Source organism: Bubalus kerabau, chromosome X, assembly GCF_029407905.1.
Source record: "Bubalus kerabau isolate K-KA32 ecotype Philippines breed swamp buffalo chromosome X, PCC_UOA_SB_1v2, whole genome shotgun sequence".
In the NCBI taxonomy this organism is placed as follows: domain Eukaryota; kingdom Metazoa; phylum Chordata; class Mammalia; order Artiodactyla; family Bovidae; genus Bubalus; species Bubalus kerabau.
The window spans coordinates 131,843,663-132,132,020 of record NC_073647.1 but is presented as its reverse complement, the minus strand read 5'-3'; the positions used below and the strand labels follow the sequence as shown (position 1 = coordinate 132,132,020).

The 288,358-nt window shown below is 41.4% G+C and overlaps 3 protein-coding genes, 2 long non-coding RNA genes, 1 other non-coding gene and 4 pseudogenes across 16 annotated transcripts; 8 read left to right on the top strand and 2 right to left on the bottom strand.

Moving 5' to 3' along the window:
• The first annotated feature begins 6,494 nt into the window (after positions 1–6,494).
• On the top strand, positions 6,495–8,397 carry LOC129639095 (melanoma-associated antigen B2-like). Its single transcript, XM_055563982.1, has one exon. It carries the CDS (start codon positions 6,533–6,535, stop codon positions 7,910–7,912), a length of 1,380 nt encoding a protein of 459 aa, XP_055419957.1. The 5' UTR covers positions 6,495–6,532; the 3' UTR covers positions 7,913–8,397.
• A 22,668-nt stretch (positions 8,398–31,065) lies between these two features.
• On the top strand, positions 31,066–32,985 carry LOC129639169 (melanoma-associated antigen B2-like). Its single transcript, XM_055564118.1, has 2 exons — positions 31,066–32,114; positions 32,403–32,985. The coding sequence occupies exons 1-2, from the start codon at positions 31,066–31,068 to the stop codon at positions 32,491–32,493; spliced, it is 1,140 nt and encodes a 379-aa protein (XP_055420093.1). The 3' UTR covers positions 32,494–32,985.
• Positions 32,986–69,174: 36,189 nt separating this feature from the next.
• On the top strand, positions 69,175–70,868 carry LOC129639929 (melanoma-associated antigen B2-like; annotated as a pseudogene).
• A 4,602-nt stretch (positions 70,869–75,470) lies between these two features.
• On the top strand, positions 75,471–152,388 carry LOC129639931 (uncharacterized). Of its 10 annotated transcripts, none has more exons than XR_008708679.1 (11): positions 75,471–76,170; positions 134,483–136,043; positions 136,946–137,270; positions 137,591–139,153; positions 140,086–140,166; positions 140,799–141,443; positions 143,562–143,741; positions 146,444–146,601; positions 149,635–149,843; positions 150,571–150,837; positions 151,686–152,388. It is a non-coding gene; the product is annotated as an uncharacterized LOC129639931 (long non-coding RNA). The 10 variants fall into 10 exon arrangements; XR_008708682.1 differs by lacking the exon at positions 151,686–152,388 and having other exon boundaries at positions 75,473–76,170; positions 137,591–138,025; positions 138,883–139,153; positions 150,571–151,186; XR_008708683.1 differs by lacking the exon at positions 150,571–150,837.
• A 1,803-nt stretch (positions 152,389–154,191) lies between these two features.
• On the top strand, positions 154,192–246,192 carry LOC129639930 (melanoma-associated antigen B3-like; annotated as a pseudogene).
• On the bottom strand, positions 205,356–205,462 carry LOC129640518 (uncharacterized; annotated as a pseudogene).
• Positions 236,885–236,957, bottom strand: TRNAC-GCA (transfer RNA cysteine (anticodon GCA)). The gene has a single exon. It is a non-coding gene; the product is annotated as a tRNA-Cys (tRNA).
• An 893-nt stretch (positions 246,193–247,085) lies between the features above and the next one.
• LOC129640189 (polyhomeotic-like protein 2) lies at positions 247,086–257,448 on the top strand. Its single transcript, XM_055565412.1, is given in 10 exon segments — positions 247,086–247,103; positions 247,231–247,393; positions 247,396–247,588; positions 247,590–248,429; positions 248,763–248,824; positions 249,163–249,360; positions 249,789–249,917; positions 253,629–253,705; positions 253,993–254,112; positions 257,347–257,448. Coding segments are annotated over 10 exon segments (1,902 nt in total).
• Positions 257,449–257,910: 462 nt separating this feature from the next.
• On the top strand, positions 257,911–258,922 carry LOC129639292 (melanoma-associated antigen B1-like; annotated as a pseudogene).
• Positions 258,923–273,596: 14,674 nt separating this feature from the next.
• Positions 273,597–277,425, top strand: LOC129639233 (uncharacterized). 2 transcript variants are annotated; one of them, XR_008708284.1, is made up of 3 exons: positions 273,597–274,220; positions 277,079–277,166; positions 277,288–277,425. It is a non-coding gene; the product is annotated as an uncharacterized LOC129639233 (long non-coding RNA). The 2 variants fall into 2 exon arrangements; XR_008708285.1 differs by lacking the exon at positions 273,597–274,220 and adding an exon at positions 275,367–275,464.
• The last annotated feature ends 10,933 nt before the right edge of the window (positions 277,426–288,358 follow it).

The following is a 288,358-nucleotide window of genomic DNA, read 5'->3' as shown; positions in this document are numbered from 1 at the left end:
TTTTGGGCTCCAAAATCACTGCAGATGGTGACTGCAGCCATGAAATTAAAAGACGCTTACTCCTTGGAAGGAAAGTTATGACCAACTTAGATAGCATATTCAAAAGCAGAGACATTACTTTGTCAACAAAGGTCCATCTAGTCAACGCTATAGTTTTTCCTGTGGTCATGTATGGATGTGAGAGTTGGACTGTGAAGAAGGCTGAGCGCCGAAGAATTGATGCTTTTGAACTGTGGTGTTGGAGAAGACTCTTAGAGTCCCTTGGACTGCAAGGAGATCCAACCAGTCCATTCTGAAGGAGATCAGCCCTGGGATTTCTTTGGAAGGAATGATGCTGAAGCTGAAACTCTAGTACTTTGGCCACCTCATGCAAAGAGTTGACTCATTGGAAAAGACTCTGATGCTGGGAGGGATTGGGGGCAGGAGGAGAAGCGGAGGACAGAGGATGAGATGGCTGGAATGGCATCACTGACTCGATGGACATGAGTCTGAGTGAACTCTGGGAGTTCTGTGATGGACAGGGAGGCCTGGTGTGCTGCGATTCATGGGGTCGCAAACGTCAGACACGACTGAGTGACTGAACTGAACTGAACCATAAAATATACACAAATATGAAAAGATGAAATTTATCAAAAGTTATGTGCACACACAGACACACACACACACTTATGGACCATGAATAGCACTATTCGTCCCTGATGAGCAGTTTCAGTAGTAAATTGTGATCTCAAAAAACTGATCACCAATGGTTTTCAGGTAGTTCTCATTCTGTTTACTATGATACATTGTAAACCTTGAATAAAATGATAGGACTCATATGAAGTGCCCCTAGTGGTGCTGGAAGTGCTTTAAAGAAGCAGAGAGAAGTCACGATATTATGCAAAAAAGTTGAATTGCTTGTTGTGTACCACAGTTTGGGTCTGCAGTCGTGGTTGCCACCATTTCAAGATGAATGAATCCAGCATAAGGACCACTGTAAGAAAAAGAACAGGAAATTTAAGAAGCCAACACTGCAGCTACACCAGCAGGTGTGAAAATCTTGTGCTTTTTGTGAACTACATTTTTATCTTGTGTTCAAAATATAGCTTGTATGTGGGTGCAGGATTGCTACAAGCAAGGCGTACCTATAGACTCTAATATGATTGAAGAAAAATCAAAGTCATTATGACAACCTAAAGCAAAAGGTGGGGGTGAAGGATCTAAAGCTGGAGAATTTAATGGCAGCAAAGGATGGCCTGACAAATTTAGAAAGAGGTTTGACTTAAAATATCAAAATAATAGGAGAAGCAGCTTTTGCGAAATCAACAGGCAACAGATGTGTTCCCAGATGCCATTAAGAAAATCACCAGGTATTAGCTCTTCACAGGATAGCTATCGCAGAGTCTGGGTTGCTATCTCAATTTAGTTCCCTCAGATTGCCCTCGGGGCATTCAGACACGGGGTCCTTACCCTAAGCAATGCAGCCTGCGCCTCCCTGTCAAGCCCACCCCCCGCCCTCCCCCGCCTTGCCGGTGGCAGACGTGAGTGTCTAGGCTGCTGCTCCACTGGGAGTTGCCGTTAGGCATGTAATCTGTGGGTTTTAATTATTTATGTATGTATTTATTTTTCTTCCTCCCAATTATATTGCCCTCTAAGATTCCTAGGCTCACCACAGACCCGCCAGTGAGAGTCTTTCCTGGTGTTCGGAAACTACTCTCTTTTTTTAAGACTCCCTTCCTGGGATGGATTTCCATCCCTACCTCTTTTATTTCTATGTTTATCTTTTATATTTTGTCCTACCTCCTTTTGAAGACAATAAACTGCCTTTGTAGGTTCCTGATGTCCTCTGCCCGCGTTGAGAAGTTGTTTTGTGGAATTTTCTCAGCATTCAAATGTTCTTTCAATGAATTTGTGGGGGAGAAAGTGGTCTCCCCATCCTATTCCTCTGCCATCTTAGGACTGCCCCTTGAAACATGGGATCCTAATTCCACAACCAGGGTTTGAACTCATACCCCTTACACTGGAAGCACAGTTTTGTTTTTTGTAATTTGAACGTTTATTTTTTGCTTGGGGACAGCCGGTTAACAATATTGTGACAGTTTCAGATGAACAGTGAAGGGACTCACCCATACATAGACATGTATCCACTCTGCCCCAAACTCTCCTACCATCAATATTGCCACATAGCACATAACCAAAATAATTAAGAGAGATAAAGGAGAGAAAGAGATAATGCTCACTAGCCCTATGATTATCTGCATGTGCAAATTCAGACACCCTCAAGTTATCAAGGGCTTACAAGATTATCAGGTGCCATGCTTCTATGTAGAAAGTAAATACTTAATTTTTTTAATTAAAAATATTTATTTTTATTTATTTTTGGCTGCTCTGAGTCTTAGCTGTGACACTCGGGATCTTTGTTGCCACATGCAGGCTCTTTAGTTGTGGCATGTGAAAGTTTTAGTTGTGGCACATGAACTCTTCGTTCTGGTATGTGGGATCCAATTACCTGACCAGGGATCGAACCTGGGCCCCCTTCACTGGGAGTACAGAGTCATAACCACTGGACCAACAGGAGGGTCCTGAAAGTAAAGACTTTAGAACCACCCTAAATCTGGTGGCTCAGAAAGTAAAGAATCCACCTGCAATGTGGGAGTCCTGGGTTTGATTCCTGGGTTTGGTACATCCGCTGGAGGAGAGCAACTCACTCCAGGATTCTTGCCTGGAGAATCCCCATGGACAGAGGAGCCTGGCAGGCTACAGTCCATGGGGTTGCAAAGAGTAGGACATGACTGAGCAACTAAGCACACAACCAAAATCTGGCTGAAGAGAAGGAATATATCAGCTCTTTTTCTCTGACAGCATAACATCTGTCCTGACTTCCTTGATTTCTGCTGCATTTTCCTAATCTTACATCACTTTTGGAACTTAGACCCGTTTTCTCCAAGATTTGCTAGAGGGTAACTGCTCAAGTGTTTGTAGGAATATGCATTTCCAGGAAGCCTTTAATCAAGCAACAGAAGCTGATATCAGAACTCCATGAAAGAGGACTGTGGAGACAGTGACTCCTGATTATAGTGGTCACCCAAACAGCCATCTTAAAGCAGTAGAAGGAGCAGTCTCAGGCTCTGGTCGATGTAGTGAGGATGCTGAGCAAGAGGAATCAGAAGGACTCGAGTTGCATCCCTGCTGCCTGTTTTCAGAGGCCCTTATGGACTACGATCACATGAGGGTCACCCTGACTTCCAACTTGGAATTCTCAAGGAGACTAGGACCTTGATTAAGACAAGTAGCTTCACAAAGCAGAGAGTGGAGTTACAGGGTTCGTCCCGTGTCAATGTGAGGACGTGAAAGTGCACTCACAGTAGCACACACTGCATCGAAGGAGGCCCTGGAAAATCTCTGTCGCTGTGCTCCCCAGGAAGCTCAGGGCACAGATGTCAGGTTGATTTCAGTCTGGAAATTCTCAGTGAGGTGAGGCCTCTGTCTAATAGGATCAGCCTAGTTTCGTGGGTGGACGAACCTGAGCCCAAGCAGGACCTCAGATGACAATGCTGAGTGTTAGCGGGGACCCCTGGAGAGGGAGCCAAACAGCATTCTGTAAATTCTTAGCTCTGAGAGACCCAGAACAGCTACTTCTAAGTGGTCCCCACATTCCACCTGTGTGAACTCAGGGAGGGCAAGGCCTTCTCTCGCAGGATAGGGCCCCAGATCTGCAGAGGGGTGTCATCTTGACCATAACTGGACTTAAGGTGAGGACGATCAGTGCTAATGAGAGGATCTCCCCAGAGCAGTGCTCCAATTCCTTCCACTAGGGACTTGGGTTGGAGAAGGAAATGGCAACCCACTCCAGTGTTCTTGCCTGGAGAATCCCAGGGACAGGGGAGCCTGGAGGGCTGCCATCTATGGGGTCGCACAGAGTCGGACATGACTGAAGCGACTTAGCAGCAGCAGTAGCAGGGACTTCGGAAGGCAAGGGCTTTGTTTGGGGGCTGTAGGACTTGGGTTCATAGATGGAGGCGTTCGGGGCTCTGATAAACCACACACGGAGGACGCTGAGAGAGAATCCAGGGACGGATGAATATTGAGCTACTGGGGCTCCCGTAGCACGCCACCCTTGCCGTCGACCCCGGAAGACGTCACGCAGGACCCTGTGCAGATCCCCTCCATTTCCGCTTCGAAGGCGAGGAGCTCGAGCGGTAGCTGCAGCAACCGTTTGGCGGAGACTTAGTGTCCAGAACTTGTCCGGAACCAAGGTGAGGACCTGAATGTAGCTGAAGGGACTTTCCCAACCCTCCCAGTAATAAAAGTGACCCATCCACATCCCACCCCTGTGATATGGCTCTTGTGGGCCCCTCAGAGCTATCGGCCGAATGTGGTCTAGAGTGTCTCAGGCTAAGGCGTTGGTTTGTGGGGGTAGGCCCAGATTCTACCCCCGGAGGTGGTCTAGGACCTAGATAACGGCCCTGAGGACTGAGGAGCAGAGTTCGACACTGCAAGGGGGCCACACTGAGCGACTCCCCTATACTGGGCTCTAGGAGGCCTCGGGTAAGTTGGCCAACTGTGGTGCCCCCTGGTGTCCACTGGAGGTGGTTTTGGTGAAGTGAGAACCTTGCTCTAACAGAATAAAACCAGTTCAACAAAGGGAGCTAGTCTGCAACATGATTCATGGTTGTGACGCTGAGTAAGTATGGCGGCCACTTCCTTAAGAAACGGGGCCACGTAAAGTGCCAGCCCTGTTTTCAGGCCTGGGAGAATAGGGCGTTTTGACATGACACTTCCCGGGACATCTCAGGGAAATGAGCAACCAGGTCAAAGTGGTAGCCTTAGGTTATTAAGGGAGGGTTTCAGATTTGCCAGGGGTCATGGTGAGAACCTCGGGGGCTGTGGATATGTTCCACACCACATCATTCGGACCAAATCCTCCCTGTCGTCATCCCTGGCAGACCTCAAGAATACATGTCAGTCCCCACTGTGGGCTAAGGAGTGGTCAGCTAAGGCAGTGGTGAACAGAGGGAGAGCTCTTAGACCCTGTCATGTGTCAAATGTAGACCTTGGATACTTCTATGTCCTGGCTATTGTAAATAGTGCTGCAGTGAACATTTGAGTACAAGTGTCTTTTTCAGTTAGTTTCCTCAGGATATAGCCTCCGTAATGATACTGTTGGCTCATGTGGTAGTTTTATTTCTAGTTTTTTATGCAGAGTGAATTAAGTCAGAAAGAGGAAAGCCAATATCATATATTAATGCATATATTTGGAATCCAGAAAGATGGCACTGATGAACCTCTTTGCAGGACAGCCTGGGTATGCAGGCATAGAGAACACACTGGTGTAAACAGTGGGGGAAGTAGAGGGAGGGACAGATTGAGAGAGTTACATTGGAAATGTACAAATTACCATATGTAAAATAAATAACCACTGGGAATTAGTTTTATGACTCAGGGAGCTCAAAGCCAGTGCCCTAACAGCTTAAGAGGGGTGGGATGGGGTGGAGGGGGGAGAGAGTTTGGAGAGGGAGGAGACATACAGTATACCTATGGCTGATTCATGTTGATGTCGGGCAGAAAATAACACAGTATTGTAAAGATATTATCCTTCCATTAAAAATAAATAAATTTGTTTTAAAAAAGACATATAGAAGAAAAGAGAAGCAAAAAAAAAAAATTAACTTTGAATTGGGATCTTGGATGGGACCACAGGGAGGTCAACCTGCCTGCAACAGCTTCCATTCTTAGGAGACCGTGTTTGGGAAGATGAGGTCATCCTCACTTCCTCCTGTGGGGACACAGGGTGATTGGCTTTTACTATCAGACAGGTATCAGTTCAGGAGAAAGGGGAGGTTCTCTGCCAGGCGCCCAGTTAAGGAACCTGAGTGAGGACTTAGAGCATGCGTCCCAACCCTTGGATTTCAGCCCAGGAAATCTCAGAGATGGGCTGTGAGGTTGAACATCTGCTTTACTGTTTTATACTAAGTCTAAGGGAGGGGAAATGTCTTGTCTGAAGGTGCAGCCACCAGTTAGCAAATGGAGAATAGTGCCCAACGTTTTAAGGAGCCAAGGTAAGGACCCTTGGACCCAAGGAATGATGATCCCAGTGAACTCAGGGTAGAAGAGACCCTACTGAGCTCTCAGAACTGGGTATCCCCTGGGAGGGAGGTGCACTGAGGCATCCCTTCACGTGGAGGTCTGAAGTGTCTGCATCAGAGCCAGGACTTGATGTGATAATACTGAAGATGAGCTGAGAAGACCCCACTGTCAGCACATGGTGTCACCTCAGTAAATCCAAAGCAGGGCTGAGGGGACGCAGAAGAATAGTAAAGCCTCTGTTCTTCCTCTGGGATTCTCAGGGGACAGGCTGAGCAGGAAAACAGGAGCCTTGTGGGTTCCTAGGGCAGTGTCCTCAAGGACACCTGCAGAGGCGGCCTTTGATTAAGCCAAGGTAGAATCTCCCAGTTTTAAGGTGCTCATGTCACCTCATTTTCCATCCTCCAGGTGCCCCAATCTCCTGTCTCTTGGCCCAGACCCCTGCCTGCGGTCCCTGACCACAGCTGTCATGCCTCGTGGGCAGAAGAGTAAGCGCCGTGCTCGTGATAAACGTCGCCAGGCCCAGGCTGAGACCCACGGTCTTCATGATCAGGCTTCCACATCTAGGGGAGAAGAGACCACCTCCTCCTCCCCTCCTGATTCAGAGAGTGCGCCCTCAAGCTCGTCTGCTGCTGGCACCTCCAAGGGGCCTCCGGGAGCCCAAGGCAGCACCAGTGCTGCTGCAGGTGCTATACGCAAAAGATCTGGTGCCGGTGGCGCAGCACGCTCGAGATCTGGAGTAGGTGGCACAGCACGCTCGAGATCTGGTGCAGGTGCCGAGGGCCAAGTTCAGGGAGGTGAAAATTCCTCCCAGGCCTCAGCTGCTGCTGAGAGCTCTCACACAGATCTTCTGACCATGGAGTCAGAGAATTTGGTGCAGTACATGCTGTTTAAGTATAAGATGAGGGAGCTAATTAAGAGGTCAGAAATGGTGAAGGTTATCCACAGAAGGTACAAGGCGCAATACCCTGAGATCCTCAGCAGGGCCTCTGAGCAGATGGAGATGGTGTTTGGCATGGTGCTGAAGGAAGTCAGGCCCAACAGTCACTGCTATACCCTGGTGAGCAACCTAGATCTCAGCGACAGTGAGTCTATGAGAGGTGACTGGGGGCTGCCGAAGAATGGTCTTCTGATGCCTCTGCTGGGTGTCATCTACCTGAATGGCCATCGCACCTCTGAGGAGGAGGTCTGGAAGTTCCTGAATATTCTGGGCATCTATGATGGAAGAATGCACTTCATCTTTGGAGACACCAGGAAGCTCATCACAGAAGATCTGGTAAAGGAAGAGTACCTGGAATACAACCAGGTGCCTGGCAGCAATCCCCCTCGCTATGAGTTCCTGTGGGGTCCTAAAGCGCTCACAGAAAACAGCAAGACGAAAGTCCTGCAATTTTTGACCAAGGTCAACAATTTGGTCCCTGACGCCTTACTGCCGCATTATGAGGAGGCTTTGAGAGAGGAGGCAGAGAGCTCCGGAGCCAGAGCTGCAACCGGGACCGGCCCTTCTGCCTCAGCCAGCGCTGGCCCTTCTGCCTCGGCCAGACCTGGCACTTCTGCTGCAGCCAGGGCTGGCACTTCAGCCTCAGCCAGGGCTGACATGTCTGCCTTGACCAGTGCTGGCCCTTCAGCCTTGGCCAGGGCTGGCCCTTCGGCCTCGGCCAGGGCTGGCCCTTCTGCCTTGGCCAGACCCATCGCTTCTGCTGCAGCCAGGGCTGTCATGTCTGCCTTGGCCAGTGCTGGCCCTTCTGCCTCGGCCAGGGATGGCACTTCTGCTGCAGCCAGGGCTGGCACTTCTGCCTCAACCAGTGCCCACTCCAGGGCCACATCCAGCCGCTCATCTGGCCCCTAGTGTGGTCTGAAGCCCATTCTTCGCTTTGTGGTTGGAAAAGCCTGTCAACCTGTGTTCCTAATATACATCAATAACTTGTTGACTTTTTATTCCTCAATTTTCAATTGTTACTTTTTACAACAAAGTTTATTTTAGGTTAATGATAGAAGTATTTGAATTACATGGGTCTCATGCTGTTTGCTGTTTGTCAGATTTAGGATTAAGAGTTTTGTTCTTTGAAATACATATTGGAAATCCTCAAATCACTTTTGTGATCCAAGCTGAGAATAACTACACTTTAGGATAAGAATATCCATAGAAATGTGCAAGACACCACACTAAGGCTCAGAACATAGATGCATAGAAAAACAGCTGAAAGTTTGTCAATTTTTGGTTTGCTTTACTTACTCTCTGTTTAGTTTCCCTTTATATAAATGTAAAAGATATATACTTTGATCGGATTATATTTTTCAAGAATGTTTGAGAATATAAATTATAGCAAATGATTTATATGTGGTTCTTTTACACAAACATTAATTGAGCATCTGCTCCTAAGAAAACTTCATGCTTGTACTGGCAATGTTTAGTCAAAAAAAAAAAAAAAAAAGCAGTGCATGCCTCTGCCCATGCAGTTATAGTTACTCAGAGAAGCTGTCATTTTTTGGAAGAGGCTGAGTTACTCTCTAAATCAGAAAGAACAAGAGAGAAGCAAGGTAAAGAGGGGGTGGCGAGAACATATTACTTTGGTTTCATTGCTAAGCAGAAGTTTGGCTGATTGGGGAGGTTGGATCTTTTTTTATTTTTTATCAGTTAGAACACTGCATAGTCCCTGACATCTCTTAGATGCCAAAAGAAAAAAAAAAACACAACCCAGCTGATGTAACATCTGAGGTCAAGATAATCATAGTAATAACTACTATTGCCCCTAATGTCTCAATAGATACAGGCGTCGTGCCCAATGCTTTCCATAAATACATATATTCCACCAATCCTACCAGACAGAGCTTATCAAACTCACTTCACAGTGGAGAGCCTGAGGCTTATAGAGTTAGAGTTTGGTTTTGTGCCGAAATACTTAAGGCTGGTAATTGACAGAGCTGGGACTAGACTCCTGCCCTAAACTAACTTGAGCACTCATACTATTCTTCTCTCCCCACCCTGAGACACACCCTTGTCTTTTTTTTTAAACAAGTACTTTTGACATTTCATTTCCTTTTCCTTATTTATTTACTATTTGTTTATTTATTTATTTGGCTGTGCTGAATCTTATTTGCGGCACATGGGATTTACTTCCCTGACGGGATCGAACCTGGGCCCCCTGCATCGGGCGCCTGGGGTGCTAGCCACTGGACCACCAGGAAAGTCCCCACCCTGTATCTTTTATTTCAGTGTTTTTCTCAGCACTTCAAAATTTGTCCTAGGTGATAAAAAAAGAATGCCCTTGTGCTCAAGCTACTGGATTGGAATGTGTAGCCAGAGCAGTAAGAATACCAAATATATTTAACAAAAAATACATATACCTTATTCATTACTCACAGATGAATGAAAGAGACAATATTCTGTGCCAGTATAAGCATGTACATTGGCCGTGTTAGATAACCTCTGAAGACCAAGGGCTCTCCATATCTTGCTTACAGTCTCTTGCCTATAGAAAGTAAATCTTTCAGAACAGAAATGCCATGAAAACCTTCACCTGGCTGATGAGATAGATTGTTGTACTTTTTTTTTTTTCCCCCTGACGGGCTACCACCTCTCCTGGGACTCCTTGGGCTATAGCTTGTCCATCTCCCATCACTCGTGGGACAGGGACCCATTCATTCTCTGTAGCACTGCAGAGCAAACACAGCTCAAGAGTTTGCAGAGATGTGGAATTTCCCCAGAAGCCTTTAATCCAAGACACAGCAAGACGAGGACCCCATGTAGGAGGACTGAGGAGAGCAACACCCAGAATATGGGGTGGGGGTCACTGGGACAGCACTCCCGTCTGCTCTCAGACACAGGATCTCAGAACTGTTAGGCTAAGCATGCCTCGCTTATTTTTCAGGCTTCTCAGAAACTTGGTCTTGGCACCAAGTTCTGAGGTTAGATAGGAGAGAGGGTCAGTCTCTCAGAAATGATGGTGATAAACCTGAATGAGGGTGATAGAAAGACCCAGCCGCAACTTGTAAAGACCCGTCCTCATTGGCAATCCCATGAAGTCCAGAACAATCCAGGCTGCTGTGGTTAACATTTTCAACTCAGGTCCTGGGAAGGTGGGGACATTGGGAATCAGCAGAGTCCTCAGCCTCAGATCAGCAGAGAATAGAGCCCCAGGAAGGGTGCAGAGTCAAATTGAAGACCCAGGGTGTGGATATGGAAGCCCCTCAACCCCAGCCGACAGGGCTACACTAAGTCCCTCCTCTCTAGTTAGCCCTGGGAAGCATAGGTAAATGCTAGCCAGCTCAAGGGCCCCCTGACTTCTGACTGGAGGGTGTCAAGGAGATGTGGACCTTGGTTTATAGGCTGGCTCTTCATCAGAGAATGGAAATCCCAGGCATGACATTTGCACAGTCCTGTATGAGGAGTGTGGCAGCCATCTACCCCATTACAGATAAATTCTTAGAAAGTCCTGCAAATGTAATGGGCCCTGGGAGGGAAGAGGCAGGGCTTTCAGAGTAAGTGTATCCCTTATTTCCTGAAGGAGAATGGCTTCAGGGCATTAAAGTCCTTGGACTAATGGAGGAAGCCTCTATCAGCTGAAGAAGGGTACCCAGTTCCTAACAGGAATCAACTGATCGCACTGACCGTCAGCGAAGGATCCCTCCCAGAAAGAAGGGGGCTACAGAGGGCACTGTTCCTGTTAGGCCTTAGACTGTGCCACTTAGGCCTGGTGACATGGTGAGTCCTACTCACTTCCTTCCAGAACATCTCATGGAGGTAAGGCACCTCATCCTGATCAAAGGGAGCAGCCACAGCTCATAGAAGTATGATTTCCTGATTGTGCCAGAAGTCAAGGTAAGGACCCTGATGACTGAAAAGACCACCCATCTCAAAACAATGGGGCAGAACTTATTCCTTCCACTACTGTTAGCCTCAGAAGACCACAGGCTGTGGTGGCCCAATGAGGCAAATTCCACCTCTTCCTCGCGGGTCTCAGGGAATTGGGGGCTTGAGGGGAGAAGCCTTAAGGTAAGTCAGTGAATATTTCCAGGTTGTAAATATTTCAAGGTTATTTCTAAGTCAGGGTGAGGATGGTAAAGAATGTGGGGACCCACATACCAGGATGACCAGATAGAATCCTCCCTAGTATCAGGCTAGGAGGCCCCAGAGTGAGTTGTCAGCCCAAGGGACCCTTCAGTTCTGACCGAGGAGTAGCAGGAAAGTTAGGGTTTTGTTCTGATGGTGGTGGTCCCATGTCAACAGAGGGGGAGGATCTTGGGCTTGGCTGAGAGTCAAATTTGGGACCCTGATTTGGAACCCTGAGAGAAACTGTCTTTTATCCTCAACCAGCCTCTAGAGCTTTCATCCTTGTGAAACTGTGGGCAGGGGTAGCTAGATAAGGCCGCCCTTATTTCTTCCTCCAGGCTCACAGGGAGGTATGGGTCTTACTATGAGGAGATAAGCCTCAGGTCCAGAAGGAGGGGATTCCCCAGGCCCCACCAGAAGTCAAATTTTGGAGCCTGAGTGCAAACTGAGGGGTGTACCCATCCTTGAATAGAGACAAAGAGTGTCATGCCATACTCTTTGATATCAGTTCTAGAAAGCTCCAGGGAGGGCTGTCAGGCAAGGCTTTCCCTTATTTCTTTATATCAGGCCTTCTTTTTGTCATTGTTGAATCCCTAAGTTGTGCCTGACTCTTTTTTGATTCATGGACTGTGGCCCCCCAGCCTCCTCTGTCCATGGGATTCTTCAGGGAAAAACTGGAGTGGGTTGCCATTTCCTCCTCCAGGGAATCTTCCCAACCCAGGGACTGAGTTAGGTCTCCTGAAGCTCCTGTATGTACCACAGGCAGATACTTTACTGCTGAGCCACTAGAGTGGCCCTATTTCAGGCCTAAGGGAGGTCAGATCTTTGCTGGAAAGTGCAGCCACCAGTCATGAGAAAGGAGGCATATGGTGCCTTCCAGGCACTGTGGTAGATGCTTTACAATTACCACCACATGCCACCAGTGCTTCCAGACAGGGCTTCTCAAACTCACTTCACAGATAAAGAGCCCGAGGCGCTCTCAGAGAGTTTAATGACCTGACAAACTTCCCATGGCTGGTAAGTGGCAAGGATGGTCGTAGGCCCTTGAGTTGAGTTAGTCTAAAGCTCACCCTCTCACTCCTGCAAGCCTGAGCTGACCTTGTGCCCTTAATTCCCCTTTTATTTTCATTACTGTGAAATGTATCAGAAGCAATAAGAAGAAGGACTCTCAGGTCAAACTATTGTATTGTAATACATAGCTAGAGCAATAATAATAATAATTAAAATAAATGTGACATATGAAGAGAAAAAACAAAGCAATGATGTTTGCTGACAATAGGATCATCTGTCCATATATATGAAGTCTCGGATAAGCTTCAAAATCTGAAAGCTTTAGAGTTACACATAAGCTCCAAAGATCAGGATTCAAAAACAAGTCATCTCAGAGCCATTTCTTTGTATAAAGAAATATCTATTAGACATAAGATATAAAGTTTATGTATTCGAACATAAGTTCCCTGTGAAGTCTGGCTGAAGGAGAGAAGGGACAGGTTTGCTGGAGTCCAGCTCCAGCAGCCAGGGAATCAGCCTGAAGGGATGAGCGGTGCCGGCCAAGAATGATGTAGCCTCTGACTCGAGGTACGGGACTACATGTTTATTTCAAGCATCAGGTCTTCTTTTATACTTTGACAAAAGCATTAGGTCAGAGGTTTGACATTTTTCAGTTCCAGCTCACCCAGATTTATTGTCTCATTGTTGCCCTTTAAGCAGAGTTCCTGTTTCAGCGATTCTCTCAGAATGGTGTTTACTTGTGATTACATTGTAACTCATGCTTATGTCTGGGCTGCATACCACATCCCTCAGTTTATTTCTTACGTTTCGAAATCCTGCTTGCCCCTAGTATCCTAAGCTCACTGTCTCCTAAAAAGGCTTCTAGCTATTCTTAATTATTCCTAAACCCTAAACTCAGCAAACTTCCTTTGCCATCAACATTTCCCTCACAAACAGGTCTCAGATAACAATCCTTCCCATGGCCTCAAGCTGTGGCCTATGTGCTCACCCTGGGACATTCTTTGTAAAAATCCTTGAACAAATGCCAGTGGTTACTTTATAGATTATTTTCTGGGCACAACTGCAGAAGGCTTTGTGCTTTCTCATAGTTCTCTGAAGAACAATAAGCACCTTAACGTTCTTTCCAGCCAACTCAACCGAAGAAAGAACAAGTCAGAATCACAAAACCTAACCCTTTCATCCCGGGACCGTGCCTGCGGGATGAGGAGAGGGGGTTGGGGCCATGCCTCCATTTTGTCAGTAATGCCTAATGCGGCTCCCAACACAGGTTACCATGTTTGTTTCTCTCACGGGTCTCTACCTGGGCCCGCTTACTTATGCCATGGATTTCCCATCTCTCCTCACTCCTAGGACAGGGTCTCCTTCTCTGCAACACTTGCAGTAGGGAAACTGCTTGGGGCTTTTCAGGGATGTGACATTTCCCAAGAAGCCATTTATCAAAGGAGCAAGGGCCTATAGGAAGATAGCCATGCATCTGGACTGAGGAAAGCAACACCCCCAGAATATTAGGTATAAGAAGGCTCCAGGCAGAGCTCTCAAGCTGAACATCTCACTCACAGTACAATTGTCAGGGGCTTGAGACCTTTGGTCTAAGGAAGGCGATCTCAGGTCAGAGAAGGAATTGTCAGATATATGTGTAAAGCCCCTTCAAAAGAAGTGAAAGAAATAGCCACCCAGAACCACGGGGGTTCTGTAGAGTCCATTTATGATATCAGCCCTGGGAGGTCCTGAATTCCATCATAGGATGAGGAAGAGAGAGGCCTTGAGAGCTGAGAAAGACAGAGCACTACTGCCACGGGCAGGGCACGTTCCAGAACCAAGTCCTCCAGCTCCTCCCACATAGTGACATCCAGGGCAGATCCTTCATCTTGTGATTGAAAACAGGAGTAAGTATTCCAAGTAACTGAGTGCCAAGATGAGCTGAAAGGAACATATTTCATGTCTTCTTTTGTTCTTACTTGACCTCAGTAACTGGGAGATGTATCTTTTTCTGTTTAGGGCTTTCTTTTTCTTTTTTCGTACTCTTAAAATACTTTTCCTTGTAATTGAAAGTTTATTTGACTTCCATATCTGTGTTTATGAACAAAGTATATCCCACTTATTGCTGTATTTCAGTGTAAGTATAAAGGTTTTGGTATTTTGTATAATGAATCAAGTCCTTGAATCTCCCTTTGTGGTTCAGAACAAGATAACATGCCAAGAGAACTGGCATTTGCTTGCCAATGTGAATGAACACAGAAAAATTGTTGGTATCAGGAAATAAAGAAAACGGTCCTGACTGAGTGGCATCTGTAATACAGAGGAATGGGAATTCCCAGCCCCTGTATCCCCTCAGGAGCCCAGATTTTAACATTGTATAAGTAACAAAATACCTTTATAGAAGGTCCAGAATGCAATTAAGAAATTGCATTACCACAGGTAAGAATATAGCTTAGATCAGCTGTACTTGAAATGGGTAAGAACAGCAATTTGACTTTATTGGCATTAGCCCTTGTCTCAGGCTGGCACAGTTCAGTACCAAGAGAGATTGTGACCTTTCTTGGTGGGGGAAAGTGAGAGTGGGGTGAATGTTCCGAGTGTCCAGGAAAATGTTAGAACTAAGAAATGAATTCAACGAAGCTGCAGGACACAAAATAACACGCAAAAATCAGTTGTGTTTGTAAACATTTACAACAAACTATCTGGAAAAAAAACCAAGAAAACAGTTCTATTTCAAAAACGTCAAAAAGAATAAAATACTTAGAAATAAATTTAACCAAGGAAGTAAAAGATCTATACACTGAAAACAAGGAGACATTGATTGAAGAAAGTGGAAAAGACACAAATAAAATGATGTCCCAAGTATACGGATTGGAACAATTCACATTGTTAAAATAGTCATACTGTCCAAAGTGATTTACAGATTTAATATAATGTGTGTCATAATTCCAGTGTAATTTTCCAGAGTAATAGGCTAAAATTCATATGACACCTCAAAAGACCTTGAATAGATAAAGTAATCTTGACAAAGAGGAGCAAAGGTGTAAGTACGGTGCTTCTTGATTTTGAACTATAGTACAAGAAGACAGTGTGATACCAGGATAAACATAGACACACAGATCAACGGAACAGAATACAGCCATGTATAAACCCATGCATATATAGGCAAGTAATCCTTAACAACGGCACTAAGAATACAAAAGGAAAAAAAAATGTATCCTCAATCAACAAATAGTGTTGAAAAAACGGAAAATCTGCCTGCAAAGAGTAAAACTAGAGTCTTATCTTACATCATACTCAAAAAAATGGATTCAAGACTTTAAAATGAGGCCAGAAATCATAAAATTCTTAGAAGAAAACATAGGGGAAAGCTCCTTGTCATTGGTCATGGCAGTGTTTTGTGTTTTTTTGTTTTTAATTTGACAACAGAAACACAGACAAGAAAAAGAAAAATCAGTGGGGCCACATCAAATTAAAAAGATTCTGTAGAGCAATGGAAACAATCAACAAAATGAAAAGGTGAAATAGAAAAACTTTGCAAGCCATATATCTGATAAGTTAATATCTAAATTATAAAAGGAACTCATACAACTCAATTACAGACTAATTAATTAAAAATAACTAAAAAACGGGCAAAGAACCTAAATATTTTCTAAGGAAGACATAGAAATGGCCAACAGCTATGTGAACAGGGGCTCAGCATCACTAATCATCAGTGAGATGGTAATCCAGACCACAATAACATGTCACCTCATACCTGTTGGGAGAGCTATTATCAAAAAGCCAAGTGATAAGAAGTGTTGGCAAGGGTGTTGAGAAAAGGGAATCTTTGCACACAGTTGCTGGGAATATAAATTGGCACAGCCACTATGGAAAACAGTGTGGAGGTTCCTCAGAAAATCACAACTGTAACTATTGTATGACTCAGCATTTCTACTTCTGAGTATGCAGTTGACCCTTGAACAACACAAGATTGAACTGTGCAGGTCCACTTATAGATGAATTTTTTTTCAATAAATACATTGGAAAACTATTCCGAGATTTGAGATAACCTGAAAAAACTCACAGGTGGCACGCATAGCCTAGAAATATAAAAAATTAAGGGAAAAGTGTCATGAATGCATAAAATTTATATAGATACTAGTCTATTTTATCACTTACTGCCATAAAATATGCACAAATATGAAAAGGTTAAATTTATCAAAAGTTGTGCACACACAGACACACACACACACTTATGGACCATGAATAGCACTATTCATCTCTGATGAGCAGTTTCTGTAGTAAACTGTGATCTCAAAAAAAGGGATCACCAGTGGTTCTCAGGTATTTCCCATTGTGTTTAGTACCAGACCGTAACCCTGAATAACACCGTTGAACTCATATGAAGTGCTGCTAGTGGTGCTGGAAGTGCTCTCAAGAAACAGAAGTCATGACATTGTATGAAAAAGTTGAATTACTTGTTGTGTACCACACTTTGGGTCTGCAGTCATAGTTACCACCATTCCAAGATGACATATTTCTTTCCCTATTTGGAACCAGTCTGTTGTTCCATGTCCAGTTCTAACTGTTGCTTCCTGAGCTGCATACAGATTTCTCAAGAGGCAGGTCAGGTGGTCTGGTATTCTCATCTCTTTAAGAATTTTCCACAGTTTGTGGTGATTCACACAGTCAAAGGCTTTGGCATAGTCAATAAAGCAGAAATAGATGTTTTCCTGGAACTCTCTTGCTTTTTTGATAATCCAATGGATGTTGGCAATTTGATCTCTGCTTCCTCTGCCTTTTCTAAAACCAGCTTGAACATCTGGAAGTTCATGGTTCCCGTATTGTTGAAGCCTGGCTTGGAGAATTTTGAGCATTACTTTACTAGCGTGTGAGATGAGTGCAATTGTGCGGTCGTTTGAGCATTCTTTGGCATTGCCTTTCTTTGGGATTTGGAATGAAAACTGACCTCTTCAGTCCTGTGGCTGTCTAGGTTGATCAAAGCTTTTCTTCCAAGGAGCAAGCATCTTTTAATTTCATGGCTGCAGTCACCATCTGCAGTGATTTTGGAGGCCAAAACAAATAAAGTCTCTCACTGTTTCCATCGCTTCCCCATCTATTTGTCATGATGTGATAGTATCATGTCATCTGCAAACAGTGCATTTTATTTCTTTTTCAACTTGGATTCCTTTTATATCTTCTCTACTCTGATTGCCACAGCTAGGGCTTCTAAAATCATGTTGAGTAAAAGTGGAGACAATGGACATCCTTGAGATTTTCATATTAAGTGAAGTCAGACAAAGACAGATATCACTCATATGTGGAATATAATTTTTAAAAATGATACAAAGGAACTTATTTAAAAAGTAGAAACAGACTGAACAGGTATACAAAATGAACTTATGGTTACCAAAGAGCAAATGGGGCAGGGAGCAATAAATCAGAAGCTTGAGATGAACATATATGGGTATATACACATACTGTATATAAGGTAGATGGCCAACAAGTATCTACTCTATAGAGCAGGAAACTCAATATTCTGTGATAACTTATATGACAAAATATTCTTTAAAAGAATGGATATATGTATAGGTATAACTGAATCACTTTGTAGTACACCTGAAACTTATACAACATTGTAAATCAACTGTACTCCAAGAAATTAAAAAAAAAATCACTGAGGAGAAAACAGATCTGTCCGGACAGGTTTTAATGCAGATGAAAGTGCCCAATTCTGGGGGATTTGCCACAAAGTACATACATTGGTAAAGAAGGGAAGTGAACTCCAGGATTTGTGACAGAAAGAGGCTACTTCTGTGATTTTGTGCAAATGCTGTCAGGTTTTTGTGCAAATGATCAGGACTCCCCTAACCTATAGGGCTGCTAACCCTGAGCCTTCAAGGGAAATGATAAACACCATCTGTCAGTCTTTTGATTGTACAACGAGAAGGCCGGAAAACAGGAACCTTTGTGGGGATTGGTGTCATCAGTGCTTCATCCCTGAATTCAGGAAGTACCTTGGGGGTTATTGACTGCCTTTTAAAATTCTTTTGATATTGGACAATGCCCTTGGCCACCCAGAACCCCATGAGTTCAACACTGAAGGCGTCAAAGTGTCTCCTTTCCCCTAAACACAACATCTCTAAGTCAGCCTATAGATCAGAGGGTCAAAGGGACCTTTAAGGGTCATTACACACGGTACTGTATGAAAATGATTGTCAATACTATGGAAGAGAACCCTGATAGAATATCATGAAGTCTGGAAGGATTACACAACTGAAGATGCAACTGTTGTCAGACACACACACACACACATACACACACACAAAGACCATGAAAGCCCAAACAATAAATTCTTGCTAAAGAAAACTCTCCAGGTGTTTAGCATGCCTTCATAGGATTTGTGACAGATTCAGTCAAGGAAATCAAGAAAGAGACTCTGGATAAGACAAGAAAGGGTGGGAGGGGGTGCAGAGTCCCAAAATACAGATCTTGGAAAAACCCAAGAGCTAACAGACCCTACAGCAGAGGAATTAACAAAATACAACTGGATGGAGATGAATGGTTCCGAACCAGAGCTGGATGATGAGGAACAAGATGTAGAAGAAGCAGTGCCAAAAACAAATTGACATTAGACAATCTGGCAGAAGCGTTCTGAGGACTCAAGACTGCTTTTGACTCTTGTATGGCATGGACCCTTCTATGATAAAGGCACTGAAAAGAAAGCAAATGGTGGAAGGAGGACTGATAACACACAGAAACGTTTTTAGAGAAATGAAAAAGCAAAATCTTCAGACAGAAATTACAATGTATTTCCATAAAGATACACTGAGTGTGCCTGCTTCCCCTGCCTCCCCTTCCACATCCTCCGCTCTTCCATCTCTGCCACTCATCAAGGTCAACCCTCCTCTTCCTCCTGCTCTTCAGCCTACTACTCAGCAAGAAGGTGTCAGGAATGAAGACCTTCATGATGAGCCACTTCCAGTCAATGAGTAGTAAATAATCATTGTGCCGTATGGGTAATCAACTTATCTGTTGAGTATGTGTGTGAGTGTCTTTGTTCTAAGAGCTAATAACTGTAGGCAAGGATTGTATGAGATGTTTCTGTGTCATCATCTTCATCATCATCACCAGCTAAGTATTCATCATGAAGAATTTGCATGCAAGACTTGTACTGAAATGGATAGCCTACCATTGCATAGGCAGAAGTTGAGTGATATTTAATATAAAATTAATGTTTCATTTTATTATTGTTTTATAACTTTAGTTTCAAAGATTTGTATTATTGCACACTGTCCCAGCTCTCTCTTGTCAATGGATAAACTGCCTATCAGCCTGTCATCACAGGTAAGTGTTTTCTCTTAAAGTAACAATGTTTTCAGTACTGTATTTTAAGTATTGCCAAAATAGTGTATGCTATAAAAAGTTTTAGCTATTCATTCATTACTGTATATGCTCCGCTACCATGAAGCAATCCTATCGATTACACTAGGCTACTATAAAGCAGTCATATTGCTGCTTCATTATCAAAGCTTGAGTCATTATACCTGTAAATAAATATGAATTTCTTTTCATATTATTTTTTCATGTTTGATACGTAGTGTCTCATATGTATAGTCTTTTGTGTCATATAAGACAATATAGATGACTTGGAGCCAATTTTTCTTATAAATGGATGCTGTAAACTTACAATGTTGATAAATACAGTCCTGTGAATATATTTTCTCTTATAATTTTCTTAATAACACTTTTTCTCTAGCTTACTTTATCGTAAGAATACAGTAGAAAATACTTATAGCATACAAAATATGCATTGACTGTTTATCAGTAAGGCTTCCAGTCAACAGTAGGTTATTATTAGTTATGTTTGGGCAGAGTCAAAATTATACAGGGATTTTGACTGCATGGGAGTTGGTACTTCTAAACTCCACATGGTTCAAGGGTCAATTGTACATCCAAAGGAAGTGAAGTCAGTATCTCAAAGAGACATCTTTACTCCTGTGTTCATTGCACCATTATTTACAATAGCCAAGATTTGGTAACACCCCAACATCTACCAACAGATAAATGGATAAAGAACATGTGGTAGATGCAGACGATGGGATATAATTTCACCTTAAAAAGGAAAGAAATGTTGTTATATGGGACAACATGGAGAAACCCACAGGGACATTATTCTAAATGAAATAAGCCAGTCTCAGAAGGACAAATGCTGCATGGTTTCACTTATATGAGGTATCTAAAGTTTTTAAACACATTGAAACACAGAGGGGCCACGGGAGGGAGAAATGGGCAGTTGCTTTTCACTTGATATAATGTTTCAGTTATTCACTGAATAAATTCCAGAAATCTGCTGTGCACCATTGTGCCTGTATTTAACAGTACTGTATTGTGTGCCTAAAATTTTGAGAGTAGATTTGATGTTAAATGTTTTTGCAACAACAATAATTTGACAAGTTGATTGTTTTGCTCTCTCTCTAGTAGAGAGTAAGCTGAGTAAGTGCAAGCATTTAGAAAACAGAACCCTGTTTTCTAAATAATGCTGTTAATGAGAATATAATGGGTGAAACCACTGTGGAAAACAGTATTGAGGTTTCTCAAAAAATTAAAAATCGAATTATGATATGATTCAGCAAATCCACTTCTGGGTATCTATCCAAAGGAGTTAAAATTAGACTCTCCAAGAGATATCAGCATTCCCATATTTGTTGCAACATTATTCACAATAATCAATACAGGGAAACAGCCTAAATGTCCTTTGATGAATGAATGGATAAATATATGCTATATATATATATGTAAAATGGAGTGTTGTGTGTGTGTGTCCTCAGTCACTCAGTTGTGTCTGACTCTTTTTCGACCCCATGGAAGGTAGCCTGCCAAGTTCCTCTGACCATGGGGTTTTCCAGGCAAGAATACTAGAGCGGGTTGCTATTTCCTCCTCCAGGGGATCATCCCAATCCAGGGATCGAACCTGAGTCTCCTGTGTGTCCTGCAATGGCAGGTGGATTATTTACCACTGACCTAACTGGGAAGCCCATAATGGAGTATTATTCAACCTTAAAAAGAAGGAAACTTTTTCATTTGCAATAAAAGAGATGACCTAGAAGACATTGTGCTAAGTGAAATAAGCCAGACACAGAATGACAAATACATGATACCACTTAAATGAGGAATCTAAAACAGGCAAACTGATAGAAGCAGAGTAGGATGGTGATTGCCAGGGCCTGGGAGGAGGCGTAATGTGGAAGTGATTGTCAAAGGACACAGATTTTCAGTTATACACGATGAATAATTTCTAGAAATGTAATGTGTAGCATAGAGCCTATACTTAACAATTCCATATTGGATACTTAAAGTTTTGCTAAAAGGATTGTTAATTGTCCTTGCTCCTCCTCACCTCCACAAAAATAAATGAGTAAATCAATAAAGAGCATAGGAGGAAACTTTTGGAGGTAATGGACATGTTTATGGCATAGATTGTAGCGGTGGTTTGGAAGTGTATCAGATCAGATCAGATCAGATCAGATCAGTCGCTCAGTCCTGTCTGACTCTTTGCAACCCCATGAATTGCAGCACGCCAGGCCTCCCTGTCTATCACCAACTCCCGGAGTTCACTAAGACTCACGTCCATCGAGTCAGTGATGCCATCCAGCCATTTCATCCTCAGAAGTGTATATTTATTTCCAAACATCGAGTTGTATACATTAAATGAGTGCAGTTTTTTTTATTTGATAATCATATCTCAATAAAGTGTTTTTTTTAAAAAAACAGCAGATATTTGGTCTTATTTGGGGTTGTAGTCTGAGCATAATGCAAAGTGTGCTGCTGCTGCTGCTAAGTCGCTTCAGTCGTGTCCGACTCTGTGCCACCCCATGGACGGCGGCCCAGCAGGCTCCCCGTCCCTGGGATTCTCCAGGCAAGAACACTGGAGTGGGTTGCCATTTCCTTCTCCAGTGCATGAAGGTGAAAAGTGAAAGTTAATTTGCTCAGTCCTGTCTGACTCTGTGCGACCCCATGGACTGTAGCCCACTAGGCTCCTCCATCCATGGGATTTTCCAGGCAAGAGTACTGGAGTGGGGTGCCATCTGTAAAGTGTACAGTAGGCACTTTATATTTAATCAATAAAAGCAGAAAGAAAGAGTATAAATAAGGAAAAGACTGTTAATTTTTGGTTTACCTAAATCCTTCTTGTGCTTTTTCTTCTAAAAATTAAAGTTACATGCTTGTATTTGCTTATACTATTTAGGAATATAAGATAAATTCTAATGGATTAGGCTGCATGCTTATTTTCTTGTTTATTTCCCAATTATTATTTGAGAAGGATCTCTTTATTTTTTCTGTTGGCTGTGAAGCATGCTGGACCATCCCCAACCAGGGATCAAACCCACCCATGCCCCCTGCATTGGGAGCAGGGAGTTGTAAACAGTGGACCAACAGAGAAGTTCTGAGAATGAACTTTTTGGTAGGCTTACTAGTACTGTGGATGCTTTTTAAAAAACTGGAACAACAGCAACCTCCAAAACAAGATCCTGTCCATTGAATTTTAGAGTCTAGGAGGTACTATTATATGAAAAGATGGTGAGATGCTCTCTATGACCAAAAGCAGGGTTCTCCAAACTTCAGGCCTCCAACCAGCACCTCCTGTGAGATCAGCAGCAGCATTTAGATTAGAAATAAAATTCACAATAAATGTAATGTGCTTGAATTATCCCAAAACCATGCCCCATTCCCAGTCTGTGGAAAAACTGTCTTCTACAAAACCAGTCCCTGGTGCCAAAAAGGTGGGGAATGCTGAAAGACCAAGTCAAAAGCAGGGGTAAGGAGGGCAGGCAGTTGGAGTTGAAAGCAAGTGTAAATGGCCTGCGGTGAGGCAGTTTGGAGCCTTGTTGTTGTTCAGTCATTAAGTCATGTCCCACTCTTTGTGACCCCATGGACTGCAGCTCACCAGGCCTCCCTGCCCTTCACTATCTCCCAGAGTTTTCTGAAACTCAAGTGCATTGTCAGTGATGCCATTGAACCATCTTGTCCTCTGCTGCCCCCTTCTCCTCCTACCCCAAATCTTTCTTTCCTAGCATCAGGGTCTTTTCCAATGAGTTGGCTCTTTGCATCAGGTGGCCAAAGTATTGGAGCTTCGACTTCAGCATCAGTCCTTCCAATGAATATTCAGGGTTGATTCCTTGAGGATGGACTGGCTTGATCTCCTTGCTGTCCAAGGGACTCTCAAGAGTCTTCTCCAAGACCACAGTCAGAAAGCATCAATTCTTCGATGCAGCTTTCTTTATAGGCCAACTCTCACATTTGTACATGACTACTGGAAAAACCATAGATATAGGTACCTTTGTCGGCAAAATGATGTCTCTATTAATTCAATGTCTAGGTTTGGAGCCTTAGGAAAATGCAGAGCCTTCAGTGAGAAGTCATATTAAGTGAAGTTGTCTCGTGGGCTAGAGAGACAGTGGGAGTGGTGGGCATAGCCAGATTCTCAGATGGAGGGCCTCAGAGAGTCCAGAGACTCCTGCACTGGTGACATTCACCCTGGGTTGAGGGAGCCAGAGACGTTTCCATTAAGAAGGTACTCGATTATTTTTATCTTGTGTGTAATTGGGCAAATTCTAGGCAAGTTCTAGATTTTTTGTTGGTACTTAGATACATGGAAATATTGGTAATTTAGATGAAAGGGGAGCTAGGAGGGAAGATACTGGTCAATGACAAAAATTCTAAGAACTTTGAGTTGTTTGCAACTGGGAAAGATTCGACCTCAAGCACATTCTATGTTAGATCCTCTGCTGTGATTATTACATGATTGTCCTTGCTAGGCAACATTTTAATTCACTGTGATGTTCTTTGTCTTGGAGTTTGGTTAATGTGCTGGAGTTCAGAAGGCTAGTGAATCAGCATGTGAAACAATTGACCAGCTTAAACTGCTTTTGCCTCCTCAAAGAGATGGTTGATTAATCACACCTTGAGTCATTTTACAAAGAAAGAACTGCATGTGTCCAAGAAGGAACCCATGACCTCAGGATGACCCTGGAGCCAAGATCCTCAATTTGGGGGAACTCAGAGAATACAAATGTTGCCCCAAGGGCCATTGCAAAATGAGAAGTCCTTCAATAAGGAAAGCCTGGCTTCCTGTATCCTGAGTAGCTGATGGACTAATTTAAAACTAGCCAATTAGCTTCCAAGTTAGAAATTCCCATGACCCCTTAGATTTCACCCAGGCTGCTGGATTGAAGAGAGATTTGATTCCTGCTTTGGTCGGCCTTGCAGTAAAGCTCTTTTCTCAAGAGCTCTTGCCATATGTATTGGCTTCTGTGCACATCTGTCAGTGAGCCCATGTTCAGTGAGTTTGGGCAGCCTAGTTGAAATTTAGGACTTGTGACCATCTGCTTGATGCACTTAGCCCCTGGTGGTTCTCAGCACCAACCCTGAGTGGCCACCTCGACTGAGTTTGTCTAGAAAGTCAGCTCTCAGGTTCCTGTTTCCTAGCCATGGCACTCTAGGCTCCTTGGGCTTCTTTGGCTCCTTTCCTTTTAAGAAAAGGAATAGCTCCTGGATCATATATCTTTGGGGTGAGTAACCTCATTACAATGATCCCATAGCTAAATGTGCTATATGTAGTTAGAATGTGCCTGTAGTCTAATAACAGAGAAGGCAATGGCATCCCACTCCAGTACTCTTGCCTGGAAAACCCCATGGATGGAGGAACCTGATGGGCTACAGTCCATGGGGTCACTAAGAGTCAGACACGACTGAGCAACTTCACTTTCACTTTTCACTTTCATGCACTGGAGAAGGAAATGGCAACCCACTCCAGTGTTCTTGCCTGGAGAATCTCAGGGATGCCAGAGCCTGGTGGGCTGCCATCTATGGGGTCGCACAGAGTCGGACACGACTGAATCGACTTAGCAGCAGCATCAGTAGTCTAATAATCTCATCAGGACTGTGGGTTAGAGAGGACTGGACTGCTGGATGGCATCACCGACTCAATGGAAACGAGTTTGAGCAAACCCCAGGAGATAGTGAAGGACAGGGAAGCCTGGCATGTTATAGTCCATGGGGTGGCAAAGAGTCAGACACACCTGAGCAACTGAACAATGACAACAACACTGTGGGTTAGGGTCCCGCCTAGTGGAGTTTCTTCCATCTGGATAAAATCCAGAGGCTAGGATGAGGGGTTGGTTAGGGACCCTCCTGAGGGGACAGTGCAAGAAGTTAGAGCTGCTGAGGTATTCAAGGATTGGGTTAGAGCCCCGAACACTACGTTAAGGTCCCAGGTCTTTGGATTTATTTGCCTATGTTTAACTATGTCTGACTGTTATATGTGTTGCGATTGGCTAATAGGAATTTGGCTATTGGATGACTGTGACAAAATTTTATTAAACCTGTTATTAATGAGGGTCCTCTGAATCGGGAGATAAATGCCTTGCTCCTGGACTGGAAACCTTGCTTTATGGAGGTGATGGAGTTTTTTTACTCATGCTTTTGGCCACCTGATGCAAAGAGCTGACTCATTTGAAAAGACCCTGATGCTGGGAAAGATTGAGGGCAAGAGGAGAGGGGACGACAGAGGATGAGATGGTTGGATGGCATCATCGACTCAACGGACATGGGTTTGGGTGGACTCTGGCAGTTGGTGATGGACAGGGAGGCCTGGCGTGCTGTGGTTGATGGGGTCACAAAGAGTCGGACACGACTGAGTGACTGAACTGAACTGAAGGTGATTGCCTGTAGATATTGTTACAGATGGATATCCTTTTTCAAAAAAAAAATACATTTACTGGAGAATTATTGATTTACAATCTTGTGTTTCAGGTGCACAGCAAAGTGATTCAGTTACATATATATTCAATCTTTTCCAGATTCTTTCCCTACAGGTTATTATAGAATATTGAGTAGAGTTGCCTATGCTATGTTGGAGGTCCTTTTCGACTATCTATTTTATATATTGCTGGTTTGTGTATGTTCATCCCAATTTCTAATGTATCCATCCCCCCCATGTTTCCCCTTTAGTAATCATAAGTCTGTTTTCAGAATGTGAGAGTCTGTTTCTGTATTTTAAATAAGTACATTTGTGTCATTTTTTAAAATTAGGTAGTACCTTTGAGTGATATAATATGGTATTTGTCTTTGTCTGACTTACTTCATTCATTATGAAAATCTCTTAAGTCCATCCGGTGCTGCAAATGACATTATTTCATTCTTTTTTATGGCTGAGTATGATTCCATTGTATTTACGTATCACATTTTTATTCATGGACCTGTAGGTAGTTTCCATGTCTTGGCTATTGTAAACAGTGCTGCAGTGACCATGGGTATGCTTGTACCTACTCGAATTATGGTTTTCTTCAGATATATGCCCAGGTAGTCTATTTTTTTAAATGTTATTGGAGTACAGTTGATTTACAATATTGTGTTAATTTCAGGTATATGGCAACGTGATTCAGTTATACATATATGTACATTCATTAATTTTCAGTTTCTTTTTTCATATAGGTTATCACAGAATATTGATTAGAGTTTCCTGTGCTACGTAGGAGGTCCTTGTTGGTTATCTATTTCATATATAATGGTGTGTGTATGTTCATCCCAAGCTGCTGATTTCTCCCTCCCTCACTACATTTCCCCTTTAGTAACCATAAGTTTGTTTTCATCATCTGTCTTTCTGTTTTGTAAAAAAGTTCATTTTATCATTTTCTAAAATTAGATTGCACATATGAGGGATATATTTGTCTTTGTCTGACTGATTCGCTTAGTGTTACAATCCCTAGGGACACCCATGTTGCTGCAGATGGCATTCTTTCATTCTTTGTTATGGCTGAGTAATACTCCTTTGTATTTACAGACCACGTCTTTATCTACTCCTCTGTTGATGGACATTTAGGTTGCTTCCATGTCATAGGTATTGTAAATAATGCTGCAATGAACATTGGGTGCTGTACCTGTTTCGAATTATGATTTTCTCTGGATATATTCCCGGGAGTGGGATTGCTGAATATTATGGTGGTATTATTTTTTTGTCTTATTTTCCTGGAGTATAAGTGATTTACAGTGTTGTGTTAGTTTCAGGTGTATAACAAAGTGACTCAGTTATACATACACATGTATTCCTTCATTTTCAGATTCTTTTCTCATACAGTTTATTACAGAATATTGAGTAGAGCTCTCTCTGCTATACAGTAGGTCCTTTTTGGATATCTCTAGTATATATAGTTGTGTATGTGGACTTCCCGGGTGGTGCAATGGTAAAGAATCCACCTGCCAATGGAGGAGACACAAGAGAAGCATGTTCCCTGATCGGGAAGATCCCCTAGAGTAGGAAATGGAAACTCACTCCAGTATTCTGGCCTGGAAATTCCATGGACAGAGGAGCCTGTTGGACTACAGTCCATGGAATCACAAAGAGTCCAACACGACAGTTGTATATGTTTATCTCAAGCTCCTAATGTATCCCTCCCTCAACATTTCTCCAATGGTAACCATAAGCTTGTTTTAGGTATCCAAAAGTCTTTTTCTATGTTGTAAATAAGTTCATTTGTGTCATTTTTAAAAATTGGATTCTACATATGAGTGTTGTCATATGATATTTTTGTTTCTGTGTCTTACTTAGTATGACATTCCCTAGGTCCATCCATGTTGCTGCACATGGAATTATTTCTTTTTTTATGGCTGAGTAATGTTTCATTGTACCACATCTGCATTATTCATTTCTCTGTAGATGGACATTTAAGTTACTTCCATGTCTTGGCTAATGTAAATAGTGTTATAATGAAGATTGGGTACATGTGTATTTATGAATCATAGGTTTCTCTGGATATGTGCCAGGAGTGGGATTGCTGGATCATATGGTAACTCTATTTTTAGTTTTTCATGGAACTTTCATAATGTTCTCCATAGTGACTGTTCTCTACACTCCATCATTTATTGTTTTCAGATTTGGGGATGATGACCATCCTGGCTGGTGTACTTATCATTTGCATTTCTCTGATAATTAGTGATGTTGAGCATCTTTTCATATGCTTTTTGGTCATCTGTATGTCTTCTTTGAAGGAATGTTTGTTTATACACTCTGCCTACTTTTTTATGGGATTGTTTATTTGACACAGAGGTGCATGAGCTATTGGGAAGGCGAGGGCTCTGTTTGGGAGCTGGAAGACTCGGGTTCATAGGAGGGGGCATCCTGGGCTCTGATACCAGACAAGGAGGACCCAAGGAGGAATGAATATTGAGCTACCGGGGTTCCCATGGCACACTGCCCCTGCCGTCATCCCTGGGAAACCCCACGTTAGACGTTACGCAGCTCCCCTCCACTTCCACTTTGAGAACCAGCGGATCCACCGGTAGCTGCGGCGACCATATGGCAGACACTTAGTGTTCAGGACTCGTCCGGAACCAAGGTGAGGCCGTAAATGTAGCTCATGGGTCTTTCCCAACCCTCCCAGTAATAAAAGTGACCCATCCACATCCCACCCCTGTGATATGGCTCTTATGAGTCCCTCAGAGCTATCAGCTGAAGGTGGTCTAGAGTGTCTCAGGCTAAGGCGTTGGTCTGTGGGGGTAGGCCTGGATTCTACCCCCGGAGGAGGTCTAGGTCCTAGATGAGGGACCTGAGGGCTGATGAGCAGACTTCGACACCGCCCAGGGGACAACACTGAGCGGCCCCCCTGTACTGGGCTGTAGGAGGCCCCGGGTAGAGCTGGCCAACTGTGGTGCCCACTGGTGTCCACTGGAGGTGGTTTGGGGGACGTGAGAGCCTTGCTGTAATGGAATAAACTCAGCTCCACAAAGGGACCTAGTCCGCAACAATATTAATGGCTCTGACGCTGAGTGAGGATGGGGCTCCTCCCATAAGAAATGGAGTCACATAAGGCGCCAGTCCTATTTTGAGGACTGGGAAAATCGGGCGTTTTGACATGACACTTCCTGGGACATCTCAGGGAAGTGAGAGACCAGGTCAGTGGGGGCAGCCTCAGGTTGACAAGGGAAGGTTTCAGGTGTCCTGGTGGATGGTGAGAACCTTGGGGGCTGTGGATGTTCGACACCACGTCATTCAGACTACATCTCCCTGTCGTCATCCCTGGGAGACCTCAAGGATACATGTCGGTCCCCACTGTGGGCTAATGGGGACATAAGGGTCTTGGTCTGAATGGAGTGGTCAGCAGAGGAAGAAACCTTAGACCCTGTCATGAGTCAAATGTAGAGCTTGGTTGCTTCTGTGTCATGGCTATTGTAAATAGTGCTGCAGTGAAGACGAGTACAAGTGTCTTTTTCCGTTACCATTTCCTCAGGATATATGACCACTAGTGGGATTGTTGGCTCATGTGGTAGTTTTATTCCTAGTTTTTGTAAGCAGAGTGTATTAAGTCAGAAAGAGGAAAGCCAATATCATATATTAATGCATATATATGGAATCCAGAAAGATGGTACTGATGAACCTATTTGCAGGGCAGCCGGGAGATGCTGACATAGAGAAGACACTCGTGGACCCAGTGGGGGAAGGAGAGGGAGGGGCAGATTGAGAGAGTAACATTGAAAACGTACACAATATCATATGAAAAATAGATAACCAGTAGGAAGTAGTTTTATGACCAGGGAGTTCAAAGCCAGTGCTTTGTGATAACTTACAAGGGGTGTGACGTGGGAGGGAGTTTCAAGATGGAGGAGACCTAAGATATACCTATGGCCGATTCATATTGATGTGTGGCAGAAACTGGTACACTATTATAAATTAATATTGTAAAAAAAATAATTTTATTTTCAAAAAGACATATAGGAGAAACCAGAAGCAAAAAAATATTTTAGACCTTGAATTGGGATCTTGTGTGGGTCCACAGGGACATCAACCTGCCTGCACCAGATTTTGTTCTCAGGAGACCGTGTTTGGTAAAATAAGGTCATCTTCACTTCCTGCTTTTGGGACACGGAGTGATTGGCTTTTACTATCAAGCAGCCATCACTTCAGGAGAAAGTTGAGCTTCTCTACCGGGAGCCCAATTGAGGAACCTGAGTGAGGACTCATTGCATCCATCCCAACCCTCAGATTTCAGCCCAGGAAATCTCAGGGAAGGGCTGTGAGGCTGAGCACCTTCTTTTCTGTTTTATACAAAGTCTACGGGAGGGGAAATGTCTTGTCTGAAGGTGAAGACACCAGTCCGCAAATGGATGATGGTGCCCAACGTTTTAAGGAGCCAAGGTAAGGACCTTGAATGATGATCCCAGTGAACTCAGGATAGAAAAGACCCTAATGAGCTCTCAGAACTGGTTATCTATCTCCTGGCAGGGAGGTGGACTGAGGCATCCCTTCACTTGCTTCTGGATCATGGGGAGGTCTAAAGTGTCTACATCAGAGTAGCAGAGGGAAGGGTGCCAAGGCTCCACCAGGACTTGACATGATAATACTGAAGTAGAACTTAGAAAACCCCACTGCTGGCACCTGCTGGCACCTGAGTAGATCCAAAGCAGGGCTGAGAGGACGCAGAGGAAAAGTAAGGCCTCTGTTCTTCCTCTGTGGGATTCTGTGGGAACATGGGAGGGAGTTTAAAGATGGAGGAGACATAAGATATACCTATGGCTGATTCATATTGATGTGTGGCAGAAACTGGTACACTATTATAAATTAATATTGTAATATTGCAAAAAATAATTTTATTTTCAAAAAGACATATAGGAGAAACCAGAAGAAAAAAAATATTTTAGACCTTGAATTGGGATCTTGTGAGGGTCCACAGGGACATCAACCTGCCTGCACCAGATTTTGTTCTGAGGAGACCATGTTTGGTCTGAGCAGGAAAACAGGAGCCTTATGGGTTCCTAGAGCAGTGTCCTCAAGGACACCTGCAGAGGCAGCCTTTGATTAAGCCAAGGTGGAGTGTCCCTGTTTTAAGGTGCTCATGTCATCTCATTCTCCATCCTCTAGGTGCCCCAATCTCCTGTGTATTGGCCCAGACTCCTGCCTGCGGTCTCAGACCACAGCCATCATGCCTCGTGGGCAGAAGAGTAAGCACCGTGCTTGTGAGAAACGTCGCCAGGCCCAAACTGAGATCCAGGGTCTTCATGATCAGGCTACCACATCTGGGGGAGAAGAGACCACCTCCTCCTCCCCTCATGATTCAGAGAGCGCTCCCTCAAGCTCGTCTGCTGCTGGCACCTCCAAGGGGCCTCAGGGAGCCCAAGGCACCACCAGTGCTGCTGCAGGTGCTATACGCAAAAGATCTGGTGTCGGTGGCGCAGCACGCTCAAGATATGGTATAGGTAGCGCAGCACGCTCAAGATCTGGTGTAGGTGCTGAGGGCCAAGTTCAGGAAGGTGAAAATTCCTCCCAGGCTTCAGCTGCTGCTGCGAGCTCTCACACAGATCTTCTGACCTGGAAGGCAGAGCTATTGGTGCAGTACATGCTGTATAAGTATAAGATGAGGGAGCTCATTAAGAGGTCCGAAATGCTGCAGGAAATCAAGAGAAGGTACAAGGAACAATTCCCTGAGATCCTTAGCAGGGCTTCCGAGTGCATAGAAATGTTGTTTGGCCTGGTGCTGAAGGAAGTCAGGCCCAACAGTCATTGCTATACCCTGGTGAGCAACCTAGATCTCAGCGACAGTGAGTCTATGAGAGGTGATTTGGGGCTGCCGAAGAATGGTCTTCTGATGCCTCTGCTGGGTGTCATCTACCTGAATGGCAACCACGCCCCTGAGGAGAAGATCTGGAAGTTCCTGAATATGCTGGGCATCTATGATGGAAGAAGTCACTTCATCTTTGGAGAGCCCAGGAAGCTCATCACAGAAGATCTGGTGCGGGAAGGGTACCTGGAGTACCGGCAGGTGCCCGGCAGCAATCCCCCTCGCTATGAGTTCCTGTGCGGTCCTAAAGCGCTCACAGAAACCAGCAAGACGAAAGTCCTTCAGTTTTTGGCCAAGGTCAAGGATTCGGTCCATCCTGCCTTGCAGCCGCTATATGAAGAGGCTTGGAGAGAGGAAGTAGAGAGCACCGGAGCCAGAGGTGCAGCCAGGGCTGGCACTTCTGCCTCAACCAGGCCTGGCACTGCTGCCTCAGCCGCTGCTGGCCGTTCTGCTTCGGCCAGGCCTGGCACTGCTGCCTCAGCCAGCTCTGGCCTTTCTTCTTCGTCCAGGCCTGGCACTTCTGCCTCAGCCGCTGCTGGCAGTTCTGCCTCAACCAGGCCTGGCATTGCTGCCTCAGCCGCTGCTGGCACTTCTGCCTCAACCAGCCCTGGCACTGCTGCCTCAGCCAGCCCTGGCCCTTCTGCTTCAGCCAGGCCTGGCACTACTGCCTCAGCCAGCGCTGGCACTTCTGCCTCAACCAGGCCTGGCACTGCTGCCTCAGCCAGCGCTGGCCCTTCTGCTTCAGCCACTGCACACCCCAGGGCCGAGTCCAGCCGCTCATCTCGCCCCTAGTGTGATCTGAAGCCCGTTGTTCACTTTGTGGCTAGAGAAGCCGGTCAACCTGTGTTCCTGATATGCATCAATAACTTGTTGACTTTATTTCCCCCAATTTTCAATTGTTAAAATTTTTCAACAGAAAGGTCATTTAGAGTCATGATATAAGTATATGAATAACATGGGTCACATACACTTTGCTGTTTGTGAAATTTAGGAGTAAGAATTTTGTTTTCTCTAATAAATATTGGAAATCCTCACATCACTTTTGTGATCCAGGATGAGAATAACATCACTTTAGGATGAGAGTGTCCTTAGAAATGTGAAAGACACCACACTAATAGAGGCTCAGAACATTGATACATTGTTAGGGAGAGAGCTGAAATTTCTTCAGATTTTGGCTGGCTTTACTCTCTGCTTAGTCTCCTTTTTTGTAAATGTAAAAGACACATACTTGCCTCTGCTTATGGTTTATGGTTTTCAAGAATGTTTGAGTTGAACTTAAATAATAAAAATTAAAATAAATAAAAAATAAAAAAAAGAATGAGAATATAAATTATAGCAAATGATTTATTCATGGCTCTTCTTTTACACAAACATTGAGAATCTGCTCTTAAGAAGTCTTCATGCTTGTACTGGTGATGTTTAGTCAGAAAAAGTTTAGCTCCTGTCCACTCATTACAGTTTCTCAGAGATGATGTCATTCTATGGAAGAGGCTGAGATACTCTGTACTTCAGGAAGAACAAGAAAGAAGCAGGGTAAAGAGGGGTTGGAGAGAACCTATTACTTTGGTTTCATTCCTAAGCGGAATTTTGGCTGATTTGGGAGGTTGGGTCTTTTTTTTCCCCACTTGGAACACTGCATAGTTTCTGACATCTGATAGATTGAAAAAAAAATCCAGCTGATGTAACATCTGAGGTCAAGATAATCATAGTAATAACTGCCGTTGCTCCTAATGTCTCAGTAGAGACAGGCGCCGTGACAGAAGCTTTCCATAAATACTTACATTCCACCAATCTGCCAAGAAAGGGCTTATCAAACTTACTTCACAGGGGAGAGCCCAAGGCTCATAGAGTTAGGGTTTGGTTTTGTGCTGAAATACATGAGGCTGGTAAATGACAGCTGGCAATAGACTCCTGCTCTACACTACTTATCACTCATACTGTTGTTCTCCCCCCAACCTGAGACATACTCTTGTCTTTGTTCTTTAACAAGTCCTTTTAACATTTGGCAATTCCTTGTTTATTTATTATTTATTTTTTTATTTGGCTGTGCTGGATCTTAGTTGCTGCACGTGTGGTCTAGTTCCCTGACCAGGGATCGAACCTGGGCCCCCTGCACCGGGAGCCTGGAGTCCTAGCAATTGGACCACCAGGAAAGTCCCCACCCTGTATCTTTTATTTCAGTGTTTTTCTCAGCACTTCAAAATTTGTCCTAGGTGATAGGGAAAAATGCCCTCATGCTCAAGCTACTGGATTGAAATGTGTAGCCAGAGCAGTAAGAATACCAGATGTACTTAACCAACGATATGTATCCCTTATTCATTACTCATAGATAAGTGAAAGAAACAATATTCAGGGACAGTACAAGCATGTACATTGGCCATGTTAGATAACCTCTGAAGACCAAGGAGTCTCCATATCATCCTTACAGTCTCTTCCCTGTGGAGAGTAAACCTATCAGAACAGAAATGACATGAGAATCTTCACCTGGCTGATGAGATAGATTGATCTACTTTTTTCTCCCTAAAGGACTGCCACCTGTCCTGGGACTCCCGCCTTGGACTATAGCTTCTCCACCTCCGGTCACTCCTGGGACAGGGACCCATTCTCTGTAGCACTGCAGAGCAAACATAGCTCAGGAGTTTGTAGAGACGTGGAATTTCCCCAAAGGCCTTTAATCCAGGACACAGAAAGCAAGATGAGGGCCCCAGGTAGGAGGATTGAGGAGAACAAGACCCAAGAATATGGCGGATGGTGGTCACTAGGACAGCACTCCCTTCTGATCTCAGACGCAGAGAAATTCAGAACGGGTGGGCTTAGCCTATTAGCCTTAGCATAGCCTCACTTATTCTTCAGGCTTCTCAGAGACCTAAGAAACTTGGTCTTGGCGCAGAGTTCTGACGTTGGTAGAGAGAATCAGTCTCGCAGAAGTGATGGTGATTAACCTGAGTGAGGGTGATGGAAAGACCCATCCAGAACAGAAGGCTCCTGTAAAGACCCGTCCTCATTGGCAAGCCCATGAAGTCCAGAACTCTCTGGGCTGCTGTGGTTAACACTTTGAACTCAGGTCCGTGGGAGGTGGGGACATTGGGAATCTGCAGAGAATAGAGCCCCAGGAAGGGTGCAGAGTCAAAGTGAGGACCCAGAGTGTGGACATGAAGCCCCTCAATCCACAGCCGACAGGGCTACACTAAATGTAGCCTCTCCACTAAGACACTAAGTCCCTCCTCTCCAGTTAGCCCTGGGAGGCATAGGTAAGTGCTGGCAAGCTCAAGAGCCCCGTGACTTCTGCCTGGAGGGTTTCAAGGAGATGACCTTGGTTTATAGGCTGGCTTTTCATCAGAGAGTGGAAATCCCAGGCATGACATGTGTACAGTCCTGTATGAGGAGTGTGTCAGCCAACTACCCCATTACAGATAAATTCTTAGAAAGTCCTGCAACTGTAATGGGCCCTGGGAGGGAACAAGCAGGGCTTTCAGACTAGGTTTATCCCTTATTTTCTGAAGGCGAATGGCTTCAGGACCTTAAAGTCCTTGGGCTAATGGAGGGAGCCTCTATCAGCTGAGGAAGGGTACGCCGTTCCTATCAGGAATCAACTGATGATACTGACCGACAGCGAAGGATCCCTCCCAGAAAGAAGGCGGCTATACAGAAGGCACTGTCCCTGTTGTCAGGCCTGAAAGTGTGCCACTTAGGCCTGGTGACATGGTGAGTCCTACTCACTTCCTCCCAGAGGATCACATGGAGGTAAGGAACCTCATCCTGATCAAAGGGAGCAGCTGAAGCTCAGCAGAAGGATGATTTCCACGTTGTGCCAGAAGTCAAGGTAAGAACCCTGAATTCTTGAAAAGACCACTCACCTCAAAACAGTGGGGGCAGAACATATTCCTTCCACTCCTGTTAGCCTCAGAAGACCATGGCCTGTGGTGGCCCTATGAGGCAAACTCCTCTTCTTCCTCAGGGATCAGGGAACTATTGGCCTGGGTGGAGAAGCTTTAAGGCAAGTCAGGGAATGTTTCCAGTTGGGGAATATTTCCAGGTTCTTTCCAAGACGGTGAGGACAGCAAAGAACGTGGGAACACAAATACCAGGATGGCCACACAGTATGTTCCCTACTCTCAGCCTAGAAGGCCTCAGGCAGATTTACCAGGCCAAGGGGCCCTTCAGCTCTGACCGAGGAGTATCAGGAAAGTTAGGGTTTGATCTGATGGTGGTGTCAACAGAAGGGGGACTCTTGGGCTTGGATGAGAGTCACATTTGGGACCCTGATTTGAGCCCCTGAGAGGAACCATCTGTCATTCCCAAGGAGCTTGCCACAGCTTTCATTCTTGTGAGACTATGGGTAGGCTTGGCTAGATAAGGCCACCCTTATTTCCTCCTGTAGGCTCACAGTGAGGTATCGGTCTTATTATGAGGAGATAGGCCTCAGGTCAAGAAGGAGGGGATTCCCCAGGCTCCAAAAGAAGTCAAATTGTGAAGCCCGAGTGGAGACTGAGGGGTATACTCATCCCTGAATAGAGGGAGCAAAGGAGAGTCATGCCCTCCCCTTTGATGTCAATTCTAGAAAGCTCAGGGGAAGACTGTCAGGCTAGGCTCTCCCTCACTTCTTTATACCAGGCCTTCTTCTTCATCATCTTCTTCTTCTTCTTCTTGAATTGCTAAGTCATGTCTGACTCTTTTGTGACTCCATGGACTGCAGCCCACCAGGCTCCTTTGTCCATGGGATATTCCAAGGAAGAATTCTAGGCTGGGTTGCCATTTCCTCATCCAGGGGATCTTCCTACGCAGGGACTGAGTCTGCGTCTCCTGCAGCTCCTGTATCACAGGCAGATCCTTTCCTGCTGAGCCATCAGGGAAGCCCTATATCAGGCCTAAGGGAGGTGAGATCTTCGTTGGAAAGTATAGCCACCAGTCCTGAGAAGGGAGGGATATGGTAGGTGCCTGCCAGGCACTGTGGCAGATGCTTTACAGTTACCACCACATGCCAGCAGTCCTTCCAGACAGGGCTTGTCAAACTCCCTTCACGGTTAAAGAGCCCGAGGCGCTTTCAGAGAGTTGAATGATGTGACAAACTTCTCCATGGCTGTTTAAGTGACAGGGATGGCCATAGGCCCTTGATCTGAGTTAGTCTAAAGCTCACCCTCTCACTCCTGCAAGCCTGGTCTGACCTTGTGCCCTTAATTCCCTTTTTATTCTCATTACTGTGAAATGTATGAGGCATTAAGAAGAGGGACTCTCGGGTCCAACTATTAGATTGTAATACATAGCCAGAGCAATAATAATAATAATTATGCCAAAAGAAATGTGACATATGAAGAGAGGAAAAATAGATAGTATTTGCTGACAATAGGGTCATCTGTCCATACATATGAGGATTCAGACATCTTAAAAGATCTGAACGTTTTAACTTGCAGATAAGCTTATAAGATCAGTAAGGGACTCAAAAACATCATCTCACAGCCATTCCTTTGTATAAAAAATATCTATTAGATCTAAAATATAAAGTTTATTTATTAGAACAGAGGTTGCCTGAGAAGTCTGGCTGAAGGAGAGAAGGGACAGGTTACCACGTTTTGTTTCCCTCACAGGTCTCTGCCTGGGCCCCCTTACTTATGCCATGGATTTCCTATCTCTTATCACTCCTAGGACAGGGATTCCTTCTCTGCAAGGTCCGCAGTAGAGAAAGTACTCAGGGCCTTTCAGGAATGTGGCATTTCCCAAGAAGTCTTTAATCAGAGGGGCAAGGGCCTTTAGGAAGACACCCATGCAACTGGACTGAGGAATGCAACGCCCCAGAATATTAGGTGTAAGAAGGCTTCAGGCAGAGCTCTCAAGCCGAACATCTCTTTTCTCTGTTGTCTCAGTACAGTTGTCAGGGACGTGAGACCTTTGGTCTAAGGAGGGCAATCTCAGGTCAGAGTAGGAATTGTCAAATATATATGTGAAGCCCCTTAAAAAGAAGGGAAAGAAATAGCCACCCAGAACCACTGGGGTTCTGTAGTGTCCACTTGCTGCTGTCAGCCCTCGGAGGTCCTGAATTCCATCATGGGATGAGGTAGAGAGAGGCGTTGAGAGCTGAGAAAGACAGAGCACTGCTGCCATGGGCAGGGCACGTTCCAGAACCAAGTCTGCCAGCTCCTCCCACATAGTGACATCCAGGGAAGATCCTTCATCTTGTGGTTGAAAAGAGAAGTAAGTATTCCAAGTAATTGAGTGCCAAGGTGGATCTGAAGGGAACACATTTTATGTCTTGTTTTGTTCTTGCTTGACCTCAGTAACTGGACGATGTAACTTTTTCTATTTAGGACTTTCTTTGTGGCACTATTGAAATACCCTTCTTGTAATTGAAAGTTAATTTGACTTCCGTATTTGTGTTTATGAACAAAGTATATCCCATTTATTGCTGTATTTCAGTATTAGTTCAAAGGTTTTTATATTTTGTATAATGAGTCAGAAATCCTTGAATCTCCTTTTGTGGTTCAGAACAAGATGACAGGACAAGAGAATTGGGAATTTCTTGCCAATGATAATGGACAGTGAGTGAAATTGTTCATATCAGGAAATAAAAAAAATGGTCTTGTCCGTGTGGCATCTGCAATACAGTGGAACAGGAATTCCCAGCCCCTGTTTCCCCTCAGCAACCCAGATCTTAAAAGTATATAAGTAGCAAAATAACCTTTCTAGAAGGTCCAGAGTCCAATTCAGAAATTGCAGTACCACAGGTAAGCATACAACTTAGATCAGCTGCACTTGAAATGGGTAAGAACAACACACACACACACACACACACACACACACACTCTTATGGATCATGAATAGCACTATTCATCTATGATGAACAGTTTGTGGACTAAACTGTTATCTCCAAAAATGTGATCACCGATGGTTCACAGCTATTTCTTACTCGGTTTACTACGATACTCTCAACTTGGAGAAACACAATAGGACTCATGTTAAGTGCCCCTAATGATGCTGGAAGTGCTCTCATGAAGGAGAGAGAAGTCATGACATTATACAAAAAAGTTGAGTTGCTCCTTGTATACTGGTTTGATTCTACAGTCATGGTTGCCAACATTTCAAGATGAATGAATCCAGCATAAGAACTACTGTAAGAAAAAGAAAAGGGACTTTATGAAGCCATCACTGCAGCTACACCATCAGGTGTGAAAAACTTGTGCTTTTTGTGAAGTATGTTTTTATCTTTTTTTTTCGAGCTTATTTAAATATTCTTTTTGTTTGTTTTTGTTTTTTAACTTTATTTTTTATTTTTTAACTTTACAATATTCTATTGGTTTTGCCATATATCAACATGAATCCACCACAGGTATTCACGTGTTCCCCATCCTGAACCTTCCTCCCTCCTCCCTCCCCGTACCATAGCTTGTATGTGGGTGCAGGATTGCTATAAGCAAGGCATATCTATAGACTCAAACATGACTGAAGAAAAAGCAAAGTCGTTATGACATCCTAAAGCAAAAGTGGGTGAAGGATCTAAAGCTGGAAAATTTAATGCCAGCAAAGGATGATCTGATAATTTCAGAAAGAGGTTTGACTTCAAAATATCTAAATAATAGGGGAAGCAGCTTTTGCAAACAAGAGGCAACAGGTGGTTTCCCATATGTCATCAAGAAACTCACTGGGTATTAATTTTGTATCCTGCAACTTGACCAATTCATTGATGGGCTCTAGTAGTTTTCTCACAGCAACTTGAGGCTTTTCTATGTCTAGTATCATGTCATCTGCAAACAGTGCCAGTTTCACTTCTTTTCCAACTTGGATTCCTTTTATTTCTTCTGTTCTCTGATTGCCACGGCTAGGACTCTGAAATCATGTTGAGTAAAAGTGGAGAAACTGGACATCTTTGAAATTTTCATATTAAGTGAAGTCTGCTGCTGCTGCTAAGTCGCTTCAGTCATGTCCGACTCTCTGTGACCCCATAGACGGCAGCCCACCAGGCTCCCCCGTCCCTGGGATTCTCCAGGCAAGAACCCTGGAGTGGGTTGCCATTTCCTTCTCCAATGCATGAAAGTGAAAACTGAAAGGGAAGTCGCTTAGTCCTGTCTGACTCTTCCCGACCCCATTGACTGCAGCGTACCAGGCTCCTCCATCCATGGGATTTTCCAGGCAAGAGTACTGGAGTGGGGTGCCATCGCCTTCTCCTTAAGTGAAGTCACACAAAGACAAATATCACATCAGTCAAATGTGGAAATATAATTTGAAAAAATGATAGAAATAAACTTATTTACAAAATAGAAAAAGAGTGAACAGATGTCAAAAATGAACCTATGGTTACCAAGGAGGAAACGTGGCAGGGAGGGTTAAATCAGAAGCTTGGGATGAACATATAAACAGTACTGTATTTAAGATAGACAGCCAACAAGGATCTATTGTATAGAACAGGAAAGTCAATGGTCTGTGATAACTTATATGAGGGAAGATTCTCTAAAAGGATGCATATATATATATATGAATAACTGAATCACTTTGCAGTACACCTGAAACTAACACAACATTGTAAATCAAATATACTCCAATAAAATTTAAAAAAGAAAATCCCTGAGGAGAAAGGAGATCTGTCTGGACAGGTTTTAAGGTAAACGAAAGTGCCCTATTCTGGACGAAATACCACAAAGTACATTCATTGGTAAGGAAGGGAAATGAGCTCCAGGATTTGAGACCGAATGAGATAGGCTAATTCTATGATTTTGTGTAAATGCCGTCAGGTTTTTGTGCAAATGATCAGGACTCCCCTAACCTATAGAGCTGCTCTGCCAGTGTTTCAGTTGTACAGCAAGAAGGCTGGACAGCAGGAACCCTTTGGGGGATTGGTTTCATCAGTGCTTCGTCCCTGGATGCAGAAAGTACCTTGCCAGTAAGGGACTGCCTTTTAAAATTCTTTTGATACTGGACAATGCTTTGGCCACCCAGAACCCTATGAGTTCAACACTGAAGGCGTCAAAGTGTCTCCTTTCCCCTGAACACAGCATCTTTAAGTCAGCCTATAGATCAGAGGGTCAAAGGGACCTTTAAAACTCATTACACAGTGTACTCTATGGAAATGATTGCCAATGCTATGGAAGAGAACTCTGATAGAACATCATGAAGTTTGGAAGGATTACACGACTGAAGATCCGATTCTTGTTACAAAAAAAAAAAAAAAAAAAACCATGGAAGTCCCAAACAATAAATTCCTGCTAAAAAAAACCCAAATAACAAAAAAACAAAAAACAACTGTTCAGGTGTTGTGCATGCCTTCACAGGATTTGTGACAGTGTCAGTTAAGAAAATCATGACAGAAACTGTGGATATAGCATGAAAAGGTGGGAGGGGGTGAAGAGTCCCAAAATATGGATCTTGGAAATATCCAAGAACTAGCATACCCTACAGCAGAGGAATTAACAGAATATGACTTGATGGAGATGAGTGGTGCTGAACCAGAGCTGGATGATGAGGAAGAAGACATAGAAGAAGCAGTGCCAGAAAACAAATTGAGATTAGACAATCTGGCAGAAGCGTTCTGAGGACTCAAGACTGCTTTTGACTCTTGTATGGCATTGATCCTTCTATGATATGGGCACTGAAAAGAAAGCAAATGGTGGAAGGAGGACTGATAACACACAGAAACACTTTTAGAGAAATGAAAAAGCAAAATCTTCAGACAGAAATTACAATGCATTTCCATACACTGAGTGTGCCTGCTTCCCCCTGCGTCCCCTTCCACCTCCTCTGCTCTTCCACCTCTGCCACTCATCAAGGTCAACCCCTCCTCTTCCTCCTCCTCTTCAGCCTACTCAGCAAGAAGGTGTCGGGAAGAAGACCTACATGATGATCCACTTCCCCTCAATGAGCATTAAATAATCTTTGTGCCATGCCGGTAATAATCTTATCTGTTGAGTATGTATGTGAGTGTCTTTGTGCTAAGAGCTCATAACTGTAGGCAAGGACTGTATGAGATGTTTCTGTGTCATCATCTTCATCATCACCACCAGCTAAGTAAGTATACATCATGTAGAACATAGCGTGCAAGACGTGTATTGAAGTGGATAGCCTACCATTGCATAGGCAGAAGGTGAGTTACATTTAATATAAAATTAATAATGTTTATATTCTCTGTTTTATAATTTTGCTTTCAAAGAATTCTATTACTATACACTGTCCCATCTCTCTCTTGTGAATGGATAAATGGCACATCAGCCTGTCTTCACAGGTAAGTCTTTTCTCTTAAAGTAACAATGTTTTCAGTACTTTATTATAAATATGACTGAAATAGCATAGGATATAAAAATTTTAGTGATCCATTCATTACTATAGATGCTTGGCTACCATGAAGCAATCCTATCAGCTACACTAGTCTACTATAAAGCAATCATATTGCTGCTTCTTCATTATCGATGCTTGAATCATTATACCTGTAACTAACTACGAATTGCTTTTCACATTATTTTTTCATTGTTGATATTTAGTGTTTTGCATCTATAGTCTTTTTGTCATATAAGGCAATATAGATGTATGTACTGACAGACAATTCTTGCAAATGCATGCTGTAAAATTACAATATTGATAAATACAGTCCTGTGAATATATTTTCTCTTAAGATTTTCTTAATAACATTTTGTTTTCTCTAGCTTACATTATTGTAAGAATACAATAGCTAATACTTATAGCTACGTCAACTAGAAAGAAAGGAATACATTAAGGTTGTATATTGTCACCCTGCTGATTTAACTTATATGCAGAGTACATCTTGCAAAATGCTTGGCTGGATGAAGCACAAGCTGGAATCAAGATTGCAGGGAGAAATATCAATAACCTCGGATTCGCAGATGATACCATCCTTATGGCAGAAAGCAAAGAAGAACTAAAGAGCCTCGATGAAAGTGAAAGAGAAGAGAAAAAGCTGGCTTAAAACTCAACATTCAAAAACCAAAGATCATGGCATCCGGTCCCATCACTTCATGGCGAATAGATGGAAAAACAATGGAAACGGTGAGAGACTTCATTTTGGGGGGCTCCAAGATCACTGCACAAGGTGACTGCATGTGCATGTGGATGTGCAGTTGCTTTTCACTTGGTATAACGTTTCAGTTATGCAAGATGAAGCAATTCCAGAGATCTGCTGGGTAACATTGTGCCTATATTTAACATTACTGTATTGTGTGCCTAAATATTTAAGTGAGTAGATCTGATGTTAAGTGGTTTTACCACAACAATCATTTGAAAAGTTGATTGTCTTGCTCCCTCTCCAGGACAGAGTAAGATGATTAAGTGCAAGCATTTAGAGAACTCTTTTATAATGTTAATGAGAATGTCAATGGGTGCAACCATTGTGGAAAACAGTATTGAGGTTCCTCAAAAAATTAAAAATTAAATTACCATATGATTCAGCAAGCCCACTTCTGGGTTTTAATCCAAAAAAATTAAAATTAGACTCTCCAAGAGATATTTTCATTCCTGTATTTGTTGTAGCATTATTCGCAATAACCTATACAGGGAAGCAGCCTAAATGTCCGTTGATGTATCAATGGATAGATATATGCTATATACGTATCATGGAGTGTTGTGTGTGTGTGTGTGTGTGTGCATCCTCAGTCACTCAGTTGTGTCTGATGCTTTGAGACCCCATGGACTGCAGCTCACCAGGCCTCCCTGCCCTTCACTCTCTCCAAGAGTTTTCTCAAACTCATGTCCATTGAATCAGTGATTCCATCCTACCATCTCGCCCTCTGTTGCCCCCTTCTCCTCCTGCCCTCAATCTTTCATTCCTAGTGTTAGGGTCTTTTCCAATGAGCCAGCTCCTCGCATCAGGTGGCCAGGGCATTGGACTCAGATTCAGCATCAGTCCTTCCAATAAATATTCAGGGTTGATTTCCTTTAGGATGGACTGGCTTGATCTCCTTGCTCTCCAAGAGACTCTCACGAGTCTTCTCCAAGACCACAGTTTGAAAGCATCAGTTCTTCAGCACTCAGTCTTCTTTATGGTCCAACTCTCACATCCATACATGACTACTGGGAAAACCATAGCTTTGACTACAGGGACCTTTGTCGGCAAACTGATGTCCCCGTTTTTAATACACTGTCTCGCTTTGGAGCCTTAGGAAAATGCAGAGCCTTCAGCAAGAGGACATTTCAAGGGACGTTGCATGGTGGGCTACTCCTAGACAGTGGGAGCGGTGAGCACGGCCAGATCCTCAGATGGAGGGCCTGAGAGAATCCACAGTCTCCTGGACTGGTGACCTTTATTTACCCTGGGTTGAGGGAGCCAGAGACCTCTCCTTAAGGACCTACTCGATTATTTTATCTTGTGTGTAATTGGGCAAATTCTAGGCAACTTCTAGATTTTTTGTTGGTACTTAAATGCGTGGAAATATTTGTTAATTAGAAGAAAGGATATCTGAGAGGGAAGATACTGGTCAATGACAAAAATTCTAAGAACTCTGAGTTGTTTCCAACTGGGAAAGATTCTACCTCAAGCACATTCTATGTTACATCCTGTGGTGGGAATGTTACATGATTGTCCTTGCTAGGCAACATTTAGTTCACTGTGATTTTCTTTGTCTTGGAGTTTGGGTAATGTGCTAGAGTTCAGGGGACTCTTGAACAGCATGTGAAACAATTGACCAGCTTAAACTGGTTCGACCTTTTCAAATAGATTGTTGATTAATCACACCTTGAGTCATTTTACAGAGAAAGAACTGCATGTGTCCAAGAAGGAACACATGACCTCAGGATGACCCCGGAGCCAAGCTCTTCAGTCTGCAAAACTCAGAGAAGAGAAATATTGCCCTGGGCCATTTACAAAGTGAGACCTCCTTCAGTGAGGAAAACCTGGCTTCCTGTAACCTGAGTAGCTGAAATGGAGTAATTGAAGACTAGCCAATTAGCTTCCAAGTTAGAAATTCCCCTGATCCCTTAGATTGCACCCAGGCTCCTGGATTGAAGAGAGATTTGATACCTTGCCCCCTTCATTGGTTGGCCTTGCAGTGAAGCTCTTTTCTCTAAAGCTCTTGCCATAAGCGTTGACTTCTCTGAGCATCGGGCAGTGAGCCCATGTTCCTTGAGTTTGGGCAGCCTTGTTGAGATTTAGGACTTGTGACCATCTGCTTGATGCACTGTAGCCCCTGGTGGGCCCTCAACACCAACCCTGAGTGGCCACCTATACTGAGTTTGTCTAGAGAGTTGGCTCTTGGGTTCCTGTTTCCTAGCCATGGCACTCTGGGCTCCTCTGGCTTCTGGGGCTCCTTTCACTTTTAAGGAAGGAAACAGCTCCTGGATCAGACATCTTTGGGGTGAGTAAACTCCTTAATATATGCCTGTAACTAAATGTGCTATATGAAGTTAGAATGTGCCTGTAGTCTAATAATCTCATCAGGACTGCTTGTTAGAGAGGATGAGACGGTTGGGATGGCATCACTGACTCAATGGGCATGAGTTTGAGCAAACCCGAGGAGAAAGTGAAGGACAGGAAAGCCTGGTATGCTGCAGTGCATTGGGTTGCACAGAGTCAGAGGTGACGAATTGATTGAAGAACGACAACACCACCCTGGGTTCGAGTCCCACCTAGGAGAGTTTCTTCTGTCTGATTAGAATCCTAAGGCTACAGTCTTGGGTTAAAGACCCACCCTAAGAGGACAATGTCAGAGGTTAGAGCTACTGAGGTGCTCAAATGATTGGGTTAGAGCTCTGAACACTGGCTTAAGGTTCCAGGCCTTTGGATTTAATTGCCTATGTTTGTCTGTGTCTGACTGTTTTATGTGTTGGGATTGGCTAGTAGGAGTTGGCTATGGGATGAATGTGGTGAGACTTTATTCAACCTGTAATTAATGAGGGTCCTCTGAATCGGGAGATAAAGCACCTTGCTCCTGGACTGGAAACCTTGCTGTATGGAGGTGATGGGGGTTTTCCCCTTTGCCTAAGGTGACAGCACAGAGGTATTGTTACAGATGAATATTCTTTTAAAAAAATTTTATTGGAGGTTTCTTGATTTACAATCTTGTGTTATTTTCAGGTGTACAGCAAAGTGATTCAGTTACACATATATTCAATCTTTTCCAGATTCTTTTCCCATATAGGCTATTACAGAATATTGAGTATAGGAGGTCCTATTCAGTTATCTATTTTCTATATTGGTTGTATGGGTATGTTCATCTCAAGCTTCTAATGTATCCCTGCCCACAAAGTTCTCCTTTGGTAACCATAAATCTGTTTCAAATTGTGCGAGTCTTTTTCTATTTTGTAAATAAGTCCATTTGTGTCATTTTAAAAAATTAGATTGTACCCATGAGCAACACACTATGGTATTTGTCTTTGACTTACTCAATCTCTACGTCCATCCATGTTGCTGAAAATAGCATTCTTTCATTCTTTTTTATGGCTGAGTATTCTTCCATTGTATTTATGTATCACATCTTTTTCATCTGTTGATGGACCTGTAGGTTGTTTCCATGTCTTGGCTCTTGTAAACAGTGCTGCAAGGAACATGGGGGTGCTTGTTCCTATTCAAATTATGGTTTTCTTCAGATATATTCTCAGGAAGTCTATTTTTAAAAATTTATTGGAGTATAGTTGTTTTACAATGTTGTGTTAGTTTTAGACATATAGCAAAGTAATGCTGTTACACACACACACACACACACGTATAAATTCATTTTCAGTTTCTATTCTCATATAGGTTATCTCAGAATATTGATTAGAGTTCCCTGTGCTATGCAGGAGGTCCTTATTGGTTATATATTTTATATATAGGGGTGTGTGTACATTGATCCCAAGCTCCTGATTTTTCCCTCCCTCACTACATTTCCCCTTTAGTACCCATAAGTTCGTTTTCAGGATCAGTAAGTTTTCTGTTTTGTATTAAGTTCATTTTATCAGTTTTTAAAATTAGATTCCACATATGAAGGATATATTTGTCTTTGACTTACTTCACTTAGTATGACAATCCCTAGGTCCGTCCATGTTGCTGCAAATGGCATTCTTTCCTATGGCTGAGTAATATTCCTTTGTATTTCTGGAACACATGTTTATCTACTCCTCTGTTGATGGACATTTATGTTGCTCCCATGTCTTGGTTATTGTAAATATTGCTGCAATTTACATTGGGGTGATTGTTCCATTTTCGAATTATGATTTTCTCAGGATATATGCTCAGGAGTCAGATTGCTGGATATTATGGTAGTATGATTTTTCTATTGCGTTTTACTGAGTATAATTAATTTAAAATGTTGTGTTAGTTTCAGGTGATTCAGTTATACATTCACATATTCACTCATTTTCAGATTCTTTTGTCATACAGATTACTACAGATTATTGAGTAGAGTTCCCTGTGTTATACAGTAGGTGCTTTGGGGTTATTGCTATTATATATATTAGTTGTAGATGTGGGATTTCCAAGTGGCACAGTGGTAAAGAATCACCTGCCAATGCAGGAGACACAAGAGAAGTGGGTTCAGTCCCTGGGTCAGGAAGATCCCCTAGAGCAGGAAATCGAAACTCACTGCAGTATTCTGACCTGGAAAATTCCATGGATGGAGGGTCCTGGTGGACTACAGTCCATGGAGTCATGAAGAGTCAGACACAACAGTCATGTATGTTTATCTCAGGCTCCTAAAGTATCCCTCCCCTAGCATGTCTCCAGTGGGAATCATAAGCTTGTTTTTGATATCCATAAGTTGGTTTCTATTTTGTAAATGAGTTTATTTGTGAAGTGAAATGAAAGTCGCTGTCTTATCTGACTCTTTGCGACCCCATGGCCTATATAGAATTCTCCAGGCCAGGATACTGGAGTGGGTGGCCATTCCCTTCTCCAGGGGGTCTTCTCAACCCCGGGATCAAAGCCAGGTCTCCCACATTGCAGGTAGATTCTTTACTAGCTGAGCCACCAGGGAAGCCAGTTCATTTGTGTCATTTTTTAAAAATTAGATTCCACTTACGAGTGATAACATATGATATTTGTCTTTCTCTGTCTTACTTTACTTAGTATGACATTCCCTATGTCCATCCATGTTGCTGCACATGTCATTAATTAATTCTTTTTATGGCTGAATAATATTCCATTGTATATATTTACGACATTTGCTTTATTCATTCCTCTGTTGATAGACATTTAGGTTACTTCCATATCTTCGCTGATATATATAGCTCTGCAATGAAGATTGGAGTGCATGTATATTTATGAATCATGGTTTTCTCTGGATATGTACCAGGAGTGGGATTGGTAAATCATATGGTAACTCTATTTTTCATTTTTCAAGGAACTTCCATAATATTCCCCATAGTGACTGTGTCAATTTGCATTCCCAATGAGAGTGCAAGAATGTTCCCTTTTTTCCACACTCCATCATTTGTTGTTTGCAGATCTGGGGATGATGACCATTCTGGCTGGTGTGAGGTGATACCTCATTGTACTTTTCATTTTCATGTTTCTGATAATTAGTGATGTTGAGCATCTTTGCATATGCTTTTTGGTCATCTGCATGTCTTCTTTGAAGGAATGTTTGTTTATACACTCTGCCTACTTTTTATGGGATTGTTTATTTGACACAGAGGTGCATGAGCTATTTATATATTTTGGAGATTATTGCGCTGTTGTTTGCTTTGTTTGCAAATATTTCCTCTCATTCTGTGAGTTGTCTTTTTGTTTTTGGTTTCTTTTGCTGTGTGGAAGCTTTTGACTTTCATTAAGGGTCACCTGTTTGTTTTTGTTTTTATTTTCATTACTCCAGGAGGTGGTTCAAAAACCATTTTATTAAAACAAAAAAATACTGCTGCAACTTATGTCAAACAGTGTTCTGCCTAGGTTTTCCTCTGAGGGTTTTATAAAATCTGGGTTTACATTTCGGTCTTTGATCCATTTTGAGTTTATTTTTTGTATGGTGTTAGAGAATGTTCTACATTCATTATTTTACATGTAACTGTCCAGTTTTTAAGGCACCACTTATTGAAGAGACTGTCTTTTTTGGTTCGCTAGTATTTTGTTCAGGATTTTTCCATCTGTGTTCTTCAGTGACATTGGCCTGTCATTTTCTTTTTTTTGTTTTCGTGTGTGTGCTTCTGTGTCTGGTTTTGCTCTCAGGGTGATGGTGGCCTCATAGAATGAGCTTGGGAGTGTTCCTCCCTCTGTAATTCTTTGTGGAAGAGGTTGATAGAATCTCTAAGTTTTGGATAGAATTATCCGAGAAGCTACCTGGTCCTGGACATTTTATTGGAAAATTTTAAATCACTGTTTCAGTACTTGTGATCTGTCTACTCACGTTCTCTATTTCTTTCTTGTTTAGTCTTGAAAGGCTGTACCTCTCTAAGAATCTGTGCATTTCTTCTAGATTGTCCATTTTATTTGCATATAGTTGTTTGTAGTAGTCTCTTATGATACTTGGAGTTCGACACGAGTGTATTCTTAATGAAACCAGCCCTGATTACCTTCTTGTGGTGTGAGCATAAATGTAAGATGAGGGAATATAAAGCAGGAAAAGTCTCCCTTCCACACACAGAAGAATGCACCCTAATCCAGCTAAGGAATTTTTTTTTTTTTTCTCCTTCCATTTTTATTGCAATATAATGGACTTAGAGCACTGGGTAAGTTTAAGGTGTACAGCACAATGATTTGACTTACACACACAATGAAATGATTGCCACAGTAAGTTTAGGGAACATCCGTCATCTCATATAGATATAAAAGAAAAGAAAAAAAATTTTCCTTGTTTCGATGCACGATATAGGATGCTTGGGGCTGGTGCACTGGGATGACCCAGAGGGATGGTACGGGGAGGAAGGAGGGAGGAGGGTTCAGGAAGGGAAACACGTGTATACCTGTGGCAGATTCATGTTGATATATGGCAAAACCAATACAATATTGTAAAGTTAAAAAATAAAATAAAATAAAAATAAAGAGAAAAAATCAGATGAAGGAAGTAAAAACGTCACACTTCCAGTTATAAGATAAATCAGTACTAGGGATGCAATGTCTTTGGGCTTCCCCCATTGGTTCAGATGGTAAAGAACCTGCCGGCTAAGGAATTTCATACAATAGGGCACATTCTGGTGTTTCCTCACTAAAAAGTCCAGTCCTATTGTATATCAGCCAGAATAGCAGGGAGGTAGTACTGAACTACTTTTATATATTTGTGCATGTGTGATGTTAAAAATGAAATTTTACCAGGAAAAATAGCCATTGGTTATGGTCTTAAAGGCCATGGGCTACGTAGAGGCCTTGGAGTGAATGTATTTCCCCTGGAAATTGCCCAGACATCTAGATTTGCTTGTCGGTGATCTCTGCTGGAGGGGTAAAGTATTTTGGTCATCTACCAGACAGATTAAACCCCAGCATGCTCAGAAAGGAAGTGAGGAAATCGGTGTTTGAATGTGTGCGCTCCTGAATTGCTCTCTGAATTGCTGCCTGAATCTAAGACAGCTTCCTCTTTCACTTTCTTCAATGTGATGCAATCACTCTCTCAGCCTCCTACTCACTAGGTAACTTTTTCTACGTGGAGACTGAGACAGAGCCTGAACTTCTATAGGACCCTCCTCAGTAGACAAGCATGCCCTCAGCACATGGCAGGGCAGAAATATTAGGAGCCTGTGACCAAATGGGCTGCGGTCTTGGAACTGGTGGGACAGATTCCTTGGAAGCTGGGTAGCACGTGTGCCTTTCAAGCTACAGTTTGACAACCACATATAATAATGGAAAACTTTTCAGGGTTCTTTAAGTGAACCCTCAGATCCAAGCTGGTCACCTTGAGACTGTCCATTCTTCTCAGTGGTCTCTCCAGGGAACTCATACAGCCAACACTTTCCAGAAACCAAACTAGGAGATGGAATTAGGTCCTAAATTAAGGGGCGGTGCCTCAATTTTGCCAATTTTCTTCCTAGAGAGGAACAAAGTGCTCTGAGCCACAGATAGAGAAGCCCTGAAGGCTTTCCTACAGCTCCCACGAATGCAAGGGCTTTCCAGGGAGACAGCAAGTTCCTGATAAGAGTGCTGGTTGACATCAACTTCTATCCATGAAGGCTGGGAAGAGGCAGCAAGCATTGGTTAAAGACAGTTGGTCCAGGCTCTGTTTGCTGGGCAAAAGGTAAACTATTTTCAGCACTACAGTGGGAGAAATTGGTCAGTCAACTGCAGAGCTCAGTTTGGGCTGAGGAGTGGCCAGGAAGAGCCAAGACAGATGACCGAATAGTAATAAATTCCATCCAGGCACCAAAACACCAAACTTCAAGCAGTAGCCTGAAAAGAGACATGTGAAGGAAACAAAGCCTCTGATAATCACCTTTCTTAAATACCAATTAATCCAATCTTGTCAGTGCTTATGTAACACTCCAGTCCTGGTGGTAGAAAACTCTGGGACCTGGGATTATCATTTTCTACAGAATTTGAGACTCATTAACCAAATCGAGGATGATTTCCCACAAGCTTGAAGAATGTACAGAGAGAAATGGTGGGATTGACGCATAAAGCATTGACCAGTTTAAAGTGGTTTTGCCTTCTTAAAACAGGTTGTTGATTAATCAAACCTTGAGTTATTTTTAGAGGCAGCACTATGCATGTGGCAAGAAGGAGCCTATGTTTCCAGGATGACTGCAGAACCAAGAGGGTTCAGTCTGTGGAACTCTCAGAGTGGGAATGTTGCCAGGGGAGAACTGTATGAAGTCCTTCAATATGGAAAATCAGGCTTCTAGCAGCATAAATAGCTTACATGAACTAATTCAAGACTAGCCAATTAGCTTCTAAGTTTGCAGTTCCCCTAAACCCTTTCATTTTACCTCAAACTCTGGATTGAGGAGACAGATATGAGAGCCCCACTTCCTGTCTTCTTGCTAGTCCACCTTGGATTAAAGTTTGTCTCTCAAAAGCCCGTTCCATAGTATTGGCTTCTAGGTGCATCAGGCAGTAAGCCCTTGCTGGGGAACACTAGTGACTGATAGGCCTGGAATTAGATTCCTCTCTGAATTCCTCTAGATCTGACGCTGTTATACTCCTCTTGCCCTAAAGCAGAACTTGTGTTCCTTAACACTCAAATGTATCTTGGGATAAAAGCAAGGACTGTGGATATATTCCAATACACTTCTTCAGGCACAAAGCCTTGAAGGCTACATCAATAAATGACAGGAATAAAGAAGAGAAACAGATGATAGGGACAGTAAGTTCGTCTCTCTGTGCAGTGTCCAATAACCTCAATCAGAATAGCACAAAACCATCTTGGATCGCTTTTTTCCTTTAGAATTATACTCATGTCTCAGATATGGTGACTTGGGTTCTAGATCACTGCAGTAAAGTGAACATGGAAATAGAGTAAATCATTAGGAATTTGGTGGATTCCCAGTGCTTATAAAAGTTGTTAATCCTATTGTACACTTACTAGAAGATGTCTAAAAAATGCACATAGCTTAATTTACAAATGTAAGACAGTTACAATAGTAACAAAGACCACTGATCAGAGCACCATAAGAAATAAAATAAGGAAAGAGTTTAAAATATTTAAAGAATTAACACTATGTGGAACAGGGACCCCAAGTGAATACATGATGTTGGGAAATGATGCCATAGACATGTTCAATGCATGGTTACCATAAACTTTCAGTTTGCAATGAAACACAGTATTTGTGACGCATGATTACATGCAGTAGAATGTTTGAAAAGTATGCCTGTCAATCAATTAAAACCAGTCATGAAAAGAGACTGACTCTGGCTTTTGAAAAGGATGGAAGCAGCATTTTTCTCTGGGAGCACAGCCCATTCTACCCCGTGCCTTCTGTGTTATTTTCTCCATCTCAGGTCCAGTCTGGGACATGAAACTGTAAGGTTTGCATTAGGGACACTGCTCAAGAGTTTACTGGGATGTGGTGTTCCCCAGGAATCCTTTAATCCAAGAGATAGAGAAAATTTGGGCCCCCGTAAGTGGGGACTGGAGAGCAACCACCATAAAATACAGGTCATTGAGAGACCTGCCCAAACTTGCTCTCAGGCTTAGAATGCCCAGACAGGACATGCCCTCTTATAAGCCTTGTAGTTCTCTGTGAGGTCAAAGTCTCAGTCTAAGAAGAATGGCCTCAGTTCAGTAGAGGGAGAATCTCAGGTTGGAGGGTCAGGTCCCAGGACTGGCCAGGACCATGGTGAGGTCCCTGAGTGAAGAAAGAAGTATCACTAGACCCACAAATGAGGAGGCTTTACAGACCCCTGCCCCTATTCCTAACCCCAGAGGCTCCAGGCAGAGCTATAGGGATGAGAAGCATCTTCATTTCTGTCTGATCTCAGCGAGGAATGGATGGAAGGAACCCCAGTTCTGAGGAGGGTGGCATCTTGACCCTCACCACTGGGAAGATGAGGACCATCAGTGCTTATGAGAGGGTCTCTCCCACCATGGAGGAAGGCTAATGGAGTGGCACTGCTCCTGTCAAGGAGATGCACAGAGAAGTGCCCTGATTCCCCACTAGGGACTCGGAGAGGTGAGGGCTTCGTTTGGGGGCAGGACTCAAGTTTGTAGTGCAAATGGTTCCGGGCTCTGACAGACGGCATGGTGAGGACCCTAAGGGATGACCCAGGGACCGCTGAACACTGAACGACGGGGTCCCCACACAGCCCCGCCCCTTCCATCATCCCTCAGAGATCGTGCACAGGGCAGCCATAGCCAAAAGTGTCTCTGCAAAACTTCCGTGCTATTGGCGAAGAGCTTGGACTGATGTTCAGCGCGTTCGTGTGGCTAAGAGTGGATTCCCAGGACTGATCTGAAAGCAAGGTGAGGACCTGAATGTGGACTCAAGGGACCATTCCCCCGTCCTGTAAGAAAGATAACTCCCAAAGTCTCATCTCTGTGATCAGCAGGGGACGGTTCCTACAACTCTCTTAGGCCGATTTCTTCGGTATATCTTGATCTAAGACATTCTGCAAGATAAGCGATTACTTGATTCTGTAAATGAAGGAAACCTAGGCCCTAACTCCAGTCACCGGGAGAGCGCCGAGTGCGAACGAGGCATGGGGCAGTAAAGATGGCGACACAAAGCGGCACCCATGCGCTCAATTCCCGGACTTCTCCCCTGCTGAACTCTATGAGGTGAAACTTTGGAGGCTTGTGGACATAGTTCGGGAAAGGGAGGAGTGTCAGACTCTGAGAGATATGAAGATGGGGACTCTGAATGAGGACTGTAGAGAACCCCGCCAGGGTTCTTCCCCCTCCCCCAACCCCACCCCTTCTGTTAGCTATCAGAGAACTTGGGTATCACAGCTTTGAGAGGTGAGGAAGAGAGGGTCCAAGCCAGCAGCTATCCCAGTGTTCCTCCAGCAGTTCATCCCACACCTAATGAAGCTGAGCCAAATTCTGCACTTTGTGGCTGAAGATAGCATTCAGTGTTCTATATGTAGTGTAGAACTGGGCATCCCAGAGGGTGCACAGTGTATGATTCCTTGGGGTTTGTGTTCTGTATGAGGAATTTAGAGATAAATCTGTGTTTTTATGTTCTTGCTACTTTTCAAAGGTTGCTCCTCAATGAAAGCTTATATTCTAAGTGTACGAATGACATCAGTCAGACTTATTGTTGTTTATCGGTCTTAAGGATAAGAGTTTTTCTGTTGTGTAAAACAAATGGGAAAGCTTCCATCTTATTTAGTCAGCTGGTGCAAGGTAACAAGGCATTAAAATATGTTATTTCCTTGACAATATGAAAAAACTAAGCAGTGCAATACATGGGGTTCAGAAATAGAGGGAAAGTAAGATGGATGGTATTTTGTTTCCTCATCTTTTGTAGTCTGTGTTTTACAAAATTATAAGTGACCATGTATGCTTCGTTAATTCAAAAATGTAAAATTAAATTCTAAGAAATTCATCCTCATGCTCACAGGCTCATTTATTCCCTAAACAGTAATTGAGCCTCTGCTCGTAGAAGACTCCATGCTAGTACTTGGAGAGCTGAGAAAAACATCTAGGCACTGACCATAAAATTATAGAGTCGAGAAGCAGCTGTCATGTAAAGGAAATGGTGACATGACAGCAGTCAAATGTGAATTCCCTGATGCAAGGTAGTGGTGGGCCTTGGGAAAGTGTAAGTCTTTCGGTGGGAAGTAATTATAACTTGTGTGCATGGTGGGCTGGATGAGGCTGTGGCAATCGTGACCAGGGACCAGGTTCTCCATGGTGGGCCGCATAGTTTAAAGACAAAGCCTGGGATGGGAAACTGCCTTTAACAGTTACAGGCACACTTCACTCTGTTGCACGTTGCTTTATTGTATTTCACAGGTACTACTTTTCTTTTCTTTGTTCTTTTTCTTTACCAAATTAAAAGTGTGTTAGTCAACCTTGCTTCCAGCAAGTCTTTCGGCTCCATGTTTCCATCACCGTTTGCTCACTTCATGTCTGTGTGTCATGTTTTGATACCTCTTGCAATGTTCACACCCTCAGCAGCAAAAATGATGGACTCAGTGAGGCTCACATAATGGTTGGCATCTTTTTTCTTTTAGCAAAGAGGTATTTCTATTTAAGATATCTATATTGTTCTGAGGCATAATGCTATTGCCCACTTAATAACCTGTAGTACTGTATAAACATAAATTTTATGAAAGCACTGGGAAACCAAAAAATTTGTATGACTCAATTGTGATATGGAATTTCCTTTGGGGGTTGAGACCCAAACCTGCAATATTTTCTGAATCTCCCTGTGCTTTGGGATTGTGAGTAAATCAGAGAGACATCATGTGAAGCTGGCATGGAATGTGTCCTGTGCTCCTATTCCAGTACAGGGAAACCCTGTGCAGATTAGATAGTTTATTCATGTTGTCTTCTGTCTGTGGAGTTTCCCAGAAATCTGGGTGACACTCCCCTGAGGTGAGATGATGCCTTGAAGCCGCTGGACTGGCGCACTCTGCCCTCTGGGTGGGGGTGCCAGAGCCCACGCCACTAAAAATATAAGAATAATTGAAATCAAGTTATCTTGAGTGTAATTTGGCAAACAATAAGGAAGGAATAGATACTTGTGGGTGGTTAAATAAATGAAAGTAAGAGTGGTTTATGAAAAAGGACAAGTTAGAGATAGGTAAGTTTGGGGCCCTTGAAACATTTTGGAGCTTTCTGTTACATTCACTGAGGATGTCTACCTCATGGTGACCTTCAGTGGCATACTCTTAACTGGGATATGCTAGGTTTCCTTGCTAACCAGTATTTTTCTGATTTATTTATTGATGAGTTTGGAGAAAAGTCTACTCCTGTGAAATGACCACCACAGTTTATGCCATAAACATATCCATTACCTCCAAAATTTCCCTCTCATCCTTTTTTAAGTTGATTTTTAATTGGAGTTTAGTTGCTTTACAGTATTGTGTTGGTTTCTGCCATACATGAACATGACTCGGCCATAGGTATACATATGTCCCCTCCCCCTTGAACATCCCCCCACCTCCCACTCCTCCCCACCCATCTAGGTTATCACAGAGCACCATTTTGAGCTCCCTGCATCACACAGCAAATCCCCATTTGCTGTCGATGTTCCATATGGTAATGTGTATGTTTCAGTATTACTCTCGGTTTGTCCCTCCCTCTCGTCCACCCCTGTGTCACCAAGTCTGTTCTCTACGTCTGCATCTCCATCCTGCCCTGCAAATACATTCATCAATGCTGTCTCCTAGATTCCATGTATATGTGTCAGGATACGATGTTTATATTTCTCTTTCTGACTTTCTTCACCCTAGGTTCACCCACTACATTGGAACTCACTCAAATATGGTCTTTTTTATGGCTGAGTAGTATTTCATTGTATACTTGAACCAGAGCTGCTTTATCCATTCGGCGATGGACATCTAGGTTGCTTCTCTGTCCTATCTGTTGTAAATAGTGCTGCATTGAACACTGGAGTACATGTGTCTTATTCAGTTATGGTTTCCTAAGGTTTTATGCCCAGTAGTGGGATGGTTGGGTCACGTGGTAGTTTTAGTCCTAATTTTTAGGTAAACTTCATACTCTTCTCCATAGAGGCTATATCAATTTACATTCCCACCAACAATGCAAGAGAGTTCCCTTTTCTCCACACCCTCTCCATAATTTATTGTTTATAGACTTTTTGATGATGGCCATTTTGACAGATGCCTTCTCACCCTTTATGTTTTATGTCTGGGATAAGAACACTTACCATAAGATTTGACCTCTTAGAGAGTATACAATATAGTATTTTTAGCTATAAGCTCTATATTATGTAGTAGATCCCTAGAACTTATCCATTTTGTATAATTAAACTTTGTAACTTTTGATTAATACTGAAAATTGGAATACTGCCTGCTTTATCAGTGAATAAACACTGTCAGTTATCGACAGTTGCAGCCACCACGGATGGTGAACCCTGAGGGAACACAGGATGTAAAAATACAGGATACGGGCCCCAGATATGTGAAGTTCATATCAAAGGAATGATTTCAGTGAGCCCCGATTCTTGCATCTTTCCATATATGGAAAAGGGCTAAATTCCTTAACCAGGGTTATCTGGTTTTCCTTCATTTATCATAATCTTTTGATATTCAAACTACCTGCCCTTTGTTGCAAAAATTGTATGTAACCTGGCTCCTCCCCTCCCTTCTTTGGAGCAGTTCTCTCAGGGTTACTCGAACGCTGCCTCCTGGGTTGAAGTCCTAAACGTTTGTACCAAAGAGAACATACCTGTCAGCTTTTAGGCCGTGAATGTTTTTTTTTTTTTTAATTTATTTAATTGGAGGCTAATTACTTTACAGTATTATAGTGGCTTTTGCCATACATTGACATGAATCAGCCATGGGTGTACATTGTTCCCTTTCCTGACCCCCCCTCCCGCCTCCCTCCCCATCCCATCTCTCAGGGTCATCCCAGTGCACCAGCCATGAGCACCCTGTTTCATGCATAGACTGTGAATGTTTTTTAAGTCTACAATTCCTTCTCATTCACCCTCCCATAGACCATGGCTACCACCACTCTACTCTGTTTTTGTGACTGACCATTTTAGATTCCTCATATAAATGACATGCAGTATTTGTCCTTCTGTGTCTGGCTTATTTCACTGTAGCAGAAGGTCCTCTAGGTTTATGCACACTGTCATAACTGGAGAGGTTAGCTTCTTTTTAAGGGTGAATGGTGTTCCATTATATGTATATTTTGCATCTTCTTTATCCATTCATCTGTCACTGGACACCTAGGCTGCTTCCCTTTCTTGGCCATTGTGAGTAGTGCTGCAATGAACATGGGAGTGCAGAGCTCTCTTCGAGGTCCTGATTTCATTTCCTTTGGATAGTAGTGGCATGTGGAAAGTATTATGAGTTATTTTTGATTTTTTGAGGAACTGCTATACTGTTTTCCCTGCAAATTGGCTGTACCAATTTATATTCCTACCAGCAGTGTTGAATATGTATAGTTTACTAAGAAACTTGCAAACTGTCTTCCAAAGTCGCTCTACCATTTTGCGTCACCACCACCACCGAGGAATGAGAGTTCTTGTCAATTCACATCCTTACCAGCATTTGGTGTTGTCAGTCCTTTGAATGCTGGCCATTCTGAAAGGGATGTCATGGTATCTGCTTGTTTTTTTTTAATTTGCAGTTCCCTAATGGTATATGATGTGGAGCATCTTTCCATATGCTTGTTTGCCATCTCTGTATCTTCCTGGGCGAGGTATCTATTCCTATCTTTTGTCCATTTTTTTATTACATGTTTTCTTCTTATTAATATTAAGAGTTCTTTGTATATTTTAGATTAGAGCCTTCATCAGATATGTCTTTTGCAAATATTTTCTCCCATACTATGGCTCATCTTCTTGTTCTCTTGGTGTATTTTTATAGAGCAGAAGTTTAAGGGAATGAAATCTAGCTTATCAATTATTTCTTTCATGGATCCCCATCACTTTTTTCTGTGATGATATTTTGTTGATTGGTTTGCTATGTGGCACATGGGATCTTAATTCCCCAACCAGGGTTTGAACTCACAGCCTTTGCACTGGAGGCACAGTGTTTGTAAACTTTTAGCTTTTTTATTTTGTGTTGGGGTATAGCAAATTAACAATATTGTGACAGTTTTCAGGTGAACAGTGAAGGGACTCAGCCATACATATACACGTATCCACTCTCCCCCAAACCTCCATCAATACTGCCACATAATACTAAGCAGAGTTCCCTGTGTTACACGGTACATCCCTGTTGCTTATCCATTTTAAATATGGCAGTGTGTACCTGTCCATTGGAAATCCCCTATCTCTGTCCCACATCCTTCCCCAGCGGCAACCATAGATATGTTCTCTGAAACTGTAAGTCTTTCTATTTTGTAGTTCAATTCATTTGTATCATCTCTTCTTAAATTATACATCTAAGATACGTCATATAATATTTCTCCTTCTCTGTCTGAGTCACTTCAGTCAGTATGATGATCTCTAGGTCCATCATGTTGCAGATTGGCGGTTGCCACAAGAAGGGGTTGGAGGATGGATGAAATGGGTGTAAATGACCAAATGGCATAAACATTCACAACTTTCACTTACAAAATAATAAGCCCTAGTGTTCTTTCCTGGAGAATCCCAGGGACGGGGGAGCCTGGTGGGCTGCCGTCTATGGGGTTGCACAGAGTCGGACACGACTGAAGCGACGTAGCAGCAGCAACAGCAGCAGGGATATAATGTATAGCATCGTGACTGTAGTTAATCATTGCTGTTTTTAAGTCGCCAGGTGGTTTCCTACTCTCTGCAACCCCATGGATTGTAGCTTGTCAGCCTCCTCTGTCTTTGGAATTTTCCATGCAAGAATACTGGATTGGGTTGCCGTGTCCTCCTCCAAGGCATCTTCCCGACTCAGGAATTGAACCCGCATCTCCTGCATCAACAGGCAGATTCTTTACCACTGAGCCACCAGGGAAGCACATAGTTAATAATATTGTATTGTATATGTGAAAGTTCCTGAGAGAATATATATGTTTTTAAAGCGAGCTATAGTTGTTGTGGGCTTCCCTGGTGGCTCAGATGGCAAAGAATCTGCCTGCAATGTAGGAGACCTGGGTTTGATCACTTAGGCAGGAAGATCCCCTGTCGAAGGGAATGGTTACCCACTCCAGTGGGTAATTCTCACTTGGAGAACTCCATCGATAGAGGAGCCTGGCGGGCTACCCTCTTAGGGTCAAAAAGAGTTGAACAAGACTGAGCAACTAACACTTTCACTTCATTTTCATAGTTGATGTATAATATTTTATGTTTCAGGGACACAACAAAGTGATTCGTAATTTGTAAATGTTATGTTCCATTTATAGTTGTTATACAATATTGGCTATATCCCCTTTGTTTTGCAATATATCCTTATAGATTATCTATTTTATACATATGAGTTTGCACCTCTTAATCTTCTATCCGTGCCCTTACCCTCCCCCTTGCTGCTTTCCCTTGTAACCACAACTAGCTTGTTCTCTGTATCTGTCAGTCTGCTTCATCTCCCTAGTCTGTTTTATTTTTTAATTCTTCATATAAATGGTATTATACAGCATTTGTCTTCCTCTCTCTCACATATTTCAGTTAACGCCTTCCAATCAATCCATGTTCTTGAAAATGGCAAAAGTTCATTCTTTTTTATGACTGAGTAATATTCCATTGTGTTTGTGTGGATCTTTTCAAATTAATGGATTACTTTTTTCATTTTTAGCAGTAATTTAAAGTAAGTTGAGCGCTGAAGAATTGATGCTTTTGAACTGTGGTGTTGGAGAAGACTCTTGAGAGTCCCTTGGACTGCAAGGAGATCCAACCAGTCCATTCTAAAGGAGATCAGCCCTGGGATTTCTTTGGAAGGAGTGATGCTAAAGCTGAAACTCCAATACTTTGGCCACCTCATGCGAAGAGTTGACTCATTCGAAAAAACTCTGATGTTGGGAGGGATTGGGGGCAGGAGGAGAAGCGGAGGACAGAGGATGAGATGGCTGGATGGCATCACCAACTCGATGGATGTGAGTTTGAGTGAACTGCAGGAGTTGGTGATGGACAGGGAGGCCTGGCGTGCTACAATTCATGGGGTCGCAAAGAGTTGGACATAACTTAGCAGCTGAACTGAACTGAAAGTTTATTCAAGCTTTAATGCAGGTTATTCTGACTTTAAGGTAACATCACATGGCATACTTCTGAGTACATTTCTGAAAAATTCTTTTGTACGTATTTCTGTTTTATAGATCTATGCAACCTCTGGCACTGGGGAGGCTATCATCTGGGTTCTGATCACATAGCAGTGAATAAATGGATACGGAAATTTAGAAATCATGAAAGCAAGAGACCACAGTGATCTTAGAGTAGTGAACTGAGTGTTGCCATTAGTGTTCATGTCAGGATGATAAATTCTGTTGCAAAAGCACCCTTAGGTAGCGTGAACTGGTAGTTTTTAGGGAAATGAATTGTAAGAGAGAATACACTGCCTCAGTATGGTTTGCCACTCTTTTTCATACTTGTGGTTTGCCAATGAAATGTATCATCCCCAACTGGACCTGTAGAATATTGTGCTGGAGGGTCCCTGGCCACCTCACTAAGTTCCTTATTAATCCATTTCAGGGCCACAGTCTGTGCATTTTGTCTGACTCCTCACTGTCTCAGTGTGTGCTCAAAGGTCCAGCCAAAACTCCTGATTATCTGGTGGCTGGGAAATACTATCTCTTCATCTCACACTGGCTCTGCCAGTCACAGGTGCCTTCTTAATAAACAGGAAGGTTGGACTGGGGTGGGGTCACTGGCAGAGAGTAGATGAGGCTGGAAGCGAAGGGGAGATGAGTAATGGAAACCCTTAGACTCAGAAAAGCATCAGGTACCTTACGGAGACCATCCAAATTAGTGGGTTATTATTTTTTTTTTTTTCAGATATACACCCGGGAGTGCGAATGCTGGGTCATGTGTTAGTTCTGGTTTTAGATTTTGAGGACCCTCCTTACTGTTATCCATGGTGGCTGCACCAATTGACATTCCCAACAACAGTGTACAAATCATGTCCACATGCTCACCAACATTTGTTACTTCTGTTCCTTTTGGCTTATAGCCCTTCTGATAGGCATAAGATAATACCTCATTGTGGTTTCAATTTGCATTCATTTGACGATTAACGATGTTGAACATCTTTTCATGTGCCTCTTACCAGCTGTTTGTCTTCTTTAGAAAAATGTGTATTTAAGTCTTCTGCCCATCTTTTTCTTGATTTTTTTTAACCTGTTATATCAACTGTTTATATATTTTGGATATTAACCCCTTATTGGTTATATCTTTGGCAAATATTTTCTCCCATATAGTAGGTTGACTTTTCATATTGTTGATGGTTTTCTTTGCTGTGCAAAAGCTTTTAACTTTAATTTGCTTTTATTTTCCTAGCTTTAGGAGACAGATCCAAAAAACTATTGCTATGATTTATATCAAAGGGTGTTCTGCTCATATTATCTTCAAAAGTTTTATGGTTTCCACTCTTAAAGCTAGGTCTTTAATTCCTTTTCAGTTTACTTTTGTATATAGTGTTAGAGAATATACTGATCTCATTCTTTGAGAGCTACATGTCAAAGAATGAGATTAGAGCATAAATACAGTTTGGTAATGTCAGAAAATTAAATGTGCTTTTACATTTGAGCCAGTAATTCAGTGTTTTCAGAAATTAACTCTGAAGAGACATCTGCAAACACATGAAAATATGTAAATGCCTATGTCCATGTTAATTGAGGGAACATGATATATCCACAGAGTGGAGGACTACGAAGCTATAAAAAGGAATGAGTACAATTTTGTAAAGTAATATGAAGTGCTTCCATGATAGATATAGATATATAAAAGAATGTGGGAGTTTGGGGCTAATGTCGATGATACCAAGTCCAGTGCCTTCCCATTCTGGTATGAGGAGGCTTTGAGAGCTGAAGAAGAGAGAGCCAGAGCCAGAGCTGCAGCCAGGGCTCCTATGGTGCCAGGGCCAGTGCACTTTCTGGAGCATGTCCAAATTTCCTCCTACTCCTAGTGAAGTCTGAGCAGATACTTCACATTGCATTTCAAGAAAGCAGGCAGTCTTCCCACTAGCGGAGGGCCATGGTGGGGCTCATGGAAATTCAGCATATAAGGTATCTGTGTTCCTATACAATATGCACAAATTGGAGGTTTTTCTTTTCTCTGTTTTTAAATGTTGTTCCCTTTAATTAAAGTTGTGTTTAGCTTCAGAGTCCAAGCGTACTAATGGCACCGCTCCCACATGTACTACAGATTATCAAGTTGAAAAATAAGAAATTTCGTATTACATAGCACAGACTGAAATCCTTGAATCATTTCTTGTCATTTGGAACAAGATAACATGATATTGCAATATGGAATTTTTGGGAAAATGGAAATTTTTCCACAGTGAAGTCTGTGTGATTATCAGATACAGAAAATTTTTAAGAAGTATTCACTTCTTCATTTGTTTTAGTCTTTCTTTGTACTATTGAAGTTTATTTACCTGGATTGGCTTCAGTTATTTCAGAATGTGGGAGAAGTGAAATCCCAGTAAATTGCTTTCTTGCACACTTGCACTGTAATTGTTCAGATATCAATTTAGCATCTGCTCTTTGGAAGGCTTCTGGGTGGTTTGGGGGATGCTAAGAAATATAAACTCAACCCCTTCTTATAGAATTCTAGAGTCTAAGAGCAACATTCATATAAAGTAGCTGGTGAACTGAGATCTAGGGGCCCAATAAAAATGAGGTATAAGGAGGTGAGGGGATTGAGGGCTTCCTCATGAGGAGTCTAGTGTAAATACACTGAGGCAAGGCACTTGGAGACTTTAGGACAATAAAAGTCTGGCAGCGGAAGGTAGTTTTAAGTTAGGCTACAGGGCGAGCCCACCAGGGAGGCTGTGGAAACACTGAATAGGGGTCAGACCCTCAGATGGCGGGTCTCAAAGTTGAGAGGCTTAAGCCTGGAATGGAAAACTACCCTGAACAATTGCTTTGGAATTATGGGGCTTCCCAGGTGGCTCAGTGGTAAAGAACCCGCCCACCAATGCAGGAGACATGGGTTCAATCCCTGGGTCAGGAAGCTGCCCCTGGAGGAGGAAATGGCTACCCAATGCAGTATTTTTGCCTGGAGAATCCCATGGACAGAGCAATCTGTCCAGTCCATGGGGTAGAAAAGGGTCAGACACGACCGAGTGACTAACCAGGAACAGGAGTAGACCAGAGAGAAATCCCCCCTGGGGTGGGGATGGAATGTGCCCTGTGCTCCTGCCCCAGTGCCTGTGAACACAGTGCACAACCTAGATGTTTCATGCACATGATCTCCAAGGAGGTTCTGTGAAATAAAAGTAGTAGTAGAATGAAACCGAAAACTCAGAAGCTAGTGGGCTGACACTGTTTGCTGTGAGTCGTGGAAACAGAGCTCATTTTATTGAAAGGGCATTCCATTCAGCGTTTTTGGCTATGTTGATAATTCCACCAAAGTCTGTGAGGTGAGTCTATTTTAGGTGATGGTGAAATTGATGAAGGTAGGGGTTTATTTTATTTGGTTACTTATTTATTTGGCTATGCTTGGTCTTATCTTTGGCACACAGGATCCTTGATCTTCCTTGCAGCCTGAGAGTTCTTTAGTTGCAGCATGAGGAACCTTTCAGTTGTGGCATATAGGATGTTTAGTTGTGGCATGTGAACTGTTAGTTGTGGCGAAGCTGTGGCATGTGGGACGTAGTTCCCTGATCAGCAGTGGAACCCAGGCCTCCTGCATTGGGAGTGCAGAGTTCTAACCCCTGGACCACTAAGGAAGTCTCTAGGAGTCATTCAGATGAAAGAGCAGACAGGAAGGAAGACAGAATTAGTCTCGGAATCAAATTTAGATTCTTTGAATTTCATTCAGTTAAAAATAGTACCCCCACACTCAAAATACGACCTAGTAGTGGAAATGAAAGTTTCTTTCTAAACAGCATTTTGGACTGATTTGGTGTTCCATGTGCTAGAATGCCACAGATTCTCTGACATCTCCTAGATTTAAAAGATTCCTCACGGTCGGTGGTATCCTCCAGGATGAAACTAATCATACTCATAGTAAAAACAGATATTGTGTAAAGTCTCAGTGTGGTCCAGGCACTGTGCCAGGTGCTTTAGCTACATGCCACTAGCCCTACAACAGCCACTTCACCTGAGGCTCCCCGAGTTTGGGATGGACCCGTCAACACAACTGAGAAGAGACAGAGCTGGGACTAGAGCGCTGGTCTGAATTTGTCCACAGCATGTACCCTTCCACTTGTCCCGGCCTGAGGTGCTCATTAGTCAGTTAATTCACTGTCTTCTAGCACTCCAACATGTATCTTGAGTGACAGAAAGAAGGACTCTGTGACCAAAACACTGGAATGGAATACATAGCCAATGCAATACAAACACCAAAATAATTAAGAGGTGTGAATAAAGGAGAGAAGGAGATAATGCTCAGTAAGCATATTAACACCTGCATGTGCAAATTCAGACACCCTCAAGTGATAGAGGGCTTACAAGATTATCTGGCACTATCCTTCTATGTAGAAAGTAATTTTATTTGTTTTAATTAAAAATATTTATTTCTATTTATTTTTTGACTGCTCTGAGTCTTAGTTGTGACACTTGGAATCTTTGTTGCCACATGCAGGGTCTTTAGTTGTGGAATGTGAGATTTAATTGTGGCACAAGAACTCTTAGTTGTTGGATGTGAGATTTTTAGTTGTGGCATGTGGAATCAAGTTACCTGACTAGGGATCAAACCGAGGACCCCTGCATTGGGAGCGCAAAACCACTGGACCAACAGGGAGGTGCCAAGAGTAAATATTTTAGAACTACCCTAAATCTGGTGACTCAGATGGTACAGAATGCGCCTACAATGCGGGAGACCTAGGTTCGATCTCTGGATTGGGCACAATCCTTGGTGGAGGGCACGTAACACACTTCAGTATTCTTGCCTGGAGAATCTGCATGGACAGAGGAGCCTGGCAGGCTATAGTACATGGGGTCACAAAGAGTGGGACATGACTGAGCGATTAAGCACACACCCTAAATCTGGCTGAAGAGCAGGAATATATCACCTCTATCTCTTTGACATCATAACATCTGTCCTGAGTTCCTTAATTTCTGCTGCATTTTCCTAATCTTACATCACCTTTGGGACTGAGACCCATTTTCGCCAAGATTTGCTAGAGGGTAACTGCTCAATGTTTGTAGGAATATGCATTCCCCAAGAAGCCTTTAATCGAGGGACAGAAGCTGATATGGGAACCTCCATGAAGGAGGACTGAGGAGACAATCACCCCTGAAAATAGTGGTCACCCAAAGACTAAGAAGAGGAATCTTAGCTCAGTAGAAGGAGTAGTCCCAGGCTGTGGTAGATGTAGTGAAGATGCAAGAGGAATTGGAAGGACTCAAGTTGCATCCCCACTGTCTATTCTCAGAGGCCCTGATGGACTAGGTTCACATGAAGATCATCCTGACTTCCAACTTGGAATTCTCAGGAGACTAGGACCTTGCTGTAAGACAAGAAGCTTCATAAAACAGAGAGTGGAGTTACAGGATTCGTCATGTGTCAATGTGAGGACCTGAAAGTGGACTCACAGTAGCATACCCTATAAAAGGGGGCCCTGGAAAATAACTGATGCTGTGGTCCCCAGGAAGCTCTGGGCACAGATGTCAGGTTGATTTCTCTCTAGAAAGTCTTAGCGAGGTGAGACCTCTGTCTAATATAATCAGCTGCATTTTCACAGAGGGAGGGACCTGAATCCAAGGAGGACCTCACATGCGATGCTGAGTGTTACTGAGGACCACTACAGAGGGAGCCACTCATTCAACCTGTGTGATCTTAGGGAGGGCTGAGTCTCCTCTAGCCAGATCAGAACCCAGATCTGCAGATGGGGGTGTTTTGACTATAACCAGCCTTAAGCTTAGGATCATCAGTGCTAGTGAGAGGATCTCTTCCCCAGCGAAGGAGGCTCACAGAGTGGCAACTCACCTGACAAGCAGAGATACTCAGGGCAGAGCTGGCCTCCCACCAGAAGGGACTTGGGAAGGCGAGGGCTCTGTTTGGGAGCTGGAAGACTCGGGTTCATAGGAGGGGGCATCCTGGGCTCCGATACACTGCACAAGGAGGACCCAAGGACGGATGAATATTGAGCTACCTGGGTTCCCGTAGCATGCTGCCCCTGCCGTCATCCTTGGAGGACCCCAAGTAGGACCTTACCCAGCTCCCTCCACTTCCGCTTTGAAAGCCAGCAGAACAACCGGTAGCCGCGGGGACTGTATGGCAGAGACTTAGTGTTCAGGACTTGTCTGGAACCAAGGTGAGGACCTGAATGTAGCTCATGGGACTTTTCCAACCCTCCCAGTAATAAAAGTGACCCATCCACATTCCAGCCCTCTGATATGGCTCTTATGAGTCCCTCAGAGCTATCGGCTGAATGTGTCTAGAGTGTCGCAGGCTATGGCATTGGTCTGTGGGGGTAGGCCTGGATTCTACCCCCGGAGGAGGTCTAGAACCTAGATGAGGGCCCTGAGGGCTGATGTGCAGACTTCGACACCGCAAGGGGGCCACACTCAGGGGCTCCCCTATACTGGACTGTAGGAGGCCCTGGGTAGAGCTGGCCAACTGTGGTGCTCCCTGGTGTCCACTGGAGGTGGTTTTGGGAAAGTGAGAGCCTTGCTGTAATGGAATAAACCCAGTTCAACAAAGGCACCTAGTCTGCAACAATATTAATGGCTGTGACGCTGAGTGAGGATGGGGTTCTTCCCATAAGAAATGGAGTCACAGAAAGCGCCAGTCCTATTTTGAGGACTGGGAGAATCGGGCGTTTTGACATGACACTTCCTGGGACATCTCAGGGAAGTAAGAGACCAGGTCAGTGGGGGCAGCCTCAGGTTGGAAAGGGAGGGTTTCAGGTGTCCTGGTGGATGGTGAGAACCTTGGGGGCTGTGGATGTTCCACACCACATTATTCGGACCACATCTCCCTGTCGTCATCCCTGGGAGACCTCAAGGTTACATGTCGGTCCCCACTGTGGGCTAATGGGGACATAAGGGTCTTGGTCTGAATGGAGTGGTCAGCAGAGAGAGAAACCTTAGACCTTATCATGAGTCAAATGTAGAGCTTGGTTGCTTCTGTGTCCTGGATATTGAAAATAGTGCTGCAGTGAAGACGAGTACAAGTGTCTTTTTCCATTACCGTTTCCTTAAGGTATATGCCTAAGTGGGATTGTTGGCTCATGTGGTAGTTTTATTCCTAGTTTTTGTAAGCAGAGTGAATTAAGTCAGAAAGAGGAAAGCCAATATCATATATTAATGCATATATATGGAATCCAGAAAGATGGTACTGATGAACCTATTTGCAGGGTAGCCTGGAGATGCCGGCATAGAGAACAGACTCGTGGACACAGTGGGGGGAGAGGGAGGGGCAGACTGAGAGAGTAACTTTGAAAATGTACACATTATCATATGGAAAATAGATAACTAGTGGGAATTAGTTTTATGACCAGGGAGCTCAAAGCCAGTGCTCTGACAGCTTAAGAGGGGTGTGACGTGGGAGGGAGTTTCAAGATGGAGGAGACATAAGATATACCTATGGCTGATTCATATTGATTTGTGGCAGAAACTGGTATACTATTATAAATTGTAAAAAATAAATTTATTTTCAAAAAGACATATAGGAGAAAACAGAATAAAAAAATATTTTAGACCTTGGGATCTTGTAAGGGTCCACAGGGACATCAACCTGCCTGCACCAGATGTTGTTCTCAGGATACCATGTTTGGCAAGATAAGGTCATCTTCACTTCCTGATTTTGGGACACAGAGTGATTGGCTTTTACTATCAAGCAGTCATTACTTCAGGAGAAAGTTGAGCTTCTCTTCTGGGAGCCCAGTTGATGAACCTGAGTGAGGACTCAGTGCATCCATCCCAACCCCCAGATTTCAGCCCAGGAAATCTCAGGGAAGGGCTGTGAGGCTGAGCACCTTCTTTACTGTTTTATACGAAGTCTACGGGAGGGGAAATGTCTAATCTGAAAGTGCAGACAGCAGTCCGCAAATGGATAATGGTGCCCAACATTTTAAGGAGCCAATGTAAGGACCCTGAATGATGATCCCAGTGCACTCAGGATAGAAAAGACCTAATTAGCTCTCAGCACTGGTTATCTATCTCTTGGCAGGGAGGTGGACTGAGGCATCCCTTCACTTATCTCTGGATCATGGGGTGGTCTAAAGTGTCTACATCAGAGTAGCAGAGGGAAAGGTGTCAAGGCTCCGTCAGAACTTGACATGAGAATATTGAAGTAGAACTTAGAAAACCCCACTGCTGGCACCTGCTGTCATCTGAGTAAATCCAAAGCAGGGCTGAGAGGACTCAGAGGAAAAGTAAGGCCTCTGTTCTTCCTCTGTGGGATTCTGTGGGAACAGGCTGAGCAGGAAAACAGGAGGCTTGTGGGTTCCTAGGGCAGTGTCCTCAAGGACACCTGCAGAGGCGGCCTTTGATTAAGCCAAGGTAGAGTCTCCCTGTTTTAAGGTGCTCATGTCACCTCATTCTCCATCCTCCAGGTGCCCCAATCTCCTGTCTGTTGGCCCAGACTCCCGCCTGCGGTCCCTGTCACTGCCATCATGCCCCGTGGGCAGAAGAGTAAGCACCGTGCTCGTGAGAAACGTCGCCAGGCCCAAACTGAGATCCAGGGTCTTCACGATCAGGCTACCACATCTTGGGGAGAAGAGACCACCTCCTCCTCCCCTCCTGATTCAGAGAGCGCTCCCTCAAGCTCGTCTGCTGCTGGCACCTCCAAGGGGCCTCAGGGAGCCCAAGGCACCACCAGTGCTGCTGCAGGTGTATACGCAAAAGATCTGGTGGTGGTGGCGCAGCACGCTCGAGATCTGGTGTAGGTGGCACAGCATGCTCAATATCTGGTGTAGGTGCCAAGGGCCAAGTTCAGGAAGGTGAAAATTCCTCCCAGGCTTCAGCTGCTGCTGCGAGCTCTCACACAGATCTTCTGACCTGGAAGGCAGAGCTATTGGTGCAGTACATGCTGTTTAAGTATAAGATGAGGGAGCTCATTAAGAGGTCCGAAATGCTGCAGGAAATCAAGAGAAGGTACAAGGAACAATTCCCTGAGATCCTTAGCAGGGCCTCCGAGCGCATGGAGCTGGTGTTTGGCCTGGTGCTGAAGGAAGTCAGGCCCAACAGTCACTGCTATACCCTGGTGAGCAACCTAGATCTCAGCGACAGTGAGTCTATGAGAGGTGGCTGGGGGCTGCCGAAGAATGGTCTTCTGATGCCTCTGCTGGGTGTCATCTACCTGAATGGCAACCACGCCCCTGAGGAGAAGATCTAGAAGTTCCTGAATACGCTGTGCATCTATGATGGAAAAAGTCACTTCATCTTTGGAGAGCCCAGGAAGCTCATCACAGAAGATCTGGTGCAGGAAGAGTACCTGGAGTACCGGCAGGTGCCCGGCAGCGATCCCCCTCACTATGAGTTCCTGTGCGGTCCTAAAGCGCTGACAGAAACCAGCAAGACGAAAGTCCTGCAGTTTTTGGCCAAGGTCAAGGATTCGGTCAATCCTGCCTTACTGCCGCAATATGAGGAGGCTTGGAGAGAGGAAGTAGAGAGCACCGGAGCCAGAGATGCAGCCAGGGCTGGCACTTCTGCCTCAACCAGGCCTGGCACTGCTGCCTCAGCCTCTCTGGCCCTTCTGCTTCAGCCGCTGTGCACCCCAGGGCCGCATCCAACAGCTCATCTCGCCCCTAGTGTGGTCTGAAGCCTGTTGTTCACTTTGTGGCTAGAGAAGCCGGTCAACCTTTGTTCCTGATATGCATCAATAACTTTTGATTTTATTTCCCCCAATTTTCAGTTATTAAAACTTTTCAACAGAAAGGTCATTTAGAGTCATGATATAAGTATATGAATAACATGAATCACACATACTTTGCTGTTTGTCAAATTTAGGAGTCAGAATTTTGTTTTCTCAAATAAATATTGGAAATCCTTACATCACTTTTGTGATCGAAGATGAGAATAACATCACTTTAGGATGAGAGTGTCCTTAGAAATGTGAAAGAAACCACACTAATAGACGCTCAGAACATTGATACATTGTTAGGGAGATAGCGGAAATGTCTTCAGATTTTGGCTGGCTTTACTGTCTGCTTAGTTTCTCTTTTTGTAAATGTAAAAGACACATACTTGCCTCTGCTTATGGTTTATGGTTTTCAAGAATGTTTGAGAATATAAATTATAGCAAATGATTTATTCGTGGCTCTTCTTTTACACAGTCATTGAGAATCTGCTCTTAAGAAGTCTTCATGCTTGTACTGGTGATGTTTAGTCAAAAAAAGTCCTAGCCTCTGTCCACTCATTATAGTTTCTCAGAGATGCTGTCATTCTACGGAAGAGGCTGAGATACTCTCTACTTTAGGAAGAACAAGAAAGAAGCAGGTAAAGAGGGGTTGGAGAGAACATATTACTTTGGTTTCATTCCTAAGCGGAATTTTGGCTGATTTGGGAGGTTGGGTCTCTTTTTTCCCGACTTGGAACACTGCATAGTTGCTGACATCTGATAGATTGAAAAAAAATCCAGCTGATGTAACATCTGAGGTCAAGATAATCATAGTAATAACTGCCGTTGCTCCTAATGTCTCAATAGAGGCAGGCGCCAAGACATAAGCTTTCCATAAATACTTATATACCACCAAACTGACAAGAAAGGGCTTATAACTTACTTCACAGGGGAGAGCCCAAGACTCATAGAGTTTGGTTTTGTGCTGAAATACATAAGGCTGGTAAATGACAGCTGGCAATAGACTCCTGCTCTACACTACTTTACCCACTCCAGTGTTCTTGGCTGGAGAATCCTAGGCGCAGGGGAGCCTGGTGGGCTGCCATCTATGGGATCGCACAGAGTCGGAAACGCCTCAAGGGACTTAGCAGCAGCAGCAGGCTTACCCTATTAGCTTTTTCTTAAGGCTTATTCTTCAGGCTTCTCAGAGACCTAAGAAACTTGGTCTCAGCGCAGAGTTCTGAGGTTGATAGAGCGAATCAATCTCGCAGAAATGATGGTGATTTCCCTGAATGAGGGTGATGGAAAGACCCATCCAGAACAGAAGGATCCTGTAAAGACCCGTCCTCATTGGCAAGCCCATGAAGTCCTGAACTATCTGGGCTGCTGTGGTTAACACTTTCAACTCAGGTCCTGGGGAGGTGGGGACATTGGGAATCTGCAGAGAATAGAGCCCCAGGAAGGGTGCAGAGTCAAAGTGAGGACCCAGAGTGTGGACATGAAGCCCCTCAATCCACAGCCGACAGGGCTACACTAAATGTAGCCTCTCCACTAAGACACTAAGTCCCTCCTCTCCAGTTAGCCCTGGGAGGCATAGGTAAGTGCTGGCCAGCTCAAGGGCCCTGTGACTTCTGCCTGGAGGGTTTCAAGGAGATGACCTTGGTTTATAGGCTGGCTGTTCATCAGAGAGTGGAAATCCCAGGCATGACATTTGTACAGTCCTGTATGAAGAGTGTGTCAGCCATCTACCCCATTACAGATAAATTCTTAGAAAGTCCTGCAAATGTAATGGGCCCTGGGAGGGAACAAGCAGGGCTTTCAGACTAGGTTTATCCCTTATTTTCTGAAGGCGAATGGCTTCAGGACCTTAAAGTCCTTGGGCTAATGGAGGGAGCCTCTATCAGCTGAGGAAGGGTACCCCGTTCCTAACAGGAGTCAACTGATGATACTGACGGACAGTGAAGGATCCCTCCCAGAAGGAAGGGGGCTACAGAGGGCACTGTCCCTGTTGTCAGGCCTGAGACTGTGCCACTTATGCCTGGTGACATGGTGAGTCCTACTCACTTCCTCCCAGAGGATCACATGGAGGTAAGGAACCTCATCCTGATCAAAGGGAGCAGCCGAAGCTCAGCAGAAGGATGATTTCCACGTTGTGCCAGAAGTCAAGGTAAGAACCCTGAATTCTTGAAAAGACCACTCGCCTCAAAACAGTGGGGGCAGAACATATTCCTTCCACTCCTGTTAACCTCAGAAGACCATGGCCTGTGGTGGGCCTATGAGGCAAACTCCTCTTCTTCCTCAGGGATCAGGGAACTATTGGCCTGGGTGGAGAAGCTTTAAGGCAAGTCAGGGAATGTTTCCAGTTGGGGAATATTTCCAGGTTCTTTCCAAGACAGTGAGGACAGCAAAGAACATGGGAACACAAATGCCAGGATGGCCACACAGTATGTTCCCTACTCTCAGCCTAGAAGGCCTCAGGCAGATTTACCAGGCCGAGGGGCCCTTCAGCTCTGACCGAGGAGTAGCAGGAAAGTTAGGGTTTGGTCTGATGGTGGTGTTCCCATGTCAACAGAAGGGGGAGTCTTGGGCTTGGCTGAGAGTAAAATTTGGTACCCTGATTTGGGACCCTGAGAGGAACCATCTGTCATTCTCAAGGAGCTTGCCACAGCTATTATTCTTGTGAGACTATGGGAAGGGGTGGCTAGATAAGCCACCCTTACTTCCTCCTCTAGGCTCACAGGGAGGTATCGGTCTTATTATGAGGAGATAGGCCTCAGGTCAAGAAGGAGGGGATTCCCCAGGCTCCACCAGACGTCAAATTGTGACACCTGAGTGGAGACTGAGGGGTCTACTCATCCCTGAATAGAGGGGACAAAGGAGAGTCATGCCCTCCCCTTTGATGTCAGTTCTAGAAAGCTCAGGGGAAGACTGTCAGGCAAAGCTCTCCCTCACTTCTTTATACCAGGCCTTCTTCTTCTTCTTCTTGAATTGGTAAGTCATATCTGACTCTTTTGTGACTCCATGGACTGTAGCCCGCCAGGCTCCTTTGTCCATGGGATATTCCAAGGAAGAATTCTAGGCTGGGTTGCCATTTCCTCCTCCAGGGGATCTTCCTGACCCAGAAACTGGGTCTGCGTCTCCTGCAGCTCCTGTATCACAGGCGGATCCTTTCCTGCTGAGCCATCAGGGAAGCCCTATATCAGGCCTAAGGGAGGTGAGATCTTCGTTGCAAAGTATAGCCACCAGTCCTGAGAAGGGAGGGGTATGGTGCCTGCCAGGCACTGTGGCAGATGGTTTACAGTTACCACCACATGCCAGCAGTCCTTCCAGACAGGGCGTGTCAAACTCCCTTCAAAGTTAACGAGCGCGAGGCACTCTCAGGGAGTTTAATGATGTGACAAACTTTTCCATGGCTGTTTAAGTGACAGGGATGGCCATAGGCCCTTGATTTGAGTTAGTCTAAAGCTGACCGTCTCACTCCTGGAAGCCTCATCTGACCTTGTGCCCTTAATTCTCTTTTTATTCTCATTACTGTGAAATGTATGAAGCATTAAGAGGGACTCTCAGGTCCAAATATTATATTGTAATACATAGCCAGAGCAATAATAATAATGCCAAAATAAGTGTGACATATGAAGAGAGGAAAAAAGAGATATTTAAGTGAGTAGATCTGATGTTAAGTGGTTTTACCACATCATTTGAAAAGTTGATTGTCTTGCTCCCTCTCCAGGACAGAGTAAGATGATTAAGTGCAAGCATTTAGAGTACTCTTTTATAATGTTAGTGAGAATGTCAATGTGTGCAACCATCGTGGAAAACAGTATTGAGGTTCCTCAAAAAATTAAAAATTGAATTACCATATGATTCAGCAAGCCCACTTCTGGGTTTTAATCCAAAGGAATTAAAATTAGACTCTCCAAGAGGTATTTTCATTCCCATATTTGTTGCAGTATTATTCACAATAACTGATACAGGGAAGCAGCCCAAATGTCTGTTGATGTATCAATGGATAGATATATGATATACACATATCATGGAGTGTTTTGTGTGTGTGTGTGTGTGTGTGTGTGTGTGTGTGTGTGCGTCCTCAGTCACTCAGTTGTGTCTGATTCTTTGCGACCCCATGGACTGCAGCTCACCAGGCCTCCCTGCCCTTCACTGTCTCCAAGAGTTTTCTCAAACTCATGTCCATTGAGTCAGTGATGCCATCCAACCATCTCACCCTCTGCTGCCCCCTTCTACTCCTGCCCTCAATCTTTCATTCCTAGTGTCAGGGTCTTTTCCAACGAGCCAGCTCTTTGCATCAGGTGGCCAGGGTATTGGAGTCAGATTGAGCATCAGTCCTTCCAATAAATATTCAGGGTTGATTTCCTTTAGGATGGACTGGCTTGATCTCCTTGCTGTCCAAGAGTCTCTCAAGAGTCTTCTCCAAGACCACAGTTTGAAAGCATCAGTTCTTCAGCACTCAGTCTTCTTTATGGTCCAACTCTCACATCCATACATGACTACTGGGAAAACCATAGCTTTGACTACAGGGACCTTTGTTGGCAAACAGATGTCTCCGTTTTTTAATACACTGTCTCGCTTTGGAGCCTTAGGAAAATGCAGAGCCTTCAGTGAGAGGTCATTTCAAGGAAAGTTGCCTGGTGGTTAGAGAGACAGTGGGAGTGGTGAGCACAGCCAGATCCTTAGATGGAGGACCTCAGAGAATCCACAGTCTCCTGGACTTGTGATCTTTACCCTGGGTTGAGGGAGCCAGAGACCTCTCCATAAGGACCTACTTGATTATTTTATCTTGTGTGTAATTGGGCAAATTCTAGGCAAGTTCTAGATTTCTTGTTGGTACTTTAACACGTGGAAATATTCGTTATTTAGATGAACGGGTATCTGGGAGGGAAGATACTGGTCAATGACAAAAATTCTAAGAACTCTGAGTTGTTTCCAACTGGGAAAGAATCTACCTCAAGCACATTCTATGTCACATCCTCTGGTGTGAATGTTACATGATTGTCCTTGCTAGGCAACATTTAGTTCACTGTGATTTTCTTTGTCTTGGAGTTTGGGTAATGTGCTGGAGTTCGGGGGGCCTAGTGAAACAGCATGTGAAACAATTGACCAGCTTAAACTGGTTTGACGTCAAATAGATTGTTGATTAATCACACCTTGAGTCATTTTACAAAGAAGGAACTGCATGTATCCAAGAAGGAACACATGAACTCAGGATGACCCTGGAGCCAAGATCTTCAGTTTGCAAAACTGAGAAGAGAAATGATGCCCCGAGGGCCATTTACAAAGTGAGAAATCCTTCAATAAGGAAAACCTGGCTTCCTGTAACCTGAGTAGCTGAAAGGGACTAATTGAAGACTAGCCAATTAGCTTCCAAGTTAGAAATTCCCGTGACCCCTTAAATTGCACCCAGGCTCCTGGATTGAAGAGAGATTTGATACCTTGCCTCCTTCATTGGTTGGCCTTGCAGTAAAGCTCTTTTCTCTAAGGCTCTTGCCATAAGTATTGGCTTCTGTGCGCATCTGTCAGTGAGCCCATGTTCAGTGAGTTACAACAGCCCAGTTGAGATTTAGGACTTGTGACCATCTTTCTGAGGCACTGTAGCCCCTGGCAGAGTGTGGGTTCTCAGCACCCATCCTGAATGGCCACCTCGATTGAGTTTTGTCTAGAGAGTCACCTTCCGGGTTCCTGCTTCCTCACCATGGCACACCAGGATCCTCAGGATACTTTTACTTTTAAGAAACAGCTCCTAGAGCAGACATTGTTGGGGTGAGTAAACTCATTATAATGTCCCGGTAGCTAAATGTAGTTAAAATGTGTCTGTGGTCTAATAATCTCATCAGGACTGTGGGTTAGACAGGATGAGATGGTTGGATCGCATCACCGACTCAGTGGACATGAATTTGAGCAAACCCCAGAAGATAGTGAAGGACAGGGAAGCCTGGCACGCTGCAGTCCATGGGGTGGCACAGAGTCAGACATGAGAGAGCGACTGAGGAACGACAACAACACTGTGGGTTAAAGCCCCACCTAGGGGATTGTCTTCTGTATGGTTAGAATCCAAGGCTACAACTGTGGGTTAGAGACCCACCCCAAGAGGACAATGCAAAAGGTTAAATCTGCTGAGGTACTCAAAGGATTGGTTTAGAGTTCTGAACGCTGGGTTAAGGTCTCAGGCCTTTTGATTTGCTTGCCTATGTTGTCTATGTCTGACTGTTATGTGTTGGGATTGCCTAATAGGCTGTGGCTATTGGATCACTGTGGCAAAACTTTATGAAACCTTGTATTAGTGGGATTTTGATTGTGTCCAGATGATAGGATAATCTTTACTACCAGAACTATACCCCACGAGTATCTCTACCTTGTTGTTGTTGTTGAGTCACTCAGTCATGTCTAACTCTTTGCATCCCCATGGACTGCAACATGCCAGGCTTTCCTGTCCTTCACTGTCTCCCAGAGTTTACTCAGACTCACGTCCATTGAGTTGATAATGCCATCCAACCAACTCATCCTCTGTCACCCCCTTCTTATTTCTGTCTTGCTGAATAATAAATTCAGTCATGCTAATAATAAAATTATGCACTTTTCTTAACTATTTTCTCTACCTTATGTCCAATTTCCAATGAATCACCTAGTCTGTTGACTATACATTGTAAATGTCTTTTTAAATCTTTCTTTTCTCAATATTTACTACCCAGAAGAAACCAACCACTTCTCATGAGTTGACTACTCTTGACCAGATTCAAACTGAGATTAAAATCTCTTCTTGAAAATTTTCTTCGTGTTTGCCTTAGATTGCTCTCCTCTTTTCTTAAGCACCACAGACATTTGTATATAGTTATAATGTATTGCACTGAATGGCAAATATTTACTTATTCATATTCCCCAGTAGATTATAAACTTTGTGAATGACTGAATCTTTCTTGCTAATCATTGAAAAGCTAGCAACTAGCAAAAAAGGCAATATAGTGCACTCAATATAATAGCTCAAGTTAATTAAAGAAAACATCATAGGTGATTTATTAGGTGTTGTCATTTCCAGTGATTATCATAGTCCAAAAGAGACAGAACATATTAGACTTCCTTAAAAATATTCTCCTGGGGAGAAAAACACAAAAGATGATTAGCAGAAATTTTTAATATTATTGGGAAGTCTATTGGCCAATATATCTTTAAATATTATTTCATTATGTGTTTTTTAGTTAAGGAAAATGTAATATCAATGTGATCTTTTTTACCAACTTATTGCTGGGAGTTAAAAGGAGAGCGTACTCACCTTCAGTTTTGACAAACTGAGATACTGAGTTTCCTTATATCTACAATTGGATGGGAAGAAATCCAGATTATTCCACAAGTGCCATCTTTAGGAATAGACAAGTACTGATTGCCTTTACTGAAGATTAAGTGTACCACTTATGTTTATTTTTTATTCATATTTCAGACTATGCATAATGTGATTGATTACATTGATGTCCTGATCCCTCTCATCTGCCTATATCCATGCATTTTGCAGTGTTATTTGTAGCCTCACCTGCTCGTCGCTTGTATTGTCCTAAATGATGTTAGCATACGTGATGTAAGTAGAGATTTGACATGAGCTTGCACATCAGATGATGCATTCTCTTGTGCCTCTGTTATTACCATGAAAACATTCCTGACCTAGTCTGCTGGAGGATGAGAGACATTTGGGTACAGCCAGGTTACCCAGTTCACCCCAGCCAAAGTGAGCCTAGATCAGGTGACCACCAGATCACCTCAAAACATGTAAGAGAGGCCAGTCAAGATAGGCAGAACTGTGTAGCTGACTTCTAGCAGAGTGTGTGTGCATTGAGTGTTTACTGCTGCATGCCACTAAGGTTTTGTAGTTGTTTGCTATGCAGAGAAAGATAACTGGTACATTACAATCCTTTCTGTATTCAAAGTCCATTCAAAGTAGTTTCTGAAGAAGCATTAAAAAGTACTCTCATGTAAGTGGTAAACTTGAAATGAATTTTTTAAAATAATTGAGCAAAGTGATAAAAAATATTCTATCAATAAACCATAAAAAATAGAAATTCAAGGAGTATTTAATAGTGTAGAATCTCTCTTTGAACATACTGAACATCCCTCTTTCACTACTTTGGCTCTAAAAGCAGGAGCCAGGTGGCACAGACAATGTTACCTGTAAAATATTTCTTCTTCCAGATCCAGGTGACTTCATACCTACCTCCTTTGCATTTTGACTAGAGTTGTGTACTTGAGTTTTTACCTATTAGAATATGAGAGAAGTGATGTGTTTTTTATGGTTCAAGGCCGTTAAAGGATGGGCTTCCCTGGTGGCTCAAATGGTAATCCCTGGGTAGGGAAGATCCCCTGGAGAAGGAAATGACAACCCACGCCAGTGTTCCTGCCTGGAGAATTCCATGGGTAGAAGAGCCTGGTGGGCTACAGTCCATCTGGTCACAGTCGGACACAACTGAATGACTAACACATGGATTCTCCATGTTCATTCTTTCCTTCATGTATAGCTGAAAGTGAATTAATTGTAGTAGCTGTTTTGTTTTGTTTTGTTTTTAAAGAAATCCAGATCCACAGTGCACTTTTGAAGGAAAATCACCAGGTAGAATCTATAGGTTTGAATTAGAATGTGACATGAGCCAGGAAATAGACTTTGGTCTATTTGTACGGTGTTCTATTTGGCCACTAACTTTAGTTAGCCTAAATAATACAAAGTTAAATTCTCAGAATCCTTTAAATACTATGCAAGTGAATAATCTAGGTGTAACATTGTACTCATTATCTACTGCTGCTTAACATATTCACCCCAAAACATAGTAACTTGAAGCAGCTGTATGAATCATTTCATAGTTTCTGTGGGTCAGGAATTCAGAAGTGGCCTCAGTAGGTGGTTTTGTCTTAGGCTCTGTCATGAGGTTGCATTCATGAGGTTGTTTGGGGCTACAGTCATTTGAAGCTGAAATATCTGCATCCAGACTCACTCATGTGGTTATTGGCAGACTCCACTTCCTTGCTGTGTGTGTTATTCCATAGGCTTCTATAAGAGTATTCATGACAAAGCAGCTAGATTCTTCCATAGCAAATGATTCAAGAGATAAAATGCCACTGTCCTTTGTAGTCAAATCTCAGAAATGATGTACCATTACTTCTGCTGTATTCTGTTTGTCACACAAAGCAACTCAGATACAGTGTGGGCATGAATACAGAGGGAAGGGGATCCTTGGAGAATATCTGAGCATCCCTCTAGCTACTACAAACACAGTAGAGAATGGGGAGGCCTGAGATGAACTGGTGAGTGCATGCCCTACTCGAGTAATTCTGTTTATCTTTTTAGAACACTGTGTGGGTCAAAAAACCAAGTCTCATTACAACTGGAAGGAAACACTCTTTTAAAAACACTGTATATATCAGTGGAAAAGGTGGGTAGCAGGATGTTTCAGTGAAAGAGAAAATGATATACTATAGGAATATGTGTCATTTTCAAGTTATGTCAAAAGAGAAAATGTCCTTTCTGTATATCTTTGATTTGAAATGGTAAGATCTTCTTTTATTTCAGTCAGTGTTGAGGGGCAGGTGGTATAATTGTCTGATTCAAGCTGGAATAATTAGTAGCTATCATTATATGTACATTAAGGTAATGTAAAAATGTAATTTGCATAAAATGTCATCATAATAATCTTTAAGTCATTTTGCCCACTATAAAGAGGACCCAAAAGAAAGCCATATGGCTAAAATTTTAATTCTTACTACTTGTTAAAAAAACATAAAAATTGTGGTCATACCTTGATTCTCATAAATGTAGGTCTCCCAATTTTAGCTGTCTATTCAATATTTGCCAAAAAAAATGTGTTAGAGGATCATAACTATAAAAATAATTCCCATGTAGGTGGCTCCTCAATTGAGAAAAGAAGAGGTGGGTTGAATACTAGGAATATAAAAGGAAAACTGTATATATCATAATTTCTGGAACTTGGATAAAATAGAGGTACATTTCTAACAGATTAAGTTAATGGTATCAGGTAGTGGCATCTGTAATTGATAGAAGCAGAAAGAAGAATTCAGAATCTGAGGAGAGAAAGGCAAGAAAATTGGATAATAGATTTTGTTCTGTTTTAAATGTCATAATTTTTTCTCATCTTACATACAGGTCTCATATCCTTGTTATTATGGATGTATGGTGTTTGTGTGTATGATTTTTAAACCACACAGTTTAACAGTAAAACATATATATATATGTATATATATGCTTATCTTTGTGTTGTGATAGAGTTCATTTTCATGTTATCTAGAGTAGTTACCAAACCTCTGTATTAGGAAAATTCACATGGCAGATGAAGAAAATGAATTATAGTTCATGATTATATTCCCTCAAAGGGAGTTCTCTTAAAATGAAAATGACTGTTGAAGACGTCCAGATTAGGTAAAAATACTGGATGATAAAAAGGGCAGCATCATTTTTTTTTAAATTTGGTATGATGAATAACCGCTTCAAATTTCTGTAATGATATCTTGGCTGTCGATAATGGCAGAAGAGCTATTCAATAAAACAAATTTTAAGATACAGTTTTAAGATACATACCCATTTAGGTGGAAATCAGCACAGATCATTTTAGAAATCAGTATATAGTGTTGATTTTATGCTCTATAAGCATATAACATTGACTCTACTTTTAGTTTTCCATAACAACTTTTGAGTCATCGTTAGGGTATGAGGGGCAGAATACTGGGCTTGGACTTGACCTAGACCTGGAACTCCTATTTTCGATTGTGCGATATCTGGTGATTTGAGGCTCAAATCAACAGTAATGAAATGAAGGTAATGACACTTACCTCAAAGGACACTTGGGATATTATTTGTTTATCTTGGGCTTTGTTTTGTTTTAGATATTTTGTTTATTTATTTGGTTGTGCCCCCAGGTCTTAGTTGTGGCATGCAGGATTTTTTAGTTTCAGCATGAGAACTCTTGCTGTGGCGTGTGGGATCCAGTTCCCTGACCAGGGATCGAACCCGGGCCCCTTGTATTGGGAGTGCAGAGTCTAAGCTACTGGAACACCAGGGGAAGTCCCTCAGTGGGCATTTGTGAGAAGTTAATGAGCAGCACATTTGCAAATAATTTGGAACTTGAAAAGTGCTATGCAAATGTAGATTATGAATAGTTACCTCCAATTTATGCTGGAAAACAGGTGTTTTCTTTTCCTTTTCTCGTTTATTTTCCTTCCTTTCTAACCATTTTATACCTCTGTCACTGCTCCTGCTGTCACAGAACTCGTCTCTAAACAGTTCCTGTCTTATAGCCTCCTTACAGACTGCTGTTTCTGATACGCTGGGCACTAAAAATCAAAATGGAACAAAAAACAAGCTATTTGGATAGCTTATTTGAAGTTTTGCATTAAATAAATATGACTGTAATTTAAAGGCTCTGGTTTAAAACAGGAGGCAATAATTGTTCAGTAAACTGGTAGCCTTGTTTGGAATGATCAGGATCATCTACTATTTATTTACTTCCTGGTTCCTGTTGAGTTCCAGAAAGATGAAATCTGAGAAGTGTGAAACAAAAATAAATGAAATGTTATAGATTGTGGATATGTGGATAGAATATATGAACATATAAATATATTTGGGATATATAAAAGGGCACAGCTCTTCGCTAGATAATAATATGTCCACATGGAGATTACTTCAGTTCAGTTCAGTTCAGTCCCTCAGTCATATCCAACTCTGTGACCCCGTGGACTGCAGCATGCCAGGCTTCCCTGTCCATCGCCAACTCCCGGAGCTTACTCAAACTCATGTCCATTGAGTTGGTGATATCATCCAACCATCTCATCCTCTGTTGTCCCCTTCTCCTCCCACCTTCAATCTTTCCCAGCATCAGGGTCTTTTCCAGTAAGTCAGTTCTTCGTATCAGGTGGCCAAAGTATTGGCACTTCAGCTTCAACATCAGTCCTTCCATTGAATATTCAGGACTGATTTCCTTGAGGATGGACTGGTTGGATCTCCTTGCTGTCCAAGAGACTCTCAAGAGTCTTCTCCAACACCATAGTTCAAAAGCATCAATTATTCGGCACTCAGCTTTCTTTATAGTCCAACTCTCATATCCTTACATGACTACTGGAAAAATCATAGCTTTGACTAGGTGGACATTTGTTGGCAAAGTAATGTCTCTGCTTTTTAATATGCTGTCTAGGTTGGTCATAGCTTTTCTTCCAAGGAGCTGGTGTTTTTTAATTTCATGTCTGCAGTCACCGTGATCTGCAGTGATTTTGGAGACCCAAAAAATAAAGTCTCTTACTGTTTCCATTATTTCCCCATGTATTTGCCATGAAGTGATAGGACTGGATGCCATGATCTTAGTTTTCTGAATGTTGAGTTTTAAGCCAACATTTACACTCCCCTCTTTGAGTTTTATCAAGAGGCTCTTTAGTTCTTCTTCACTTTCTGCTATAAGGGTGGTGTCATCTGTATATCTGAGGTTATTGGTATTTCTCCTGGGAATCTTGATTCTAGCTTGTGCTTCATCCAGCCTGGCCTTTCTCATGATGTACTCTACATATAAGTTAAATAAACAGGGTGACAATATACGGCCTTGACGTACTTCTTTCCCTATTTGGAACCAATTTGTTGTTCCATGTCCAGTTCTAACTGTTGCTTCTTGACCTGCATACAGATTTCTCAAGAGGCAGGTCAGGTGGTCTGGTATTCCCATCTCTTTCAGAATTTTCCACAGTTTGTTTTGATCTACACAGTCAAAGGCTTTGGCATAGTCAATAAAACATAAGTAGATGTTTTTCTGGAATTCTCATGCTTTTTCCATGTTTACTTACTATTTCTCAAATCTAATGCCTTATCTCATGTCATTCTCATATCTGACTGATCTCAAAAAAAATAAAGCAATTTTATCTCTAAAATAATTCCCATGCACTGCCACACTAAAGTTCCAGTAATATTAGTGTTATCAGTAATAGCCTGTATAAGGTATTAAATAAATAGAAATGTACAAAATTTTTAAGAAATATACAACCAGGTAAATATCATAATAAAGATATTTCTGAAAACCCCTTCACTTGTCTTCCTTAGCTCCTGTGCATAGCAGCGTCAGAGAATTTAACACAGTGCTCTGTACAGGCTGATTTTCTTGAGTGTCTCCCAGACTCGTCTGTAAACGCTGTTAGAGAGCAAATCACATCTTACTCTCCTTGCATTAAAACTACTAAGACTTGGTAAGACTGATATTTAGTAGTTCTCAATAAGTGTTTTTGAATGGATGAGTAAAAGATGAGAGCAAAGAGGAGAGATGACTGATACAAGCAAAGATAGAGAAAAATTCACACATAGTATTAGCATTTTAAAAATTATATATTTATTTATTTTTGGCTGTGCTGGGTCTTTGTTGCTGTGTGGGCTTTTCTCTAGTTGCTGGGAGTGGGGGCTACTCTCTAGTTATGGTGCGGTGGCTTCTCTTATTGTGGAGCACAGGCTCTAGGGCATGCGCAGGCTTCAGTAGTTGTGGCTCCCGGGCTCTAGAGCACAGACTCAGTAGTTGTGGCACATGGCCTTAGTTGCCACATGCTCCATGGCGTGTGGGATCTTCCCAGATCAGGAATCAAACCCATGTCTCCTGCACTAACAGGTGGATTCTTTACCACTGAGCCACCAGGGCAACCCTAGTATTAACATGTAATCTGTCTTTCTGTCTCTCATTTTGATTTTTTGTTTTTTGAGTTTTATTTTCTATTTTTTTAAGTTCATTTATGAGTAATTGCCATATCATTGTCATTTTTGGTAAATCTGTGCAGTTGTGAATCTGTCACTACAATCCACTTTCAAATGTATTCCATTGTATGGATATATCTCGTTTTGTTCATCCATTCATCTTTGTTTTACAGACCTACCCTTTTTTCAGTTTAATCTTTCTTTGGGCTCTGCTAGTTTTATGGGGTAATTTCTGAGCCTGGCTTCCCCCCAGTGGCTGGAAGAAGCCTTTTTAGTTTTCCCAGAGTCTTTCTGGTTTTCACTCTCAACTTTTGTCAGTTAATCACTATATGCCTCTTTTAAAAGCTTTTCCCCAATGTCAATTATTATATTTAACATTATCTGTTTCCACTGTCATTTTTAAAAATTATTTACTTGGCTGTCCCAGGTCTTAGTTGTGACATGCAGGATCTTTTTAGTTGTAGCATGCAAAATCTTTAGGAATGGCATGTGGGATTTAGGTCCCCAACCAGGGATTGAACCTAGGCCCCCTTCCTTGGGAGCTCAGAGTCTTAACTACTGGACGACCAAGGAAGTCCCTGCACTGTCTCTATAGAAACTATTCCCTTCATTTTTCTCAAATGCCTGATTCTCATTCATTTTCTTTCACTAGAATACTATCCCAGTTAACCACAGTAAACAATTATTTTTTTTAATTTTACCGTTGCCTGTTTCAGGGAATACGGGGAATATGTGTGTTCTACCTATGATTAGTGATGGAGTTCTCATTGCCAGCTGAACTTTTGAAGATCCTATTTTAGTGTTTGCTCTTTGACCACTCCTGGCCCAACTATCAGTGGTGGAGTTCTCCAAGAAGCAGACTCTAAGATGAAGATTAGCATGCAAAAATTGTATTATGGAGTGCTCTTGGCATCAGCATCTGTTGGAAAGAAAGAAGGAAGCAGGATTTGTAAAGAGGGAAGGTTGGGCTGTGAGTGCAGCGTCCGTGAAAGCTTCATACAACTGAATGAAGCTCTGAAGCTGGGAAGGATGGCCCTGCAAAGTAGTCCAGAGTTGAGGCAAGGGAAGCATACCTTTGTATTGGTTAGTAAAAGTGACTTTGAGCAAGACAACTCCATCAGTGGAGACAATTCTTAAGGAGGGCTTCTCTTTAAGAGATTAGGGCTGTCTGTCAACACTTCTCATTACAGCTGAGAAAATAAATCCTTCTGTCTTTAAGGGGAATCCAGATTGTATATCTAGCATCATGGAATCAGAAGGATTTTTCTCACTGATGACATGAAAGGCAAAGGGTTAGTCGAGGCATAAAGGATGGATCCAAGGTTTTTAGCCTGTGCAACTAGAAGGATGGGAGTCGCTATTAACTGAGATGGCACAGGCAATAAATGAAGTTCTTTGAGAGGGATTTCAGAAATTATATTTGGGCCATATTGTGTGTGAGATATCGATTAAACATCCAAAAAGGTATGTCAAGTTGACAGTTGAATATATGTCTAAGACCCAAGATGATTTTATTAATAACTGCCAGTATTTTTGCGTTGTTATTTTCTTTTTGTTTTCTGGTAACTTTTAAATATATTTTCAGTCAACTTCCTTAGTACAAATCCCTGGTTGTTCCATTTACTGAAATCTTGGAAGTCTAATAATAATTTTTTAATATATTTCCACACTTGAATGGCAACTTGAGTACATATCTATTCCTGTGGAATTGTCCTTATTACTTTTTTCAAGCATTTCAGGTATTTATGAGTATTTCTAGACTGTTTCTCTTCATCTAGTCTGTAGTGGTAGGCTCAGTGGTAAAGAATCCACCTGCAAGGCAGGAAATACAGGTTCGATCCCTAGGTTGGGAAAATCCCCTGGAGAAGAAAATGGCAGCCCACTCCAGTATTCTTGTGTGAGAAATCCCATGGACAGAGGAGCCTGGCGAGCTATGGTCTATGGGGTTGCAAAAAGAGTTGTGCATGACTTGGTGACTAAAAAGCAACAATATTGTCATAGAACCCATGCTTAAGTTATTGTTTGTAGATATATCCTTGAACATAATCAACAGCAAAAATCTACCTACATCCAGTGTTTTAAGACACTCAAATTTGTTGATTGATTTTGGCTTTTTCTCAATCACTGAGGCCAATGAAGACTTATTATTCATAAGATGGGGCATCTGCTGATATTTAAAAAGCTCAGTATTATTTTTGATTAATATTTTGTCCCAATTATGCAGATTTATTTTGGATGGTTAATATCAAATCATCTGTTAATATTTTTGTCTTATCTCTGTTGTTATAGAAGTCATATAAAATACTTCTGGTCTTAGAATATGTTCATTTCTTATTTTTTGGTTTCAAACCCTCCTCTGGTTGAGCAGTTAGAAATGAGTAATAAATCTTTTAGTCACTCAGATATCTTAATATCAATTTAGAATTTTTGATTTATATATTAAAGATGAATAGAGGTTTATCTCATAGGTAGTGGTATGGAGTACAAGTAACAAAGAAGAGTAAGTCCTAAATAATAATGTCACAGGTTATATACAAGGAAATGTGTAGTCAGAGTGAGTATATGGGCAGAAATAGTGGCCTATTTTTATATTGAATTCCATATATCTGTGTGTGTGTGTGTATGTATATCAGATCAGTCGCTCAGTCGTGTCTGACTCTTTGCGACCCCATGAAATCACAGCATGCCAGGCCTCCCTGTCCATCACTAACTCCCGGAGTTCACACAGACTCATGTCCATCGAGTCAGTGATGCCATCCAGCCATCTCATCCTCTGTCGTCCCCTTCTCCTTCTGCCCCCAATCCCTCCCAGCATCAGAGTCTTTTCCAATGAGTCAACTCTTCGCATGAGGTGGCCAAAGTATTAGAGTTTCAGCTTTAGCATCATTCCTTCCAAAGAAATCCCAGGGCTGATCTCCTTCAGAATGGACTGGTTGGATCTCCTTGCAGTCCAAGGGACTCTCAAGAGTCTTCTCCAACACCACAGTTCAAAAGCATCAATTCTTCGGCGCTCAGCCTTCTTCACAGTCCAACTCTCACATCCAGGCATGACCACAGGAAAAACCATAGCCTTGACTAGACGAACCTTTGTTGGCAAAGTAATGTCTCTGCTTTTGAATATGCTATCTAGGTTGGTCATAACTTTCCTTCCAAGGAGTAAGTGTCTTTTAATTTCATGGCTGCAGTCACCATCTGTAGTGATTTTGGAGCCCAGAAAAATAAAGTCTGACACTGTTTCCACTGTTTCCCCATCTATTTCCCATGAAGTGATGGGGCCAGATGCCATGATCTTAGTTTTCTGAATGTTGAGCTTTAAGCCAACTTTTTCACTCTCCACTTTCACTTTCATCAAGAGGCTTTTTAGTTCCTCTTTACTTTCTGCCATAAGAGTGGTGTCATCTGCATATCTGAGGTTATTGATATTTCTCCTGGCAATCTTGATTCCAGCTTGTGCTTCTTCCAGTCCAGTGTTTCTCATGATGTACTGTGCATATAAGTTAAATAAGCAGGGTGACAATATACAGCCTTGACGAACTCCTTTTCCTATTTGGAACCAGTCTGTTGTTCCATGTCCAGTTCTAACTGTTGCTTCCTGACCTGCATACAGATTTCTCAAGAGGCAGATCAGGTGGTCTGGTATTCCCATCTCTATGTATGTATGTATATACATATTTCATATGTATGTATGTATATACATACATATGAAATATATTATTGAAATATATAGCTGGCTTCAGGTTCACAGAAATTCTTTACTCTTAAACTAGCCAGGTAATAAGGAGTTTTATATGCTGCCTGTGTTTTCATGAATATTTCTATTGTTGAGTTTAGCATCAATAACAAAATCCCACAGCCTAGTAGACAGATCTAGGACTTTGAAAGATTACAGACAATAATTATGGTGAATCTGTTCCTACAGGTTAAATCCTGTGGTCCTCTATTAAAAACATGCTCATTTAGTGACACTTTAGTAAAAATACCATGAATTAAATTAGGAAGAGAAACCAAATCTTTTAAAAAGATGGTACTTTTTCAAAGTCAGTGATAGTGACTCTTTGGAATAGAACCCTAGCATCATTTCCAGTATTCCTCATGACCACAAAATCCAAGGCTTCAATTTGACATTTAGTTTGTATTGTGGATATTGATTTCCTAGGGAAAAACAAAATGTGCTACTGTGGTCCTGTGTGCTTTATTGACCAAATAAATGCTGATTAAGAAGGCTTATGTACTATCCTTTAGTTTGTGTATTACTGCAAATTTATTTCAACGAAGCTTCTTTAATGATGGCTGATTGCAACTACATATATTAATAAACAGTACTACTAATTTACAAACTGATTATAGATTTATTTGTTTTGTAGGCCTGCCTTAGCCCAGATAAAACCTTCAGTGTATTTTACAGTATTTTGTGAGGAGCTTTATAATTAAGTTTATGTTTAAGTGGGAAGAGGCATGACAATACAATGCAGTTCCTCAAATCCTTTGATTTTTGCTGACTGCACTGAAAAGTACAAAAGCCAAAGAAGGCTACCAGATATTTTTATGACTAAGTTATAAATGATGTCTTTTGTTAAATATTTTTTCTAAAAATATAGTATCTTGGTTAAGTTAAAAGTGTTTTGCATCCCACCCAAGATACTGAAGACTCAAAAGCTATGACATTTCTCGTCAATATTTCCTACCCCCACATTCATTTAATATTACCTTAGTTAATTTTTCCTATATATTGATTATTATGAGAAATCTGGGTATAATTCAGCTTTATTAGATATACTAAATTAACCATTCTTCAGTTAAGTCGCTCAGTCATGTCTGATTCTTTGCGACCCCATGGACTGCAGCATGCCAGGCTTCCCTGTCCATCGCCAACTCCTGGAGCTTGCTCAAACTCATGTCCATTGAGTCAGTGATGCCATCCATCCATCTCATCCTCTGTCATCCCCTTATCCTCCTGCCTTCAGTCTTTCCCAGAATCAGGGTCTTTTCCAATGAGTTAGTTCTTCACATCGGGTGCCCACAGTATTGGAGCTTCAGCTTCAGCATCAGTCTTTCCAGTGAATATTTAGAACTGATTTCCTTTGGGATTGACTGGTTCGATCTCCTTGCAGTCCGAGGGACTCTCAAGAGTCTTCTCCAACACCACAGTTCAAAAGCATCACACTAGGGCTCGAACCTGCAACTGATGCAGTGGAGGCACAGTGTCTTAACCACTAGACCACCAGGGAAATCCCCAAATAAACCTTCTTAATGCAGTCATTCTGCATTGCTAGCACTCTTACTGAATGGCATGGTTCAGGTCTATTTCATTGAACACTACCACTAAACAAGAGAATATAATCAATGTTTTTAGAACACCTTCACACACAACAGAATACACATTTTTTCCCCAAGTCCACAGGAACACACTCCAAGACAGGCCATGTGCTAAGCCTCAGTACTAACCTCAAAAAATGTACAGGAATTGAAATATAATGTATACTTTTTGACCATAATGGAATCAAACTAGGAATCAGTAATGGAAAAAAATAGAAGAATCTTCAAACACTTACAAATTAAATAACACATTTCTAAGTGTTTTGTGGGTCAAAGAGGAAAGCTCAAGAGAAGTAAAAAATACATCAAACTGAATCAAAATGAAAATACAAGATATCAAAATTTGTGGGACACAGCTAAAGTAGTTCTGAGAGTGAAGTTTATAACACTATGTGTTTTCATTACAAAAGAGGAAAAGTCTTAAATTGATAATCCATGCACCCATTTCAGCAATTAAAAATAACAAAATATATCCAAAGCAAGCAGAAAGTGATAATAAAGATAAGACCAGAAATCAGTTAAATTGAAAACATAAAACAGTAGAGGAAAATAGCAAAATCAATTGCTGGTTCTTTGGAAAGATCCATAAAATTGATAACAACTGTAAAATAGAAAGGAAAAAACTTCACTAATATCAGCAATCAAACAGTAGCTGTCATTACGTATGCATAAGGGGGTGTTATATACAACTAACAAAATCTTGCAGAATCTGTATGTAGGAAACTACAAAATCCTAATGATATAAATCAAAGAGAATCTGAGTAAATGGAGAAATATCCATGTTTATGAATTGGAAGACTGACCATAGTAAAGATGTCAGTTCTCCTCAGATGGATCTATAGACTGAACACAAATGAGTCTGTTGTTACTGAAAAACAAACTCACAGAAATTGTTTATCATTGCTCTCCATATTGCCAGTTGGTTCCCTGGTGCCTGGTGTCTCAGGCAGTAAAGAATCTCCCTGCAATGCAAAAGACTTGAGTTTAATCCCTGGGTGGGGAAGATCCCCTGGAAAAGGACATGGCAACCCACTCCAGTATTGTTACCTGTAGGATCCCATGGACAGAGAAGCCTGGCAGACTACAGTCATGTCCGACTCTTTGCAACCTCATGGACTGCAGCATGTCAGGCCTCTCTGGCCCTCACCATCTCCTAAAGTTTGCCCAAGTTCATGTCCATTACATTGGTGTTGCCATCCTCTGATGCCCTCTTCTTCTGCCCTCAATCTTTCCCAGCATCAGGGACTTTTCCAATGAGTCAGCTGTTCACATCACATAACCAAAATACTGGAATTTCAGCTTCAGCAACAGTCCTTCCAATGAGTATTCAGGGTTGATTTCCCTTAAGATTGATTGATTTAATCTCCTTGCAGTCCAAAGGACTCGAAGGAGTCTTCTCCAGCACCATAATTCGAAGGCATCAATTCTTTGGTGCTCTGCATTCTTTACGGTTTAGCTCTCACAACTGTACGCAACCATTGGTAAGCCCATAGCCTTCATTATACAGGCCTTTGTTGGCAGAGTAGTGTCTCTGCTTTTCAACATACTCTCTAGGTTTGTCATAGCTTTCCTGCCAAGAAGCAAACGCCTTCTGATTTCATGGCTGCAGTCACCATCCACAGTGATTTTAGAGCCCAAGAAAAGGAAATCTGACACGACTTCCACCTTTCCCCCCCTCTATTTGCTATGAAGTAATGAGACCAGATTGGCTAGTTGTCTGTGAACTTCCAAATTTTCAAGCTGGTTTTATTTTTTTTATTTTTTTTTCTTTCTTTTTTTTTTGGTCTTTTTTATTATTTATTTTAATTGGAGGTTAATTACTTTACAATATTGTATTGGTTTTGCCATATATCAACTTGAATCCTCCACGGGTGTACACGTGTTCCCCATCCTGAACCCCCCTCGCATCACCCTCCCCATACCATCCCTCTGGGTCATAGAAAAGGCAGAGGAACCTGAGTTCAAATTGCCAACATTCGCTGGATCATTGAAAAAGTAAGAGAGTTCCAGAAAAGCATCTACTTCTGCTTTATTGACTATGCCAAAGCCTTTGACTGTGTGGATCACAATAAACTGTGGAAAATTCTGAAAGAGAAGGGAATACCAGACCACCTGACCTGCCTCTTAAGAAACCTGTATGCAGGTCAGGAAGCAACAGTTAGAACTGGACATGGAACAACAGACTGGTTCCAAATAGGAAAAGGAGTACATCAAGGCTGTATATTGTCACCCTGCTTATTTAACTTATATGCAGAGCACATCATGAGAAACACTGGGCTGGATGAAGCACAAGCTGGAATCTAGATTGCCAGGAGAGGTATCAATAACCTCAGATATGCAGATGACACCACCCTTATGGCAGAAAATGAAGAAGAACTAAAGAGCCTCTTGATGAAAGTGAAAGAGGAGACTGAAAAAGTTGGCTTAAAGCTCAACATTCAGAAAACGAAGATCATGGCATCTGGCCCCATCACTTCATGGCAAATAGATGGGGAAACTGTGGAGACAGTGGCTGACTTTATTGTTTTAGGCTCCAAAATCACTGCAGATGGCAACTGCAGTCATGAGATTAAAAGACACTTACTCCTTGGAAGGAAAGTTATGACCAACTTAGACAGCATATTAAAAAGCAGAGACATTACTTTGTCAACCAAGGTCCGTCTAGTCAAAGCTATGGTTTTTCCAGTGGTCATGTATGGATGTGAGAGTTGGACTATAAAGAACACTGAGTGCCGAAGAATTGATGCTTTTCAACTTTGATGTTGGAGAAGATTCTTGGGAGTCCCTTGGACCGCAAGGAAATCCAACCAGTCCATCTTAAAGGAGATCAGTCCTGAATGTTCAATGGAAAGACTGATGTTGAAGCTGAAACTCCAATATTTTGGCCACCTGATGCAAAGAGCTGACTCATTTGAAAAGACCCTAATGTTGGGAAAGACTGAAGGCAGAAGGAGGAGGGGATGACAGAGGGTAAGATGGTTAGATGGCATCACCGACTCAATGGACATGAGTTTGGGTAAACTCTGGGAGTTGGTGATGGACAGGAAGGCCTCACATGCTGTGGTTCATGGGGTCGCAAAGAGTTGGACACGACTCAGCAACTGAACTGAACTGAACTGAATGAAGCCAGATGCCATGATCTTAGTTTTTTTTAATATTTAGTCTTAAGCCTTAACCTTAAGTCTTAAGCTTTCATTCTCCTCCTTCACTCTCATCAAGAGGCTGTTTAGTTCATCTTCATTTTGTGCCATTAGAGTGGTATCATATGCATATGTGAGGCTGTTGTTTCTCCTGCTTGTCTTGCTTCCAGCTTGTAACTCATCCAGCCCAGCATTTCTCATGATGTGCTCAGTGTATAGATTAAACAAACATGGTGACAGTATGACACCCTGTCATATTCCTTTCTCAGTCTTGAGCCAATCACTTGTTCCATACAGGGTCCTAGCTGTTGCTTCCTGACCTGCATGCAGGTTTCTCAGGAGACAGGTAAGATGGTCTGGTATTCCCATCTCTTTATGAGCTTTCCACAGTTTATTATGGTCCACACAGTCAAAGGCTTTGGCGTAGCTGTTGAAACCCAGATAGATGTTTTTCTGGAATTCCCTAGTTTTCACATAATCAAGGCCAGTATGATATGAAAGTAATTGACAAATATATGTAACTCAATCCAATGTTCAACAAATATGCATTGAAAAAACACTTATCCATTTTGTGTTCTCATGGAGGTTAAGATATGATACTGACCAGCTTTTCAGGACATTTTTTTTGTCTTTGGTGGGCACAAAAATATTATATGAAGAATTCTTTAAACATTTTTATATCTGGACAAAAATAGTTTTAATAATACAGCTATCTCCCAAGGTCATGTTGTGCCTCAAATGACTTCATTTGTGTAAAGATTTGAATGAAAAGTATGCTTACATTATTTTATATTATTTTTCATCATCAGTTCAGTTCAGTTCAGTTGCTCAATTGTGTCCAAATCTTTGCAACCCCATGGACTGCAGCACGCCAGGCTTCCCTGTCCATCACCAACTCCCAGAGCTTGCTCAGACTTACGTCCATCTAGTCAGTGATGCCATCCAACCATCTCATCCTCTGTTGTCCCCTTCTCCTGCCTTCAATCTTTCCCAGCATCAAGGTCTTTTCTAATGAGTCAGCTCTTTGTATCAGGTGACCAAAGTATTAGAGCTTCAGCTTCAGCATCAGTCCTTCCAATGAATATTCAGACTGATTTCCTTTAGTGAGAATTGACTGGTTTGATCTCCTTGCAGTCCAAGGGACTCTCAAGTCTTCTCCAACACCACAGTTCAAAAGCATCAATTCTTCAGAGCTCAGCTTTCTTTATGGTCCAACTCACATCCATATATGACTACTGGACAAACCATAGCTTTGACTAGATGGATCTGTGTTGGCAAAGTAATGCATGGTGAATATTTTAAAAATGTGGACTTATGTTTATTATAGAAAATAATTTTGAACCTTATATATTTTGCAGTTCTTTAATGTGATTTCTAAACTTTTGAATTTTAAGATTCTTGAGAATATTTTAATCAATCATAGCAGAGAAGATTGACAAAACCATAAAATGGTTTTATCTATAGCTAGAATTATTCTCTAAAGTGGAAGACTCATCAAAAATATGCTGATGTCTTAGTATTACTTATCATTTTTACTACACAGGGCTATTTGCATTGAGCAGAGAGCAGAATCCTTTTCAAATCAACCTCTTAAATTTACTGCATAGAAATACTTACAGGAGACAAAATACCATAATACTGTCCAACTAGTTCTTTGTATTATTAGATATTAGAAATACATTCCTTTTTTTCCCTTCTGGCCTAGTATCCAAGTTTTGCTGTAATTATATTAGTTTTGTTTTGCATTTTGCCTATCTGCAGTTTACTTAGAACTATATGTTTTAAGGTATAGAGCCAAAATTCATATTTCGTACTTTCTTGGATGTATCGTTTAATTCTTCTTTAAGGTCTCACTCAGTTCTACATCTCACTGGTTTTGTTCATAAGTGGCAAATGCTTACTTTGAACATTTTGTCTGAGGGCACAGATTCCAGTTATTGTTTTTAGCTATAGTTAGATGAAGCTACTTAGCAATATTTTAAGGGCAGATAAGGAGGCACTAGTGGTAAAGAACACTTATATACATTATACTTAGACAATGTTACATGTCAATTATATTTCAGTCAGAAAACCAAGCCTGAATATTATTTATGTGTGATTTTTAATACCACATGGTAATCATACACATAAATTTTTCCTCTGATTTATTTAAAATATATATACACATACATAAATGGCTATTTTGAACCACCTTTGTATTCTTATCCTAATCATTATTCATTCATACTGTCTGTATTTAGTGTGTGCCTAAAATGTGGCAGGCATTTTCCAAGAAGGTGGAGATTCAGAACTAAACAAAACATGTCAGATCCTTGCCCTAAAGGTATATAGTTATTTTGTCCGTGTCTTCTCTTTTCTAATACTTTATTTCTTACCTGGGTATTGATATTAATAAATTATATACTGATTTGAATTTTATTGTCAATGTTATCCTGACATGGGCTTCCCTGATGTCAAAACAATATTTTTAAGCATTACCTTAATTACTTCCCTGGTAGCTCAGTTGGTAAAGAATCCGCCTGCAGTGCAGGAGACCCCTGTTCAATCCCTGAGTCGGGAAGATCCCCTGGAGAAGGGAACGGCTACCCACTCCAATATTCTGGCCTGGAGAATTCCATGGACTATACAGTCCATGGAGTTGAAGAGTCAGACATGACTGAGCAACTTTCACTTTCGCCTTAATTACTGCCCTGGAAATTTTTAAATAGCATTGGGACTAACTTCTTGATTTGAAATCATTACAAAACCATCTGTGCCTCTTAATTTTTAGTGAGATATGTTAGCAATATTTTAAAATTAATTTTCATTCAATAATTGCCTGGTTTAGATTTTCCATCTCTTCTGGAGTTAATTTTGATAATCAATGTTACTTATTTAATTAGATTTTTTAAAAAACTATACAAATGATTCTATGATTTTGATGTATATATGTTTTATTTTCTATCTTTTTTCCTTTCCTCATTTCTCATTTTGCTATCATAGCATTTTATCCTTTTTCATATATTAATCTAGTGTCATTATAGTATTATTAAAATGTATATAACTAGTTTAGGATTTTGAATAATATTATTGATTAATCCTTTAAAATTTTTCTTTTTCAATGGATTATTTTTTAAAGCATAACATGGAAAAATGTAACAACTTAAAAAATATTCATTCTTATTTAGGGATATATGAGTCAAAGAGCATAAATTGTTTCTCAGTTAAAATAGCTTTATAATATCATTATCTATTTTTTATACTTTAATTTTTTTAATTAGAGGATAATACATTACAATATTGTTACGATTTTTGCCATACATCAACATGAATCTGCATTAGGTGTACATATATCCCCTCCCTGTTGAACTCCTTTGCACCTCTCTCCCCATCCCACCCCTCTAGCTTGTCACAGAGCACCGGCTTTGAGTTCCCTGCATCATACATCAAACTCCCACTGGCTGTCTGTTTTATATATGGTGATGTATATGTTTCAGTGCTATTCTCTCATATCTTTTTTTAAAACATGTGTATCCTTACTCATGATTGGTTTAGTCTTTAAGAGCTTTATAGCAGTGCTTTCTTTGTAATTTAAAAATATTTTGAGACTTCAGATTTTCTTTCCTCTTTAATTTTAAATATTAACACCATGGTGGCCAGAAAAATATGGCTCTTTCTTTTTTTACTTTCTTAAATGTATTGTGACTTTCCTTGTGGTCTAATATATGCTCAATTTTAGTAGTTGCCTCATCTTTACATAAAGTTTTGTGTTATCAGGTTATAGAGAATACTATATGGCCATAGCAGATAGTAGTAGTTCCCTGCCCATATCTCTCAGGCTCTATCATTTTCAGGGTGTGCCTTTGAACTTCCAGCTGCCATTTTCTGTATCCCTCTGCCACAAGGCTGTTTTTGAACTCTTGGTAAGCAATTCTGTTCCCATGTAGCAGGTCAGAAGTTCTGGTGAGTTAATACATGCCCTGCAATTCCCAATCCATGATTGCTGTGATATGTTATATAAATAGCCTACTTGCCTCCCCAATTGGGTGTGAAAATGTGGTCATATTTTATGCTGTTTCTCAGAGTTTTCCCCTATGATTATCTGTGGTAGGTAGTTTAATTATGCACCTCTGCTGGCCACTTTTCCTCACCTAAATAGTTTCTCTCTTCCTTACTTGTGTAGGTCTTCCCTAATAAACATATTTCATTGGTATTCTTATCTTACGATCTGCTTCTGGAGGAATTCAAAATAAGGAAATACCAATGCTAATGTTATTGTCCCTGATAGATTACATGGTTAACTGTTCAAAAAGATTATGTGACTTATCCGTTAAGTATTCGTGGTGGTTTAAAGTCAGTTTATCATTCATTGTTTCCCTTAATTTTGTTCTTGCAGTCTGTGTTTTATATTTTTGAACATTTTGTTTTTCAGTATCTAAATATTAATCACAAAGTTTTATTATTGATATGGACCATATTCTTTATTATTGTAACATGCCTTTTTCTTCTTTAATAAGTCTCCCCCATTGTCTATAATTAATATCATGACACAAATTGTTTCATACTTTCACTTTTAAATCATTTTAGATACATCTATTAGACACAGTATATATTTGTTACTGTTATTTTATCTGCTTAGTCTTTTACTTCTAGTGTGTAAACTGATCTTGTTTATAATTATTGATATACAAATATTTGATCTGAGATATTTTATGTTATTTTATATTCAGTGCTTCCTTTGTTTTCTCTCATCTGCTGTGGGAATTGTATGAGTGGGTTTCTTTGTTCTAGTGTTTAGCTTTATAACCTTAGATGACATGATGAATTCTGAAGGATGGAAAGAACCTCTCCTCTTTAGGCTGACAAGGGGTGAAAGACCTTCCGTGAAGAGAGATTAATATGTGCCCTTGCACAGGAGGCGAATGTTGTTCTAGAGAGAATGAGAGTAGGTATAGCCTTAATGAAACACTAATGCTTTCTCTTCTATCATCTCTAAGTGGGGAAAAGAATTACTTAAAAGAAAAACACTGTAATGCGGTCCTTATAGTTCAGGCATTTAAAGTCTTCATGATTTGAAGTACCTTAAGATATCAGATTTCCCAGTTTTCCAACCCTTTAAAACAGCACATTAAATTAGTTCAAATTCAAGTGACTGTCGTCCAGTTTTAATACATCTGTTAAAGCTTTCCTTTTTCATGATTCTTGCTTTCACTTTGGGATAGGGGTGTGGGTGTGGAGCATTAATAATCATTGACATGGTAGTTGTAAAGTTACTTGTCAGCAGTTTTCAAAAAAATTATAATAAAAATTATATAATTATATCTAATGCATAGTATTTGTGTGTGCTTGCATGCTAAGTCGCTTTAGTTGTGTTCGACTCTTTGGGACCCAGTGGACATAGTATTTACTGTGTGACAAACATTGGTCCATATTTTTTATGTAGTAATCATTGATTTCCTCATGAGTTAAATGTGGATTATACTGCATGCAACTATGAGTTGTATATTAATACTACTATAAATGTACATCTGAAAAAATTGGCTAGTAGGAGTTTATATATCCTGTCCAGGGCTTCACATGCTTTGAGTAGTATAGCCATCAGTCGAATTCATAATTCATGATAGTTGGCTTCTGAACTCTTAACCACTCTTAACCATGTTACTACACATTCTCAGATAGGAGTCATCCTTTAAGAATGTATACCTGGAAAGATAAGAAATTTCACTCGTCTTCCCATTTGTTATACCTAAAACCTGGATAAGACAAATGAAAACAAAGAGCAGAAGTTTATGAAAGGTAGCGAAAAGAAGGCAGATCCAGCTAGGAACACTGGGATTCAAGAAAAGACTCAAGAGTTGAGTCTTCTACTGTTATTTTTTTCACCTCTTCATTCATGTCTCGAACTTGAGTACGGGAGAAGTTCTCAACCCTGAAAAGCAAACGTGTGTTGAAAAAGACCTAAAGAACAAGGAAAAGAATCAGATTAAGTCTGCTGTCTTTGACCAGGAGACTGCAAGGGCAATGTTTGTCAACCAGGAATAATATTGTTCCTCAGGGGATGTTTGGGAGTCTGAAGACATTTGTGGTGGTCACTTTCAGAGTGGGAGAGTTCTGGGTCAATGGAAAGAATCATTAAGCAGTCTATAATAGAAATAGAAAAGGGTTTTATTCAAGCCAAACTGAGGACCATAGCCCCAGTAGAGCCTCTCAGATAGCTCTGAGTATTCCAGAGAAGCATGATTTTCAGCACAGTTTTATATCTTGTCAGAACAAAGAACATCAAACACGACAGGGGTACATTCTTTCAAGGTTTCAAAAAGACAGATCAACACATACACAGCAAGTCAGTATGGCCTTGGTGCTTGGGAATGAAGCCTTTCTCATTGAAAGAGTACTAACACTGACATCTCAGGAAGGGAGGCATTTAATCTTTATCTTTGAAACTGACGTGTTTTTTCTAAACTTCTGATCAGTGTACCCTTTTCTTTAATGGTTAAAGCAGATAGGCAAAATATGCTTAATAGACCACAAAGCAGGGTGCATAACATTTTAAGTTAAATCATGTATAAGCCACAATGACCTGCCCATACCTCAGTATGTGACTTTTCTCCCATCAACTGGCATCTAGTGTATGGAGGCAGGAATTTTGCTCAGCATTCTACAGTGCACAGAGTAGCTTCCATGACAGTTGTCTGGCCTCAAAAGTGCCAGGGTTGAGAAATCTTGCTAAGCTGTCCAGTCAGTAAACTATGGCCCCTCCCTTGCCAAATGCAGCCCACTCTGTCTTTGTTGATAACACTTCACTGGAACTTTGCTTATGTGTAGTATATATGACCTGCCTCTTGAGAAACCTGTAAGCAGGTCAGGAAGCAACAGTTAGAACTGGACATGGAACAACAGACTGGTTCCAAATAGGAAAAGGAGTACGTCAAGGCTGTATACTGTCACCCTGCTTATTTAACTTATATGCAGAGTACATCATGAGAAATGCTGGGCTGGAAGAAGCACAAGCTGGAATCAAGATAGCCAGGAGAAATATCAATAACCTCAGACATGCAGATGATACCACCCTTATGGCAGAAAGTGAAGAGGAACTAAAAAGCCTCTTGATGAAAGTGAAAGTGGAGAGTGAAAACATTGGCTTAAAGCTCAACATTCAGAAAACGAAGATCATGGCATCTGGTCCCATCACTTCATGGGAAATAGATGGGGAAACAGTGGAAACAATGTCAGACTTTCATTTTTTGGGCTCCAAAATCACTGCAGATAGTGACTGTAGCAATGAAATTAAAAGACGCTTACTCCTTGGAAGAAAATTTATGACCAACCTAGATAGCATATTCAAAAGCATAGACATTACTTTGCCAACAAAGGTCCGTCTAGTCAAGGCTATGGTTTTTCCAGTGGTCATGTATGGATGTGAGAGTTGGACTGTGAAGAAAGCTGAACGCAGAAGAATTGATGCTTTTGAACTGCGGTATTGGAGAAGACTCTTGAGAGTCCCTTGGCCTGCAAGGAGATCCAACAAGTCCATTCTAAAGGAGATCAGTTCTGGGATTTCTTTGGAAGGACTGATGCTAAAGCTGAAACTCCAATACTTTGGCCACCTCATGCAAAGAGTTGACTCACTGGAAAAGACTCTGATGCTGGGAGGGATTGGAGGCAGGAGGAGAAGGGGATGACAGAGAATGAGATGGCTGGATGGCATCACTGTCTCGATGGACGTGAGTTTGAGTGAACTTCGGGAGTTGGTGATGGACAGGGAGGCCTGGCGTGCTGTGATTCATGGGGTCGCAAAGCGTCGGACATGACTGAGTGACTGAACTGAATATATAGCATGTGGGAATGGATAGGAGAGGCACATGTTATGGACACTTTTAATAGGGATTGTTTTTGTTCAAAGTAACAAGGAAAAGGATAGCTTTAAAGCAGAATCTTCTTAAAATATACAGAAGTCTGAAAAGAGGGCTATGCCTATACTTTGTTTTTTTGCTGCACTGTTTCCCTGGGATCTGGTGGTGGTGTTTCCCTGAGCAGCATACTCGGGGGGAAAGATATTTTGCTATAGGCCATGTGAGTTCTGTTATACTTCTCTTCTCAGCTTGAATTCTCTTTGAATTTGCAGATGTACTAATAAAGTATGCAAGAAATAGCAACAGACTAAAAGTGAATATTACCAAGGATAATATTCTGTTGGCAGGAAAATGAAATTGTATTTTAAAGTTATTATTTGCAATCGAATTTATTACTTCCTCATCATGCTTTTACTGTAATTTCTACATAAAATAATAATTTCATAATACTTAACATATATATGAACTGGGTAACACACTGTAAAGTAAAAGACATTTGTACAGTTTTATAGCTATTCTCTCTTCAAGATACATATTGATTACCAAGGAGAAAATAGGAAAATAGTAACTCTACAGCAGAGAAACCTGACAGACACCACCTTAACCAAGTGATAAAGGCCAATATCATCAGTAATAAGAAATGTTGACATTATGAATCCCTTCATATGATGCACTGAGAACTCACTGTCACTTCCTTGGTATTCTTGTCAAAAAATGTATAACTGAAATTAATTATGAGGAAACATCACAAAAACCCAAATTGAGGACCATTCAGCAAAATAACTGGCTAGTTCTCTTAAAAAGTGTCAAGGTCATGACACTTCCTCAGGTTGGAAGACATGACAACTAATTGCAGTATGCCATTCTGGATACAAATAGCTGAGACAAGAAGAGAAGCTATAGGCAAAGGAGAAAAGGAGATATATCTATTTGAATGCAATATTCCAAAGAATAGGAAGGAGCGATAAGAAAGACTTCCTCAGTGATCAATGCAAAGAAATAGAGGAAAACAACAGAATGGGAAAGACTAGAGATCTCTTCAAGAAAATTAGAGATACCAAGGGAACATTTCATGCAAAGATGGGCACAATAAGGGGCAGAAATGGTATGGACCTAACAGAAGCAGAAGATATTAAGAGGTGGCAAGAATACACAGAAGAACTATACGAAAAAGATCTTCATGACTCAGATAACCATGATGGTGTGATCACTCACCTAGAGCCAGACATCCTGGAACGTGAAGTCAAGTGGGCCTTAGGAAGCCTCAATACAAAAAGCTAGTGGAGGCAATGGAATGCCAGTTGAGCTATTTCAAATCCTAAAAGATGATGCTGTGAAAGTGCTGCACTCGATATGCCAGCAAATTTGGAAAACTCAAGAGGTGGCCACAGGCCTGAAAAATGTCCATTTTCATTCCAATCCTAAAGAAAGGAAGTGCCAAAGAATGGTCAAAGTATCGCACAGTTGTACTTATGACACACGCTAGCAAAGTAATGGTCAAAATTCTCCAAGGCAGGCTTCAACAGTATTTGAACTATGAACTTCCAGATGTTCGTTCAAGCTGGATTTAGAAAAGGCAGAGGAACCAGAGATCAAATTGCCAGCATCAGTTGGATCATCAAAAAAGCAAGAGAGTTCCAGAAAAACATCTACTTCTGCTTTATTGACTATGACAAAGCCTTTGACTGTGTGGATCACAATAAACTGTGGAAAATTCTTCAAGAGATGGGAATACCAGACTACCTCACCTGCTTCCTGAGAAATCTGTATGCAGGTCAAGTAGTAACAGTTAGAATTGGACATGGAACAGACTGGTTCCAAATCAAGAAAGGAATACATCAAGGCTGTATATCGTCACCCTGCTTATTTAACTTATATGCAGAGTACATCATGCGAAATGCCAGGCTGGATGAAGCACAAGCTGGAATCAAAATTGACGGGAAATATCAATAACCTTAGATATGCAGATGACACCACCCTCATGGCAGAAAGTGAAGAAGAACTAAAGAGCCTCTTAATGAAAGTGAAAGAAGAGAGTGAAAAAGTTGGGTTAAAACTCAACATTCAGAAAACTAAGATCATGGCATCTGGTCCCATCACTTCATGGCAAATAGATGGGGAAACAATGGAAACAGTGAGAGACTATTTTTTGAGGGGAGGGGGGCTCCAAAATCACTGCAGATGGTGACTGCAGCCATGAAATTAAAAGATGCTTGCTCCTTGGAAGAAAAGCTATGGCCAACCTAGATGACGTATTAAAAAGTAGAGACATTAATTGCTGACAAAGGTTCATCTAGTCAAATCTTTGGTTTTTCCAGTAGTCATGTATGGATGTGAGTTGGACTATAAAGAAAGCTGAGTGCCGAAGATTTGATGCTTTTGAACGGTGGTGTTGGAGAAGACTTTTGAGAGTCTTTTGGACTGCAAGGATCTCCAACCAGTCCATTCTAAAGCAAATCAGTCCTGAATATTCATTGGAAGGACTGATGCTGAAGCTGAAACTCCAATGTTTTGGCCACCTAATGCGAAGAACTGACTCATTGGAAAAGACCCTTCTGCTGGGAAAGAGTGAAGGTTGGAGGAGAAGGGGATGACAGAGGATGAGATGGTTGGATGGCATCACCGACTCGATAGACATGAGTTTGAGTAAGCTCCGGGAGTTGGTGATGGACAGGGATGCCTGGTGTGCTGCAGGCCATGGGGTTGCAAAGAGTTGGACACGACTGAGCGACTGAACTGAACTTCTGCATTCAGTTTTGGAACAGTAAAAGGACATTATTGTGATAATTCGTAATATTTGATTAAGTATTAGTATAAGTATTTTGTAGATTAGCTAGTAGTGTTCTATCAGTGATAATTTCCTGGTTCTTATGTACTATGATTTTATAGGGTGATAATTGGGGTGAGGAGTTGTATGAAGGTAAAGGAACTGGATACTATTTTTGCAGTGTCTTTTGGTTATATATATGGATTTTTGCTCCACCAGGCCTAGCACAAATTAGCAGCTCCAGAAAAGCTCAAATTTATAAATATTCATCCATTAGTTTAATATTAAATTTTATTTGTCTATACTTTCTTTTAACTGTTTGTTTCCTGAAACTAGATCTTATGTTCATCTCCAGAGAAGCCAATTATTTTCTCTTTTTATGTAGAAGCCTGCAAAATTCCAGTGCTCAAATGTGTCCACATTTATTTTCAAAGACTAATGAAACCTTACATCTTCTACTGGAAGACATTGCATTAGTAGCCTCTCTAGAACAGTAAGAAAATCACTATTGGTACAGATAACACGAGCAGAATCCTAAGGGCCTGATTTGAAATGTTAGCATATAATTTATATTTAGCATTAAATTTGTGAACCTGTGTTAATAACTTAAATATACATTTATATGTGGTTGGATGGCATCATCAACTCAATGGACATGAATTTGAGCAAACTCCAAGAGATAGTGAAGGACAGGGAAGCCTGGTATACTGCAGTTCATGGGGTCTAAAAGAGTAGGACATGACTCAGCAACTGAACAACAACAATTTTTTTGAAATCTTTTAATTAAAAAATATTGTTGTTGTAATTCATTTGTATTGAAATCTTTTGAATTTAGCACTCAGACAAGCCATTATGAATTCTTTATAGCTGTCAGTGTCTTATCTTTACACATTTCCTCTCACTTAAAAGTTACTTATAGCAGGTGTATAAGATAAAAGTAATTCCACAAGCCTCACATGAAAATCTCTGCTTGTATGCATTCATATGTTTAACAGTTAGAAAGAATAAAATTTATTTTGTTTTTATGATCTTGATAAGTATCATGACTATTCTAAAAATATTTGGTGGCATCATTGTTTGAAGCTTCTGGTTGAAACTAATTGTAACTTGGTCATCCTTTGCATTAAAACAAAATATAAATCTGAAAATCTTGTTCCTTGGAAGCAGCTAAACCTGTTAATATATGAGTATTGATATCTGTGACTCCACATTTACAGAAAAGTTAACTTAAAATTGAAATCTAGTATTTTATTGTCAAGATAAGAACAAAACTTGGCATCAGCTTCCTGGAATCAATAACTCTTATATAGCTAGATTTATTATACAAAAAAGAGGTTAATAAAGCTAAAATATTATAAGTGAATGGGCTTCCACTCCGGAATTGCTTTGAAATGAAAGGAAGCTGCAAAAGTTAATTATATTAGAGTTATAATGAAGAGTGCGCTTGACTATCTCATTGTGGTTATAATAATGGATTTGGTCTGCTGACATATAAAAATTCTTAAGTGAAATAAGTTTACTTGCATCAAGATAAATGGCCTCATAGTCCAGTATTTGCAATATGGTGCATATACAAGAAGTAGGAAACCCACTTTAAAGATTGTCATCCTGTAAATGGTCCTGTAGTGAAAACTGATTTCAGTATTACAGTCTTGGGAGCCATCTGTACGGAGAAGGCAATGACAACCCACTCCAGTACTCTTGCCTGGAAAATCCCATGGACGGAGGAGCCTGGTAGGCTGCAGTCCATGGGGTCACTAAGAGTCGGGCACGACTGAGCAACTTCACTTTCACTTTTCACTTTCATGCACTGGAGAAGGAAATGGCAACCCACTCCAGTGTTCTTGCCTGGAGAATCCCAGGGACTGGGGAGCCTGGTGGGCTGCCTTCTATGGGGTTGCACAGAGTCGGACACGACCGAAGCGACTTAGCTGCAGCAGCAGCAGCAGCAGCAGCCATCTGTAATTAATCTGCAAGGAGAATTTTAAATATTTATTTTACTAATTAAAGTAACTTGTGACATAAAATTGAAAAGAAATATTTTTTTAATTTAAGTATAATTGACTTACAATATTATATTAGCTTCAGGATATTTTTGTAGATAATATGCCATATAGTAAGTATAAAATATTGACTATATTACTTGGGTACATTATACTCTGTATATCACACCCTGTGACTTATTTATTTTATAACTGGTAGATTATAGCCTTTATTCCTCTTCACCTATTTTGCCCCTCTCTTTCCGTCCCTTCTCCCTTTTTCTCTGTGTCTGTGAGTTTGTTTCCATTTTGTTACACTTATTTGTTTTGTTTTTAAAATTTCATGTATAAGTGAAAACATACAGTCTTTGTCTTTATCTGTCAGACTTATTTCACTAAGCATAATACTCTCCAGGGACATCCATGCTGTGGCAAATGGCAAGATTTCATTTTTTTATGGCTGAGTAATGTTCCATTGTGTAAGTATGCACACACATAGATACATATCATATCTTCTTCATCCATTCATCTCTTGATAGTAATTTAGGTTGCTGTCATATCTTTGCTATTATATTAACAGACAATGCTGCTGTGAACACTGGGATGCATATGTCTTTTCAAATTAGTGTTATTGTTTTCTTCAGATAAATATCTAAGAATAGGAGTGTTGGATCATATGGTAGTTGTATTTTTAAATTTTTTGAGGAACTTACATACAGCTTTTCATAGTGGCTGTACCAGTTTATATTCCCACCACACAGTGTATTAGGGGGTCCCTTTTTTCACATCCTTGCTAAAACTTGTTATTTTTTGTCTTTTTGATCATAGCCATTCTGACAGGTGTGAAGTGATACCTCATTATGATTTTGATTTGTATTTCCCTAGTAATGATGTTGAGCACCTTTTCATATGACTGTTAGCAGTCTGTCTGTATGTGTTCTTTGGAAAAATGCCTATTCTGGTCCCCTGCCCGTATCTTAATTGGATTATTTGGAGGTTTTGGTGTTGAGTTGTATGAGGTTTTTTAAAATATATTTTGGAAATGAACCCCTTATCTGACATATGATTTGCATATATCTTCTCTCATTCAGTAGGTTGCTTTTCATTTGTTGATGGTTTCCATCCCTGTGCAAAAACTTTTTAGGTGGATTCATTCGTTTACTTTTTGGCTTCTGTTTTCATTGCTTGAAGAGACATATCCAAAAAAATATCACTAAGACCCATGTCAAAGAGTACTACTTATATTTTCTTCTTGAAGTTTTATGGTTTCAGTCTTGCATTTAGGTCTTGAATCCATTTTGAATTTATTTTTTTATATGGTGTGAGAATATGTTCTAATCTCATGGTTTTACATATAGCTGTCTACTTTTCCCAACACCACTTATTAAGGAGACCATCTTTTCTCTATTGTATATTCTTGCCTGTTACATTTGTCTAATGATTCTTCAGATGATTTCTCAAATTCAAGGATTTTTTCTTACACTTTATGATAGTATGCCAAAGTTTTAAGTTTAATATTAAATTCTGTAAATGTTCCCCCCTACAGTAATGTGGTACACAGTTTTATTGTTGTTGTTCTTGTTTCTGTTGTTTTCTACTAAGCATATCTTATATTATTATGCTAAAGAACAAACAGAAGGAATGATAGTATGGAAGATTCAAATCTACACATATCAGATATTAAGTTATATATCAATAGACAAAATACCCCATTTTGCAAGTTAGGAAATGTCAGAAAGCATATATATATATCTATATCTATCTATATATATATATATAATCTTAATGAATTCTGTGTCCTGAAAAAAAGAACGAGAATAATATATAATGTGACAGTTAACCAAAGAAAGTTGGTGGTTTTACTCTTATATCAGACAAATCAGATTGAAGGATGGAAATTATTACTAAGAAAAAAATAAGCTTATTTTAATATAATAAGAGCCTGAATCCAAGAAGAGGATAGAAACATCCTAACCTTCTATTTAGATAATAATATAGCCAAATTGTACAAAACAAGAGAAGTCCAATTTACAAAAGGAGATACAAGTAATCACGGTCTAAGAGTTTAACTCACCTATCTCTGAAACTAAAAGAAAAACAAGGGGAAAAAAATCACAAGAAAGAATAACATTTAGACAATATTTTCCTAATTGACACACAGAATAGACTCAACAATTGCAGAATACATATTCTCTTCAAGTACACATGAAATTATCTACACAATTTGATCAGATACTGAGTCTGATTATGCAAAATGTGACAAAAGCCATGTATATACTAACACACAGTATATTCCATATCCAGAGTGGATTTAAGCTACAAATTAGTTAGAAATTTAGTTACTCTCAAAATGTTTTCAAATCAGTTTTTCATATTTTGTGTATATGATGTTTTGGTTTTGATTTCCTGTATACATACATGTATATAGCTGTTCAGTCACTAAGTCATATCCGAGTCTTTGAGACCCCATGGACTGCAGCACACCAGGCTTCCATGTCCTTCACCATCTCCTGGAGTTTGCTCACACTCATGTCCATTGAGGCAGTGATGCCATCCAACCACCTCATCCTTGGTCACCCTCTTCTTCTCCTGCCTTCAATCAGGGTCTTTTCTAATGAGTCAACTCTTTCCGTCAGGTGGCCAAAGTATTGGAGCTATATATATATATATATATATATATATATATATATATATACATATACATATATACATATATATATTTATTTATTTATATATGTAAACTGAATCATTTTGCTATACACCTGAAACTAACACAACTTCATGAGTCAGCTATACTTCAAAAGAAAAAAAAAAAGAAAACTGAACTAACCAAGGTAAAAGAAGTAATTAGAGAGATTCTGGGTGATTTTGTCTTCTTCCAGGGAATACTTGCTTTTACTTCAAGAGGTGGGGGCAATTCATGTAATAGCTATCAGATATATGCAGTTTAAAATGCCTAATATATACAAAGAATAAAATTCAAAATTAACAATTTAGCAGAGAACTATAAATTTACACAAACAAAACAAGTTTTGTGTATTTGAAGTTCTAGTTTTAGGTATCTAAATATTTAAGTTTAGTATATGCCTACTAAGTGAAAGTGAAGTCGCTCAGTCATGTCCGACTCTTTGTGACCCCATGGACTGTAGCTACCACGCTCCTCTGTCCATGTACTGGAGTGGGCTGCCATTTCCTTCTCCAGAGAATCTTCCCGACCCAGGGATTGAACCTGGGTCTCCCGCATTGTAGGCAGACGCTTTGCTGTCTGAGCTACCAGGGAAGTCCTTTAATTATAATGACACATCCCTTTTTATCTTAATACTCATTTTCTTAAATTTTGTTTTGTCTAATATTAATATACCCATTCCAGTTTTCTTATGTTTACTTTTTTTGGTATTTTTTTCACACTGTTATTTTATACCTTACTGTATCTTTATATGTTGTGTCATATAACTGGGATTTAGTTGTTGTTGTTTTTATCTCATCTGATAGTCTCTACTTTTAATTGGAATGTTTAGGCCTTTTGAAGTTTAGTTGTTATAAATATAGTTTGTTTTAAAGTTGACCATCTTGCCTTTCATTTTCTGTTTTCCAATCTCTTTATTTCTCTGTTCCTGCTCTTGTGCCTACTTTTGTGTTTATTAAACATTTTATTATGAAAATTAAGTTTTTTATTGCATTTTTATCGGAGGCATTTTAAACACACTTCCATACATTCTAAAAGTAACTAATTCCACACAAAAGTACCAGGAGCAAAGTATAGTAGCACAACTGAACACAGCAAGCTGAGGTTCTGTGATTCTTTATAGGATGATACTTTACCTAGTGTTGTTTTTCCTGGCTTGATGTGGATATGCCCTTTGGTCTTCTTGCTGTGGTACTCCCAGACTGTGTCTTTTGCTCCTTATAGCTTAGTAGGCTCAATAGGTCCTTACCTCTGTTTGCATCAAGTGGGCTTCAGTTTTCTTGAAAGTTAAAACCCTGTATTTATTGAAGTATTTGCTTACTTATTAGAAACTGATACATTTTTAACTGTTAGTATGCTATCACAGTTATTGCTTTGTTCTCTAATCAAATTATATAGGTTTGAGTGGTGTGATATAACCCATTATCCTATAACCCTTCTTGTTTTTAATGCATGCTTTTGGAAACAAGATATTTTCTTCAGGAATGCATATTTTGCATTTTATTTGCAGAGTGTCAGGCTTGCAATGTCTATTCAGCTGTTAGATGTTCACATTTAATGAGGCATATTGGCACTGATGGTGGAGGTGACCCCAAATGTTATGGTTTAGAGGAGGCATTGGAATTGAGTTAGGTGAGGTTAGAGGACCCCAGCCCCACAAAACCCCTCAAACCACACTGTCCCTCAGCTAGTTCTGGTTGGGAAAGCCCTGAGCTTTGGGGAAAGCTCTCATGACTTTTTAATTGACAGATGTCAGCACTTGTGATGCTGCATAAATTCCTAGGCTGATGTTACAGTCAACTGCCACCACCAACTGTCATCAATAGGGGAGGTCATCTTGACCCACCTCCCAATATTCTTTCCTCGTATTTGAGTGGTTCTCAGTTCTCATTACCTGTCACTTCCCTTCCCCTAGTAGAACTTCCCGGTAGCTTGGTGAATTACGAACCATTAAGATAAATTATCTCAGATTCGTTTATGTGGATTATTTTGGTCGCAGTTCGGAAGGATTATCTTGCTGAGTGTAGAATTCCACCTCGAGGGTTTTATATCTTCTTTCACCCTGGCGATAGTTCTCCGTGAATGCTATTGAGAAGACAGCCATCTTTTAAAAGCCCGTGACATCACCCCCACTGAAAGCGGCTTTAGTTTTTAACTGGAGGTTAGTCATTTATATTATTGCTCATTTCGTGGTACTGTGTCCTTATTTCTCTGGCAATTGGTGGAAATACATTTGATCACTTCATATTTCATGTATATGATGAATATAAAATATGGTAAAACATTTGACAAATTTTTAGTTGTTTTTAATCAAAATAATTTCTATTAATTTATATAATTTATAATTTCTATTAATTTATATAAATTAACTAATTTGACTGGTAGTAACAATAAACTAAAGCAAAAAAGAAAAAAGTTAGCATAAAAATAACAAAAGCCATAAAATTTAAATTTGCTTTTTTTTCTTGATAAAATATTTGTTTCAATAATTCATAGACAAAGTAATTTAGGCATATTTCTAAGCAAAGTTGCCAAAAATTAAAGCTCTTTCCATTATAATTGGTGATCTGATGCTAATGTTGACCTGGAAAAACTATGTAAGAACAGCTAAAGCTCTTAATAAAGAAAGTGAAGTGACACTTGTATTACCTATGGCAAAACGTTTTATATGTACAGTAATTAAATAACATTCAGTTTTCACAGAACACCTTATATGCATTCATTTATATACAAGTGTTCAAGTCAGAATCAATGCAGTAACAAATGGAACATAAATGAAAGTAAAACAAAAATATGCATTATATGTATGCTTAATAGGTAATAATTTTGGTATTTCAGATAATAATGAAATGATAGCCTATTTAAACAAAGTTTTAAACAAATAGTAATTGTTAAAAAAAAGAAAAAATATGAAAAAATATAGAAGACCAGTAAGTGTACTAAGGGATTTGATTTAGGTCATACCTGAATGGTCTAGTGGTTTTCCCTACTTTCTTCAATTTAAGTCTCAATTTGGCAATAAGGAATTCATGGTCTGAGCCACAGTCAGCCCTTGGTCTTGTTTTTGCTGACTGTATAGAGCTTCTCCATCTTTGGCTGCAAAGAATATAATCAATCTGATTTCGGTGTTGACCATCTGGTGAGGTCCATGTATAGAGTCTTCTCCTGTGTTGTTGGAAGAGGGTGTTTGTTATGACCAGTGCATTTTCTTGGCAAAACTCTATTAGTCTTTGCCCTGCTTCATTCCATATTCCAAGGCCAAATTTGCCTGTTACTCCAGGTGTTTCTTGACTTCCTACTTTTGCATTCCAGTCCCCTATAATGAAAAGGACATCTTTTTTGGGTGTTAGTTCTAAAAGGTCTTGTAGGTCTTCATAGAACTGTTCAACTTCAGCTTCTTCAGCATTACTTTGACTATGTGGATCACAATAAACTGTGGAAAATTCTGAAAGAGATGGGAATACCAGACCACCTGATCTGCCTCTTGAGAAATTTGTATGCAGGTCAGGAAGCAACAGTTAGAACTGGACATGGAACAACAGACTGGTTCCAAATAGGAAACGGTGTACGTCAGGGCTGTATATTGTCCCCCTGTTTATTTAACCTATATGCAGAGTACATCATGAGAAACGCTGGACTGGAAGAAACACAAGCTGGAATCAAGATTGCCGGGAGAAATATCAATAACCTGAGATATGCAGATGACACCACCCTTATGGCAGAAAGTGAAGAGGAACTAAAAAGCCTCTTGATGAAAGTGAAAGTGGAGAGTGAAAAAGTTGGCTTAAAGCTCAACATTCAGAAAACGAAGATCATGGCATCTGGTCCCATCACTTCATGGGAAATAGATGGGGAAACAGTGGAAACAGTGTCAGACTTTATTGTTTTGGGCTCCAAAATCACTGCAGATGGTGACTGCAGCCATGAAATTAAAAGACGCTTACTCCTTGGAAGGAAAGTTATGACCAACCTAGATAGCATATTGAAAAGCAGAGACATTACTTTGCCAACAAAGGTCCGTCTAGTCAAGGCTATGGTTTTTCCAGTGGTCATGTATGGATGTGCGAGTTGGACTGTGAAGAAGGCTGAGCGCCGAAGAATTGATGCTTTTGAACTGTGGTGTTGTAGAAGACTCTTGAGAGTCCCTTGGACTGCAAGGAGATCCAACCAGTCTATTCTGAAGGAGATCAGCCCTGGGATTTCTTTGGAAGGAATGATGCTAAAGCTGAAACTCCAGTACTTTGGCTACCTCATGCGAAGAGTTGACTCACTGGAAAAGACTCTGATGCTGGGAGGGATTGGGGGCAAGAGGAGAAGGGGACGACAGAGGATGAGATGGCTGGATGGCATCACTGACCCGATGGACGTGAGTCTGTGTGAACTCCGGGAGTTGGTGATGGACAGGGAGGCCTGGCGTGCTGCAATTCATGGGGTTGCAAAGAGTCGGACACGACTGAGCGACTGATCTGATCTGAAGTGTACTAAATATACTTAGTATTTAATATAAATTAAATGATAAGATAACTTTTATATTTCTACCCTAATATTAGATTATGAAGGAGTTTAAAATGTTGCACTTCTTTTGGAAATAAATTTGACGCTGTTCTGCAAAATTTTTTTTGCGTTACCTTGCACAGTAATTCCATTTCTAGAACTGTATCGGGTACAGCTACTTAAACTTGCATATGAGTGTCTGGGTGCAGGGTTCTGGGGTTGCTGCTCCCTGTCTCCGCCAGTTGGGGCTGCCCTTGCTAGATTCCCCTTCTGCTTTAAGAATTTACCTCAGTTGGGCAGCCTGGGTGAGGGGAATGGGGATGTTGCCAGTGCAGGGAGGGCAGGGGGATGGTTTCCCAGACCCAGGGAGCGGAGGTGACCTGTCCAAGAGAAGGCCTACTAAGCTGGGACCTCTGAGTTTCCCTCCAGGTTCAGGATGGGGCCAGGAGGGCCTTAATTTGTTTCTGTGTATGCCAGGCTCCTCTATTCATTTGCAAAAGCAAATGCTCCATGTGGGACCCAGGCTGCCTGCTGTGAGGCCATACAGCTGTCATAATCAATCTGGTAAATCTATATACACTTACAGAAAACATCTCCAATACACACTGCCAATAAAAAAGTTAAATTGTGGATTTTCAGAGAAGTTTACAAATATATAAATGTATTATTTATGTAGATGTGTATGTGTGTTTGCATTTGCTAATATACAAGTTTGATGGATAGTCATGATTTCTTTCTACAAATGGGTATGCATTTGTATTGTTTTGGAAGTTCTACATTGAATGCATGCTATATTTATAATTAATAGTATGAAAGTTAAAGAAATAGTTATATGATGGCATATTACTAAAAGTTACTTTAAAATGTCCGTGATCCTGCTTTTTGGTCTCTATAAAATTGCCTTTTTGGGTAATTTCACATTGATGTGGTTTGATTTATCTCGGTTTCTTCACTTGGCATAATGTTTTTGAGGTTCATCCATGTGCTAACACGCATCAGAAAGCAGGTTCTTTTCATTACTGAATCAGAATTCCTTTATCTGGTTATACCACTTATTGTTTACCTGTTTATGAGTTGATGGAGATTGCAGTTCTTTTCATATTTTAGCTATTATGAATAAAGTGGCTATGAGCATTTTTTGTGGAAGTTTTTGGACAGAAGGTTCCAGTTCTCCTGGGCAGATACCTAAGAGTAGCAAGGTTGGATCATATGGTGTTGTATTGTTAAGTCTTAAAGAAACTGCCTACATGGTTTTCAAAGTTGCTGTAGCTTTTTGAGTCCCACTGTCAGTGTAAGAAGTTCCAGTTTTTCCACATCCACATCAACTTTCGGTTTTGTGACACTTTTAAAATTTAGCCATTATAGAAGGTAGGAATTGGTATCTGATTGTGGATTTTATTTTTATTTCCCTGAGGACCAAGGATGTTGCAAATTTATTCATGTGCTTGTTGGATATTCATTTCATTCACATTTAATATTCATTCATTCATGAAGTATTTACTAAAGACAATTGTGCATATATTTAAAGTTGTATACTTAAATTTTATATATTTAATGAAATTGTACATATATTTAAAGTTGAGTTTATATTTTTTATTTATTTTTTTAAATTGGAGTATAATTGCTTTGCAATGTTGTGTTAGTTTCTGCTGTACAACAGCATGAACCAGCTATATGTATACATATATCCTCTCCCTTTTGAGCCTCTCCCCCACCCCCTGTGTATATATTTAAAGTTTATATATTTGATGCATTCGTTTATTTTTGGTGTAGTGTCTAAGAAATTTTTTTCTGTGGCAAGCAAAGATTGAAAGACTTTTTTTTTCTGTATGTTTTACAGTTTGTACTTTTATATTAAGTTCTAAGATCTATTTTAGGTTCATTTGCGTAGTAGTGTGAAATTCACATCCAAATATATTTTCCATGTGATTATTCAGTTGTTACAGTATTTATTGAAACAACTCTTCTTTATTCCATTAGATTAGCTTGGCACCCTTGTCAAAAATTGACTGTTTCTAGACTCTCTAGTTGGTTCCATTTGCTCCTTATACCAATACTATACTTACTCTCTTAAATACTGGAGGTTTGTAGGAAGTCCTGAAATCAGGTATTAAAGATCCTTTAACTCATTGTTGTTGTTTTAAATAGATTCCTCATATTTACATATTAATCTTAAAATAGTTCTGTAAATTTTTACACGAAAAACCTGCTGACATTTTTATTGAGGGTGAATCTGTAGATCAATTTGGAAAGAACTGATAATTTAACACTTGGAGTTTTCCAATCCAAGAAAATTAGGGTATCAGAGTTCTTTATTTCTTTTGTTTTTCTCAGCAGTATGTAATTTTCACTTACAGGTTTTGCATATATTTTGCTAATGTATCTCTAGGTATTTCATGTTTCTTGATGCTACTGTACATGGTAATATTTGAATTTGGTTTTAGATGTTTATTTGCCAATAGATAAGCAATTGATTTTTTCATGTACTGATCTTGTATCCCACAAACTTGATAAATTCACTTACTCATTCTGTTTACTTTTTTGTATATTCTTTAATGTTTTATATATATATATATATATATATATATATATATATATGACAATTCCATTTCTGAAAAAAAGGCAATTATAAGTAATATTTTCCAATCTGTATATATTTTATTTCCTTTTATTTTCTGATTAAGCTAGCTAGGACCTCCATTTCAAGTTTGATTAGAAATGATACAAATCAATACCCTTGTTTCCAAACCTGTGGAAAATCATGTAGGTTTTATTTGTATATGTGCATAAAGGTTTTTATTTTCTTAGGATACATTACCAGAATTACTAGGTTAAAGGGTAAGTTTTTTTTTTTTTAACTTGAGATATAGTTGACTTATAATATTATGTTTCAGATGTGCCATATGGTGAAGCAGTTTTTATAGATTATATTCCATTTATAGTTGTTATTAAATCTTAGCTACATTCCCTGTGCTGTACAAAGTTATCATTGTAGTACCTCTTAATCTCCTACCCCTATCTTGCTCCGCCCCCCCCATAACCACTGGTTTGTTTCTGTATCTGTGAGTCTGTTTCTTTTTATTATATTTACTAGTTTGCCATATTTTCTTAGATTCCACATGTAACTGATAGCATTCAGTATTTGTCTTTCTCTACCAGACCTATTTCACTAAGCATAACACCCTCCAGGTTCACCCATGTTATTGCAGATGGTAAAATTTCATATTTTTATGGCTGAGTTATCTATCTATCTATCTGTCTATCTATATATATATTATTCAGATACATTACCAGAATTACTGAGTTAAAGGGTATGCTTTATCTGGCATATCACACACACATATACATAGGACTTTCCTGGTGGCTCAGATGGTAAAGCGTCTGCCTAAAATACGGAAGACCCAGGTTCAGTCCCTGGGTCAGGAAGATCTCCTGGAGAAGGAAATGGCAACCCACTCCAGTATTCTTGCCTGGAAAATCCCATCAACAGAGGAGCCTGGGGGGCTACAGTCCATGGGGTCACAAAGAGTCGGACATGACTGAGCGACTTCACTTTCACTTTTTCACTTTCATACATACATGACACATCCTCTCTTCTTTATCCGTTCTTCTCATGATGGACACTTAGGTTGTTTCTGTATCTTGGATACTGTAAATAATGCTGTTGTGAATGTTGGAATGTATGTGTCTTTTCAAATTAGTGTTTTAATTTTCTTTGGATATATACCCAGGACTGGAGTTTCTGGATCATATGGCAGCTCTATTTTTAGCTTTTTGAGGAACCTCCATACTGTTTTCCACAGTTGCTGCACCAATTTATATCCCCCTAACAGTGTACAGGGGTTTCCTTTTTGCCCACATTTGTTGTTTGTTGCCTTTTGCAGTCATTCTGACAGGTGTGAGTTGTTATCTCATTGTGGTTTTGATATGCATTTCTCTCACGATAAGTAGTGTTGAGCATCTTTTCATGTAAGTGTTGGCCGTCTGTATGTCCTCTTTGGAAGAATGTTGGTTTAGGTCTTCTGCCCACTTGTTGTTAATCAGATTTTTTTTTTTGATGTTGAGTTATATGAGCTGTTTATATATTAAAACCTTGTCAGTCATATTATTTGCAAATATTTTCTCTCATTCAGTTGGTCGTCTTTTCATTTTGTTAATGGTTTCCTTTGCTCTGCAGAAGCTTTTCAGTTTAATTAGGTCCCATTTGTTTATTTTTGCTTTTATCTCTTTAGGAGATGGGTTATATATATATATATATATATATATATATATATATATATATATCACTGTAATTTATCTCAAAGAGTGTTCCGCCTGTGTTTTCCTCTAGGAGTTTTATAGTATTTGATCTTATATTTAGGCCTTTAATCCATTTTGAGTTTATTTGCATATGGTGTTTGAAAATGTTCTAATTTCATTCTTTTACATATGGTGGTAGTTTAGTCGCTAAGTTGTGACCCCATAGACTATAGCCCAACAGGCTTCTCTGTCCATAGGATTTCCCAGGCAAGAATGCTGGAGTGGGTTGCCAGATCAAGGGGGAAAAATGCCATTATATAGTATCCATCCATAGAATGCCATTATATAGTATCTGAGCTCAGAAACAAAGTATTATTTCCTTCAGAAGCTTCAACAATATGTTTTATTGCCGGGGACCAGCCCCGGCTGATCCAGGGTATTCGAAGGAGAGACGGCTAGGCGAGGGTCAGGGAATAACTGCTTAATTACACTTTAATTAAGGATACAAAGAGTAATAGAACAAGGATAGCTCAGTGAGGAAATTCAGTGGAGAAAAGCAGCTGAAATAAGGATAGCTCAGTAGGAAAATTCAGTGGAGAAAAGAAGCTGAGTGGCTTGGTTTACGCGGAAAATCAATATAACCTGTGACACCAGGTTAGCTCTGACCACGGAGGCCGCAGGCGCCCTCTCGAATAGCGGAAGGTGCCCCACCTTAGACACCTTCTCGAGTGGGTCTTAGAAGCCCAGGCAAATAAATGGTCGCAGAGGACATCCGCGCTCCAGATGGACACTCAGCTGGAATTTAAAGGGAAGAATGACATGGGGAGACCAAGTTTCAGTGAACAAGGCCCGCACTTTATTTTCCAAAGTAGTTTTTATACCTTAAGTTATGCATAGAGGATAATGGGGGAAGGGGTAGAGTCATGCAGCAAGCCAGGCTTTCTTCCTGCAAACTTATCATATGCAAAAGTTCAGGTGATTGACATCATCTTCTGGCCCGGAGGCCTGTTAACATTTTAAGAAACTTATTTTTCTCTAAAGGTGATTATTCCAAAGTCAGGCGCCAGCCTTCCAAAAAGCATTGGACAAAGCTGCATTTTACATTTCTATACACCCATTATATCAATCAATACACTGCCAAGGACACAGTAGGTAAGGAGTATGGAGACTTAGCAGCAAACATTGGCCCAACAAGTGAAAAACCCTTCACCAATACAATTTCTAATCAATCTTTTAACTACTCAAAGGAATCTGTGTTTAGGCAGTTTAGAACATCTCCTGCCTCTCACAGTTGGGAGGCTCTGAACAATCACATGTGGCCGGAAAAACCCATTCAGGCAGGCTAGAGGATTTCCAAAGGAGTTTGTAGGTTGAAACACTGTCACATCCAAGAATTATTAACTGGAGCTGTAAGCTAACTCTTTTTTCAGAGAGAGGTAGTGGGAGACAGCCCCCCGTAAAGTCAGAGGTGTAGGTGAAAGCACAAAGCAGAAAGTAGGCAGACTCTGGTTTTGGGGGTAGATGCTCGAGAATTTCCAGGGGGACTCCTGAGGCTCGATCCCACCTTTGCGTATGCCGAGCCTCCTTCCTCATGACCTTTGTCATGGGCGGAGTGCCTCACGCTGGCTCCCGGCAGTGATAGAATTCCAGTTGAGCTGTTACAGATCCTCACTCAATATGCAATATGCCGGCTCCCGGCATTTTATCCTCTTTAAATTTTACCTGTCTCTACTAGTTAGCAGTTATTTCCTGGACATTCATCCTAGATTGTTGCTAAGCAAAGACTACAACCTTGTGTCTCCTCAGTTTACCATTTGCTACACAGACTGTCTTGAATAGTTCATTGCCAAAATATTGTTTTTGTTCTAAAAATTGATGAAGTATGCTTATCTTGTGTAGAATTTAATGTAATTTTTCTGTATAATACAATCTTTCAGGTGACAGAATTAAATCTATTGAGTCGTTGACTCTTTACATAATTTGTTCAGATTTATGATCACCTTTTCAGCACACATACACTCATACACACACACACACAAAACTGAACAGAGTCTATAAAGAAAAGCAGACCATATCACTACTATGACATATGGTTCCTCTGATTTGATTCAGCTCATTTCCCTGGTAGAGATGCCTACTGGGAACTGAATCTTTTCTATTTGTTTTGAATGCACTAAAAGACCAATTATGAACACTGGTACAGCATTTTATAATCTTATTTGTAGTTTCATTTTCTATTTTATAAGCTTGTTGTAGTTTATTTTTCTGTGAAATCAGATAAACCATCCAGAGTGGTTGGGGTAGTGGTAATGATACCTGCAGTCACAGTCGGTCAGTTCAGTTGCTCAGTCATGTCCGACTCTTCGCGACCCCATGAATTGCAGCACGCCAGGCCTCCCAGTCCATCACCAAGTCCAGGAGTTCACTCAAACTCATGTCCATTGAGTCGGAGATGCCATCCAGCCATCTCATCCTCTGTCATCCCCTTCTCCTCCTGCCCCCAATCCCTCCTAGCATCAGAGTCTTTTCCAGTGAGTCAACTCTTCACATGAGGTGGCCAAAGTACTGGAGTTTCAGCTTTAGCATCATTCCTTCCAAAGAACACCCAGGACTGATCTCCTTTAGAATGGACTGGCTGGATGTTCTTGCAGTCCAAGGGACTCTCAAGAGTCTTCTCCAACACCACAGTTCAAAAACATCAATTCTTCGGCGCTCAGCTTTCTTCACAGTCCAACTCTCACATCCATACATAACCACTGGAAAAACCATAGCCTTGACTAGATGAACCTTTGTTGGCAAAGTAATGTCTCTGCTTTTGAATATGCTATCTAGGTTGGTCATAACTTTCCTTCCAAGGAGTAAGTGTCTTTTAATTTCATGGCTGCAGTCACCATCTGCAGTGATTTTGGAGCCCAAAAAAATAAAGTCTGACACTGTTTCTACTGTTTCCCCATATATTTCCCGTGAAGTAAGGGGACCGGATGCCATGATCTTAGTTTTCTGAATGTTGAGCTTTAAGCTAACCTTTTCACTCTCCTCTTAATGAGCCCTTAAGTAAATTATAAAATTTCTGCACACCCAGGCTAACTTTATTGGCAAAGTGAAAATAATGATTATTTCCTCATAAACCAGAAAAAATATAAAAATATAATGCAGTCCTCCAAAACAATTTGTTGTCATATCATCAGCCAAAATAGTATGATCAATTCAAGGTCTCCTTCCTACAAGGGAGAAGACAGCCTTTCACTTTCCCCCTTCTTTAAATGTTTCTAAAAATATTTTTCTGTGCTGCTCTCAAGTCTTATATAGTCATAACTTTCATGATAGGAAAATATTTCACTTCCCTCTGTATTTAACTTTTTTTTTTATTAAGTAAGAACTGAAGTACATATTTTAAAGTTATCCTTCAGTAGATGTTACCATGCTCTCCTTGCATCATACATCCAGTCACTCTGTTTCTATCTTTGTTATTTGCCCAATGAAAGTCTTTTATACCTAAAACAAATTTAGAGTTTTAGGAGTAGAAAATTTATTTTGGTACATTCGGGTGATTATCATTTTCTCCTGTGACCTGTTGCTCAGATACATAAAATATGATAAACTGCCATGTTTAAATTTTTACATTTATCTTTTAAATTACTCACAGTTATGTTATCTTGCGTTTAGAGTGGATAGTTGTGTTGTTTTTTTTTTTTTTCCTGGTAGTCAGTTCTTTGTCCTAGCACTATTTAATAATTAATATTTTTGAGGACATGCTTTAGTCCATGGAGTCACAAAGAGTTAAACATGACTTAATGACTGAACAAAAAAAATTTTTTAACCAACTAAATATGTGTATCTTAAAACTTTATATATTCTAGAGTTTAGTTCTGGGCTAATTCATTTCATTAATCTATTTACCTGTAATTTTCATACTTTTATGTGTATTAGATAGTAATTTGAGTATCTGTTAGCCAAGGTCCCTTGCAGACTCAGTTTCCAAAGTTCTGTTATGTTTGCTTTGCTCTTTATTCTTCCCCAGTTGTTTTGGATTATTTACGTAAATGAAAAAGTAACCTTTTGGGGACTAAATTGCACACTTTTCTTTTCTTTTTTTTTTTTTTTTTTTAGCTTTGGCTTGATTTTTCTTTTTCTTTTTTTTTTAATTTAATTTTATTTTTTAAACTTTACATAATTGTATTAGTTCTGCCAAATATCAAAATGAATCCGCCACAGGTATACACGTGTTCCCCATCCTGAACCCTCCTCCCTCCTCCCTCCCCATTCCATCCCTCTGGGTCATCCCAGTGCACCAGCCCCAAGCATCCAGTATCGTGCATCGAACCTGGACTGGCAACTCGTTTCATACATGATATTTTACATGTTTCAATGCCATTCTCCCAAATCTTCCCACCCTCTCCCTCTCCCACAGAGTCCGTAAGACTGTTCTATACATCAGTGTCTCTTTTGCTGTCTAGTACACAGGGTTATTGTTACCATCTTTCTAAATGCCATATATATGCGTTAGTATACTGTATTGGTGTTTTTCTTTCTGGCTTACTTCACTCTGTATAATAGGCTCCAGTTTCATCCACCTCACTAGAACTGATTCAAATGTATTCTTTTTAATGGCTGAGTAATACTCCATTGTGTATATGTACCACAGCTTTCTTATCCATTCATCTGCTGATGGACATCTAGGTTGCTTCCATGTCCTGGCTATTATAAACAGTGCTGCGATGAACATTGGGGTACACGTGTCTCTTTCCCTTCTGGTTTCCTCAGTGTGTATGCCCAGCAGTGGGATTGCTGGATCATAAGGCAGTTCTATTTCCAGTTTTTTAAGGAATCTCCACACTGTTCTCCATAGTGGCTGTACTAGTTTGCATTCCCACCCACAGTGTAAGAGGGTTCCCTTTTCTCCACACCCTCTCCAGCATTTATTGCTTGTAGACTTTTGGATCGCAGCCATTCTGACTGGTGTGAAATGGTACCTCATAGTGGTTTTGATTTGCATTTCTCTGATAATGAGTGACGTTGAGCATCTTTTCATGTGTTTGTTAGCCATCTGTATGTCTTCTTTGGAGAAATGTCTATTTAGTTCTTTGGCCCATTTTTTGATTGGGTCATTTATTTTTCTGGAGTTGAGCTGTAGGAGTTGCTTGTATATTCTCGAGATTAGTTGTTCAGGCTCTACTACAAAGCCACAGTTATCAAGACAGTATGGTACTGGCACAAAGACAGAAATATAGATCAATGGAACAAAATAGAAAGCCCAGAGATTAATCCACGCACCTATTGGCACCTTATCTTTGACAAAGGAGGCAAGAATATACAATGGATTAAAGACAATCTCTTTAACAAGTGGTGCTGGGAAAACTGGTCAACCACTTGTGAAAGAATGAAACTAGAACACTTTCTAACACCATACACAAAAATAAACTCAAAATGGATTAAAGATCTAAACGTAAGACCAGAAACTATAAAACTCCTAGAGGAGAACATAGGCAAAACACTCTCTGACATACATCACAGCAGGATCCTCTATGACCCACCTCCCAGAATATTGGAAATAAAAGCAAAAATAAACAAATGGGACCTAATTAACCTTAAAAGCTTCTGCACATCAAAGGAAACTATTAGCAAGGTGAAAAGACAGCCTTCAGAATGGGAGAAGATAATAGCAAATGAAGCAACTGACAAACAACTAATCTCGAGAATATACAAGCACACTTTTCAAAAGAGAGATTTGTAGAGCAAATTGGGGAGCAGGAGTAGGAAAGGAAGAATGGATCACTACTTAAAAATTTTATTCCTCACTTGGTACTGGGCCCTTTTCCATTGGGGGTAAAAATGTACAACTTAAACAATACAGGTTTTTTCCCTCAAAAACATGAATGACTGAAATATAACATTCTAAGCATAATATTGAATACTTTCTTTACTTAGATCATTATAATGTGTTCCTTTAAGTGTTTTTATTTTAAGAATAAGAATAAAGAATTAAACTGTGATCTTATTTTTGAAAATTAAACTGTAGCTCATAACAGCTTAACCATTCTGTGACTGGTGCATAAAGATTTCTGGCTATGTAAGTGTCATATTTTTATATTCAGCCAAGTAACACACTAATTAAAATGAAAAGAAATCAGTCGGTGATAGTTCGCTTCGAGTGTTCACATGAATGTCACCTTTTCTCTCTTTTAGTGAGACAATTATTCACTCAATAAATATTCACTAAGGCAATATTAATCGGAAAGAAAAGAAAAATCAAGAGAGGGTTCTGCTTAAAGAATACATTGTAAGATACCTGCATAAGTACTTTAATACATACTAGAATGTGGTGAGTATGTCCCTGGGTATGATGGAACTTTAGAAAAGGGAGAAATTGCTGTCACATATAGCAATCTGGTGTGACTTGATGGTTGACTTGGCATCTGAGCTACACCTTGACAGATGGTTTAGTTTGGGATTGATGAGATGGCGTCACTGCAAGAGTTGAGATAAAGCCACTGAGGTGCAGAGACTGGGTATATATTCAGGGAAAACTAGGTAATTTATTTTGATTGGAACATAAGTGTTTGAGAAAAAAACAATGGGAGATAATTTTGAAAAGACATTATGAAGATGGCATAATATCTTGAATGCTGGCTATTGCATTGTGATTTTATTTTGTTGGTTATTTGTGATTCATGGAGTATTTTTTTTAAAGACATTGTTATGAGCAGTGCTATGCTTTACAAAGTTTACAAAATAGATTATCTAGATAAGCACTAAGGCTGGTTTGCTGGGGGTTTTTGGATTTTTTTTTGGCCATGTGGCATGTGGGATCTTAGTTGCTTGACCAGGGATTGAACCCACATGTCAAGCATTAGAAGCATGGAATCGTAACCACTGGAGCACCAGGAAAGTCCCTAGGCTGAGTATTTCTAGTACCAGTGAGAGTCTAAGATTCTAAACTCTTAGATCGCTGGGCTCAGGAAGATTTAGATAGTCTTACTTAATGACTGATCGAGAAAGTTCATCCACCAAGCTATTTCTACTTTTGTGCTGTAATATTTGATGTGAAATTAATATTTTTTCTTGTTTTACTTTATTTAAAGAAAGGTTTTAATATGTTTTGTAAGGAGTTAACTGAAATATATAATTATTGCCTTCTAGGTTACTAGAATAAACTGCAGTGTGAAATATTAAAGATTTCTAGTGCATTACAATAATTATAAAATATATCATTTGAACATAAATTTGTGTTAAATTTGCTTCAGATATAACATTTTTCCTCAGTATAGTTACAAGTCAGTACACCTTCAGGATATCTCTGCTAATCTCAGATTAAGGAATTGGAATCACACTATAGACTAATTTAGTGTTTCATATGAGACTATTGAGACTATTAGTTTTATTTCATTTTTAAACAAAGCCATACTCATAAAGAGCTTCATTTTATTTATCATATGCATTATTTATTGAATTAATTGAGTTATGCAGTTGATACTAATTTAGATAAATACTAAAAATGCAAACTAAGTAAACTTAATAATTTGCCACACGAGTGCTCATGCACTAAAAAATGACTAAAGAAGTAGCAAAATCTGGTTGTAAGTGGTAGTCCATTCAGTTCAGTTCAGTTGCTCAGTCATATCTGACCCTTTGCGATTCATTCATGCTGCATGAATCGCAGCATGCCAGGCCTCCCTGTCCATCACCAACTCCCAAAGTTTACCCAAACTCATGTCGAGTTGGTGTTGCCATCCAGCCATCTCATTAGTGGGAACCAAATCAGTTCTTAGTGACATGTAATCTTGTTATATTGCAATAGCTAGTGGATACTTTTTATTAAAAGCCAAAAGTCTGTAACATCTTAATTATGCATTTTATTTAGGAAATAGCATTAAACCTGTATAAAAACCTGTAGCATAGAAATTTTGGAACCTGAGAGTGATCAGGCTTTGTAATTCTTAGGAAGTGATGAGATTTTCCATTTTAATGGTTAGCAGTTTTGCATCTGTGAAGTTGCAGCTACTATGGTATACTTCACCTTTGGTATCTTTTCAGTTGAGATGTTAATATTTGGGAGCGATACAGGACTGGATAATGGATTTGATACAAGAGGTTAAAAAAATAGAGTTAAACTGACTTTCTCAATTTTGGCTAGTATAACAGAATGGCTTAGCGGCTGATGTCTTAGTCAGCTAAGGCTGTTAATCAAAGTACCATAGACTAGGTGGCTTATAAAAAAATGGAAATTTAGTTCTCACAGTTCTGGAGCCTGAAAGTCTAAGATCAAAGTGCTGGCATGATCAGGTTATGATGAGGGTCCTCATCTAGATTGCAAACTGCTGCTGTCTTCTTGTATCCTCATATGGCAGAAAAAGGACAAAAGAGCTCTCTGGGGTCTCTATTATAATGGCATTAATCCTGTTCATGATCCAGTTATCTGCCAAAGGCCCCACCTCTGTTAAGGTAGGATTTCAGCATATGAGATTGGGGAGGATACCACATTCAGTCCCTAACAGCTGCCATTTACAGAGATAGTGGAGTGTATAAGAAAAAACAGGGCTGAGAGATACAAATCTCAGTTTGGCCTTATACGGTTTTGAAATACCATTTATCCAACTAGGTAGAGATGGCAAGATCTCTCTAAAGGAGATCAGCCCTGGGATTTCTTTGGAAGGAATGATGCTAAAGCTGAAACTCCAGTACTTTGGCCACCTCATGCGAAGAGTTGACTCATTGGAAAAGACTCTGATGCTGGGAGGGATTGGGGGCAAGAGGAGAAGGGGACGACAGAGGATGAGATGGCTGCATGGCATCACTGACTCAATGGACGTGAGTCTCAGTGAACTCCGGGAGTTGGTGATGGACAGGGAGGCCTGGCGTGCTGCGATTCATGGGGTCGCAAAGAGTCGGACACGACTGAGCGACTGATCTGATCTGATCTGAGAGATGGCAAGAGTGCCATTGTATGTTGAGATGTGTAAGTCTGTGAAGGGGAAATGTATTTTGGGAGTTATTAGTATACACATTGCCAGTTGAAAACATAGAATTAAACTGGAGTTCTCAAGAAGACTGTGAAAAGAGGGGAAATGGGTGTCCTAGGATTAAGGTATGGGGTATTTAATCACTTATTGGCCTGGTAAGGGAGGTTGATCTTAGAAACAAGATTAAGGAAAGGCATCCAAAAAGTGTAAAAATGTTCAGAAGAGGGACTATCATAGTAACTAAGGGAGCTACTGAGATTAAAAGTGCTACTGAGATTTAGATGAGAATTAGTTAATGATAATAATGTTTAACATTTATTGAATGAATATTGTTTGCCTGGTACTAAGTACTTTACCTGGATTGATTCATTAGTTTTCATTAATACCATGAGATGAATAGTACTGTCTTCATTTACAGATGAGGAAAACGAGGCTGAGAGAAAGTAAGAAACATACTCAAATTAAGACTGTTAGTAAGTGGTGCATATGGGATTAGAACCCAGGTGATGTGAATCCAGAGATTGGATACTTAGCCCGTATGCCCTGTTCTATCCAAAGGGTCTGAAAAAATATCCACTGATTTTTTCTTTATTATGAAGAACAAACCGGGATTTATCAATCCAGAAAAGACTGAAGGCTGTTGAAGATGTGCTTTCTTCTACATACGTGTTTGAGGTTCTTTTGAGTGATAGAATGAAGTAATATTGACTTCACTAGAGCCTACAAGTTTGAGGAGTCATGTAAAGGTCCTGAGTGACAGGAGAGCAAAATAAGTGATAATGTACATGGAATTTTGGTTGGTTTTGACATTGCGGTAAAAAAAAAAAAAATGACATTCCAGTTTTGCTTTAAGAAGATTAAGTCCAATCTCTAGCTTAGGCTAAAGTTGCATAAGCAAATCATATCAAAGAGTGTCATTTTCAGCTGCCCCATAGATTGATTGATATTGGCTTCTTTGATATAAAACTCAGTTTTTAAAAATTTGGAACTTTAACTCTATGAAAATGGTAGAAAAATCTCTTCTAAATCTGCTGCCTAGCTTTCTTCTGGAAGCTTAATTCTTTTCCACTGCCCTGATCTGTAGAAATTATTGTGTTATTGAAGGGGACCTCTGGCCTTCTTACCTGTTACCCTCTCATTCTTCTGGAATACTATGACATGTTGAAACAGGAGCATGTGCTCAAGTGTACCACGGCAGATTTAGTTGTGGATTCTGCCTGGAGAGTTTTAGTGAGGACTACTCCACACACAGTTAGGAATTTCCCTCTTATTTGAATTAAGCAAAGTGTGTTCACATTTGGACATCATTTATTCCTTCTTGTACTAGATATCTCTAAGACCACCTTCAAGATAGATGATTTCTTAGAAGAATTCCCAGAAACCAGAAAAGCTATTCAACTCACAAATATGGTTTATTGTGGCAAAGCATAGAGATTAAAATCAGGAAAGGGAAAAGGTGCTTAGGGAGAAGTTCAGGAGACACCAGGCATAAACTTCCAGCTATTTCCATTCCTGAGGAGTTCCACAGTCAGTTCTTGATTCTTCAAGCAATGATATGTGACAGCACATACCAAATGTTAACAATCTTGATCTATTGGCGTGGAGCAACTCATCTCCATCACTGACCTTAGCTACTCAGTCTTTAAGCCTCCATGGAGATCAAACTGAGACAGTACACCTCAGAGCTCCAGGCATACACAGACATACACCACAAACAACCACTGTTAGAGTCAATATCTGGTATGGCCCAATGCATCAAACGTACAAAGACACTCTCACCAGGCAGGATAGTCCAGAGGCTCGGAGGCTACATCCCAGCAGCTGGACAAGGACCAGTCTGAAAGACCATAGGCAAGTGAAGGTTTGGGCAGTCTGGGTCTTGCAGTTAACCATGACTGCACAGTATATGCATATATGTCTAGTATTTTTGTCCTATATAGTTTCTTAGTGTTTTTTTAATATATGAAAATGATTTCCAACTATGTGTTTATTTTTCTATTTTATAAAACACTTGTTTCAATTCTAATAACTTTGTTGTCCCGCTTTGCCTATAAATATCTGTAATCATAACTATTTACACATCAATGAAATAATTATCTTGGAGTACTTTCTGATATTGTTAGGCCTTATTTCTTATTTTTGTCTGGTTAAATTGATTTGAACCTCTGGGAAGGCTTTTAGATCACTGGGGTGATAATTTTCTCATTGATTACTAAACATGAGAAAACAGACAACCCTTTAGCATATGCAAAAATTTAACATGAGAGAACACAGAATATACATTTTTATGAGTTAAATAGTTATTGTGATCAGTTATATATAAGAGATTGAAAAATGTGACAAGTTCTTATGTAGTTCTATTTCACTAATTCAGAAAATAAAAAAATAATATATTCTAGGAAAAAATTATAAAGTGCTTCAGAAATGAGAAGAAAAAATAATGCAACATGATAAGTACTGAGTAATATAAGACAGTAGACAATCTAGAAAACACTAACAAAGACATGACAATAAAAATTGAGTGCAAATAATTGATTAATTATGCATTTGTGTTTTGCTTTTCTCACTGTTCAGTCAGCAATTTTTTTGTGCCCCTTTAAGAAACAACCCCAAATATCAGTCCAAGTTAAAACTGACACTTCTCTACACTCCAAGGGAGAAAATACAACTCCATCAATCATTTATCCATCCTCCTGGCCAAAGTGCTTGGTCTAGGGGTGAGTCCATAATCCCCATTAGGTTGTTTTCTTGACATTGATGGAAAGACATGTTTTTTTCCTGTTGCATTTGGTAAAGTTGGACAGTATACGCCAAGAGCAGAGGCTCACAAGCCTACTGCACAATAAATCCCAAGGGGATTATTGTTACCATCTTTCTAAATTCCATATATATGCGTTAGTATACTGTATTGGTGTTTTTCTTTCTGGCTTACTTCACTCTGTATAATAGACTCCAGTTTCATCCACCTCATTAGAACTGATTCAAATGTATTCTTTTTAATGGCTGAATAATACTCCATTGTGTATATGTACCACAGCTTTCTTATCCATTCATCTCTGTGGGAGAGGGAGAGGGTGGGAAGATTTGGGAGAATGGCATTGAAACATGTAAAATATCATGTATGAAATGAGTTGCCAGTCCAGGTTCGATGCACGATACTGGATGCTTGGGGCTGGTGCACTGGGAGGACCCAGAGGGATGGAATGGGGAGGGAGGAGGGAGGAGGGTTCAGGATGGGGAACACATGTATACTTGTGGTGGATTCATTTTGATATTTGGCAAATCTAATACAGTTATGTAAAGTTTAAAAATAAAATAAAATTAAAAAAAAAATCCCAAGGGGAATTTTTAATACACCTGTTACCCAGGTCACAACCTATATCAAGTAAATCAGAGTTTCTGGTTTATAAACTCTGTGCTTCAGGTGTGTTTACAGACTCGCTAGAGAATTCTAATTGGCAGTCAGTGTTAGAAAACCTGTGGTCCAGAGAGTAGTGGTTCTCTACCTTTGGTGTGGATCTGAATCCTGGTGTCCTGAATAAAATCCAGATTGTTTGGCCCAACTACACCATTTGAGTTTCTTTTTCATTAGGTGGGCTGGGTGGGACTGGGAATTTGTAGTTCTCTTAATTGCCTAGGTGATGCTGATTCTAGGACCAGACAGTGAGAATGATGCTTTGCTTCTGAAGAGAGAAAAAAATTGAAAGTTAAAAAAAGGACAGAAATCTCAGGTAATTGAAATGCACAGGTAGATCTGGATGGTGGACCTCATGAGAACTTGCGTTTCTTAGAAGGTTACAGTTTATGTCACTGTGGCTTTTTACTGATCACATTTTGAGACTGACATTTGGTCATTATAACTAGTCATGGTATCTCCTGTGTTGTATACTAAAGCTTAGAAGTTTCATCTCAAGGTATTCAAATATTTCTAGTCTAACAATAAAGAAATAGGATGAGAATTAAACAGTTTACTTGAAGCCCCTGGGAAAGTAAGTGGCAATCACTGCTGCTTTGTGGTACCTTCAGGCATCTCTGCACACCTCTTGGGGAAGATGGAAAAATGCACCAGGTGTGCCAACAATTAAAGTGTGGGGAGTGAAGGTATCGTGAGTCAGATAGCTTGAATACCTGCATGGCTCTGGATGTTGAAAGCCATAACTCCAGATTCCCAAGGCCAAAACCATTCATGCCAGGCAGCCTTCTGTTCTAAAGTGAGGTGCTCCTTTATCTTGCCAGGGACCTGACCAAAAGTGGTCCTACAGTCGTTTGCTTACTTCTCAACCCAGAGACATATAAGAGATGAGGTGGAAAAAGTGGAAAGAGTATTGCTAGGGGCTTGTTCAAGATAGCAATGTTCTCTATCCACATGGTGAAGGGAGAGAGTCTGCTTTCCCCTTGTTTCACACCAAGTGCAAGTGGCTTCAGAAAGTCCACCCCCAGGGAAGCCAGCTTGGTAGTAAACTCTGAAGATACAGTGAGTGACCTTTGACTTTTTACAGTAAAGAGACTCCAAGAGAAAATCCACTAATTCAAAGATCCCTCCATGGTGGCTCAGAGGTTAAAGCATCTCTGCCTGCAATGCGGGAGACTCGGGTTTGATCCCTGGGTTGGGAAGATCCTCTGGAGAAGGAAATGGAAACCCAGTCCAGTATTCTTATCTGGAGAATCCCGTGGAGGGAGGAGCCTGGTAGGCTACAATCCACAGGGTCACAAAGAGTTGGACACGACTGAGCGACTTCACTTTACTTGAATTTTAGATTTTTATTTGAATTATTAAACTTTTCTCTGAGTACAAGCAGAAGGTTACCACCCCAAAAACCGCTGAAGGAAGTCATACATGTGCTGTTTTCTGTATGCACACTTAAGGCTCATGGAGTGGTGGGACGAAGTAATATTGGCTGTTCTGCAGTGTTCAAAATGTCAGCAATCAAGACAGGTTTCTCTCAGGTGAAAAGAGCACAGTACTTTTCGATTGGACTTTCGATTTGGACTTTCAATTGGACTTTCGATTGGACTTTCGATTAGTTCTCAAACATCATGATATGATATGTCAGGAGAGTGTGTAATTTCCTTGGTTCTGTCTTGCCACAACAAATATTTGAAATGGTGGACCAGTGTTACAGCTCTGTTACAGCTCAGAGTTTCATTCAACAAACAAAGGATAGTACACCCTTCAGGCATGAGGGTGGGCCAACCATAGAAGAGAAGCCTCAATCTTGGCTTCCTCTTTTTTGTCTCCTCCCCCCGAGCCTGACCTGTGCAAATTGGGCTAGCCAAGAAGGGGGTGTGTTTGTTTCACCTGAAGTTTTTACTCCAATACATGGATTTTCCTTTTGTTCCATTTTTGTGGGCTTTTCACTTTCTTTGTCTTTTAGCCACTGCCATTTTGGACTCCTTTTTCCTATTCTAACTACCTAACAATGATAATCATGATCAAACAAAAGGGTGTTATCACATAGAAGGCTGTTGAAAACCTCAGATAGCTGGACACCCCTCCCCACACCTTCTACCATCCAGTTCAGTTCAGTTACTCAGTCTTGTCCGACTCTTTGTGACCCCATGGACTGCAGCACGCCAGGCCTCCCTGTCCATCACCAACTCCCAGAGTTTACTCAAACTCATGTCCATTGAGTTAGTGATGCCATCCAACATCTCAATCTCTGTCGTCCCCTTCTCCTCCCGCCATCAGTCTTTCCCAGTATCAGGGTCTTTTCAAATGAGTCAGTTCTTCTCATCAGGTGGCCAAAGTATTAGAGTTCCTACTTTCTACGCTTAGAATTTCTGATTGAAAAGATCTGAAGTTGAGGCTGAGGATTTTCACTTCTAAAGACTGCATAGATAATGGTGATGCTGTTGGTCTGGAGCCCACACTCTGAGAACCACTAGCTGAACATTAAGGGCTACTATTTGAAGTGAGATCATCTGAGAATAAAACCAACAGAGATAATACGGGAATTTAGAGAGTCCTGGTGATAGAATCTGAGCACTTAGATCAGGAATGCTAGAATAGCAAGGATTCTCACCATATGTTTACTTTTAATTTAAATTAAATTGCATAATTGAATTTTAAGTGAAAGCATCCAAAGCAAAACAGAATTCTAAATTAAAGCTGCATTAGAGGTTGCATTACTACTGAGTCTCCAGCCCCATACAGAGGTCAAACTGTCACAGCAAGACCCAAAGCCTCAGGCAAACAAAAGCAGACATTCCCATTGTTATCATAAGCTATCTGGTATGACCCAAAGCCTCAGGTGTATGCAGGCACTCTTATTAGGCAGGAGAATCAGAGGACTCCGAGTTTTTCTACAAGGAACTGGACAAAGGCTAGTCCTAAACAGCTTTGGTATGTGGGGACTTTAGGCAAACCAAGCATGCTGGGTTGGGACCTGTTACAGCCCAGTTTATAAATTCTTGTTATTTTATGTATGGTGTCCTTTATCCTGTATACTTTATTCAACAGTTTTGTTATGAATGAAAATGTTTTATAAAACTGTAAAGTATTAATTTGCTTCCTTATAAAATATTTATACTAATTATACTGAAGTTTGGTTGTCTGGTTGTGTTCACAAATAATTAAAATCATAATTATTTACATGTATACAAAAATCTGTCCAGATTACCTTCTAATATTGCTAAGCTTTAATTCTTAGTCTGCTGGAATCCATTTGTATTTGTGAGAAAGCTTTTAAATATTAGGGGTGTTAATATATTTGCATTGTGAACTTAAATGAGAAAATAGGGAAGCCTTCAGCCTGTTCAACAAACTTAACATGAGAGAAAGAGAATAAGCATTTTTATAAATTTAAAAAGTAGAATAGCAGTAATATTCAAGATATTTGAAAGTGTAACTTTTTGCAATTCTGTATCATTAATTAAAAAAATAATATTTTTCTAGAAAAACAGGAACTTAGATTTTGCTTCATGATTCACAACTAAAGGTGAATGTAGCCATGATGAGTCAGGTTTATCCTCTGAAAACACAAACAAAATAAAAACAAGTAGGCAAGCTAGAAAATACTAACAAAAACAGGACAATAAACATTCTTATCAAGTTGTTATTTAATGAGAAACTTACTGTTTATTCCCTTCCCCCACCCTGGTGCAGTTTATATTAATAAATCCACTTTGAGAACCATTCAGCCTGAATTTCAGGACAGGTTGTTTAGGAGTTGACACTACCCCATATGCTATAAATGAGAATGCAGAGGGGTCCATCAAGCAAACTTCTGTCCCCCAAGCCAAAGACCTTTGAGTTTGGCTGAGCAAATAGCCATGTTAGGGCAGTAAGAGGTCTTTTCCTGAGATTCCTAGGAAGATAAAGTCTCTTCCCATGTTACTTAGTCAAGTTTTACAGGATAGGCCTAAGGTTGTGGTTCCCAAACTAACTGCACATGTTAATGTCCAGGTAAAAGATTAAAACACCTGTCAATTAGGGCATACCACACCTCAAATTCATGAGAAATTCCAATTGTAAAAACCATGCATCAGTTGTTCCAAAAGAATCCACAGAGGATTCATGTTTATACATTATATTGAAAACAAGTCGTCAGGGAAATAGGTTTCTCAAAATTTGGCATGCATTGAAATTAATGGAGTGCTTATTATTAATAAAATCCACATTGATTGACCATACTCTCCCCTCAGACTCACTACCTGTATAGGTGTGGTGAGTAGGGTTGAGAATTGAAGTATTTACCACGTGCCCAGATATTACTGCTCTGAGGGCCATATTTTGAGAAGCACTGCTCCACTCTTAAGGGAAAGATTGAATATGCCACTTAAAAAATTGCACTGCTAATGATGAGAGTGTGTAGCGTAAGAGGTTTTTTACTTTGATTTCAAAGAATAGAATTTTAGGCTACTGAGGTCTTCCAGACAGGCTTGCACATATGGGCCACCTGGAAATTAGATTCCAAAGACTATGGCAGGTTATGCCAACGCTGATGTTTTGTGGAACACATTTTTTGAACTACTCATGAAAATTAAATACTCTCCTTTGAATATTTTTCTTTATTTAAAATTTATTTTATTTATTTTGGCTGCAACTGATGTTCATTGCTGTGCTCAGACTTGCTCTAGTTGTGACGATTGGGGGACTTTTCCTTGCAGTGCACAGTCTTCTCACTGAGGTGGCTTCTCTTTCTTGCGAAGCACAGTCTCTAGGGCTCACGGGCTATAATAACTGAGGAACAGAGGCTCAGGAGTTCTGGCTCTTGGGCCCTAGAACTGGGGCTGAGTACTTGTGACTCAGAGGTTGAGCTGCTTTCAATCATGTGGTATCTTCCTAGATCAGGGATGGAACTCATGTCTCATGATTGGCAGGCTGATTGTTTCCCACTCAGCCTTTTTGAAACAATATATGAGGGATTACTATTTCCTGATCATAGTAAAAACTTTTGATTCTGGAGAATACTTTAAAAAACCTTGGCACTCAGGGGAGGCCCTGGTGTGCTGATGGAAATGCCTGTGGGTGTACCAGGCCCCCTGAGAATTTCTGAGGCGGTAGTCTGCGTATCATGGGTGAGAATGTGCATGACTATGAGGTGGCCACCTCTTGCTGAGGAGGAGATAATGCAATTTGAGAACACATCCTCAACTCTAGAGTCAGGGTCTACATTTGCCAGAGGAAAAAGTTCCTGGTTTTCTGATCAGAAGGTAATGAAAAATCTTCTTCAAAGAAACAAAAGTGGTCAGCTATTACTGTGCATTTACACATATGTGAGTGTGTGTGTATGTATATGTGGACCCTCTGGAAATTTGTAATGTGAAGGATTTCTGTTAATGTTACTCCTCTTTAGAGAGGATACATTTGAGAGTATCAACAGTGTTTCCTCACCCTCCGTTGAATGTCGCACACTAAGTCTGACATTTGTTTAAAGAAGTCATGAAGAAAACTACCTGTTATTTTCCAGGAGTTATAGTATGGTTGTTGTTGTTTTGTCATATGATTTCAGTTTCGATGCCTGAGGACAGTGAGGAGATCACACCCATCGAGCAATAGAGAAGAAGCAGGGATGCCTGGCATGCTGCAGTCCAGGGGTTTCTCACAGAGTCGGACACGACTGGGCGACTGAACTGCAGAAGACGTATAGAAGCTGATGATCAGATGGAGTGACTGTCTCAAGACCCCAGATAAAGACTTTGAAGGCTTTGCATTGCACTCAGACATGCTGGAGCCCAAGCGTGGCTGAGAGTCCTGATGCGGAGAGAGTTTGCCGCTGTTGGGCATCCTGGCCTATGCCCGTCTGGGCAGCTCTACATCTTCTCTGTGGCCAGCCTGACCCAGGGCAGTACGCAGCCACTACTGCCCGGTGGCCAGTGGAGGTATGCTTCTTTGCCTCTTGGGAAGACGATAACCGCACAGAGCGTGCCAGCCATGATGAGTGTGGCCAGAGCAGTTGCCGAAGGGGTGACATGCCCCGCAATATTTGCAGGGTTTGAAACACTGCAAGCAAGAGCTCCGCTGCCTCATCACAGAGGTGGACTGCAGACTCTCCCTCCTGTTCTAAAGCCAGGTGCTCCTTTCTGTTGCCTAGGACCAGCCTGTGAAGGGTTCTTAGGTTGTGGATACAGCTTGTCGCGGGCAGCCATGTTCTATAGCCGCCTGGGAGGCGGAGACCACCTGCCTTTTCCTGGTTGCGAGTCCAGCACAAGAAGCTTCTGAAAGTTTGCCCGAAAGAGGCCAGCTCAGCCATCCCCTCGCTGCAGACACACTTGAGTGGCCTTGGGAACTTCAGAGGCTGTGAAACTCCCCCAGGTCATTCACTGGTCCCAGGATCCCTGGTTCACCTGTGGGCTCTATTCGCCCTAGGGATAATCCTTCCTTCAGAGTTTCTCTCTGAGAAACTGTGACTTGCAGAATTCAGGGACAGAGATCCTGGCGTACCAGAGCCCTAGGTTATTGCCAGGAGTCAGAGACGACTTGGCAACTAGGCAAGCAGTGCCCACCCTTGCTTGCTTTGGAAACCTAGCTCAGTGATTAGAGCCCCTGAAATCCCCAGGCAGTGTGGGCAATCTTCTTCCAAGTAGACACAGGGAGTATCCTTTCAACCTGTGTGACAAGTTGCTCTTCGAGAAAGAAGACTAGTCCGAAGGCTTCTTTAGAATGGTGGCCTCATCCGTGGCCCTGGCGAGTTAGCTTTTTTCAGTTGCTCAGTCATGTCCGACTCTCTGCATCCCGGCTCCTGTGTCCATGGAATTTTCCTGGCAGGAATCCTGGAGTGGCTTGCCATTTCTTTCTCCAGGGAATCTTACCCAACCCAGGGATGGAACCTGTGTCTCCTGCATTGCTGGAGGATTCTTTACCGTCTGAGTCGCAAGAGTCCTTCGGGAAGGTTTTCTCTGAGAATAAGCAGAGGTGGCAATCCTGGAGGCAGCTGAAGGAGGCCCCAGGCTTGACAGAGTCTGCCCGCCCAGGCGAGGCTCACCGAGTTCTTTGAAGGTGTGCTGTCAGTTGCCCAAGCGTCTGAGAAGACACACCACTGTGAATGACCCTCTGGATTTCCTCACACCCCAGTAAGTGTTCCCTGACGTGGAGTGTGGCTGCCTTTGCCCCGAGAGCATGCTTTGTAAGGGCAGACAGAGGAGTGTGGGACCCGGCTGTCCACCCTGAGTCGGAGAGGCCGTGTGTCCCAGGTGGGGTGTGGTTGTCTGTGTTCCCTCGGGCAGAGGTGATGCTAGAGCTGCTCCTTGGAGGACAAGTGGGGAAAAGCAGGGAGGCAGACTGGAATTCCGCCACCGAAAGGGGCACCTATGAGGAGCATGTCCGCCTAGGTGCATGCTCGGTCAGCTTACTGGGCTGGGCTTGCCTTTTCACAGTATCCCCGTACACTGCAGCGGTATCTTGTACACGTTCGACGTAAACAGTGCTTACCTGATTTCACCTCTGTAAACGTGGATTTGCCAGTGACCCGCTGGGAAACTAGAGAGTCAAGAACCAAGAGTCTGCTGTCTAGTTACCCCAGTCGGACCCATCTCACCCATTTTCAAACACTGAAATGAAATGACTTCCAGTTGCATTCTAGATGTGAGCAATAGTATTTCAGCATCAATTTCCTTCTTACGTACATGTGGATGACAAGGTGTGTCATGTCCATAGTAATCTGAATCATTTGTGGATAGCCCGCCTAACCAACAGCATGGGTGAGATGGGAAGGCTCCGGAAATCGTTCCTCCATCATCCAATCCACTGGGCGTTGAGACAGGCCGAGGACACAGTCAGGTTATTTTTCCCTGATGTCGATTTCTGAGAATCTGGGAAGTCAAGGTTTCCTCATGCCCTCTGCTCAAGATGGTGGGACGATGTTCTTGAGCCGGATCTGCTGCTTTCCCACACGTCATCCCCAGTGGTTTAGAAACCCCCTTGGTCTCCCTGTATCATATTGCCTTGTATGAATCGATTCTCCTGGATTTAACAGGTGTGTTCCTGTGCTATTTGCAAGATGTCCCAAGGTTTCCTGTTTCCTGATAGTATTATAGACAAGGCGTGAAGGCAGTCCTTTCCTCAAACCTTGGCTCTCAGGGTAAGCCCAGGTGTGCTTGTGGCAGTATAGCTTGGGTGCCCCGGGACCTCGTAAGAGTTTCTGAGGAGGAAGTCTACGTATCATGGGTGAGAATGTGCACGACTACGACGTGGCCACCTCTTGCCGAGGAAGAGACCACACGCATTGAAAACACCTCCTCGGCTTAAAGTCAAGGTCTACATTTGCCGGAGGAAGACGTTGCTGTTTTTCTGATCAGAAGGTAATGAAAAAGTTTATTGAAAGAAGCAAAAGTGGTCAGCTTTTACTGTGCCTTTACAGATACGTGTGTGTGCGCGTGTGTGTATGTGAGTGGAGGCGGGGGCGGGGGGGACCCTCTGGGAATTCGTAACATGAAGGATTTCTGTTAATGTGACTCCTTTTTGGAGAGGATATGTTCGAGAGTATCAACAATGTTTCCTCACCCTCCGTTGAATGTTGCACACTGAGTCTGACATTTGTTTAAAGAAGTCATGAAGAAAACTACCTGTTATTTTCAAGAAGTTATAGTATGGCTGTTGTTGTTTCGTCATATGATTTCAGTTTCGATGCCTGAGGACAGTACGGAAATCACACCCATCGAGCAATAGAGAAGAAGCAGGGATGCCTGGCGTGCTGCAGTCCAGGGGTTTCTCACAGAGTCGGACACGACTGAGTGACTGAATGGCAGAAGACGTATAGAAGCTGATGATCAGATGGAAGTGATTGTCTCAAGACCCCAGATAAAGACTTTGAAGGCTTTGCATTGCACTCGGACATGCTGGAGCCCAAGCATGGCTGGGAGTCCCGATGCAGAGAGAGTTTGCCACTGTTGGGCATCCTGGCCTATGCCCGTCTGGGCAGCTCTACATCTTCTCTGTGGCCAGCCTGAGCCAGGGCAGTATGCAGCCACTACTGCTCCATGGCAGGTGGAGGTATACTTCTGTGCCTCTTGGGAAAATGATAACTGCACCGAGCGTGCCAGCCATGAAGAATGAGGTGAGAGCAGTTGCCGAAGGGGCGATACACCCCTCAATATTTGCAGGGTTTGGAACACTAAAAGCAAGAGCTCCGCTGCCTCATCACAGAGGTGGACCCCAGACTCCATCCTGTTCTAAAGCCAGGTGCTCCTTTCTGTTGCCTAGGACCAGCCTGTGAAGGGTTCTTAGGTTTTGGATATGGCTTGTAGCGGACAGCCGTGTTCTTTGGCCGCCTGGGAGGGAGAGACTGCCTGTATTTTCCCAGGTTGCGAGTCTAGCGCAAGAGGCTTCTGAAAGTTTGCCCGAAAGAGGCCAGCTCAGCCATCCTCTCGCTGCAGACACACTTGAGTGGCCTTGGGAACTTTGGAGGCTGCAAAACTCCCCCAGGTCATTCGCTGGTCCCAGGATCCCTGGTTCACCTGTGGGCTCTATTCGCCCTAAGAATAATCCTTCCTTCAGAGTTTCTCTCTGAGAAACTGTGACTTGCAGAATTCAGGGACAGAGGATCCTGGTGCACCAGAGCCGTAGGTTATTGCCAGGAGTCAGAGACGACTTGGCAACTAGGCAAGCAGTGCCCACCCTTGCTTGCTTTGGAAACCTAGCTCAGTGATTAGAGCCCCTGAAATTCCCAGGCAATGTGGGCAATCTTCTTCCAAGTAGACATAGGGAGTGTCCTTTCAACCTGTGCGGACAAGTTGCTCTTCGAGAAAGAACACTAGTCTGAAGGCTTCTTTAGAATGGTGGCCTCATCCGTGGCCCTGGCGAGTTAGCTTTTTTCAGTTGCTCAGTCATGTCCGACTCTCTGCATACCGGCTCCTGTGTCCATGGAATTTTCCTGGCAGGAATCCCGGAGTGGGTTTCCATTTCCTTCTCCAGGGGATCTTTCCCAACCCAGGGATGGAACCTGTGTCTCCTGCATTGCTGGAGGATTCTTTACCGTCTGAGTCGCAAGAGTCCTTTGGGAAGGTTTTCTCTGAGAACAAGCAGAGGTGGAAGCCCCGGAGGCAGCTGAAGGAGGCCCCAGGCTTGGCAGAGTCTGCCCGCCCAGACGAGGCTCACCGAGTTCTTTGAAGGTGTGCTGTTGGTTGCCTGAGCGTCTGAGAAGACACACCACTGTGAATGACCCTCTGGATTTCCTCACACCCTAGTAAGTGTTCTCTGTCATGGCGTGTGACTGTTTTTGATCCAAGAGTGAGCATACTGTCTTTCTGGACACGGATTTTTCGCACTCTGCTGTCCTCTTGAGTCGTAGAGGCCATGTGTCCCAAGTAGGGCTTGGTTTTGTGTATTCCCTCTGGCAGAGGTGATGCTAGAGCTGTTCCTTGGAGGACAAGGGGCAGAAGCAGGGAGGCAGGCTGGAATTCCGCCACCAAAAGGGGCCCCTATTGGAGCATGTCCGCCTTGGCTCATTTTCAGTCAGCTTATTGGGCTGGTCTTGTCTTTTCACAGTATCCCCATAGACCAGTGGTATCTTGTACATGTTCAATGTAGACAGTGCTTAACTGATTTCACCTCTGTAAATGTGGATTTGCCAAAGACCCGTTGGGAAACTAGAGAGTCAGAAACCGTAAGCCTGCTGTGTAGTTACCAGAGTCACACCCACCTCACCCATTTTCAAACAATGAACAGAAATGAATTCCAGTTGCATTATAGAAGTGTAGCATCAATTTCATTCATACGTATGTATCAACGACAAGCTGTGTCACGTCCATAGCCATGTGATTACTTTCGTGGATGTCCCACCTTACAAAACAGCATGGGTGAAATGGAGAGTCTCCCAAAATCATTCCCCCATCATGTAAGCCAACGTCCCTTGAGAAGGACCAAGGACACTGTCTGGTTGCATTTATGTGAGGTCAGTCTCTGAGAATCTCGGAAGCCATGCTTTTGCTCATGCCTTCTGCTAAAGATGGGCTGACGATGTTTGAGTCATGATCCCCTGATTTTCGACATGTCATCTCCAACGTTTAAGAAACCCTGTGGTCACACTGTATCACCTTCAAATGAACCACTTCTCCAGGACTAACAGGCATGTCCCCTTGGTATTTGTAACATGTGTCTCAGTTTATTTTCTGATAGTATTTCAGACAAGGCATCGAGGCAATATTTCCTCAAACCCTGGCACTCAGAAGAAGGCCTGGTGTGCTTGTGAGAAAGCAGGTAGGTGCCCCAGGCTCCCCTCAGAGTTTCTGAGGAAGTGGTCTGCATGGTGTGTGTGAGAATGTGCACAACTACGAGGTGCCCAACTCTTGCTAAGTTGGAGACCACGTACTTTGTGAACAACTGCTCTGCTCTAGGAGTCAGAGTCTGCATTTCCAGTGAAAAGGTTGCTTGTTTTGTAAATGGAGGGAAGAAAGCAATTTTGTTACGTGAAAGTAAAAAACAAAATACCATAAGATGTTTCGCTTACTGTGGCCTTGCAAATAAGCCTGTGTCTTATGCCATGGTCCACAAGGTATCCTGAGACGTTTGTTTCTCATTGTATTTCCGTTGGCTGCCTAAGCAACATGTCAAAGCATGTGCAGTCCTACAGGACAAAAGTTGAGGACTGGACAGAAGTCAGTTGTCTGAGGCCCTTGGTGCAAGGTGGGAGAGCTCCAGTGGCCACCTGGAAATGCAGGAGCCAAGACCTGGGCTGGAGGCCACGATGGGGAGCAGGTTTGCAACTGCTGGAGGTCCTGGCCTGTGCCCCTCTAGGCCTCTCATCATCTTCTCCATACCCAACATGGGCCACAGTAGTATGCAGCAAGAGCTGCTCCATGGCGTTTCTGATGTGTATCCTTACCCTACAGGGGAAGATGGTGAGTGCACCGTGCGTGGCCACAGGAAAAAAATGTATGGCGAGTGAATGTGGGTGAGATGCACCCTAAATATCTGCATGGCATTGAGCACTGAAAGCAGTCGCTCTACTGGCTCATCACAGAGTCTGACCCCAGACTCCTAAGTACCCCCCATTGGAAAACGACCGGCCCCTCTGTCTTACCAAGGACGTGATTGAAACGGTCCTTCGATTTGGGGAATGGCTTCCTCAAGGCAGCTGTATTACCAGCCTCTCGGGAGGGGGAAGAGAGTCTGCTTTTCCTTTGTGTCAAGTCAAGAGCAGGAAACTTGGCTCAGCGGGGCCCTCACTGCAGACCCAGGGGTTTGCCTTTAGCCTTTGCAGACAGGACGCTCTACAGAAGTGTTCAGTAGTCCAAAGACTGCTTTCTGGAAGGTTGGCCTCATCGGTGGCATGAGCAATAGTCCTTCATGAGTGTTTCCTCTGAGAACAAGCAATAGGTGGCAACCCCGGAGGCAGCTGAAGGAGGCCCCGGGCTTGGCCATGTCTGCCCACCCAGGCGAGGCTCACCAAGTGCTTTGAAGAAGTGCTGTCAGCTGGTCGGGGGTCTGAGAAGACACACCACTGTGAAAGACCCTCTGGATTTCTGCACACCCCAGTAAGTGTTCCCTGGCATGGAGTGTGGCTGCTTTTGTCCCAAGAGTGTACTTTGTGATTGGGGACATGGGATTGTGGGACCCAGCTGTCCTCTGTGAGTCCGAAAGTCCGTGTGTCCCAGGTGGGGCTTGCTTGTGCGTGTTCCCTCGGGCAGAGGTGATGCTAGTGCTGCTCCTTGGAGGAGCACGTGGCGGGAAGCAGGGAGGTGGGCTGGAAAGCCGCCACCAGAAGGGGCATCTATGAGGAACACGTCTGCTTGGGCATGTGGTCGGTCAGCTTACTGGGCTGCCCTTGACTTTTCACAGTATCCTTGTACACCACAGCGGTATCTTGTGCACATTCAGTGTCGACAATGCTTAACCGAAAGCTTCTTTGGGAAACTACAGAGTCAGGAACCATGAGTCTGCTGTCTAGTTACCCCAGTCGGACCCATCTCATCCATTTTCAAACACTGAATGGATAGTATTAAAGTTGAATTCGTGAAGAATAGTATTTTAGCATCAATGTAGTTCATATGTACATAGTGACTACAATGTGTGTCAAGTCCGTAGCTATCTGATTACTTTGTTGACAGCCCAGCCTGCCTTACCATACAGTTTCCGTGAGATGGGAAGGCTCCCAAAATTGTTCCCCCATCATGCAGGTCAGTGTCCAGTGAGAAAGACCTAGGATGCAGTCAGGTTATGTTTCTGTGAATTTTATTTCTGAGAGTCTCAAAAGCAATGTTTCACTCCTGCCTTCTGCTAAAGATAGATGAATAATGTTTTTGAGTCACAATCCCCTGATTTACCACAGATCACCCCCCAAAATTAAGAATCCCCTTTGTTCTGGCTATTTCACCTTGAAATGAATCCGTTCTCCTGCAGTAACCGACATGTTAGCATTTTGTTTATAAATTGTCCCAAGATTTCTTATTTTCTGATAGTATTACAGACAGGGTGTCAATGCAATAATTTCCTCAAACCTTGGCACTCAGGGGAAGCCCTGATGTGCTTGTGGCAATGCAGCATGTGTGCCCCACGCCCCCCGTAGAGTTTGTGAGGAGGTAATCTGTGTCATATGGGTGAGAATGTGCATGACTATGCAGTGCCCAGCTCTTGCTCAGGAGAAGAGCATGCACTTTGAGAACAGCTGCTCTGCTGTAGTAGTCAAGGTCTCCATTTCTAGCAAAAGTGTTGCTTTTCTTGTAAATGGAGAAGATAAAGCAATTTTTTATGTAAAATAAAAAATAAAATATGATAGGATGTTTAGCTTACTGTGTCCTTGCAAATTAGCCTGTGTCTGATGCTGTGGTCCACAAGTTATCCTCAGACTTTTGTTTCTCATTGTATTTCAATCTGGCTGCAAGAGGAATGTGTTAAAGCATGCCCTGTCCTACAGGACAGAAGTTGAGAACTGGACAGAAATCAATTGGCTCAGGCTTCTGGTGAAAAGATGGGAGGTTCCTCTGTGTACATGAAAAATGCAGGAGCCAAATCTTGGGCTTAATTTCACGATAGGGAGTAGTTTTCCACCTGTTGGAAGTCCTGGCTTGTGGCCATCGGGGCCGGTCATTGTGTTCGTGGCCAACATGGGCTGTGGTAGTATGCAGGCAGAGCCGCTCCTTGGCATTTCTGGTGTGTCTCCTTGCCTCTTGTGGAAGATGGTGAATACACCGAGTGTGCCCACAGGAAAAAAAATATGGTGAGTGAAGGTGCTGTGTGTGAGACATACCACAAATACCTGCGTGGCTTTGAGCACTGACAGCAACAATTCTGCTGGCTCATATCAGGCCTGACCCCAGACTCCATCTTGTTCTAAAGCCAGGTGCTCCTTTCTCTTTCTGAGGCCTGCCTGCAAAGGGTTCTTAGAGTTTGACAATGGCTTGTTCAAGGCTGCCATGTTTTCTGGCCACATGGGCTGGGGAGATAGTCTGCTTTTTCCTTGTTTCAAGCCCAGTGCCGGAAGCTTCAGGTAGTTTGCCCCAAAAAGGCCAGTTGAGCAGTTGCCTCACTGCAGATATGGTGAGTGACCTTGGGCACTTGGAGACCAAGAACCTCCCCCAGGACGTTCACTCGTCCAGGATCCCTGCTCCCCTGTGAACTCTACCTTCCCCCGGGCAGTAACCCTTTCTTCAAAGTTTCTCTCGGAGAATAATCAAGAGTTGACAAAGTCAGAGAGCCTGCAATGATGTTGCTTCTTGGCTGTTTCTGCCTGCGCACTGGAGCTTCCTAGTGTTCTGGAAAGAAGTGGTGCCGCCCGCTCTAAAGAACATAGCCTGCTACAGCCAGAGGAGAGCCGGTGGATTCCAGAGAAAACAGTGAGTCTCTCTCATGTGGAATCTGGTTGCTCGTCCTCTGGTGACATGCTTCATCCTGTGAAAAGAGCATTGCTGTGCCCTCTTGTTCTCACACATTAAATGTGTTAGTAGTTGCATCCTTTGTGCAGGTAATTTTAAAGGGGTGGCTTGAGTGACAGATTTCAATAATCTGTGATGCCACATTTTAGTCTACTATTTTTATGGATTATACATGTGCATAAAGGAAGAGAGATAAATCAAAACACTGATGTATTAAGACATGGGCCATTGCTTAATTTCAGAAATGTCAGATTAGTGGAAATGTTGCTATATATATATATATCATCTTTACATTTTTTAACCTTATTTATATAATTTATTTTTTATTCCAACTCTGAAAAATGGAATTTTAGTTTAATTTTTAAAGACGTAAATTTTTATTTAAATGTATATCCACCTAAAGTTAAATTTGCAGTTTGATAAAGAAAATCTCATAGTATCACAAACTTTACAGTATTCTGTCATAGAGAAAATATAAAAGTTTTAGGATTTTTTTAAGAAGAGGTGATTTACCTGCTTTTATTAAATAGGTCATGAAAGGTATATTCCAAAATTTTCAAAAGATAAATATATTTGTCTTTTTCAGATGTCTGCCTCAGTTGTAGGTTTAGTGCCTATATAGTGTATTTGTTTAAATTGCAAATGAGATTATGATAGTATAACAGGATGTCAGTTAAATAAAAAATACTACAATTTGGATGATAGGCTTACAAAACTGTCAGAAATAGATTTTTTTTATTGTTAAAATTGACTCATCCATATGTAAAATGCTCAAATATTTGTCATGGTGAAATGCATTTTTAAAAATATGTTTAATATTTATAAAATGGTTTTCTTTCCCAGACTGTCATATTGGATATTAACAAAGTATTATGCCCATTTAGGTATGTCTTTTATGTGGGGAATTACTCTGTAAAATATTGATAGTTTGTCATATTGGCCACTTAGTGAATTACTCATTTGAAAAATTAAATTGAAGAACCTTTCCTTCAAGTAAGTTGAGCTAAAGATGGACTCTGCTGCTGCTAAGTTGCTTCAGTCGCGACCCCATAGATGGCAGCCCACCAGGCTCCCCCATCCCTGGGATTCTCCAGGCAATAACACTGGAGTGGGTTGCCATTTCCTTCTCCAATTCATGAAAGTGAAAAGTGAAAGTGAAGTCGCTCAGTTGTGTCCAACTCTTAGCGACCCCATGGACTGCAGCCTACCAGGCTCCTCCGTCCATGGGATTTTCCAGGCAAGAGTACTGGAGTGGGGTGCCATTGCCTTCTCCAGATGGACTCCAGTGGACATCATTAGCTTTGCTTGTGCAGAAAATTACCAGTGTGTTGAAAAATCATGTTGCAGGTTTACTTTGGGCAAGTGTACTTCATAAAATCCCCATTTATGAGATTTAAGAAGAACCAGTGTCATCCGTGGTGCTGTGGAAACCAAAGTGATCCAACTGGGCCCAGTTCCACTGTCCGCTGGATTGATGTTAGATACCCTGATACTTGACTTAGCATGCATGCACGTTCTCTGATACTACATAAACATCTGTTTGTCAAAATTTGGCATCATAGCTTAATGTACATTGTAGAATTATGTCATCTGAATCTGCTACTCTCCTTCTTTCTGGAGTGTTGACTCCTAAGTCCTGTCGGATCTGTGGGAATTCCAGTGCTCTCCTTCAAGATGAAGTCCTGTTGAATCAGAAGCATGGAATCCAGTCTCCTTCAGCATACCTTTCTTCAGAATTTAGGCAACAGCCAGAAGGATGTCAGTGAGGATAACTTCACTTCAAACTGGTTGCTGCTGCTGCTGCTAAGTCGCTGCATTCATGTCTGACTCTGCGACCCCATAGACAGCAGCCCACCAGGCTCCCCCGTCCCTGGAATTCTCCAGGCGGGAACACTGGAGTGGGTTTCCATTTCCTTCTCCAATGCATGAAAGTAAAAAGTGAAAGTAAAGTCGTTCAGTTGTGTCCGACTCTTAACGACCCCATGGACTGCAGCCCACCAGGCTCCTCCATCCATGGGATTTTCCAGGCAAGAGTACTGGAGTGGGGTGCCATTGCCTTCTCTGTTCAAACTGGTTATTCTCATATAATTAGAGTTGGGGATCATTTAACACTGTTCAGTGGTAAAAAAGCCACCTGCAATGCAGGAGAAATGGGTCCAGTCCCTGGCCTGGGAAGATCCCCTGGAGATGGAAATGGCAACCCACTCCAGTATTCTTGCCTGGAGAATCCCCATGGATGGAGGAGCCTGGTGGGCTAGAGTCCATGGGATCCCAAAGAGTCAGACATGACTTGGTGACTAAAGGACAACAACTAGACCTTGTTTTCTTTGGAATCCTAAGTCTATAATTACAGCCACTAAAATCCCCCTGCAGTGCAGTAGTCTCAGGTCCAATCCCTGGGTGGAGAACATCTCCTGGGCAAGGAAATGGAAACCCTCTTTCATATTCTTGCCTGGGAAATCCCATGGAAAGAGGATCCTGGTGAAATGCAGTCCATGAGGTCACAAGGAGTCGGACATGACTTAGTGACTAATCAACAACAGCATATCATTTCCTCATCATACTGTCTGGGATCCACTAGACTACCCTCAGGTTCCATGTTTCTTTAGAAGGACCCAAAACTCATAAAAAGCTGTTAAAGCCTTGCTTCTGTTTCATGGCAGCACAAGAAGACTCATTAAAAGGAGCAACATGAAATAGGGTGGAAGGAGGAATCTAGGAGCAACTGGGTGCAACTGTGCCATCGTCCTGTTCACTGGCATCCCATTCACTGAACTGAACTCTGTCAACACTGACCTTTTTACTGGGTGTTGCCAACCAGGTAAGATCTCCCTAATTTTGGTCCATTAATCTGGAGAGTCCCTATGACTGATTTTATTAGCCCCTCCTTCTCCAGCACCAGTGTGATGAAGATCAAACTGATACAGGTGAAAGTCTCAGGTCTAAACCAACAGACACGCCCCCACAGTTACAATGATAATATCAACTATGTGGTGTGGCCCAAACCTTCAAGTTTTCAAAGATTCCTATCCTCGTGGACTTCTAAGGGCTCAGTGGAGCAGATCCATCCTCATTACTGGAGACCTCTGCCAGATACAGGTTTTCAGCCACTCAGGCCCACCAATATAGAATTTTTACAGCAGAGTTTATAAATTCATATTCTTATATATGGTACTTTTTATCATATGTAATTTATATTTTGAAATAAATGGTTGTATAACTATTGATAGGTTCTTTTTTTAATTCTAAGAATATTTTAATATTATAATGATACGAAAACATAGCAACAGAATACAAATAGAATTTAATATCTTATAATAATTTCCTTTGTCCTGGAGTAACATTCATTCTAACAATGTACTTTTCATATTCATTTGTTTTTTTCTCTTTTTTAATACTTCAATTAAAAATATTTATTTTATTTTTTATTTATTTTAATTGGAGGCTAATTACTTTACAATATTGTAGTGGTTTTGCCATACATTGACATGATTCAGCCATGGGTGTACATGTGTTCCCCGTCCTGAGCCCCACTCCCACCTCCCACCCCATCCCATCCCTCTGGGTCATCCCAGTGTACCAGCTCTGAGCACCATGTCTCATGCATTGAACCTGGACTGGTGATCTGTTTCACATATGATAATGTACATGCTTCAGTGATATTCTCTCAAATCACGCCCCCCCCCCCCGACAGCACAGAGTCCAAAAGACTGTTCTATACATCTGTGTCTCTTTTGCTGTCTCGAATATAGGGTTATTGTTACCATCTTTCTAAATTCCATATATATGCATTAGTATACTGTATTGGTGTTTTTCTTTCTGGCTTACTTCACTCTGTATAATAGGCTCCAGTTTCATCTACCTCATTAGAACTGATTCAAATGTATTCTTTTTAATGGCTGAGTAATATTCCATTGTGTATATGTACCACAGCTTTCTTATCCATTCATCTGCTGATGGACATCTAGGTTGCTTCCATGTCCTGACTATTATAAACAGTGCTGCGATGAACATTGGGGTACACGTGTCTCTTTCCCTTCTGGTTTCCTCAGTGTGTATGCCCAGCAGTGGGATTGCTGGATCATAAGGCAGTTCTATTTCCAGTTTTTTAAGGAATCTCCACACTGTTCTCCATAGTGGCTGTAGTAGTTTGCATTCCCACCAACAATGTAAGAGGGTTCCCTTTTCTCAACACCCTCTCCAGCATTTATTACTTGTAGACTTTTGGATAGCAGCCATTCTGACTGGTGTGAGATGGTAACCTCATTGTGGTTTTGATTTGCATTTCTCTGATAATGAGTGATGTTGAGCATCTTTTCATGTGTTTTTTAGCCATCTGTATGTCTTCTTTTACCATTGTAGCAATTCTTTGTATTCTAATGTTTCAGTCATTTTGCAGTGCCTACTGATATATAGTCATGATTATCAACATACCCACAAAATAATTTTGAGTATTTTCTAGTGTTTATATGCCTCAGTACCTATTTTTGTCTACTTCAGTTTATTTCAACTTTTAAGAATACTATTAAATATTTAGCGATAATTTTTATATTGGTAACATATATGAGAATATACTCGAGACTTCAGCAGGTATAACAAATTTATTAACCTGACAGAAAATGGAATAAGTGTTTGTATGAATTACAAAATTATTGTGAGAAGAATATATGATAAGTGGAAAAAACTATGACAAGTCCTTATGCATTTCTATATTAATAATTCAGAAAACAAATATTTTTCTAGAAAAACTTTGGATTTTACTTTGCAAACGAGAAGAAAAGATGAATTCAACAGGATAATCTTTGAAAGAACAAACTGAACAAAGTAGAAAATACTAAGAAGACCTTTGTCAATAAAAATTCCTCCCAAACATTTATTTAGTTTCATATTTGTTGTTTGCTATTAACACTACCCTGTCCCCAAATTTTCGATTCTACTTTTAGGAACCACTCACCATTAATTTCATTCTAAGTTATTTTAGTGGAGTTCACCCTTCCCCACACACTAAGGGTAAGAATGCAAAGGCTCCATTGATCAATCCTTTATCCCCCTTCCCAAAATATTTGAAGTAGAGGTGAGCACATAGCCCATCTGGAATCAGTGTGAGGAGGTTTTTTTCTTGAGATTTCTGAAGAGATGAGGTCCTCTTCTGCTCCCTTTGCTAAAGTCAGGCCACATCGACTAGAATGGAGTTTCTCATACTTGCTCTGTATTAGAATTGTCAAGGTAGCTTTGAAAATTTTTGTTTCCCAGTTCCTCCCTCATTTCAAAGTGATCACAGTCACTGGTTGTAAAACCAGTGCTTCAGGTTTTTTCAAAGAATCACCTGGGGATTCCACTTATTAGAAAATTTAGAAAACCAGTGATCCAGGGAAGAGTGTTCTCAAACTTGGGCAGACATTCTTTGGCTTGGTTGGCCCAATCTCACCCTGTGAATTTATTTAGGTAGGCTTTCTCTAGGTTAGATTGAGAATTTGCATCTCTACCTACCATTTAGCTGAGGCTGATCAAGGACCACAGCTTGAGAATAACTACTCTATGGCAAGATTTGGGTATGCCGTTGAGAAGGGTGCTCTACTTTTGAAAAGAGAGAAGTATGAAAAAATATGTTTTTAGGCTAGAATTTTCAGGCTACTGATCCCTACTGGATTGTCTGATTGGGTGGAACACCTGAGAATCTGCTTTCTAAGAAGATTCCAGGCCATGGTACTGATGATTTCAGGAATCACCTCTTGAGAACTACTGCTCTTACGCAACATCTTGAGGCTGAAATTTGTTTAGTATAACTAATAAGAACTACTATGTTATATGCCAAGAGTTATACTAAGGCTTTGTGTATGGTATCTCATTTCAGTTCACTTGCATGGAGAGCATTGAAGTATCTCGTCATCAAAAATATAGTGGCGATCAGAATTAAACTACCTTCTGAAGCCTCCAGGCCAAGAGGCGGCAGAACTCAGATTGGAACCTAGAAAAGCAGGACCCCAAATCTGTGCTCTTAAGCACAAGGAGGATGAGGTTTCACACCAGATGAAGGTGCCTACCCCGTGTCCTTCTTGGCAGGTAAACTCTTTCTTGATGGTAAGTTGCAGGCCACAGCAGTGTGTAGCCACTACTGCTTTGTGGTTTCCCTAGGCCCACTTCCTCACCTCTTATTAGAGAGGATGTATCTACCCATATTGCCTATAGGTAAAGGTGGTATGAGTGAAGATACTGGCGGCTAAACATACCCCTGAAATCCTGCATTGAACTAGATAATGAAAGCAGCAGTTTTTCTTCCGTGAGAATTTGTTGGAGATGCTAAAGTCTGAATCCATACCTCCAAAATACCCCTATATTTAAAGTTAGTGGCAGGTGATCTTGCAAAAGAACTGGGCCAAAACTGGTTCTGCAGGCATTAACCTGTCACTCAACTAAGCAGTATAAAAGAGTTGAGGTGAAAGACGGTGCAAAGACTTGCCACCCTGACAAGGCATTTTCTCCACACACATTAGAGGAGAAAGATAGCTTTCCCAATGTTTCAGGCCAAGTGCAGGGGACCTCAGAAATTTTGCCCCCATCCAGGCCAGCTCAGCAGTAAACTCATTACAGACACAGTGAGTGGTCTTCAAACCTCTAAAAGAAAAGAGGCTCCCCGAGAAAGTCTGCTCATCCCAAAATAGCCATTTGGTTGCTTGGTTCAAGATATGACCAGAGATGATCTATTGTTAAAAGTATTCTCTGAAAATAACAAGGCAAAAGAAAGCTGAAGTAACTAACAGTTGTGGCTCTTTCTGCATGCACATTTTAGGCTCCCAGAATGACAGGACAAAGCGATACTGGCTGCTCTGGAGGCTCTGAAACTTCAGTGGTGAACAGAGGATCCTCTGGTGTCAAAAAGCACAGCAAGTGTTATCCCACATGCAGTCACTGGGGCTCTCAAGTGTTAAGCATGCAATATAATCACCGGGGACGTTGTTCAAACTTAGCTGCTGGACACCTCCTCTGTCCCCAGAGTTTCTGACTTAGTCCATGTGGAGTGGCGTCTTGGATTTTGTATTTCTAACAAGTAGCATAGGTGATGTTGGTGCTGTGGTTTGGGGAACCACTGTTTAACATCTAGGGCTACTATTCGAAGGAAGGTATTCTGAGAATTAAGCCAACATGGATAAATTGGGACCCTAGATATTCTTGATGATGTGGTCTGAGTGCCTACTGTCAAGAATGCCAGAATAGCAGGAATCTCACCATTTTTCTTTTAATTTAAATGAAATAAAATAATTCCATTTCAATGAAAGCATCCAAAGCAAAGTAGAATTTTAAATGATAACCAGTTTAAATGTGTATATTCATTTAGCTTAATTAAATTTGTCATTTAGTTAATAAAATTGATCCTGTAACCAAAAGAATACCCCACAAATCTGTAATTACAGAGTCCCTTAGGAACTGCTGTAATTTTGTTTCATGAAAAAAAAAATGTTGGAAATACGGCAGACTACTGCAAGAGTAAGTTTCAAAATTTTGCAGAAGAGAAATGACTTTGCCTATTCAAAATGATTCTTACTGAATCATATAATTAATTCCTCAAAGCCAATATTTATCAGTGATACATACATTAATTTGCAAGGAAGAGTTCAAGTAAATTGATTTAATTAAAGTACTATATTTGAAGGCTAAAATATTTAACGATTTTTAAAATATGAACTAGCATTTTATTTTATTTTATTTTAATTTTATTTAGGAGTAAAAAGGCTGACTCCATCCCTCACAAAAGAATGAAGACTTGTTCTCCCTAGATTCATAACTTCAACAAGTTGCTCTTAATGAATACATTTTTTTTTCAATTCCTATATTCCCATTTTAGTGTTTTGACATTTCTTTCACTTATTTTTGCCTTTAATTAAAGTTATGGTTCTCTTTCCTCAGATAATAACCCCTGGGTGAGTGAGACTGTTGGTGTTCCATTGCTCAATCATGTCTGACTCTGTGACCCCATGGACTGCAGCACGCCAGGCTTCCTTGTCCTTCACTATCTCCTGGAGTTTGCTCAAAAGCATGTCCATCGAGTCGGTGATGCCATCAAACCATCTCATCCTCCGATGTCTCCTCCTCCTGCCCTCAGTCTTTCCCAGCATCAGAGTTCTTTCCAATGAGCTGGCTCTTCACGTCAGGTGACCAGAGCATTGGAGCTCCAGCTTCAGCATCAGTCCTTCCAGTGAATATTCAGGGTTGATTTCCTTGAGGATTGACTGGTATGATATCCTTGCTGTCCAAGGGACTCTCAAAAGTCATTTTCTTGCACCACAGTTTGAAAGCATCAGTTCTTTGGCTCAGCCTTTTTTATGGTCCAACTCTCACATCTACACACGACTACTGGAAAAACCATAGCTTTGACTATATAGACCATTGTCAGCAAAGTGATATCTCTGCTTTTTAGTATGCTGTCTAGGTTTGTCATAGCTTTTCTTCCAAGGAGCAAGCATCTTTTAATTTCATGTCTGCAGTCACCATCTGCAGTGATTTTGGAGTCTAGGAAAGGGTGGGTGGGACTAGTGGGATGTAATCTCTTCCTTTAGAGTTCCACACTTAATAGATGGTTATTGCATGTTTACTGAATAAAAATCACAGTGACATTTTTTGACCATTTGTATTACATCACAAGTAAAGATTTATGTTTCAGTCACCATGGACATGGTTTTTGTGAAATGGTCTAACATGATTTTTACCATGTCTAAAACAGACAAGTGATTAGTATCTAAATTATTTAAGAAAGAGCTACAAATATAAACATATAATCTCTAATAGATAAGTAAACAATTTACAAAACAGGAAATCCAAAATGCGAAAATAGCATTGGTAGAGTTGCTCAAAGTATACTATTCATTCCCAGAATGTTAATTGAAACAACAGTGAGTCAATCAGAATTTGTAATAATAACAAATTGGCAGCATTTAAACAGCTATAAAATGCCAGGTTTGAGTGAGGATGAGGATGTATTGTCCTATTAGTACACATTCTGTGGAGCAATCATGCAGTACATTATCAAGCTAAATGTATGTGACCTATGATCTAGCCATTCTACTATGCATGTTTCCCAGGGAAGTCCTCCTGTAGGTCCATGAGGAAAAAGGCAGGATGATGTAAATCACTTTATTAGACCTTGCCTGGACTGCTCTTCTGAAGATATCCCCATGGTTTATCCTGTCTTCTTTTAGGTTTTAAGTCAAATGAGATCTTCTCAGTGAGAGTTTGTTTGACCAGTTTATTAATTTGGGGATCTTTGTCTCATTCCTCAAAAATCCTTATCCATCTCCCTTGCCTTGTTTTACTCCATATATTTTCCAACACATGGAATATGCTTTGCTTATTTACTTTTTACATAGCCTTATTATAATCTAAGCAACATTTGTTGTTGCTAGATCTCCAGTGGTGCAAGGAGTGCCTGACACGTAATAGGTGCTCAATAATTTTTTGTTGACCAAATGAATTCAGTCCTAAGAATCTTAAGACTTCAAATACAGATGTGATGTTGCACCTTTCCCAAAAGATGCAGTTTCTCTGGGTCTTGAGGTAAACAGATCAAAGTATGAGCTTATCCTGACTTTATTTTCCCCTGTGCCCTATAACAGAGATAAAGGGAAATGGAAAGCTACTCCAGATTGGTTGTAAAGATTCAGAAGAAAAGTTTTTGTTCACATTCAGGTCTCATAGCCTATGAAATCTCTTTCAATTATTACCATTTAAGAGAGTACCTAAACTGAAGTGTTTTTAAAAAAGCACATTTTAGTTTTCGCTGGTTGCTTTTTTTTTGCCAGAGAAAGCCAACATCTGGCAAACAGGGTTCTGTAATTAACTACCATAGTGATTATTCTATCTGTAGTCCATACTCACGTGCCACTCTCTGAGGCACACTCACAAAGAGAAGTGGACAAGAAAAATTCCCTCAGTGGGCATAAGAGGGTGTGTACTAAAAATTCTCTCCACTTCCAACCATTACCATTCTTATTCATAAAGAAATGATACATGCTTGGAGCCAGTAACCACTATATGTTAATTCCTCTTTACTGTTTTTCTAAATAAAATATACTTTAAAAAATTACTGTTATCCCATTTTTTTCCCTGCAATAATATTTCAGGTGTGTTGAGGTGGTTAAATTGGTTATTTTTCACATAGGCTTTATCTCATTGCTAAACTGTATTTATAGAATGATCTAATTATTAGAGTCTAGTACAGCAACGACTCTTTTAAGAACTTTCTATTTCAATAGATCTCTAGACTTCTCTTGTAAAGAAAGGAGCAGTTTTGGTCACCTCTTATCACATTGGCATTAGGCAGGGTTACCTCAAAATAGGTTAAAGCTAACCTATTTAAAGCTATTAAAAGGTCTGATTGAATTTACTGAAGGGTTTATATAAGAGGTAAGGACAGGGTTAAGAGGACCAAACAGAAGTGCTGGAACCCTGAGAAAACCACAAGCCACAGTGGGAATCCTTTTACTTCCCCAAATACTGGGAGGCAGGGGGAGGAAAAGGTGATTCAGGAGCCTTTCATAGTGTCAGGAAGGAATATATGCAGGAAGATAGGGTTTTAGAGGAATAAAAGTAGCTAAAACCCAATAAAACTGCAATAGCATGTACTACCAAAACTGCCTGTAACTCACTGCAGACACACAAGCTCTCTTCCTAAACAAATAGAGGACAGAGTGAACTGCAGGTTCTGCCCCGGGAATTCCCTTCCCCATGGTTTAGCAAGGCTCTCCCTCAGTGAGGCTGTGATGTAGGAACCTTGTGCTTCTAGCTGCCTCCAGCATGCAGGCAAACTCATTCACGAGTCAGATCCATGCTTTATCTGACTCCTGTCTGCAGGAATGCCCCCCTGGAAGCCAGAGATGTGGGTTGGAGGGAGAGGTCGCTAAGCCAGAGTAGTGGGGACATTAAGAGCCCGTGCTCCTCTTAGTTACTTCTGCTATTGAAGCTGCTTGGATCCGGTATCCTGTTTCATTTTCCTTTAAAGAAATGGAATACTCATAAATTCAAATGTATGAGAATATGGGTCAGATAGCATGTAAATCTGCAATGGGAAGCTGAGCCCACCTGGGCACTTGATTGTCCATACTCGGATGTTCATTCTCGATTGAGGTCTAGAGCCAATTAAGGGTTGATGGTCAACTGCTGCTGGAGGAGGTCAAGAGGATGTGACCTCTGATTGACTCTCCAGGTGTAGCCTGGCAGTCGGAGGCTCCACCCCTTCTGGTGGTGGTGGTGGTGGGAGGTGTGTTCCGCATGCTGCTCCCAACAGCCGGAGCCATTGCAAGGCGCAGCCCTGAGAGAGTCGGCTATGTTGAGACCATCTGGATTTGCGGCTGAACCCCGTTGATGCGGCCACAGAAGCTTCTAGGATGCTGGAGGGCCGGCATGGAGATCTCATTATGCGGCACCCAAGACAAGCCTCGGGGGTAAGTTCCTTTGCTACTTTGACCTGCCACCTACCAATCTGGAGTGGCCGTCTCTTTCTTCAGTCTCCCTGGCCTCCTGGTACGGGACTGTGTTGCAAACCAACAAACATGGACAAGTTTTTGGCAGAATATAGCATAGCCCTCCTCCAACAGACGGGGTGTCTGACTTTTGTTGTGGTTTGCCTACATGCCACAGACACTTGGAAGCATCCTGAGGTCATGTGCCAAGGCGTTCTGAATGCCAGCCTGAGCTGACTGTGAACTCTCTCTTATTTTTAGCCTTACTCAAAACCAGCTAGCTTCTGAGTTACCTAAATTCTTCAGAAAAGCAGTCATAAATGTGGAATGTATGACTGCAGAGTTCTAAGAACTACACTGCTTGCTTCATTGTGGAAAAGTTGAGTTGCTGGAACTTGTTTCTCACTTTAGAGGGACTATCCCCATGTGCCATAGATTAATGGATGCCTAGTAACTTCAGTGATGTGGCCGATAGGCCTATATTTTGGCATCTAGGGAGCTGGCTACCTCTTTGTGAAAAGATTCAGTTAGCAAGATCAGTGTAATGGGCCAGAGGGATGCGAGTAAAACCCCAGCAGCAGAGCATTGTATTTTAAACAAGGCAGCGATGCTGTCCTTAGAGAAAACAAGGAACTCAGACTGCTGCCCTTGGCAGGGGAAAGCAAACTTCTGATTTGCTGTACTGATACGTATCGAGAAGAGTGTTTGTTGGGTTAGCTCTGTATTAGGTGTCAGTGTTGAGATGCCCCAGCACTGTGAAACAGGCCAGTTAAATGAGATTCCTGATGCTGCACCTTTTAAGTTTTTGCAGGGGGCACCAGTCTCTAAGGGGCTTCCCAGATGGCTCAGTGGTAAAGAATCCACCTGCAATGCAGCAGACACAGGAGATGCAGTTTCAGTCCCTAGGTGGGGATGATCCCCTGGAGTAGGAAATGGCAACCCACTTCAGTATACTTGCCTGGAGGATCCCATGGACAAAGGAGCCTGGTGGGCTACCATCCATAGGGTCGCAAAAAGTTGGACATGCCTGAGCACATGACACACACAAGTGGCACTAATCTTTGAAATCCTCTGATGTGGTAACGTGTTGGCTGACTATTTTGGAAGACAGACACAGTTCCGCAGTCGTCAAATTGGCTCTTCTTTTCTTAATAGTTCTTACTCCACGCATCCAGGAAGCAATGTGAGATTTCTCCTAGATACTTCATAAATCTTTGCCAATATCTCTTCAGTAACTAAGGAAATAAGCACAGACTAAGTCTGTGGTCTGTCTGAACCCACTGTTAGGTGGATGTAGCCCGAGATTCATTCTGTATGTGATTTCCCTGAGTCTACACTTTGATCAGCGGATCAAGGTGGCATTACAACTCCCCAGGAATTAGCGACAGTTCATACCTAACATCTAATAGTTTGCCAAAGTTTAGAGTTTTATTTTCCCCAGCGCCCATACATCCAAGTAAATGGCTGTCATTCCCTCTAGGAAGAGGCTTGAAGGAGTCACTGCAGTCAATCCTGGCTGCATGGCACAGTCACCATTCAATATGACTTGGGCTCCCAATCAGTCAAGGCACTCTGGGTCTTTGAACTTGACTTGAATGTAGGATCTGGGTAAATTTACCCACTAGGGTGATGCATCAGGCTTCCACTTGCTCTACCAAGAATTTGAAATATTACTAGAAGGTTAGCCTAAAACAACGTTCCACTAACCATTCCACTGGAATTTAGGATCTGGTAGTGTTTTATCTTTGTTTAGGAAACCTGAAATTGTCCTTACTTCTTAAATCTACTGAATTACTAAATATCTTTCAGTTGTATGAAGTACTGCTTTACTTTTATGATTCAGTTCCATCATTTCAGTGGGAAGGAGGGAGAAGGACCACCATATGATAATTTTATTGATGACTATTTATTCATTTGCCAACAAATATTTATTGAATATCTACTACCTGCCAGACAGTGTTCTAGGTACTGGAAGTGAAGCAGTGAGTAAATCAGGAAAAATACTCCTGCCTTCATATACAGCTTGCATACTGGTGTGTGAAGACCAACAGTAACCAAGATAAATAGGTCAAAATATATTGTATGTTAGATGATAACAATACAAAGTAAAACAAACTACAGAAGGGGAATAGAAGTGGTGAGAGAGAAGAGTTTGTACACTTGAAATTTTGAATGGGTTGGCCAGATATGTCCTACCTGTGAAGGTGACATTTCATTGAAGACCTGAAGGAGGTATGAGAGTGGGCTCTGTAGGCATCTGGGGTCAGAATAGTAAGGACAGAAAAGAGCAAGTGTGCCTACACCTCAAGGAGGGAACATGCCAGGCACGTTTCAGAAACAGGGAAGACTAGTAAGTGATGCATAAATAATTGAAGAAATATCTATTTAAGTATTAGTAATGGTTAACATGAACACTAGTAGAATTCAAAACCATTTGTACTTTTTCATCATTAGGCAAGATGAAATCAAAATCAAACAAGTTTCTCATAACTGAAAGCAACAAGGGAACGTTGAATGATACAAAGGAATGCTTACAAAGTAGGCCAAACGTAACTGTACTTTGTGACCCCTGATCTGTAACACGATATGACTGTGTGTGTGCTCAGTCGTGTCCGACCCTTTGCAACCTCATGGACTCTACGCTGCCAGGCTCCTCTGTCCGTGGCATTTTACAGGCAAGAATACTGGGGTGGGTTGCCATTTCCTAGTCCAGGGGATCTTTCCAACCCAGGGATCGAAACTGCATCTCCTGCATTGACAGGCAGCATCTTTACCACTAGTGCCACCTGGGAAGCCCTATAACACAATATATCATTTTGAAATAAAATGTAAAGCAGCAAGGAAAGTCACCAAAAGGAAGCCCTATAACACAATATATCATTTTGAAATAAAATGTAAAGCAGCAAGGAAAGTCACCAAAAGGTTTTCTCTGAGTTTTGGGCCTTGAGTTAGAAAGATCTTCCTCCTTTTCCTTTTCTGTACTGTCTAGTGTCTACAGTTTTGCTTTGCTTTCTCTAAAGGAACTAAATACAGGCCTACCTCATTTAATTGTGCTTTGCTTTGTTTTGCTTCACAGATACTGCCTTAAAAAAAAAGTTTAAGATATGAGGCAGCTCTGCATAGAGTGTCTTTTGGTACCGTTTTTCTAACAGCATTTGCTCCCTTCGTGTCTCTGTATCACATTTTAGTAATTCTTTTTTTTTTTCATTAGTATTATGTTTGTTATGGTGATCTGTGATCAGTGATTTGATGTTACTGTGACTTGGTTAAGGTTCAGATGACGGCCCACACTTTTTAGCAATAAAGCATTTCTTAAGGTGTGCACATTTTTAAAGACATATTGCTACTGCACATTTAGTACAATACAGTATAGTGTAAGCATAATAACTTTTATATGTGTTGGGAAACCAAAACATTCATGTAACTTTATTGCAACACTCGATTTACTGTAGTGGTTTGGAACCACAGTATTTCCAGGATCTGCCTCTATAACAGTTAAGGGCTAAGGATTTGAATCAGACCTGAGTTGAAATCCTGGAGCTACTTGATCTACTGTTACCTTGGCTAACTGTTCATATCATAAATGGAGATAAGGATAACGACTTTATAGGATTGTTTTAATACTAAAGGTGGTACTGTTTTTAAAGGTGTTAATATAGTGCCTGATTGTCACAAATACTCAATGGTAACATCATTATCAATCAAAAGTATGGCTCTTGAAATCAAATACTTTTTAAAAAGTTATTGGTTTAACTCAAACAATAACTCAGACATGTTAAATGACACCTCTCATCACTCAACTTAAAACAGAGATCTCAGAGTAATTTCTACTCAAAACTCCCTTCATGGATATCACTTTTTTGTTGTTATCTTTTTTTTTTTTGCCTCTGTGGTGAGAACACTGAGGATCTATTAATACTTTCTTTGAAAATTTTGAGTATATGATACAGTATGATTAACTCTAGTCACCATGTTGGGCATTCAATCCCCAGGACTTACACATCTTACAGGTAACTGAAAGTTTGTTCTCTTTGACCAGTTTCTTTAACAGTTCAAACAAAATCCACCTTCTGGTTGTTAAGTGTATAGATAAGAAAAGATGTTTATTATATTTACAAAAAATAGATTGTTTTTCTTACTTTAGGAGTGCTACATGACTTTTATAGACTCTTTGGAACAGGTGGGACATCTGAGGAAAAATATGTCAAAGATAACCACTATAATATGTATATGTTTCTGTCCAGTATTTTATAGTATGTATTTAAAATTTTTTTTCTTAATCTGAAAGATGTTTAAATTATGTAGTTTGATTAATGCAAAATAACACTTTTGAAATGTCTTAGTTTTTCATAACTTAAGCCAAATGTTCATGTTATTTTTTTAACTAAAAGAAGCATTTAAAACATTAAATAATAGATACTTAGATTTAGGTTCCAATAAAATTGGAATCACATTTTATAATATGACCAGTTCTTCAAAAATTGCTCTTGTATAACACCAGACAAATAATATTTCAAGATAAAGTTTAATTAAATGTGTTTTGTTAGAATTTTAATCTAATTTCTTTCATTTTCTTCTATAAGATTTTAAAATGTAAACATAAAAATGACACACTAACCAAGAGAAACTGTAATCCTTCCCATTGTTTTCAAGTGCTTATTCCTAGCTCATGCGAGTCTGTCAGCATGTTTTCAGTCTAATCTACCAAGGCCAGATGCACTCTGGAGGTATTTCTTAATGGAATTTTCAGGGGAGTCAATGCTATTGTACAGTAGACTAAACAATTTGATGACCAGCACATTCAGAATATATATTATGTAACTTCAGAGAACTTGGGAATGCAGAGGCTCCTTTCTAATGCTAAGCAGTATCTTTGGCCATCCTTTCTGAAGAAATAGAAAAAAGAATTTTGATGACTTATTTCCAGTTAGACAAACTGCAGATGAATGGTGAGTGTAAATTTATTTCTTTCAGCTATTACATCAGTAGGCTAAAAGCCTGTACAAAAAATATTCAGATGGACAGTAAGGAAGGCAAGATACAGCAGCTCGAAGCACTTGGCTGTCATTAATTTGTTAACAATTGTTCATGCATCAATATTATTAGATGATGTTATGGAAGGTAGATCAGGTCTCCATCCATTAACCAACTTATGAATATGACATTAAATTAGAAGAACTTTATTTTATGTTATTAAGTATGTATTAAAGCAGGTTAAGCTATGAACTATATGTTAAATAATGCCATATTTTAAATAATGTCCTGATTCATTTAAATGTTATGGCAAGAATAATATGTATCAGAATAAAATTTGATGTTGAACAGAGTTATTCTATTGTTGAAATAATTTTCTTTCTTTTATTTGATCATATTTACTATGTTTCTCATATTTCTCCATTGTTTTGTCTAGTGTGTCTTTTCTTACCTCATTTTTAATTCCTCTTGCTTTCCTAACACATTAATGGTGGTTTTAAAAGCAATCTCTCTATAGTCCCAAAGTCTCTCCCTTGAATATCTTCAGCTACTTATTTTATTATTTTATTATTATATATATATAGCTGGTATATATATAGTATATACCAGCTATATATAGATAATAACCAAATATTAGACTTTTATTCTAGACTTTCCAGTGGCCAATTTCTAAGTCCCCTCTCTTTTTTTCCCTTTCCACTTAGTTTACTATTGAGTTTCAAAATATCATCTGAAGTATCTCATCAGTTTCTTCTCTCCCCTTCAGTATCCGTTGCTGTAGCCATAAACAAGATTGGTAAGAGCTATAGCTCTCCCCAGTGATAGCCAATAGAACTTTCTGCAGTATCTTTGTTGTCAGATATGGTAGCCATTAGGGGAGCTATTGAACACTTGAACTGTGGCTTATGCAATTGAGGAAGTGAAACTTTATTTAATTTTAATTGACATTAAATCTGTGCACATAAGGCTAGAAGCTACTGTATTGAACAGCACAGGTATAGATTGGTGTCAGAAGTTCCAAGATAAAGACTTCTGGATTTATCTTAAATCCAAGAAAGTATATATATCACTCTGCTGCTTAAAGACTTTCCATGTTTCCTCCTATGTTATTACATAGTTGGATTCCAAAGGCTCACATATAAGGTCCACGTTGATCTCATTCTATAACACTTTTCTAGTCAAGTTTACATTAAACTTGTCCTTCTATGCTGTAATCCATCCAAATTGAAATATTTTTGTTCTGAGTCCATGGCTTATGCCTTCTCCACACTCATAATTTGACTCATATTGTATTCTCCTCTAGAAATTCTTTGCCAAAACTGTGTTTCCAAATCATCTTAATTGTTTTTAAGAGAATTTCAAATGTATTTGGAATTTTAACAGCAGAATACATTTTGTGAAATTGTGTATGATGAAACCATTTCTCCACCAGTTACATCAGTGGACCAGAGCCAGTTTATTTCAGAAGCCCCAGGGTGCCTTAAGACTATTTGTCTCATTATCCCTGTTATTTTCCCCTTCAGGGAACTGTCCTTAATAAACATTATGTTTCTTCTGCTGGTTAGTTTTTTAAAAAATTATTATTCAATTTACTTAAACTAAAAGAAAAAAATAAGTTCACCCATTTATCTGATCACACCTGCTACCTCTCTACTCCCAACCCTCACCTCTAGCTACCAGAGGCTGTTCTGTCTACGAGCTTGGTTTTTTGTTTTATTTTTAGATGCTGTATATAAGAGAGATCATATGGTATTTGTCTTTCTCTGTCTGACTCATTTCACTTAGCATAATGCCCTCAAGGTCTATGCATGTTGTTGCAAATGGCAAGATTTCATTCTTTTTTATGGCCGAGTAATATTCCACTGTGTACCTATACCACAATTTTTTCATTCATTTATTGATGGACACTTAGTTTTTTTCCATACCTTGGCTGTTATAAATAATACTGCAGTGAACGTAGGGGTGCATATCTTTTTGAGTTAGTGTTTTCATTTTCTTCAGATAAAGACCCAGAAGTGGAATTGCTAGATTGTATTATAGTTCTATTTTTATTTTTTTGAGGAAACTTCATACTGTTTCCCATAGTGTTGCATCAATTTACATTCTTACCAACAGTGTACAAGAGTACCCTTTTCTCTAATTTCTCTCCAACACTTGTTAATTCCTTTTTTTTTTCTTTTTGAATAACTTCCGTTCTGACAGGTATGAGGTGATATCTCATTATGTGGTTTTGATTTGCATTTCTCTGATTAGTGATATTGAGCATCTTTTCATGTACCCTTGGCTATTTCTATATCTTCTTTGGAAAACTGTCTATTTGGATCTTTTCCTCATGTTATAATGGAATTAACTGTTCAGTTTCAGCTGAAGCTGCCACTTATTTTATGAAGCTTTTCCCAATTTCCCCTGTTAAGAAAGCTCTCCCTCCACTGAATCAGTCTAGTTATCTGTCTTTATTTCCTCCTGCTGCTGCTGCTGCTAAGTTGCGTCAGTCGTGTCCGACTCTGTGCGACCCCATAGATGGCAGCCCACCAGGCTCACCCATTCCTGGGATTCTCCAGGCAAGAACACTGGAGTGGGTTGCCATTTCCTTCTCCAGTGCAAGAAAGTGAAAATGAAGTCGCTCAGTCGTGCCTGACTCTTAGTGACCCCATGGACTGCAGCCTACCAGGCTCCTCCGTCCATGGGATTTTCCAGGCAAGAGTACTGGAGTGGGTCACCAGTGCCTTCTCCACTATATCTGATTTGTTCCATAATCTTTAGTCTCTGGTCTACTGTCTAGTATATAGAAACATGCAAAATAATGGATTATCAAATGATTGGTTAACAATAACTGAATTAATGTGGAGTTTTGAATGTGCTACTCTTACTATCATCAGAGCATTTCAAATGCAAGTAATTACCTCATTAGATACATAAGAATTTATAAATGTATTTCATATATGGAAATGTGTTTTATTTTTATTTATATATATTCTCTCAAATATGGAAGTAGTCTCTTACAGCTAAAGGGTTTGCATATTTTATACAAATTGTTTTCTTTTTATGTGCATACATAGCACATATTTTTGTCTGATATGTCCTGAAAAAAGCAATTTTAATTTTTTAGTCTTCTGGATAATTGGCTCTGTTCTCCATTTTATTTTTCACATGTAGAGCAGTCTCAAACATCATAATTATATGCTACAAAGCAAAACATCATGTGAAAATATTTATTTGGAACCAGAATATTATGTTGAGAGAATTTTCCCACCATGAACATTTGTGTGCCATCTGTATTCAGTCCAAGCAAGTTGCTCATTACTATTAAGGAAACTTGGATAGTAGACCCTCTAACTCCTTGGAACTATTAAACTATAGCAGTTACCAATATAGTAAAACTAAGACGCTTTGATGCACTGTTTAATGTTTTGTGAACTTTCTCTGGAATATCCTGAGATGTTCACTTATTCCCTAAGAAACAGTCTCAGATAGTAAATAGGTATATTCATATTGGGCTTCCCTCATAGTTCTGTTGGTAAATCATCTGCCTGCAATGCAGGAGACTTGGGTTTGATTCCTGGGTCAGGAAGATCCCCTGGAGAAGGAAATGGCAACCCACTCCAGTATTCTTGCCTGGGGAATCCCATGGACACAGGAGCCTGGTGGGCACAGTCCATGAGATCGCAAGAGTCAGACACGACTTAGTGACTAAAGCACCACCATATTCATATTGTAAATACAAACCAAACAGTCTTTAATGCTTTTATTTCAGTGGTAAACTTTATATTTGTATGACTACAGAAATGAATGATTCTTGGGACTTTCCTGATGGTCCCATGGTTAAGATTCTGCATTTTTGCTGCAGAGGGTGTAGGTTCAATCCCTGGTCAGGAAACTAAGATCCCACATGCTGTATGAGTCTTCCAATAAAACAAAACAAACTCAAAATCTGTTGTAAACAGTATTAAATGACAGGCTGTACTAAGGATTAGACATTAGGCATTAGACAAGGTTCAGTTGCTAAAGAAGACTCATAGCACCAACATGTTATGACTTAAAAATGTGTCAGTTCCTTGCATGGAAAGGCCCCAACAAGGCACCAGCATTAAAGTCCAGATACACATGTTCCCCATCCTTTAGGCTTTCTATTTTGTTCCACTAATCTATATTTCTGTCTTTGTGCCAGTAACATACCGTCTTGATGACTGTGGCTCTGTGGCGGATTCATGTTGATGTATGGCAAAACCAATACAATATTGTAAAGTAATTAACCTCCAATTAAAATAAATAAATTTACATTAAAAAAATAAAATTAAGCACATATTCTCTTAAAAAAAATAAATAAAGTACAGATACAGGTCACAGCCAGAGGCTTGCTCAGAGTAAGGGTGTGAGGAAACCAAGCTACTGGCCTCCCTCTGCAAAGGCCGTTACTAGGGCACACATTTTCTTTTAGACCAAGAACACAGTTTTCTCTTAAATTGAAAACCACTTACATGGGCACATAAAACCACAGAACCCAGGAACCCAAAATGGAGTCTCAACCAGAATTTCTTACGTCCCAGGGGTCCCGTAGGCATCTTCCTGATGCACAACCTGCCCCTATGGCCCTTTCCAGGTCCCTCACCAAGACCAGGTGCAAATCATCAGTCTTGCTTGTCAGTGAATATTGCTGACATGGTGATATATCACCCCAGATCTCCTCAGAACTACAGTTACAAAGCAACACTAGTAGTCCGTGCAGTTTGTACCCTGGCCAGGCTCAGGGCTGGGTGGGTATTTTTCTTATTGCAGGGCATTTTCAAACCTGGCAGGGGGGATTGACTCTCACAGTTCAGACACCTAATAACAGGAACCATTTCTTTCAATGTGTAAAAGTGACAAAGGATTAGTATTCAGAATATATGAGTCACTTGTAAACTAGAGGGAGAGAAACTCCAAACATATTTTTAAACACACACACATAAAAACTTACTAATGGTTTAGGAATGATGAAAAATACCAACAAAAAAACTTAGCAGATTGCAAAATTTTCAGAAGTCTGCTAGATACATTTCAATAAGAATCTGGGAAAACAAAGGCCTTCACAAGCTGCCATTAGTAGTGGAAAATGGTCCAGTCACTTAAAAGAGCAATTTGACAACCTTTACCACAGGGAAGGATGTTTCTACCTTAAGATTATTCATCTCCTAGGAATATACTTTATAAAAATTAGAAAACATAACATGGGAAACATTTGCATGATTATTTATTACAGCATTGCTTTTAATCATGAAAAATTAGAAACAATATAACCTATAAATAGAAAGTATAGATACATTAGTTACCTATTTTTAAATGGACTACTTAGTAGAGGTTAAAATGAATGAACATTCTTGTATCATGAGTCAGTGATGTAATATCATACAAACCCTGAATCGTGAATATGCTATTAATTCTAAAATTTTAAAACATAAAGCTGAGTGGAAATCAAATTACAGAAAGACACAAATTTTATTGCATCACTTATACGCAATTAAAAACCAGATAAAATCTCATAATGCATTATTTGTGGGACCATTCAGATGTCATGAAATATAAAATTTAGGAAAGATGAACACCACCTTTTTTTTTGGATAGTAGTACTTCTATGGAGAAACTTAAATATTCTTAGTGAGGGGTCCAAAATGATTTATTTCTTTGAAAATAAGAACTTATGATAAATATGGCAGAAAGTTAACTACAGCATTTGGAAAATTAAAACTGTGCCTCCTAGAATTTAGGCAGTAGAGAGACAAGTGACAGACTTGCATCTGAAAAAAAGAAATCTATCAAATAGATATGGAGGCCACAGAGGTCACACTGCCTCCCCATCAAAAGTAAAAGAAAATAATAACTTTTAAAGTAGCCTAAAATGTGATAAAAATGGACTTCATGTGAAGAAACCTCTCTGGGCTTACCTTGGATTTTTCCTAAAATTACTGCCTGATTGGTTGTAGAATACAGCCCCAGCTTATGAATAGAAACTAAGTGAAGTGTCCTCAGCTCCCAGCGATAGTAGAGACATTTTCAAAGTCAAGAGTGATGAACTTCAATGGCTCCATTTGGAGTGCTTCTAAATAATTCTCACAGACACTAAAGAAACATTCCATGGAATAATAACTGGCATGAGGACTCTGCCATATTCAGAGGAAGTCATCAAGGAAATAGGTCTGTCATTCAAGTCAGTCTTTTCTTGATCCTGTAGGCTGCTTGTTTGGAGTGAGAATGAAGCAAAGGAAGTGAAATATGAGAAGGGGTAGAGATGACAAAGATGAAGAACCAGATAATACCCCAGGAGTGATGGAGGACTGGACCAGGTAAGAGACTCAGCTCTGAACTGAATGAGACTATGGAATTGATCATTACAATACAATGGGCATTTTAATTGTAAACTTGAGACTGTACCTTATGACTAAATGTGGCCAGATCCCTTTTCATTATTTAACAGTGATCGTAAAAGTTATGGGACCTGTTTGCAATTTCATCCTATGTGGGGGAAGAATTGGTCCTACAGAGTTGGTCTAAAGGGTCAGTGAGAGGAACAAATGTTTTATATTTATGCCTTAAGAGACACTAGTACAATAAGTGGATCTTGTGGTTATTTTGTGAAAGACAAATACAGGACACAAAGGAACATGTGTCTTCTATAGAGCAGTTGTAATATAGACCTTAATCTGCTTGTCGATGATTTGTGAGCATCATTATAATAACCTAGAAGAGAAAGGTATAATTTGGTGAATATATATATTATAAACTACTTCACAATTCTGATCTAACTAAAACTTGTAGCATTTTTCAGTTTTTTTGTGATAATCACTAATGTTACACATTGCAGTCCTATATATTTGTTTTGAGATGCCACATGTGGTATTGTCAGAAAATACCACAATGGAAACATGAAGGAGAATTGGGGAATCATTCATTTAACACAGGGACAAAGAATGTGTTGGTTGAGTCTAATTTTTACCTGAATCATTTAGATAAATTCCTCTATCTCCAGTGTTTGAGGCTTAAGTAAGAAGTTTGATTACTTTTGTGGGGGTGGGGAAGGGGATTGTTTCAAAGTTTTTGATTTTCTTATTTTCACTTGTCACAGTGTTTTTGTTTTCTAATGTGCAAATTCTCTGAAAGCCTATAATTTCCTCTACACAATTACAGTGAAGTATGACTGAGCAATTCAAGTGACCATTTGAGGTAATGGATTTGAGTTGCTACAAACTAGTTGAGTTAGAAGCTGTAATATTTAATGCAGCAATGCTCAGGGTGAACTTCTGTGTCACACAACTTTAAAGCCAGATGATGCTTATCTGAATAATTTGGATGATGTGATCTTTACTGCAAAGTGCCTACTATATGCAACATAACATTACATGACATCTAAGGGATCTTGACAAAGTTTGGAAAGATGAAACCTGTGAGGTCATAGTCTTTAACTACTAGCAAGATATGACATACCAGCTGCTGAGTAAAGCCAGAATGTATGTTCTTTCTATAGGGTTGGATGATTAGCAGTAGAGTGATTTATATCAAAATGTCAACATGAGTTCCCAAACTTGTGTCTACTAAGCACTCTCTATCCCATATTGCTACATATAATATCCTGTTTCTCTCCCTCTAGAGACATGACCAGTGCCCCAGGAGGCATTTGATGGTTTAACCAGAACGTTAAGTGACTTTTGAATTCCTTAGAATTGACTGATCACGTACTCTAATCAGTAACACTTTTCTAAGTGTGCATCACACACACCCATGTTCTTTTAATTTATAATTTATACTTATACTAATGTTCTAGTACATTATGTTCATTACTCAACATAAACCAATACTAGAAATGTAAGATTTTTGAGTAAAGATTAAATAACCATTATTTCTGCAAAGATATTTTACAAGAGTCTTCAGCCTTAGATTCCAGCTTTGAAATTCTTAATTGCTGTTTTTTTTTTCTCTTTTTTTCTTTTTTCTTTTTTTTAAATTTTATTTTATTTTTAAACTTTACATAATTGTATTAGTTTGAAGGGGAAAAAATTAATAAGATGCCATAAGTGCTTCAGTGTGTGTTGCCCCAATGTGATTTCATTCTGGAAGTCCACTGAAAGTGGAATTCAGTAACCAGGGGAATGTTATGTGACAGAAATTAGGCAGTCTTCAAAAACAATCCATGTAGCTGATGTAAATGTATGCATGCTATGCTATGCTAAGTCACTTCAGTCGTGTCCGCTCTGTGTGACCCCATAGACGGCAGCCACCAGGCTCCCCCGTCCCTGGGATTCTCCAGGCAAGAACACTGGAGTGGGTTGCCATTTCCTTCTCCAATGCATGAAAGTGAAAAGTGAAAGGGAAGTCACTCAGTCGTGTCCGACTCTTAGCGACCCCATGGACTGCAGCCCACCAGGCTCCTCCATCCATGGGATTTTCCAGGCAAAAGTACTGGAGTGGGGTGCCATTGCCTTCTCCGAATGTATGCATTCGGATCAAGCAAATTTTGAGAACAAATGTCTGGTGCCATAGGGTTGTGTTCATGAAATGCATTGCAAAAGAAAATATTAAAACACTTTCCTGGCTCAAAGATGTAGAAATGAACACTGTCATAGAGCATTTGTGGGACAAACACAGAGGGGATTTTCCATTACACCACAATTGTTGTGGCTTCCCTGATGGTGTTGGTGATAAAGAACCTGCCTGTCAATGCAGGAGGCATAAGAGATGCGGGTTCGATCTCTAGGTCAGGAAGATCCCCTGGAGGAGGCATGGCAACCCACTCCAGCATTGTTGCCTGGAGAATCCCCATAGACAGAGGAGCCTGGTGGGCTATAGTTCATGGGGTTGCAAAGAGTCGGACACAACTGAAGTGACTTAGCACACATGGAGCTTTGTTGTAATTAACTTGCAAGAGGCAACAAAGGTAAAGTCAATGATTTCAACATAAAGAGAGCTTTTCTGTCCTGTAAAGGGCTTCCTGGTAGCTCACTCAGTCAAGAATTTGCCTGCAATGCAAGAGACAAGGGTCTGATCCCTGGGTCACGAAGATCCCCTGGAGAAGGAAATTGCAAGCCACTCCAGTATTCTTGCTTGGAAAATCCTATATAGAGAGGAACCTGGCAGGCTACAGTCCATGGGGTGGGGGTGGGGGGTGGGTGGGTCACAAGAGTCGGACATGACTTAGCAACTAAACCACCACCACCACTTATCCTCTAAAGGTAGGATGAAAATCCAGCAACTAAACCACCACCACCACTTATCCTCTAAAGGTAGGATGAAAATCCACTTTAATGATCCCTTGCTCAGACGAATACTTAGGGCAAATGGGAGCATCTGTAACCCAGGGCTTAGGAGACAGAAACAAACATGTCCCAGTAACCAGACACATAGATTCATGTGTTGGATCATAACCATGTTGGATCATTCAAGCGTTTGCAAAGGTATACAGTGGCTTTTAAGGACAACCATAGCTGTTCAATTCTTTATTAAGTGTAGAGACTGGAAACTCCTTTAACTTACTAGAAAGATCATGACAAAAGGTAGCCTTTTCCATGCAAAGTTGCAAGGGATGGTGGAAAAAAGGAAAATAATAAAAGGAATCATTTCTCTTGGTTATTCCTTGAGGAAGGTCTCAACTCTTTGTTGAAGAGGGAATGGAAGTTAAAATAGGAATACTGCTGCAGCTCTGCACAGTACTGCTGGAACCCGAGTTCCAAAAGAAATAAATGTGTACCAGGGAGAAAGAATTTTATGTGAAAATATAATCTGGGGTAAGCATTCACAAACTATATGGTCTGTGGGTCAAATCTGATCCTTGCACCAGTTTGTGTTAACAAAATTCTATTGAAACACCCATTTATCTCCGTATTGTCTGTGACACATTTCACAGTATAATAGCAGAGTTGACTAGCTACAACAGAAACAATGTTTCTTACAGAGCCTAAAATATTTATCCTCTGACCCTTTACAGAAAAAGTTTTCTGATATATAGGCACTGGGGTTTGATATATACCATTAAAGTTTCTGAAAAGACTTGTAATTAATATAAACATTTAATGAGTAAATATTCATTTATTTTATAGGAAAAATAAGTTGCATATATGTAAGTATTTCCCTGGGTATTTTATCCTGAAGGTCTGTGTTATATATGTGTGTATAAAACCATTTAGTAGACAACACATAGTACATTCTAGAATGTAAATTCAGCCATTCTTCATCAGTCACTGGGACTCTATTCTCAGTTTACTTTTTTAAAAATTAACTAATGTATTTTAATTGGAGGCTAATCACTTTACAATATGGTACTGGTTTTTGCCGTACACTGACATGAATCAACCGTGGGTGTACATGTGTTCCCCATCCTGAACCCCCCTCCCACCTTCCGCCCCATCCCATCCCTCAGGGTTGTCCCAGTGCACCGGCCCCGAGTGCCCTGTCTCATGCATCAAACCTGGACTGGTGATCTATTTCACATATGGTAATATACATGTTTCAATGCTATTCTCTCAGGTCATTCCACCCTCGCTTTTTCCCACAGAGTCCAAAAGTCTGTTCTTTACATCTGTGTCTCCTTTGCTGTCTATCATATAGGGTCATTGTTACCATCTTTCTAAATTCTATATATATATATGCATTAATATACTGTATTGGTGTTTTTCTTTCTGGCTTACTTCACTCTGTATAATAGGCTCCAGTTTCATCTACCTCATTAGAATTAATTCAAATGCATTTTAATAGCTGAGTAATATTCCATTGTGTATATGTACCACAGCTTTCTTATCCATTTGTCTGCTGATGTACATCTAGGTTGCTTCCATGTCCTAGCTATTATAAACAGTGCTGCAACGAACATTGGGGTACACGTGTCTCTTTCCATTCTGGTATCCTCGGTGTGTATGCCCAGCAGTGGGATTGCTGGGTCATATGGCTGTTCTATTTCCAGCTTTTAAGGAATCTCCATACTGTTCTCCATAGTGGATGTACTAGTTTGCATTCCCACCATCAGTGTAAGAGGGTTCCCTTTTCTCCACACCCTCTCCAGCATTTATTGTTTGTAGACTTTTGGATAACAGCCATTCTGACTGGTGTGAGATGGTACCTCATTGTGGTTTTGATTTGCATATCTCTGATAATGAGTGATGTTGAGCATCTTGTCATGTGTTTGTTAGCCATCTGTATGTCTTCTTTGGAGAAATGTCTGTTTAGTTCTTTGGCCCATTTTTTGATTGGGTCATTTATTTTTCTGGAGTTGAGCTGTAGGAGTTGCTTGTATATTCTCGAGATTAATTCTTTGTCAGTTGCTTCATTTGCTATTATTTTCTCTCATTCTGAAGGCTGTCTTTTCACCTTGCTTATAGTTTCCTTCATTGTGCAAAAGCTTTTAAGTTTAATTAGGTCCCATTGGTTTATTTTTGCTTTTATTTCCTTTACTCCAAGAGGTGGGTCATAGAGGATCCTGCTATAATGTATGTCGGAGAGTGTTTTGCCTATGTTTTCCTCTTGGAATTTTATAGTTTCTGGCCTTACATTTAGATCTTTAATCCATTTTGAGTTTATTTTTGTGTATGGTGTTAGAAAGTGTTCTAGTTTCATTCCTTTCCAAGTGGTTGACCAGTTTTCCCAGCACCACTTGTTAAAGAGATTGTCTTTTCTCCATTGTTTATTCTTGCCTCCTTTGTCAAAGATAAGGTGCCAATAGGTGTGTGGATTTATCTCTGGGCTTTCTATTTTGTTCCATTGATCTATATTTCTGTCTTGGTTCCAGTACCATACTGTCTTGATGACTGTAGCTTTGTAGTATAGCCTGAAGTCAGGCAGGTTGATTCCTCCAGTTTCATTCTTCTTTCTCAAGATTGCTTTGGCTATTCGAGGTTTTTTGTATTTGCATAAAAATTGTGATGTTGTTTGTCCTAGTTATGTGAAAAATACCGTTGGTAGCTTGATAGGGATTGCATTGAATCTATAGATTGCTTTGGGTAGTATACTCATTTTCAATATATTGATTCTTCCAATCCATAAACATGGTATATTTCTCCATCAATTTGTGTCCTCTTTGATTTCTTTCATAGTGTTTTATAGTTTTCTATATATAGGTCTTTTGTTTCTCCAGGTAGATTTATTCCTAAGTATTTTATTCTTTTTGTTGCAATGGTGAATGAAATTGTTTCCTTAATTTCTCTTACTATTTTCTCATTGTTAGTGTATAGGAATGCAAGGGATTTCTGTGTTAATTTTATATCCTGCAGCTTTACTATATTCATTGATTAGCTCTAGTAATTTTCTGGTGGAGTCTTTAGGGTTTCCTATGTATAGGATCATGTCATCTGCAAACAGTGAGAGTTTTACTTCTTCTTTTCCAATCTGGATTCCTTTTATTTCTTTTTCTTCTCTGACTCCTGTGGCTAAAACTTCCAAAACTATGTTGAATAGTAGTAGTGAGAGTGGGCACCCTTGTCTTGTTCCTGACTTGAGGGGAAATGCTTTCAATTTTTCACCATTGAGGTTAATGTTTGCTGTGGGTTTATCATATATGGCTTTTATTATGTTGAGGTATGTTCCTTCTATTCCTACTTTCTGGAGGGTTTTTTTCATAAATGGATGTTGAATTTTGTCAAAGGCTTTCTCTGCATCTATTGAGATAATCATATGGTTTTTATCTTTCAATCTGTTAATGTGGTATATCACGTTGATTGATTTGCAAATATTGAAGAATCCTTGCATCCCTGGGATACAGCCCACTTGGTCATGATGTATGATCTTTTTAATATGTTGTTGGATTCCATTTGCTAGAATTTTGTTAAGGATTTTTGCATCTATGTTTATCAGTGATATTGGCCTGTAGTTTTCTTTTTTTATGGCATCTTTGTCTGGTTTTTGTATTAGGGTGATGGTGGCCTCATAGAATGAGTTTGGCAGTTTACCTTCCTCTGTAATTTTCTGGAAGTGTTGAGCAGAATAGGTGTTAGCTCTTCTCTAAATTTTTAGTAGAATTCACCAGTAAAGCCATCTGGTCCTGGGCTTTTGTTTGTTGGAAAATTTTTGATTACAGTTTCAATTTCCATGCTTGTAATGGGTCTGTTAAGATTTTCCATTTCTTCCTGGTTCAGTTTTGGAAGGTTATACTTTTCTAAGAATTCATCCATTTTTTCCAAGTTGTCCATTTTATTCACATATAGTTGCTGATAGTAGTCTCTTATGATCCTCTGTATTTCTGTGTTGTCTGTTGTGATCTCTCCATTTTCATTTCTAATTTTGTTGATTTGATTCTTCTTCCTTTGTTTCTTGATGAGTCTGGCTAATATTTTGTGTTTGAAAACTTCTTCTTCACGACTCCCTCCCCGGAATGGATCTCCATCCCTAACTCCTTTGTCTCTCTATTTGTCTTTTATATTTTGTCCTACCTCCTTTTGAAGAGAATGGGCTGCATTTCTGGGTGCATAGTGTCCTCCACCAGCATTCAGAAGTTGTTTTGTGGAAGTTGCTCACCATTCAAATGATCTTTTGATGAATTTGTGGGGGAGAAAGCGTTCCCCCTATCCTATTCCTCTGCCATCTTAGGACCGCCCCTGGATTCAGTCTTAAATTGCCAAAAGAAGAAGTGGAGTTGTTTTGTGGTTTAAGAAATTATCCAGTTGGAGACTGCTGTATTTTGAATGAGGCATTCACGAAGCTTTAGAATCTCTCCTTTCACATGAATGGACAATTCTCCAAAAAGGGACTCCAAATGGGTGCTAAACTATCACATTAGTGTGTTCACAGTGCCTCCTCAGGATTCTAGGCCTATGCTTCTGAGGAGAGCAGGATCTGTGAGACACCAGACTCTGCTCAGTTTACTTTTATGTGGTAGTATTTTAATTTTAACTTCTCTAATAAATGACAGTGTTGATACTCTTTCACATGCTTATTTGATACATAAATATCTTTACTGATAGTGTCTGTTAAATGTTTCATTCACTTTTAATTGGATTGCTTTATTTAAAAAATGTTTTGAAATATAGTTGATTTATAATGTTGTGTTAGATTCAGATGTACAGCAAACTGAGTCAGTTATACATACACATATATCCAGTCTTTTTTAGATTCTATTCCCATAGGTCATTATAGAGTATTGAGTAGGGTTCCCTGTGCTATATAGTAGGTACTTATTACTTACCTATTCTATATATGAGTATGTATATGTCAATCCCAATCTCTCAATTTATCACTCCCCCGCCCATTTTTCCCCCCTGGTAACCACAGGTTTGTTTTCTGTGTCTGTGACTCAACTTCTGTTTTATAAATAGGTTCATTTGTATTGTTTCTTTAGATTCCACACATAAGTGATCTCATATGATCTTTGTCTTTGTCTGAGTTACTTCCTCAGTATGACAGTCCCTAGGTATTCTCAGTTTTAAATTGAATTTCCTCTCCAGTGGTACACCATTTGGGTATTTCTTCAGACACAAGGAGCTTAGAATATTATCCAGTTAAAAAGACCTATTAAGATTTTTGCAGACAGAGAAGCAAATAAAGTAAGAAACCAGTTTCCCCAAAAGGTTGTATTAACTGTTTTTGTCCTGAAAACTTTTGTGTTACTTTTCATATATATATATATCACCTGTCCAGGGCACAGAAGATCATAAGCCATTCAGCCCAGCTTTTATTTCACTTTAGAGTTTATCTCTCTCAGAAGTCCATTCCAAATAATTTACCTGGACATGTATTTTTGCAGTTGGAATATAATACTTCTTTGCATCTCTTTCCATCTCAAAATATCATTGTCTTGCCCTTTTTCTTTTCTTTTTTTTTTTTTAATAATATTTCATGTCAGTAAACAAGAATGATCTTTTTCACATTGATTTTCTCTCCACTAGCTACTTTTACTATCAGAGATAGAGTTTTGAGGAGATAACCTTCCTGTATTGTGTGATTAAGGAAATAGATATACAGTGTTCACAGTAAACAACTTGATAAGAAATTTGATCCAACTTTTCTGTCCCAATCTGCATCATTTCTTGTTTCAGTTCAGCTTTAAAAAGTTTATTCCTTTGAATCATTGTCTTAAATAGGTTGTCTAAAGATTAATGTGCCACTAGTGGGGCTGACTCCATAATATCTTGCTATGAGTTAACAAAAATGAGAGAGAGCCTGAGGAACTAGTGGGTGTTGGAGCAGAAGTTTCAACAAAAATGAGGAAGGTGGCAGGATAAAGCCCAGGATATGGTGGGTAGCAAGCAGGTGATGGGTACAGGGATGAACGGATAGCACGGAAAAACTGACGATGTCAGTAGAAATAACATACAATCTTCTCCCACTTTACAATCTTACCTAGGGCCAGATCTGCCCATAAATTCAGTATACTGACTATTATTTTCATCAGAGAGAAAGAGAGTATGGGAGAGAAACAATAGATAGGAGAAGGAAGAAGAGGAGGAATAATGGAAGGAAGGAGGATAAGAGAAGAGAAAGAAGAAACCCTGCCTATGTGTAGTTGCTAGATGTCTTAGGAATTTCTAACAGATGGGTCTAAATGACTATTTCCTATCCTGGGACTTTATGGTTTTGCTTTTCTGGATCCCCTTTTAGGTGGCTCAGATGGTAAAGAATCTGCCTGCAATGCAGCAAGCCCGGGTTCAATCCCTGGGTTTGGGAAGATCCCCTGGAGGAGGGTATGGCAACCCACTCCAGTATTCTTGCCTGAGAAACTACCCTCGTGGCTCAGATGGTAAAGAGTCCACCTGCAATGCAGCAGGCCCAGATTCCATCCCTGAGTTGGAAGATTCCCTGGAGGAGAGCATGGCAACCCACTCTAATATTCTTGTCTGGAGAATCCCATGGATAGAGGAGCGTTGTGGGCTGCATTCTATGGGTGGCAAAGAGTCAGCCACGACTAAGTGACTCTGTTCACTTTATCAGTTCAGTCACTCAGTTGTGACTAAATCATTATTTATGTAGTTTCTTCAGAAGGGTATTGTCCTAAGTGAGATAACTTTGGCAGAGTGATAGAACTGTTACATTTCTTAGCATTCTTGGGTTATGGCTGAAAAATTTCCCATAAACATATACTAAATGTAGGGTAAAATAGAACGCTCTGGGCCCTTGGAAGTATCTCATTGCACAAAGAATAAATGAAAGGGGGAGTTATCTGACACGGTAACAAAAAGCATAGCATCAGGGAAACAGTGAACCATTAGCTACACCTTTCTTTGTTTTTTATTTTTAGTCTAAAAACTTATTTGACAGTCTATACTCAGGAAAATCTTGATGTTCACTCTTGCCATCTCCTGTTTGACCACTTCCAATTTGCCTTGATTGGAAAAGACAATTTGCCTTGATTGGAAAACTCAGCAGTGGTCACAGGACTGGAAAAGGTCAGTTTTCATTCCAATGCCAAAGAAAGGCAATGCCAAAGAATGCTCAAACTACCGTACAATTGTACTCATCTCACATGCTAGTAAAATAATGCTCAAAATTCTCCAAGCCAGGCTTCAACAGTATGTGAACCGTGAATTTCCAGATGTTCACACTGGATTTAGAAAAGGCAGAGGAACCAGAGATCAAATTGCCAACATCCATTGGATCATCTAAAAAGCAAGAGAGTTCCAGAAAAACATCTATTTCTGCTTTATTGACAATGTCAAAGCCTTTGACTATGTGAACCACAACAAACCGTGGAAAATTCTTAAAGATATGGGAATACCAGACCACCTGACCTGCCTCTGGAGAAATCTATATGCAGGTCAGGAAACAATAGTTAGTACTGGGCATGGAACAACAGACTGGTTCCAAATAGGGAAAGGAGTACATCAAGGCTGTATATTGTCACCTTGTTTATTTAACTTATATGCAGAGTACATCATGAGAAATGCTGATCTGGATGAAGCACAAGCTAGAATCAAGATTGCCAGGAGAAATATCAATAAACCTCAGATATGCAGATGACACCACTCTTATGGCAGAAAGCGAAGAAGAGCTAGAGTCTCTTGATGAAAGAGGAGAGTGAAAAAGTTGGGTTAAAACTCAACATTCAGAAAACTAAGATAATGGCATCCAGTCCCACCACTTCTTGGCAAATAGATGGGGAAGCAGTAGAATCAGTGAGAGACTTTATTTTGTGGGGCTCCTTGGAAGAAAAATTATGACCAACCTAAAGAGCATATTAAAAAGCAGAGACATGGCCAACAAAAGTCCGCCTAGTCAAGGCTATGGTTTTTCCAGTGGTCATGTATGGAATTTGGCAAAACTAGTACAATTTTGTAAAGTTTAAAAATAAAATAAAATTTTAAAAAAAATAAATAAAAAATAAAAATAAAGAAAGCTGAGCACCGAAGAACTGATGCTTTTGAACTGTGGTATTGGAGAAGACTCTTGAGAGTCCCTTGGACTGCAAGGCGATCCAACCAGTCCATCCTAAAGGAAATCAGTCCTGAATGTTCATTGGAAGGACTGATGCTGAAGCTGAAACACCAGTACTTTGGCTACCTGATGCAAAAAACTGACTCATTGGAAAAACCCTGATGCTGGGAAAGATTGAAGACAGGAGGAGAAGGGGATGACAGAGGATGAGATGATTTTGTGGCATCACCAACTCAATGGACATGAGTTTGAGTAAACTTTGGGAGTTGGTGATGGACAGGGATGCCTGACAAGCTGCAGTCCATGGGGTCACAGAGTTGGATGTGACTGAGTGACTGAACTGAACTGACTCAGGAAAATAATCTCACCCCTCAAATAACCATTAAATATTTATATCAAGTTAGATTGCATTTATAGAAAAGTATCATGAAATGAAAGGTAGCAGCTTTAATGAGAGGAATATTTTATTGATTTACTTGTGCATATCTGTCACAGCCTTGTGTCACAGAGGTTCAGTGCTACCTTGTGGCTATTCATTGACCCAGAGTAGTACATTTGTCCCTCAGTGGATCATCAGCTAGGAATGGTTCTTAGAGTATAGAATGACTATAGTGGTAGAAAAGGAGATAAAGTAAGTGTTGTGAAACCCTCAGAGAGGATGTACTTGACTATAAGCATGTTAATGTAAATTATCCTATTATATTCTATTCTCTGTTGTCCCAATGAAAATTGTGCTATTTCAGTCCACCAATCAGTGCTTAGCTGTGCTTTTAGATATTCTACTTTATCTGAATATTCTTTTCTTCTTTTCTCCCATTTTTTTAATGAAGCCTTAGGGGAAAAAAATTACATTATTAACTTACTGTGCCTTGGTAGCAGTTACTGTGAATTCAAATGCACATTTAACTTAAAATAAAAATTAAAAATATATAAAATGATTATATTTCTTTATGCAAATTTATTTTCTTTCTTGCTAAAAAGGTTTAGTTATTGCTTTTGCTTTAGATGGAACACAAATGAGGCATGAGAGCTCCCGTTTCTTTTTCACGGTTGAAAACAACGTTGAGTATTAGCACAGTCATTAATATTATATAAAATCTCTAGTTCAGTAGGTTATTGATTTGTGTGATACCACACAACAAAGAAAGTGACTATTTGAAAGAGCCTACAGCTGAACTGTGATAATAGTCATTATAGATTCTTGGCTTGAACTAATAAACAGGTATTAAGTTATGTTTTTAGGACTTTGAGCTGCTTTTTATGTTGCTACATGGATGATTAGTGAAACAATTCAATGCACACAGTTTCATTATTCTCTTTATCTGGTAAAACTGATTATGAAGTCAAATAAATTTGGCAAAACTAATACAATTATGTACAGTTTAAAAATAAAATAAAATTAAAAAAAATAAACTTTAATTTTATATTGGAAAAATTTTTAAGCCATCACTCTTCAGATGTGATCCAAAGCCATAACCAGGGAATTCATAGGAAGAGTGTATTCACATTAATAATCTATTATTTATGTAAAGTTGAACTGATACTGTCATTTAGAGCAAATATTTGTTAGTATGAAAAATGACTCAATGTCATTGAAACGATGATCTTTTAAAAAACAGTTACATATTGAAATTTTAATTTTATTTTTTGTAAACAGTCTAAGGAAATACATGTTGAATTCATAGTTTTATGAACATATTCTCAGTCACAGTGAAATAATGGTTCCAGTAGAAAACAGTATTTTGAAAAGTAATTCTCATGCTAAGCATATCAAATCAGCAAATGCAGTGCATTTCAGTGTCTGGTATCTGTGTTTTTCCTTTCTCAGATTTGGTATTTCCAACTTGTCTTGGTATAGTAATATGAGACCAGTTTGGATACTACAGACCAAAGGGAAGCAATTTTTCCCCCGGAGGATATTTGACTATATCTGGAGACTTTTGGGTAGTCACAATTTCTAAAATACTTCTAGAAAGCCTATTATACACTTAATACATCTGAAACCAGACTAACCACATTTCAGATGTTCAATAGCCACTTGTAATTGGTGACTACTTGTAGTGATCAGAATAGCTTGCCTGTATTCTCACCTTTATTCACCCATATCTTATGTACAGAAAAAAACTAATAAGGATCTGTTCTGAGTTGTGCCACCAAGTGTGACCAGTATGTTCTTCTATTTAGCAAAGGAATTTGTTCATCCAAGGATTCTATTAAGATTAAAACTTTCATATTAATGTTATATCCCATCTTGAAAATTACCACTTTTTATGATTTTTAGTCACAAAATCTGAAGGATTATCAGGAGGATGTGGTACAACCTCCATTTTAGTCCATCAGTTCTTGTACTTACAGTGTCAAGCCCATTGAGCTGTATCACCTGTATCTCTATCACAGCCTAAAGTCAGTTTAATAATATTAAAAGGGGAGGTACTTTTCTGAGAGGAATCTTAAATAGTATTTTTCATTTACTTGAAGGAATTCTTGTATATAAAAACAGACAAAATATTTAAGTAGACTTCTCTCATTTAAAATTAAATAGACTATTCTTGCGATTTACTCCCATTTAATGTGACACTGGAGTGCTCATTTGTATTTTCATGAGGATGATGAATCTGTGATTAATGACTTATAAATGATATTATGTCAAAATTTAAAGGACAAGTATTATGGAATTAACTTTACTCTGGGCAAATAAGCAATAAATTAGGGTTATTGTCTGAGTAGCCAGACAGTGCTAACCAGAATCTTGGTATTTTTTGGAGAAAGTTGAAAATGCATCTCTCCTTAGCTTTTATTCTCCTGTAAAATATAGGGCTGTCATAAATATAACATAAACATAACAAGTATCATTTTAATTGCTACTTTGAAAGAGTAAAGCAACCTCAAAATATTAATAAAATAGTGTACTCTCCCACAGAAAGCGTAAACAAATTGTTTAGATGATTTAATCTACTGTTGAAAACTCCCGTACTACTATATATGGCACCTGCGATGAATTTGAAGAACACATATTTTGGTCGAAGTAACTTAATTTTGGTGCCTTTCTTCCCATGGAATCTCTCTCAAATGGCCAGGAACTTGGGGGAATTTCTGTTTCTGGTTCAAAGAGGTGGCTTCACACTTGGCAATTTGAGGTGTGGTTGATACAATAGCAAAGTCTTTGAATTTCTCTAAAACACATTAAGAAATTTCTCCACTCACAAATGATGGGAATCTTAGAATTGAAGAGAACAGATTGTCAAATGAAACATGATGGTAGGTGATAGAATTTGTTGAAATAGAGTTATCCTTCATTAATTGTTGCTGAAATGCACCATCTGCTTTAAAAGAATAATCATTTGTGGCATATCATCTTGATATGCCATTCATATGGCGTATGTGTCATTCATGACACATTCATGAGAAAATTAGTTTATGTTTGAACATCCACTTCAGTTCAGTTCAATTCAGTTCAGTTGCTCAATCATGTCTGACTCTTTGTGACCCCATGAATCACAGCACGCCAGGCCTCCCTGTCCATCACCAACTCCCAGAGTCCACCTGAACCCATGTCCATTGTGTCAGTGATGCCATCCAACCATCTCATCCTCTGTCGTCCCCTTCTCCTCCTGCCTTCAATCTTTCCCAGCATCAGAGTCTTTTCCAATGATTCAGCTCTCCGCATCAGGTGGCCAAAGTATTGGAGTTTCAGCTTCAACATCAATCCCTCCAATGAACACCCAGGACTAATCTCCTTTAGGATGGACTGGTTGGATTTCCTTTCAGTCCAAGGGACTCTCAAGAGTCTTTTCCACCACCACAATTCAAAAGCATCAATTCTTCAGTGCTCAGCTTTCTTTATATAGTCTGACTCTCACATCCATACATGTCCACTGGAAAAACCGTAGCCTTGATTAGACGGACCTTTGTTGGCAAAGTAATGTCTCTGCTTTTTAATATGCTGTCTAGGTTGCTCATAACTTTCCTTACAAGCAGTAAGCATCTTTTAATTTAATGGCTGCAATGATAATTCCTCAATGATTTTGGAGCCCAGAAAAATAAAGTCAGCCACTGTTTCAACTGCTTCCCCATCTATTTGCCATGAAGTGATGGGACCAGATGCCATGATCTTCGTTTTCTGAATGTTGAGCTTTAAGCCAACTTTTTCACTCTCTTCTTTCACTTTCATCAAGAGGCTCTTTAGTTCTTCGCTTTCTGCAATAAGGGTGGTGTCATCTGCATATCTGAGGTTATTGATATTTCTCCTGGCAATCTTGATTCCAGCTTGTGTTTCTTCCAGCCCAGTGTTTCTCATGATGTTCTCTGCATATAAGTTAAATAAGCAGGGTGACATTATACAGCCTTGACATACTCCTTTTCCTATTTGGAACCAGTCTGTTGTTCCATGAACATCCACTTACTAGAGTCATTAATTTTGTATATTTGGCCAGTATGCTAGGGCAATAATACAGTGGGTGATCTACCTTTCAGCCAGATAATCTGTTCGATCTGGTAGGGAATGACTCCTTCAGTTCTTTCAGATTTCTTGGGTAAAGAGAATGAAGATATGTCTTGCCAGTGAAGTTATATCAGAGGTATAGTACTGGTCAAATTGATATCTAAATGCTTGAAATATTTGGGGGAAGCTAAGTTTCTTAAATGTCCATTGTAAGCCTTTGACAGTTATCTTTCAAGTAGGCTGCTATGTGCATAAATAGTATTCTTGCCCAAAAAATATAAAATGGTTTGTGTTTTATAAGCAGGTAATCAAGAACAGTGTGATAGGTAATATTAGTGACTCAGTATTTTACCTTAGATGTAATACATTCATTTCTTCATAGCATGTGAAACGAAATATGTTCTAGGCAAATGATAATAGTAGACAATATACTAAATATTTGAGTCTGTTCCTTTAAGGGTCACCTAAAACATCTTCGTATCTTTTTCAATTCCTTCTCAATAATCTAATGATTGATTCTCATTCTGTAATGTGGAAGTTATTCATTTTAGCTTGAATATCTTTGGCAGGTGTTTCTATCTAATTCCCCCTTAACTATTCCCTTCCTTTTAGAAGACAAGCATGCTTAAGGGAAATGACTATCTTTGATTCTTCTAAATAATTTTTCTCAAATCTAGCACTCTTAATCAGTATTGGTTTTAATGAAACTGAATACTATATACTATTCCCCATTTTGAGATTAATTGCCTGTTACACATTAAGGAAAGAGTTTAATACACAACACATTTTTCAAAGAGAAATCAGCCAGATGGATTTTTTTTCCATTTCAGTGGTTGACACACTTTTATATTTATTCCACGTGGCATGTGCTCTTTCTGTCACATCTCTCACTTTAATGAGTTGATAATGTCACCAAATGGTTTTTGGCTATATCAGAACCAGTATGTGTAGGAAGTAACTAGAATTCCCTTATGAATACCTGCAAATGTCAAAAGAGTTTCTATGGCGGCATTAAGGGAAAAGAGAACATCTGAGTTAGTGAAAAAAGGGAAGACACACTTTCTGGTAGATCTGTGATAGAAAGTACTTTGGATGGTGCAGTCTCTTCTTCAGAAACACAGGAAGCAGAGCTGACTCACTGTGTGTGTGTGTGTGTGTGTGTGTGTGTGTGTGTGTGTGTAACTGTGACTCACCTTGATTCTTTGTTCACCTAAAAAGGTATCTAGTATACTAGATACTAGTGTATTTACTAGTATATTTATTTACATCCATGGAGTTGGTTTAGGTTTACTACTGAACACTGAAGAGTTTGACAAAAGCACATGTATTATTTAAGCTACCTATAAGAAATACAGAGAAGGGAATGGCAAAGCACTTCAGCATTCCTGCCTTGAGAACCCCATGAATATGAAAAGGCAAAAAGGTAGGACACTGAAAGATGAACTCCCTAGGTCAGTAGGTGCCCAATATGTTACTGGAGATCAGTGGAGAAATAACTCCAGAAAGAATGAAGAGACGGGGCCAGAGCAAAAACAACACCCAGCTGTGGATGTGACTAGTGATGGAAGCAAGGTCCGATGCTGTAAAGAGCAATATTGCACAGGAACCTGGAATGTTAGCTCCATGAATCAAGGCAAATTGGAAGTGATCAAACAGGAGATGGCAAGAGTGAACATCAACATTTTAGGGGTCAGTGAACTAAAATGGACTGGAATGGGTGAATTTAACTCAGATGACCATTATATCTACTACTGTGGGCAAGAATCCCTTAGACAAAATGGAGTAGCCATCATAGTCAACAAAAGAGTCTGAAATGCAGTATTTGGATGCAATCTCAAAAACAACAGAATGATCTGTGTTCCTTTCCAAGGCAAAGCATTCAATATCACAGTAATCCACGTCTATGCCTTGACCAGTAATGCTGAAGAAGCTGAAGTTGAACAGTTCTATGAAGACCTACAAGACCTTCTAGAACTAACACCCCCAAAATTTGTCTTTTTCATTATAGGTGACTGGAATGCAAAAGTAGGAAGTCAGGAAACACCTGGAGTAATGGACAAATTTGGCCTTGGAGTACAGAATGAAGCAGAGCAGAGGATAATAGAGTTCTGCCAAGAGAATTCACTGGTCATAGCCCACACCCTCTTCAAACAACACAAGAGAAGACTCTACACATGGACATCACCAGATGGTCAACACCAAAATCAGATTGATTATATTCTTTGCAGCCAAAGATGGAGAAGCTCTATACACTCAGCAAAAATAAGACCAGGAGCTGACTGTGGCTCAGATCATGAACTCCTTATTGGAAAATTCAGACTTAAATTGAAGAAAGTAGGGAAAACCACTAGACCATTCAGGTATGATCTAAATCAATCCCTAACAATTATACAGTGTAAGTGAGAAATAGATTTAAGGTACTAGATCTGATAGAGTGCCTGACGAACTATGGACAGAGGTTCGTGATGTTGTACAGGAGACAGGGATCAAGACCATCCCCAAGAAAAAGAAATGCAAAAAGCAAAATGGCTGTCTGAAGAGGCCTTACAAATAGCTGTGAAAAGAAGAGAAGCCAAAAGCAAAGGAGACAAGGAAAGATATACCCATTTGAATGCAGAGTTCCAAAGAATAGCAAGGAGAGATAATAAAGGCTTCCTCAGTGATCAGTGCAAATAGAGGAAAACATAGAATGGGAAAGACTAGAGATCTCTTCAAGAAAATTAGAGATACCAAGGGAACATTTCATGCAAAGATGGGCACAATAAAGGACAGAAATGGTATGGACCTAACAGAAGCAGAAGATATTAAGAAGAGGTGGCAAGAATACACAGAAGAACTGTACAAAAAAGATATTCATGACCCAGATAATCATGATGGTATGATCACTCACCTGGAGCCAGACATCCTGGAATGTGAAGTCAAGTGGGCCTTAGGAAACATCACTACGGACAAAGCTAGTGGAGGTGATGGAATTCCAGTTGAGCTATTTCAAATCCTAAAAGATGATGCTGTGAAAGTGCTGCACTCAATACAGAAGCAAATTTGGAAAACTCAGCAGTGGCCATGGAACTGGAAAAGGTCAGTTTTCATTCCAATCCCTAATAAGTGAAAGTGAAGTGAAAGTGAAGTCGCTCAGTCGTGTCCGACTCTTTGCGACCCCATGGACTGTAGTCTACCAGGCTGCACCATCCATGGGATTTTCCAGGCAAGAATACTGGAGTGGGTTGCCATTTCCTTCCCCCTAATAAAGGCAATGCCAAATAATGTTCAAAGTACAGCACAATTGCACTCATCTCACACGCTAGTAAACTACCACACGATTGCACTCATCTCACATGCTAGTAAAGTAATGCTTAAAATTCTCCAAGCCAGGCCTCAACAATACATGAACCATGAACTTCCAGATGTTCAAGCTGGATTTAGAAAAGGCAGAGGAACCAGAGATCAAATTGCCAACATCTGCTGGATCATGGAGAAAGCAAGAGAGTTCCAGAAAAACATCTATTTCTGCTTTATTGACTATGCCAAAGCCTTTGACTGTGTGGATCACAATAATCTGTGGAAAATTCTGAAAGAGATGGGAATACCAGACCACCTGACCTGCCTCTTGAGAAACCTATATGCAGGTCTGGAAGCAATAGTTAGAACTGGGCATGGAACAACAGACTGGTTCCAAATAGGGAAAGGAGTATGTCAAGGCTGTGTATTGTCACCCTGGTTATTTAACTTATATGCAGAGCACATCATGAAAAACGCTGGGCTGGGTGAAGCACAAGCTGGAATCAAGATTTCCAGGAGAAATATCAATAACCTCAGATATGCAGATGACACCACTCTTATGGCAGAAAGCAAGGAAGAGCTAAAGAGTCTTTTGATGAAAGAGGAGAGTGAAAAAGTTGGGTTAAAACTCAACATTCAGAAAACTAAGGTCATGGCATCTAGTCCCATCACTTTGTGGCAAACAGATGGAGAAACAGTGGCAAAAGTTGCAGACTTTATTTTTTGGGGCTCCAAAATCACTGCAGATGGTGACTGCAGCCATGAAATTAAAAGATGCTTACTGCTTGGAAGAAAAGTTATGACCAACCTAGACAGCATATTAAAAAGCAGAGACATTGCCAACAAAGGTCCTTCTAGACAAGTCTATGGTTTTTCCAGTAGTCATGTATGGATGTGAGAGTTGGACTATACAGAAAGCTGAGCGCCGAAGAATTGATGCTTTTGAACTCTGGTGTTGAAGAAGACTCTTGAGTGTCCCTTGGACTTCAGGAGATCCAACCAGTCCATCCTAAAGGAAATCAGTCCTGAATGTTCATTGGAAGGACTGATGTTGAAGCTGAAACTCCAATACTTCGGCCACCTGATGGGAAGAGCTGACTCATTTGAAAAGACCCTGATGCTGGGGAAGATTGAAGGTGAGAAGAGAAGGGGACGACAGAGGATGAGATGGCTGGATGGCATCACCAACTCGATGGACATGAGTTTGAGCAATCTCGAGGAGTTGGTGATGGATAGGGAAGCCTGGCGTGTTGCAGTCCATGGGGTTGCAAAGAGTCGGACATGACTGAGCAACTGAACTGAGTGGAACTGATTGCAAATAAAACTAGCCTCCAGGCATTAACTCCAAGACTCACATCTGCCTACTGAAATGAAGCATGCAGAGAGCCAGGAGCTTCCTAGTCTCATCTTTGTTGTGCACTTAGTATTTGTATGACTATGGCAAGACGTTTAACCTGTGAGTCAGTTTCTACATCTGTAAAAGCAGAGACTTAGATGTCACATACTTTAGTGACATCACTTTAGTGAGTGTTTACCCTGAAGGTTTGCATGTGGTTGTGTGTGAATAAGACAGCCTTCATTTAATTCCCTCCTATATCACTTAGCTAGTGCCTAAGATTGTCTCATCGTTTTCAAAAGGGATATAAATAAGCATGTGTTAGGAAGATTAAACACAAACAGGGATGTAAAATGCTTATGATATATAGAATCTTATGAGTTTTTAAGCCATCAAAATGCCTTAAATATTTTTGTTTAATTTTAGTATAAAGCCTTCTATTTGCAATATGAATAGCAGTATGAATTTGCAATATGAATAAACTCTTCTGGTTCAGCCTTTTAAATTATGTTCCAAGTTTGATCATAAGTACTAAAGAAAAACATAGTATATTTTATTACATATGCTTTATTGTATGGAAAAGTATTTCTGAAGATACGGAGTGTCAAGAGCTAAACTAATTAGTCAATGAAAGATGTAATGTAAACCTCTTTAGTGAGTAAGTCAGTGCTGTGCTGTGCTTAGTCACTCGGTCCTGTCCAACTCTTTGCGACCCCATGGACTGTAGCCCTCCAGGCTCCTCTGTCCGTGAGATTCTCCAGGCAGGGATAGTGGAATGGGTTGCCATGCCCATCTGCAGGGAATCTTTCCACCCCAGGGATCAAACACAGGTCTCCCCCATTGCAGATGGATTCTTTACAGTCTGAGCCACAAGGGAAGCAGTGTAAATTAATATAAAATGCTTATTTCTATATGGATTTTGGCGTATTTCAAATCTTTGCTCTTAAAAAGAATTTATAATCTAGATATCAAAGTAAGAAGTAAACAGTAAAAGTAGTATAATTCGTAGTTGTTAAGAACAAATATTAATTACTGGACTTTGAACAAGTCAGATTAGCATATGATTTGGTGATGAGAAAAATCCTGAGTTAGGAAACAGACAGTCATTCAACTGAATGTTGATAAAGGGCTAGACTGCAATGAACAAAGAGGGATGCACATGAAGTGGAAGAACAGCATGAGTATTAGGGCAGGAGTGGGAAAGACCGTGATGTGTTTTGGAGACAGTGGCTGGAGACACTTGGAGACAGTGGAGATAGGGCTGGAGATGTTAAGGAGATAAGGCTAAAATGATGAAACGGAGATCCTTAAATGCCTGTTTAAGGACTAGAATTTTTCCTTCCAAGACAGAAAGAGGAAAGTGTAATTTTAACACAGGACAAGTAATTTGCAGGGGTGTACCTAGCCTTTCCTGATAGCTCAGCTGGTAAAGAATCCGCCTGCAATGCAGGAGACCCTGGTTCGATTCTTGGGTCAGGAAGACCCCCTGGAGAAGGGATAGGCTATTCACTCCAGTATTCTTGGGCTTCCCTGGTGGCCCAGATGGTAAAGAATTTGCCTGCAATTCAGGAGACCTGGGCTGGGAAGACCCCCTGGAGGAGGGCATGGAAAGCTTACATGCTGATGTTATTGGCTAAGTCTAGCCTTTACATTGATCTGATTTGTTGTCATATAGCAGGTACTTTGCTCTGACTGGCTGACTTCTACCTCACTTTGCTCTGATTGGCAGACTCTTGGTCTGTACATTGCTCTGATTGGCTGACTTCTAACCTGACCCATTTGGCTTACCTGAAGCCTGTGCATTGCTCTGACACATTGCTCTGATTGGCTGACTCCTAGCCTGAACCTTGCTCTGATTGCCTGACCTCAGGCCTGTACTTTGTCCTGATTGGTGGAATCCTAGCCCATACTTTGCTCTGATTGGCTGAGTCCTGGCCTGTACTTTGTTCTGACGGACTACTTCTTAGACCGTCCGTATCTATGATTGGCTGAATACTAGCTCATACTTTGCTGTGATTGCCTGAATCCTTGTTCTGATTGGCTGACTCTTAGGCTGCTTCTCTGGTTGACTGGCTGACACCTAGACTATGATTGGCTGATTGTAGCTTGTACTTTTCCCTGATTGCCTGACTCAAAGACTATAAATTACTCTGATTGGTGGGCTTCTAACCTGTATTTTGAGCTGACTGGCTAACTACTAGCCAGTACTTTACTCTGATTGGCTGACAGTAGCCTGTAATTTGCCCTTATCATCTGACTCCCAATTTGTATATTGCTCTGATTGGCTGGCTCCTAACCTGTGCATTGCTCAGAGTGGCTAACTCCTATCATGTATATTGCTCTATTAAAGACTCTTAGCATTTCCCTGCACTGATTGGCTGACTTGAAATTGCACACTGCTCTGATTGTCTGACTCTGGATGGTGCATTGTTCTGATTTGCTTATTCCTAGACTGTGCCTTACTGAGATTGGCTGACTCGAGCCTGTACACTGCCCTGATTGGCTGCCTCCTTTCCTGTACTTTCTCTGATTGGCTGACTCCTGCCCTGTCTTGTTCTGATTATCAGAGTCCTAGTCCTATGGTCTGATTGGGTACTACGGAGTCTGTTCACTGCTATAATTGGCTGAATCCGAGCCCACAGTGTGCTGAGATTGCCTGACTCCTGGCCTGTACGTGGCTCAAATTGGGTAACGCCAAGTGTTCTTTGCTCTGATTGGCTGACTTTTAGCCTACACCTTGTTCTGATTGGTGAAAACTAGCCTACCCTGATTGGCTGACTTCTGTCCAGTACTTTGTTCTGATTGACTGACTCCTAGCTAGGTCTTGGCCCTGATTGGCTGACTCTGAACCTGATCTTTACCCTGATTGGCCGAATCTGAGCATGTACATTTAACTGTTTGGCTGACCTCAAGCCTGTAATTTGTCCTAATTGGCAGACACCTAGCCTGTATTTTGCCTGATTGGCTAACTCCTATCCAGTAGTTTGCTCTGATTGGATAACGTCTGGCCTGTACTTTGCACTGATTGGCTGACTCAAAGCTTGCATGCTGATGGTATTGGTTAAGCCTAGTCTTTACATTGATTTTATTTGCTATCTTATTGTATTATGGTCTGACTAGATGACTACTTGGAGAAGGTAATGGCACCCCACTCCAGTACTCTTGCCTGGAAAATCCCATGGGCGGAGGAGCCTGGTAGGCTGCAGTCCATGGGGTCGCTAAGAGTCGGACACGACTGAGCGACTTCCCTTTCACTTTTCACTTTCATCATTGGAGAAGGAAATGGCAACCTACTCCACTGTTCTTGCCTGGAGAATCCCAGGGACGGGGGAGCCTGGTGGGCTGCCATCTATGGGGTCTCACAGAGTCCGACATGACTGAAGCGATTTAGCAGCAGCAGCAGATGACTGATTGGCTGAACTCTATCCTATTCTTTGCTCTGATTGGCTGAATCTGAGTCTTTACTTGGCGCTGATAAGCTGAGTCCTAGCCTGTACATTTCTCTGATTGGCTGAACTCTAGCATACGTTTTGCCCTGATTGGCTGACTCCTATCTTGTATTTTTCTCTGATTGGCTAATTCCCATCAGGTAGTTTGATTGTCTGACTACTGGCATGTACATTGCTCTGATTGGCTGACTTCTAGCCAATACCTTGTTCTGATGGGCTAAACGCTAGGCTATACTTTGCTCTGATTGGCTGACTCCTAACCTGTGCTTTTCTCTTATTGGCTGAGTCCAAGCCTGTACTTTGCCCTAATTGGCTGAGTAATAACCTGTACATTTGTTTCTCTGATTGGCTAAAGTCTAACCTGTACTTTGCTGTGATTGGCTGACTCCTAGTCTGTTCCTTGCTCTGATTGGCTGAATTCAAGCCTTTACTTTGCTCTTAGTGGCTGAGTACTATCCTGTATTTTTCTCTGATTGGCTAACTCCCATGAGGTAGTTTGCTCTGATTGGCTGTCTCCTAGCCAGTTCCTTATACTGATTGGCTGAATGCTAGCCTATACATTTCTCTGATTGGCTGACTCCTAACTTGTCCTTAGCTCTGACTGGCTGAGTTCAAATCTGTACTTTGCCATGAGTGGCTGAGTCCTAACCTGAACATTTCTCTAACTAGCTGAACTGTAGCCAGTCCTTTGGCCTGATTGGCTGACTCCTATCCTGTTCTTACTATTATTGGCTGAGTTCGAGCCTGTATTTTGCCCTGATTGGCTGAGTCCTAGCCTGTACATTTCTCTGATTGGCTAACTTCCATCACGTAGTTTGCTCTGACTGGCTGTCTCCTAGCCAGTTCCTTATACCGATTGGCTGAGTGCTAGCCTATACATTGCTCTGATCGGCTGACTCCTAAGCTGTCCTTGGTTCTGATTGGCCTTGCTGGCGCCTGTTCTTTGCCATGACTGGCTGAGTCCTGACCTGAACATTTATCTAACTGGGGGAACTCTAGCCAGTCTTTGGCCCTGACTGGCTGACTCCTCACCTGTACTTTACTCTTATTGGCTGATTCCGAGCCTGTACTTTGCGATGATTGGCTGAGTCCTAGCCTGTACATTTCTCTGATTGGCTAAACTCTAGCATGTACTTTACTTTGATTGGCTGGCTCCTAACCTGTCCTTGACTCTGATTGGTCTAGCCGGAGTCTGTACTTTGCCATTATTGGCTGAGTCCTAACCTGACTATTTCTCTGATTGGCTGAACTCTAGCCTGTCTTTTTCCCTGATTGGCTGGCTTCTGGTGTGTACATTGCTCTGATTGGCTGGCTACTAGCCAGTACCTTGTTCTGATTGGCTGACTGTAGGCTCTAGTTTGCCCTTATTCAGTTAAGTTCAGTTCAGTCGCTCAGATGTGTCCGACTCTTTGTGACCCCATGAATCGCAGCACGCCTGGGCTCCCTGTCCATCACCAACTCCCGGAGTTCACTCAGACTCATGTCCATCGAGTCAGTGATGCCATCCAGCCATCTCATCCTCTGTCTCCCCTTCTCCTCCTGCCCCCAATCCCTCCCAGCATCAGAGTCTTTTCCAATGAGTCAACTCTTCTCATGAGGTGGCCTGACTCCTAACTTGTATATTGCTCTGATTGCCTGATCCTTACCCTGTGCATTGCTCTGATTTTCTGACTCCTATCCTGTACTTTGTGCTGAGTGGCTAAGTCCTACCTGGTAGTTTTCTCTGATTGGTTGAGTCCTGGCCTTGCCTTGCACTGATTGGCTGACTTAAAATTGCTCTCTGCTCTGATTGTCGGACTTGAGCCTTTACATTGGTCTGAGTTACTGACTCCTAGTCTAAACCTTGCTCTGATTGGCTGGCTCGAGCCTGTACTTTGCCTGGATTGGCTGACTCATAGTCCCTACTTTGCTCGATTGGCTAACTCCTTGCCTGTACATTGCTCTGGTTGGCTGGCTCCTAGCCTGCACTTTGCAGTGATTGGCTGACTCAAAGCTTGCATGCTGTCCTGATTGGTTAAGTCAGGCTTTATATTGGTCTGGTTTGCTGGCTTATAATCAGTACTTTTCTTTGACTGGCTGACTCCTACCCAGTTGTTTGTTCTGATTGGCTGACTCCTTGCCTTTATTTTGTCCTGATTGGCTGATTTTAGCCTGTGCATTTCTCTGATTGGATGATTTCTAGCATGTACTTTGCTCTGATTGGCTAACTCCTATCCGTTAATTTTCTCTGATTGGCTGACTCCTGAATTGTATTTGCTCTGATTGGCTAACTCCTAGCATGTACGTTGCTCTGATTGGCATACTCCAAATCTGTACTTTGTACTGATTGGCTGACTTGAAACTGGTATTCTGCTCCGATTGTCTGACTCCATCCTTTGCTTTGGTCTATTTGCTGACTCCTAGACTGTACCTCGGAGAAGGCAATGACACCCCACTCCAGTACTCTTGCCTGGAAAATCCCATGGACGGAGGAGCCTGGTAGGCTGCAGTCCATGGGGTCGCTAAGATTCAGATACGACTGTCTTCACTTTCAATTTTCACTTTCATGCATTGGAGAAGGAAATGGCAACCCACTCCAGTGTTCTTGCCTGGAGAATCCCAGGGACGGGGAAGCCTGGTGGGCTGCCATCTATCGGGTCACACAGATTTGGACATGACTGAAGCGACTAAGCAGCAGCAGCAGACTGTACCTACTGTGATTGGCTTCCTTGAGCCGGTACTTTACGTTGGTTGGCTGACTCCTATCCCCCCTACTTACTCTTATTGGCTGACTCCTGGCCTGTAGTTTGTTCTGATTGGCTATATCCTAGCATGTATATTGCTCTGATTGGCAGACTCCATGTCTCTATCTTCCAGTGATTGGCTAACTTGAAGCCGGTATTCTGCTTTGATTCTCTGACTCTAGCCTGTGCATTTTGCCGAGTCACTGACTCCTAGACTTTACCTTACCGTGATTGGCTGATTTGAACTTGTACTTTACCCTGAATGGCTGACTCCTATCCCCTCCTTACTCTGATCGGCTGACTCCTGGCCTGTAATTGATCTGATTGGCTGACTGATAGCCCATAGTTTGCTCTGATTGGCTTACTCCTAGTCTGTACTTTGCTCTGACTGGCTGACTCCTAGCACCTCATTGCACTGGTTGCCTGCTTCTTAGCCTGTTCTTTGCTCTGATTGGTTGACTCCTAGCCTGTGCTTTAGTTACCGAAATATACGTGGCTTCCTGCTGCTTGCTGCTCAAAAGCCAAAAAACAAGCAAGGTTAATGGCTAGGAAAGATTGCTTAATTTCAGATGCTGGAAGCCATGGTGGAAGATGAATGTCTGGCCTGAGGCCAACTCCCCACCACTGGCAACTATTGTGGTAAGGGCTTTCATGGACAGCAGTGGGCTACGAGCAGAAACAGCATATTCAGCTCTGACATTCACCTTCCGATTGCTCATCGGTGATCTGATCAGAGTCATATTGGTTTTAGGTACCCTTAATCTTCAGTTCTAAGGTCCGTTTGTTCCCATTTATTTGAGGTAAGTTCTTGGAATTGTGGCAGCATATGTCGTTGGGTACAGCCTGGTCATCATGAAGCTAACTTTTTCACCCTAGTTTTTGATATCTGTACTCGTCACAGGATGTACCTCAGAATATTATCTGTAGGACTCAAGGTCCTTGACTATGCTTAATGAGTACATTATTATTATTTGGTTTCCTTTACTGTTTTCTTTTGTTTTCATATTTTCTGATGTTTCTGATTAAACTTATTCTTTGACTAAAGGTTTCCACACACAAAAGGCTGACTGAGGACATGGTGGGTGCAGGAAGGCAAGGGTCATAGGGTTCTGCTCTGTTTCAAACCTCCCTTTTCTTGATTACTCTGCAATCATGAATGGGGACAGGTACAGAAGGAAAAAAGGAATATTACTTTGTCATAGTACCTGGACAAGCATTTGAAAATTATTGGACACTACAATGAGAATAATAATCAAAATGCATCTTTGTATTTTTTCTGAATGTATTTTTCCTTAATGGTTAAAGCAGATGTACAGTGTATGTTTAATAGGCCACAAACAGGCTGTGCTTGTTAGCCTAAAATTCAAGATAAATCATGTGTAGGCCAGCATTATTTCCCCATACCTCAGTATGTGAAAATTTCTTCCATCATTTGCCTCTTTTAATTGTAACTCCTTTCAAATAAAAATAAAAAAAAATGATCATCAGTTATTTCTCTGACGTCGGTAGAGTGGCTCTTTTCCCTGCTCTGGATCCATCCATTTCTCTGGGTGCTTGGCCTTGTTTTTGTTTATATATTTGCCTAGTTGTTCATGTTGGAAAACTAATCAGATATCATGAACAGGCTCAGAGAGAGGTATGTTCACAGGGAAATGCTTTCTAGGCCATACATTTTATCATTTATATCCAATTGTCATACAGATATTGTACATGTGCTTTAAGTCATAAACTTAGAGCCAACAGTGCTACACATCACAAGTAGTTATACTCTGTGACCACGTTACTGGATAATATTTCCATCCTGAACATTGGGGTCAAAATATGATTAGAAAGAAGACCAATACTTTCCTTTAAAAGTCTGTTACCAAATTCAGATCAATATTCCACTAGAACTTTGCTCTCTTCATAGATAGAAGGAAAAAAAAATTAGATCGAGAATCAGTTTACTATCAATAAAATTAATTTACCTAATTAAATTTAGTGTAATCTTAATCCTGCCAAGGACAAAATTCATTTTTCAAAATTCCTTTTTCAGACACCTTTTTTTTTTTAATCATCTCCTGCTGCTGCTACTGCTGCTAAGTCGCTTCAGACGTGTCCAACTCTGTGCGACCCCATAGACGGCAGCCCACCAGGCCCCGCCGTCCCTGGTATTCCCCAGGCAAAAACACTGGAGTGGGTTGCCATTTCCTTCTCCAATGCATGAAAGTGAAAAGTGAAAGTGAAGTCGCTCAGTCGTGTCCGACGCTTAGCGACCTCATGGACTGCAACCCACCAGGCTCCTCCATCCATGGGATTTTCCAGGCAAAAGTACTGGAGTGGGGTGCCATTGCCTTCTCCTGTAATCTAAATCCCCACAAATTTGTCCTGCATTTCCCTATACAGAAACAAACACCTGTAGGACAGAAGTGTTATCATCATTCTTTCTCAACAAAAATATTTCCATTCTTTATACCTTCTCTTTGCTGACAACACATATCCTATTTGCCTTACACACTGAAATGGTTTCCTTATCACTTTTCACATCACAAGTTTTAACCCTGGAAAGCATAACAAATCCAAGACACAAGTGACTGAAATGTTATAGCAACGTTTCCGGATTGGCAAACAAAAGAATATATTCCATAAACTGTAAAAACATTCATTTTATCACACCATAATTTTTCTTTAATGATACAACATGCATGTTTAAAAACCCAAACATCTTTAGTTTCCTTCTTTTTCTTACAAGAAGACAAAAGTAGATAGATTTGTTTTATTTGTAAGTGCTTATGTTTTTTAAGGCCAATTCAATAGAACTCCTTTAAAAGTTAACCTCGACAATACTATCCAAAATTAAAAGCCCATATTGACACATGCAGACCTCCGGACAAATGGATATCTCATGGTTTCATCGTTTTTACATTTCATGAATTAGACATTGCAGTTAAATGTATCCATTTATGAATAGCAGAATAGCCAATTTTACACACGCAATTTTAAGCCTTCTCTTTTCTTCCCTTTGGCTTGAAGTTTTACTTATTAATACAAAGATGAAGGCTCAGGCAAAGTGGACATGTTTGTAATTCAAGGACATGATGAGAGTCAACTTCCAACTTTCTTCCAAGCATATTTTTGTTTTAGCGTAGTCTGAAAAAAATGTTTTATCAAGCTAGCCTTCTCTAACTGCACATGCAAAGAGAAACGGTTTTTAGAATTGCAAGAGTTTCATCTTAACCAATTTTCTTAGGAATCTAAAGAATACTTTGCTATATATTGTCCAAAAAAAAAGTTTCTTTTTTTGTTAGTCATAATTCCATGGCTAAAATTTTTCTTAATGAATTGAACCTGAATTTCCCATTTTGCATAAGGCAACAAAATACCACTGACACAAATGGAATACACACACACGCACCAAACAACAGGTTAGTCACAAACCCTCTCCAAGGGAGACTGGTACAGATTCCCAAACACCTCCCCAACATGAAGCATTCCCAGTGGTAGCTGGCATCAGAACCAATTGGCAAAATGCCCAAATGACACTCATCAACGTGAGTGTCATGGTGCTCACCAACGGTCCTCAATGGTAGATAGATGTCAGAACCAATTGTCAATGCACCAATAGCACTGTTCACAAACAATCCTCAACATCAGACACACATCACAACCAATTTGCAAAATGCTGAAATAGCACCTCAAGCCCCAAACAGTTCTCAACATCAGAACCAACTGGCAAGAATGCCTAAATAGCACTAGCACTCACAAATGAGAAGATCGCCCATGTGCACACTGGTGGACTAACCAAGATTTGGAGCTCGTCAGCTCATCTCAAGTCTGAGTTTCCATTCCACCAAGGAAAAGCATAAGTTGGCAGCCAGTGCCAAGCAAGGGAGAAACAGGGAGGATTCTCAAAACAGATGGTTTTGGCAGCTGCTAGGAACGTCCCTGAAATCCCCTACTCTGGGCTAGCTAGCCACAAGCAGCAGGCTCATATGTTGTCATGGCCACAGGTCTCCCCTGGAAAACCCAGGAGAACCAGGTGCCATGAGAGCTCAAGAGCCAGCAGTAGGCAGCCCCAAGATGGGCACCAAAATCTGTTACCAAAAGGTGTGTGGGGTCCGGCTGCTCTCCTCTCAAAAGCCAGTAAACTGGCCAGGTTGTTGTAAAGAAAAGTTTACTTTATTTCAGAGGCCTGCAACTGAGTGGTAGGAGGGCGGATGTCTATCCAAAGATGGACCAGCACCCCCACCCCCACCACTGGCAACCACTGAAGCAAGACCTTTTTTAGATAGAAGGAGGGGACTATATGCAGAAAAAGCACAGTCAACGTTGAATCATCTTGGTTGTCTCAAGTGCAGTTAATCTTCAGTTCCAGGGTCCATTTGTTCCCATTTCTTTGAAGCCAGTTCTCAGAATTGTGGCGGCTTATGTCATGAGAACAGTCTGGTCATCATGAAGTTAACTTCTTCACCCTAGTGTTTTAGTATCTATATGACAGCTTACAGGATGTGGCTCAGAATATTATCTACAGCCCTCCAGAAAGATTTGAAGGTCTTTGACTATGCTTAATCAATACATTATTGTTATCCGGTCTCCTTTGACTGCTTTCCTTGGTTTTCACATGTTCTCATTTTTCTGATTAAGCTTATTCTTTGTCTAAAGTTTTCCACAGACCAAGGGCAGGCAGAGGACATGGTGTGTGGAGGTAAGGACCTCAGGGTTCCTCTCCATATCACTTTGCTCTGATTGACTGACTCTGATTGCCTGTACTATGCCCTGATGGTCTGACTCCTAGCCTATAACTTTCTCTAGTTGGCAGACCTCTAGCCTGTACATTGCTCTTACTGGCTGTCTCATAGCCTGTACCTAATGCGGATTGGCTAATTCTAGTCTGTATTTTGCCATGATTGGCTGACTGCTAGTCTGCACATAGCTCTTTTTGACTGATGCCTAGCCTGTATTTTGCTCTCATTGGCTGACTGCTAGCCTGTGCATTGCTCTCACTGGCTGACTCTTTGCTTGTAATTTCCCCTGATTGAAAGTGAAAGTGTTAGTCACTCAGTCCTGTCCGACTCTTGGCCACACCAGGGACTGTAGCTTGCCAGGCTCTTCCAACCATGGGATTATCCAGGCAAGAATACTGGAGTGGGTCGCCATTTCCATCTCCAGGGGACCTTCCTGACCCAGGAATCAAACCCGGGTCTCCCGCATTGCAGGCAGATGCTTTACCATCTGAGCCACCGGGAGGGATAAATTTTAGAATCCCTGTCACAGAGTTACTGTGGGAATTAAATGAGATCATATAGTTAAAACATTTAATGGTTGCTAGCACTAAAAGGTAATGGCACCCCACTCCAATACTCTTGCCTGGAAAATCCCATGGACGGAGGAGCCTGGTAGGCTGCAGTCCATGGTGTCGCTAGGAGTCAGACATGACTGAGCGACTTCACTTTCACTTTTCACTTTCATGCATTGGAGAAGGAAATGGCAACCCACTCCAATGTTCTTGCCTGGAGAATCCCAGGGACGGGGGAGCCTGGTGGGCTGTCATCTCTGGGGTCGCACAGAGTTGGACACGACTGAAGTGACTTAGCAGCAGCACTAGAAGGCAATGGCACCCCACTCCAGTACTCTTGCCTCGAAAATCCCATGGACGCCGGAGCCTGGTGGGCTGCCGTCTATGGGGTTGCACGGAGTCGGACATGTCTGAAGCGACTTAGCAGCAGCACCAGCAGACGACTGATTGGCTGAACTCTATCCTATTCTTTGCTCCGATTGGCTGAGTCCGAGTCTTTACCTTGCGCTGATCAGCTGAGTCCTAGCCTGTGCATTTCTCTGATTGGCTGAACTCTAGCATACGTTTTGCCCGGATTGGCTGACTCCTACCTTGTATTTTTCTCTGATTGGCTAACTCCCATCAGGTAGTTTGCTCTGATTGTCTGACTACTGGCCTGTACATTGCTCTGATTGGCTGACTTCTAGCCAATACCTTGTTCTGATTGGCTAAACTCTAGGCTATACTTTGCTCTAATTGGCTGACTCCTAACCTGTGCTTTTCTCTTATTGGCTAAGTCCAAGCCTGTACTTTGCCCTAATTGGCTGAGTCATAGCCTGTCCATTTATTTCTCTGATTGGCTAAACTCTAACCTGTACTTTGCTGTGATTGGCTGACTCCTAGCCTGTTCCTTGCTCTGATTGGCTGAGTTCAAGCCTTTACTTTGCCCTTAGTGGCTGAGTCCTATCCTGTATTTTCCTCTGATTGGCTAACTCCCATCAGGTAGTTTGCTCTGATTGGCTCCCTCCTAGCCAGTTCCTTATACTGATTGGCTGAACGCTAGCCTATACGTTTCTCTGATTGGCTGACTCCTAACTTGTCCTTACCTCTGATTGGCTGAGCTCAAGCCGTACTTTGCTATGACTGGCTGAGTCCTAACCTGAACATTTCTCTAACTGGCTGAACTCTAGCCAGTCTTTTGCTCTGACTGCTGCTGCTGCTGCTAAGTCACTTAAGTCGCTTCTGACTCTGTGTGACCCCATGGACGGCAGCCCACCAGGCCCCACCATTCCTGGGATTCTCCAGGCAAGAACACTGGAGTGGGTTGCCATTTCCTTCTCCAGTGCATGAAAGTGAAAAGTGAAAGTGAAGTCGCTCAGTCGTGTCCAACTCTTAGTGACCCCATGGACTGCAGCCCACCAGGCTCCTCCATCCATGGGATTTGCCAGGAAAGGGTACTGGAGTGGGGTGCCATTGCCTTCTCCGTTTGCTCTGACAGGCTCGGACTCAGCCAATAAGAGTAAAGAACAGGTTAGGAGTCAGCCAGTCAGAGCAAACTGCCAGTCAGAGCCAGTCAGTTTGCTCTGATTGGCTGACTCCTAACCTGTTCTTTACTCTTATTGGCTGAGTCCGAGGCTGTACTTTGCCCTGATTGGCTAGCCCGTACATTTCTCTGATTGGCTAAACTCTAGCCTGTACTTTGCTCTGATTGGCTGACTTTTAGCCACTACATTGTTCTGATTGCCTGAAGTCTAGCCAACACTTTGCTTTGATTGGCCGGATCCTAACCTGTCCTTGGCTCTGATTGGCCTAGCCGGAGCCTGTACTTTGCCATGACTGGCTGAGTCCTAACCTGAACATTCATCTAACTGGCTGAACTCTAGCCTGTACTTTGCTTTGATTGGCTGACTACCAGCCACTACATTTTTCTGATTGGCTGAAGTCTAATCAACACTTGATTGGCTGACTCCTAACCTGTCCTTGGCTCTGATTGGCCTAGCCGGTGCCTGTACTTTGCCATGATTGGCTGAGTCCTAACCTGAATAGTTCTCTGATTGGCTGAACTCTAGCCTGTCTTTTCCCCCGATTGGCTGGCTACTGGCGTGTGCATTGCTCTGATTGGCTGGCTCCTGGCCAGTACCTTGTTCTGATTGGCTGACTGTAGGCTCTAGTTTGCCCTTCTTACCTGACTCCTGACTTGTATATTGCTCTGATTGGCTGATCCTTAGCCTGTGCATTGCTCTGATTTTCTGACTCCTATCCTGTACTTTGCACTGAGTGGCTATGTCCTATCTGGTAGTTTTCTCTGATTGGCTGAGTCCTGGCCTTGCCTTGCACTGATTAGCTGACTTGAAATTGTGCTCTGCTCTGATTGTCTGACTTGAGCCTTTACATTGGTCTGAGTTACTGACTCCTAGTCTAAACCTTGCTCTGATTGGCTGGCTCGAGCCTGTACTTCGCCTGGATTGGCTGACTCATAGTCCCTACTTTGCTCGATTGGCTAACTCCTTGCCTGTACATTGCTCTGGTTGGCTGGCTCCTAGCCTGCACTTTGCAGTGATTGGCTGACTCAAAGCTTGCATGCTGTCCTGATTGGTTAAGTCAGGCTTTATATTGGTCTGGTTTGCTGGCTTATAATCAGTACTTTTCTTTGACTGGCTGACTCCTACCTGGTTGTTTGTTCTGATTGGCTGACTCTGGGCCTGTCCTTTGCTCTGATTGGCTGACTCCTGGCCTTTTTATTCCATGATTGGCTGACTCCTTACCTTTATTTTGTCCTGATTGGCTGATTTTAGCCTGTGCCTTTCTCTGATTGGCTGATTTCTAGCATGTACTTTGCTCTGATTGGCTAACTCCTATCTGTTAATTTTCTCTGATTTGGCTGACTCCTGAATTGTATTTGCTCTGATTGGCTAACTCCTAGCATGTACGTTGCTCTGATTGGCATACTCCAAGTCTGTACTTTGCACTGATTGGCTGACTTGAAACTGGTATTCTACTCTGATTGTCTAACTCCATCCTTTGCTTTGGTCTATTTGCTGACTCCTAGACTATACCTCGGAGAAGGCAATGACACCCCACTCCAGTACCCTTTCCTGGCAAATCCCATGGATGGAGGAGCCTGGTGGGCTGCAGTCCATGGGGTCACTAAGAGTTGGACACGACTGAGTGTCTTCACTTTCACTTTCATGCATTGGAGAAGGAAATGGCAACCCACTCCAGTGTTCTTGCCTGGAGAATCCCAGGGACTGGGGAGCCTGGTGGGCTGCCGTCTGTGCCGTCGCACAGATTCGGACACGACTGAAGCAACTTAGCAGCAGCAGCCTGTATGTTGTTCTTATTGGCTTGCTCCTAGACTGTACCTTACTCTGATTGGCTCATTCTAGCCTTTACTTTGTCTTGATTGGCTGACTCCTAGCCCAGTTTTCTCTGATTGGCTGACTCAAAGCTTGTTGGGGGGGGCTGAACTGATTAAGTCTGGCCTTTATATTGGTAGGATTTGCTGTCCCCTACCCAGTTGTGTGCTCTTATTGGCTGACTCCTAGCCTGTACCTTGCTCTGATGGTCTAACTCCTTTCCAGTACTTTGCTCTGATTGGCTGGCTCATGGCCTGTATTTTTCCCTGATTGACTGATTCCTAGCCCCTACTTTGCTCTACTGGCTGGCTCTTGGCCGATACGTTGCTGTAATTGGCTGACTCCAGGCCTATACTTTGTTGTGATTGGCTAACTCCTAGCCTATACATTGCTCTGATTGGCTAACTCCTTGCCTGCACTTTGCACTGATTGGCTGACTTGAAGCTTGCACTCTGCTCTGATTGTCTGACTCTAGCTTGTGCATTGGTCTGATTTGCTGACTCCTAGACTGTACCTTCAGAGAAGGCAATGGCACCCCACTCCAGTACTTTTGCCTGGAAAATCCCATGGATGGAGGAGCCTGGTAGGCTGCAGTCCATGGGCTCGCTAAGAGTCAGACACGATGGAGTGACTTCATTTTCTCTTTTCACCTTCATGCACTGGAGAAGGAAATGGCAACCCACTCCAGTGTTCTTGCCTGGAGAATCCCAGGGACAGGGAAGCCTGGTGGGCTGCTCTCTGTGGGGTCGCACAGAGTCGGATATGACTGAAGCGACTTAGCAGCAGCAGCAGCAGCAAACTGTACCTTAGGCAGTGGCACCCCACTCCAGTACTCTTGCCTGGAAAATCCCATGGACAGAGGAGCCTGATAGGCTGCAGTCCATGGGATCGTGAAGAGTTGTACATGACTGAGCGACTTCCCTTTCACTTTTCACTTTCATGCATTGGAGAAGGAAATGGCAACCCACTCCAGTGTTCCTGCCTGGAGAATCCCAGGGACAGGGGAGCCTGGTGGGCTGCCGTCTCTGGGGTCACAGAGAGTCAGACATGACTGAAGCGACTTAGCAGCAGCAGTGACAACAGACTGTACCTTACCGTAATTGGCTGATTCAAGCCTATACTATGCCCTGATTGGCTGACTCCTAGCCCCTACTTTCCCCTGATTGGCTGACTGCTAGATTGTTCTCCACTCTCACTACTGATTCCTAGCATCTCCTTTGCTGTGATTGGCTGCTTCTTAGTCTGTACCTTGCTCTGGTTGGCTGACTCCTAGACTGTGCTATAGTTACTGAAATGTGAAAATCTCAGCATTCAGAAAACTAAGATCATGGCATCTGGTCCCATCACTTCATGGCAGATAGATGGGGAAACAGTGGAAACAGTGAATGACTTTATTTTTGGGGGCTCCAAAATCACTGCAGATGGTGATTGCAGCAATGAAATTAAAAGACACTTACTCCTTGGAAGGAAAGTTATGACTAACCTAGATAGCATATTAAAGAGCAGAGACATTACTTTGCCAACAAAGGTCCGTCTAGTCAAGGCTATGGTTTTTCCAGTGGTCATGTATGGATGTGAGAGTTGGACTGTGAAGAAAGCTGAGCGCTGAAGAATTTTGAACTGTGCTGTTGAACTGAATGCTTTTGAACTGTGGTGTTGGAGAATACTCTTGAGAGTCCCTTGGACTTCAAGGAAATCCAACCAGTCCATTCTAAAGGAGATCAGTCCTGGGTGTTCATTGGAAGGACTGATGCTAAAGCTGAAACTCCAATACTTTGGCCACCTCATGCGAAGAGTTGACTCATTGGAAAAGATCCTGATGCTGGGAGGGATTGGGGGCAGGAGGAGAAGGGGACGACAGAGGATGAGATGGCTGGATGGCATCACTGACTCGATGGACATGAGTTTGAATAAACTCTGGGAGTTGGTGATGGACAGGGAGACCTGGCGTGCTGCGATTCATGGGGTTGCAAAGAGCCGAACACGACTGAACTGAACTGAATTGAACTGATGTAGGTTCCAACTGCTTGCTTCTCAAAAGCCAACAAACAGGCCAGATTGGTGGAAAGGAAATATTGCTTAATTTAGATGCTGGCAACTGGGGTGGCATAAGGAATGTCAGGCCCAAGGCCAACTCCCCACCACTGGCAACCTTTGGGGTAAGAAAGAGCTTTTATAGACAGAAGGAGGGGGCTATATTCAGAAATAGCATAGTCAGCTCTGATAATCATCTTAGAATGGTCATCAGTGGTTTGAGTCATCTTGGTTGTTTTAGGTATCCTTAATCTTCAGTTCCAGGGTCCATTTATTCCCATTTCTTTGAGGCCAGTTCTCAGAATTGTGGCACCTTATGTCATGGGTATAGTATGGTCATCATGAAGTTAACTTCTTCACCCTAGTGTTTGGTATCTATATGACAGCTCAGAGTATTATCTCAAATGTCTCAGAGTATTATCTCAAGGCTTTGAGAAAGATTTAAAGGTCACTGTCTATGCTTGATCGGTATATTATTCTTATTTGATCTTTTTTGACTGTTTTCCTTGTTTTCCACATGTTCTCATTTTTCTAATTAAACTTATTCTTTGACTAAAGTTTTCTACACACAAAAGACTGGCTGAGGACATGTTGGAGGGTGCAGAAGAAGGATTATAGGGTTCTGTTCTGTTTCAACCCTCCCTTTTCTTGGATACTCATCAGTCTTGTATAGGGACAGGTACAGAAGAAGAAAGGGAATATTACTTAGTCATAGTACCTGGACAAACACTTAAAAATTACTAGACATGACAATGAGGATAACAATCAAAATGCATCTTTGTATTATTTTCTGAATGTATTTTTTCTTAATGGTTAAAGCATATGTACAATGTATGCTTAATAGGCCATAACCAGGCTGTATTGGTTAGCCTAAAGTTCAAGATAAATCACATGCAGGCCAGAATTATTTCCCCATACCTCAGTAGGTGAGAATTTCTTCCAGCATTTTCCCCTTTTAATTATAACTCCTTTCACAGAATGTGTCAATAATCAACATATTTTCCCCACATTGGCAGAGTGGAAATCTTTTCCCTGTTCTGGATCCATCTATGTCTCTCAGTTCTAGTCCTCACTTTGATCTGATTGGCTGACTCCCAGCCTGTGATTTTCCCTGATTGTCAGAGACCTAACTTGTACTTTGATTGGCTGACTCCTAGTCTCTACCTTGCTCTATTTGGCTTAGTACTAGCTGGTACTTTACTCTGATTGTCTGTCTCCTAGCCTGTACCTTACTCTGAATTGGCTCGATCCTAATCTTTGCTTGATTTGCTGACTTCTAGCTGGTATTCCTTAAATCCTAAGCATCAGGAGACATAAGAAGGCCTTCTTAAGTGAACAATGCCCCCTCCCCCCCAAAAAAGAAGAAGAAAACCATAGAATGGAAAAGGCTATAGATCTCTGCCAGGAAAGTGGAGATACAAATGGAACATTCCATACAAAGGTGGGCACAATAAAGAAAGAAATGACAAGGTCTTAACAGAAGCAAAGAGAAAAAGAGATGGCAAGAGTACACAGAAGAACTATGCAAAAAGGTCTTCATGACTGAGATAACCACGATGGTATAGTCACTCACCTAGAGCCAGACATCCTGGATTGAGAAGTCAAATGGGCCCTAAGAATCATTATTATGAAGAAAGCTAGTGGAGGTGATGGAATTCCAGCTGAACTGTTTCACATTCTAAAAGATGATGCTGTTAAAGTGCTACTTTCAATGTGACCACAAATTTGGAAAACTCACCAATGGCCACAGGACTGGAAAAGGTCAGGTTTTATTCCAACCCCAAAGAAAGGCAATGCCAAAGAATGCTGAAACTACTGTATAATTGCACTCATTTCATGTTCTTCAAGGTAATGCCCAAAATCCTTTGAGCTACCTTTGACATTATGAACTGAGAACTTCCAGATGTACAAGCTGGGTTTAGAAAAACCAGAGGAACCAGAGATCAAATTGCTAATGTTCATTGGATCATAGAAAAAGCATGAGAATTGCAAAGCACATCTGCTTTATTGAGTAAGCTAAAGCCTCTGATACTACACTTGATCTTAGCCAAAAGGCCAAGAAGCGATTCCAATCCCAAAGAAAGGCGATGCCAAAGAATGCTCAAACTACCGCATAATTGCACTCATCTCACACGCTAGTAAAGTAATGCTCAAAATTCTCCAAGCCAGGCTTCAGCAATACGTGAACCGTGAACTTCCAGATGTTCAAGCTGGTTTGAGAAAAGGCAGAGGAACCAGAGATCAAATTGCCCACATCCGCTGGATCATCGAAAAAGCAGGAGTTCCTGAAAAACATCTATTTCTGCTTTATTGACTATGCCAAAGCCTTTGACTGTGTGGATTACAATAAACTGTGGAAAATTCTTCAAGAGATGGGAATACCAGACCACCTGACCTGCCTCTTGAGAAACCTATATGCAGGTCAGGAAGTAACAGTTAGAACTGGACATGGACAAACAGACTGGTTCCAAATAGGAAAAGGAGTACATCAAGGCTGTATATTGTCACCCTGCTCGTTTAACTTATATACAGAGTACATCATGAGAAACGCTGGGCTGGAAGAAGTACAAGCTGGAATCAAGATTGCCGGGAGAAGTATCAATAACCTCAGATATGCAGATGACACCACCCTTATGGCAGAAAGTGAAGAGGAACTAAAAAGCCTCTTGATGAAGGTGAAAGAGGAGAGTGAAAAAGTTGGCTTAAAACTCAATGTTCAGAAAAAGATCATGGCATCTGGCCCCATCACTTCATGGGAAATAAATGGGGAAACAGTGGAAACAGTGAATGACTTTATTTTTTGGGGCTCCAAAATCACTGCAGATGGTGACTGCAGCCATGAAATAAAAAGATGCTTTCTCCTTGGAAGGAAAGTTATGACCAACCTAGATAGCATATTGAAAAGCAGAGACATGACTTTGCCAACAAAGGTCCGTCTAGTCAAGGCTATGGTTTTTCCAGTGGTCATGTGTGGATGTGAAAGTTGGACTGTGAAGAAAGCTGAGCGCTGAAGAATTGATGCTTTTGAACTGTGGTGTTGGAGAATACTCTTGAGAGTCCCTTGGACAGCAAGGAGATCCAGCCATTCCATTCTAAAGGAGATCAGTCCTGGGTATTCTTTGGAAGGAATGATGGTAAAGCTGAAACTCCAATACTTTGGCCACCTCATGCTAAGAGTTGACTCATTGGAAAAGACTCTGATGCTGGGAGGGATTGGGGGCAGGAGGAGAAGGGGACGACAGAGGATGAGATGGCTGGATGGCATCACCGACTCGATGGACGTGACTTTGAGTGAACTCCAGGGGTTGGTGATGGACAGGGAGGCCTGGCGTGCTGCGATTCATGGGGTCACAAAGAGTCAGACACGACTGAATGACTGAACTGAACTGAAAGCCTCTGATTATTTGGACCATAACAAACTTTGGAAAATTCTTCAACAGATAGGCATACCAGACACCATACCTGTCTCCTGAGAAATCTAAATGCAGGAGAAGAAGCAACGATGAGAACCAGACATGGAAAAATGAATTAGTTCAAAATTGGGAAAGGAGTATGTCAAGCTTATATATTGTCACCCTGCTTATTTAACTTATATGCAGAGTACATCATGCAAAATTCTGGGCTGGATGACTCACAAGCTGAAATCAAGGTTACTTTAAGAAATATCAACAACCTTAGATATGCTAATAATATCATTCTAATGGCAGAAAGCAAAGAGGAACTAAAGAGCCTCTTGATGGAGGTGAAAGAGGAGAGTGAAAAGCTGACTTAAAACTCAACTTTAAAAAAGCTAAGATCATGACATCTGCTCCCATCACATCATGGCAAATAGATGTGAAAAATGTGGAAAAGGTGACAGATTTTATTTTCTTGGGCTCAAAAATTACCTTGGATGGTGATTGCATGAAATTAAAAGATGCTTGCTCCTTGGAAGAAAAGCTGTGCCAAACCTTGATGGCATATTGAACCGCAGAGACATCACTTTGCCCATATAGTCAAAGCTATGGTTTTTCCTGTAGTCTTATATGGCTGTTAGAGTTGGATCATAAAGAAGACTGAGTGCCAGAGAATTGATACTTTCAAAATGTGGTGCTGGAGAAGACACTTGAGAGTCCCTTGGACAGCAAGGAGATCAAACCAGTCTATCTTAAAGGAAATTAATCCTGAATATTCCTGGAAGGACTGATGCTGAAGCTTAAGCTCCAGTACTTTGGCCACCTTATGCAAAGAGCCAACTCATTGGAAAAATCCTGATGCTGGGAAAGATTGAGGGTAAAAGGAGAAGGGGGTTACAGAGGATTAGATGGTTGGGTGGCATCATCAACTCAGTGAACATGAGTTTGAGCAAACTCCGGGAGATGGTGAAGGACACGGAAGCCTGGCATGCTGCAGTGCGTGGGGTCACAAAGAGTCAAACATGACTTAGCAACTGAACAACAAAGTATCACATATATTGTGTATACGAGTTGCCCCTGTTTGCACATGGCATGCTGGCTGTTAACAATATGTGAGTTAAACAAACTTAGTTCTTGTTTACAAACTATTTAAATGTTCTTTCATCCATCTTCTGGAGTTTTTGCATCTTTTTATTAGTGTAACTCTTTCACTTTTTATTTTAAAATATTAGCTATTTTTTTAAACTTTTTATCCTGTATTGGGGTATAGCCGATGAACAAACTATGTTGTGATAGTTTCAGGTGAATATAAACACACTGCTGTATTTAAAATGGATAAAGAACAGGGACCTACTGTATAGCACATGGAACTCAGCTTAATATTATGTGGCAGCCTGGATAGAAGGGGGGCTTTGAGGGAGAATGGATACATGTGTGTGTATGGCTGAGTCCCCTCAGTGTAACTGTTTTAGATTAATCTTTTTCATATGCCACAAGAATTCTTTTCTTTTATTAGGTTAATTTTTCTTATTTACAGTTTATTGATGTAGTCAGAAGATTTGATTTTACTCCTTTTCTCTTACTGTGTATTATCTATGTCTAATATTTCCCCCTTTCTTTTTCATAAGCATATTTTAAAATAATTCTGTTTTTATTTATGTTCAGAAGCTTGGCAGTTAATTTTTATCCTTCTGTTGACTTATTATATAAATTAAAAGATGTGTAATTAAATCACTAGAACGTATTGGCAGGAGTGCTTATGGTGAATCAGATGTATTTGCAATATTGCTGGAGTGAAAATCCAAAGTAGGCTAGTTTTAAATAATTACAGTGGTATCTTGAGAACCTATCATTGATGACTTGTAGCATTTCTGTTTATTTAATTTTTTAAAGAAATACAACGTGACAAATGATCTTGGAGGCACAGACAAAATAAAGAAGAAGAAGCAACACTGATGACTCTGAATTAAAAGTAAAATCGTGTATATCATAATGGTACACCTTAAAATCAATGACACTTGTGAACTATGATATATAATTCCTAAGACCTTTACTGAACCCTCCACCATAAAAAATGAGTATATTAGTAGACTCTGTCTTTCCATCTCTGCTGTCTAATAATTATTTTTACATTACATATAATGTAAGCTCTATAATATATACTTTTAGAGTAATAATAATCTATTTTTGACTTGTCAACTTAGTATTTTATATTTTACTTCCCTCAATGGAAAATGTTGAAATTATTATATTTATACTTTCTCACACCCCATGTCATAATTTTAATTTCTTGTTAAATGGAACCATATGCAATTGCCCATTTTCCAAGGTCAAAACTGCCAACTCTTGACAATTTCATATAGTCTAACTTAATTACTATTATTTTTATACTAAGTTTTTATCATTTTAGCTCACAAACCATAATTTACACACAGCCTAGGAGATTTATTTGTATATAGCAATTGCCTCTGTGTAGAATGTATATTTTCAAAATCAGCTTCCCTGTGGATCTCTAGGGCAAGTATTTTTCTCTCAGTAGGAAGTGTACCCAATACTTTCTCACATAACACACCAACATAAGTTTCTCTAGATCTTTTTCTACTGACCACAAATATGGAGGTCTGGGAAGTATGCTCTCAACTTTGGTGACAACTAGTAGTCTCTTATACAAATGCTGTCTAATTTTTGACACAGAGATATCTACAAAATGTACAAAACTGTGTTAACATCTTGTATGAATTTCTGAAGGTAGATTTGAGTCTGTAATTTCTAGAAAAGTAGAAAAATTTCAAAAACCAGAAAAGCAGTAGTAACCAATTTTGATAAATCAAGCTAGGAGAAAAGGAAAATAAAGGAGAAAGAAAGGTGTAAAATTCAAATCACATTAAGAAAAACAAAATAGTATGACAGAAATTAGACTAAATCAGTAATAGAAATTTGCTAATTATGCTTAACAAGATTAAAAATATGTACTATAAGGGTAAAAATAAGGATCAAGATAAAGACAATCCAGATTTTTAAAATAACAGCATAATATGATTATTAGTGATACAATCAGTCAGAGTAGAATTTAAGTTTAAAATCATTCAGTGAAACAAGCTTGGATTTTTGTGTCATCAAATGATATGGCCCATCAAGAGTATATATAACAGCTCAGTATAATTACTTATTGAATAAGGTAAAGTCAAAATGTAAAATGAAATGTTTTCCAAAAATACTGTAAATAGATGAATCCACATAAAGGGAATCCTTCATGTATTTTCTCAGAAATTGACAAATAAAGTAGACAAAAAATAGAAAATTTAAGTAGAATTAATAAGCTTAGTCAAAAAGATGAATAGAGAAAATTGTGCACAAGGAACAATTCTTTGTTAAGTCATTCTGGAACTTTCCCCAAAACTGACTATATTAGAGCCACATAGAAAGTTATAATACAAAAAGAGTATCATATCGGCTACACTCTCTGAATTCTGTACAATGAAACAAGAATTGAAAATAAATTGAGAACTTCCCTGTTGGGCAGTAAATGGGAATCTGCCTGCCATTTCAGGGAACACGGGTTCCATCCCTGGCCTGGGAGTAGTCCACCTGTCTTGGAGCAACTAAGCCCATGCACCACAACTTCTGAGGCTCTCACGCCCAACCTTCTGAGCCCTCATGATCCAACTATGGACCTGGGGCGTCTAGAGCCTGTTGCTCTGCAACATGTGAAGCCACCACAATGAGAAGCCCACACACGGCAACAAAGATAAAGAAATAATTTTTTTTAAAGGATTGCCCATAAATATTTTAAAAATTTAAAAAATAAATTGAAAACCTTATTTTGCATTTGACTTCAAAGACAGGTTATAGTTAGGATTATATATATAAAGTAGAAAATGTAATGGGAATAGTGTAATACATAATTTCTTAAAGCCTTATTTGTACAAACCTGAGAAAGTTCAGGTTCAAGATGGCAAATGGGGTACCCACATTTCTGTCACAGTTTCAGTTTCAGTGAAAATCACCCAGTTGTGTCCGACTCTTTGCAACCCCATGGACTATACAGTCCATGGAATTTTCCAGGCCAGAATACTGGAGTGGGTAGCCTTTCCCTTCTCCAGGGTTTCTTCCCAACCCAGGGATCGAACCCGGGTCTCCTGCGCTGCAGGCAGATTCTTGACCATCTGAGCCACCAGGGACACATTGACCTCTTATTTAGCAGAAGGTCCCAGAAAGAAGTATAAAATATGAAAGAATTAATTACCTTAGAAGAAACTTTGCAAATCATGTGGTTAAACAACAAGGAGATATATGGAGACCTTGTCAATTAGTATTGGTTGTCACATTAGCCCTGAAAGCAAAACTGGTTAAAGAAAACACTCATAATAGAAAAAAATGATTTTTCACTTAAGAACGTGTGTGTGTGTGTATTCCTGAAATATACATGTATCTGAAATGCAATATTGACAAACTAAATGTTGTAGATTCTTAAAAGAAAAATTTTTCATGACCTAGTAGATGTTATCCAAAGAATTCAAGGAAATTGCACAATTTAAAATATGGTAATGTAATTCTTTTGAGAGACACATTAAAAGGAAAAATAAACCATACAAGTATTTCAAAAGCTGCTGGAAAAGACTAACAACATTAACAGCAAAGTCTATTAAAAATTTTAGCTAAATATAGATTTATTTCAATCTCATCAAGTGTATTTTTCTAGAAATAGGGGGCAAATATGGTACCTAAATGTGAATTAATGAAGTAGTACTCTTAATATACTCAGTAATATGCATGGCTAAACATGGGTAAGTGAAAGTCACTCAGTTGTGTCCGACTCTTTGCAACCCCATGGACTATACAGTCCATGGAATTCTCTAGGACAGAATACTGGAGTGAATAGCCTTTCCCCTCTCCAGGGGAATCTTTCCAACCCAGGGATTGAACCCAGGTCTTCCACATTGCAGGCAGATTCTTTACCAGCTGAGCCACAAGGGAAGTCAGAAGATATTAAGAAGAGGTGGCAAGAATACACAGAAGAACTATACAAAAAAGATCTTAATGACCCAGATAACCACAATGGTGTGATCACTCACCTAGAGCCAAACATCCTGGAGTCTGAAGTCAAACAGGCCTTAGGAAGCATCACTGCAAACCATGTTAGTGGAGGTGATGGAATTTCAGTTAAGCTACTTCAAGCTTCACTCAATATGCCAGCAAATTTGGAAAACTCAGCAGTGGTCACAGGACTGGAAAAGGTGTTTTTATTCCAATGCCAAAGAAAGGCAATGCCAAACAATGTCCAAACTACCACACAATTGCACTCATCTCACATGCTAACAAAGTAACGCTCAAAATTCTCCAAGCCAGGCTTCAACAGTTCATGAACTGAGAACTTCCAGATGTTCAAGCTGGATTTAGAAAAGGCAGAGGAACCAGAGATCAAATTGCCAATATCCATTGGATCATTGAAAAAGCAAGAGAGTTCCAGAAAAACATCTACTTCTGCTTTATTGACTATGCAAAGCCTTTGACTGTGTGGATCACAACAAACTGTGGAAAATTCTGAAAGAGATGGGAATACCAGACCACCTTACCTGGCCCCTGAGAAATCTGTATGCAGGTCAGGAAGCAGCAGGTAGAACTGGGCATGGAACAACAAACAGACTGGTTCCAAATTGGGAAAGGAGTACGTCAAGGCTGCATATTGTCACTCTGTTTATTTAACTTATATGCAGAGTATATCATGTGAAATGCCAGGCTGGATGAAGCACAAGCTGGAATCAAGATTGCCAGGAGAAATATCAATAATCTCAGATATGCAGATGACACCACCCTGATGGCAGAAAGTGAAGAGGAACTGAAGAGCCTCTTGATAAAAGTGAAGGAAGAGAGTGAAAAAGCTGGCTTAAAACTCAACATTCAGAAAACTAAGATCATGGCATCTGGTCCCCTTACTTCATGGCAAATAGATGGGGAAACAATGGAAACAGTAGCAGCCTTTATTTTCTTGGTTTCCAAAATCACTGCAGATGGTGACTGCACCCATGAAATTAAAAGACATTCTTTAACAAGTGGTGCTGGGAAAACTGGTCAACCACTTGTAAAAGAATGAAACTAGAACACTTTCTAACACCATACACAAAAATAAACTCAAAATGGATTAAAGATCTAAACGTAAGACCAGAAACTATAAAACTCCTAGAGGAGAACATAGGCAAAACACTCTCCGACATATATCACAGCAGGATCCTCTATGACCCACCTCCCAGAATATTGGAAATAAAAGCAAAAATAAACAAATGGGACCTAATTAAACTTAAAAGCTTCTGCACAACAAAGGAAACTATAAGCAAGGTGAAAAGACAGCCTTCAGAATGGGAGAAAATAATAGCAAATGAAGCAACTGACAAACAACTAATCTCAAAAATATACAAGCAACTCCTATAGCTCAATTCCAGAAAAATAAATGACCCAATCAAAAAATGGGCCAAAGAACTAAATAGACATTTCTCCAAAGAAGACATACAGATGGCTAACAAACACATGAAAAGATGCTCAACATCACTCATTATCAGAGAAATGCAAATCAAAACCACAATGAGGTACCATTTCACGCCAGTCAGAATGGCTGCGATCCAAAAGTCTACAAGCAATAAATGCTAGAGAGGGTGTGGAGAAAAGGGAACCCTCTTACACTGTGGGTGGGAATGCAAACTAGTACAGCCACTATGGAGAACAGTGTGGAGATTCCTTAAAAAACTGGAAATAGAACTGCCTTATGATCCAGCAATCCCACTGCTGGGCATGCACACTGAGGAAACCATAATTGAAAGAGACACGTGTACCCCAATGTTCATCACAGCGCTTTTTATGATACTCAGGACACGGAAGCAACCTAGAGGTCCATCAGCAGATGAATGGATAAGAAAGCTATGGTACATATACACAGTGGAGTATTACTCAGCCATTGAAAAGAATACATTTGAATCAATTCTAATGAGGTGGATGCAACTGGAGCCTATTATACAGAGTGAAGTAAGCCAGAAAGAAAAACACCAATACAGTATACTAACACATATATATGGAATTTAGAAAGATGGTAACAATAACCCTGTATACGAGACAGCAAAAGAGACACTGATGTATGGAACAGTCTTTTGGACTCTGTGGGAGAGGGAGAGGGTGGGATGATTTGGGAGAATGGCATTGAAACATGTATAATATCATATATGAAACGAGTCGCCAGTCCAGGTTCAATGCACGATACTGGATGCTTGGGGCTGGTGCACTGGGACGACCCAGAGGGATGGTATGGGGAGGGAGGAGGGAGGAGGGTTCAGGATGGGGAACACATGTATACCTGTGGCGGATTCATTTTGATATATGGCAAAACCAATACAATATTGCAAAGTTAAAAAATAGAAAAAAAATTAGTAAAAAGAAAATAATAAAAAAAAAATAAAATAAAAGACACTTGCTCCTTGGAAGAAAAGCTATAACTAACCTAGTTCAGTTCAGTTCAATCGTTCAGTCATGTCTAACTCTTTGTGACCCCATGAACTGCAGCACACTAGGCCTCCCTGTCCATCACCAACTCCCCGAGTCCACCCAAACCCATGTCCCTTGAGATGATGATGCCATCCAACCATCTCATTCTCTGTCATCCCCTTCTCCTCCTGCCCTCAATCTTTCCCAGCATCAGGGTCTTTTCCAATGAGTCAACTCTTCACATGACATGTCCAAAGTATTGGAGTTTCAGCTTCAACATCAGTCCTTCCAATGAACACCCAGGACTGATCTCCTTTAGGATGGACTGCTTGGATCTCTTTGCAGTCCAAGGGACTCTCAAGAGTCTTCTCCAACACCACGGTTCAAAAGCATCAGTTCTTCTGTGCTCAGCTTTCTTTATAGTCCAACTCCCACATCCATACATGACCACTGGAAAAACCATAGCCACAGACCTTTGTTGGCAAAGTAATGTCTCTGCTTTTTAATATGCTGTCTAGGTTGGTCATAACTTTCCTTCCAAGGAGTAAGTGTCTTTTAATTTCGTTGCTTCAATCACCATCTGCAGTGATTTTGGAGCCCAGAAAAATAAAGTCAGCCACTGTTGCCACTGTTCCCCCATCTCTCTGCCATGAAATGATGGGACTGGATGCCATGATCTTAGTTTTCTGAATATTGAGCTTTAAGCCAACTTTTTCACCAACCTAGACAACATATTAAAAAGCAGAGACATTACTTTGCTGACAAAGGTCTGTCTAGTCAAAGCTATGGATTTTCCATTAGTCATATATGAATGTGAGAGTTGGACTATAAAGAAAGCTGAGTGCTGAAGAATTAATGCTTCTGAACTGTGGTGTTGGAGAAGACTCTTGAGAGTCCCTTGGACTGCAGGGAGATCCAACCAGTCCATCCTATAGGTAATCAGTCCTGAATGTTCATTGGTAGGACTGATGCTGAAGCTGAAGCTCCAACATTTTGGCCACCTGATGCATAGAATTGACTCATTTGAAAAGACCCTGATGCTGGGAAAGATTGAAGGCAGGAGGAGAAGGGAATGACAGAGGATGAGATAATTGGATAGCATCACCAACTCAATGGACATGAGTTTGGGTAAATCCCAGGAGTCGGTGATGGACAGGGAGGCCTGGTTTGCTGCAGTTCATGGGGTCGCGAAGAGTCAGATATGACTGAGTGACTGAACTGAAACATGGGTACAATCACTCAAAATTTTTCTGGATTAGAAAACATTTAAAGTGAGCAAAAAAATATAAATGTTCAAAACAAGAGTAATTTGGTTTGCGGTAGTGACATATCTACATGGCCTAATTTTGAAGTCAAACAGCCATTTAGAAGCAAAGAATTCAGTCATCTTCATACCAAATGCACATGCACACACACACACATACATACACAGACATCTATCACATTATGTACATAACTAGTAAGTGGTGAGAAAAGCATGTGGTGGTGGTTTACTCGCTAAGTCATGTTTGACTCTTGCGACACCATGGACTGTAGCCCGCCAGGCTCTTCTGTCCATGGGATTCTTCAGGCAAAAACTGGAGTGGGTTGCCATTTCCTTCTCCAAGAGAAAAGCATAAACAGATACAATTTACAATAGTAACCCAGTAAAATTTCTCCCCATCTCTAGTGCTGTCACTCTAGTCTCCTAACCTCCAATCCCTTATGTTTTAACTTATCTCTTTGTCTTCACCCTTGATTCCTTGCAGTCTTCAGTCTTTTTCAACAAAACAACTGAGCTATCTTTTTTTTTTCCCTTCAGTCAGAGCTACCACTTAAAGCTGAAGTTAGGTTTGTTCATAACCTCCAATAGCTTTGTTCTCACTCAGAGTGAAAGTCAAAGACCTTACAGGACCTTGTACAATCATGACTCCCTTTATGTCTGTGACCTCATTTTCTGAAACTATCCATTTAGTTCTCTCTGTTCCAGCCACATTGGCTTCTCTCCTTTTCTTAGAACATACCAGATATGGGTTTCATCTCATATTGTTCCTCGCATATGCTATTTCTTTGCCTGAGTACAATTCCCAGTTTTGCACAGGACTTCCTTTCTTTTCTCCTCCAGTTATTTATTTAAAGATCATTCTCTTTGTGAAGACCTTAAAAGTTCATCCTATTTAGATTTGTGTTGCCCAGCACAGGTCTCTTCTTTTCCTTAACACTCATCACTATGTTATGTGGTTTATATTTCCCTGATTTATCCTACTTATTTCTATCTTCCCATTGACAAGTATCTAAGAACATGCAGGTTAGGAACTGCACAGCTTCATTAGAAACATTCATGTAGATTACAGCATTTTTTTACTCCCCATCTTTGTGTAATGTGCCGCCTGCACAAATGTATAAGGTAGCCCTGTTCTCATGGTATATAATACATACAAAGCCTGTTAGAGCATCGATTTTTGCTGAGGTTTTTTTCCCTCTGTCATGTAAGGAGTGAGGTTAATAGTCATGGGAGATGAGGACAAAGAGGTAATGAGACCAGAGTGTGGATGGGCTTTGAAGGTCTTTGTAAGAACTTGGAATTTCTTTGGATTGAGGTTGGAAACCACTGGAGTTGTAACAACATGAGTGGTCTAATGCAGCTTTTGCTCTATAAGGATTACTCTGGCCGCTATGTTGAGAATAGAGTAGATGTGGAGGAAGATGGTGTTAATGGACATCAAATAGAAGGCTGTTATAATGAATCAGACCAGAAATGAAGGTGACTTGGGAAAAAAGGGACAGCATGTCGGAGGTGGAGAGTTGTACTCAGGTCTTGGATATATTGAAAGTAGAACCAAGAAACCAAGAATTGCTGATACATTGGATGTGGGATATGGGAGAAAAAGTAGAGTTAAGGATAACCAAAGAGGTTTTGAGCCTGAGCAACTCGAAATATGTAGCTGCCACTCACAGAGGCGGGAGAAGTACCTAGAACAGCATGTTTGTGTTGGTGGGAGATCGGTAGTTGGGCTTTGAATATATCAGGTTTCAGATTTTTATTGGACAATTGGATATATTTGGATATATGACATTGGACTTTAAGGGGAGACATACAAGCTGAGGATACACATATATGATTTATCAGTCTATCAATGGGCTTTTGTTTTGTTTTTATTTTTAATTGTGGTAAAAAAAATACATAACATTTAATGTACCATCTTAACCATTTTAAAGTGTAAAATTAAGTGATGTTAAATATTGTAGATGGTTTTTAAGCCATGACCATGAGAAAGATAAACCAGAGCAAAGATAAAATGCCTCAAGATTGATTCCTGGGGTACCCAATGTAAAAAAAGACAAAGAAGAACCAAAAAAGCATAGAAGGAAAAACCAGTGAGAAGGAAGTGGGAAAACTAGGAATATGGGGTGAGTTACAAGTCAAGGGGAAAAATAGTTTCAGCATGGAAGTAGTGATCAACTATGTCACATGCTGCTGAATATTTAAAATAGATGAGCATTTATATTTGACTATTTGATTTAGTACTGCGGGGCTTATTAGTGACAGTGGTATAGTAACATTGTTCATCTCTAGTTTTTCAGCTCTGTCTTTACCCATGTCCTTTTCCTTGTGACTTTTCAGTTCTTCCCACTAGTGGCAAAGTATGTCTCTGTCCCTGATCTTGAACTTCGAGCCATGTTACTTGTTTTGGCTGAAGGATCACAGAAAAGAGATCAGAGCTTCCCTGATAGCTCAGTTGATAAAGAATCTGCCTGCAATGCAGGACACCCAGTTCAATTCCTGGTCAGGAAAATCTGCTAGAGAAGGGATAGGCTACCCACTCCAGTATTCTTGGGCTTCTCTTGTGGCTCAGCTGGTAAAGCATCCTCCTGCAATGCATGAGATCTGGGTTTGATCCCTGGGTTGGGAAGATCCCCTGGAGAAGAGAAAGGCTGCCCACTCCAGTATTCTGGCCTGGAGAATTTCATGGAATGTATAGTCTATGGGGTTGCAAAGAGTCGGACACGACAGAGCGACTTTCACTTTTAATGCCTTCTGAGATACGTATATTTCCATTTGTCTTGCCCTTCTGTCTCACCATGAGGAGACCATGGTCTAGTTAGCCTGCTGGTCCGAGGAGGATGAGATACCCTTGGAGACCCATACCCAGTCTGTGGCTTAGAGCTGTCCAGCCTACCACATGTGCCCATCAACGGCCTCCTAGACAGTTGATTTTGATAGGCAGTTGGTGGAGAGTCTGTGCTTGTTATATAGTTGACTGATGTGGTGACCTTGACAAGAGCTGTGTCAATGGAATGATGGACAGAGAGCCTATGTGAAGCAAGTTCAAAGGAAAATGGGAAGAAAATAATTGGGTATAGGCAGTATCTCAAAACTTCTGTGCAGTTTTTATAGTTTTCTCATAAATGGTGAATAAGAAATTGGAATGTATCTGGAGAGAGATGTGGAGTAAAAAATGATTTCTTTCTGGATGGCAGAAATGACAGCATGTTTGAATGCTGATAAGAATGATCCAGTGTAATGGAAGGCAGGAGGGGGAGAATGATGATGCAAGAAAAACAGGTAGAGAATGATTCCAGTCACTCTGAAGGATACCATGTAAACAGGTGAAGATTTTTTGGCTTATGAAAATTTCAAGTTCAGATTGTCCTAACCCAAAAATCCACGCATTTTCTACTGAAATGTGCTATCAAGTTTCTCTGTCTCTCTAAAAGCAGTACATGTGGAACATGAGTGGGAAGATGTGTAGTAAAGCCAATTTAGTGGAATGATCATTTAAAGTCTGGAGATCTTCCTATGGTGTGCTTTAGATGCATGATCTCAGGCAGTCCTCTAATTATTTGGATCACTTCATTTCCTCACCTATTAAAAAGTGAATAGAGATATGACTTCTAAATTTCCTCATCTAGTTCTAAAATAGTATTATTCTTTGACCTGACAATTATGCTTCAGATGCCCCTCTGAGAGCTGTTGCCATCATTATGTAAGCACATAGCTTACTGGCATCCTCTGATATAACAGATCTCAAAATTCCTCTTTCACAGTAACATCCAAAACTCACCTAAAGTCAGATATTTTAGAATATCTGACATCTGCTTAGTCTCCCAAGACTGGTGGAATAGATTGAATAATAGTTATTTTAGGATGTAATTGCTGCACTGTTAAAAAATAAATCCCTTTGCAACTAAATAATGTCATATTTCTGAGCCACTTATGTAACCAAAATGATTTATCCAAATAAAAGAGCATAATTTTGGGAAACATTTAAAGAGTCATTGCAAATGGTTTTCATTACTAGCCTGCTGTGCTGTAAAAGTATGATTCTCCATAGTTTAGCTAGTAGCTATGTGGAACAATGGCAGTTTTCTAATATTACGTGTTAAGAAAGCTGAGCTTAATAGCAATAGAGAAAATTAGGATATAGAATACAAGAAAGGGAATATGAAAGTGCTAATAGGCCCTAAATACCATGGAACAAATAGAAGATAGTGATAAGAAATTGTGGAAAGAGATTAAAAAGCTGACAGTACTTGATAAATTTCTATACAAATAGTAGAGAAGTAGTTGACAGTCAAGAGGAGTAACATAAATGGAAATGAGAACCTGAGTAGAACAGACTGAGAAAACAAAGAGGGAAAAAAAGGAAGTTTCCAGTAAACTTAACTTTGAATATTCAAGTTCAGGGTAACTAATGTCTGTAGTTTTAAATCCCACCAAGCCCAGGGATTAGGGGTATGGATAAATAATGATAGGTGAATATATACTAAATATAGATGAACACATTTTCTGAGTATGAATAATTACATTTTATTTAAAATTTGTATAATTTTAAAGGATATCAAGAAACTAAGTTCGGCATAGCATACTAACTAGAATTGGGCAATGCCCATGCATATTAAAATCCTAAGTAGTTCTCAGTTAAGAATTTCAATGGCCTGGGGTGGATGATTGGATAAAAAATAAGACCCATCTGTATGCTTCATAGCAGAGAATCACTTCAGAGCTAAAGATATGCACAAAATTAAAGTGAGGGGATGAAAAAAGATATTCCATATAAGAGTAAACAGAAAGCTGAAAGAGCAAGACACATATTAGACAAAGTGAAGTCTCTGAGTCGTGTAAAACTCTTTGCAGTCCCATGGACTGTAGCCTGCCAGGCTCCTCTGTCCATGGAATTTTCCAGGCAAGAATACTGGAGTGGGTTGTCTTTCCCTTTTCCAGGGGATCTTCCCGACCCAGGAATTGAACCTGGATCTCCTGCATTTCAGGCAGTTCTTTACTGTCTGAGCCACTAGGGAAACCCCATATTAGACCAAGTAGACTTTAAAACAAAGTCTGTAATAAAATACAAAGAAAGGCTTTATATAATGATAAAAGGATCAATACGAAAAGATGATGTAACATTCATTAGCATAAACATACCTAATATAGGAACACTTATATGAAGCAAATATTATGGACATAAATGGAGAAGTTGACAACAATAAATAAAAGTAGGGGACTTTAACCACCCACTTATATCAGTGGACAGGTCATCCAGATAGAGAGTTAGTAAGGAAACAGTGGTTTTAAATGACCCATCAGACCTGTTGCACTTAACAGATATCTATCTTTGGGACATTCCATCCAAAACCAGCTTAATGCACATTCTTTTCAAGTGCACAAGGAACTTCCTTCAGGATATATCACATTCTAGGTCACAAAAATAAATCTCAACAAATTTAAAATTTAATCAGGCACCATTTCTGACCACAATGGCATGAAACTGGAAATCACGGGAAGGAAGAGGAAAAAAACACAAATACATGGAGACTGAAGAATACACTAATAAAAAACAATGAATGAGTAGAGAAATCAAGGAGGAAATCAGAGAATACCTTGAGACGAATGAAAATAAAAACACAATTTTTCAAACTATGGGACTCAGCAAAAGCAGTTTGGTGAGTGAAGTTTATAGATACAAGCCTACTTCAAGAAACAAGAATAATCACAAACAACCTACCCTGCCATCTTAAAGAGTTAGAAAAAGAAGAACTGCCGGGGTCCAGCCCCGGCTGATCCAGGGTATTCGAAGCGGGGACGGCGTCGGCGACCTATTTAATTATTTATTCATCAAAGATATAAAGAGTAATAGAATAAGGATAGCTCAGTGAGGAAATTCAGTGGAGAAAAGAAGCTGAGTGGCTTGGTTTACGCGGAAAATCAATATAACCCGTGACACCAGGTTAGCTCTGACCACGGAGGCCGCAGGCGCCCTCTCGAATAGCGGAAGGTGCCCCACCTTAGACACCTTCTCGAGTGGGTCTTAGAAGCCCAGGCAAATAAATGGTCGCAGAGGACATCCGCGCTCCAGATGGACACTCAGCTGGAAGTTAAAGGGAAGAATGACATGGGGAGACCAAGTTTCAGTGAACAAGGCCCGCACTTTATTTTCCAAAGTAGTTTTTATACCTTAAGTTATGCATAGAGGATAATGGGGGAAGGGGTAGAGTCATGCAGCAAGCCAGGCTTTTTTCCTGTAAACTTATCATATGCAAAAGTTCAGGTGATAGACATCATCTTCTGGCCAGGAGGCCTGTTAACATTTTAAGAAACTTATCTTTCTCTAAAGGTGATTATTCCAAAGTCAGGCGCCAGCCTTCCAAAAAGCATTGGACAACGCTGCATTTTACATTTCTATACACCCATTATATCAATCAATACACTGCCAAGGACACAGTAGGTAAGGAGTATGGAGACTTAGCAGCAAACATTGGCCCAACAAGTGAAAAACCCTTCACCAATACAATTTCTAATCAATCTTTTAACTACTCAAAAGAATCTGTGTTTAGGCAGTTTAGAACATCTCCTGCCTCTCACAGTTGGGAGGCTCTGAACAATCACATGTGGCCGGAAAAACCCATTCAGGCAGGCTAGAGGATTTCCAAAGGAGTTTGTAGGTTGAAACACTGTCACATCCAAGAATTATTAACTGGAGCTGTAAGCTAACTCTTTTTTCAGAGAGAGGTAGTGGGAGACAGCCCCCCGTAAAGTCAGAGGTGTAGGTAAAAGCACAAAGCAGAAAGTAGGCAGACTCTGGTTTGGGGGTAGATGCTCGAGAATTTCCAGGGGGACTCCTGAGGCTCGATCCCGCCTTTGCGTATGCCGAGCCTCCTTCCTCATGACCTTTGTCATGGGCGGAGTTCCTCACACTGGCTCCCGGCAGTGATAGGATTCCAGTTGAGCTATTCCAGATCCTGAAAGATGATGCTGTGGAAAGTGCTGCACTCAATATGCAATATGCACTCTATATGCAATATGCCGGCTCCCGGCATCTCCCCCTTTTTTATTTCTTAAAACAGCCAGATGCAGCTCAGTCGCGAGCTTCTGAATGTTCTGCCAAAGAATCCTGACAATACAAGGAAGAATGATTATGAGAAGATTAGACAGAATGTTTTTTCCAGAAATAAAAGTTAGAGAAGGTGTGAAAAAAGTCATTAGCTGCGGTAAAATCCAGTCAAGAGTGTTTCAGGGTCTGTATTTGATTATGAAGTTTCCCTAAGTCCAGGCCAATGTCAGAGCTGTTCCAAACACCTGAGATATGATTTTTGATTTTTTCCCATTCATAATCTGTCTCGTTTACCTTTAAAGATGTCATGCATATCCACCGGTAATCAGCGTGGCAAGACAGAGCCATTTTCACTTTTAAAGCCCGTAAATCAGTCCCAATATGCATTATTGCCTCTTCTAAGGCGTCTACTCTCATCTCTAATTTCCTATCTATAGCTTCCTGTCTTGCTAGTTAGTGAAACATTTTTAGACATGGTATCAACATATTGGGCAGTATGCACTTGTTGAGTCAATGATATTGCTGCCACAGTAACAGAAGTAATTGCGGTTATTAAAGCTGATATTCCTAAAATAAGTAAGCCCACAAATCGTCGCAATCGCATTAAATCCTGAAGTTGTTGTAATACAGCAAGACTATAGTTATATCAATAAGTGGTTACATTATAAGATAAGGTGGACGTTGTAACACTTACAAAGGAGCAAACATTATATTGAGGGTTTAAACAAGATGAGAGCATACATTATTCACAGGTCACTACATTGGGTCCACCAGTTTAAAGTCACATGTACATTAAGTTTTCCAGAATCGTTGGTAAAGAGAAAAACATAAGAAGAGGGTAGACAAGCCAAATCAGAATAAGTAGAATTATTTTCTGGTTGGAGTTCGCGCTGCAGCAGCCCCGTCGGTCTCGCCGGGATCTCGATGTTTATCTTGCCTCCCCTTCTGGCGGGCTCCTCTTCTGTGATCGAAGCAGTGGGGGAACTGGATGTCTGGGGGACTGCAACATGGCGAATCAGCCTGTCTAAATTGAAGAATCTGCATTCTGTGGAAAAATACACGCACATCCTCGACCGCTAGTTAATAATGGGTCAGGACCCTTCCATTGTCCTGAGAGGAGGTCCTTTCATTTGACTAATGGTTTTGCATTTAATTGCTCCAGGCACCAATGACAAAGCACTGCAGTAGTTCCGGCCGAAAGCAGTATTTAGAATATTTATTACGAAAAGAGCATGTTGCAAGATTTGATGGGGAGAACTATACTTAAACTCCCCTTCTTTTAGTTTTTGAATTTGGATTTTTAATGTTTGATGTGCTCTTTCAACAATGGCTTGTCCCTGTGGGTAATAAGGGATGCCTGTATTATGTTTAATTTGAAACTTTATACAAAATTTCTGAAAAGACTTAGAAGTGTAAGCAGGAGCATTGTCAGTTTTCAAAGCTTTTGGCAGGCCCAAATATGAAAAACAAGTAAAGAGATGTTGTATCACATCTTTAACTGCCTCTCCGGTATGAGCAGTTGCAATAATAACGTGATAAAAGGTATCTACAGTTACATGAACAAAAGACAGTTTTCCAAATGAAGAGACATGAGTTACATCCGTCTGCCAGAGTACGTTAGGTTTGAGACCATGAGGATTAACTCCCATAGGTAGACTATTATAAACAGTGGGGCAGTGTAGGCAAGAACGCACAATCTCTCGAGCAGTCTCTCTGGGAATTTGGAATTGTTATCTTAAGGCAGTAGCGTATTGATGATGAAATGAGTGAGAGGCTCTGGCCTCCTCAATCACAGCAGCCACTGTATTTCTGGTTAACAAGTCAGCCAAATCATTAAAGGCATTTAAAGGGCCAGGCAATCCGGAATGAGCCCGAATGTGTCCAATGAAAAATATTTCATTCCTTTTCTAAATTTGTTGTTGTAATTTAGTTAACAAATGAAATATGGTAGTTTTGTTCTCGGGCAGGACAGCAGTCTCAATATGTGGAAACAGCCTGACCACATACTGAGAATCAGAGTAAAGATTAAATTCCTCATCTGCAAACATAGCAAAAGCCTCTATGACTGCTGTTATTTCAGCTCTTTGAGCTGAAGTTTTTTGTGTTTTTAAAACTTTTTGGTGATTTTTAGTAACTACGAAAGCTTTACCATTTGCTGACCCATCAGTAAAAACTATTTGAACATTTGGAACAGGAGATTGTTTATATCTGACAGGAAAATTAACTGGATGTCTGGATATAAAATTCAGCAAAGCATGTGAAGGTAAATGATGCAAAAATTTTGACCAAAATAGTTTCCTATAGCAATCTGCCAATTTTTATCAAACATTAGAAGCACATCAAGTTGTTCTTTATTATATGGAATTACAATTTCTGATGGCTCTTTACCAAATAATTCAATGTTCCACTTTTTTCCTTTAATATCAAAGTAGCTATCAATCCTAGATAAGAAGCCGCTACTTTTTTAGTTTGAGCGGGAAGATGGACCCACTCTAGGGAGCCGTTTTGCCATAAAACCAATTTTTTGTCTGGCTTCCCCAATTACACCTATGGGGGTTTTATGGCAAAGGAATTGTCAAGCAGTTGTCAATTTAATTTTTTAATTTTTAAAATTTACATTTTAACAACATAAATTTAGAGATATGTTAATTTAGGTCTAATGCTTAGTTTAGGTCTCTGTATAAATTTAAATAATAAATGTATAACCTCCTTATCTCATTTTAGTATATAGATATACCTAAATGCAAAATGTATTTATATATGTATTTATATATGGCAACAAGTATAAACTTATTGACATATATATAAATCAATATACTTGAATTAATCGTTATAATTAATATATTAATTAATATATATACTACAGCAATACAACACGTACACAGCTAATACCAACCAACACAAACCAATGCACTGCAATAATACATGTCACACATATATAATATAATTATACGGTATATAGAACATATATCATCACAGCACATCAATCTATACCAATTAATATCAGCCACTCACACATTATATTACTGCAATATATATTTAATTATACAGTATATATATAATATGCATATATAGCATACATATTAATTTATATACAAATTAATTAAGTATAGATCTATAATAGAATTAGGTATACCTTTATTATATTTTATTTACACCCATACCTAATTAGGCAAACTGTAATTATGCAAATATATTTATATTATGTATTTATAACAACATATAAAGTATTGTTAATTGTACCGCCTGTTGATAACTAAGAAATTGAGAAAACCCTTCTCTGAGTATCTCCTATTTGAGACAGCACCTCCCTCCCCCATAGGGTAAAGAAGAGTATAGGAACTACATAGGGTTGGAAAGTTCCACAGGTATCCTCAAACTGCCAATCTAACATTTTTGAACTTTTAACTACTGTGGGGGCTAGAGGGCAAATGAAACAAAATTTGACCCCTGAAATCTATCAGGGCAACTTGCCAATTATCACTATTTTGTAAAAGACTTGCAGTTGATCCTTATTGAGTGAAATTATTATATTTGCTACTTGTTTTCTAAAAAGTTCTACACTTCTTTTTTCCTCATTTTATAATTAATTGTGCCACCAAGCTGGGATAAGATAAAACTATTTTTCTTGGGGTCACTGATAGATGGAACCAATGGGCCTTTTTGTCACAAGCGCCTTGTAGGTGTATGTTTTGTGGCAAGAATAATTTAATCTCATCTTTTGGTAATATTAATCCTAATTAACTGATCATTTAAAGTCTCATCTACTTTAACAAGAGCTGACTCTGTCTCATTTAGTCAACTTTCTCTTAGAACTGGAATTAGGATTGCTTTTTAAGTAATCAAAGGCTTTAAATCTGCAGTAGTCAGTTTTAAATGTGGGCGTATCCAATTAATGTCCCCTAATAATTTTTGGAAATCATTTAAAGTTAGTAAACAATCTTCAAATGGGCATTATCAATTTTCAAAACTTTTGGCACCTAAATATGAGAAGCAAGTAAAGAGGTGTTGCACAACATCTTTATAAGCTTCTCCAATTATCGTTTTGTAAACTAAATCTGGTCTATAGCTTTTTAGATGACAAGCAACCATCTAATCTTTGTTTGAATACTTCCAGCAACGGGGAACTCACTACTCTTCAAGGTTTTAAACTCTCCCTCACCTTTTTCTCTACAGCATTCCCACCCCGCATACCACTTTCTCTAATACCACCAACTCATTTTCAGTAGTATGTGTTGGCCAGGAGCTGGGTCAGTCTTTCCCAGCAATGTTAAGAGACGACTGTTCCTGTGTCTAATAGCCCTGAGATTTTACTTTCTTGAATTAAAAGATCTTTTAAAGGCCTTGGAGCTGTAATTTCCTGGCACCCAAAAGGCTAGATCACTAGATCTAAATGCTCTGTGGCTCTTAGCTTGAGAAGTCAAGTTTTTTCCTGTCTGATAAGGTAAAAGCAAAAACTGTGTTATTCTTTGACCTTTATTAATTTGCACAGTTTTGGTAGGTGGCGAGATCAAAACTTTAATTTCTCCAATATAATCAGAATCTACTACACCATGCACCACCAAAATTTTCTTTTTCTTTTTTCTTTCTTTCTTTCTTTTCTTTTCTTTTTTTTTTTTTTTTTTTTTAAGAAAGCGAGCTACGCCCTAGCACAAGTCCTACAATGCCCTCAGGTAGGGGGCCAGCCACTCCCATTGGAATTGGAGTAACCAGCTCGTCAAGGGTTAATATTGTTGCTAAATCCCCCTTTTTCTCTTAGCCTGGGTGAGACCCCCCTGAGGGGGTTTTCTCCAAGGAGCACGCTCTGCATATTGTGCATGCAGTCTTGTTTTAAAAGCTCCACTGTTTAAAAACTTTTTCTCTTCCTCAGGCTTAGGCAACACTTTGAGAGGCTTTGGGGGCAAAGTGGGGAACTCTTGGGCCCTAGAAGGCGCAAACGGAGGCGGCGGCGATGGCCTTAAATCAGAAAGTGGTGGATAAGTTTTTTGTTTTTTAAAGGTTTGCGCAGAGCGGGAGGGAGCTCGCCAGGGCACCTGGTCACAGCGTCTCTTACTGTCTCTCTCTCTCTCTTCTTGCCTTTCTCACTTTTCTCTCACCCTTCTTTTTTCGCTACCCTTCTTTCTTTCGTTTCTTTCTCTTTACCCTCTTCTCTTCTTTAATAATTTTTTTTTATCTTTTTCTCTGTATCTCCTTTTTTAACTTCCTTTCTCTATCTTGATGCGTTTCCTGATTCCTTCCTTCTCCATTCCTCTCTTTTTCACTCTTTAGCTCTTTCTCTAGATCTTTCTCTATTTTCTTTCCTTTTTTTTTTTTCACCTTTTTTTTTTTTTTTTTTGATTGGGTGAGGCCCCCCTGAGGGGGTTTTGTGCAAGGAGCAGGCTCTGTATATTGTGTATTTTTTAAAAAGCTCCTTTGTTTAAAAGAAATCTTTTTTATCTTTTTCAACCTTAGGCAATGCTCTGTCTGGGAGGCTTTGGATGTAAACTGGGGAATTCCTAGGCCCTGGGAGGTGCAAGCGGAGGTGGGGTAGTCTCCTTAAATCAGAAATTGTTGGATAAATTTTTAAAGGTTTGTGTAGAGGGGGAGGGGGCTCGCCAGGGCGCCCGGCCACAGCGTCCTGTAAGCCCTCTCCTTCCTCGGGAGGTAGAGCACAGTCTCCCTCCTTTCTTTTGTCAATGGCAGAAAATATGATCTGCGCAGAAGGTGGAGACCCACTACCATCTACCGCTATAGCCTCTCCCATAGGCTATCCCACAGCCTCATGACGAGGGTCTAGAACATTTTTAATCATATTTATAGGATAAGTTTTTAGTTGTTTTTTACCTTCACCCAAGTATCTAAATTAACAGTAGCCTCTTTAACAGTTTCAAGATTACTTGTATAAAGAGTTGCCATTCTTAGTTTCAGTGTTACCCATGTCAGAAAATTAAGTATAATAGAAGATAAAGCTTTTAGCTTTTAAAAGATCAGGCTTTTCTTTGGCCTTTTAACTTCAGAAACGTTTTTTCTAACTAACTCTTTAACACTTTCAACACTTGTAGAAGATAAAGCTTTTAGCTTTCAAAAGATTAGGCTTTTCTTTGGCCTTTTAACTTCAGAAACCGTTTTTTCTCTCTAACTCTTTAACACTTTCAACACTTCCCACTCCTACTCGCCCTGTCTATCCTACAGGGGGGTCCGCGGCACCCTGAGTGGGGTCCTATCCGTCCCTAAAATTCAACACTGGGGGAAAGGGTTGGGGACCTACCTTCGAATCACCTGTCTCGGGCGCCACCTGCCGGGGTCCAGCCCCGGCTGATCCAGGGTATTCGAAGCGGGGACGGCGTCGGCGACCTATTTAATTATTTATTCATCAAAGATATAAAGAGTAATAGAATAAGGATAGCTCAGTGAGGAAATTCAGTGGAGAAAAGAAGCTGAGTGGCTTGGTTTACGCGGAAAATCAATATAACCCGTGACACCAGGTTAGCTCTGACCACGGAGGCCGCAGGCGCCCTCTCGAATAGCGGAAGGTGCCCCACCTTAGACACCTTCTCGAGTGGGTCTTAGAAGCCCAGGCAAATAAATGGTCGCAGAGGACATCCGCGCTCCAGATGGACACTCAGCTGGAAGTTAAAGGGAAGAATGACATGGGGAGACCAAGTTTCAGTGAACAAGGCCCGCACTTTATTTTCCAAAGTAGTTTTTATACCTTAAGTTATGCATAGAGGATAATGGGGGAAGGGGTAGAGTCATGCAGCAAGCCAGGCTTTTTTCCTGTAAACTTATCATATGCAAAAGTTCAGGTGATAGACATCATCTTCTGGCCAGGAGGCCTGTTAACATTTTAAGAAACTTATCTTTCTCTAAAGGTGATTATTCCAAAGTCAGGCGCCAGCCTTCCAAAAAGCATTGGACAACGCTGCATTTTACATTTCTATACACCCATTATATCAATCAATACACTGCCAAGGACACAGTAGGTAAGGAGTATGGAGACTTAGCAGCAAACATTGGCCCAACAAGTGAAAAACCCTTCACCAATACAATTTCTAATCAATCTTTTAACTACTCAAAAGAATCTGTGTTTAGGCAGTTTAGAACATCTCCTGCCTCTCACAGTTGGGAGGCTCTGAACAATCACATGTGGCCGGAAAAACCCATTCAGGCAGGCTAGAGGATTTCCAAAGGAGTTTGTAGGTTGAAACACTGTCACATCCAAGAATTATTAACTGGAGCTGTAAGCTAACTCTTTTTTCAGAGAGAGGTAGTGGGAGACAGCCCCCCGTAAAGTCAGAGGTGTAGGTAAAAGCACAAAGCAGAAAGTAGGCAGACTCTGGTTTGGGGGTAGATGCTCGAGAATTTCCAGGGGGACTCCTGAGGCTTGATCCCGCCTTTGCATATTCCAAGCCTCCTTCCTCATGACCTTTGTCATGGGCGGAGTTCCTCACACTGGCTCCCGGCAGTGATAGGATTCCAGTTGAGCTATTCCAGATCCTGAAAGATGATGCTGTGGAAAGTGCTGCACTCAATATGCAATATGCACTCTATATGCAATATGCCGGCTCCCGGCAAAGAACAAATAAAGCCCAAAGACAGCAGAAGGAAGGAAATAGTAAAGATCAGAGAAAACAAATAAAATAGAGACAAAAAAGAAAGAAAAGATCAATGAAACCAAGAGCTGTTATTTTTTTAAGATAAAATTGACAAGCCTTTAGCCAGACTCATTAAGAAAAAAGAGGACCCAAATAGACAAAATAGGAAATGAAAAAGGAGATATTATAACCAATATCACAGAAATACAAATAATCAGAATATTGCAGTCATGTGCCAACAAATTGGACAACCTAGAAGAAATGTATAAACTCCTAGAAACATACACTCCTCCAAGATTGGATCAAGAAGGAACAGACAATCTGAACACAGTGATTACTAGTACTGAAATTAAATCAGTAATCACAACACTCCTAACAAACCAAAGTCGAGGACCAGGTGGCTTCTCAGGGAAACTTTTCCAAACATATAAAAAGTTGATAGCTATCCTTCTCAAACTTTTCCAAACAACTGAAGAGAGAAGCCTCCCAAATTCATTCTCCAAGGCCGCCATTGTCCTGATACCAAAACCAGACAAGGACACTACAAAAAGAAAGAAAGAAAATTGCAGGTCAATATCTCTGATGCATATACATGCAAAAATTTGCAACAAAATATTATCAAATTATAATGAGCAATTAAAATATCATACACCATGATTAAGTAGAATTTATTCTAGGGATGCAAGCTTGTTTCAATATCTGAAAATCAATGTGACAGACCACATTAACAAAATGAAAGCACATAATCATCTCAACAGATGCAGAGAAAGTGTTTGATAAAGTTCATCACCCATTCATGACAAAAACTCTCAACTGAGTTAGTGTAGAGGGAACATACCTCAACATAATAATGACCATTTATAATGAACAAGCAACTAACATCATACTCAGTGGTGCAAAGCTGAAAGCTTTTCCTCTAAAATCAGGAACAAGACAAGAATGTCCACTCGCACCGTTTCTACTTAACATAGTATTAGAAGACCATATTGTCTTCCAAAACAGTCAGACAGGAAAAGAAATAAAAGGCATTTATGTGACATAAGGATTTTTAAAGTACAGTCCAAATGGGGTATGTAAAGTAAGTTGAAATAGAAACTGGAGCAGCAAGCAACTAAATTCTTAGACTCAAAGTCAAACTATGATTTTTAAAAATGACTCATCAGAATATTTTAACTAGTAATTCATTACAATTATATAAGCAAATAAGCTGTTAAATGATATATTCTGAAATTTGATTGAACTTCAAAATAGTTTCAGTTCTTGCATATGAACAAAGTACAAAACAATATTCTGCTTTAATGTCATCCCCCCAAAAAGACAATGAGCAGTCTCACTGAGATCCATATTGGCCCAATACTGAAATGTCAAATGCATGATATTAGTTAGCCCATCATTTCTTCAGGTTCTGTAAATAAAGGTTTAAGGAGAAAATAACTAATTCAAAGAGAAATAATCTGCATTACTATGACTGGTAAATCATTTTAAGAAAGCAAGAGCTACTAAATCTTGTTCTTTTAATGGAATTTCCTGTCACTATGCCACCTTTCTATAGGCATTGGTCCCTATAGATGCAGCCACAGTAAATCCAATAAAAATAATTAGAAGCTAAAAGTTAGATTTTTTTTCTTACTAAAAAATGGATTAAAATCAAAGAAGGAAATGGCAATCCACTCCAGTACTATTGCCTAGAAAATCCCATGGACAGAGGAGCCTGGTAGGCTACAGTCCATGGGGTTGCAAAGAGTCAGACACGACTGAATGACTTCACTTCACTTCATTTGACACCAAAGTAAGTCCATTCAGTCTCTCAGTTCTGTCTGATTCTGTGACCCCATGGACTGCAGCATGCCAGGCTTCCCTGTCCATCACCAACTCCAGGAGCTTGCTCAAACTCATATTCATTGAGTCAGTGATGCCATCCAACCATCTCATCCCCTGTTGTCCCCTTCTCCTCCTGCCTTCAGTCTTTCCCAGCATCAGGGTCTTTTCCAATGAGTTGGCTCTTCATATTAGGTGGCCAAAGTATTGGAGCTTCAGCTTCAGCATCAGCCATTCCAAAGACTATTCAGGACTGATTTCCTTTAGGATGGACTCTTTAGTTGGATCTCCTTGCAGTCCAAGGGACTCTCAAGAGTCTTCTCCAACACCACAGTTCAATAGCATCAATTCTTCAGCGCTCAGCTTTCTTTATAGTCCAACTCTCACATCCATACATGACTACTGGAAAATCCATAGCTTTGACTAGACAGACCTTTGTTGGCAAAGTAATGTCTCTGCTTTTTAATATGCTGTCAAGGTTGATCATAGCCTTTTCTTCCAAGGAGCAAGCATCTTTTAATTTCATGGCTGCAGTCACCATCTGCAGTGATTTTGGAGCCCCCAAAATAGAGTCATTGTTTCCCCATCTATTTGCCATGAAGTGTGGGGACTGGATCTTAGTTTTCTGGATGCTGAATTTTAAGCCAACTTTTTCACTCTCCTCTTTCACTTTCTTCAAAAGGCTGTTTAGTTCCTCTTTGCTTTCTGCCACAAGGATGATGTCATCTGCATATCTGAAGTTATTGATATTTCTCCCGGCAATCTTGATTCTAGCTTGTGCTTCATCCAACCCACCATTTCGCATGACATCAAAGTAGTTTATCATATCATTTGGCTTAGTTTCTGTGTTGTTATAATGACACATGACTGAATTTGACTTCATTAAAAAAACTTCATTATTACATACATACTATGCTAAATATTTGAAGTGTCATCTCATTTAACAACCTTTATTCCTGATTCAAGACAAAGATACACTAATAGATGGTAGAGTCAGGATTCAGATCTAGATCTGCTTCCTTTTAAAATTATGTTTTATTGTCACAGACTGTCTTTTAAATACCATCTGGAGACAGGGTGTGGGAAGAGGAGTGAGGATAAGTAATAAAAACTAGGCAAATGCATATATGAATATAGATCCATAGCTAGATAAATTGATGGAAAGATGTGTTACATACTATGGATGAATATTTAAACTTTATGGACAATTTGTAAAATTTTAAAGCACATCAACCACACTGATTTTGTTATAGCATACTAATTTCAGTAATTTCATCCCTCATCTCTATACAATTGTAACTATAGCATATTTACTACAAAGGTATTAAATATTACCATAGCCAGAGGGTAAACAATAGGCAGATCTGAGTTCAAATCCAAGTTCTGCTAACCTACTGGCTATGTGACCTTGGCAAGTACAACAACTCATATAAACTTCAGTTTATTCAGTTGTAAGATAGAGATTTGGAATATATTGTTCTATCCAGAATTTACCCGTGGTCAGTGGTGGTGGGTTCTGATACAGTTTGGGTCCAAGTTAGAATCAACCTTTTTTCCCCCTCACTTTCTATTGCTGAGTAACATAGAAAATAATTTAAGATGAGAGCTATCCTGGCCCTGAATTGCTTGCTTATTCCCAGAGTGTAGGTTTCAAACCTTCTCCTGGAGACCTTAGAGACAGATTACAAGATGATGGTCCTTCTTCTTCAACCGGTCTTGAATCATTACCAAGTCCTGCAGAAGTAGCCAGGCTAGTCTGTGCTGTTTTTGCGAGAAGTGTCAGCAATGGTGAAAATGATGCCTTGTTTGTTGTCCTTGAATTTGTCAGACCCAGTCTTCAGAGCATGTTTAACTTTGCAGTGGCTGAGCCTGGCTTGGGGCTCCTCTGTCCCTGGGATTCTCCAAGCAAGAATACTGAATTGGGTTGCCATGCCCTCCTCCAGGAGATCATCTCAACCCAGGGGTCGAACCTGGGTCTCCCACTTTGCAGGTAGATTCTTTACTTTCTGAGCTACCATCACTTTGTAATTTTATCATTTACCCAACTCACTTCAATGAACATACATTTTTTTGTAGATAATTTGCCAGACACTGTACTAGGCACTGAGGTTGCAATGATATATAGGGTAAAAAATACAGAGCACTTCAGTTTTTGGCCCAGTAATGAAAAGTTAGATTAAAAAAAAAAACTATCTGAACCTGAAAAATTTTAAATTAAAATGACCTTTTATCACAATACCAGAAATAATGCAATCAGTTTTTAAGCTGTTGATGTACTCAACCAGTTGATGCAATTATCCATTTGATCCTGCTTCATGTAGTAGCTGAATCCAAATCATTAAAACACAGTGAAGTCAAGAACTATTCTATACTGAAGAATTGATGAAAACTTTTAGATATTAAATTATTCTGATTGTTATCTACTCCAAGCATTTGGCCTAAAGTTAATCTTCCATATTGGGTGGTATACCAGTGTCACAAGAACAATCTTATGTTAAGTCACTTCAGTCATGTCCATCTCTTTGTGACCCTATGGACTATACAGCTTGCCAGGCTCCTCTGTCCATGGGATTCTCTAGGCAAAAATACTGGAGTGGGTTGCCACTTCCTCCTCCAGGGGATCTTCCCAACACAGGGATCAAATCCATGTCTCTTATGTCTCCTGCATTGGCAGGTGGGCTCTTTACCACTAGCGTGACCTGGGAAGCCTTAATGAGAACTTGTGCACACAAAGAAAATATTTAAGTTAAAGACACACAGAATCCTATGAATACAAAATTAAAAAGGCATTTTTTTTCTAATTCTGAGGTGGAATACACTTTAACTGATGTTTTTGTTTCTATGTCTCACTGTTAACGGAACATAGAACTATGGCATTTTATGCAAAGTTACATGGAACAGCAGACTGGTTCCAAATCAGGAAAGGAGTATGTCAAAGCTGTATATTGTCACCCTGCTTACTTAGCTTATATGCAGAGTACCTCAGGAGAAACGCTGGGCTGGATGAAACACAAGCTGGAATCAAGATTGCCGGGAGAAATATCAATAACCTCAGATATGCAGATGACACCACCCTTATGGCAGAAAGCGAAGAAGTACCAATGAGCCTCTTGATGAGAGTCAAAGAGGAGAGTGAAAGCTCATCATTCAGAAAACTAAGATCATGGCATCCAGTCCCATCACTTCATGGAAAATAGATGTGGGAACAGTGGAAAGAGTGGCAGACTTTTTTGGGGGGGCTCCAAAATCACTGCAGATGGTGACTGCAGCCATGAAATTAAAAGATGCTTACTCCTTGGAAGGAAAGTTATGACCAACCTAGACAGCCTATTAAAAAGCAGAGATATTACTTTGCCAACCAAGGTCCATCTAGTCAAGGCTATGGTTTTTCCAGTAGTCATGTATGGATGTGAGAGTTGGACTATAAAGAAAGCTGAGTGCCAAAGAATTGATGCTTTTGAAGTGTGGTGTTACAGAAGACTCTTGAGAGTCCTTTGGACTGCAAGGAGATCCAACCAGTCCATCCTAAAGGAAATCAGTCCTGAATATTCATTGTAGGAAATCAGTCCTGAATATTCATTGAAAGGATGATGTTGAAGCTGAAACTCCAATACTTTGGCCACCTGATGTGGAGAACTGACTCATTTGAAAAGTTCTGATGCTAGGAAAGATTGAAGGCAGGAGGAGAAGGGGATGACAGAGGATGAGGTGGTTGGATGGCATCATGGACTCAATGGACATGAGTTTTAGCAAGCTCCAGGAGTTGGTGATGGACAGGGAGGCCTGACGTGCTATAGTCCATGGGGTCGCAAAGAGTAGGACATGACTGAGTGACTGAACTGAACTGAACATTGAAGTTAAGGAATAGGTTCTTAGGAATTTAATTTATGTTGAATAGCTTATCAATTACTCCTCAATTATAGTATCATTTTCCTTTTCACTTTGTGAATCTTTAGCCTTAAATTGCCATAATTAAATCATCAAGGGATGATTTTTACCAATTGGCCAAATCAAGGAGCAGACGTCTTTGCTATAGTTGTGGTTGTTGTTTTTTTGTGTATTTTTATGCCTTCCCTAAAAGACAGATTATGAGTAGAGACCATTTGATCAAACTGATTGTTTGTATTCTCAAACAATGGATAGTTTTTCATACAGTGCTTTTTGATACTAAATAAATGCTTTCAATGTTAGTTATAGACTTGCTTTATTAACCTGGGAAGTTCAGATATGTACCATGATAAGTAAAGTTATATCAGGTAACGTGTATGTATTTATTGGGTTGGCCAAAAAGTTCAGTTGAGTCTAACCTTATGGAAAAATTCAAAGTTTTTGGCCAACCTAGTATTTCCTATGAGAATATTCTCCTGATGTTTTCTTCACTTTTTCATCAAACTGGAAAAAGTGAGAGGTTTTTGTAATTCCTGGCCATGGTTGATAGACCATATTCTATTAGCAATTTTTTTCATGTTAATTATTCTTTGCAATTTATGTCATGTTAATAATGTTTTACAATTTATTTCTTTGTACATATGTGGAGCTAATTTTAGCTATAAATTACAAGCTATACTTTGATAATTCCACTGTCCTTTATGTAAACTATTTGGACAAATGTTAAAATTATTTTGAAAACAAATGACAATTTCATTTATTTCAGGATGAAAAATACAAACTTACTTCATGATTATATACAATAGTAAGTGTTTAGTAATTTTAGCAAGCAAGAAACAGAAATAAGGATAAAAATTATGACGGTAAAGAAAATTTGTCTCTATTTACATACATATGTAAAATCTAATCCTTAAAACAATTTCTTGCATATGAAAGTTGTTCAGTCATGTCTGACTCTTTGTGACCCCATGGACTGTATAATACTCCAGGCTAGAATACTGGAGTGGGTAGCTGTTCCCTTCTCCAGGGGATCTTCCTGACCCAGGAATCGAACCTGGGTCTCCTGCATTGCAGGCAGATTCTTTACCAACTGAGCTATCAGGGAAGCCCTCTTGTATACAAACTATATATTTTATACACACCCATGAACATATACATATAAACATATTTATTTAACATTATATAGGGAAAAAAAATCCCTCTCCCCAAATTTCCCTAAAATTGTAAAATATTATTTATGCTTAAAATACAGATACATATCCACTTTGAGTTTAACCTATAATATATATTTTTATCTTCCCCATTTTATTATTGGTATACACATTTGGTATTCATAAAATAGTCAATAATATAACTATGAATGCATTCCTTATATCACAAGCAATGCAGAGTATCAGTTGTTAGATATTATAAATTGTATTTCAAATTGAAATTACGATTGGTTCAAAAATTCCCCTACAGTTAATAGAACAAACTTTTAAATGTCTACCCATTGAAAGAGCCACACAGTGCTGTAATGACCACAAAATCACTTTCACTCTTCTAAAGCATAAAATTTCCTACATATAAGAGTTAGAAAGAGATGTGAGATAAAATACATTGAAAGAATGGTATCCAGGCACAGAGAGAAAAAATAGAATTTATGACAACATAATAAACATCCATAGTAGTTACCTGATTATGTGTTATGCAGTAACTAATGGCATCGCAGTTGAACATCAAACCTGTTATTTGAAAGAGCTATCATGGTTTCCATGATTGCAAAAAGAAGAGTGATTTCAGGAATTAGTTTTGATTACATACTAAAGGCTAAATTTCACTTCTGTTAACATCAACAAAGATTAAATATTTCCTCCTTAACAAGGTGGAAGTCAAAGTAGCTTGAAGACATGGGTAGACGGGAGGGGAGGGTGAGATGTATGGAAAGTGCAACATGGAAATTTATATTACCATATGTAAAATAGACAGCCAATGAGAATTTGCTGCATGGCTCAGGAAACTCAACAGGGGCTCTGTATCAACCTAGAGGGGTGGAATGGGGAAAGAGATAGGAGGGAGGTTCAAAAGGGAGGGGATATATGTATACCTATGGCTGATTCATGTTGATGTTTGACAAAACAACAAAATTCTGTAAAGAATTTATCCTTCAATAAAAAAAATTTTTTTTAAGTACTTCTGTAACTTTTGTCAAAGAGTGTTCTGCCTAGGTTCTCCTCTGAGAGTTTTATAGTGTCTGACCTTACATTTTGAGCTTTGATCCATTTTGGGTTTATTTTTGTGTATGGTGTTAGAGATTATTCTAATTTTATTCTTTTCCATGTAGCTGTCCAGTTTCCAGAGTGCCACTTATTGAAGAGACTTTCTTTTTTGCTTTGATAGTATTTTATTCACTATTTTTGAATTTATGTTCTTCAGTGATATTGGCCTGTCATTTTGTGTGTGTTTCTCTGCCTGGTTTTGCTATCAGGGTGATGGTGGCCGCATAGAATGACCTTTGGAGTGTTCCTTCCTCTGCAATTTTTTGGAAGAGTTTGAGATGGACAGGCATTAACTCTTCTCTAACTGTTTGATAGATTCACCTGTGAAACCATCTGGTCCTGGGCTTTTTATTGGAAAATTTTAAATCACTGTTTTACAGTACTTGTCATTGGTCTCTTCACATTCTCAGTTTCTTCCTTGTTCAATCTTGGAAGGCTGTACCTCTAAGAATCTGTCCATTTCCTCCACGTTGTCCATTTTATTTGCATATAGTTGTTTGTAGTAGTCTCCTATGATCCTTTGAATTTCACACAAGTGTATTCTTAATGAAACCAGCCCTGATTACCTTGTGGTGTGAGCATAAAGGTAAAATGAGGGAGTGTAATGCAGGAAAATTCTCCCCCCGCAGAAGAACATACCATGAGCCCATGTTAGAGGAATTTTATACAATTGGACACATTCTGGTGTTTCCTCACTAAAACGTCTAGTCCTCTTTTGTATCAGCCAGAATAGCAGGGAGTTAGAATTGAATTGCTTTTGTGTGTGTGTGTGTGTGATGTTAAAAATCAAATGTTACCAGGAGAAATAGCCATTGGTTGTGGCGCTAAAGGCCATGGGCTACATAGAGGACTTGTGGTGAATGTATTCCCCCTGGAAATTGCCCAGACATCTAGATTCGCATGTCTGTAGTCTCTGCTGGAGGGGTAAAATGATTTGGTCATCTACCAGAAAGATTAAACCTCAGCATGCTCAGAAAGGAAGTGCGGAAATCAGTGTTTTAACATGTGTTCTCCTGAGTTGCTCTCTGAAAGTCAGCTCTGCCTGAGTCTAAGTCAGCTTCCTCTTTCACTTTCTTCAATGTGATGCAATAACTCTTTCACCCTCCTCCTCACTAGGTAAGATTTTCAAGGTGGAGAGTGGGACAGAGCCTGAAATTCCACGGGCCTGTCTTCAGTAGACAAGCTCGTCCTCAGCACGTGGCGGGTGGAAATATTAGGAGCCTCAGACCAAATGGGCTCCAGTCATGGAACTGGACAAATTCCTTAGAAGTTGGGTAGCACGTGTGACTCTCAAGCTATGGTATGACAGCCACCTCTAAAGGAAAACTTTTCAGGGTTCTCTAAGTGAACCCTCAAATCCAAATTGGTCACCTTGAGACTGTCCATTCTTCTCAGTGGTTTCCAGGGAATTCATACAGCCAACTCTTCCCAGAAACCAAACTAGGAGATGGAATTGGGTCCTAAATTAAGGAGAGATGCCTCTAGTTTTCCCCTTTTTCTTCTGAAAGTAACAAAGTGCTCTGAGCCAAGATAGATAAGTCCTGATGCCTTTCCTACAGCTCCCATGAATGCAAGGGTTTTCCAGGGGAAGCCAACATTTCTGCGTCATCCAGAGACCTCAATTTCCTAATAAGAGTGCTGGTTGATGTTGGCTGCAATCCATGAAGGCTGGCAGGAGGCAGCAAGCATTGGTTAAAGACAGTTGGTCCAGGCTCTCTGCTGGTCAAGATGTAAACTATTTTGAGCACTAGGGTGGAAGAAATCGGTCAGTCAACTGCAGAGCTCAGTTAGGACTGATGAGTGGCCAGGAAGAGCCAAGACAGCTGACCTAATAGTAATAAATTCCATCCAGGCACCAAAACTCCAAATTTAAAGCAATAGCCTATAAAGAGACATGTGAAGGAAGCAAAGCCTCTGATAATCACCTTTCTTAAATACCAATTTATCCAACCTTGTCAATGCTTATATAACACTCCAGTCCTGTTGGTACAAAAATCTTGGACCTGGGATTATCATTTTTTATACAATTTGAGAACCATTAACCAAATTGAGGATGATTTCCCACAAGCTTGAAGAATGTACAAAGAGAAATGGGGGGATTGAAACATAAAACACTGAGCCGTTTAAAGTGGTTTTGCCTTCTTAAAACAGGTTGTTGATTAATCAACCCTTGAGTTATTTTTAGAGGCAGCACTATGCATGTGCAAAAAGGAGCCTATGTTTCCAGGATGACTGCAGAACCAAGAGGGTTCAGTCTGTGGAACTCTCAGAGTAGGAATGTTGCCAGGGGAGAACTGTATGAAGTCCTTCAATACGGAAAATCTGGCTTCTAGCAACATGAATAGCTTCCATGAACTAATTCAAGACTAGCCAAATAGTTTCCAAGTTTGCAGTTCCCCTAACCCCTTTCATTTTACCCCAGTTTCTGGGTTGAGGAGACAGATTTGAGAGCCCTGCCTCACGTCTTCTTGCCACTCCACCTTGAAATAAAGTTTTTCTCTCAAAAGCCTGTTCCATAGTATTGGCTTCTAGGTGCATCAGGCAGTGAGCCCTTGCTGGGGAACACTAGTGACTGATAGGCCTGGAATTAGATTCCTCTCTGAATTCCTCTAGATCCGACACTGTTATACTCCTCTTGGCCTAAAGCAGAACTTGTGTTCCTTAACACTCAAAAGTATCTTGGGATAAAAGTAAGAACTCTGGATATATTCCAATACACTTCGTCAGGCACAAAGCCTTGAAGGCTACCTCAGGAAATGACAGCAATAAGGAGGAGAAATAGATGATAGTGACAATAAGATCGTCTCTCTATGCAGTGTCAGAGAACTTCGGTCAAAATAGCAGAAAACCATATTGGACTGCTCCTTTCCTTTAGAAATGTGCGCATATCTCAGATATGGTGGGTTGGGTTCTAGGTCACTGCAATAAAGTGAATATTGCCATAGAGTAAATCATAGGAATTTGGGGGATTCCCAGTGCTTATAAAAGTTGTTAATCCTATTGTACACTTAGTAGAAGATGTCTAAAAAATGTACATAGCTTAATTTAAAATTAGAATACAGCTACAATAGTAACAGAGACCTGATCAGAGCACCATAAGGAATAAAATATGGGAAGAGTTTAAAATATTTCACAAATTTACAAAATGTGGCCCAGGGACCCCAAGTGAACACACGGTTTTGGGGAAATGATGCCATAGTTATGTTCAATGCACGGTTATTGTAAACTTTGTTTGTAATGAAACACAATGTATGTGAAGCATGGTTGAGTGAAGTACAATTTTTTAAAGGTATGCCTATAAATCAATTAAAACAATTCACATAAGAGACTAACTCTGGCTAAGTTTTTTTTTTCTTTTAAATTAATTTAATTGGAGATTAATTACTTTACAATATTGTGGTTTTTGCCATACATTGACATTAATCGGCCACAGGTGTACATGTGTCCCCCCCATCCTAAATCCCCTCCCCCTCCAGAAACAGAAAGATCAACATTTTTCTCTGGAAGCGTACCCCATCCTGCCTCCTGCCTTCTGTGACATTTTCCCCATCTCACATGAAGTCTGGAACATGAAACTGTAAGGTTTGCTTTAGGGACACTGCTCAAGATTTTGCAGGGATGTGGTGTTCCCCAGGAACCTATTATTCCAAGAGATAGACAAAATGAGGGCCCACATGAGTGAGGACTGGAGGAACAACCACCCTAAAATATAGGTCATTCAGAGACCTGCCCAAACTTGTTCTCAAACCTAGAACGCACAGACAGGATACTTGTAATTCCCTATTACAAGTCTTAGAGTTCTCTGTGAGGTCAAAGTCTCAGTCTAAGAAGAATGGCCTCAGTTCAGTAGAGGGAGAATCTCAGGTTGGAGGGTCAGGTCCCAGGACTGGCCAGGACCATGGTGAGGTCCCTGAGTGAAGAAAGAAGTATCACTAGACCCACAAATGAGGAGGCTTTACACACCCCTGCCCCTATTCCTAACCCCAGAGGCTCCAGGCAGAGTTATAAGGATGAGAAGCCTCTTTATTTCTGTGTGGTCTCAGTGAGGGAAGGGCTTTTTCTCTCAGGATCAAACCTCAGTTCTGCAGAGGCGGGCGTCTTGGCCATCACCACAGTGAGGGTGAGGCCCATGGGTGCTAATGAGAGGGTCTCTCCCACCAAGGAGGAAGGCTCACAGAATGGCACTGCCACTGTCAAGGAGAGATGCTCAGAGACACGCCCTGACTCCCCACTAGGGATTTGGGGAGGCTAAGGCTTTGTTTGGGGGCAGGAGGACTCAAGTCCATGGAGTAAGGGGACTCGGGCTCGGACAGACGGTGCAGGGAGGACCCTAGGGGATGACCCAGGGACCGCTGAACACTGAACGATGGAGTCCCCACAAAGCCCCACCCCTGCCATCATCCCTCAGAGATCCCGCACAGGGTAGCCATCACCAGAATTGGCTCCCTCCAACTTCCGTGCTGGTGGCAATGAGCTCTGATTGTTGTTCAGGGTGTTCGTTTAAACCAGAGTGGATTCCCAGGACTGACCTGAAGGCAAGGTGAGGACCTGATGTGGACTCATGGGACCGTTGCCCCTCCTGTAACAAAGCAAAACCCACCAAGTCTCACCTCTATGGTCTGCAGGGGATGGTTCCCTCAACACTGTTAGGCTGAATTATCAGTAAATCTTGATCTAAGAGATTGTGTAAGATGAAAGAGATTACTTGATTCTATAATAGAAACCTAGGCCCCAACTCCAGCCATGGGGAGAGGCCCGAGTGCTAACTCAGCACTGGCAATAAAGATGGTGACACAAAGCAGCACCCATGCGCTCAATTCCCTGACTTCTCCTCTGCTGAACTCTAGGAGGTGAAGCTCTGTTGGAGGCTTGTGGACAGAGTTCAGGTAAGGGAGGAGTGTCAGACTCTAATAGACATGAAGATGGAGACTCCGAATGAGGACCATAGGACACCCTCCCATGGCTTTCCCCCACCCCACCCCCCGCGTGCCCCCGCCCTCCCCGTGCCCCCGTGTCCCCGAGCTATATGACACCCTGTGCACCATGGCCAGAAATGAGTCATCCTGACTTCCGTTTTACAGTTTCCTGGGAGTAAGGACTTCTATCCGGCAATCAGGCCTCTGGCTGGCGGAAGGTGGATTCCCAGCGCTGGTCCAGAGTTGTGAAAACTGAGTTGGGACTGAGGCAGGGGCCACTCAGCCCATAACCAAGAGGGCCACACTAAGTTTCATTGCAGCTGTGAGCCTTGGGAAGCTCCGGCAGAGCCATCAAACTGAGTTCTGCCTGGGGAAGGCTCAGGGATGGGAGGGCTTTGGTCAGGTGTAGCCCCTGCTTGCAGATAGAGGATACCTCTGTCCTAACTGCAGTGAATTGAACACCCTAAGTACTGACTGGGGGGCCTTCCCCATTTGGGGGTGGTATCACAAAGCAGAGCACCTACGTATCTAGGGGGCTCCAGTGAAGGGTACTCATCTATGTCTTATCCTGACTTTGCCCCTCCAGGAACTCGGGGAATTCAGGACTTTGCTCTGAGGCTGAATTACCCAGGTTATCGGTGGGAGGAGTCCTGAGTTCTACCCAGACCGGAACGAGGTCTAAGGTGAACACCAACTCTAAATGTAAGTTGTCATAAATTTTGGCTCTTTTCCAAGTGGAAACCTAGCGTATCTGTGAAGCTGAATGAGTCTTCTCACTTTTGTCTGGAGAGTTCAGAGATATGAGGATGTTGGAATATGTGAATGGCCTCAATTCTGCCAAGGGAGGAGGCCCAGGGCTTCAGAGGAGTCAGCATGAGGACCCTGAAAGAACAATGTTGATTGCTCTCACCCTAGAACAGGGAAAACAATAGAGAGCACCATCCCCCACCCCCACCCACCGCACAGCACTGAGAAGCCCAGGCATGGAAGTCAGGTGTATGTGAACCCTCCTTTCTTTTTGATGGTATGGGATTGGTGAGAGCCTTTGTCTGACAGGAGGTACACCAGAGCAGCAGACACCAGTGTCCCAGGCTCTACCTAGAGCCAAGGAAAGACCCTGAAAGAGGACAGAAAACCCCAGTGAGCCCAGGACAGAGTTCCCTAGAGCTGACTGCTGTGGGTGCCCCCTGCCAGGGACACTGGGCTGAGGTACCTTTTCAGTTCTTCAGGTATCACAGGAAGATGAGGACCAGCCTCTGGGGTATAAGCTTAGAGCCGCACAGAGGAGGGGGCCCTGCGCCTGCTGAAAGTTGATATGATTGTCCTGAATATGAACCGAGAGGACCCCCACCCTCCAGAATAGAGGGGGTTATCCTCAAGGACTGGCCCACTGCTCCTCAGCCCCAGGAAGCAGGCGGCAGGGCTGGCAGGCTGCAGCCTGAGTCTCAATTATTTTGACAGAGTTCTCAAGAGGACAGGGTGATCAGATCAGGAGTCCTCTGGGTTTGTAGAGCAGTGCCCACATGGAAACCTGCAGAGTGGGCCTTCTTAAAGGCCGAGTGGTGCCTCCCTGCCGCGGGCACTCACACCCTCTCATCCTCTCTCCTCTCTGCCCAGATCACGTGCTGTTCTACCTGCACTCCTGCCTGTTGTCCTGACCACAGTCACCATGCCTCGGGGTAAGAAGGCTAAGCTCCACACCTGTGAGAAACGCCGCCAGGCTCAGCATGGCACCCAGGATCTGAGGGGTGCTCAGGTCACTGCCACCACCATGGAAGCACTCTCATCTTCCTCCAGTCCTGGTCCTGGGGTTGATGCTAAGGGAAAGTCCAGTGCTAGGTCTTGTAACCATCTCAAGAGTCCTCAGGGGCCCTTGGCCACCACCACTGTGCCTGCAGGTGTTTCTCCCACAAGATCATCCAAAAGAGCCCTTGGGGAAATTGGAAAAAAGCGAAATTCCTCTCAACCCCCTCTCTCCAATGTGCGGTCTGGAAAACACTCACTAACCAGGCAGACAAGTCTGTTGGTGCAGTTCCTGTTACGCATGTATAAGATGAAAAAGCCCATTAAGAAAGCAAATATGCTGAAGATCATTGATAAAAAGTACCAAAATTGATTCCTCAGGATCCTCAAAAGTGCTTCTGACAGGATGGAGGTGGTATTTGGTATTGACGTGAAGAAAGACAACACTGCCAAGCATTCTTATGTCCTTGTCCACAAGATGAATCTCCCTGGCAACAGGATCGTGCACCATGGCAGGGGTTTTTCCAAGACCGGTCTCCTGATGAATCTCCTGGGTGTGATCTTAATTAAGGGCAACTGCGCCACAGAGGAAGACATCTGGGATTTCGTGGGTAAGATGAATATCTATGCCGGGAAGAGGCACTCCATATTTGGGGAGCCCAAGAAGCTCATCACCCAAGATTTGGTGCAGCTGAAGCATTTGGAACATCAGCAAGCACCCGGCAGTGATCCAGCATGCTATGCGCTCCTGTGGGGTCCAAGAGCACACCCTGAAGCAAGCAAGATGAGAGTCCTGGAGTTCCTGGCCAGGATTAACCATTTGGATCCCAGTGCCTTCCACTTTGGGTATGAAGAGGCTTTGAAAGATGAGGAAGAGAGGGCCCAAGCTAGCGGATGTCCCAGTGTTCCCCCAGCAGTTCCTTCCACACCTAGTTAAGCTGAGGCAAATTCTTCACTTTGTGGCTCAAGAGAGTAGTCAGTGTTCCAAGTAGTATAGGACTGGACGTCACTGAGGATTCATAGTGTAAAATACCTTGGTGTTCCTGTTCTGTATGGGGAATTTAGAAATAAACTTGTGTTTTTAAGGTCTCTACTTTTCTAATGCTGCTCATAAATGAAAGCTTACCTAGCTTATAATCTAAGTGTATGAATGACATCAGTCACACTTTTATTGGTCTTAAGGATAAGAGTTTTTCTGTTGTGTAAAGCAAATGGGGAAGCTTCCATCTTATTTAGTAAGCCAGCTCAAGACAAAATGGCATTGCAATATGTTATTTCCTTGAAAATATGAAAAAGTTAAGCAGTAAAATATGTGGGATCAAGAAACATAGGAAAAGTAAGATGGTATTTGGATTCCTCATGCCTTGTACTCTGTGTTTTACAAAATTATAAACAACAGTATATACTTGGTTAATTCAAAATGTAGAATTAAATTCTAATAATTTCAACCTCATGCTCACAGGCTCACTTATTCCCTAAACATGAACAGAGCCTCTGCTCATAGTAGGCTCCATGCTAGTACTTGGAGAGCTGAGAAAAAGATCTAGTCACTCACCATAAAATTACAGAGTCGAGAAGCAGCTGTCAAGTAAAGGAAATGGTGACATGACAGCAGCCAAATGTGAATTCCCTGATGCAAGGTAGTGGTGGGCCTTGGGAAAATATAAGTCCTTAAGTGGGAAGTAATTATAAGTTGTGTGCATGGCTGGCTGGATGAGGCTGTGGTATTCGTGACCAGGGACCAGGTTCTCACATGGTGGGCTGCATAGTTTAAAGACAAAGCCTGGGATGGGAAACTGCCCTTAACAGTTACAGGCACACTTCACTCTGTTGCACGTTGCTTTATTGTATTTCACAGGTACTGCTTTTCTTTTCTTTGTTCTTTTTCTTTACCAAATTGAAAGTTTGTGTCAGTCAACCTTGCTTCCAGCAAGTCTTTCGGCTCCATGTTTCCAACACCGTTTGCTCACTTCATGTCTGTGTGTCATGTTTTGATACCTCTTGCAGTGTTCACACCCTCAGCAGCAAAAAAGATGGACTCAGTGAAGGCTCACATAATGGTTAGCATCTTTTTTCTTTTAGCAAAGAGGTGTTTTTATTTAAGATATCTATATTGTTCTGAGGCATAATGTTATTGCCCACTTAATAGCCTACAATATAGTGTAAACATAAGTTTTATGAAAGCACTGGGAAACCAAAAATTTGTTGTGACTCAATTGTGATATTGACTGTCCTTCAGGGGTTGGGAACCAAACTTGCAGTATTTTCTGGGTCTCCCTGTGCTTTGGGATTGTGAGTAAATCAGACAGAAATCGCATGAACCTGGCGTGGAATGTATCCTGTAGCTCTTTTTCCGGTGCAGGCAAGCAATGTGCGGATTAGATGTTTTATTCACGTTGCCTTCTATCCACAGAGTTTCTGAGAAATCAGGGTGAGGTCTCCACGGCGGCTGCAGCCCTAGAGCGCCCAACGTGCACGCACGCAATCCGCCGCCGATCGCACCTCTACCCTGGCCTCGCGCCCCTGTCGCCCTTTGTGGACGCCGGCTTGGCCGGTGCAGTCGGATGCGCCGCGGCAGCCCTGGGCCCAGGCTCAGAGGCTCCCGGAGGAGAGGAGGCGGCCCGCCCAGCCAGGGACCCTGCGCGAGGCCGCGGCCGGCGGACGGGTTGCGTAGGCCCCGCCCGGCCAGGCCCAGCCGGGCCCTGGACAGAGACAGGGCAGGGCATTGTTCATGCACTGACCGACCTCAGCAGCCCTGGCATGACCTCAGGGAACAGAAACTCTGCCTCCAGCATCATCGGCACTGCCCCCAAGAATGGTGGGACACTCGTCTCTGCTGGTGGGGAATCTCAAGAAGTATGCACAGGGGTTCTTGCCTGAGAAACTTCTGCAGCAGGACCATACCACCACCACTGACTCAGAGATGGAGGAGCCCTATCTGCAAGAATCCAAAGAGGAGGGTACTCCCCTCAAACTCAAGTGCGAGCTCTGTGGCCGGGTGGACTTTGCCTACAAGTTCAAGCGTTCCAAGCACATCTGTTCCATGGCTTGTGCAAAAAGGTACAACGTGGGGTGCACCAAACGAGTGGGGCTTTTCCACTCAGACCGGAGCAAGGTGCAGAAGGTGGGAGCCATGACCTACAACCACCGTCAGGCCAGCAAAGCCAGTCTGCCGACACTTACCAAGGATACCAAGAAGCAGCCAACAGGCACCATACCCCTTTCAGTTACCGCTGCCCTGCAGCTAACACACAGCCAGGAAGACTCCAGCCATTGCTCAGATAACTCAAGCTATGAGGAACCCTTGTCCCCCATCTCAGCCAGCTCGTCCACCTCCCGCCCGCGACAAGGCCCACGGGACCTGGAGCTCCCTGACATGCACATGCAGGACCTGGCGGGCATGGGACACCACTTCCTGTCAAGTGAGCCCACCAAGTGGAATGTGGACAATGTCTACGAATTCATCCGCTCTCTGCCAGGCTGCCAGGAAATCGCAGAGGAGTTCCGTGCCCAGGAGATCGATGGGCAAGCTCTGCTGCTGCTCAAGGAGGACCACCTGATGAGTCCCATAAACATCAAGCTGGGGCCCGCCCTCAAGATCTACGTGCATCAGCATGCTCAAGGAGCAGGGCCGGTCGAGGGAAGGGCCCTCGCTGTGGGGTGTGGCTGGGGAGGAGGTCTCAGGACCTCCTTGGTGGCTCTCAGGGGCCTTTCTTTCTGTGGGAGGGGCAGAGAGGTAGGTGGCACAGAAGCTGGGGCTTTATGCTTGTAAATATTTGATAGCACTGGCTTCCTCCAAAGTCCCACGACTCTAGCCCCGCTTCTCTTCCCCTCTTTCTGTCCCCCATTTTCCAGGGGGTATGTGGTCAGGGCTCCCAACCTGAGTTGGGTCACTTCCCAGGGCAGCCGTCGGGCCTGGAGAGAGGCCTCGGAAGCCCTCGCCTGCCTTCTTCCTCTTCTTTCTTGGGGCCCAGCTTGCTCTTCCGTTGCCAGCTTCTCCCACTTCAGCCTGTTACTGAAGCGGCCAGAAGGGTTCTCCCCCCTCACCCCTGCAGGTAGAGGGAGAGAAGCTGGGCCTGCTGTGGCCACACCTGCTAGTACAGCAGCCTTAACGCTATGTGTGTGACTGTGTGGGAGCCTGGACTGACTGACGGGCCAAGAGCCCCCCTGGCATCTCCAGGTGTTTTGTAACAAACAGCCACTTAGTGCTTTGTCCTGGACTCCACTCAGCCTTGGGATGGGGAATAGGAAAAAGGGCTGCCCCGGTGCAGAGGCAGGATCAGAAAGCTATGCAGGTTAGCAGGAGATTTTCCTTTCCAGATTGTCGTGGTGTCTCTGCAGCCCTTTCCTGCACTGTGACACCCCTCACCCCGACTGCCCTGCTGTGTCACAGACGGCATTAAGGAAGCTGCCAGTGGGCTGGGCCAAGCTGAGCCTCCTGGTCTTGCCGGTCCACCCACCCTGAGAGCCCAGTGGTGGGGCCCAGAGAACGTCCAAGGGTGGAAGAGCTGGAGTGACCGCCGAGGTGAAGAAGGCAGCCTTCGGCCTCGGCTCCCACACTTCTTTGCCTCTGGAACTTGCTGGCAGCAGTGTGAGCTGCCCATGGAGGAGGCGGGGCAAGAAGGGCAAGGGCCGGCCTCTGACCTGCCCTGCACACTGCAGGCTCCCGGGGAAGAATTGGACTCTCCCCAGGGGAGGGTGGGTGCCCTTCTCAGTTCGTTCTATTCCCCACTCACACCCCCAGGCAGGGTTGGAAATGAAGGACTTTTTAAACCTTTTTTTGTTTTTAAAAAACAAATACGTAAAATCCATTCCTTCTGTGCCTTTCTCCCCTGGGGATGCCTTTCTGTGATCCTGAAGAGCTACTTTTCACCGGCAGGGAGAGGGTAGGTCCCTGGGCTGGTAGGGGGACGACCACCTTAACTGGACAGCATATCCTCCATGCTTTGCCGTGTCATTTGAGGGCACACTCAGCCCCGGTTCATATCCCACCTGTTCTTCACGGGTATTCCTTGGGAGTGCAAGGGTCCAGGGCCCCTTCAACTCTGAGCCTCCCCGACCCACCACTGCTGCTGTGGAGACAGGACGCTGTTCGTCAGGAATACCTGGCCCACCGGAGGCAGAGCCCAGAGCTCCCCACCCTCACAGGTGCGTGTGGCTCCGTGTCCAGCACTGCCCTTGGGGTAACTCTGCCTCACTCAACAGCTGAGCATTCTTTGGATGCTGGAATAGCAAACTGTTAGGAGAGGCTCTGCCTCAGGAGGCAATTGCCTAAGCCTCGAATAAAGAAGGGGCCTTCCAAACACAGGCTGCTTGTGCACTCAATTAGTCTGTAACAGAGGGGCCCAGGGAGACTGATTAGCAGGGACCTTTTAAGAACTAATACCCACATCTTGATGACAACTGCGGAAAACCTTTAAGATGTAACTACTTCCTGGAGGAAGAGGAGAAACAAACAACTGACTAGTTGACCACCCACAGGATGGAGCTAGGACTTGGGAAGTCTGGTCTACAGAAGGTCGGGAATGGCTAGCCAGACAGGGGCCAGCATGGGACCCTGGGCTGAGGGGGCGTGGGGAGGGTCCCCCAGGAAGACCCCCATATTGCCCACCCCACTCCAGGGCAGGGGAGTGGGCCACTGTGGCCCATGCAGCTTGGCGAGTCCATGCTGGACCTTGACTTTCGCTTTCTGGAGGACAAAGCCAGGCCCAGCCGGAGTCTGTCTTTGTATGTGAGGTGGGAGAGGGAGCTGAAACTCCTGAAAGAGGATAGGGTGGATCGGCAGGGCTGACTGACACAGGTAAATACACCCCTGCTGTCTCTTCACTCTGGGTGGAAGGCCTCAGTCTGAAGGGTGCTTCCTTCAACATATATTGGCTCCTGATGTTCATGTCTTACATAGAATTTTGCAAAACTTTTGATCGTGACTGACAGTTTGTTCCCCACCCTCATATATGTACTGAGATGTATGTAACTGAAGCAAAACAGAATAATACCTACCCTGATGTATTAAAAAAAAAAAAAGAAATCAGGGTGACAGTCCTCTGACGTGGGATGATGCCCAGAATCCGCTAGAATGGCACACTCTTTCCTCGCTGGGCATAACTGTCAGCTTTTAGGTTGTGAATATTTTTTAAATCTACAGTTCCTTCTTATTCACCCTCCCATAGCCCCTGGCAACCACCACTCTACTGTCTGTTTCTTTGACTTAGACCATTTTAGATTCCTCATGTAAAGGACATGCAGTATTTGTCCTTCTGTGTCTGGCTTATTTCACTGTACCATAATGTCCTCTAGATTTATCCACGCTGTCATGACTAGAGAGGTTAGCTTCTTTTTAAGGCTGAATGATATTCCATTGTATGTATATTTTACTTATTTATCCATTCATCTGTCACTGGACAGGTAGGCAACTTCCCTGTCATGACTATTGTGAGTAGTGCTGCAATGAACATGGGAGTGCAGAGCTCTCTTCGAGGTCCTGATTTCAGTTCCTGTGGATAGTAGTGGAATTGCGGAAAGTATTATGTGTTATTTTTGATTTTTTGAGGAACCCCTATACTGTTTTCCATACTGGCTGTACCAATTTACATTCCTACCAGCAGTGTTGAATGTGTATAGTTTACTAAGAAACTTGCAAACTGTCTTCCAAAGTGGCTCTACCATTTTGCATCACCACCACCAAGGAATGAGAGTTCTTTGATTCACATCTTTACCAGCATTTGGTGTTTTCAGTCCTTTGGATGTTTGCCATTCTGAAAGGCATGTCGTGGTATCTGCTTGTTTTTTTTAATTTGCAGTTCCATGATGGTATATAATGTGGAGCATCTTTTCATATGCTTGTTTGACATCTGTGTTTCTTCCTTGGTGAGGTATCTGTTCATATCTTTTGTCCATTTTTTATTAGATGTTTTCTTCTTATGAATTTTAAGAATTCTTTGTATATTTTAGATTAGAGCTTTCATCAGATATATCTTTTGCAAATATTTTCTCCCAGACTATGGCTCATCTTGTTCTCTTGATGGTGTATTTTTACAGAGCAGAAGTTTAAAGAGAATGGAATCTAGCTTATCAGTTATTTCTTTCATGGATCCCCATCACTTTTTTCTTTGATGATCTTTTGTTGATCGATTGATTTGCTATGCGGCACATGGGATCTTAATTCCCCATCCAGGGTTTGAACTGACACCCCTTGCACTGGAAGCACAGTTTGTGTGTGTGTGTGTGTGTGTGTGTGTGTTGAGGAATAGCAAATTAACAATATTGTGACAGTTTCAGGTGGACAGTGAAAGGACTCAGCCATACATATACACATATCCACTCTCCCCCAAACTCCCCTCCCATCAATACTGCCACATAACACATAACCAAAATAATTAAGAGTGATAAATAAAGGAGACAAATAGATAATGCTCAGTAACCATATGATAATCTGCATGTGCAAAATCAGACACCCTCAAGTGATCAAGGGCTTACAAGATTATCTGGTGCTATCCTTCTATGTAGAAAGTAAATATTTTATTGTTTGTACTAAAAATATTTTTTTCAATTTATTTTTTGGCTGTGCTGGGTCTTAGCTCTGACACTCAGGACCTTTGCTGCCATGTCTGCAAGCTCTTTAGTTGTGGCATGTGAGATTTTTAGTTGTGGCACATGAACTCTTGGTTGTGACATGTGGGATCCAGTTACCTGACCAGGGATTGAACCCAGGCCCCCTGCATTGGGAGCACAGAGTCTTAACCACTCGACCAACAACAGGAGGGTACTGAAAGTAAAGATTTTTAAACTACCCTAAATCTGGTGGCTCAGATGGTAAAGAATCTGCCTGCAATGCGGGAGACCTGAGTTCAGTCACTGGGTTGGGGAGATCCCCTGGAGGAGGGCAACCCACTCCAGTATTCTTGCCTGGGGAATCCCCATGGACACAGGAGCCTGGCAGGCTGCAGTCCATGGTGTTGTGAAGTGTCAGATATGACTGAGCAAATAAGCAGACACCCTAATCTGGCTGAAGAGAAGGAATATATCAGCTCTTTTTCTCTGACAGCATAACATCTTTCCCGAGTTCCTTGATTTCTGCTGCATGTTCCTAATCTTAGATTACTTTTGGGACCAAGACCTGTTTTCTCCAACATTTGCTAGAGGTTAACTGTTCAATGTCTGTAGGAATATGCATTTCCCAAGAAGCCTTTAATCAAGTGACAGATGCTGATATGGGAACCTCCATGAAGGAGGGCTGAGGAGACAATCACCACTGAATATAGTGGTCATCCAAAGACTAAGAAGAGGAATGTTAGATGAGTAGAAGGCAGAGACCCAGGTTGTAGTAGATGTAGTATGTTGAGCAAAAGGAATCCGAAAGGACTAGAGTTGCATCCCCACTGTCTGTTCTCAGAGGCCCTGATGGACTACGATCACATGAGGATCACCCTGACTTCCCACTTGGAATTCTCAGGAGACTAGGACCTTGACGTAGGACAAGCAGCTTCATAAAGCAGAGAGTGGAGTTACAGGATTCGTCATGAGTCAATGTGAGGACCTGAAAGTGAACTCATGGTAGCACACACTATAAAAGGAGGCCCTGGAAAATCACTGATGCTATGGTCCCCAGGAAGCGCTGGGCACAGATGTCAGGTTGATTTCAGTCTGGAAAGTCTCAGCGAGGTGAGGCCTTTGTCTAATAGGATCAGCCTGTTTCGCAGAGGGACGGACCTGAACCCAAGGAGGACGTCACATGCGATGCTGAGTGTTAGACAGGACCCCTGGAGAGGGATCCAAACACATTTCTGTAAATTCTTAGCCCTGAGAGACCCAGAAGAGCTACTTCTGAGTGGTCCCCTCATTCAACCTGTGTGATCTTAGGGAGGACAGGGCCTCCTCTAGCAGAATCGGACCCCAGATCTGCAGAGGGGGGCATCTTCACCATAACCGGACTTAAGGTGAGGACCATCAGTGCTAGTGAGAGGGTCTCTCCCCCTACGAGGGAGGCTCACTGAGTGGCGCCCCCTCCTGATAAGCAGAGATGCTCAGAGCAGCACCCTGACTCCCGACACAAGGGACTTGGGAAGGCGAGGGCTTCGTTTGGGAGCTGGAGGACTCGGGTTCATAGAAGGAGGTGTCCTGGGCTCTGATACACTGCACAAGGAGGACCCAGGGACGGATGAATATTGAGCTACCGGGTTTCCGTAGCACCCCGCCCCTGCCCCCTGCCCCTGCCCCGCCCTAGGAGACCCCACGTACGAATGTATGCAGGGCCCCTCTTTTCCGCTTCCGAGGCGAGGAGCCCGACTGCTGGCTGCAGCGTCTGTTCAGCGGAGATTGTGTACTGGACTCGTCCGGAGCCAAGGTGAGGACCTGAATGTAGCTGAAGTGAATTTCCCAACCCCTCCCTGTAAGAAAAGTGACCCAACCGCATCCCACCCCTGCAATCTGTAGTGTAACATGCCCTGTCCTATGTTGCGGGCTGAGGGGCCATCTTGTTGCCATGTGGAGGGTCAGTGGCGGCTTGGGCGGCTTTGTTGAAAGAGGATGGACTCTTTATGCGTTCGAAGTGGTATTTGCCCTCAACAGGTGAAAAGATGGGGCTTTCAGCGCTCACAGGGCTATCTCCTTCCAAAGTGGTGGCTGCACAGAAGCCATTCCTGCCACCAATGCTGCAGTGCCGCGCAGTAGTGGCCCCCAATCTTTTTGGCACCGGGGGATTGGTTTCTTGGAAGACAGTTTTTGCATGGGGTGGGGTGCAGTGTGGGATGGGGTGTGATGCGGTGGACAAAGGAGGGTGGGGTGGCATGAGGGTAGAGTGGGTAGGCTAAAGGGATGGTTTCAGGATGCTTCAAGCTCATTACATTGTTTACTTTATTTCTGTTATTATTACATCCCCTCCCGCTCAGATCATTAGGCATTAGAATGGGAAGGTTTGCACCCCTACCATAGGGGTCCAAATTACCATAGAGTAATTCAGGCTGAGAGAACCCTTCATTTTTGCATGGTGTGCGGGGGCTGGCGGGGGTTGGGGATAAGGAGCGTTCAGGTAGAGAAAGGCTTTTATATAAAAGGATATGGACCTAGAGGGTATTATGTATGTTAAGAGAAATGAGTCAGAGAAAACGAAATGCTATATGATTTCACTTCTGTGAGGAATCTGAAAAACAGCAACAATTGTAGAAGCAAGAGAGAAAAAACAGGTGGTTGATGGGGGTTAGGGTTAGGGGTGTGGGGGAGAAGAGAAAGAGGTGAGAAAGGTTAAGATGTAACTACCAGTTACATAATAAAAAGCAATGGGTTTGAAAGGTAAATAAATAAAGACATAGAATGATAGATAAGGTAACCCCATGAGGCATAGGGAGGAGTCTCAGCCTTAGAAGGAGTCAAGCTAGGACCTTCAGTGCTAGTCAGCAGGCCTGGCATCCAAGCGGATTGCTGCACTGAGGAGCAGCCCCGCTCTCAAATCTGGGCATCCCCAAACAAGGTAGCTGGATATGGAGCCCCCAGCATCTCCTCTAGCCACTCAGGGAGGTGAGAGCTTTGTTCTGGGGCATGCAGACTCGGGTCAGCAGAGGGAAGACCCCAAACCCTACCCAAACTGGAGGCCAGAATCCTGAGTGAGGACTGAGGGAGCCCCTGACTCCAGAACTGGGGCAGGGGGTGGGGGTCGAGAGTGCTGCCCTTGTGGTTAGCAGCATAGCCCCAAATAATTTTTGGCGAAATGTGGCTCACTCTGTCAGCTTGGGTCCGGGAAAGGTGAAGACTTTTCACAGGGTCTTGGGCTCAGGTCTGCAGAAGGCAGAGTCCCAGGAAGGATGCGGAGTCCAGGGGAAGATCCATACACGGTAGAGAGAGCCACATCTGATGCCGCCTCAGCTGTCAGCCCTGGGGGTCCCAGGGAAGAGCTGGCCAGTTCTGGTGCCCCTGACTCTTGCTGTGGGGTCTGAGGGAGATGAGGGCCTTGGTTTCAGGTCTGCCTGCCCAGGTTAGGAGAAAACGAGGAGTCCTAGGCCATGAGAGATGTTGAAGCACCAATTCTATGTGAGGAAGGAGACAACTGACTCCCCCAGAACAGAGGAGCCCACACAGAGTGCCACCTCTGCCGTTGCCCTGGGAAGCCAGGTTAGAGCTCTCAGGCAGAGATGCCCTCTCATTTTCTCCAAGGATGGTTTCAGGGACATTCAGGTTTGACTCTGATGGGTGAGGCCTCATTCAACATAGGGAGGAAGCCCGGTTCCTAAAAGGAGTGACAGTGGTAACACTGAATGAACATGTGAGAACCCCACCCAGAAGGGAGTGAACCACATAGTCGCATCACTCCTCTCAGACCTGGGAGACCCAGGCATGGGGACCAGATGGCCCCCACTTGGTTCTGCCCAGAGCCTCGCAGGGAGGTGAGGAACCTCGATGATGGGGGTATGGGTTCAGGTCCACCACTGGAGCATTTGCAGCTAGTACCAGGAGCCCAGAAGAGGACCTAAGAATTGAGGGACCATCCAGCTACCCTGCAACAACAGAGGGCAGTGCAGAATCTCTTCCTGACTGTCTGCATCAGGAGTCCACACACAGCTGTAGCTAGAGATCGGGAAAATGTCACTGCTTTCTAGTGGGTCTCAGGGAGATGGGGGCCTTAGTAGGAGGGGAGAGATCTCAAATCGAGACAGAGATTTCCTGGTCTTGCCAGGAGTCACAGAGTCATGATAAGGACCCAGAGAGATGACTTAGATGAGCACCTACCCAAAGCAGTGGGGGCCTGCAACATCCCAGTCCCTGTCTGCCCTGGGGCACCTCAGGCAGAGATTGCCAGATGTCACCCCTCACTTTCAACCCCAGGAACTCAGGGAGATGTGGGCCTTGATCTGAGGCCAGAAAACTCAGGGTGGACTAAGGGAGGAACATAAATCACATCCAAGTGAGGACGAAAGGGGCCAGTGATGACAGAACAGTGAAGTCCCACAGAGTCCAACTCCTGCTGCCATCCCAGAGATGTCAGGGACAGGGGTGACTAGAGGTGGCTCACACTTTCTTTCACCTTGGGAACCTCAGCGTGCTCAGGTCAGCAGAGGGAGAATTTCTAACATTTGCCAGGACTCACAGAGAAGATGCTGAGGACTGTGGGAAACTCCCAGAATTCCTCGCACTGTCACTCCTTGGTGCCCCCAGGCATACATGGCCTGAAGAAGTGCACCTCACTCACAGCTAACAGGGAAGTGAGCACCTTAGTCTAATGGGTCAGCAGAGGAAGGAATCTTAGACTCTGCCCTGAGTAAAATCTGGGGACCTTGCATGAGTAGCACCCATTACAGGGCCTCAACTTCCTGCTGCAGCTCTTCAGGCCCCAGAGACCATGGGCGGTAGGGCCAGGTAAGGCCACCCTGGCTTTCCCCATTCGATCTTAGGGAGCTGTTGGCCTTGCTGTGAAGAAAGGTCCTCAAGCCAGGAGAGAAAGGAGCCCCCAGATCCTCCCAGGAGTCAAAGTGGGGACCGCGAATGAGGACTGAAGGTAGCATGCCCCCCCTTCCAGCTAATCAAACGAACACTGGAGTCTTGCCTGATCCTCCGCTGAGGCCCCTCATTTCTTTGTGTCATTTCTAAGGGAGATGAGGTTCTTCACCTGAAGGGGCAGCACCAGAGGCAGGAGGGAGGGGCCCACACCCTTTGTGTTGACAAGATGAGGACCCTGAACGGTGGAAACTGAGTTCAGGACAGAGCAGGCCCCCAGAACTGCCAGTGCCATCCACCCCTACAGTGTCCATGACTCATCTCCTTCTCATGGGTCCCAGGGAGCTTTGAGGTGTCACCTTTCAAGCAGCACATGGCAGGGGTCCCGGCCCCACTAAGAGCTGATGTGACAGTTGTGTGTGTGAACGAAGGGACCCAGAAAGGGCCCCAGTCCCAGGATCTTCTGTCACTGGAGGCAGCCACAGGCAGGCTGTGGCCTGAGGCTGGCATGCTCTCACTTCTTACACAGGGTTCTCAGGGGATGGGCTGACCAAGAACAAGAGGCCAGCAGTTCCTGGAGTAGGGCTCTCAAGGAAACGGGCAGAGCAGCCTTATTCCCTCCATGCTGAAGGAGCTCATTCACTCATCTTCCCTTCTCCAGGTTCCAGCATCACCTACTTCCTGCCTGCTTCCCGGCCCGCTGTGCCTGCTGATAGTCATGCCTCGGGGGCAGAAGAGCAAGCGCCATGGGCGTGAGAAACGCCGCCAGGCACGCATGGAGGCCAAGGATCTTGGGAATGCTCAGGCTGCTGCCACCCCCACCCCTACTTCTTAGGGTACGCCCCTGGGCTCCCCACCTGCCAGTGTGGGCCAGAAGCCTCAGGGAGCTGCAGCCACTAGCTCTCCTGTTGCAGGGGCTTCATACCCAAGATCTAAAGCACGTGGCAGGGGCCAAGTTGAGGAATGTGAAAATTCCTCCCGGGCCTCAACCTCTGCTAAGACCACTCCTCTAGATCCTCTGACGGAGAAGGCAGGAGTGTTGGTCAATTTCCTGCTTGATAAGTGTAAGATGAAAGAGCCTATTAGGAGGCTAGATATGCTGAAGCTTTTTCACAAAAGGTACAAGACACGCTTCCCCGAGATCCTCAGGAGAGCAGCTAAATGCATGGAGCTGTCATTTGGTCTTGAATTGAAGGAAGGCAAGCCGAATGGTTACTCCTATACCCTGGTCAGCAAGATAGGCCTCATCAGTGATGAGGTGCTGAGCAGCAGCTGTGAGGTGCTGAAGAATGGGCTTCTGATGCCTCTGCTGAATGTGATCTACCTGAATGGCAACCGCGCCTCTGAGGCTGATGTCTGGGAGTTCCTGAATGTTCTGGGCATCTATGATGGAAAGCAGCATGTAATCTTTGGGGATCCCAGGAAGCTCATCACGGAAGAGTGGGTGCAGCAGAATTACCTGGTGTATCATCAAGATTCCCGACAGCGATCCCCTGAGCTATGAGTTCCTGTGGGGCTCAAGAGCCTACGCTGAAACCAGCAAGATGAAGGTGCTGGAGTTCTTGGCCAAGATCAAGAGTACCGTCCCCAGTGCTTTCCCGTTGCATTATGCTGTAGCTTTGGGAGAAGAGAAGAGATCCCGAGGCAGATCTCTAGTTAGGTCTCGTGGTGCTGCCAGGGCCACTGCCTGCTCCAGGGTCCCACCCAGAGATCCATCCAGTGCCCAGTGAGTTCTCAGGCGGCAGCTTCACTTTCTTGGACGAATACTGCCAACCTTTTAAGAAGTGAGAGGCTAATGTAGGGCTGGAAATGTCAATACGTATCTTCTTTGTGTTCCTGTTTTACACTATTACCTTTCAAATGTTGTTTGTTTAGATTCAGAATCCAAGTTTACGAATGACATGGATCACAGATTTGTTGTTGTCTGTCAGATCTAAGAGTAAGAGTTTTGGTACTGTGTAGTGTAATTCAGAAAATCCTTCATCTTTTGGGGATCCAGAACAAGATAACACAGCTTTGGAATAGTAATTTTCTTGGAAATGTGAAAGAATGTTGTAGTTTTAAAACAGATGAAAATCAAGTAAGCTGTAGTCAAGTTTTGATTTATGTTATTCACCTTTGTCTCTCTATAACATTCAGTAGTACCCTTAGCGATATATTTAGATGTTGTTAGCTTATTCAAGAATGCCGATAAAAACAATGAGAAACTACATTCCTTGCTTGGTGGCTCCTTTATTCCCATCTTTACTTGAGCATCTGCTCTTCAGAAGGTTCTGTGCTGTAGGGGGTGATGCAAAGACAAAGGAGACCCTGTACCTGCCTGTAGATGTCTTGAGTATATGAGCAGTGATTCCTTAAGGAAGGTGGTGTGATGATCTAAGACAAGTGACAAAAAGCAGGGAGGATGCTGAGGAGGGAGTTGGGATGGGAGCAGTGAGGTATAAATTCTCTCAGCCTTTATTCTCTTAAACCAAAACTTTGAGGTTTGGTATTTTGGCCAAGGTCAATGGTAGCATCCCCAGTGCCTTCCCACCCGATTATGAAAAGGCTCTGAGAGAGGATGACGAGAGAGCCCGAGCTGCAGTCAGGGTTTATAGTCCTGCCAAGGCCAGTGTGTGCTCCAAAGTCACGTCTAGCAGTCCCTCCAGCCCCTAGTCAGGTCTGAGGCAACTATTTCACTGCGTTCGACCAACACTCCCAACCTTTTAAGTTGTGAGAGGCTAAGGTGGGGCTGGAAAGCTAATCATAATATACATCTTCTCTGTCTTCCTGTTCCTTCGTGGGAGGTCATTTTAAGTTGGCTGCATGGTGGGCTGGATGAACCTGTGATAATGGTGAGCCGGGCCCAGATCCCCAGATGGTGGCCCTCAAAGTTGGGAGGCTGAGACTGAAATGCGAAGCTTCCCTGAACAGTTACCCTGAGATTGTGAGTCAACCAGAGGGAATCTCCACCTGGGGGAAAGAACAGAAGGTATCCAGTGCTCCTGCCCCAGTGCAGGTGAACACAGTCCACAAACCAGGTGTTTGATGCATATTACTGTCTCCTTTGTGATGGGATGTTGAGACGTCACTGTGCTGGCACTCTGGGCCCTGAACAGAAGGAGCCCCAGCACACTCCAAACATGAGGGTATCTCGAGTGTAATCTAGTAGACCTCCTGAGCGGAGCTAGATTTTAGTGGTGGTGAAATACATGAAAATCGGGGTGTTATGTCGGGAGGGCTTTGGGAGGCAGGGGAATTACTGGTCCTTGACACAAATTCTATAAGGTTTTGCGTTGCATCCTGGTAAAACACTTGCCTCTAAATTCAATAACATATTCTCTGATAGAGTAAATTTACTTAGGATTACTTGTTTAGTTGCTAAGTCGTGTCTGACTCATTGTGGCCCCATGGACAGTAGCCTGGCAGGCTCCTCTGTCCATGGAACTTTCCAGGCAAGAATACTGGAGTGGATTGCCAATTCCTTCTTCAGGGGATCTTCACAACCCAGGGATTGAACTGACATCTGGTTGTCAGGTAGATTCTTTACCACTGAGCCACCAGGGAAGCCCTACAGTTTCTTGCTAAGCAGCAGTTTGACTTAGCTTTCTTTGTTTAGAAGACCATATAGTCTCTAGTTTCTCCTGAGTAAAGAAAAATTCCCATAGATAAAGGTAGAAATCCCCATAGATTTTCTTCTGGTATGAAAATAAGCATCATAAGACCTAAACATTGCCAGCTGCAGTGCCAGGTGCTTTACACAAGCTACATATGTTCTGATACTTCTGTAAGACAAGGCTTATCAAATTCACTTAGCAGACAAAGAACTTCCATTCTCCAGGCTGATAAAGTGACAGAACTGAGTGTAGAGCCTGGTCTGAATTGCTCTAGAGGCCATAATGTTTCACTCCTCCCAGTCTGAGGCTGACATATCGTCAGTTCATTTCTCTTGACACTGCCTGGTCACAATCCCCCTGCCTGGCCGCAAACCCCTCGCTATGGGGGGATATGAGAGCATTCCTGTGGGGTCTGAGAGCCGCTATGGAAACCAGCAAGGTAGAAGCCCTGGAGTTTTTGGCCAAGGTCAACTATACTGTCCCCACTGCATTCCTGCCCCCATTATGAGGCGACTTGGAGAGAGGACGTAGAGAGCACTGGAGCCAGAGCTGCAGCCTGGGCTGGCACTTCTACCTCGGGCAGTGATGGCCCTTCTGTGGCCAGTGCCCAGTCCATGGCCGCATCCAGCCACTCATCTCACCTCTAGTGTGGTCTGAATCTGTTCTTCACTTTGTGATCAGAAAAGCCTGTCAACCTGTGTTCCTGATATGCGTCAATAACTTTTCGACTTACCCTTTTCTTGCGGGGGGTGAGGCGGTAATTTTCAAGTGATTTTCTTTTCAGTACTAAGTTTATTTAGATTCAGATCATAAGCTTATGAATGACACGGGGTCACACACTTATTGCTGTTTACCAGATTTAGAAATAAGAATTTTGCTTTCTGAAATACAAACTGAAAAATTTTAAATCATCTGTGTGATCCAGAGCAAGATTACGTGGCATTGGAATAGGGGTATCCTTGGTCATGTGAAAAACCCCACACTAAGATAGGATAAGAAGAGGAAAAAAATTTAAAGTGGTTCAGTTATGGGTCTAGCTTACTGTATTCAGTCTCTCATTCCTAAATTTCAAAGATGTATACCTTTTAAATTTAGAAGCATTATAACTTTTGCATTTAGGATATACTTAAATTATTAAAGAAAATGTGGGTTTATGAAAATGTAAATTGATGCAGCCACTATGGAAAATAGTATAGATGCTCATAAAAAAATTGAAAATAGAACTACCATGTGATCTGGCAAGTCTACTCCTGGAAATTTAGCTGAAAGAAATGAAGCCAACACCTGGAAAAGATATCTGCACCCCCCATGTTCATTGAAACATTATTTACCATAACCAAATTATGAAAACAACATAACTGCCCATTAATGGATGAATGGATAAAGATAATGTCACATAGACACACACACACACACACACTCATCCTCACTCGGATATTATTTAGCCAGTAAAAGAAAAAAAAGAAATCTGGCCATTTGCAGTAACACAGTTGCACCTTGAGGGCATTATGCTAAGTGAAATAAGTCAGACAAAGACAAATACTATATAATCTCACTTACATGTGAAGATTTTTGAAAAATAAACTCACAGAGAATAGATTAGTGGTTGCTGCGAGTGGGGGTTGGAGGATGGATGAAATGGGTGTAAGTGGCCAAACGGCATAAACTTTCACAACTTTCATGTACAAAATAAACAAGTCCTGGGGATATAATGTACAGCATGGTGACTAGTTAGTCATTGCTGTTGTTAAGTCGCCAAGTGGTTTCCTACCCTCTGCAACCCCATGGATTGTAGCTTGCCAGCCTCCTCTGTCTATGGAATTTTCCTTGCAAGCATACTGGATTCAGTTGCCATGTCCTTCTCCAGGGGATCTTCCCGACCCAGAAATCAAACCCTCATCTCCTGCATCAACAGGAAGATTCTTTACTGCTGAGCCACCAGAGAACCCCATAGTTAATAATACTGTATTGTATATGTGAAAGTTCCTGGGAGAATAGATTTTTTTAAAGTGAGGTATAGTTGATGTGGGCTTCCCTGGTGGCTCAGATGGCAAAGAATCTGCATGAAAGGCAGAAGACCTGGGTTCAATCCCTGGGTCAGGAAGATGCCCTGAAGAAGGGAATGGTTACCCACTCCAGTATTCTGGCCTGGAGAATTCCATGGACAAAGGAGCGTGGTATGCTACAGTCTATGTGGTCAAAAAGAGTTGGACAAGACTGAGCAACGAATACTTTCACTTCATTTTCATAGTTGATGTACAATATTTTATAAATTACAGATGAATAACAAAGTGCTTCACAGTTTTTAAAGGTTATGTTCCATTTACAGTTATTATAAAATACTGGCTATATCCCCTTTGTTGTACAATATATCCTTGTTGCTTATTGTATACATATTAGTTTGCACCTCTTAGTCTTCTGTCCCTGCCCTTCACCTCCTGCTTGCCACTCCCCACTGGTAACCATTAGCTTCTTCTCTATATCTGTGAGTCTGCTTCATTCCCCTAGTCTTTTATTTTTTAAATTCTCCATGTCAGTAGTATCATACAGCATTTGTCTTCCTCTATCTCACTTATTTCATTAATACCGTCCAACTATTTACTAATTAATAGCATAATACCCTCCAACTCCATACATGTTGTTGAAAAACTGCAAAAGTTCATTCTTTTTAATGACTAATATTCCATTATGCTTGCAGACGTGTGTGTGTGTGTGTGTGTGTGTAGGTTGTATACATATAGATTACTTTTGTACCTTGGCAAATGTCAGTAATGCTGCTATGAACATTGGAGTGCATGAAATTTTTGAATTAGTGAATTTTGTTTTCATTTTAAACAGTAATTTAAAGTTTATTCAAGCTTTAATGCAGGTTATTCTGACTTTAAGTTAGCATTACATGGCATACTTCTGAGTCCATTCCTGAAAAATTCTGTTGTACTTATCTCTGTCTGTTTTATAGATCTGTGCAACCTCTGGCACTGGGGAGAGGGTCATTGGGGTTCGGAACACATAGCAGGGAACAAATGGATACCAGAACTGTAGAAATCATGAAAGCAAGAGACCACAGTGATCTTAGAGTAGTGAACCTAGTGCTGCCATTAGTGTTCATGTCCGGATGATAAATTCTGTTGCAAATGCACCCTTAGGTAGCGTGAACGGGTAGTCTTTAGGGAAATGAATTGTCGCAGAGAATACACTGCCTCAATATGGGCTGCCATTCTTTTTCGTAATTGTGGTTTCCCAATGAAATGTATCATCCCCAACTGGACCTGTAGAATATTGTGCTGGAGGGTCCCTGGCCACCTCACTAAGTTCCTTATTAATCCATTTCAGCACCACAGTCTGTGCTTTTTGTCTGACTCCTCACTATCAGTGTGTGAAGGTCCGGCCAAAACTCCTGATTATCTGGTGGCTGAGAAGGACTACCTCTTCATCTCACACTGGCTCTGCCAGACAAAGGTGCCTTCTTAATAAACAGGGAGGTTGGACTGGGGTGGGGTCACTGGAAGAGAGTAGATGAGGCTGGAGGGGAAGGGGAGACGAGCAGTGGAAACCCTTAGACTCAGACAAGCATCGAGTACCTGACGGAGACCATCCAAATTAGTGGGTTCTTTTTTTTTTTTCAGATATACACCCAGGAGTGGGATTGCTGGGTCATTTGGTAGTTCTCTTTTTAGATTTTGAGGACCCTCCTTACTGTTATCCATGGTGGCTGCACCAATTGACATTCCCACCAACAGTGTATAGATCATGTCCACATGCTCACCAACATTTGTTACTTCTGTTCCTTTAGGATCATAGCCCTTCTGATAGGTATAAGATAATACCTCATTGTGGTTTAAATTTGCATTCATATGATGATTAACGATGTTGAACATCTTTTCATGTGCCTCTCGGCCATTTGTATGTCTTCTTTGGAAAAATGTGTATTTAAGTCTTCTGCCCATTTTTTTTAATCTTTTTTTAAACTGTTGAGTTATATAAGCTGTTCATATATTTTGGATATTAACCCCTTATTGGTTATATTATTGGCAAATATTTTTCCCCATATAGTAGGTTGTCTTTTCATTTTGCTGATGGTTTCCTTTGCTGTGCAAAAGTTTTTACCTTTAAATACATCTCATTTATTTATTTTTGCTTTTATTTTCCTAGCTTTAGGAGACAGATCAAAAAAAATATTATTATGAATTATATCAAAGAATGTCCCACTCATAGTGCCTTCTAAGAGTTTTATAGTTTCCACTCATATTTAGGTCTCTAATCCATTTTCAGTTTATTTTTGTATATAGTATTAGACAATGTACTAATCTCATTCTTTGACAGCAACATGTCAAAGAATAAGATTAGAGCCTAAACACAACTTGGTATTATCAGAAAACTAAATATGCTTTTACATTTGAGCCAATAATTAGAGTTTTCAGAAAGGAACCCTGAAGAGACATCCACAACCCTATGAAAATAGTTACATATCCATGAACATGTTAACTGATGGAACATGATATATATCCACAGGGTGGAGTACTATACAGCTATAAAAAATAACGAGCATGATCTTTGTAAACTAATATGGAGTGCTTCCATGATAGCTATAGATATATAAAAGAACGTGGGAGTTTGGGGCTAATGTCAATGATACCAAGTGCAGTGCCTTCGCATCCTGGTATGCTCCTAATTTCTCAGTAGAACAGGTGATGTGACAGAAGCTTTCCATAAATACTTAGATTCCACCAATCTGACAAGAAAGGGCTTATCAAACTTACTTCACAGGGGAGAGCCCAAGGCTCATAGAGTTAGGGTTTGGTTTTGTGCTGAAATGCATAAGGCTGGTAAATGACAGCTGGCAATAGACTCCTGCTCTACACTACTTTACCCACTCCAGTGTTCTTGCCTGGAAAATCCCAGGGACAGGGGAGCCTGGTGGGCTGCCGTCTGTGGGGTCGCACATAGTCAGACATGACTTGAAGCGACTTAGCAGTAGCAGCTACACTACTTTAGGACTCATACTGTTGTCCTCCCAACCTGAGACATACCCTTGTCTTTTTTCTTCAACAAGTCCTTTTAACATTTGACATTTCCTTTTCCTTATTTATTTATTATTTATTTATTTATTTGGCTGTGCTGGATCTTAGTTGCTGCACGTGTGGTCTAGTTCCCTGACCAGGGATCGAACCTGGGCCCCCTGCATTGGGAGCCTGGAGTCCTAGCCATTGGATCACCAGGAAAGTCCCCATCCTGTATCTTTTATTTCAGTGCTTTTCTCAGTACTCCAAAATTTGTCCTAGGTGATAGAAAAGAATGCCCTCATGCTCAAGCTACTGGATCAAAATGTGTAGCCAGAGCAGTAAGAATACCAGATATACTTAACCAACGATATATATCCCTTATTCATTACTCATAGATAAGTGAAAGAAACAATATTCAGGGACAGTACAAGCATGTACATTGGCCATGTTAAATAACCTCTGAAGAGCAAGGAGTCTCCATATCATCCTTACAGTCTCTTCCCTGTGGAAAGTAAACCTATCAGAACAGAAATGACATGAGAATCTTCACCTGGCTGATGAGATAGATTGACCTACTTTTTTCTCCCTAAAGGACTGCCACCGGTCCTGGGACTCCCGCCTTAGACTATAGCTTCTCCACCTCCCGTCACTCCTGGGACAGGGACCCATTCTCTGTAGCACTGCAGAGCAAACATAGCTCAGAGTTTGTAGAGACGTGGAATTTCCCCAAAGGCCTTTAATCCAAGACACAGAAAGCAAGATGAGGGCCCCAGGTAGGAGGATTGAGGAGAACAAGACCCAAGAATATGGGGGATGGTGGTCACTGGGACAGCACTCCCTTCTGATCTCAGACAGAGAGGAATTCAGAACTGGTGGGCTTAGCCTATTAGCCTTAGCATAGCCTCACTTATTCTTCAGGCTTGTCAAACTCCCTTCACTGTGCCACTTAGGCCTGGTGACATGGTGAGTCCTACTCACTTCCTCCCAGAGGATCACATGGAGGTAAGAAACCTCATCCTGATCAAAGGGAGCAGCCGAAGCTCAGCAGAAGGATGATTTCCACGTTGTGCCAGAAGTCAAGGTAAGGACCCTGAATTCTTGAAAAGACCCCTCGCCTCAAACACAGTGGGGGCAGAACATATTCCTTCCACTCCTGTTAACTTCAGAAGGCCATGGCCTGTGGTGGGCCTATGAGGCAAACTCTTCTTCCTCAGGGATCAGGAAACTAGTGGCCTGGGTGGAGAAGCTTAAGGCAAGTCAGGGAATGTTTCCAGTTGGGGAATATTTCCAGGTTATTTCCAAGACAGGACAGCAAAGATCGTGGGAACACAAATACCAGGATGGCCACACAGTATGTTCCCTACTCTCAGCCTAGAAGGCCTCAGGCAGATTTACCAGGCCAAGGGACCCTTCAGCTCTGACAGACGAGTAGCAGGAAAGTTAGGGTTTGGTCTGATGGTGGTGTTCCCATGTCAACAGAAGGGGGAGTCTTGGGCTTGGCTTAGAGTCAAATTTGGGACCCTGATTTAGGCCCCTGAGAGGAACTGTCTGTCATTCCCAAGGAGCTTGCCACAGTTTTCATTCTTGTGAGACTATGGGTAGGGGTGGCTAGATAAGGCCACTCTTACTTCCTCCTCCAGGCTCACAGGGAGGTATCGGTCTTACTGTGAGGAGATAGGCCTCAGGTCAAGAAGGAAGGGATTCCCCAGGCCCCACCAGAAGTCAAATCGTGAAGCCCGAGTGGAGACTGAGGGGTATACTCATCCCTGAATAGAGGGGACAAAGGAGAGTCATGCCCTCCCCTTTGATGTCAGTTCTAGAAAGCTCAGGGGAAGACTGTCAGGCAAGGCTCTCCCTCACTTATTATACCAGGCCTTCTTCTTATACCATGCCTTCTTCTTCTTGTTGAATTGCTAAGTCATGTCTGACTCTCTTGTGACTTCATGGACTGTACCCTGCCAGGCTCCTTTGTCCATGGGATATTCCAAGGAAGAATTCTAGGCTGGGTTGCCATTTCCTCCTCCAGGGCATCTTCCTGACCCAGAGACTGAGTCTGCGTCTCCTGCAGCTCCTGTATCACAGGCGGATCCTTTCCTGCTGAGCCATCAGGGAAGCCCTATATCAGGCCTAAGGGAGGTGAGATCTTCGTTGCAAAGTATAGCCACCAGTCCTGAGAAGGGAGGGGTATGGTAGGTGCCTGCCAGGCACTGTGGCAGATGCTTTACAGTTACCACCACATGCCAGCAGTCCTTCCAGACAGGGCTTGTCAAACTCCCTTCACAGTTAAAGAGCCCGAGGCGCTCTCAGAGAGTTGAATGATGTGACAAACTTCTCCATGGCTGTTTAAGTGACAGGGATGGCCATAGGCCCTTGATTTGAGTTAGTCTAAAGCTCACCCTCTCACTCCTGCAAGCCTGATCTGACCTTGTGCCCTTAATTCCCTTTTTATTCTCATTACTGTGAAATGTATGAAGCATTAAGAAGAGGGACTCTCGGGTCCAACTATTAGATTGTAATACATAGCCAGAGCAATAATAATAATAACGCCAAAATAATGTGACATATGAAGAGAGGAAAAAAGAGATAGTATTTTTGCTGACAATAGGGTCATCTGTCCATACATATGAGGGTTCAGAAATCAAAAGATCTGAACGTTTTAACTTGCAGATATGCTTATAAGATCAGTAAGGGACTCAAAAACATCATCTCACAGCCATTCTTTTGTATAAAAAATATCTATTAGATCTAAAATATAAAGTTTATTTATTAGAACAGAGGTTGCCTGAGAAGTCTGGCTGAAGGAGAGAAGGGACAGGTTACCACGTTTTGTTTCCCTCACAGGTCTCTGCCTGGGCTCCCTTACTTATGCCATGGATTTCCTATCTCTTATCACTCCTAGGACGGGGATTCCTTCTCTGCAAGGTCCGCAGTACACAAAGTACTCAGGGCCTTTCAGGGATGTGGCATTTCCCAAGAAGGCTTTAATCAAAGGGGCAAGGGCCTTTAGGAAGACACCCATGCAACTGGACTGAGGAATGCAACGCCCCAGAATATTAGGTGTAAGAAGGCTTCAGCCAGAGCTCTCAAGCCGAACATCTCTTTTCTCTGTTGTCTCAGTACAGTTGTCAGGGACGTGAGACCTTTGGTCTAAGGAGGGCAATCTCAGGTCAGAGTAGGAATTGTCAAATATATATGTGAAGCCCCTTAAAAAGAAGGGAAAGAAATAGCCACCCAGAACCACTGGGGTTCTGTAGTGTCCACTTGCTGCTGTCAGCCCTCGGAGGTCCTGAATTCCATCATAGGATGAAGTAGAGAGAGGCCTTGAGAGCTGAGAAAGACAGAGCGCTACCGCCATGGGCAGGGCACGTTCCAGAACCAAGTCTGCCAGCTCCTCCCACATAGTGACATCCAGGGAAGATCCTTCATCTTGTGGTTGAAAAGAGAAGTAAGTATTCCAAGTAATTGAGTGCCAAGGTGGATCTGAAGGGAACACATTTTATGTCTTGTTTTGTTCTTGCTTGACCTCAGTAACTGGACGATGTAACTTTTTCTGTTTAGGACTTTCTTTGTGGCACTATTGAAATACCCTTCTTGTAATTGAAAGTTAATTTGACTTCCGTATTTGTGTTTATGAACAAAGTATATCCCATTTGTTGCTGTATTTCAGTATAAGTTCAAAGGTTTTTATATTTTGTATAATGAGTCAGAAATCCTTGAATCTCCTTTTGTGGTTCAGAACAAGATGACAGGACAAAAGAATTGGGAGTTTTTTGCCAATGATAATGGACAGTGAGTGAAATTGTTCATATTGGGAAATAAAAAAAAAAAAGGTCTTGTCTGTGTGGCATCTGCAATACAGTGGAACGGGAATTCCCAGCCCCTGTTTCCCCTCAGCAACCCAGATGTTAAGAGTATATAAGTAGCAAAATAACCTTTATAGAAGGTCCAGAATCCAATTAAGAAATTGCAGTACCACAGGTAAGCATACAACTTAGATCAGCTGCACTTGAAATGGGTAAGAACAACACACACACACACACACAAACACACACACACACACTTATGGATCATGAATAGCACTATTCATCTATGATGAACAGTTTCTATACTAAACTGTTATCTCAGCAAATGTGATCACCAGTGGTTCACAGCTATTTCTTACTCTGTTTAGTACGATACTGTAAACTGTGAGTAACACAATAGGACTCAGGTGAAGTGCCCCTAGTGGTGCTGGAAGTGCTCTCACGAAGCAGAGAAAGTCATGACATTATACAAAAAAGTTGAGTTGCTCCTTGTATACTGATTTGGATCTGCAGTCATGGTTGCCACCATTTCAAGATGAATGAATCCAGCATAAGGACTACTGTAAGAAAAAGAAAAGGGACTTTATGAAGCCATCACTGCAGCTACACCAGCAGGTGTGAAAAACTTGTGCTTTTTGTGAAATAAGTTTTTATCTTGTATTGAAAATATAGCTTGTATGTGGGTGCAGGATTGCTATAAGCAAGGCATATCTATAGACTCGAACATGATTGAGGAAAAAGCAAAGTCATTATGACAACCTAAAGCAAAAGTGGGTGAAGGATCTAAAGCTGGAAAATTTAAGGCCAGCAAAGGATGATGTGATAATTTCAGAAAGAGGTTTGACTTCAAAATATCTAAATAATAGAGGAAGCAGCTTTTGCAAACAAGAGGCAACAGGTGCTTTCCCATATGTCATTAAGAAAATCACTGGGTATTAATTTTGTATCCTGCAACTTGACCAATTCATTGATGAGCTCCAGTAGTTTTCTCACAGCAACATGACGCTTTTCTATGTCTAGTATCATGTCATCTGCAAACAGTGCCAGTTTCACTTCTTTTCCAACTTGGATTCCTTTTAGTTCTTCTGTTCTCTGATTGCCACGGCTAGGACTCTGAAATCATGTTGAGTAAAAGTGGAGAAAATGGACATCTTTGAAATTTTCATATTAAGTGAAGTCTGCTGCTGCTGCTAAGTCGCTTCAGTCATGTCCGACTCTCTGTGACCCCATAGACGGCAGCCCACCAGGCTCCCCAATCCCTGGGATTCTCCAGGCAAGAACACTGGAGTGGGTTGCCATTTCCTTCTCTAATGCATTAAAGTGAAAAGTGAAAGTGAAGTCGCTCAGTCATGTCCGACCCTTAGCAACCCCATGGACTGCAGCCTACCAGGCTTCTCCGTCCATGGGATTTTCCAGGCAAGAGTACTGGAGTTGGGTGCCATCGCCTTCTCCTTAAGTGAAGTCAGACAAAGACAAATATCCCATCACTCAAATGTGGTGTGATAGAATTCTATTACTATACACTGTCCCATCTCTCTTTTGTGAATGGATAAACGGCACATCAGCCTGTCATCACAGGTAAGTGTTTTCTCTTAAAGTAACAATGTTTTCAGTACTTTATTATAAATATGACTGAAATAGTGTAGGATATAAAAATTTTTAGTGATCCATTCATTACTATATATGCTTTGCTTCCATGAAGCAATCCTATCAGTTACACTAGGCTACTATAAAGCAATCATATTGCTGCTTCTTCATTATAGATGCTTGAATCATTATCCTTGTAACTATGAATTGCTTTTCACATTATTTATTCATTGTTGATATTTAGTGTTTTGCATCTATAGTCTTTTTGTCATATAAGGCAATATATATATGACAATATACATAATATTGTCAATAAGGCAGACAGTTCTTGCAAATGCATGCTATAAACTTACAATATTGATAAATACAGTCCTGTGAATATATTTTCTCTTATGATTTTCTTAATAACATTTTGTTTTCTCTAGCTTACATTATTGTAAGAATACAATAGCTAATACTTATAGCTACCTCAACTAGAAAGAAAGGAATACATCAAGGTTGTATATTGTCACCCTGCTGATTTAACTTATATGCAGAGTACGTCTTGCAAAATGCTTGGCTGGATGAAGCACAAGCTGGAATCAAGATTGCAGGGAGAAATATCAATAACCTCAGATTCGCAGATGATACCATCCTTATGGCAGAAAGCAAAGAAGAACTAAAGAGCCTCGATGAAAGTGAAAGAGAAGAGAAAAAGCTGGCTTAAAACTCAACATTCAAAAAACAAAGAAAATGGCATCTGGTCCTATCACTTCATGGCAAATAGATGGAAAAACAAGGGAAACGGTGAGAGACTTCATTTTGGGGGGCTCCAAGATGCACATGGTGACTGCATGTGCAGTTGCTTTTCACTTGGTATAACGTTTCAGTTATGCAAGATGAAGCAATTCCAGAGATCTGCTGGGTAACATTGTGCCTATATTTAACATTACTGTATTGTGTGCTTAAATATTTAAGTGAGTAGATCTGATGTTAAGTGGTTTTACCACAACAATCATTTGAAAAGTTGATTGTCTTGCTCCCTCTCCAGGACAGAGTAAGATGATTAAGTGCAAGCATTTAGAGAACTCTTTTATAATGTTAGTGAGAATGTCCATGGGTGCAACCATTGTGGAAAACTGTATTGAGGTTCCTCACAAAATTAAAAATTGAATTACCATATGATTCAGCAAGCCCACTTCTGGGTTTTAATCCAAAAAAATTAAAATTAGACTCTCCAAGAGATATTTTCATTCCTGTATTTGTTGCAGCATTATTCACAATAACCGATACAGGGAAGCAGCCTAAATGTCCATTGATGTATCAATGGATAGATATATGATATATACATATCATGGAGTGTTGTGTATGTGTGTGTGTGTGTGCGTCCTCAGTCACTCAGTTGTGTTTGATTCTTAGAGATCCCATGGACTGCAGCTCACAAGGCCTCCCTGCCCTTCACTGTCTCCAAGAGTTTTCTCAAACTCACGTCCATTGAGTCAGTGATGCGATCCAACCATCTCGCTTTCTGCTGCCCCTTCTCTTCCGGCCCTCAATCTTTCATTCCTAGCGTCAGGGTCTTTTCCAATGAGTCGGCTCTTTGCATCAGGTGGCCAAAGTATTGGTGTCAGATTCAGCATCAGTCCTTCCAATAAATATTCAGGGTTGATTTCCTTTCTATCCAAGAGACTCTCAAGAGTCTTCTCCAAGATCACAGTTTGAAAGCATCAGTTCTTCAGCACTCAGTCTTCTTTATGGTCCGACTCTCACATCCATACATGACTACTGGGAAAACCATAGATTTGACTACAGGGACCTTTGTTGGCAAACTGATATCTCCATTTTTTAATACACTCTCTCGCTTTGGAGCCTTAGTTAAAAGCAGAGCCTTCAGTGAGAGGTCATTTCAAGTGAAGTTGCCTGGTGGGCTAGAGAGACAGTGGGAGTGGTGAGCACGGCCAGATCCTCAGATGGAGGGCCTCAGAGAATCCAGTCTCCTGGACTGGTGAACTTTACCCTGGGTTGAGGGAGCCAGAGACCTCTCCTTAAGGACCTACTCGATTATTTTATCTTGTGTGTAATTGGGCAAATTCTAGGCAAGTTCTAGATTTTTTGTTGGTACTTAAATACTTGGAAATATTCATTATTTAGATGAACGGGTATCTGGGAGGGAAGATACTGATCAATGACAAAATTTCTAAGAACTCTGAGTTGTTTCCAATGTGGAAAGATTCTACCTCAAGCACATTCTATGTCATATCCTCTGGTGTCAATGTTACATGATTGTCCTTGCTAGGCAACATTTTAATTCACTGTGATTTTCTTTGTCTTGGAGTTTGGGTAATGTGCTGGAGTTCAGGGGGCTAGTGAAACAGCATGTGAAACAATTGACCAGCTTAAACTGGTTCGACCTTTTCAAATAGATTGTTGATTAATCACACCTTGAGTCATTTTACAGATAAAGAACTGCATGTGTCCAAGAAGGAACACATGACCTCAGGATGATCCCGGAGCCAAGCTCTTCAGTCTGTAAAATTCAGAGAAGAGAAATATTGCCCTGGGCCATTTACAAAGTGAGAAGTCCTTCAATGAGGAAAACCTGGCTTCCTGTAACCTGAGTAGCTGAAACAGACTAATTGAAGACTAGCCAATTAGCTTTCAAGTTAGAAATTCCCATGACCCCTTAGATTGCACCCAGGCTCCTGGATTGAAGAGAGATTTGATACCTTGCCTCCTGCATTGGTTGGCCTTGCAGTAAAGCTCTTTTCTCTAAAGCTCTTGCCATAAGTGTTGACTTCTCTGAGCATCAGGCAGTGAGCCCATGTTCCGTGAGTTTGGGCAGCCTTGTTGAGGTTTAGGACTTGTGACCATCTGCTTGATGCACTGTAGCCCCTGGTGGGCCCTCAACACCAACCCTGAGTGGCCACATATACTGAGTTTGTCTAGAGAGTTAGCTCTCAGATTCCTGTTTCCTAGCCATGGCACTCTGGGCTCCTCTGGCTTCTAGGGCTCCTTTTACTTTTAAGGAAGGAAACAGCTCCTGGATCAGACATCTTTGGGGTGAGTAAACTCCTTAAAATATGCCTGTAACTAAATGTGCTATATGAAGTTAGAAAGTGCCTGTAGTCTAATAATCTCATCAGGACTGTGTATTAGAGAGGATGAGATGGTTGGATGGCATCACTGACTCAATGGGCATGAGTTTGAGCAAACCCGAGGAGAAAGTGAAGGACAGGGAAGCCTGGTATGCTGCAGTCCATTGGGTTGCACAGACTGAGATGTGACGAACTGATTGAAGAACACCACCACCACTGTGGGTTAGAGTCCCACCTAGGAGAGTTTCTTCTGTCTGATTAGAATCCTAAGGCTACAGTCGTGGGTTAAACCACCCCCCCCCCAAGAGGACAATGTCAGAGGTTAGAGCTATTGAGGTGCTCAAATGATTGAGTTCGAGATCTGAACACTGGCTTAAGGTTCCAGGCCTTTGGATTTAATTGCTTATGTTTGTCTGCGTCTGACTGTTTTATGTACTGGGATTGGCTAACAGGAGTTGGCTATGGGATGAATGTGGCGAGACTTTATTCAAGCTGTAATTAATGAGGGTCCTCTGAATCGGGAGATAAAACACCTTGCTCCTGGACTGGAAACCTTGCTTTATGGAGGTGATGGGGGTTTTCCCCTTTGCCTAAGGTGACAGCACAGAAGTATTGTTACAGATGAATATTCTTTAAAAAAAATTATTGGAGATATGTTGATTTACAATCTTGTGTTAGTTTCAGGTGTACAGTAAATTGATTCAATTACACATATATTCAATCTTTTCCAGATTCTTTTCCCATATAGGCTATTATAGAATATTGAGTATAGGATCCTGTTCAGTTATCTATTTTCTATATTGGTTGTATGTGTATGTTCATCTCAAGCTTCTAATGTATCCTTGCCCACAAAGTTCTCCTTTGTTAACCATAAATCTGTTTCAAATTTTGCGAGTCTGTTTCTGTTTTGTAAATAAGTCCATTTGTGTCATTTTTAAAAATTAGATTTACCTATGAGCAATATACTACGGTATTTGTCTTTGACTTACTCAGACAATCTCTAGGTCCATCCATGTTGCTGAAAATGGCATTCTTTCATTCTTTTTTATGGCTGAGTATTCTTCCAATGTATTTATGTATCACATCTTTTTCATCTGTTGATGTACCTTTAGGTTGTTTCCATGTCTTGGCTCTTGTAAACAGTGCTGCAGGGAACATGAGAGTGCTTGTTCCTATTCAAATTATGGTTTTCTTCTGATATATGCCCAGGTAGTCTATTTTTTTTAATTTATTGGTGTATAATTTTACAATGTTTTGTTAGTTTTAGGAATATAGCAAAGTAATGCTGTTACAGACATACACACACACACACACACATACACATATATATATATATATATATATTCATTTTCAGTTTCTTTTCTCATATAGGTTATCCCAGAATATTGATTAGAGTTCCCTGTGCTATGTAGGAGGTCCTTATTGGTTATATATTTTATATATAGGTGTGTATGTATGTTGATCCCAAGCTCCTGATTTATCCCTCCCTCACTACATTTCCCCTTTAGTACCCATAAGTTCGTTTTCAGGATCGGTAAGTTTTCTGTTTTGTATTAAGTTCATTTTATCAGTTTTTAAAATTAGATTCCACATCTGAAGGATATATTTGTCTTTGACTTACTTCACTTAGTATGACAGTCCCTAGGTCCATCCATGTTGCTGCAAATGGCATTCTTTCCTATGGCTAAGTAATATTCCTTTGTATCTCTGGACCACGTGTTTATCTACTCCTCTGTTGATGGACATTTAGTTTTCTCCCATGTCTTGGGTATTGTAAATATTGCTGCAGTTTACATTGGGGTGATTGTTCCATTTTTGAATTATGATTTTCTCAGGATATTTGCTCAGGAGTCAGATTACTGGATATTATGGTAGTATTATTTTTCTATTGTGTTTTATTGAGTATAATTAATTTAAAATGTTGTGTTAGTTTCAGGTGTATAACAGAGTGATTCAGTTATACATACACATATTCACTCATTTTCCGATTCTTTTGTCATACAGATTACTACAGATTATTGAGTAGAGTTCCCCGTGTTATACAGTAGGCGCTTTTGGGTTATTGCTATTATATATATTAGTTGTAGATGTGGGCTTCCCAAGTAGCACAGTGGTAAAGAATCACCTGCCAATGCAGGAGACACAAGAGAAGTGGGTTCAGTGCCTGGGTCAGGAAGATCCCCTAGAGCAGGAAATCGAAACTCACTCCAGTATTCTGACCTGGAAAATTCCATGGATGGAGGGTCCTGGTGGACTACAGTCCATGGAGTCACGAAGAGTCAGACACAACAGTCGTGTATGTTTATCTCAGGCTCCTAAAGTATCCCTCCCCCAACATTTCTCCAGTGGTAATCATAAGCTTGTTTTCGATATCCATAAGTCGGTTTGTATTTTGTAAATGAGTTTATTTGTGAAGTGAAATGAAACTTGCTGTCTTATCCGACTCTTTGTGACCCCATGGCCTATACAGTCCATGGAATTCTCCAGACCAGGATACTGGAGTGGGTAGCCATTCCCTTCTCTAGGGGGTCTTCCCAACCCCGGGATCAAAGCCAGGTCTCCCACATTGCAGGTAGATTCTTTACCAGCTGAGCCACCAGGGAAGCAAGTTCATTTGTGTCATTTTTTAAAAATTAGGTCCCACTTACGAGTGATAACATATGATATTTGTCTTTCTCTGTCTTACTTTACTTAGTATGACATTCCCTAGGTCCATCCATGTTGCTGCACATGTCATTAATTAATTTTTTATGGATGAATAATATTCTATTGTATATATGTACGACATTTGCTTTATTCATTCCTCTGTTGAGAGACATTTAGGTTACTTCCATATCTTCCCTGTGATTCATGGGGTCGAAAAGAGTCGGACACGACTGAGCAACTGAACTGAACTGTTATCTTCGCTAAGGTAAATAGTGCTGCAATGAGGATGGGAGTGCATGTATATTTATGAATCATGGTTTTCTCTGGATATGTACTAGGAGTGGGATTGGTAAATCATATGGTAACTCTATTTTTCGTTTTTCAAGAAATCTCCATAATGTTCTCCATAGTGACTGTGTCAATTTGCATTCCCACCGAGAGTGCAACAGTGTTCCCTTTTTTCCACACTGCATCATTTGTTGTTTGCAGATTTGGGGATGATGACCATTCTGGCTGGTGTGAGGTGATACCTCATTGTACTTTTCATTTGCATGTTTCTGATAATTAGTGATGTTGAGCATCTTTTCATATGCTTTTCGGTCATCTGTATGTCTTCTTTGAAGGAATGTTTGTTTATACACTCTGCCTACTTTTTACGGGATTGTTTATTTTACACAGAGGTGCATGAGCTATTTATATATTTTGGAGATTATTGCGCTGTTGTTTGCTTTGTTTGCAAATATTTCCTCTCATTCTGTGAGCTGTCTTTTTGTTTTTGGTTTCTTTTGCTGTGTGGAAGCTTTTGACTTTCATTAAAGGTCACCTGTTTGTTTTTCTTTTTATTTTCATTACTCCAGGAGGTGGATCAAAAACCATTTTACTAAAAGAAAAAATTGCTGCTGCAACTTATGTCAAACAGTGAGTGTTCTGCCTAGGTTTTCCTCTGAGGGTTTTATAGAATCTGGGTTTACATTTCAGTCTTTGATCCATTTTGAGTTTATTTTTGTGTATGGTGTTAGAGAATATTCTAAATTCATTATTTTACATGTAACTGTCCAGTTTTCAAGGCACCACTTATTGAAGAGACTGTCTTTTTTGGTTCGCTAGTATTTTGTTCAGGATTTTTCCATCTGGGTTCTTCAGTGATATTGGCCTGTCATTTTCTTTTCTTTTTGTTTTCATGCATGCTTCTCTGTCTGGTTTTGCTCTCAGGGTGATGGTGGCCTCATAGAATGAGTTTGGGAGTGTTCCTCCCTCTGCAATTCTTTTTGCAAGAGGTTGATAGAATCTCTAAGTGTTTGACTGAATTACCCGAGAAGCCCCCTGGTCCTGGATATTTTATTGGAAAATTTTAAATCACTGTTTCAGTACTTGTGATCCATCTACTCATGTTCTCTATTTCTTCCATGTTTAGTCTTGAAAGGCTGTACCTCTCTAAGAATCTGTGCATTTCTTCTAGATTGTCCATTTTATTTGCATATAGTTGTTTGTAGTAGTCTCTTATGATACTTGGAGTTCGACACGAGTGTATTCTTAATGAAACCAGCCCTGATTACCTTGTTGTTGTGTGAGTATAAATGTAAGATGAGGGAGTATAAAGCAGGAAATGTCCCCCCCACACACACACCATACAGAAAAATGCACCCTAATCTGGCTAAGGAATTTCATACAATAGAGCACATTCTGGTGTTTCCTCACTAAAAAGTCCATTCCTACTGTATATCAGCCAGAATAGCAGGGAGGTAGTACTGAACTACTTTTATATATTTGTGCACGTGTGATGTTAAAAATGAAATTTTACCAGGAAAAATAGCCATTGGTTGTGGTCTTAAGTGCCATGGGCTACATAGAGGCCTTGGAGTGAATGTATTTCCCCTGGAAATTGCCCAGACATCTAGATTTGCTTGTCGGTGATCTCTGCTGGAGGGGTAAAGTATTTTGGTCTTCTACCAGAAAGCTTAAACCCCAGCATGCTCAGAAAGGAAGTGAGGAAATTGGTGTTTGAATATGTGTGCTCCTGAATTGCTCTCTGAAAGTCAGCTCTGCCTGAGTCTAAGACAGCTTCCTCTTTCACTTTCTTCAATGTGATGCAATCGCTCTCTCAGCCTCCTACTCACTAGGTAAGTTTTTCTACATGGAGACTGAGACAGAGCCTGATCTTCTATAGGACCCTCCTCAGTAGACAAGCATGCCCTCAGCATATGGCGGGGCAGAAATATTAGGAGCCTGTGACCAAATGGGCTGTGGTCTTGGAACTGGTGGGACAGATTCCTTGGAAGCTGGGTAGCACGTGTGCCTTTCAAGCTACAGTTTGACAACCACATATAATAATGGAAAACTTTTCAGGGTTCTTTAAGTGAACCCTCAGATCCAAGCTGGTCACCTTGAGACAGTCCATTCTTCTTAGTGGTTTCTCCAGGGAACTCATACAGCCAATGCTTTCCAGAAACCAAACTAGGAGATGGAATTGGGTCCTAAATTAAGGGGCGATTCCTCAAGTTTGCCCATTTTCTCCCTAGAGAGGAACAAGGCGCTCTGAGCCACAGACAGACAAGCCCTGAAGGCTTTCCTACAGCCTGAATGTAGGAATGAATGCAAGGGCTTTCCAGGGAGACCTCAAGTTCCTGATAAGAGTGCTGGTTGATGTCGACTTCAATCCATGAAGGCTGGGAAGAGGCAGCAAGCATTGGTTAAAGACAGTAGGTCCAAGCTCTGTTTGTTGGCCAAAATGTAAACTATTTTGAGCACTACAGTGGAAGAAATTGGTCAGTCAACTGCAGAGCTCAGTTTGGGCTGAGGAGTGGCCAGGAAGAGCCAAGACAGATGACCCAATAGTAATAAATTCCATCCAGGCACCAAAACGCCAAACTTCAAGCAGTAGCCTGAAAAGAGACATGTGAAGGAAACAAAGCCTCTGATAATCACCTTTCTTAATTACCAATTAATCCAACCTTGTCAATGCTTATGTAACACTCCAGTCCTGGTGGTACAAAACTCTGGGACCTGGGATTATCATTTTCCACAGAATTTGAGACTCATTAACCAAATCGAGGATGATTTCCCACAAGCTTGAAGAATGTACAAAGAGAAATGGGGGGATTGAAACATAAAGCATTGACCAGTTTAAACTGGTTTTGCCTTCTTAAAACAGGTTGTTGATTAATCAAACCTTGAGTTATTTTTAGAGGCAGCACTATGCATGTGCCAAAAAGGAAGCTATGTTTCCAGGATGATTGCAGAACCAAGAGGATTCAGTCTGTGGAATTCTCAGAGTAGGAATGTTGCCAGGGGAGAACTGTATGAAGTCCTTCAATATGGAAAATCTGACTTCTAGCAGCATGAATAGCTTACATGAACTAATTCAAGACTAGCCAATTAGCTTCTAAGTTTGCAGTTCCCCTAAACCCTTTCATTTTACCTCAAACTCTGGATTGAGGAGACAGATTTGAGAGCCCAACTTCCTGTCTTCTTGCTACTCCACCTTGGATTAAAGTTTTTCTCTCAAAAGCCCGTTCCATAGTATTGGCTTCTAGGTGCATCAGGCAGTGAGCCCTTGCTGGGGAACACTAGTGACTGACAGGCCTGGAATTAGATTCCTCTCTGAATTCCTCTAGATCTGACGCTGTTATACTCCTCTTGCCGTAAAGCAGAACTTGTGTTCCTTAACACTCAAATGTATCTTGGGATAAAAGCAAGGACTCTGGATATATTCCAGTACACTTCTTCAGGCACAAAGCCTTGAAGGCTACATCAATAAATGACATGAATAAAGAAGAGAAACAGATGATAGGGACAGTAAATCGTCTCTCTGTGCAGTGTCCGATAACCTCAATCAGAATAGCACAAAACCATCTTGGATGGCTTTCTTCATTTAGAAATGTACTCATATCTCAGATATGGTGACTTGGGTTCTAGATCATGGCAGTAAAGGGAAAATGGCCATAGAGTAAAGCATTAGGAATTTGGAGGGTTCCCAGTGCTTATAAAAGTTGTTAATCCTATTGTACACTTACTAGAAGATGTCTAAAAAATGCACATAGCTTAATTTACAAATGTGTTACAATAGTAACAAAGACAACTGATCAGAGCACCATAAGAAATAAAATAAGGAAAGAGTTTAATATGTTTAAAGAATTAACAATATGTGGAACAGGGACCCCAAGTGAATACATGATGTTGGGAAAATGATGCCATAGACGTATTCAATGCATGGTTACCATAAACTTTCAGTTTGTAATGAAACACAGTATTTGTGACGCATGATTACATGCAGTACAATGTTTGAAAAGTATGCCTGTCAATCAATTAAAACAAGTCATGAAAAGAGACTGACTGGCTTTTGAAAAGGATGGAGCAGCATTTGTCTGTGGGAGCACACCCCATTCTGCCCCCTGCCTTCTGTGTTATTTTCCCCATCTCAGGTCAAGTCTGGGACATGAAACTGTAAGGTTTGCATTAGGGACACTGCTCAAGAGTTTGCTTGGATGTGGTGTTCCCCAGGAATCTTTTAATCCAAGAGAGAGACAAAATTTGGGCCCCCATAAGTGGGGTCTGGAGAGAAAACCACCATAAGATACAGGTCATTCAGAGACCTGCCCAAACTTTCTCTCAGGCCTAAAATGCCCAGACAGGACATTCCCTCTTATAAGCCTTGTAGTTCTCTGTGAGGTCAAAGTCTCATTCTAAGAAGAATGGCCTCAGTTCAGTAGAGGGAGAATCTCAGGTTGGAGAGTCAGGTCCCAGGACTGGCCAGGACCATGGTGAGGTGCCTGAGTGAAGAAAGGAGTATCACTAGACCCACAAATGAGGAGGCTTTACATACCCCTGCCCCTATTCCTAACTGCAGAGGCTCCAGGCAGAATTATAGGGATGAGAAACCTCTTTCTTTCTATCTGGTCTCAGCGAGGGAATTGATGGAACCCCAGTTCTTAGGAGGGTGGCATCTTGGCCATCACCACTGGGAAGATGAGGACCATCAGTGCTGATGAGAGGGTCTCTCCCACCAAGGAGGAAGGCTCACAGAGTGGCGCTGCCCCTGTCAAGGAGAGATGCACAGAGAAGTGCCCTGATTCCCCACTAGGGACTCGGAGAGGTGAGGGCTTCGTTTGGGGGCAGGAGGACTGCAGTCCGTAGTGTGAAGGGTCCTGGGCTCTGACAGACGGCATGGTGAGGACCCTAAGTGATGACCCAGGGACTGCTGAACGCTGAACGACGGGGTCCCCACAGAGCCCCACCCCTTCCATCATCCCTCAGAGATCGTGCACAGGGCAGCCATAGCCGAAAGTGTCTCTACAAAACTTCTGTGCTGGTGGCGAAGAGCTCGGACTGATGTTCAGCGCGTTCATGTGGCTAAGAGTGGATTCCCAGGACTGATCTGTAGGCAAGGTAAGGACCTGAATGTGGACTCAAGGGACCATTCCCCCGTCCGGTAACAAAGATAATGCCCAAAGTCTCATCTCTGTGATCTGCAGGGGATGGTTCCTACAACTCTCTTAGGCCGATTTCTTCGGTATATCTTGATCTAAGACATTCTGTAAGATAAGCGATTACTTGATTCTGTAAATGAAGGAAACATAGGCCCTAACTCCAGTCACCGGGAGAGCGCTGAGTGCGGCCGAGGCATGGAGCAATAAAGATGGCAACACAAAGCAGCACCCATGCACTGAATTCCTGGACTTCTCCTCTGCCAAAACTCTTAAGAGGTGAAACTTTGTTTGGAGACTTGTGGACACAGTTGGGAAAAGGGAGGAGTGTCAGATTCTGAGAGATATGAAGATGGGGACTCTGAATGAGGACTGTAGAACACCCCGCCAGGCTTCTTCCCCCCACCAACCCCACTCCTTCTGTCATCTATTAGAGATCCTGGGTATCACAGCTTTGAGAGGTGAGGAAGAGAGGGCCCAAGCCAGCAGATGTCCCAGTGTTCCTCCAGCAGTTCTTCCCACACCTAATGAAGCTGAGCCAAATTCTGTACTTTGTGGCTGAAGATAGCATTCAGTGTTCTGTAAGTAGTATAGAATTGGGCATCCCAGAGGGTGCACAGTGTATAATTCCTTGGGGTTTGTGTTCTGTATGAGGAATTTAGAGATAAATCTGTGTTTTTATGTTCTTGCTACTTTTCAAAGGTTGCTCCTCAAAGCTTATAATCTAAGTGTACCAATGACATGAGTCACACTTACTGTTGTTTATCGGTCTTAAGGATAAGAGTTTTTCTGTTGTGTAAAACAAATGGGAAAGCTTCCAATCTTATTTAATAAGCTGGTGCAAGATAACATGGCATTACAATATGTTATTTCCTTGACAATATGAAAACACTAAGCAGTGCAATATGTGGGATCAAGAAATAGAGGGAAAGTAAGATGGATGGTATTTTGTTTCCCCATCTTTTGTAGTCTGTGTTTTACAAAATTATAAGTGACCGTGTATGCTTCGTTAATTCAAAATGTAAAATTAAATTCTAAGAAATTCATTCTCATGCTCACAGTCTCATTTATTCCCTAAAGAGTAATTGAACCTCTGCTCATAGAAGACTCCATGCTAATACTTGGAGAGCTGAGAAAAAGATCTAGCCACTGACCGTAAAATTACAGAGTCGAGAAGCAGCTGTCATGTAAAGGAAATGGTGACATGACAGCAGTCAAATGTGAATTCCCTGATGCAAGGTAGTGGTGGGCCTCGGGAAAGCATAAGTCTTTCGGTGGGAAGTAAATATAAGTTGTGTGCATGGCGGGCTGGATGAGGCTGTGGTAATCGTGACCAGGGACCAGGTTCTCACATGGTGGGCTGCATAGTTTAAAGACAAACCTGGGATGGGAAACTGCCCTTAACAGGTACAGGCACACTTCACTCTGTTGCATGTTGCTTTATTGTATTTCACAGGTACTGCTTTTCTTTTCTTTGTTCTTTTTCTTTACCAAATTAAAAGTTTGTGTTAGTCAACCTTGCTTCCAGCAAGTCTTTCGGCTCCATGTTTCCAATACCATTTGCTCACTTCATGTCTGGGTGTCACGTTTTGATACCTCTTGCAATGTTCACACCCTCAGCAGCAAAAATGATGGACTCAATGAAGGCTCAGATAATGGTTAGCATCTTTTTTCTTTTAGCAAAGAGGTGTTTTTATTTAAGATATCTATATTGTTCTGAGGCATAATATTGCCCACTTAATAACCTATAGTATAGTATAAACATAAATTTTATGAAAGCACTGGGAAACCAAAAAATTCGTATGACTCAATTGTGATATGGACTTTCCTTTGGGGGTTGAGACCCAAGCCTGCAGTATTTTCTGAGTCTGCCTGTGCTTTGGGATTGCGAGTAAATCTGAGAGAAATCATGTGAAGCTGCCATGGAATGTGTCCTGTGCTCTTATTCCAGTACAGGGAAACCCTGTGGAGATTAGATGCTTTATTCATGTTATCTTCTGTCTGTGGAGTTTTGCAGAAATCAGGGTGGCACTCCCCTGAGGTGGGATGATGCCTTGAAGCCGCTGGACTGGCGCACTCTGCCCTCGGTGGGGGAGCCAGAGCCCACGCCACTGAAAAATAATAATAATTGAAATCAAGTTATCTTGACTGTAATTTGGCAAACAATAGGGAAGGAATAGACACTTGTGGGTGGTTAAATGAATGAAAGAGGGAGTGCTTTATGAAAAGGGGCAAGTGAGAGATAGGTAAGTTTGGGGCCCTTGAAACATTTTGGAGCTTTGTGTTACATCCACTGAGGGTGTCTACCTCATGGTGACCTTCAGTGGCATACTCTTAACTGGGATATGATAGTTTTCCTTGCTAACCAGTATTTTTCTGATTTATTTATTGATGAGTTTGGAGATAAGTCTACTCCTGTGAAATGACCACCACAGTTTATGCCATAAACATATCCATTACCTCCAAAATTTCTCTCTCATCCTTTTTTAAGTTTATTTTTAATCGGAGTAGAGTTGCTTTGCAGTATTGTGTTGGTTTCTGCCATACATCAACATGAATCGGCCATAGGTATGCATATGTCCCCTCCCCTTTGAACATTCCCCCACCTCCCACTCCTTCCCACCTGCCTAGGTTTTCACAGAGCATCAGTTTGGGCTCCCTGCATCACACAGCAAATCCCCATTGGCTGTCGATGTTCCATATGGTAATGTGTATGTTTCAGTATTACTCTCGGTTTGTCCCTCCCTCTCGTCCACCCCTGTGTCACCAAGTCTGTCCTCTATGTCTGCGTCTCCATCCTGCCCTGCAAATACATTCATCAGTGCTATCTCCTAGATTCCATGTATATGTGTCAGGATACGATGTTTATATTTCTCTTTCTGACTTTCTTCACTCTGTATAATAGGCCCTAGGTTCACCCACTACTTTGGAACTCACTCAAATATGGTCTTTTTTATGGCTGTGTAGTACTTCATTGTATACAGAAACCAGAGCTTCTTTATCCATTCGGTGATGAACATCTAGGTTGCTTCTGTGGCCTATCTGTTGTAAATAGTGTGGCAATGAATATTGGAGTACATGTGTCTTATTCAGTTATGGTTTCCTAAGGGTTTATGCCCAGTAGTGGGATGGTTGAGTCATGTGGTAGTTAAGTCTGAATTTTTAAGGAAACATCATACTCTTCTCCATAGAGGCTGTATCAATTTACATTCCCACCAACAATGCAAGAGAGTTCCCTTTTCTCCACACCCTCTCCAGCATTTATTGTTTATAGACTTTTTGATGATGGCCATTTTGACAGATGCCGTCTCACCCTTTATGTTTTGTATCTGGGATAAGAACACTTACCATAAGATTTGACCTCTTAGTGTACAGTATAGTATTCTTAACTCTAAGCTCTATATTATATAGTAGATCCCTAGAACTTATTCATTTTATATAATTAAACTTTGTAACTTTTGATTAATACTAGAATCGGAATACTGCCTGCTGTATCAGTGAATAAACACTGTCAGTTATCAACAGTTGCAGCCACCACGGATGGTGAACCCTGAGGGAACAAAGGATGTAAAAATACAGGATACGGGCCCCAGATATGTAAACTTCATATCAAAGGAATAATTTCAGTGAGCCCCGATTCTTGCATCTTTCCATATATGGAAAAGGGCTAAATTCCTTAACCAGGGTTATCTGGTTTTCCTTCATTTATCATAATCTTTTGATATTCAGACTACCTGCCCTTTGTTGCAAAACTTCTATGTAACCTGGCTCCTCCCCTCCCTTCTTTGGAGCAGTTCTCCCAGGGTTACTCGAGACGCTGCCTCCTGGGTTGAAGTCCTAAACGTATGTACCAAAGAGAACATACCTGTCAGCTTTTAGGCTGTGAATGTTTTTTTTTTTTTCTTTTAATTTATTTATTTTAATTGGAGGCTAATTACTTTACAATATTGTAGTGGCTTTTGCCATACATTGACATGAATCAGCCATGGGTGTACATTGTTCCCTTTCCTGACCCCCCTCCCACCTCCCTCCCCATCCCATCTCTCAGGGTCATCCCAGTGCACCAGCCCTGAGCACCCTGTCTCATGCATAGGTTGTGAATGTTTTTTAAGTCTACAATTCCTTCTCATTCATTTTCCCATAGACCATGGCAACCACCACTCTACTCTGTTTTTGTGACTTTGACCATTTTAGATTCTTCATATAAATGACATGCAGTATTTGTCCTTCTGTGTCTGGCTTATTTCACTGTAGCAGCAGGTCCTCTAGGTTTATCCATGCTGTAATAACTGGAGAGGTTAGCTTCTTTTTAAGGCTGAATGGTATTCCATTATATGTATATTTTGCATCTTCTTTATCCATTCATCTGTCACTGGACACCTAGGCTGCTTCCCTTTCTTGGCCATTGTGAGTAGTGCTGCAATGAACATGGGAGTGCAGAGCTCTCTTTGAGGTCCTGATTTCAGTTCCTTTGGATAGTAGTGGAATTGCGGAAAGTATTATGAGTTATTTTTGATTTTTTGAGGAACTGCTACACTGTTTTCCCTGTAAATTGGCTGTACCAATTTATATTCCTACCAGCAGTGTTGAATATGTATAGTTTACTAAGAAACTTGCAAACTGTCTTCCAAAGTGGCTCTACCATTTTGCATCACCACCACCGAAGAATGAGAGTTCTTGTTGATTCACGTCCTTACCAGCATTTGATGTTGTCCTTTGAATGCTGACCATTCTGAAAGGCATGTCGTGGTATCTGCTTGTTTTTTTTTTTTTTTTTTTTTTTGCAGTTCCCTAATGGTATATGATGTGGAGCATCTTTCCATATGCTTGTTTGCCATCTCTGTATCTTCCTGGGCAAGGTATCTATTCCTCTCTTTTGTCCGTTTTTTATTAGATGTTAGTTTTCTTGTTAGTAATATTATGAGTTCTTTGTATATTTTAGATTAGAGCCTTCATCCGACATGTTTTTTGCAAATATTTTCTCCCAGACTATGGCTCATCTTCTTGTTCTCTTGGTGTATTTTTATAGAGCAGAAGTTTAAAGGTAATGAAATCTAGCTTATCAATTATTTCTTTCATGGATCCCCATCACTTTTTTCTGTGATGATATTCTGTTGATTGGTTTGCTATGTGGCACATGGGATCTTAATTCCCCAACCACGGTTTGAACTCACAGCCCTTGCACTGCAGGCACAGTGTTTGTAAAATTTTAGTTTTTTTATTTTGTGTTGGGGTATAGCAAATTAACAGTATTGTGACAGTTTTCAGGTGAACAGTGAAGGGACTCAGCCATACATATACACGTATCCACTCTCCCCCAAACCTCCATCAATACTGCCACATAATACTAAGCAGAGTTCCCTGTGTTACAAGGTACATTCTTGTTGCTTATCCATTTTAAATATAGCAGTGTGTACATGTCCATCAGAAATCCCCTAACTATCCCTGTCCCACATCCTTCCCCAGCGGCAACCATAAATTTGTTCTCTGAAAGTGTAAGTCTTTCTATTTTGTAGTTCAATTCATTTGTATCATCTCTTTTTAAATTATACATCTAATATATGTCATATAATATTTCTCCTTCTCTGTCTGAGTCACTTCAGTCAGTATGATGATCTCTAGGTCCATCATGTTGCAGATTGGCGGTTGCCACAAGAAGGGGTTGGAGGATGAATGAAATGGGTGTAAATGACCAAATGGCATAGACATTCACAACTTTCACTTACAAAATAAGAAGCCCTAGTGTTCTTGCCTGGAGAATCCCAGGGACGGGGGAGCCTGGTGGGCTGCCGTGTATGGGGTCGCACAGAGTCGGACACGACTGAAGCGACGTAGCAGCAGCAGCAGGGATATAATGTATAGCATGGTCACTGTAGTTAATCATTGCTGTTGTTAAGTCGCCAAGTGGTTTCCTACTCTCTGCAACCCCATGAATTGTAGCTTACCAGCCTCCTCTGTCTGGAATTTTCCATGCAAGAATAGTGGATTGCGTTGCCATGTCCTCCTCCAGGGCATCTTCCCAACCCAGGAATTG

Excerpts from the sequence above, each read along its gene's own strand:
- LOC129639169 (XM_055564118.1), top strand. The coding sequence starts at position 31,066 with ATGCCTCGTGGGCAGAAGAGTAAGCACCGTGCTTGTGAGAAACGTCGC. Across the intron at positions 32,115-32,402 it reads GGCACTTCTGCCTCAACCAG|GCCTGGCACTGCTGCCTCAG; the intron begins GCCTGGCACTGC and ends TGCCTCAACCAG.
- LOC129639095 (XM_055563982.1), top strand. The coding sequence starts at position 6,533 with ATGCCTCGTGGGCAGAAGAGTAAGCGCCGTGCTCGTGATAAACGTCGC.